At 47.4% G+C, this 218783-nt stretch overlaps 4 protein-coding genes and 1 long non-coding RNA gene across 20 annotated transcripts; 2 read left to right on the top strand and 3 right to left on the bottom strand.

Annotated features, from left to right (window-relative positions):
* Positions 1–916: 916 nt before the first annotated feature.
* Positions 917–25881, bottom strand: FOXN4 (forkhead box N4). Its single transcript, XM_055550721.1, has 9 exons — positions 24406–25881; positions 12009–12154; positions 7818–7942; positions 7611–7724; positions 7171–7298; positions 6459–6555; positions 5258–5465; positions 2251–2643; positions 917–1176 (listed from the first exon to the last, which is right to left on the bottom strand). The coding sequence occupies exons 1-9, from the start codon at positions 24528–24530 to the stop codon at positions 917–919; spliced, it is 1596 nt and encodes a 531-aa protein (XP_055406696.1). The 5' UTR covers positions 24531–25881.
* Positions 25882–26344: 463 nt separating this feature from the next.
* Positions 26345–28067, bottom strand: LOC129629938 (uncharacterized). Its single transcript, XR_008703399.1, has 2 exons — positions 27430–28067; positions 26345–27144 (listed from the first exon to the last, which is right to left on the bottom strand). It is a non-coding gene; the product is annotated as an uncharacterized LOC129629938 (long non-coding RNA).
* On the top strand, positions 27155–120572 carry MYO1H (myosin IH). Its single transcript, XM_055550170.1, has 34 exons — positions 27155–27322; positions 28085–28411; positions 38594–38717; positions 39459–39831; positions 79923–80084; positions 80859–80974; positions 83833–84031; positions 85933–86013; positions 88336–88515; positions 89555–89653; positions 90584–90697; positions 91046–91117; positions 92133–92252; positions 93264–93331; positions 93681–93786; positions 94076–94156; positions 95378–95469; positions 99738–99832; positions 103781–103827; positions 104247–104327; positions 105084–105189; positions 106567–106684; positions 108793–108906; positions 111927–112003; positions 112484–112552; positions 113781–113865; positions 114557–114716; positions 115506–115589; positions 116401–116494; positions 116706–116761; positions 117556–117691; positions 118240–118310; positions 118675–118772; positions 119962–120572. The coding sequence occupies exons 4-34, from the start codon at positions 39814–39816 to the stop codon at positions 120092–120094; spliced, it is 3132 nt and encodes a 1043-aa protein (XP_055406145.1). The 5' UTR covers positions 27155–27322; positions 28085–28411; positions 38594–38717; positions 39459–39813; the 3' UTR covers positions 120095–120572.
* Positions 120573–121982: 1410 nt separating this feature from the next.
* KCTD10 (potassium channel tetramerization domain containing 10) lies at positions 121983–164379 on the bottom strand. 6 transcript variants are annotated; one of them, XM_055550712.1, is made up of 9 exons: positions 164241–164366; positions 163248–163356; positions 156116–156329; positions 152116–152329; positions 145647–145816; positions 142519–142608; positions 142141–142193; positions 140653–140848; positions 121983–124752 (listed from the first exon to the last, which is right to left on the bottom strand). In XM_055550712.1, the coding sequence occupies exons 4-9, from the start codon at positions 152321–152323 to the stop codon at positions 124528–124530; spliced, it is 942 nt and encodes a 313-aa protein (XP_055406687.1). In that variant the 5' UTR covers positions 152324–152329; positions 156116–156329; positions 163248–163356; positions 164241–164366; the 3' UTR covers positions 121983–124527. The 6 variants fall into 6 exon arrangements, with proteins under 6 accessions (XP_055406687.1, XP_055406686.1, XP_055406684.1 ...); XM_055550711.1 differs by lacking the exon at positions 163248–163356 and having other exon boundaries at positions 164241–164379; XM_055550709.1 differs by lacking the exon at positions 156116–156329.
* UBE3B (ubiquitin protein ligase E3B) lies at positions 164254–211464 on the top strand. Of its 11 annotated transcripts, none has more exons than XM_055550702.1 (29): positions 164255–164395; positions 166242–166384; positions 168730–168827; positions 170120–170300; positions 170811–170931; positions 172701–172760; positions 173535–173639; positions 175160–175256; positions 176892–176977; positions 177845–177927; positions 179086–179191; positions 179466–179586; positions 180565–180742; positions 181178–181341; positions 182478–182645; positions 187430–187601; positions 189142–189260; positions 190044–190158; positions 190936–191035; positions 192934–193053; positions 197293–197469; positions 197578–197688; positions 199503–199640; positions 199995–200060; positions 203248–203306; positions 206124–206306; positions 206793–206904; positions 208486–208578; positions 209385–211464. In XM_055550702.1, exons 4-29 carry the CDS (start codon positions 170140–170142, stop codon positions 209574–209576), a joined length of 3207 nt encoding a protein of 1068 aa, XP_055406677.1. In that variant the 5' UTR covers positions 164255–164395; positions 166242–166384; positions 168730–168827; positions 170120–170139; the 3' UTR covers positions 209577–211464. The 11 variants fall into 11 exon arrangements, with proteins under 11 accessions (XP_055406678.1, XP_055406677.1, XP_055406673.1 ...); XM_055550698.1 differs by lacking the exon at positions 164255–164395 and adding an exon at positions 164402–164767; XM_055550700.1 differs by lacking the exon at positions 164255–164395 and adding an exon at positions 164402–164771.
* Positions 211465–218783: the final 7319 nt, after the last annotated feature.

The raw sequence follows: 218783 nt of genomic DNA, 5'->3' as shown, positions 1-218783 counted from the left end.
TTCATTTCCAGTACAAAAAACCCCTTCCCATTCCTCCCATCCCATCCTGACTTGAAAGCCCCCAAAATCCAAACTAGAAGTCTCCCTTCTTAGGTGCACATTTCAAGAGTTTTGAATCATGACTAAGCATTAGGAAAATATCCAGTCTCTAATTTTAAAAAAATAGGATGTTTCACTGTATCAAAAGTGCTTGCTTTTTCTAAAAAAAGCAGCCCAAGACTGCAGAGGGCTTAAGAGTCAGTTGGAGATGTGATATATGGATCATTTAGGGGTGCAGGGAGGGATCATGGAATCTCATTCCACGGGCCACGGGCGAGGTTTGAAGAGGTGGCGTGGATGGGCTCCAATAAATATAAATAAAGGTACATAGGATCACAGTGCCTGGTGCGGCTCAGGAATCTGCCTGTGAAACCTAACAGACTACGAGGGAAGGGGGCTGCCAGCCAGTGGGGCAGGTGCCCGGTTCTGAGTTCAGCCTTCTCTGGTCCACGAAGGCTGGACAGTCTGCCAGCCCACCCCGGCCTCGGGGCCTGTCTGCTGGAGACTGAGACAGGTGTTTCATCCCAGGAGAATAATTTAAAGGCCTTCCCACCGGGGTGTTTCCGTGGAGCACCTGTCCCAAAGTGGGCTGCAGGTCGTTCAGGAACCAGCGGGGAGGCAGACTGGAGAGACCTTGTTCTCAGCTCGGCCAGGCCTCGCATCCCGAGCCTCGGAGGAGCGTCACGGGGGCCTTGTCCACTCTTCTGTCCTGCTGACTTGAGGAGGGCCCAGAAACTTCCCCTGGAGGTCAGGCAAGGTCAGCCAGTAGCCACAGTTCAGAGGCCTGTGGGAGGGTAGGGGGCCCTTCTTCTGACAACACCCGGCTCCATGAGCATCCTTCCAGGGCCCATGTTCTGGGGCAGGCGAGGCGGTCAGGTCAAAGCAGGGCTATTGGCTTGTTCCCTGGGGCGCCCAGGTACTGAGAGGAAGAGGTGGTGGCTGACGTGGCCACACTGTCCGGGGTCGAGTAGGCAGCGTAGAGACCGGTCACCTGAAGGTCTGGGAAGGACTGGTCACTGCCACCAGAGACTGGGGTCAGGCCCGAGGCCCCCAGCTCACAGCCCAGTGGGGAGTCTCCGAAGGCCCCCAGCGTGTCCAGGCTGAAGCCTTCATCCTTGATCTCCTCCCAGAGGTTCCCTTCCAAAGACAAGAGCGTTCATGTCAAAAGGACAGGACTTTGAATCCCATCCTAGGGATGCGGCAAAGACCCACGTGGGGCTTAAACTCATGGCATCACAGGACAGTAGGGAGGAGCCAGCGTCCAGCCCCGGTCCTCCCCTCCCACCCCAGGAGTCCTCGGGAACATCACCACCGTCTCGGAGCCTTGGGCTCCTCTGGAGGAAGTGAGATGATCAGAGAACCCACCTCCTGGGACTGCAAGGCTTAGACTAGGGGGTGCGTGGGAAGCACTTGCCCTGTGTTAAGTGGCACCATCGTGGTCAAAGTCAGGGGACAAAAGCGTGATTTCCTTTTAACTGCACGGTAATCCAAGGGAGAGGTGAGGGGAGATGTGAGTTCAAACATACCCATTTCACAGCTATAACTGACCTAGTTAGTAATTTGCTAACTAACTAACCTGCTAACTTGTCCCGTTCCCTCACTAGACATGCAACTCCTTGAAGGGCAGTGGATTACTCGGCCCTTGGCGGGCTCATAGTAGGTGCAGCAGGGCATGGATGGTTTATGAGGCCTCACTGAATCTGAACTTCCCTTGTTCGTTCATTCGTGCATTCCCTGCGTACTGAGGGTGACCATGGGGGTCAGAGCATGACCTGGCATGAGGCTGGCACATGCAAGTTGACGCAGTTTCTGATCGACAATGTGGGGTCAGAGAGGGCTGGACTGAAATGCCAGTTCTGCCACATATAGCCAGGCGGCCTCAGGCCAAGTGAGGTCTGAATGAAGAAATGAGACTTCATTTCTCTTGGTCTAAGTTTTCTCAGCGGTGGAACGGGAGTGTGAAATGGCAGTGGCCTCTAGGACTGTCGCAGGCTGAGATGGGATGATGCCTCTGAAGTGCTTGGCACAAGGCCTGGTATACTAAATGCCTGCTGTGATTCACTATGATTAGGCGCTTGGGAGGTGTTTGTTGAAGGAATGAGCTGTGGGGTAAATGCTGAGGGCTCTCCTTTCCCCCAATCTTTTCTAGCTGCCCCCTCCCCAGTCCCTCCCTCCCCTTCTGTTCCCCTCGCCCCCTTCCTCCGACCTCACCCTGCAGAGCGAAGTCCATGATGCTGGGGTCCAGGGCATCCACCTCGGTGTTCATGTCGGTGCTGATGTTGATGAAGTCCACAGGCACCCTTCCCATGGCGGGGTGGGGGAGGGGGCTGGGGCTCAGATCCGGCAGGGCGTGCAGAGGTGGGGTCTGGGCCGGGGCAGGAGAGTCTGGGGCCAGATGTGCCTGGGGCTGTACCTGGTGGTGCAAGGGGACCGACTGCAGGGACAGGGTCATCAGTGGCTGGGGTGGGAGCTGGGAGACGCCCAGGCAGCTGTGGGCCATGGCCACTGTGGTGGCGTGGGTCAGCGCTGGGGCCTCAGGCTCCCCTGGCTTGCCAGGGCGTCGGCAGCTTTCCGGCCGGTCCGAGATCAGCTTGTCCAGCTCCTCTGCAGGCAGGTGGGAGAGGTCATTCATCAGAAGCCACCCTCTAGCTCCTGGACCCCCAGCCCAGGCGTGGATTCAAACCCAGTGTTATCAGCTGTGTGATCTTAGCAAGCCTTTTGGACTCTCAGAACGTCAGTCTCTTCATCTATGAGATGGCCTCACACACTCTACATGGGGGTTGTGGAAATGGAATGAAATCTCAAATGACATAGAGACTTGGAACAATGAGATGGGTCTCAGATAACACTGGCTTCCCTCATGGGGACAGTGCTTTATAGAATAATCCTGTAACTCTAGGACTTCACTAAAACCTCATAACAGGCCTACAAGAGGGAAGTAAGGCAGAGATTACAAATCCCACGAGACCGGGACAAAAGTTATTAACATACAGGGGGCCCTAGCCAGAGACATGAAGCCTTGCTGTGGACTGAAAATTGGATCCTCCTCCCTCAATGCTCTTCAACAGAAATAAGATGGAAGTTACTCAAAATTATTTTGAGTTATTGGCTTGTGTCTCATTGACTGCAGCAGTTCTGAGACTGGACCACTAGGGTTGCACACGTTTTAGAAATGAGGACACTTAGAATCCAGAAGGTGAAATGGTCCGCCCAAGATCTCACACCAAATAGGAGTCAGGACGAGCCCTGGATATCAAACCAGACCCCAGAGCTCACAGCCAAGGGTCTACTGGGTCCTGCTATGGTCCTGATCAACTTATTGAACTGTTCATCTCTGAGCTAGACTCCCATCCCCTTCACACCCAAACTTCAAGTATGATGCTATCCACAGGGCCAAGCCAAATATTCCGAAGGCTGGGTGGCATTAGCCTCCCAGGTCACACTTTCTATTCACATGTCACTCGTATATCCCCAGCTTCACATCTCTTAATTAAAAAAAAAAGCAGGTGCAATATTTTTTTAAATCTAAAGCAACATCACTCATTATCAGAGAAATGCAAATCAAAACCACTATGAGATACCATTTCACACCAGTCAGAATGGCTGCGATCCAAAAGTCTACAAGTAATAAATGCTGGAGAGGGTGTGGAGAAAAGGGAACCCTCTTACACTGTTGGTGGGAATGCAAACTAGTACAGCCACTATGGAGAACAGTGTGGAGATTCCTTAAAAAACTGGAAATAGACCTGCCTTATGATCCAGCAGTCCCACTGCTGGGCATACACACTGAGGAAACCAGAAGGGAAAGAGACACGAGTACCCCAATGTTCATCGCAGCACTGTTTATAATAGCCAGGACATGGAAGCAACCTAGATGTCCATCAGCAGATGAATGGATAAGAAAGCTGTGGTACATATACACAATGGAGTATTATTCAGCCATTAAAAAGAATACATTTGAATCAGTTCTAATGAGGTGGATGAAACTGGAGCCTATTATACAGAGTGAAGTAAGCCAGAAAGAAAAACACCAATACAGTATACTAACGCATATATATGGAATTTAGAAAGATGGTAACAATAACCCTGTGTACGAGACAGCAAAAGAGACACTGATGTATAGAACAGTCTTATGGACTCTGTGGGAGAGGGAGAGGGTGGGAAGATTTGGGAGAATGGCATTGAAACATGTAAAATATCATGTATGAAATGAGTTGCCAGTCCAGGTTCGATGCACGATACTGGATGCTTGGGGCTGGTGCACTGGGACGACCCAGAGGGATGGAATGGGAAGGGAGGAGGGAGGAGGGTTCAGGATGGGGAACACATGTATACCTGTGGCGGATTATGTAAAGTTTAAAAATAAAATAAAATTTAAAATCTTAAAAAAAAAAAAAATTAAAAAAAAAATAAATAAATAAAGTAACTCATGAACAGGGTAGACAGTTTGGAAAATAGAGAAACATGTGAAGAATATAAAAATTATCAGTGGTCTCTCCATTCACAGTAAAGATTTTGATGTATTTCTTCTAGTCTCTGTGTATACATATATATCTATAAAGATATACGTTAATTGACACAAATGGGTGTGGCTACATATGCATTTTAGAATGTGACTACACTATGTATATTGATTCATAACCTGCTTCTTCATCTATCATATTGGGAACATTTCTTTGTAGAGATAGAAATATTTTTGGAATACTAATACTTGCATGGGATAATATTATATCTATTTAATCTCCTATTGTAGGATGTCTAGATTGCTTTCAGTTTTTTACCATCAGAAATCACTTCATGATGGATAACTTTGTTCATAAACTTTCTGCTCAAATCTTTGATTTCTTCAGCATGAACTGCCAGAAGTAGAATAAATGAACCAAACTGGGAACCAAATTTGCAAAGTTTCATGATATTACTTTGCCCTGGGAAAGTTTTACACTTTACATTCCCACCAATTGTGCATGACAGTGCTGATTTCTCCACATCGTAGCCCACGCTGGGTGTTACTGTATTATTATTTTGGGGAGTCTGTTCTAGTATGGTAAGAAAGGTAGGGAAGCCTTGCTTTCCCATGCTTGTTTTGTGTGGCATGTCTGTGGGAGACACTGGGGTTGTTAGTGAGATTCTATACTCATTGCAGGATGGGCAGGGTGCAAGCTCGTGTGTGAGTGTGCGCACACGCGTGCGTGTGTGTGGTGGGGCGCCTGGGCCTCACCGGGGTTGGCCATGCTCCGGTGGATGGCAGCCAGGTCCTTCCTCTTCCACTTGTGCATCTCCTCCTCCATCTTGTCGATGCGGGCCAGGTTCAGGGCCCACAGGCATCCCTTGCGCGAGGAGCCGCTCATCTTGTTCTCCACCTTCTCAAAGCACTTGTTCAGGGACAGGTTGTGCCGCACAGAGTTCTTCCAGCCGTCAGGAGCTGTCTGGGGGGAGAAATGGACCCATGGGAGACCTCTCTGCAGGGACCCCTCTCTAATCCTGTCTCCCTAGGGGCAATCTCAGACTTGGGCCTAGAGGAGTAGGAGGGACAGTGTCCAATGCTTAACCTTGAGTTGGGAAGACGAGAGGGAGCAGTGAGAACTGTGGCAACCAGGAGGGTCCCTGCTCTGATTAGAGGGGCAGCTGTACTTCAGCTCTGGGCAATGGTTAAGACACAAGGGCAAGGCCCAAGGCTTCCAGATCTGCTCTTTTTCTCCTACTCAGGAGACAAGCAAGTGAGATGATGCTATATGTGGATAATTTGTCGAGTGTATTAAATGCCTTTCATTTTAAGTGCTCATACTTTATTGTAAGGTAACCAGACATTGCAATGCACCTCACACCCTCTTCATTTTACACACAGTTTCTCTGTGTTTGCATCATTATGTTTTACCGAGTCTGTGCTGAATAGCTAGATTGACCCTCTAGCCTTTGCCCCCTGAGATACCTGGTGAACTCCTATTCATCCGTCAAATGCCCAGCTCAAATGCCCCCTTCTCTTTCTGGATTTCTTGGCCCATGTCTGTGTGAGTGCACATTGCACATGTCTTTGGACATGACTGCTGCTGCTGCTGCTAAGTCGCTTCAGTCGTGTCTGACTCTGTGCGACTCCATAGACGGCAGCCTACCAGGCTCCCCCGTCCCTGGGATTCTCCAGGCAAGAACACTGGACTGGGTTGCCATTTCCCTCTCCAATGCATGAAAGTGAAAAGTGAAAGTGAAGTCGCTCAGTCATGTCCGACTCTTAGCGACCCCATGGACTGCAGCCTACCAGGCTCCTCCGTCCATGGGATTTTCCAGGCAAGAATACTGGAGTGGGGTGCCATTGGACATGACTAGGGGACTAAAAGGGTGGCTTAGTTTGGCCCAGGTTCTAGCAGTGCCAGGGAGAGACCAGAGCCACTCTAGCCACCCCCAACCTGGCTGAGGCCCCTCACCTTGAAGTAGGGGAAGTGTTCCTTCATGAAGCTATAGATCTCGCTCACAGGCAGGCTTCCTGTCTTGCTGTTCTTCAGGGCCATGGCGATCAGACAGCTGGAGGCAAAATGTGGGGCAGGCCAGATGTGAAGGCATCTCAAGCTGACAGCCCAAGGTCCCCTCTGCCAGGAAGTTGGCCCTGCTTAACCCCGTTGGTACCAGCCCCTAGATGCTCACAATGTTAGCTCTAAATACCTTTTCATGGCTCTATGTCTTTCCCACCCTCTGCCCTTGACCTTGAGCTCAGCTATTGGTAACGATTTGAGAAACCTTGTCTTTTCATCCTTTTACCCCTTTCTCATCATTAATGGGCCTTTAGACATTAACTGGGCTGTTTAACTGCCTTCCCCAAATCTTGTGAAGTACCCAATACTATTATTTGATGACTTTCTGCATCAGAGGGAACTCAGAGAGGCCAAGCCTCTTACCCAAGGTCACATAGCTAGCTTGTGAATGACAGAGTGGAGCACTGGGCTTAGGGTCTGGAGTGGGTTCTCAGCCCTGGGAACTGACTGACCACATGACGATCCGTCCTGAGAATGGGTCCCACTTACCAAAACCTTCCCCTGGGAAGCCTAGGCCACCACACCCATCTGTCTGAGATGCCCTCGAGACAGCCCTCACCCATCTCTTCCCTGAGTCCCCCACCGTCCCAGCCCCCCAGAACCTCACCTGTAGGAATAGATGGGCTTGGGATAGTGTTTGGGGTGCAGTTCCTGGGATGAATGCACAGCCATGCGGGGCTGGGGGTAGGGAGGCCGTGCCCCAAACGGGGAGCCATACAGGCCCACAGGAGCGCACTTCCCATCGGGGGTAGGGGGTAAAGAAGGGTGGCAGGGAGAGAGATGATGAGAGAGAGCATCAGTCACTCATGATCACCCCACAACACCCCCATCTTGAAGACGCAGGGTTTATAGCCCTGGCAGACCATCATCTTGTCTCCCCCCAGCACAGGGTTTTGGGTGGAAATCAAATGAACAACCCCATGACATGGTGAAGAATGTTCTTCCCATGTTCCGGGTGGGTAAACTGAGGCTCAGAGCAGTCCCTAGCCAGCCGAAGTCAGGACTGTCTGCTTCTGAGTTCAGGCCCCCCTCACCAGCCCCCAGTACCTGCTGGACACCTGGGGGTAGCGGGAACTGAGGTTGCGAGGCGGCAGAGTACAGCTGTGGTGGGTTCTGTAGGCTGGACGAGGGCTGGCCCCCCACAGCGCACTGGTTCATTTGCTGGGGCCGGGAGAGAAGGAGACGGAGGGTCGAGGGCGACCCCAGCCCTGTAGGACACCTCCCTCGCTCCCCGACCCGCATGGTGGCACTTACGCTGGCTCCGTGGTTGGTCAGGGGACTCAGACCCAGCACGCCTTGGGGGGCCATGCCAGGAGGGCCTTGGAGCAGGTGGCCTGGGGTGGCTGCCACATGCATGTCAGCCGCCCTGGCCAAGGCACCTGGAAAAGGGAAGCGCAGAGACGCCTGGGCTGGGGGAATGGTGGCTGTGGACAGGGACAGCCCCACCCCTGGGCACCTCCAGAGAATGAAGCTGTCCCCTACCCCTGGGGATCAGCGCATAGTAGATGCTTGGCAAACCATGTCTCTGGATGATAGTGGTGAAGAGTGGGTTCCCACCTTCTCTTCTGCCAAGGATCAGCCCAGGAATAGCAGATGTACCTACCCACTTCTCCTGTGCTGGGTCTGTGACAGGCATTGCTAATCTATCACAGAGTCTCACTGCCCCAGCCTGACTTTAGGTAGACACTGCCGATCAAGCAAAGCTGATGTTCAAAATGATCCTGCCCTGGGGCCTTCAGCTCTCCTTTGAGCTCTGGCTGCCACCTGGGCTCATCCTTTGTGCTTTGGTCTGTCTTCTTTGTCCTTCCATCTCTGACCAGACCCTTAGTTCCCCGAGAGCTGGGACCACATTTTATATAACTCAGTGCTGCAAACACCTCACATAGTGACAGGCACACAGGAGATGTGCGTGATGCAGTGAAGGAAGGGGCTTCCTTACTTCACAGTTCCCATCCACTGAATGCCTACTGTGTGCAAGGTACTTTCTGCATTGAGTCCTCCAACACCCCATGAAGGCAGTTCTATTATCTTTTCATCATAGGTGAGGAAAGAAGTTCAGAGGCAAAGCCATCTGCCCAAGGTCACATAGCTGTCCCCTCAGGGTTCTAGATCAGGGATCGAGAAACTATTGGCCACCAGACCAAATTGGCCCACAACATGTTTTTGTAAATAAAGTTTTATTGGCACATAGCTACAGCCATTCATTTACGTATTATGTATGGCTGGTCTTGAACAGCAGTGACAAAGTTGAAATGTTTCAACAGAGACCATCTGGCTCACAGGGTCTAAAATATTTACTGGCCCCTTACAGAAAAACTGTGCTGACTCCTGCTGATGTTTTGGCCAAGAACAATGTGTCCAATGAAAGAAATACTCCTAGGCGATAAGTTTTTAACTATGGGTCCTTTTAATGTACTGCAGTGACTGGTTTTGTTGATTTTTTTTCTTCTTATGACACACTTTCTGTGTCCCTAAACATTTAATCCACTTGCTATGGCTGCAAACAGGCTGCCGTTTGTTGAGTAGGTACTGTGTGCTGGGCGCTGTGCTCAGTACATTTTAAACAAATATTTATTTATTTATTTGGCTATGCTGGGTCTCAGTTGCAGCACACAGGATCTTCTTCACTGTCGCACACAAGATCTTTAGTTGCAGCTTGCATATGGGATCTAGTTCCCTGACCAGGGATCGAACCCAGGCCCTCTGCATTGGGAGCTCAGAGTCTTGTAGCCAGTGGACCACCAGGGAAGTCCCTGTGATACTTTCTTTAAAGAAGTCAAAGTATGTAAAAAAATTTTTTGTGGTAACCCTTTTAAAAAATTGAAGTATCTGCCATGGAGAAGTATGCAGCACCACCTTGAATAACATTAATATTAAATCACATTCTTCAAGGTTTTTTTCTGGCTTAAGACTGATAGTAACTTCTGGGACTTTCCTGGTAATCAGTGGTTAAGACATTGCCTTCCAATGCATGGGGTGTGAGTTTGATCCCTGGTCAGGCAGCTAAGATCCCACAATATCACTTCCATTTTATGTTTTGCTTTTTGGCTGCCAAAAACCAAAAAGTCAAAACATAAAATGGAAGCAATATTGGAACGAATTCAATAAACACTGAAAAATGATTCACATAAGAAAAAAAAAAAGTTGAACTATAGTTAATTTACAATGTTGTGTTAGTTTCAGGTATTCAGCAAAGTGATTTAGTTATATGTATGTGTGTGTGTGTGTGTGTGTATATATATATATATATATATATATATATATATATATGGACATCCCTGGTGGCTCAGACGGTTAAGCATCTGTCTACAATATGGGAGACCTGGGTTCGAACCCTGGGTCAGGAAGCTCCCCTGGAGAAGGAAATGGCAATCCACTCCAGTACTATTGCCTGGAAAATCCCATGGACAGAGGAATATATCAGATCAGATCAATCGCTCAGTTGTGTCATATATATATATATATATATATATATATATATATATATATAAACTTTTTATATATAATCTGAAAATCTTTTCCAGATTCTTTTCCCTTATAGTTGTTTAATTGCTCAGTCATGTCCAACTCTTTGCAACCCCATGGACTGCATGCAGCATGCCAGGCTTCCCTGTCCTTCACTATCTCCCAGAGATTGTTCAAGCTCATGTCCATTGAGTCCGTGATGCCATCAAACCATCTCATCTTCTGTCACCCTGTTTTCCTCCTGCCCTCAATCTTTCCCAGCATCAGGGTCTTTTCTAATGAGTCAGTTCTTCACATCAGGTGGCCAAAGTGTTGGAGCTTCAGCTTCAGCATCAGTTCTTCCAATGAATATTCAGGACTTATTTCCTTTAGGATGGACTGCTTGGATCTCCTTGCTCTCCAAGGAACTCTCAAAAGTCTTCTCCAACACCACACTTCAAAAGCATCAATTCTTTGGCAATCAGCCTTCTTTATGGTCCAACTCTCACATCTGTACATGACTACTAGAAAAACCATAGCTTTGACTATACAGACCTTTGTTGGCAAAATGATGTTTCTGCTTTTTAATACACTGTCTAGGTTAGTCATAGCTTTTCTTCCAAGGAGCAAGTGTCTTTTAATTTCATGGCTACAGTTACCATCTGCAGTGATTTTGGAGCCCAAGAAAATAAAGTCTCTCACTGTTTCCATTGTTTCTCCATCTATTTGCCATGAAGTGATGAGACCAGATGCCATGATCTCAGTTTTTTGAATATTGAGTTTTAAGTCAGCTTTTTCACCCTCCTCTTTCACCTTCATCAAGAGGCTCTTTACTTCCTCTTTGCTTTCTGCCATAAGGGTGGTGTCATCTGCACATCTGAGGTTATTGATATTTCTCATGCCAGTCTTGATTCCAGCTTGTGCTTCATCCAGCCCAGCATTTCGCATGATGTACTCTGCATGTAAGTTAAATAAGTAGGGTTACAATATACAGCCCTGATGTAGTCCTTTCCCAATTTTGAATGAGTCTGTTGTTCCATGTCCAGTTCTAATGGTTGCTTCTTGACCTGTATACAGGTTTCTCAGGAGATAGGTAAGGTGGTCTGATACTCCCAACGCTTTAAGAATTTTCCAGTTTGTTGTGATCCACACAATGAAGCAGAAACTTTTTTTCTGGAATTCCCTTGTTTTTTCTATGATCCAACAGATGCTGGTAATTTAATCTGTGGTTCCTTTGCCTTTTCTAAATCTAGCTTGTACATCTGGAAGTTCTTGGTTCATGTACTGATGAGGCCCAGCTTGAAGGATTTTGAGCATTACCTTGCTAGCATGTAAATTGAGTACAATCATGCAGTAGTTTGAACATCCTTGGGCATTGCCCTTCTTTAGGATTGAGTATAGTTTCCTGTGCTATACACTAGATCCTTGCTGTTCATCTATTTTATATATAGTAGTGTGTATATGTTAGTCCCAAACTCCAAATTTCTGTCTCCCCCACTAACCCCAACCCAAAGTACTCCTAAAGAAGTAAAGGAACTGAACTTCTGTAAAGGGTCGGACAGCAAATATTTTAGGCTTTTGCCAGCCACGTGATCTGTCTTGTCTGTGGTTTATAACCTTTGAAAAATGTAAAAGCATTCTTAATACAAAGGCCACACAAAAATGAGCCATGGGCTGCATTGGCTCCCAGAGGTGGTCACCTGCTGACTGCTCTCGGTGTTCTAGATGTCCCGGGGTGAGGGGAGGGGCTGTCTTTATTCTTTGCTGAAATCTGAGCTCACACAGGGCCTGGCACACCATGATGAGCAAAACAGCGAACCACATCCCTCTGGGGAAGGTAGAATTAGTCCCATTTTACAGAGGCAGAAACTGAGGCCTGGAGAGAGAGAGACTGACCTGGCCACGACCATCCCCTGGTTCACGGAAGCACTGGGCGTCACCTTTCCCCGTCTCCCTATCCCGCTGCACCTTCCCGCCGCCCCGCCTCACCCCTGTGCCTACCTAGGTGCGTGTGTGGCACACTGGGGCCACCCAGGTCCACACGGCCACTCGCCATCTGCTGCAGCCTCGGCACATCCACGGCTGTGAGCCACGACAGCGACTGCAGGTCCCCGGGAAGGTCATCGTCGCAGGTGGTGGCCAGGAGCCTGCAGGGAGGGGCAGGAGCTCGGGCGGGGGCGGGGAGCTCAGGCCAGCTCTTGGGGGCTCCTTCACCTCTGGAATCACCCCAGAAGCTTCTCACCTTCCCCAGGCCACCTCACTCTCCAATCTGCCCATCCCTAAGGAGCCCTCTTTAGCAGCCAGATTGCACATCCTCAAACCTTTCCTTCATTTATTCACTAGACACATCTTACTCAATCCCTACCCCCAAATGATAAAACTAGTGTTTGTTTGAGCACTTATTATGTGGCAGGCACCATATCAAGTCCTTCCCAGGTAGCAACCCAGAAGACACCCCCAGTCACCTGAAGAGGCAGGTGTTATTCTTCCCATTTCACAGATGGGCAAACTGAGGCTCATAGCCCCGAGTCACTCACCCAAGGCCAACCCAGAACAGGAAGTGGTAGGGCTGGAACCCCAGCCTGAATTCCTCACCATGACCCCAGGCAGCCCCTGGAGCTTCCAGTTAGGATACATGCCCCCCACAACTCAGCCAATACCAGAGCAAAAACATTTATTTCTATGCAAAGAAAGAGTATCCATCAAGAATACCAGGACAAGTACCCCCAATTTGGGGTAACCATGGCTCCCCAATGTCCTTCAAGTGCTCACCCCACACCTCCAGGGCCCTGGACCTCACAGCACCATCCTGTCTGTGTTATAATGTAGTGTGTTTGCAAACCGGCCAGGAGCCCACGCCAGCCCCACCATGCCTGCCACCCCACAGGCCAGGCACTTCCTGGTCTGTTGACCCGAGGCCCACCGTCCCAATTTTAAGCTCCAAGTTTCAAAAGTAGGTGTCCTGGGACCTCAGAGAGAGTTGGGGGTGGAGGAGGTGGAGCCTGGGGTTTTCTTGTGCACAGGACCGTGGACCCAGCTGGGGCATCAGCCTCCACCCCTCCTGCCATCTGCATGGCCCCCCTCAAGCGGTTCTCTCTCTCCATCTCTCTTGCTCTTGCTTCCTTGTGTTTTAGGGCCACAATTAGCGTTGCCATGGCACCGGCTGCTCGGTTGTCGCGGGGCCTGGGCCCTCAGCCCACCAAGCTAGCATCAGGTGACCGCCCGGCCGCCCTGGCGATTGGCTGCCTCATAGGAAAACAGCCTGGAAACGATTTGAAAACTCGGCCAGCCCGTGTCGGCAGCAGTTGGCCCGGCTGCTGTCCCCTGGAGGTCCATTGTGTGACAAACGACTGTTGCCCCCATGGCACGTGGCTCCCATTGTCCTGGGGTCTCCCTGCAATTGTTTTTACAGCCCCCACACCCCCCGGCTGCTGCCCATTCCATCCGCTCATAACTCATCCGGATGAGTGACAGCCACGGGCCAGGCCTGGGTGATGCCATCTGTCCCCTCGGGCCCGTGGAGACCACGGGGTGAGGCTGAAGGCTTGATGTGCCGCCCACCCAAGCCCCCTCCTCGCCCCAGGGCTGGCCGACCTCCCAGCCCCTGATGGCGGGAGCCCTAGCCCTGCTCAGTAACCTGCTATGGCTCCCCAGTGCCCTTGCGGCTCTGCCTGGCGGCGTCCTTGCCTCCTCCTGCTCCAAGGAGGATTGGAGGTGAAGCCCTGGTGCAGGTTTCTCAGGTGGGGGCCCCACCAGAGCCCCCTGAATGGCATGGGGCTTGTAAACACACCAGGGTCCTGGACATCACCATGGGGCAGGATCTCTGGAGGCAGGTGACTCTGTTAGGTGATGTGTTATTTAAGAGCCTGGACTCTGGGTTCTAATCCTGGTCTTACACACTTACCTGTGTGCCCTGGGGCCACTGACTTAACCTTTCTGAGCCCCAGTGTTTTTGATTGACAAAGTTGGGCTAAATAATAGTTCCTATCGGACTTCCCTGATGGCTCAGTGGTAAAGAATCCACCTGCCAGTAGAGGAGATGAGTGTTCGCTCCCTGGGTTGGGAAGATCCCCTGGAGAAGGAAATGGCAACCCACTCCAGTATTCTTGCCTGGAGAATCCCATGGACAGAGGAGCCTGGTGGGCTCTGGGGTCACACAGACCTGCCCCTGCTGCTGCTACCACTACCGGCTTCCGTTTACTGAGTGCCGCTCGTGTCCTCTGACAGGCCCATTTTACAGATGGAGAAGCTGAGGCCCTGAGCTCGCAGATGCTCTGAGTTTCGTCCCCCAGAGTGAGAATCACAGCTGTACAGGTGGTAGAGGCTGTTAATGGTGCTCATCTGATCAATCTTTTCTTTTTTTTCCTGCTGCTTGAGAGCCCCGTCAGGCTCCCCTGGCCCCCACAGCAACACACACATCCGCCCCGGCGCCCCCAGCCCTGCAGCAGCCTGGCATCCATCCTGCCCCCCCGGTACCGCCCTGCCCCCACACGGGAGCACAGTCCCACCTCTGGGGCAGGAAAGCCCTTTCAGCTCTCTCTCCCCAACCCAACTGTGCCCACCCCTGGAGGCTCACTTCAAATCCTATGTTCTGGCTTCTTCATGCCAAATTCCCGCCCCTCACTTTACCCACATGGAGACTGAGACCGAGAGAAAGGAGGCGGTTTGCTCCCTATGTCATTGTCCAGGAAAGGACTAGGGAAGGGACTCTGGGCTTGCTGTGTGGGCCCCTTCCAGCCCGGGAGCACCTTCTCCTCCAGGAAGTCTTTGCAACCTAGACCCCAAGCTCAGAGACCCCTTCTGCACCCTGGGTGGGTGAGTCCTGCCCTGCCATCTCTTTGCCCAGATCCTGCCTCTCGGCTCACGGAGGGCTGGCCCCCAGTCCCCATCACCCCAGGCCTCAGCACACAGTGGAGCTACTTCAATGCCTGCTTGACCAGTCAAACAGGGTGACCCCAGGCCACCGATCCAGAGAACCTGGGTGACAGGACAGTGACTGTCACATCCAGCGGTTTAGCCATCCTCTGCCTCCTTGAGCCCTTGCAACAGCCTCGGGAGAGGGACAGGGGTGAGGTAGCCCCACTTTACAGATGGGAAAACTGAGGCCAGACCGGCAAAAGCAAAATCGTGGCCAGGACTCAAACCCGGGTCTGTCTGCTGCACTGTGGGCTGTACCTGCGGCACCACAGGCAGAGAAGCCCCGTCCTCTGGGGGAGATGCCCCCACCCTGAGTCTGGGGCTCTCAGCGGGGGCCCTGTGGACCAGCGTCACCCAGGAGCTGGTTCCACTGCAGAATCTAAGGCTCAGCCCAGTCCCTGGAGTCTCATACTGAGGCTGTGGGGCCCTGGAAGCTGTGTATTAGTGGCTCCCTGAGCTCTAGGGGGCGGGGGGTGGGGGACAGCCCTGAGAGGGTGTGGCAGGGGCTTCACACAGCTCAGGCTTTGATTGGACAGATGTGGGTTCGAGTCCTTATGATCCCCTGTCTGTGTGACCTTGAACAAGTCACTTGAGGTCCCTGAGTCTCCATTTTCTCATCTGGAAAATGGGAGAGGAACAGACCGCTTCTCCCCAGGCTGCTGAGGGCATCAAGTGAGACAGCGTGTGTTCAACTTTCAGCACAGGTCTGACCCCCGCCCTCGCGCTTTGGGGGCTTACTGCTCATTCTGGGGATGGACAACCAGACCCTGCTCCCTCTGCCATCTCCGGCATCCCAGAGGTTGTCTGGTCCTCCCTCCCAGCCAGGCCAGAATGCCAGCCTCCGTGTGCCTGGCACGTAGCCCTGCCAGTCTCCTGCGATGGCTGTGGCTGCCCAGAGCTGTGCTGGAGCCTGCCGGCCCTGAAGCCTGGCTTACGTCCTGCTGCCCCTGGCTCACCTGGCTCCAGGCACCTCTTCACCGTGGGTCACAGGAACCCGGAGGTGATGCTCTGGGGCCTAAATGGGAGTGTCCCATCCCCACTGCCCGGCCTGGGGCCCTGACCATCTGTCTCCTTCACTCCCACCCTCCTTTGCCCCCAGGAGAGGCACACAGCCCTTCTCCATGGTGCCGTGTGAAGGCCCCCAAAACCTCCCCCAACCTGTGCCTTGAGTTTCCTCATTCGAGGTGTCCCCAGGGGCCTACTTTCTGCTCTGTCCTAGAGAACTTTATGTTAAATGGCCTCAACCATGGGATCCGTGGCAGTTGTGACAAGAGAAAGACTTTGTGGTTCAAGAACCACTATGGCTTCTGAGCCACAGGCCCTCGGAAAGGCACTGAATTCCCCAGCCTCTGTTTCCCCACCTGTAAAATGGGCACAAATGATAAACAGAGCTGCAGTGTCTCATACTGCGCCCAGGACTGGCATGTCAGTGTAGAGGTGAAGTGGCTTGTGAACTGTCCTGCCATCTGTGAGGGTTTGGGACTATTGCTACAAGTGAGTGTGTGTGTGAGCCTGTGCCAGTCTCTTGAATGGGTTTCTCGTCTGCTGGAAAATGATGGACGTTTGCGATGCAAAGGAAGAGGCAAACGCAGCCCCATCGCCCTGGGGTCCCTCTGTGTCTTTGGGCGAGGAGGAGAGCATTCCGCCAACCCCGGGTCACCATGTCACTGACGCCTGCCCATCTGGGCTCACCTCCAGCAAAGGCCCAAGGAGCATGAAACTGCAAAGACCCAGCTCCTTCTGTCTGCTCCCCCACTCCCCCACCCCCATCCTGCCTCACCCCTGTCCCTCTGCTCCAGCTCTCCCCCTCTCCTCGCCAGTGTCTCTGTCCTCTCGGTGTGTCTCCCTGTCCCTGGGTCTGAGGGGCCCTGTGATGAAGTCCTGGCCCCGCTGTTCCTGTCTGCTGACCTCAGACACGCTTCCGCACCTCCTGAGCCTCTGTTCCCTCCCCTGCGGAGTAGGGCGATACTGACAGAGGCCAAGAGCCCAGGAGAGGCTCTTGCTAAGCCTCTACCAGCTTCCTGCAGTCCCTTCTCTCTCTGACCCAGCATCCAGGTCACCCCCCCACCCCGCCCCATCTCCTACACTCACCCACCCATCATTCCTGTGTCCCCACCGCAGGGCTGCCATTGAGCCAGGCTTTCAGGGGATGTGTCTTCCCTGATAGCTCAGTTGGTAAAGAATCCGCCTCCAGTGTAGGAGACCCCTGGTTCAATTCCTGGGTCAGGAAGATCTGTTGGAGAAGGAACAGGCCACCCACTCCAGTATTCTTGGGCTTCCCTTGTGGCTCAACTGGTAAAGAATCTGCCTGCCATGTGGGAGACCTGGGTTCGATCGCTGGGTTGGGAAGATTCCCTCAGAGAAGGGAAAAGCCTGGAGAATTCCAGCTGGACACGACTGAGTGACTTTCACTGTTACTTTTTGGGGGATGACAGCAGTTAACCCACGCACCTGTGCTCAGGTGATTCCCACACGTCCAGTTTCCCCATCTATAAAGCATTACTGGCTATATATATATATGTGTGTGTGTGTGTGTGTGTGTGTGTGTGTGTGTGTATATATATATATATATATATATACTGCTAAGTCGCTTCAGTTGTGCCCGACTCTGTGCGACCCCAGAGACGGCAGCCCACCAGGCTCCCCTGTCCCTGGGATTCTCCACGCAAGAACACTGGAGTGGGTTGCCATTTCCTTCTCCAATGCATGAAAGTGAAAGTGAAGTCGCTCAGTCGTGTCTGACTCCTAGCGACCCCATGGACTGCAGCCTTCCAGGCTCCTCCGTCCATGGGATTTTCCAGGCAAGAGTACTGGAGTGGGGTGCCAGCTGGGGATCCTCATTAGTGAATGGAAAGCTTTGGGGTCAAAAAGAAGATGACCTAGGTAGCACTCCAGAGTCCCCTTTTGAATGAAAGGTTTCCCCCACAGCTCTCCACCCACTCAGGGGGCAATCTTCCTTCTCAAAGCTCAGCCCCACTCATCTTATTCTTATTAAAATACATACACACCCCAGGGGGCACCATCACTCCCTTTCAGAGACAGCAAAGATGAGGCCAAGCCCAGTGAGCTGGCCTCAGCCACCTCCTGGCAATGGCCCCAGGAGGGGCCCCCGCACCTCCCGCCTGTCCCTCCGGGGCCTCAGTTTCCCCATCTGGAATGTCGGAGTTGAGCCTCTCTCATCTCCGTGGGGCAGCCACTAGGACACAGCCTGCAGGGCCTGGAGGACTGTAGAGGTGGGCAGCCCAGCACTGCCGGCGAGTGGGATGCTGAAGGGTACCGACCCATTATGAGGGGGTCACGGCCTGGAGCATCTGAGAGGGGCAGACCCCGGTTAGGAGCCAGGTGGTACCCTGGGAAAATCAGCATCAGAATAACCTGTTATCGGTGCAATGGTGCGTGTGTGCATGTTCAGTGGCTCCGTTGTGTCCAACTCTTTGAGACCCCATGGACTGTGACCGCCAGGCTCCTCTGTCCATGGGGTTTTCCTGGCAAGAACACCAGAGTGGGTTGCCGTTTCCTTCTCCAGGGGATCTTCCCACCCCAGGGACTGAACCCGCGTCTCCTGTGTTGCAGGCAGATTCTTCACCGCTGAGCGGCGAGGAAGCCCTGCCAACAGCAGGGCCACCGTGTTCAGGTGCTTCCTCTGCGCCTATCACTTCGCTTGTGTTCCGTGTGGCCGTCGTGCATTTCGCTCTGAAGCCTCTGGGCTTATCAGAAGGGGTGGGCCCCCTGCAAGGCTATCTTCTGCGCTCACCGCACCTAGAAAACCTGGGCCCAGGGCTCCTGTGCTTCTCCTTTTGTAGCATTTCTGTGTAGTTGGTTGTGAGTGGAGGCCCTAGGGTCCACCAGGCTTGGTTTTGAACCCCACCCAGTCCTTAATAGCTGTGAGATTTGTCTGCAGTCATCTGCCTCTCTGAGCCTCAGTTTGCTCATCTGTAAAATGGGGGTGCTAACACCTGTACCCATCTCATAGGGGTTTGTGAGGACTAAGTGTAGTTCAGGTGGGACACCCCAGAGCACACATCAATATGCATGGCATGCTAGCAGTTCAGATTAGCGTACACGTCCTCAGCAGGGTATGGACTCAGCATGAAGCAGGCTCCATGGGGAGGGACACCGCAGAGGATCTGACTCAGGAAGCATCTGATTCATTCCACTAATACCTCCTAAACTCCTACTTGCCAGGCCCTGTTCTGGCAGGCAGACAGAATTCCCTCTGTCCAAGGAAAGAACTTTCTAACTGACCTAGGGATGCAAAGGAGGAGAGGTCTACCCCCTGGCATGCCCACCTTCCTGCCAGTCCACTCAGGTCTATAACTCCCTCGTCTCCTGCCAGCCTGTGGAATGGCTGCGTACAACACCCATTCCTCAGATGGGATGACTGAGGCCCAGAGAAAGGAGGAGATACCCCTCAGCCTCACAGCATGTCAGCAAAAGACCTGGGATTTAAACCACCCACCCTGGAGCCTCTTCACTTGGATACTCTGCCAGCATGGCTGAGCTATAGCAAGTTGTAAGCAGGAAGGGCAAACGCCATTCATGTTATTTTTAAGAGGATCAGGCTGCAAGGTACCTCCATGCTGTTGGAGCCACTGGTCAGGGGCCCCTGTGGTGGCCCTGGGCAAAGAGAGAGATCCTTGGAGTCCATGGCTACTGTTCTACACTGGCCAGGGGGCCATGCTGAAAACACTGAACAATATCCTTCATCAATTAGCTATGTTCATTGATCCTTTGGAGGGATGGAAGATGAGCCAGGAGAGCGGGGCCTGGGGTGGGTGAGCCCCAGGAGACCTGGATCGCAGTCCTGGCCCCGCTCCTAATGGAGGGGGGGTGGTCTTTGTGCAGGCGACTCACTGCCTTTGATCCTCAGTTTTCTCACACACAGAACAGAGGTGATGGAAGGGCCTAGCTTGCTTCCTGGTTCAGGGCAGGCAGATCACTGCAGGGCACAGTGCAGTGTTTGGCTCAAGTGCTAGGCGCATGTTTGCGGAAGGGGTGGATTTCATACCCAGCTTTCAGAGCAGCCTTTTACAAGGGACATCAGAACCTGTCACTGTCCTTAAAATCCATTAGCGTAGTAAGACTCAAGCTCCTTGCCATGATCTGACCCTTGACCATCTCCTCCCCTCTCCCCTTTGCTCTAGCAAACCTGCTCATCTTTCAGGTTCCCCAAACATTCCATGTTCTGTCTGCACATGCTGTTCCCTCTCCTGGGAATGCTGTTCCATGCACTTATTCACAGCTAGAGCTTTCTTGTGCTTCTGACCACAGCTTAACCGCTCCCTCCTTTGAGAGCTCCTCCCTCGTCACCCCCATCCCTGGTGGTCCTTGCAGTGTTGTGTCTGAGGAATATTTAGCATTTTGTCTTGAGTTATTCATGTATACATGTTTCCAGTCTTTCCACTCGAGGAGGGCAAGGACAGAGAGGCCCTCTTTTGTGGTCAGCACCCAGCAAAGGACCTGGCACCCTGTGGGCATTTATTCCATACCTGCTGGAGTAGCAAAAGGATGAGGGATCTCCCCCGAGTTCAACCCAGTTCAGCTCCAACACATCTAACATCCCCCAATTTCTATCCATTTCCTGCCCAGCTTAGACACCACCTCCCCCAGGAAGCCCTCCCAGACCAGCCCGGTATCTCCTAGTCCTTCCATCCCCTGGAATGACTGCTGCTGCTAGCATCTACCCTGGCATAGACTCCTGAGCTCACTGATTTATTTTAACCCTATTATCTGCCTTCTCAGTCCAGTTCAGTCGCTCAGTTGTGTACGACTCTTTGTGACCCCGTGGACTGCAGCACACCAGGCCTCCCTGTCCATCACCAGCTCCCGGAGCTTACTCAAACTCATGTCCATTGAGTCGGTGATGCCATCCAACCAGCTCTCTCTCAGTCCAGAGCCCACATTTAACCCTTTACTTCCTATCTTGGGGATTCTTAGAGTTGATACAGCAATTGTGCAGTGGAAGGAACAGATGTTTGCGGTTTGAATCGTGTCTCAGTCCCTTTGTAGCTGTGTGACCTTAGGCAAGTCACTTCAGGCCTCTGTGCCTCAGTTTTCCCACCTGTAAAATGGAATAAGAATTCCCACCACAGAGGATAACTGTGAGGATAAGATCAGATAACTTCTAAGAACGGGCACGAGGCAGCTACTCCAACCACATTTCACTGTTTTCTCCTCTGGCCTTTCGTTGTTACTAGGAGGGGTTTGCCCAGAAAATATTGTCTCTGTGGGGAGTGGGGCAGAGGCACAGAGGCACATCTGTCTGTCCATCCATCTGTACACTATGATTATAACTAGAAGGTTTTACCTGCCTTCTGGAGATGTGGTTAGTAAGAGATTGTTCCATCATTACTAACTGTTCTTGTTTCCAACCCAACCTTTACACAAAAGGGATTAGCATTTCATGGAGCTGTTTATTTAGTGAACACATCTTTTGTAAGATCTTCTGTAACCGTTTACAGGAAGAAGAAAATCAAATGCCATTGTAGCAAGCTCAGAAAGTCCCCACCGGGGATAACATGAGCATAACATGCAACGATTTGATTAGGAATTTGGAAGAGACTCTTTCCTTTCTAGAACTTGGCTTGGGACTTGGTGCGCTTGCGAGTGCCAGATGCATGTTTCTGGGGGTGGAAACACAAGACCCGGAAGGGAGACGGCACCCCAGGAAGGCTACCTCTCGTCCCTTGCCCTCAGGTAGCCTGAGTAGCCATCCTGGCCACCCCAAACACCCAGAAGGGCAGTAGGTTGTAAAGATACTTGGATGGTCACTGCCCATGCCAGATGGAGTACCCCCACCCAAGGAGGTTACAACCAATGAGTGGAGCCATTCTGGAATGAGGGTAAACCATCCCCCACACTCCATGCAGTGGGAAGCTTAAGAGGAAAGCAGGTGGTGTCTGCTTGCCCCGGTCCACAGGACAGGATTTTGTCATCACTTGGGCATGCAACTTCCCCAAGTTTCTCTGGATGTGCTATTTCTCATGTGATACTTATCCATTCATCTTTCCACCTAAGGCATATTTATAAAATATCTCCCGTGTGCCTGGCAACTGATTCGCCAATGAGAAAATCACTGTTCAGAGAGGGCAAGACTTTTGCCCAAAGTCACTCCTTTCTTAGGGGCGGGACTGAGGGTCTGGGGAGTCAATACCCTGTATAAGGCTCTGTGATGATAACTACTGAGCCTCATGGTCCTGGGAGAACCTGAAGTTCCAAGCGTCAGCACCCTGCCTCCTCTGGCTTCTCTGGGCCTGTTTTCCAATCTGTAAAAGGAAGTTGTTGGACCTGATCTCTAGAATAAGGAGTTAGCACACAGGAAGTACTTAATACCTCTCAGGGTCTCCTGCTACCCTGAAGAGAGTGGATTTCCAAGAGTGTTGAGCCAAGGGGGAGACCAGCTAACCCACGCTAAGCAGGAGCTGAGCAGGAGCTGTTAGCCGTTGCTCAGGCAATCCGGGCTGCCTGCATCCCTTGGTCCCAGGCGGGCTGGGATGCTGTTGCCAATTTGCTGTCTAGGCCCAGCCTGACTCCGGACAGCTCCCTGGGGGACAATGCAGCTGCTACGCCCCCCAGCCCCCAGCCTCCCATGCACAGCCATTGAGAGTTAACGGCCAAACTCCGCCCCTGGGGATGGAAGGGCAGGCGGCTGGGTGGAGGGCTGCAAGGGGGCTGGAACCAGGCTCACAGCCACTCCCTGGAGAGGCGGGAGGGGGAATGGGAAGCCCATAAACTTCTCCTGGGCTATTATCCCGGGAGAAAAATGGGAGTGGTCGGAAAAATGGGAGTGGGCTAGGGGGAGTCGCTGTATAATCACAAAAGCTCCCCTCCACAAGAAAGCACTCTCCCGGGGTGTGGCTGATGGATGCACAGCCTCCTCCCAAGGACCTGCGAATTGGGCTCTCAGGGCTCGTGTCACAGATGAAGACACTGAGGCACAGAGAGGGGCAGTGACTTGCCCAGGGTCACACAGCTGTGAGGTGGTGGAGCAACTTGCTCTGTTCCAACCCCCTGTGCTCTTCACCAGTGGGGCATGGGAGTGGTGGCCGTGGTACCCTCCGGGTGAGGGTTTGAGTCCCCACTGTCCCTGTAACTACCTGCATCCTCTTGTTAAATTGTTTAATCTAGCTGAGCCTTGGTTTTCTCATCTGCCAAATGGGCCCAACAGTGCTCATTTCATAGGGTGGTTGTGGCACAGGGCAGGCAGGCAGGTAAACCGTCAGCTGTTGTTATTGTTGTTGTTGGTATTTTGTTATTCTGCCTTCTATTTATGCTGTTTAACATAAAAAAAAAATCCCTGAATCCCTATGAAAAGGAAAGGCTGAACCCTCCAGGATTTCCCCAAGATCATACAGCAGGCAAGTGACAGAGATGAAATTTCTTTTAATCTAACAACTCTATGCAGTGGGTACCATTTCTGTCCCCATTTGATGGAGGGGGAAACTGAGGTTCAGTGAGGTCCACACAACCAGAGAAGCTGGGATTCTGACCCCAGAGCCAAGCTCCTGACTCTGGTGTTGCCCCCAGTCCACCTGCCAGGGTTTAAAACCTTTCAGCACAGGAAGCCCAGAGGTCTTTGGTTGTAGGATCTTGGGGAAAGCATTCCACTTTTCTGAGCCTCGGTTTCCCCACCTGTATGATGGGGGCTCATCAGAGCAGCTCCTCAAGCTGGGCATACAGTAGGTGCCCACAAACTGCTGTGTACCTGGCACGTGTCTAGGCTTCCAGCCCTACCCACGCAGCCTCTCAGCAAACCCTTGTTTGAATGCATGGCCTTGTTCAGGTCTCTGAAGGCAGTCTCCAGATCCACAGCCTTCTGGAAGCAGTCACCCTCTAATTGGGGTCTGTGGTCTTCCCCAAAGGCACCGCTGGTGAGTTGCAGCAGCCCCGGGAGGCCAGACAGCCCCTGGGTAAACAGGGCTGATCCGAGGTGACAGCCTGCTCTTCCCAGGCCAGCCCCTGTCCCGTCCCCACTCCCTCATGTGGGCCGTGCCCCCTCCACCCAGGGACACATGGTGCTTGTCTTGGGGGCAGGGCACTGGGAACCAGGGCAGGCAGGCCTTCAGTGGCTCACAGGGGAGAGAGGCTGAGGATTCATTTTTGTTCTCCTCCTCCCTCCCTTCGCTGATGACCTTGAACAAGCCCTTTCTCCTTTCTTGGGGGGCATTTCCTGGAGGCCTGTTAAGCTCACTGGAGGAGAAGCCGTAACTGCTATTGCCGTCTCAACATCCACCCAGATGCCCAGTCTCTCACCCAGGAGGGGACTAAAGACTGCAGGTTTCCATGGCCCCACTGCCCCCAGGCCACAAGTCACACACCCTCAGAGAGACACCACCTTTGAAACCGAGATCTTCTAGTTCGCCTGCAGAATCACAGAACTGAATGTAACGGTAGTTCTTGGGCAGTTTCAGAAACCATAGCCAGTGCATAAACACCTCAAACAATTAAAAAAGATGTCATTTGTTATTGTCGAAGCCCTCACCTGTATTCCTGTGGAGAGGGGTGGTGATTTTGCCCTGAGTTTCGAATAATTCCTGACATCATGGATGATATGTCACTTTCTATCATCTCCTTGGGAAAAAGACAAGCAGAAAACAAAACTGCCATCAGCAACGATGTGGACAGGATGGAAAACTCATAGTTTTCCCCCAATTCAAAAGGATAGAGCTCAACCAACAGAACACTTTGGAAAAAAAAAAAAAAAAAAAAAAAAAACTAGAGAATTCCTGGGAGTCACAAGTCACTTTTCCAGGGCAGTTCTACAGGGTTTTAGAAGCAAATGAAGAGAATGGAATGAAATTCCAGGCTCTTTCAAATTAATGGGGGAAGGGCAAAGGAAGTCTCTAGAAGCCAAATGTCAAGTCCTGGAAAACGTGGACTTGCAAAATAGGAATCAGAAAAACCTGATTCCCTTCCAAGCCTAGTATTGTCAACCACAGCTCAGTTAGGACCACTTTGGAAAAAATAAAAAAGGACAGCCTGATAAGTCTTGGATGTTTCTCTGGGGGAGCCAAATTCCCACTTGCAAAGGAAATAATCTCCGCAGGGCTCCCACCCTGGAACTGGCTTCAGAAATGTCACATGCCCTAGCTGGAAAACCAATCCAAACCCCCACCACTACCACCACCACTCCATCCTCAGCCCCCCACCCCCGCTACATACAAACAGTCTTTAAAAGAAATCTCCCTTAAGTTTCCCAAACTCTGAGCCTGAAACGAACACAGAAACCCACTAGACTCTCAGATCCGCCCCCAAAGTTATCAAGGATTCTTGGAAATGAGGAAAGGGGAGCAGAGAGAGGCAGCCCCCCGCAACCCCTGCCCCGAGTCTCCCCGCTCCCAGGAAATGCAATGCCGGGCACTGCCCGGGAAGAGGGAAGCAAAGCAGACCGTGCAAGGCGGTACCTGGAGCCGATCCTGGCTGGGCCGCCGCCGCAGGCGCTCCTGGGGCGGGCCGGGGTTTCCGAAGAGGGGGGGGCTCCCTCGCGCTCGCCCCTCGCGTTCCGCAATTTGGCCGCCGTCGCAGCTCGAACCGTTTTTAAATTTCCCTCTCTGGAGCTGTCCAGCTCAGAGCATGCGCAGTAGCTAAGTAGGGGGGCTTTTCCCCAAGGGGTCAGTTACAGGGCAGGGTCAAGGGGATTGCAGCGGACGTTTCCCAGCAGCAGCGAGCCTTGCACGCCCCGGGGGCTCCGGGTGGGGTGTGGCGCAGGGGGTAGGGACACCCCTGTTCAAACTTTGCCAGTAGTGGCCCCCCAAACTGCACTCCCGCGAGCATGCGTTGAGGAGCAGTGAGTGGGAGGGTGGTTTAGGCCCAAATAATTAAGTTGCAAAAGGATGCTGGGTGCATTAAAAACTTGCAGTCCGTCACTGCCCAGGGGGAAAGCAGATGGGTGGGTGTGGAGATCTGTTGCAGCCCCCTCTCTCTCCCGCAACGGGTGTTTGCTGGGGGCCGGGGAGGGCGGTGCTGTCCGCCGAGTCGGGGCCCCAGGTAAACACGGATTCAGGCCACCTGTCTCTTTAAGAAAGTTGCGCCCGCGCGGATTGGCGCGGCGCGCTGCCGGAGGGGCCCGCGGAGCTGGGAGCGCTCGCGCCGGGCGCCTGCACCTGCCGGGACCGCTAGGGCGGGGTACCCGGGGTCCGCCAGCCCCCGTCCCGCGTGGAAAGTGAGTCGGCCCGGAGCGAGCGCGGCGGATCCCTAGGCCCGGCCAGCGGCGGGTGCGGTGGAGGCTGCGGTGCTCGCGGTCCCGCGCGGCCGGCGGAGCCCAGCGGAGCGCAGCCGAGCCGTTGGCGGCCGCGGCCCGCCGGTGCGCCCGCGCTCCCGCCTTCCCCGCCGCCCGGCCCGCGCCGCCGGCTGCCCCGCCCCGCGCCCGCCGCGGGAAAGGTGGCGCGGGCCGCGGGCGGCGGGGTCGAACGCGGACAAAGGTCTCCCCAGTCCCCTAAGTGGAGCTTGAGTTAGTTTGATCCTCCGAGGAAGTTTGCGTTTTCGGCACCCCTCCCTTCGTCTTGGGCCTCTGTTGAAATAATTTGCAATGGGTAAGAACCCGCCTGCCAGTGCAGGAGACACGGGTTCGATCCCTGGGTCCGGAAGATCCCATGGAGGAGGGCATGGCAACCCACTCCAGTATTCTTGCCTGGAGAATCCCCATGGACAGAGGAGCCTGGAGGGCTACAGTCCAAGGGTGACCAAGGAGTCGGACAGGACTCGGCGACTTAACAATGATAATAGTCACAGTCATCCTTTATCTGCTTGTTTCTGCCGCCTGGTTTATCCTTCACACCAGCGCCTTAGGGGACAGGATGGTCCTCTTGGGGAAACTGATGCTCTGGGCGGTAATGAGTGGACGAGGGCGCACGGGCGGAGTGGGGATTGGAACCTCGGCCCCCGCGACGCCACAGCACCTGCCCCGGAGTCTGCGCCTCTGGCGGAGTCAGGCCGGGCATCCCATGCTTCTTGGGTTTCTGGAGGCTGTATTCACGTGGTTTATCCCCAAGCGGGCAGGGGAACCGCGTCTCCGCACCTGTGGCTGGGAAGTCTTTCCGACCCTCTGTTTACTTTCAAGAAGGAGCCGGAGCTCCCTAGGCTGGGTGTACCTGGGTTTCGTCTCTCACTCAGGTGGACTGTGATCTTGGCCGTGCTCCATATCCCGAATGTTTTCTTGTAGCACCTGGGCGCCCTTGCTTCATTCTTCTCTGCCCGGAGTAAATAGATCAGCTTGCATTCTCTGGGGGTGGGGAGAATGTAATTTACAGATGTTAGTTAAGGTCATGGTCATGAAACGTCTCAGTTTTCATCCCTTCGACCTGCGTGTATTGAAAATATGTATTTTGACCAGTTCTAAAGATGGTTTACATTGCTTTGAACGTCCTGGAATGACCTACAATTAGTTCAGAGGTTAAGTTGTAAGCATTCAAAGCATTTGGGTTTGTTTGTGTTAATCCTTAAGAGAGTTGTCATTAAATAGTGTGGGGAGGGGGGCGGTTTGAGGAAGGGGAGGTAACTTGACAACCTTCTTTTGAAGTAACAGTCCTTTTCATCCAGGTATAATTTTATATCTTTAGGATGGTTTGGAAAGGAAGTCTCTCTTCTGGAAACTGGCAAATTCAGTAAAGGTTTTAAAATAAAAGGCAGACAATCTTGAATTTCTGTAGACTCATGCACTATGGGAAAAAAAGAGCAAAGACTTCTCACTAAAAGAAAATAGTTGTTTAAGATAGAGATTCAGAATGTCCTGGGCGGTTCCTCGGAATCCCCTTTTCCTCAGGAACTTGACCTCTCTGCAGCGGTTTTGGTTGGCAACTACTGTTTCCCTAAAGAGTGGAGCTTTTGAGTTCTTTGCTCCAGGATTGGTTGGTGAAAACATTGCCACTCAAATGCCTACTGTTAGAGTTATTCAGAAAACCCAGGTAACTTGGCAGAAATCCTTCTTTTGTTAGGTTAATGTATCTTCTCCCTTTTATAAATGTATGGTAATTCTCAAACCTGCTGAATTAGAGGAGTCACCTGGGGGTGAAATTAGAACCATAAAAGGGAAGAACAGGGGAATCCTCATTTTGTAACAAGAGTTTCTGGTAATTCTATGATTAAGCGTGCGCACCTGTAGCAGGTGATCTCACTGAGTTACATAAAGATGGCCGATTCTACCCTTTTTTTCTTTTTGGAAGAATATGAAATTCACCTGCTTCCATGGCTATATGGCCCCTTATCATTTGCTTCTGGTTACCGAGAACCTCAGATCGACTCTGATTTTGCATGCGGACCTGCTTCCTTGCTAGCAAGATCTCCCAAAGCCTCAACAGTTCATCAGTCCTCTGATTACAAAGGGAAGGCAGAAGAGAGCGAAAACAACAGGGATGCGTGTGGCTTCTCTCTCGCTCTCTGGTTTGATGTAGCAGAGACTGTTTCAACTTGCGCCAGGGTTTCTGAAGTTGTGGTAGTTGAGCAGTATATTATTTGCCTGGTCTATTCAGAGCTTGGGTGCCCACGACTTGGTAAGAAATGTTTGTTTGTTGATTATGAGCTTAAAACCAACTCAGTCATAGCTGGGAAGACCAGTTCCTCACAGCAGTGTGTAGGAGCAGAGTTGGTATAGAAGGATTAAAAACTACTCAGCAAGCTTCCTTGGGGGCTCAGTCGGTAAAGAATCCGCCTGCAATGCAGGAGACCTGGGTTCTATCCCTGGGTCAGGAAGATCCCCTGGAGAAGGAAATGGCAACACACTCCAGTATTCTTGCCTGGAAAATCCATGGACAGAGAAGCCTGGTGGGCTACAGTCCAGGGGGTCGCAAGAGTCGGACATGGCTTAGCAACTAAAACTAAAACCACCAGCAAGTTTCAAACAGGTTTTGTTAGACCAAGTAGCAGCTCCATATTGTTACAGACTATGACTGTTTCTTTCTACTTTCTTGACTTTTGCTTTGCTTATTCTAATTTTCTGGCGGCGAAGGGGCAAAGGGAGCGTGGTCAGAGATAGATGATCTGTAGCAATAAAGAATCACTTCTCTTTTTCCCACTCTGATTCACTGATTGACATAGTGAACCACGGGGCATGCCCAGGAAGCAGAAATATCAGGGTGTTTTTTCAGGTTCAATTATAGTAGAACAACCCCTCCAGGCCACAGCACCCAGGCCTGTATGTGGCACACAGGATTCTTACAGGCTTAAAATTTGTTTTTGTTGCTTCATCTATTGCAAAAAAAAAAAAAAAAAAAAAAAACCTAATCAGATGGTATTTTCTGTTAAGAAAGTTCTCAATTGAAACAGCATACCCTGTGTTCACTACTGAAAGTGGATGCTGCCTCTAAGAGTGATTTCTGATTCTGATTTCCTAAGAAGTCAGTTCCACAGCACCGTGAAGCCCCTGTTTGACGTCTAAACACAGCTTCCTCAGATGGGGAGGACAGAATGGTTTTTTTTTTTTTTTCCTGTGGGAGACCATGAAAGTACCCTGGCTGTTGATCTCTTTTGCTCCTGTTAGCATGACTGATATGTGTATTATGGTTCTTTGGGAGCAAGTTTGTAGAGGAACTGCCGCTTATCATTGTTGGCCTACGTCTTATTTAACAAAAGGATGCTAAACCCTTGGATGTTTCCAGGAAAGGAGTACTCTAAGATTTTTGAATCTAGATGATACCCTATTGCCTCCACCCACATCCAGTTCCCATCACTGCCCTGTGCTGTTCCTCAGAAAGGTTGTTGGCAGCTAATAAATTCAGCCTTTTGTTGAATGGCACCCTTGAATGTGCTCCAAACAGGTTGCTGGAGTTTTCTCTTTCCCTTTATAATACTCTAATTTAGTTGTTGTTTGGGCGATGTCTAGGCATTCCTTTAATGAATATTTTTTTCTTTGGAGTGTGTTTTTTTGTTTGTTTGAGAATTTGTGTGTTGAAAGAATAAAACCCTGTGACTCCCCCAAAGCTAAATTGAGATCACTGGGTCATAAGGTTCCAGGGCTTATTTTAACCGGGATAAGGAAAAGCTTTCTAACGCTGGTAGCAGCCCCAGGCCAGCCTGTCACCTCTGACGGCAGAACGTGCCCGTCACCCAGCTGTTGATGCAGAGACTGAGAAGAGGGTTCACAGACCAGGGACAAGTGGGATTAAATCTCTGAGGCCCACCCAGTGCCAAAATTCTGTGGAATTCCACACCTTTTCCTTGAGTGTCAGTGCCAAGTCCATGTACACAAGTAGCTATTTTTCTATTAAACTGAAACAGGTAAGTTTCTGTTGCTTTAACAAATGTATATAGTCCATGGAATTCTCCAGGCCCGAATACTGGCCTGGGTAACATTTCCCTTCTGCAGGGGATCTTCCCAACCCTGGAATCAAACCCAGGTCTCCCACATTGCAGGTGGATTCTTTCCCAGCTGAGCCATGAGGGAAGCCCAAGACTATAGGAGGGGGTAGGCTGTCCCTTCTCCAGGGGATCTTCCTGACCCAGGAGTTGAACCAGGGTCTCCAGCATTGCAGGTGGATTCTTTACCAACTGAATTATCAGGGAAGCCCATAACAAATATAATTCAAATATAATGAAAAAATACCTAAGGTGCTTATCTTCTGCCCCAAATCATACATTTACCCACCAGGAAATCCATTCAGCGGTCGCCATGCAGGGGAAAGCTCTCACCGTGGAATTCTATCATTGATTTAATCTGGCCCCTCTGCACACTTTGTCATGCATGTGTATATATTTTCTCATTTTGTACAGAGGATATGGCTGCAGCCTCTAGAGCTGTGTTCTGGGTACAGTTAACGTGCAATCCACATCTGATCTGAGTCTACATTATAAGACATCCCTCTGGCGGTTACTCCATTCTATATTCTGATTTCTTTGTATGTCTTTTTCTATTGGCTTCTAGCAGGCGTCCTCAGCCAGGGGATGCAGGCCCCATGCAGCCGCATGCAGCCACAAGCAGGCTTTGTTTGGCTCATGGACTTTCTTTCTAAAAACGTTTGAATCAGAAGCCAGCATTGGAAAATCCTTCCAGCTGGGATTTCCAGCTTTTCCTGAAAAACCTGACGAGTTGGCTGCAGTAGGCCCATGATCCCAGGAGGGAGTCCTCCGCTGAGACGGAATGCCGCTGCCCCTTCCCCAGCCCTTAGAGGGAGGGTCACGTGCTCTCCAGGTTGCCACAGGCTCTACCACTCCTTATGCCCAACCCCAGGCCAAGGTCCTCGCCACTGGCCTCTGACCATGTGTTTATGCGTCTTTGCTGTTTTCCTTATAATAATGAGGACAAAAGTGAAATGGATTTTGTGCCTGTGATGCCGTCAGAACCTCAGAAAGATTGTCAACAGCTAATAAAAATAGTAAGTTACCCTTTGTGGAAAACTTACTCTGTTGGATGATATGCTAAGTGCTTTGAGCATCTTTCTTGGTCCTCACAGTGCTGTGAGGTGGGTGTGATTGCACCCATGTGAGAGATGAGGAAATAATTCAGACTTGGCTCATGTTGTCTGTTCTACCTGATGGTGTGAGAGGATGGAAAGAAGTGTTATGGGGGGCCCTGCCCTCCAACTCTTCTGCAGCCAATGGTTTCTGATGGGCAAGCCCTTTTAGGCATCTTTGTAAATGATGCATAGCTTGGGACAAGGCACATCCCACTGAGATGGATGACGCTCCATCCCAGGGAATTGTTGGTCCCCACATAGGTCCCATAGATGTCATGCATTTAGTTTACGGGGCGGATTATAATAAAAATTGAGCAAAATTTGTAACTTGAACTGCTTCCAACATCCCAACCATCTGATCCATAAAAGGAACATTTGAACTCACCCTAAAATGTTCCTGGGCGGAAGGGTGGGGCGGGGAGGGGAGGGAATTGTTGCATTTGTTTCAATCTAGTGGAAAGGCTTCATTCTTAGTAAAAGGCACGCAAATGTCTCAATATTTGGTATCCTGGCTGCCATTAGACTTGCTTTTGAATAATATTCTCTTCTAGATGACATAGTTTGAAATTCATAGCATTAAAACTTTTGGAGTAACATCTTCTGTGTAACAAACCAAGACATGGAAAAAAATATTCTCTGTGCATTTGGAGCCAGCTCTTTTTAGTATCAAAGACTGATTTTGGAGGCTCCTCATTTGTCTACAAAAACTTTTAACAGTTCTTTGCTCAACAGAGTTTTGTTTTGTTTTTACTGTAAACTCCTTTATTCTGCAAACACCAAACAAATCTAAGTGGTTTTAAGACTGTTCAGATAACTTGCTCCCTTTTATAACTACTACAGGTTCAGATACTGTTCCCCAGGAATAAAAAGCAGTGTGTTCCCTTCATAAAACCCCTTCTCAAGGTTCTGGACTGGGTTTTTTTCCCCATATCTCTATTTGTGTCTAAAACGAAGTGAATGTAAAACAGTAGCATGCAAACTTTTTGCTTTTCATTGCAAGGTAACAATCCGGGCTGTTTGTTTTAGAAATGGTAATGTTGTATCATTGTAACAAATTATACTTAAAAATCATTTAGTGTGAAATTGCAGATTAATCCCATAGGGACAGGGTATTAACAATCATCCAGCCCTTTGGAGCATACAGATGGTGAATCTGGGATTTACAATAGGAACAATCGCTGATTACATGCATGGATGTAACGGACAAAAAGACCTCCACAACTTCAGCCTGGAGAATGCGGTGGAGGTCCTAGTGCCTGACTTGTTTGGGATGCTCAGCCCCTAAGGATGCCTGCGTCTCAGCAGCTAGCCTGCACCAGATCCTACAGTGCCTTCTGTGTGCTCTGAAACCTACCAAGCGCATGTGAGAAGCGTCCTCTCAGTGTGCTTAGCTCTAACTCTTGTAAATTCCATTAGAATTTGCATAAAGAGCAACTTCACAGTGGGGCACGCAGTGGGAATTTGGCAGAGGTGCCCAATCCAGAGAACTCGTTGTCAAAACCCAATACTTGCTATTCACTAATTGCTGTGTGGACTAGGGGCTGGGGAGGCTTCTCTGCTTCAGAAATTAATCTGTGTGAGAAATGAAAAGCGCTCTTGATACAATGCCTCTGATTTTGAAACTGTCAGTCTGCAGAGCTCAGACTGCAAACCTCATGACATGCTTACTGTTGAGAGGGAAAACAGCACCCTCATACACACATCCTTGAATACAGACCATGTTACAGTAAGTGACCAGCCAGTGTGCTCTTGGCTGTTCACTTACTGTAACATGTCCCAGGTGGCACAGTGGTAAAGAATCCGCCTGCCAATGCAGGAGATGCAAAGACGTGGGTTCGATCCCTGGGTTGGGAAGATCCCCTGAAGGAAAAAATGACAGCCCACTCCAGTATTCTTGCCTGGGAAATCCCATGGACAGAGGAGCCTGGTGGGCTACGGTCCATAGGATTGCAGAGAGTCAGACGCAACTGAGCTATTGAGCAGAGCAGCAGAGAGAAGTGTATTCTTGGGGCTCTGATCTAAGTAAGGCTGTTTTCTTTTTATTTATATTTTTAAACAACTCTTTATAAAATTAAAAAAAAAAGATCATAGCCATTTCAGTGGTAGTTAAGATGCATATGCAACATCTACATAAAACCACGTAAATTCTCCCCCCAGATCTCTGTTTGATTTCAGATGTAAAGGTAAGGAATAATTTTCCAAGCAGGAGAAAACCCAAGAGCCTGAATGCTTTAAAGAGCTTAGCATCATTGTCTTAGCTTTTTAGAATTTGTTTTTCAAAACCAAAGGAAAACCTTTATCCAAATGAATTGTTTAAATATTCTGTTCCCAAACTCTGTATTGTTACAGAGCTCAGAACAAAAGTACAAGTGAACACTGTTACGTCTGACTCCAGAAACTGTCTTGCTTTTAAGCATATGCATCCCACACACGTTTTATTGCTTTTTCTGAACCCAGGGATTTGTGACAGCCGTGAGTCAGCTGAGTGATAATGACCGTGTCCTCTGGACCAGTTAATTACCCGCCCAGAAGGGTCTGGCAGCCCCATCTTGAGGGGACGCTTGTAAGCTTCTCTGGATTATTCTAGAGATGCTTGGAAACTGGCCCTCAGTTTAGCTCTGATTCTTAGGTGCTGGGTAGGATCGACACTTGTTCAAAATGATCAATGTGGCCTTTGTGGTCATAAATATCGGTGATATTAGTAACACTGACTGAAGCAGGACTCATTCCTTGGAAAAAGCCTGTCAAGTTTGAAACATGTTAAAGTATCAAGTTCAAAATGTATAGTTATTGATACACTGTTAAGCAAAGCAAGGGATGGCCAAAAAAATGGATTGTTAACTGATCCTTTAAATGTCCATGAGTACATACTGACATAAATGGTTGGAGAAAAATAGATCAATGGGGGAGACACGAGAAATATTCTTAATGGAAGATCTCAAATAAGTATGTATTGGGTTGGCCAAAAAGTTCATTTCGAGTTTTCTAGAACATTTTACAGAAAAACCCAAACAGACATTTTGGCCAACCCAATACATCCTCTGTCCTCCAGGAGGTGAATATTGTTAATGATTCTTTCTTCTCTCCTCCCCTTTCCCTGTGGGGCTGGTCTTAGGGATTTGCCTCCAAATACTAGTGTATAGATGGGGGGAAATATTGCTGTCACAGGAGAGCACCCTGGTACATACCACCTTAACCAAGAGATGAAGGTTAACATCAACAATGACATGCGGATCCCATGAACCCTGATGGGATGGGGTGAGGAGACACACAGGATCTTTACCTCTGTGGTATTCTTTCTAAAATCTCTAACGTCAGTCTACTGACCGTGCCCTTTAAAACTGGCAAGATCATGAAAAATAAAGAATGAGAAAGTGTTCCAGATCAGAGGGGACTGGGTGGGCATGATAACTCAAGGCAGTGTGGTGTGCTTCCGGGGTTGGATCCTGGAAGAAGAAAGGGGCTTAGTGGAAAAAACTGGTAGAATCTGAATCAAGTCTGGAGCACAGTTAATAGAAATGTCCCACCTTCAGTTTCTTAGCTGGGATAAACGCACCATGAGACTATGAAAGAGTGTGAGGAAACTGGGTGAAGGGTAGATAAGAGCGCTCTGTGTAATCTTTACAACTTTTCTGGTAACCTAAAGTCACCCCCGGTTTATTTTAAATCAAGTAAATGTCACGCGCATGTTCACAGCCTTCTTGAAAATAGCCCAAAGGTGGAAGCAACCCATGTGTCCACCGATGGATGAATGGATAAACAGAACTCAATAGGATCCAGCCTTAAAAAAGAAGAAAGTTCTTAAACAGACATTTCTCCAAAGAAGACACACAGATGGCTAACAAACACATGAAAAGATGCTCAACATCACTCATTATCAGAGAAATGCAAATCCAAACCACAATGAGGTACCATCTCATGCCGGTTAGAATGGCTGCTGTCAAAAAGTCTACAAACAATAAATGCTGGAGAGGGTGTGGAGAAAAGGGAACCCTCTTACACTGTTGGTGGGAATGCAAACTAGTACAGCCACTATGGAGAACAGTGTGGAGATGCCTTAAAAAACTGGGAATAGAACTGCCATACGACCCAGCAATCCCACTGCTGGGCATACACACCGAGGAAACCAGTATTGAAAGAGACACGTGTACCCCAATGTTCATCGCAGCACTGTTTACAATAGCTGGGACCTGGAAGCAACCTAGATGCCCATTGGCAGACGAATGGGTAAGAAAACTGTGGTACATATACACAGTGGACTATTACTCAGCTAGTAAAAAGAATGAATTTGAATCAGTTCTATTGAGGTGGATGAAACTGGAACCTATTATACAGAGTGAGGTAAGTCAGAAAGAAAAACACCAATACAGTATATTAATGCATATATATGGAATTTAGAAAGATGGTAACAATGACCCTATATGTGAGACAGAAAAAGAGACACAAATGTAAAGAACAGACTTTTGGACTCTGTGGGAGAAGGCAAGGGTGGGATGATTTGAGAGAATAGCACTGAAACATGTATATTACCATATGTGAAATAGATCGCCGGTCCAGGTTCGATGCATGAGACAGGGTGCTCAGGGCTGGTGCACTGGGATGACCCTGAGGGATGGGATGGGGAGGGAGGTGGGGGGGATTCAGGATGGGGAACTCACGTACACCATGGCTGACTCATGTCAATGTATGGCAAAAACCCAGTATAATATTGTAAAGTAATTACCCTCCAATTAAAATAAATAAATTTAAAAAAAGGTTCTGACACCTGCTGCAACATGAACCTTGAGGACTATATATTAAATGAAATAAGCCATCACAAAAAGACAATTGTATCTTTCCACTTACATGAGATACCTAGTGTAAAGTAAAATGCATGTGTACTCAGTCATGTCTGACTCTCTGAGACCCCAAGGACTGTAGCCCACCAGGCTTCTCTGTCCATGGAATTTTCCAGGCAAGAATACTGGAGTGGTGTGCCATTTCCTACTCCAGGAGATTTCCCAACCCAGGGATCAAACCCTTGTCTCTTGCATTGGCAGGCACCACAGACAGATAAAAACTAGCTGTTACAATTCAAACATGTCTTTAGCTTTCAGAATCAGAAAATGCAGACTTCCTTCTCCTTCTCTTTTCCAAGATATTCAAGTTATGGCATGGTAGTATCAGGCAGGGTCTTCTGGTGAGTGGATCACTCCCTGGGATCTGACACTGGAGAGACCCTGTGTACACGGGCAGTCCAGTTACTTGCCTGTTTTTCTCTCGAAATGTCTCTCCTGCTTGTTCAGGGTGGTATGAAGCCATTCTGTTATACTGTCTCATTTCTTTTTGGTGTTTTAAAATTCAGATGTTAAATCACCAATGCTTTGTTTATCCACCTGATCTTCTCTGGTCTGGGAAACAGCGAGAAAGAACTGGGCTCCTGGTGGGAGAGGAGCCTATAAAGATGGAGGATGGGGTAAGGTGTCTGTAGGACGTTGCTAGTAAAACCCACTGAACAACGCTGTGCTACACAGTTAAACATTTAAGAGGGTAGATCTCCCGCTAAGTGTTCTTACCTCAATCAATAAGCGAATGTTATATACCACTAAAACAATGAATCCAAGACTTGTTTGTTTTTTTTTTTTTTGAGATATAATTGACAATTGTAAGATTTAAAGTATACAATGTTGATGATTTGATAAACATATATACATTGTGACTTTCATATTGTGATTCCCCCATCAGGTTAATTTAAGATCTACTTTCAGCAATCTTTAATTCGAGACAGTGTTATCAGCCATAGTCACCATGTTTTTTACTAGCTCTTCAGACTTTATTCATAATGTAGCTGCAAATGTGTACCCTTTACCAACCTTGCCATCTTAACCCCAGTCCCCAACTCCTGCCAACCACTTTTTAGTTTCTTTGAGTTTGGCTTTCTTTTTTAATTTCTTTTTATTTTTTCACATGTAAGTGATACTGTGCAGAATTTGTCTTTGACTTGTTTCACTTTGCATAATGTCCTCTAACTTTATCCATATAGTCAAAAATGGCAGGATTTCCTCTTTCCTAAAGCTGAATACTATTCCATTGTGTATACACACCGTGCTGAGTTTATCCATTCATCTGTCAGTAGACATTTGAGTTGTCTCCATACCTTGATCTCTGTGAATAATGCTGCAATGAACAGGGAGTACAGATATCTCTACAGAAAAAGGATTTTGTTTCCTTCAGATATATAACCAGAAGTGGGATTGGCTCTATTCCTAGAACCAACCAGTTTCTATTGATTCTATTTCTGTTGGTTCATACAGTGGGTCTATTTTTAGTTTCTTGCAGAATCTCCACAGTGTTTTCCATAGCGGCTGTACAAGTTTAGATTCCTTTGTGCGTACAATCAGGGCACAAGGGTTCCATTTTCTCTTGCTAGCATTTGTTATCTCTTGTCTAGGGTGTCCCTGGTGGCTCAGTGGTACAAGAACCTATAGCGCAGAAGATGCAGGTTCAATCCCTGGGTCCGGAAGACCCCCTGGAGGAGAAAAGGGCAACCCACTCCAGCATTTTTGCCTGGGCAATCCCATGGACTGAGGAGCCTGGCAGCTACAGTCCATGGGATTGCAAAGAGTTAGACCCAATTTAGCAGCTAAACAACAATAGCAATCTTTTCATGATTGCCATTCTAACAAGTGTGAGATAATTACTCACTGCAGTTTGGATTTCCGTTTCCCTGCTGATTAATAATGCTGAGTGTCTTTTCACATGCCTTTTGACCATCTGTATATCTTCTTTGGGAAAATGCTTATTCAGGTCTTTTGCCCACTTCCTAATTGAGTTTTTCTGGTTTTGTTTTGTTTTCGCTGTGAGTTGAATGAGTTCCTGGTATATTTTGGACATGAAATGCTTATCAGATATGTTAGTTGTTAATGTTAGTCACTCAGTTGTGTCTGACTCTTTGCAACCCCGTGGACTGTAACCCACCAGGCTCCTCTGTCTCTGGGATTTCCAGGCAAGAATACTGTAGTGGGTAGCCATTCCCTTCTCCAAATGAGATTTGCGAATATTTTCTCCCATCTGTTAGTTGCCTTTGCATCTTGTTGTTAGCTTCCTTTGCTGTGCAGAAGCCTTTTCGTTTGTTGCACTCCCAGCTGAATTCGGCGTATTTCACTCAGTGTGATGTGTGTAAGGTTTGGCCATGTTGTAGCCTATGTCAGCATTGTCTTCCTTTTTAAGGCTGAATAATAATCTGTGTGTGTGTGTATAACCACATTTTTTTGTTTATCCATTCACTCATAAATGGACATTTAGATTGCTTCCACCTTTTGGCTATTTTGAATAATGCTGCTAAGAACATGAGTGTACAAATATCTGTTTGAATCCCTGCTTTGAAGCCTTTTGGACATACCCAGAAGTGGAACTGCTGGATTGCATGGTAATTCTATTTTTAACACTTTGGGGACTTCCATACTCTTTGCCATAACAGTTGTACCCCTTTACACTCCCAGCAGCAGTGCAGGGGTTCCACTTTCTCTGTGTCTTCACCAACACTTGTTATTGTTTTATATATGTGTGTGTGTGTATGCTATGCTATGCTAAGTCACTTCAGTCGTGTCCGACTCTGTGTGACCCCATAGACGGCAGCCCACCAGGCTCCCCCGTCCCTGGGATTCTCCAGGCAAGAACACTGGAGTGGATTGCCATTTCCTTCTCCAATGCATGAAAGTGAAAAGTGAAAGTGAAGTCATTCAGTCGTGTCCGACTCTTAGCGACCCCATGGACTGCAGCCTAATAGGCTCCTCCGTCCATGGGATTTTCCAAGCAAGAGTACTGGAGTGGGGTGCCATTGCCTTCTCCGGTGTGTGTGTATACACATATATAAAATTGTCATCCTACTGAATATGAATTGATATGTCATTGTAGTTTTGATTTGCATTTCCCTAGTGATTTGGATGTGATAATTTGACACTGTGAATATGTCAGTTCTCCTTAATTACACCATTTGATAAAATTCCAATCTGAATTATTAATTCACACTCTTAAGGCATAATGAAAGCACAAATGAACAGTGAAACAGAATAGATCAGAGAGCCAGAAATGCTCTCATGCATATGAAAAAAGTCTCTCTGACTAGCTAATCAACATTTCTGGTTAATCATTCTGTCTAACTTCACAGATAGTCAATAACAGAAAAGGAAACAGCAATGGAATACTACTTTATACCCACGAGACTGGCAAAGATTGTAGAACCCGAAAGTACCCAGGAATGGCAATGATATAGAGAAACAGGAGCCATCAGGCACTACTGAAGGAAGGACAAACTGACTTCTGTGATCATTCTTGAACAAGGCTTTGCAGAATGCAGTGAAATTACATACGTGTGTGTCTGACGACCCACTAGTCTCACTCCAAGGAATACACTCCTGTGAGGACTTGTGCGTATGTTCAAAAGAGAACATGTCTGGAAATGTTCATCATGCTGGTGTTTGAGGCAATTGTGAGCTGGAGTTGGAGTATCCATCACTAGGGAAATGGAAGGGTTGAACAAGGTGAGTCTATGGTTGGAACACTGTACAGCAATTAAAAGCAGAGAACCAGATATGTTTTTTTAAAGGTTTAGTGATGTATTGGAAGGCCTGTGTGTAAATTGCATCTTTCTTCTTTAGAACTATTTCCTGGAAGCCTCTCCCATGCACTCCCACTTGTAGCTCTTTGGCTCAGCATGGCCTGTGAGGCCTCCCTTAGCTGCAAGGGAGCCTGGAACACCCAGTATTTGACATTTCCATCCTTTATAGGAGGCAAGGGAGGAAGGAACTCTGATTGGTCTTTGGGCATAGCATCTGCCGTGCATTCTGCTATACTCATATTTTAACCTGAGAATCTTATCAAAAGACAGATGCTGATACAGTAAGTCTGGGATGGGGCCTAAGATGGTACAGTTCTAAGTGCTCCCAGATGGTGCTGAGGCTGCTGGTTCCTGGACCTTGGGTAGCAAGGTTCTTGAAGGTCTCCTGCTGCTTTTGAGAGTTTCGCAGGCCTGGATGTCATCACTGAGTTCAGCAGGTGATGGAATGCAGTGGCTAGTCTTGGGACTCGGTTCATGGAGGTCAATCAAGAGAGAATATGCCTCATTGTTTTGGTTACTGTTGGGCAATAAAAAGCCACCCCAAATTCAGTAGTCAAAAGCAACCCCACACTTTCCTTATGCTCACCAATTCTGTGGGTGATGACTTCCAGTAGGGAACAGTGGGGAGGGCTTGTCTCGGCTCCTTGGTGTCCACTGGAATGCTGAGATGGGAGTGATTTGATAGCTGGGCTCACACTATCCCAAGACTCGCTTACTCTCGCATCTGGCCCCTTGCTGAGGAGACTGGAGGGCTAGGGCTGCCGACCAGAGAGCCTGCGGGTGGCCTCTCCATGTAGCTGGGCTTCCACCCAGCATGGCAGCCGCTGGGCAGCAGAGCTGCTGCAATGGCAGCTGTGTCTTTGACCTAGCCCCGGAAGCCACACATTGTCCTTTCTGCCACATTCTGTCGGTTACAAGTGAATCACAAGCTCACCTAGATTCAAGGCAAGAATTAGACTCCATCTTTTGATAGGGGAATGGAGCGATCTAGAAGAGCAGGTGGAATAGGAGATACTATTGTGATCATCTTTGGAAAACCCCACCTACCAAACATTTTAAACACCCCCCTTCATGATTAAGATATGTTTGCAAAACCCAACCCCTTTTCTTTTTCAAGTGTTTATTTATTTTAAATGTATTTCTTTTTAGTTGCAGCATAATGGCTTTACAATATTGTGTTGTTCTGCCAGACAAAAATTTTATTTATTTTTGGCTGCACCGGGTTTTTGTTGCTGAGTGCGGGCTTTCTCCAATTGCAGCGAGTGGGAGCTATTCTCTAGCTGCAGTGAGTAGGCTTCTCACTGCGGTGGCCCCTCTCGTTGCAGAGGCCAGGCAGTAGGGTGTGGACTTCAGTAGTTGTGGTGCACAGGCTAAACTGTCTTTGACATGTGGAAACTTCCCAGACCACGGATCAAACCCATGGTCCGCTGCATTGACAGGCAGATTCTTAACCACGGGACCACCAAGGAAGTCCACAACCCCTTTCAACACGTTAAAGCTGTCATTTCATTAGAGTTTTAAATCTTGCTCAGGGAACCAGGGGTGAAGATGATGGATTCTCACTGAATCTTTTCAAATGTATCATCCTGAGAATGTCTTAGTTCTCCTCTTGAAGGCTTACACAAGACGTTTGTATCCTTGATGACTGTTCTTCATTACAGGGCAAGGACTCTGTCTGGAAAGCATTTCTGTGCTGAGTACCTGTCAGCTTGAGTCAGCCTTTACTGAAAGAGGGTAATCAGACACCGTGGGCACAAACAGCTTGCCTGTCTGTACCTGTCCAGGTGATCTCTTCCATCTGGTGAGCAGTTTCATCATTGCCCCGGTTCCCCGCGGGTCCAGCAGTTTGTATGCTCCTACATCACTTCCTGCTGCAGCCCTGATCCCCTCCTTCGACCCCATCACAACGTCTTAATCTCTCTTCTTCCAGTCCCAGGCTAGTAAGTCTAGTTGATGGTAAGGTTAGCTTCATTTCTTAGTTGTGATAGACGTGCCAGGTTACATAAGCTACTAACACTGAGAGAGACTTCTTGTTATTCAGTGACTAAGTTGGGTCTGACTCTTTGTGACCCATGGACTGCAGCACTCCAGGTTTCCTTGTCCTTTGCTGTCTAATGGAGTCAGCTCAAACTCACATCCACTGAGTCGGGGATGCCATCCAGCCATCTCATCCTCTGTTGGCCCCTTTTCCTCCTGCCTTCACTCTTTCCCAGGATCAGGGTCTTTTCCAGTGAGTTGGCTCTTTGCATCAGGTGGCCAAAGTATTGGAGCTTCAGCATCAGTCCTCCCAATGATAGAATGCTGGAGTGTTGATTTCAATATTCAGGGTCGATTTCCTTTAGGATTGGCTAGTTGATATCCTTGCTATCCAAGGAGCTAGAGAAGAGAGAGACTAGGTGAAGGTTATACAAGAACTCTCTGTACCATCTTTGCAACTTTTCTGCAAGTCTACAATTATTCCAAAAGTGCAAATGTGTGCACCTGTATTTGTTGTTGTTCATTCGCTTCTCTTTGCGCTCATATATACTTGTGCATAAAAATACACAGACATATGTGAAATTAAGCACATATGTTCTGTTTCATTATTTTTTTAAAGCAATCATTTAAATGATATGGTCATTATTAAAAAGGTTTTAATGTCCATAGTCACCCTGTTTGGCTAACATCGTAGATCTGAATGTGCTGGGTTGTAAGTGGCTGATGAATGAGCGATGTATGGGGTTATTCCTACTTCCTTATTTAATAACTGGATTCGTATGGGCTTCTTAAGCCTGAGTGACCCATGCTTTGTTGCCAGGACTATCCCAGTGACCCCTAGCAAGACCCCTGTCCCAATTCGTCTATCAGAGAAAAATGAATCTATTTCTGGAGCTATCACTCCTTATTATCTCTAATTGGGTCTGGCGGCTGGAGACAAGCCTCATTATTTTTAATTGGGACCCATCGTTCTAGAACAAAGCGCCACCCACTTGCATGCAGATCATGCCTGGATATTTGCTTGCCAGTTCAAAGTGAAATTGCATTGTGGGATTTCCAGGAAATCACACTATTTTTATCCCTTTGTTTCACCTAGCTTTAGAGTTGTCATCTTGGGTTGTTAAACCAAAAATAATCACTGGATTGGGACGGTCTCTGTGTATGTCAAAGTGTTGTTTGTTTGTTTGTTTAATGTAGTACAAGTTTTTCTTTCAAAATTAATGAATATTTTAAAACTGGACATAATTTGACAGACTGCTCACTTAAGTGTCATCTAAATATTGCTTTGGGCATGGTCTTAGGCCACGGATAGATTTTCCTGGTTGAAAGGGCCCCCATTTTTTGTTTATTATTCTAATTTACTATGAAATAATCCTTCACCTATCATACACTTCAGTGTTTCTTCATTATTATTCCTATATTGTTAAACCGTCCGTCAGTCGGTATCTGAGGTAGGAAATCCATTTTAGAAAATTTGCAGGAAAATCTGTCTCCTGTTGATTTTTAGAGCTTTCAGCTATCCCAGCTGTCGTATCTTAATGATTCAAGATGGCAGATAATACCTTTTATAATATTTTAACAATCCAACATGGCAAATAATTCCTTCTTGAGCTCAGTTGACTTCAGAAGGCCTTGAGGACGAGTTTCCATGGGAGGCAGAAGTTCTGAGTGGCAGCCTGGGTCATCTCTCTTGAGAGAGTGCATGCCCATGCCGGGTGGGAATCTCTGAAATCCCCAGACATCTGGCCCAACATCCAGACACAAAGTCTGGGCCCTCCTCAGAGCCAAGAGCTTCTTGGGGAAAAGGCAGACCACCCTGGAAGAAAAATTGTTAGAAGTTCTATGTGCTTCGGCTCCTCAGGAGAACGTTCTACATCTTTTAGAAAAAAGAGTCAGGATAGAATTTCACGCGATGGGAATGGATGGACATGGCAGGGGTCATTTCCTTCAGTCCCCCTGCAATGACTTCTCCCTTCTGCTCTCGAGTGTAGAGTGTAGCTTCCGTTTCAAAGCTGAAGATATGTTGCTTTTGTTCAATAGTATAGCTCTGCTGAAACTCTGTTCCTACTGAACACCAGTTCCCCATCGCCTCCCCCAGCCCCTGGACCCACCATTCTTCAGGGACAACAAGTGTATTTTATCACTTCTAGCAGTTTGGGTATCTAATTGTCAAAACACAGCTCCTAGTACATTTAAATGTGTCCATTTCATTTCATTGAATGCACATTTTAACACAAAAGAAAAGAAAGGAACTCATAACGAAGCTTGAGCTCTAAGATATGACGCACTTGCTAGAATATTCAGGGGGAAGCATACTGAAGTTTGCAATTTTTTTTAAAGGTACCACCAAACACCCCCAAGACCTGAGTTCGATTCCCGGATTGGTAAGATCCCCTGGAGAAGGGAATGGCTACCTACTCCAGTATTCTTGCCTGGAGAATTCCATGAACAGAGAAGCCTGGCAGGCTATAGTCCATGGGGTTACAAAAAGTTGGATATGACTGAGCGACTACCGAACACCCCAAATGGATTTGTGGATAGCTACATGATGAAACAGAGTGAAGTGTCAGGGGGTGAACCCGGGTAGTGTGTATGTGGGTAGTCACTGTGCCGTTCTGCCAATTGCTGTGTTTTTGAAACAAAACATTTTCATATTTGGAGGAAAAACTATTAAAAAAAAAAAAAAAAAGCTGTAGTTCTATAGCAGACACACAACTTAACCTGATAAGGATTTTCTGCCACCCTCTGGTGTTTGAAACTTCTTCTGAAATCTTTTGTCATCCAGGAGACATGTCAGAATCAGCACTATGTCCTTTGATGGCAGATTCACCATATAAAGTACAGGGATTTGTCATAGATCTTCCTGAGTTTTTGTTCTGTGGACACTCAATGAATATTTACTGATGAAGAAAATGAAGTAACTGCGGACTGGCAGTTAATGTCTATGAGTATAGGCACTGTTTGCCCTCAGCGTATGTAGAACCTGTTAGTGAAAGTCACTCAGTCATGTCTGACTCTTTGCGGCCCCATGGACTGTACAGTTCACGAATTCTCCAGGCCGGAACACTGGACTGGGTAGCCTTTCCCTTCTCCAGGGGATCTTCCCAATCCAGGGATCGAACCCAGGTCTCCCGCATTGCAGGCAGATTCTTTACCAGCTGAGCCACCAGGGAAGCCCTTAGAACATGTTGATGACTGCAAAATCAGCTCCCATGTGTCTGTTGACTGGGGAAAATTGCCCCCTTGCAAGACAGAAAAAACATAACCCACGGTCTCTAATTTATGGGAAAACACTTTGCTCAAATCATGATAAAACTATTTTTTTGGTTTTTGTTTTTTATGGAGGAAAAAGAAAAAAGTGGCTTTATTTCTTAGCCAAGTGAAGGGGAAACACGGTAGGCTGGAGCCTCAAGAACTGTGCCCCTGATAAAAATTATTCATTGAAAACATTCCCTGGACCTTAATCTGCTGGTTTTGGTCCTAGCACTTCTCAATTCCGGGAGCTGGTGATGGACAGGGAGGCCTGGTGTGCTGCAATTCATGGGGTTCCAAAGAGTCAGACACGACTGAGCGACTGAACTGACTGAACTGAACTTCTCAATTCACTTAAAAAAAAACTGGCTATTCTAGGTCTTAGTTGTGAAATGTGGGATCTAGTTTTCTGATCAGGGATCAAACCTGGGCCCCCTGCATTGGGAGCATGGTGTCGTAGACAGTAGACCAGCAGGGAAGTCCCTCAGTTCACTTTTTAGAAGATTATATATGAGGTGTTTGGCCATATTTCTCCCTGAAAAGTCCTATTCACCATTCCCCCAAAAAGCTAGATAGAAGGGATGCCAGGCTTGCTGCCCCCATACGAGAGCCCCAGGGTCTGATTCCCCAACAGAGGTCACTCCCAGGTTAGTGTGTATTTTACATCTTTTCAACTTCATTTTCATAGCATGTTTGAAAAATCAGTCATGATAATTACATGACTCTTAAAAGATCATTTCAAGCTGTTACTAACCCAAGTTGCTATGATATTTTTGCTTAATCATGCTTCATAAAGCAAACATTTTGAAGAAAATGTGGAATATAGAAGAACCAGGTGCTATAGCTGACTTTCTGGCTTTGTGACTTTGGGCAAGTTATTTATCTCCTCTGTGCCTTGTTTCAGGAACAATAACAGGATCTATCTCACAGGTTATTGTAGGGAATAAACCTACCAGACACATAACCATACTGGAATTCTCTAATGCTTTTTTTCTGTTTGCTTCTGATTTTTTTTTTTTTTAATCAATGAACTTTGAATATCAGCAGGTCTGGAACTAGGGTGAGGCAAAGGTGTAAAATTAAATGACTGCCAAAAATGTCAATAGTCAACATAAATAATATTTTTAAAAAATCAAAATTAATGCAAAAAATCCAATGATGAATAAAACAGCAAAAATGTAAATAAAGACAGGATCAGTATCTCTGACATACCGTATTTCCCACACAGTATGACTAGGTTCTTTATTGGCCATATTCTTGCTGTTGCTATTGAGTTGCTAAGTCATGTCTGACTTTTTGCAGCCCCGTGGACTGCAGCACGCCTGGCTTCCCTGTCCATAACCAACTCCCAGACTTTGCTCAAAACCATGTCCATTGAGTCGGTGATGCCATCCAACCATCTCATCCTCTGTCGTCCCCTTCTCCTCCTGCCCTCAATCTTTCCTAGCATCAGGATCGTTTCAAATGAGTCAGTTCTTCATGTCAGGTGGCCAAAGTATTGGAGTTTCAGCTTCAACATCAGTCCCTCCAATGAACACCCAGGACTGATTTCCTTTAGGTTTGACTGGTTGGATCTCCTTGCGATCCAAAGGACTCTCAAGAGTCTTCTCCAACACCACAGTTCAAAAGCATCAATTCTTCTGCACTCAGCTTGCCTTATAGTCCAACTCTCACATCCTATACATGACCACTGGAAAAACCATAGCCTTGACTAGACGGACATTTGTTGGCAAAGTAATGTCTCTGCTTTTGAATATGCTATCTAGGTTGGTCATAACTCTCCTTCCAAGGAGTAAGCGTCTTTTAATTTCATGGCTGCAGTCACCATCTGCAGTGATTTTGGAGCCCAAGAAAATAAAGTCTGTCACTGTTTGCACACAGTGTGACTAGGTTCTTTGTTGGTCATATCCTACTTCCTGATGTTACTCACACCTTAGACTTGGAGAATTTTTAGTCTATAAAGTGGTATTTTGAGGTACTTTTGTGCCTGGTACTGCACTGGATACTGTGAAGGCCAGCAGACAAGCAAGAACATTTGGATAAGAGGTAAGTTTCAGATATAATTTTGCCTGTTGGGAGTGGGTAGGAAGGAGGAGGAATTTTTTGGTTTTTTATTTTGTTTTGCCAACAAAGAAAAGTACAAGGAAAGTTAAATAGTTAAAGCAATTTGGATGTGATATTGTGATTTATAACAAATATATATATTTGTCTTCATCCACGGTTCCTGGCTCACAAATCCTTGGAATTTTCTAAGTGTTATAAGTGATAGAAAGCATATTTTTATGTTAATGAGGTACATTTGGAGATGAACCTGTGGATGGGGCTGGTTGCACCCACCTTCCCTCTCTAGGGACAGAAGAGGGGCTGGTAAGCTGAATATTAAAAAGCAGAGACATTGCTTTGCCAACAAAGTTCCGTCTAGTCAAAGCTATGGTTTTTCCATTGGTCATGTATGGATGTGAGAGACTATATGGGGGTCATGTATGGATGTGAGGACTACAAAGAAAGCTGAGTGCTGAAGAATTGATGCTTTTGTACTGTGGTGTTGGAGAAGACTCTTGAGAGTCCCTTGGATCGCAAGGAGATCCAACCAGTCAAACCTAAAGGAAATCAGTCCTGAATATTCTTTGGAAGAACTGATGCTGAAGCTGAAACTCCAATACTTCAGCCACCTGATGTGAAGAACTGACTCATTTGAAACGATCCTGATGCTGGGAAAGATTGAAGGCAGGAGGAGAAGGGGACAACAGAGGATGTGATGGTTGGATGGCATCACCGACTCAATGGACCTGAATTTAAGTAAGCTTCAGTAGGTGGTGATGGACAGGGAAGCCTGGTGTGCTGCAGTCCATGGGGTTGCAAAGAGTTGGACACAACTGAGCAACTGAACTGAACTGAAGCTGAATCAGTCTCCATTGGCCAATGATTTAATCAATTGTCAACTTAGGGAGAAAAGGTGCAACGTAAAAGCTGTGAGTGGAGTATATTCAGTGTCTTTACTGAATGAAGACTCTAGCCTGGGAGACAGCTTTTCAAAGACTCTGAGAAGCTATTCCAAAGAGGTATAAGGGGACATCAGCATATGTGTGATTTTAGCTAAGGATACTGAACTCAAGCCCATGTCTCAGTGGAAAGTTGCTGCTGGTCACAAGGAATAGATATTTTGATTAATGATTTTAGTGCTTTTCTAAGTATGAAATTCAGGAACATACGAACTTTCTCCTGAAAATATCTAACTGAAGGTGTGTTTTGCCAATTTTCCCAGAGCACAGAATGCCTCATTCCTGATCTCCACCCTGAATTCCTTTCAGGGTGTGTTGAAAGGCAATGACTACAGGGACTGGTGATTTAATTATTGTAGAACTGGGTGGTGAGATTAATTGGCACAATCATGCCTGTGTAGTGAAGCCTTGATAAAAACCCCAAAAGGATCAGGGATCAGAGAACTTCCAGATCGGCAAACACGTGGAGATTTGGAGAGGATGGACGTGGAACGTCACGCTGCCTTCCCACATGCCAGGCCCTTTTATCTGGCTGTTCCCTGAGTTACATTCTTTTATAATGAACCAGTGATCTAGTCCATAATAGGTTTCTCTGAATTCTGTGAGCCACTCTAGCAAGTTAACTGAACCTCTGGTTTATAGCTAGTTGGCTAGAAGTACAGGTAACAGCCTGGACTTGGACTGGCATCAGCACTGGGGGCTGGGGTGGGCAGTCTTATAGGACTGAACCCCTAACCTATGGGATTTGACGTTACCTGTGGGTAGATAGTGTCAGCATGGAGTCGAATCACAGGACACACAACTGGTGTCCCAAGAATTGCTCAAGGTGTATGTAGGGAACTCAATGTATGGAACTGAATTTCATTCCCCATGATGGAATTCAGTGGCCAGAACACTAAAAGGGTATTGAGGAATTTCTTTAGGAATATGACCAATATAATCAGCCTTATAATTATCAGAAACATACTAAAACCAAACCTAGAGTCAAAAGGAAGAATGGTTTTATGTCACTTTTTTCTTTTTCTTCTTAATGTTGAAACTTACAAGAATAAGAACAGTGCAAAGAAGACCCATACACCCTTCACCCAGCTTCCCTTATTGGGAGAAGTTCATACCATTTGCTTTATCCTTGGTGCTCCCTTTACCTCAAAGTCATTTTCTTTTCTTTTTAAATATTTATTTATTCTGCTATGCTGGGTCTTAATTGTAGTATGCAGGATATTCCATATTTGTTGCAGCGTGTGGGAACTCTTGGGTCTTCCCTGGTAGCTCAGCGGGTAAAAAATCTGCCTACAATGTGGGAGACCTGAGTTCGATCCCCAGCTTGGGAAGATCCCGTGGAGAAGGGATAGGCTACCCACTCCAATATTCTGGCCTGGAGAATTCCATGGACTGTATAGTCCATGGGGTCGCAAAGAGTCAGACACGACTGAGTGGTTTTCACTTTTCACTTTCACTTTCATGCAAACTCTTAGTTGCAGCATGTGGGATCTTAGTTCCCTGACCAGTGAGCGAACCTGGGCCCCCTGTGTTGGGAGCACAGAGTCTCAGCCGCTGGCCCACCAGGGAAGTCCTGAAATGACTTCTTTCTATCATCTTTTCCTCTCCAGTGCAGGATTGAATCGAGGGTCAGATTTCGTGTTTAGTTGTCAGGGCTCTTTAGCTTTCTTTAACCTGGAACTTTTTTGCAGCCTTGCCTGGGTTTGGTAACATAGACGTTTAGGAAGAATACAGTCCCTCTCACCCCATTTGATTAATAGAACCTCATTCATCTGGTGTGTTTGGCTGATGTTTCCTGGCGATTTGACTCCAGTTATATGTTCTGTCCACGTTATTGCAGAGGTGATGCTTTCTCAGGGAATCAAATCTGAAGGTTCACAATGTTTGTTTGCTCCTTGCTGATGATGCTAACTTTTGCACCCAGCAGAGGTGCTGGTCTGATTTCTCCACTGTATAATTACTGAGTTGGCCCAAAAGTTCCTTTCCATAACATCTTATGGAAAAACCTGAGTGAACGTTCGGCTTTTGCAAAACAGTTTTCCTCCTTTCTGTCAATATGCAGGCTGTTGGAAGATATTCCGTACCTCATCAAAATTTCCCCCTGGATTCAGGGCCCACCAGGGATTCTAGCTTGACTCCGTGTTTACTAAGATGGCTGTAAAATGCTGGTGCCACACCTTAAATGTAGCCCAAGGGCACCAGAATAGAAAAGAAAAAGAAACGATGAGAGGGTTTTTGCTCTGATTATGCCAGAACCTGCTAAATGAGAACTGGGTACCTTTTCCCAGCATCGGCCACAGTGGTTAAGAATACTGGCTTGCCATGTCTATCTATGTCGCCAACTGTGTGACCTTGACCTTAGCGAGTTACTTGGATTCTCAAATATATATTTTACTACTCTGCAAAATTAGGTTATTCATATTTGACTGAGAAAATTCTTATCAGGCATGATGGTTAATTTTATGTGTCAACTTGCCAGGGCTAAGGGATGCCCAGGTATGTGGTAAATGTAATTCTTGGGTCCGTCTGTTCGAGTGTTCCTAGAAGAGATTAGTATTTGAATTGATTGTTGTTGTTTAGTTGCTAGCTCATGTCTGATTCTTTGAGACCCCATGGACCACCAGGCTCCTCTGTCCATGGGATTCTCCAGGCAAGAACACCGGAGTGGGTTGCCATTTCCTCCTCCAAGGGATCTTCCTGACCCAGGGATCGAACTTGACTCTTCTACATTGGCAGACAGATTCTTTACCACTGAGCCCTCAGTAACGTGGATGGGCATCACCCAATCCTTTGAGGGCCTGGATAGAGTAAAAAAGTGAAAAGGGGACTTCCCAGGTGCTGCTAGTGATAAAGAACCCACCTACCAATGCAGGAGACACAGAGATGTGGATCCGATCCCTGGGTTGGGAAGATCCCTTGGAGGAGAGCATGGTAACCCATTCCTGTATTTTTGCCTAGGAAATCCCATGGACAGAGGAGCCTGGCAGGATACAGTCCATAGAGTCACAAAGAGTTAGACATGACTGAAGTGACTTAGCATGTGCTCATGTAGAGTAAAAAGGTGGAGAGACAGTGAAGTTGAATTTCTGCTGTTGAAGCCACCTAGCCTGTGGTATTTTGTTATGATGGCCCAAGCTGATTGAAGCAATTACTGAGTTTTTAGACACCCTCTTAAATTGTGCACCCATGAGACACTTATCACACCTTAGTCCTGACCCTGCTACACTGAAACCATATGTAACAGTTTGCATCTGCTAACCCCAAACTCTCAATCCTTCCCTCCCCCATTCCCTCCCCCTTGGCAACCAGAAGTCTGTTCTCTGTGCCCTTGAGCCTGTTTCTGTTTCATAGCTATCTGAACATTATAATTTTTTAAATGAGGCACATGTACATTCTATTTACTTCTGAAAATTAATAAAATGAAAATAGAAGAAATCTTGGGATAGCCAGAATCTCTGTATTCTGGATCTTGAAGTCACCCTGTCGCCTTGCTTCCCTGAAGTTGGAGGACGTAAAGTTTTCCAAAGGGAGTCAAGACGGGGTTCCAAGCTGCTGAGCTGGATCAAGTCGAGAGAATTTTTACTTTTTTTCTTTTTTTAAGCGGAGCTCATCTGGGACCTGACGGTGACCTGTCAGGAATGTAAGTGACTAATCAGAGATCAGCAATAGCTGTAACGTAATCTCGAAGGAGGTTCGGTTTCCAGTTCTTATCACTCCCCGGCAGCCCTGTGCGCCCGCAGGTGGGTGGCCATAGGATGCAGTGATAAATTATGAATACTGCTCCGCCCATCGAGGTAGAATCACCTCATACGTTGCTGTCCAGCATCACACGCCGAGGGAGCATACACCACGGGGAAGCAGGCTTTGAATGGCTCAAGTGGAATAATTGCTAACAATCCGGTCTCTTCCAAGCAGGATGGGATCCAAGGTAATGGGACTCGGAGGTGGCAGCCTCTACCTGGAGCCGCTGAAATGCAATAATACCTGGGCTTCTGATAGGCATGGGAAGAGGCTCATGGATAAGATTCTGAAATTGGTGAAAATTTCACCTAATGTGACCCAATTGGATGCCCCCTTTTGCTGGCTGGGGGAGACGTGACCATTGAGGACTGTAGTGGAGGGTGTTACAAATTCCTTTCAACTGGTTCAGAGCAGAACTGTCAATCTGATGTACTGTCATGATGAAATGGTCTATATTCTCAATGTCCAACGAGTTATCAGTTCAATGTTTGCGATGTGGCCAGTGTGACCGAAGAACTAAATTTTAAATTTGACTTTATCCTAAAAGCTACGTGCGGCCAGTGGCTACTGTGTTGAGCAGCCCAGGTAGAGCCTTACATAATAGATAGTGACCTAATAGTGAAGAAAATCATAGGTAATTTTGGCCCTTAGGTGTAAGACTACTTGTAAATTTTCTTTTTTATGTATTGTGTTTACTCTTAGATGTGGTAACATCAAATTATCTCAGGTAAAAATCACCTTCAGAAAACGAAAACTGAACTATTTTCATTGGCCTGTATACCATGAAAAAATTCTCTGGGGGTAGTAGAAGACAGAATTTGAGTGTCAGACCTATTGCCTTTTCCTAGGAATTAATTAAAGGTGTAAGATCTAGAAAGACAATTTTTTCCCCTGGTTCTTTTTTTTTTTTTTTGGTACAACCATCTTATGTATTATCTATTCAAAAAAAATTATTTGTCAAAAGATTATTTCTCCTTCTCTAGACAGCCACAAAGGTTACAGAAATGCTTATATATGAGTTAGAATAATTCAGTAGCTGGCCACAGAGCTCTCCTGCAGTGAAGAAACTCTAGATACAGCCTGTCATCGAGCCATTCAGGCCGTGGTCCATTTCTATAGCACCTAATACTGTCGCCTTGGCAACTGAGAACTCCAAATGGCACAGTCCTTTACCGAAAACGCATTTGAATGCCCAGAGGTCCTAGTTTCGCCTGCCATTCCTGCATTATATCTCAAAATAGGAGCTCTAGGAAGCATGATTCGCTGGGTGAAATAATTTGGTTGATTGGTGGAGAGGAATGTTCAGGGTCCTGCAGAGGAAAGGATACAGGCAGACCGTCCTCAAGCAAGGTCATGTGTGGCCCTTTCTATTGTCGTGACCATGTGAAATTTACATAGAAATTCACACAGATGTATCTACATGTATTGAGTTGGCCAAAAAGCTCATTTGAGCTTTTCCATAACATCTTATAGAGAACCCAAATGAACTTTTTAGCCAACCCATAGTTATATATATATATAAAATAATTTTATATATAAATATATATATTTTTTTTTTTATGAAGGAAGCTTTCCTTCCTTAAATGCTGAATTGATTCTCCGATTCCCTTGGTAAACCACTATTGGAATGGAATACTGCTCCATAATAAAAATTTTTTAAAAAGAGCAAACTATTGATCCATCCAAGTTGTTGGATGGATTTCAAAGGCATCATGCTGAGTGAAAAAAGACGTCAAAAGGTTATATACTGCATGTCTTCATATAATTTTTGAAATGTTATGATTACAGAGATGGAAAACAGACTCCTCATTGCCAGGAATTAGAGAGAGGATGTTTGGTATGACTGTACAGGGTAGCATATCTTTAGGGATAATGGAGCAATTCTGTGTCTAGATTGTCGTGGTTACATACATGTGATAAAATTACACAGAACACACACATGAGTGCATGTAAAAACCCCAAATAAAACCTGAAGATTGTCCCATGTCAATTTTCTAGTACTAAAGTTATTTTACTTTGGGAGGACTTGGGTAAAGGTTACATGGGATATCTCTGTATTATTGTTGTAACTTCTTATGAGTCTATAATTATTTCAAAATGAAAAGTTAAAGCCTTTTTGGAAATATTAGAGATGGAGCCATTTAGAAATGATCTCGGGGGAGCTGGGTTTGATGAGCGAAGCACAGTGAAGCATCACTTGAATAATGATGCTGATGATAACTGAGCACTCACTTCCTGCCACTTGATTGGGCATCATTCGTGTACGGCTATTTCCATATGCTGCTCACTTTATGCAAATCATCTGGTCAGTTGCCGCTTTCCTCCAAGTTAATTGAATTGTAGGGAACTTGGTCAGAAATCAGAAAGCTCTCCCGTCAGATAATAAGGAAGAGACTCATGATTTACATTCATGTTTATAGAGGATGGCTTTCACCATGTTTCAGATAAGTACCTTGCCATGAGTTCAAATATATTTTGTGACTTTATATATTTTCGTGCCTTTGTTGTTGTTGTTGTTCAGTCACTAAGTTGTGTCCAACTCTTTGTGACCCCATGGATTGCAGCATGCCCAGCTCCCCTGTCCTTCACTGTCTCCTGGAGTTTGCTCAAACTCATGTCCATTGAGTCAATGATACCATCCTACCATCTCATCCTCTGTCGTCCCCTTCTCCTCCTGCCCTGTCTTTCCCAGCATCAGGGTCTTTTCCAATGAATTGGCTCTTTGCATCTGGTGGCCAAAGTATTGGAGATTCAGCTTCAGCATCAGTCCTTTCAGTAAATATTCAGGGTTGGTTTCCTTTAGGATGGACTGGTTTGATCTCCTTGCTGTCCAAGGGACTCTCAAGAGTCTTCTCTAACACCGCAGTTCAAAGGCATTAGTTCTTGGCACTCAGCCTTCTTTATGGTCCGACTCTGACGAGGATACATGACTATTAGAAAAACCATAGCTTTGACTAGACAGACCTTTGCTGGCAAAGGGATGTCTCTACTTTTTAATAAGCTGTCTAGGTTTGTCATAGCTTTTCTTCCAAGGAGTAAGGGTCTTTATGACACATCAAAGAGTCGAAATGCAATAGGTAATTTTTAAACTTTTTAAAATATAAGCTTATAAAAAGTTGCAGAAATTGCACAGAGAGGGTCCCCTGGACCATTCATCCAGTGTTGCTCTGTGGTTACGTCTTACATAGTACAATATTTAAACCAGGACAAATGACATTGTATGATGTGCAGGGGTGGTTCTATGCTATTTTATCACATTTGTTGATCCATGGACCAACCATCACAATCAAGCGTATTTATTCTGGGGATTTCCCAGGAGGTCCAGAGGTTAAGACTCTACATTTCCTCCGCAGGGGTTCCTGCAGGTTCCCTGAACTCCACGCAGGTTCCATCCTCGATGGGGGAACATAAGCCGCCTCTTAGATCGCATTTCAAGTAATTTCATTTTGCCCACTAATTTTGGTATGACTTATTTTTTTAATTAATTTATTTTTTAATTGAAGGATAATTGCTTTACAGAATTTTGTTGTTTTCCGTCAAGCCTCAACATTAATCAGCCGTATGTGTATTGTATGACTTATTTTTAAAGCGAAGCTGCATCCAAGCCAGACTGTGTGTTTTCACATCACTACTATGAAAAACTCTTATGGATGCCTTTCCTCCAGTCAACTCCCATTATCTTACCTTTTGACTAACAAAATAAATATTTTATCCTGAAATCTTGAAGAAAAACAATATCAGAGTTTGACAGCAGAAACTTAATGACACTATTTTAAGTAACTTTCTAGTTAACCATTTTTGACTAGAATCAGAGAAAAGTCATCGGAAAGGTTAGCACTGAGTCCAGGTCTGTCGTCTTGTTCCCTGTTCCTGTAATTGTGTTTTATTTCTCTAGGGGTCGTGAGTTCCTGGGGGCCAGATACCTCTCATAGTGCTTTGCACACAGTAGATGCTCAGAAAATATTTGCCCGTCAATCAACTGCTGTGCTCTTTTGAAAAAATAAGAGACTTCTCTAGGAGTCCAGTGGTTAAGACTCTGCGCTTCTGCTGCAGGGCATACAAGTTCAATCCCTGGACAGGGAACTAAGATCCTGCATGCTGCATGGCATGGCCAAAAAAATAAACTTTTAAAAATCAAAAAAATAAGAAAACTCCATAATTACAATTATGTTGATTGTGCTCATATTCCTATTTAATAGGATCACTCAAATTGGCAATGTGATAGTTTGCTTCTTAAATTGACAATACAGATTCTAGGATCAATGTTTCCAATAGTTTCAGCAGGTTCTATAAAATTGTCTCTGCTTGAATCTAGAACACATGAGTCTATGCTGGTCAGAGAAGTTGGTTCCAATTATGCTGTTTATCCATCATGGTCATTTAGATAAAATAAAGCTGTTTCCTCTCCTGTATGGTTTTCTAGATATTCAGGATTCTGTCAGATGACACATGCTCTCTCTTTCCTTGTTTCAGAATTTAAGTTTTACTAGCAGAACAAGAAGAGGCTTTCAATACAGTTGAGAAGATGTAGGATTTTCTCTGTTTTCAGTGCTAGATTCTTTGTTATCACAGAACTCTGGCTCTGTTCAGAATTCTACTTTTAATGGAGTCTTTCAAAGATGACATGTATGATGAAAATAATTCTAGTTCTCAATACTAATACTTTCATATCAGGGGTGAAAGGAAAGTGAAGTCGCTCAGTCATGTCCGACTCTTTGCGACCCCATGGACTGTAGCCCACCAGGCTCCTCCGCCCATGGGATTCTCCAGGCAAGAGTACTGGAGTGGGTTGCCATTTCCTTCTCCAGGGGATCTTCCCGACCCAGGGATCGAACCCAGGTCTCCTGCATTGCAGGCAGACGCTTTAACCTCTGAGCCAAAGTCCTGGCTATCAGGGGTACTTGGTCATAAGGCTTAAAATAAAACACTGGAGTCCATAGAACTTACTAGGAAATGAACTGAATTGCCTGAACTTTGATTTCTAACCTTGTAATTCTGCACATTTCAATTCCAGAAGATTTTTAAAAACTTAACTGATTAATTATAGCTGCACTGGGTCTTCGTAGCTGCACTCAGGCTTTCTCTAGGTGCAGTGAGAGGGCTACTCTTGGTTGCAGTACACGGGCTTCTCATTGTGGTGACTTCTTGTGTTCCAGAGCGTGGGCTCTGGGCTCGCAGGCTTCGGTAGTTGAGGCACACGGGCTTAGTTGCCCTGCGGCATGTGGGATCTTCCCGAACCAGGGATCAAACCCATGTGCCCTGCATTGGCAGGTGGATTCTTAACCAGTGGGCCACCAGGAAAGCCCCTCAGATGATTTTACACTATGTGATATGTTATAGTGTCATTCTTAATTTATGAAGATTAATCACGTTATTTTAGAAAAATGATACCAAATCACAAATAAAACAGTGTCCCAGTATCTTTATGTACACACACACACAGGGGTGGGAAAGATTAGAAGGAATATTTCAAAAGGAAAACAGTGGTAGTTTCTGAGTGGTGGGATTTTGGATAATTTTTATTCTCCTTATCATGTTTTCCCAGAACGTCTAACATGTATGTATAATTCTTTTATAATCAGATAACAGAAAAGAGAGGATAGTATTTTAAAAGAGCTATATTTATGGGAGCTTTTAATAGTTGCCTATTTAATAAGCATACTTTTCATACTTTTTTCCCTGCTTTTTCGCATCAGAAGCCATTCCGAGTTTCTTTTTTCCCTTTTGGCTGCCCAGCACAGCTTGAGGGTCCAATACCCCAACCAGGTATTGAACCCAGGCTCCTGCAGTGGAAGTGCTGAGCCCTAACCACTGGTGTGCACACGCATGCGTGTTCAGTCACTTCAGTCGTGTCCGATTCTTCACGACTCCATGGACCGTAGCCTGCCAGGCTCCTCTGTCCGTGGGATTCTCCAGGTAACAATACTGGAGTGGGTTACCATGCCCTTCTCCAGGGGGATCTTCCTGACCCAGGGATCAAACCTGTGTCTCCTGCATTGCAGACAGATTCTTTACCCACTTAGCCACCTGGGAAGTCCCCCTAACCACTGGACTGTCAGGGAATTCCCAGAAACCATACAGTGTTAAGAGCAAAATTCAAGGATTTCCCTGGTGGTCCAGAGGCTAAGATACAGCGCTACCAATGCAGAGGGCTCAGGTTCCGTCCCTGGTCGGGGAACTCGAGCCCACGTGCCACAACCAAGAGTTCACAGGCTGCAGCTAAGACCTGACGCAGCCATTTTTTTTTAAGGTAGCAAAATCCAGAAAATTTTTTTAAAAATGGTGCATGTTGATCTTTATTTGCTGCATATTTCTTGTTTATTTGTCCCCAAGGAATCATGTGTAGCCTCCCCTTCTTCCTTTCTTGCTTCCCCCCTCAGTGAACCCTTTTCTCATCCTTAGAGTATTTAGAGTTTTCTTTCTCAATTTTCACATGCATGTTGCCTCCAGGGAATTATAGTTTCCTTTACCTTCAACCTTCCTTAACTTTGTTACTTTTTCTTAGTTTTTATTGGAGTATAGTTGCTTTGCGATGTTGTGTTAGTTTCTGCTGTACAGCAATGGGAATCAGCTCCATGTACGCATATATCCCCTCTTTGTCACTAAAGAATTGAGTCGAGTTCCCTGTGCCATACAGTAGGTTCTCATTGCTTACGTGCTCAGTTGTTCAGTCATGTCCAACTCTTTGTGACCCTTTGGACTGTAGCCCTCCAGGCTCCTCTGTCCATGGAATTGTCCAGGCAAGAATACTGGAGAGGGTTGCCATTTCCTCCTCCAGGGGATCATCCCAATTCAGGGATCGAACCTGTCTCTTGAATCTCCTGCATAGGCAGGTGGATTCTTTACCACTATGCCACCTGGGAAGCCCCAAATAGTTTAAAAAGCTGTGCTGAAAGCTGTCTATTCTGTGATGTCTATTAATTTCTTCATTGACCCCAAAGAAATGTGGACTGAGCAGGTGGGGGCACCCTGGGAAAATCCGGGGCCACACTTTATCATTTATTGTTCCATATAGGTTTTAGTATTACTCCATGGTCAATGTCTAGTTTCTGCTGAGTGTTTGCAAGGCTCCCAAACCATGAACTATATTTCTTTCCAGGGAAAGATATCTGAGAATACCAACAAGATTCTCTTCAAGGGAAGAAAATGCTTCTTTTATAAATTCATCCATAAACTCAGGGACGTGGGACTTCAAAGAACTTTCATGGACTTGAGGAAAGGCTAAAAGTTTTTATGATATATATCCTCCATTCAAAGCGCTATATATACTGCCATATTCATTGTAACATTACTTTTTTTTGGAATGTGGGTATTCCCATATTAGTTTTTAAAATTTTCAATATATTAAAAAAATTTTTTTTCAAACTTTAAGCCTCTTATTTTGTATCATGGTAGTTTCAGGTGAACAGCAAAGGGACTCAGCCATACATATACATGTGGGGTTTGGGGGAGAATGAATAAAATTTATTTTTATATATTTATTTGGCTGTGCCAGGTTTCAGCTGTGACACTCAGGATCTTTTTCATTGCAGTCTATGGGATCTAGTTCCCTGACCAGGGATCAAACCCAGGCCCCCTGCATTGGGAGAATAGAGTCTTAGCCACTGGACCACCAGGGAAGTCACCTGCAGCATTATTTGTAATGGTTAAGACATGGAAGCAACCCCAGTGTCCATCTATAGATTAGTGGGTAAAGAGAATGTGGTATAAATACACAATGGAATAGTATTCAGCCACAAAAAAGAAAGAAATCTTACCACTTGTGACAGCATAGACGGACCTTGAGGGAATTTTGCCAAGTGAAATAAGTCAGACAAAGAAAGACAGATACTGTCTGATATTACTTACATGTTGAATCTTTTTTTTCTTGAGCTATAGTTGATTTACAATATTGTGTTTGTTTCAAGTATACAGTAAAGTGATTCAGTTATATATATATATTCTTTTTTCAGATTCTTTTCATTATAGGTTATTATAAGATATTGAATATAGTTCCCTATGCTATACAGTAAAATCCTTGTTGTTTATTTATTGTGTGTATACGTATATGTGTGTGTGTATATATATATATAGTAGCATGAATCTGTTAATCCCATACTCCTCATTTATCCTCCGCTTCCATGTTGAATCTTAAAAACAAAACCAAGCAAAAACCCAAGCTCATAGATACAGAGAAGAGACTGGTGGTTGCCAGAGTTGGAGATTGGGAGAAATGGTTGAAAGTGATCAAAAGATACAAACTTTCAGTTATAAAATAAGTAAGTTATGGGGATGTCCTATATAGTATGGTAACTATAGTTAATAATATTGTAGTTATATTTGAAAGTTGCTAAAAGAGATCGTAAAAATTCTCATCAAAGAAAAAAATTTTTATAACTATGTAAGTCGATGGCTGTTAGCTAGACTTTATGGTGACCATTTCACAATGTATTAAAAAATCGTTACCTTGTACACCTGAAACTAATATAATTCTATATGTCAGTTGCACCTCAATTAAAAAAAAAAAAAAGGAATGTGTATGAAGGGGAAAAAATGCAGTAAGCATCCAAGATCTTTTTGCTGTATTTATTGGTCTAATTTATTTACTTATTGTTGGGAAGTAGTAAGAGAAATCTAGCCCTTGCAATTGATTTTTTGCTGAAAAAAATGTATGCAGTTGCATGGCCATTTCTTTCTTCACCTGGAACTCCCATGAGGCAATTAAAACTCTGTGAACTGTTCTAATTCTTACTAGGAGACCATCTAATCCCTAAGGTAATTTAGAAGCGTTATTCTGTTTACTGATATTCATAATTATACACATTCAGTAGTGATTAAGAGGCTGCAGTGGAATAACCAAAAGCTGACAGTCTTCTTGTCATTACATGAAAAGATAGTCCCGCATTTCAGCCGTTGAGCAAATCGGATGCAAAAAAACGTACAATATGATAATGCTCTTATCATTCAAGTTTGATCCTTATCCTTTCCACAGCTGAGACTCCCCCTTGAATTAAAGTATCAGACCTTGCTTTCTTTCTTAATGTATGTTTGATTCAAATTTTGGCTGCCACTGAGTACCATCCTTCAGATGGTTTTCTTGAGAGCTAGAAGCATCATTTGTTTATGGAACAAACACTCATTAAGTTCTACTGGAGATACTGCTGCCTGCTGCTTGCACAGTTAATTTGCTTGTGTGTTTGGGCAGCTAAGAAACAGCAGAGGGCCTGGAAAGGTACCATCTCACCTCGCATTCTCAACGACCCTATTTTTCAACATTTAACAATGCTGGATATAAAGATCTTAATTAAGAAGTAGCCTAGCCATAAGTTTGAGGGATTCATTATAAACCATCAAACATTTGTTTGGAAAGGGTTATACTTGAAATTCCACTTTTTTTTTTTTTTCCTCTTGGTGCCTACAATTTTTAAATATGTAAAGGATTTGGAAGCCTGGATCTTAAGGACTAGAGACATGTATGCTATACTGGATATAGAGTAGGGATCAGAGATTTTTTTTATAAAGGGCCAGATAGTAAATATTTTAGATTTTGTGGACCATTCAGCCTCCTTGGCAACTACTTAAGTCTGTCATAGCAGGAAAGTAGTCACAGACAGACATACACGATAATCATGGCTGTAGCCCAATAAATGCTAATCGACACGGACATTGGAATTTCATACAATTTTCTCACAACTTTAAAAAAAATTTATTCTTTTGTTGCGTCAAAAGCAGGCAGCTGTCTGGGTTCGATCCACGAGCCCTAGTTTGCTATACTCTGACACAGACCATCATAACTGTTTCATTTTTTTGGAATTTTATTGACCGCTGACTGAGCTGCTGTGACTGGCTTCATTGTGAATCTTGCTTTCTCTTTTAAGTACCCACTGATTTTCTCTGGCATATGCTTGCCGTTTGACTCTGCAACCAGAGGCAGTTTCCTCTAACCCATCGGGATAATGATAAAAAGCAGGTATAACATGCAAACAGCAATAAAAAGAGCCATACAGTGACATGAATCATTTTTGAGACTCTAGAAAAGCCAAGCCTATTTGTCCTCACTGGTTTCTCATCAGTATATTCTGGAAGCATCACTAGGTGATATATAGTCTTCATGCAGTTTGCAGAGTCCAAATGGAACTAGAGGTTTTTAGATTTGTACATATGCCCATACATCTTAATCTGCTTAGACTCTCAAGATAGGATCTTTCCCCACTACCTTAGGGAAGAATCCTCTGCTGTTAAACTATTTTATTCTGTCGCATATCTTTTTTAAAAAAATGGCTATAAGATAAATATTCCCCAACTTTCCCGATGACTCTAGATCCCTGGGTCTGAGTTTTCAGTTAACATTTTTTTTAACATAGGCACGAAAGGAATATACATGCAGCCCATAGGGAGTGGGCATGTGGTCTCTCGCTGATGGAGCAAATGTTTCAGACTGTTGTTATTCAAGATGGTTTTTAGTGTCTGTGCCCCGGGAGATGGCCCTCCACTACGGGAGGGTGGGAGGTGACCGGGAGCTGCCCGGCTAAACCAGCAGAAGTGCGGGCTGGATTTCTGGCCTGAACCCAGACGTTTGAGCGCCTCATAGCTCCTCGGGGACCTGACAGGCAATTGTATTATGAAAGCTGACATGCTGAATGGGCCGCTTTTACAGATATTCTTTACCTGTCTCTTTGTGTTAAAGTGGGAGAAAGCCAAGTAGCAGAGGAGAGAGTCGAGGAAGGCGGCAGGGAGCTGGCAGGTGGAATAAAATCTCGGGCGGGTTTCATGCACGGAGCCCAATGTAGACTGCGTAACAAGAAAGGTTTGCACAGAACAAATCTCTTTTGTTCCCCGTCATCTTTAAATGAGTGTCAAAGTAGGCAGGGGGGCTTTGACCGTTAACCGCACAATTTAGCCGGCCTGTTGTGTCCTGCGGGCCCCACCTCCTCGGAGTTTCTCAGATTAGAAAAGAAGACCCCAGCCCCTTATAAATGGGCCATCTCTTGTTCTTTGTGTCCAGACTGCCCGGTGTGAAATCCACAGTGACGTTAAATGTTTTCTAATGAATAATTACTGAAAGGAAATGGAGGACTATATGTGTAATGGATTGTAGCGCATTAAAATGTTTTATTATGGGCACAAAAATGTTGTCCTTCACAAGCACCACGATTGTTGCAAAAGGGCCTTTGTGCAGGACCTGTTTCAATGGATTATCTGCCAGCGTTTCCATCCCAAATGGGAATCAAAGGCCGCCTTTGGCAAACTAATGTTTTTCAAGATGGCAGCCATGAAACACATTTAGTATTTAAAGTTGTGGGGTTTAAAGGAATGTTTGAACTCCGGAGATTTTCTCACTTACTTTCCCCCCTTTTGATTTGGGAAAGGGTAGAGGCTCTCCCCACCCCCACCCCCTCGTCCTGCTCCAGCAGCAGCCGGACGGTCCGCCTTTACCAGACTCTCCGAGCGTGTTTCATACAGACAAGCAGAAGGTCCCAGGCATGGGTGGTTGCCACTTCCTCTGGACTAAATATTATTTTATTTTTTCCTGAGTGTGTGTGGGGATGATTATGAGACTGAAGAGTATCTCAGATGGTGCATTGTGGTGAACTTACTGAGAATCTCCCAGTGGGTTTTTACTGGGGAAACTGTTGGGGTCTGAGTGGCTGTTCAGTGTCGAAGCATTGAGATCCTTAGGTCTGTGTACCAGCTCTAATCGGTTTATGACAAAGCTAACAGGAGTTTCTGTGCTGCTTGAATTGGTGTGGAGATGTCAACTTCAGAGTTTCAATACTGCTTTGTTGCCACTGAGACAACCGCTGTAGCCAGGGTCTTCTCTCTCTCTCCCTGGAATTTTCCTAATATGAATGTTAGGGAGACGAAGGCAAAAATAGCTGTGAATGTCTAATGCTCATAGGTAAAATGTTCCTGGAAGGTGGAACATTCCAAAGTCTTGGGTCATCTACCTTCATGGAGTGGAGGGTGAATGTGTTTGTTCCCTGGAAAAAGTCTCTTTGGTCTTCATGGATGTAGCCAAAAACATCCACAGTCTCAACTTTTTTCCATGAGATTAATTGTATGGAAGTATTGTACTAACAACAACAAAAAGCTAAGCATTTCTCGTCTGTGAATTAAAGATGTTGGCAGAAGTGGGTCTTGCTTACAAGACTGCCTGAAATCCTCATTGGTTTTTAAGCTTTAGGCATGAGAAGCAGCCATAGGATTCTGTGTTAGAGGAGAAAAAGATGCAAGAATCAATACTTTTAAAAGCTGCGACAGAATGTTGATCTTCCTTCCGACACGTGAACATAACTTCCATCCTCCCAGTCTTTCTCTTGGCTTATCCTGTTTACCTGCTGTCTCCACAAGTCTACCTAACTTTCACTGAAGCAAGGCTTTCAGTGACTCAGCTTCCTCAGCTCTGATTTTATAGCAAATAAGTGAAAAATAAACGTGGATTTCCTCAGAGCCACTGCTGCCCTACAGTCTTTATCTTGAGAGGAAACAATTAAGATATGATGTTTTCAAAAGGTTTTTAACTGTGGGCTATAGCCCACACACTGAAAAATGTATAAATAAAAGTGTGTGCATGCATGCTCAGTCACTCAGTCATGTTGGACTCTTTGTGACCCTGTGGACTGTAGCCCACCAGGCTCTTCTGTCCATGGGATTTCTCAGGCAAGAATACTGGAGTGGGCTGCCATTTCCTTCTCCTGGGGATATTCCTGAGCCAGGGATTGAACCCACATCTCCTGCATTGGCACGTGGGTTCTTTACCACCGCACCCACAGGGAAGCCCAAATAAATGTGCGGTTTGATGAATTATCATAAAGCTCACACCCATGCAACCACCATCTTGGTTGCCTCTTTCATTCAACTCCCTTCATACTCACCAAAGTGTGAAAGTCAAAGCGTTAGTCACTCAGTCAGGTTTGACTCTTTGTGACCCCATGGACTGTAGCCGGCCAGGCTCCTCTGTCCGTGAAATTCTCCAGGCAAGAATACTGGAGTAGGTTGCCATTTTCCTTTCCAGGCGATCTTCTCGACCCAGGGATCGAACCCACCTCTCTTGCATGTCTTGCATTGGCAGATGGATTCTTTACCACTTCACCACCAGGGAGTGCACCACCCCTCCCCCAGCCCAGGATTTTAAAGACTTTAAAAAAAAAAATCATTTGCTATGCAAATAAAAATTATACTTCTCAAAAAAATCAGACTAGTTTCACAAAGCGGAAGCATCTAGATGGTGGTACAGAGATGGCATAGTTGTGTGTTCATGTAAATTGGAGAAAAGAACTAGCAAACCTGATACATCACTCTTCAGATCCTACACCTGAGAACAAGCCAAAAGGCTTTGTCGTGCATCTTGAAAAAGGCAGGACTTGGACACGGCAAAAGTCACAGCTGAAACGTGGAGTGACCAGATTCATTCATGATTGTCTTTTGCATAGAGCCGACTGCTTCCGGTTTAAGTTTGGAAAGAGAAAACAGACCCAACGGCCTTTACTCTTTGGCCACCAAAGGCGTTGTAATCCTGTCAGCAAAAAATGAGAGCTTTTACCCACGAGCTACAAGTCACCAAGCAATTGTTGGGGAACCTGCAGGTGTGGCCTTGTTATTTAGTTGATGGAGGGAAGGGACCTAGCGATCGTGAGATTTGTTGAAAGGGCCTTGTTGTTGTTCAGTCGCCCAGTCGGGTCTGACTCTCTGTGACCCGCCGGACTACAGCACAGCAGGTTTCCCTCTGCTTCACCATTTCCTGGAGCTTGCTCAAAAACCGTACGGTTTACAATTTGAGCTCCAGTTTGAGTCAAAAGATCATCTTTTTTCTTCTGGATTTATTAAAATTCTATCCATTATGTTACTGTTATCAAACCTAGGTAATGCAGAGGGAAGCCAAACAAACCAGAAACCTTGGAGTTCGGAGCAGAGAAAGGTTTATTGCAGGGGTATGCAAGAAGACAGGTGGCTCGTGCCCCCCAAAGTCCTTGAAAGGTTTCAACAAAGCAGGTATAAAGGCAAGGTAAGGGAGGGGCATGGTTAGTTGTTGCAAACTTCTCAGTGTAGAAATCCTTTGTTTTTTGCAACTGTCCACATAAGCCAGGTCTTGTCAGTTCACTTCTTTTCACCAAAACTTCCGAAACCTGTGCCCATCATCTTTAGACACAAGTGAACCCAAGGCAAAGGGATCCATAGCGAGTTTTTAGCCAAAGTATAATCTGTCCAGGATAGGGACAGGTTTGGAGAAGTTTGGGGGTCCCCTTTTGTACCTATCAAGTCTAACTGCATAGGGATCTTTGAAGCAGCCCTAGAACTGACTTTGAGACCATTGTAGCTAATGGGTTTATTTTGTGGTTGAAGTAGGATGAGCAAATCTATTCAAGGTTCCAATTTCATTGCCACAGAATCAGAAGTTCCAAATGCAGGACAAATCTGTGGTTCTCACTCAAATGCAGATAAACCTCTTCTAACCTGTTATATACAAAAGAGATGAAGCACCATAGTGGAGCATTGAAACCAACATGGAGAAGCGCTTATTTGCTCTGCAAGAGGCTAAATTGAGTAGAGAGAGAAGAGTGAATTTGGAGTGACAGGTGTGTGTTGAATCCCAGCTGGGTCCCTAACTGGCTGTAAACTTAGTTCTCACTATTATTGGGTTGGCCAAAAGATTTATTTGGGTTTTTCCATAAGATATTACAGAAAAACCCAAATGACCTTTCTGGCCAACCCAATATTACTACATTCATTGTTATTTTTATCATCTACTACTTCTGGAGGACAAACTACCATTTATTTGGTGCTACCTCATATCCTCACAAAAAATCTGTTAAAGAAATATTACGACCTCACATTATATGGCAGCGATCTATTGAGAAGAATCTGTACCTCTGTAGAGTTCCATTGTGCTGCGTTACCTGTTTCCTTATTGGTGAATATTTGAATTTTAGCTTTGTGAGATTGTATATAATAGATTAAATATCTATAAGTGAAATTATTACATAAAAGAATGTGTACTTGGTTTTTAAAATATATTATCAAATTACATTTCATAGATGTTCTACAATATACATGTTCTCTCACCTGTAATAGATGCAAGTAATCATTTGCCACACTCTCATGAGGACTGTGTTCTCAAACTACCTATCAGATTGCCAAAAATGAGAAATGGTATTTTAGTGGCATCTCAATGTATTTTACGGAGAAGGCAATGGCACCCCACTCCAGTCCTCTTGCCTGGAAAATCCCATGGATGGAGGAGCCTGGTTGGCTGCAGTCCATGGTGTCGCAAAGAGTCAGACACGACTGAACGACTTCACTTTCACATTTCACTTTCATGCATTGGAGAAGGAAATGGCAACCCACTCCAGTGTTCTTGCCTGGAGAATCCCAGGGATGGGGGAGCCTGGTGGGCTGCTTATATGGGGTCGCACAGAGTCGGACAAGACTGAAGCGACTTAGAAGCAGCAGCAGCAGCAATGTATTTTAATAGCATTTCTCTTTGGAGTGAGGTTGAGTATCTTTCTCTAATGTTTAAAAGACAAATTTTCATATTCATTTCTGTGAATTGTTGTTTATATCCCTTGTCCACTTTTGATGTGATGCATGTTGAGGGGTGTTGAACTTTTTCTTATTGATTTATGGAAGCTCTTTATATATTAAGGAAAATGAGTCATTTGTCTGATATGTGAATTGCACTTTTTTTTTTCCCCAAAATGTTTTTATCTTTTGACTCTGCTTATGATGCTCTTCCTAGCCTGACATTTTTCTTTGTAGTTGAATTGATCAGTGTTTTCTTCTCTGGCTTCTGAATTTTGTATCATACTTAAAAAGGCATTCCTCTCTTCACCTGTATTTTCTTCTAATATTTTATAATTTTCTTTTTTGATGTTTCAACCTTTGATCCTTCTGGAATTTGTTTTGGTTTCTGTTGTTTTTGATAAGTGTGATTATCAAGACAGTTGAACTTTATCAGATGCCATTTCAGAATCTATGAGATGTGTAATTTTCCACTCTTGATCAACTGATATGATAAGTCTATTATTAATAGATTTTCTAATATGCCTTCCTGGAATAAATCCCACTTGGTCACATTTTACTATCCCTTTATTGTTATATTGAATTCTGTTTACTAATCACTTATTGAGGAATTTGGTATTGCTATACCTAAGTGAGGTTGGCCCAGTTTTTTTAGTACTTTTATTGCAAAATAACATACATGAAGAAGAACATATATGTATAACCTAAAGAATAATAACTATATGTTTTTACCCAGTGTTAGATAAGTACAATCCTTTGTTTTCCTGGTAGTTGAATCACTTGGAATATATCCTCAAGCAGCATATTGCTTAATTTTGCTTGTTTGGGACCTTGGTTAAAATAGAAAGAAACTGCATACGTATGTGTATATTCTTATGTGATTTGCTTTTCTTTGAACAATGTTGTTTATTTGAAATCAAGTCATGTTGATGAGCCTAATTTTCCTTCATTCACTTTCACAACTGCGCACAACATAATAGTTAAATTAAACATCTTTGAATCTCCTTTTCCAGGATCTGAAATGTATTTCCATTTCTTGAAATCTTGTTTTGTGTCCTGGAATGTGTCAAAAAGAGCATGGATGGTTTAGATTTGAATATAAATGGTTTAGATTTGAATCTCTGTCAACTCTACTATCCTTGTGGCAAGCTATTTAACCTCTCTGAGCCTCAGTTTTCACATCTGAAAAATGGGAGTAAAATATCTATTACCTTATAGGGTTGTTGAAAGGTTTCAAATGAAGTCATATATGGAAAGTACTTAAGGCAGTGCGTGGTGCTCTGTAAAGCTCTGAATAACTGTTTGATGTGATTATAGCATTATGTGGTAGTGATAGCCATGTATTTTATTATTTTTAGAACCTAAGGTTTTTTCCTGTTTTGAGGCTTTCCCTGGTGGCTCAGATGACAAAGAATCCACCTGTAATATGAGAGACCTGGGTTCGATCCCTGGGTTGGGAAGATCCCCTAAAGAAGAAAATGGCAACCCACTCCAGTATACTTGCCTGGAGAATCCCCGTGGACAGAGGAGCTTGGTGGGCTGCAGTCAGTGGGTTCGAAAAGAGTTGGACACGACTGAGCAACTAAGCCTGTTGTAGCTGCTGCCTGCTTCTCATGTTTGTCCCTCGCTGCACATAAACAAGAAGAATGAAGATGCTTGGTTACAGGGCATGTGTCCTCAACGTTTACTAGGCTGTGCTGAATTGTTTTCCAAAGCAGCTATACCAATTTACACTCCTATCCACAGAGTTTGGGAATTTCTCTCGCTTGACATTTTTGCTGTCCTATGAGGTTTTAAAATTTTTACCAATGTGTTAAGTATGCATTTGTATTCCACTGGGGTAACAATTTGCATTTAAAACATTTTTATTGTCCATTTTATTCTTCAACAAAATGCCTGCTAGTCGTTGAGTCAGTTGGGTTTCTTTTTTACTCATCCCTAAATTCTCTTTGTGTGTGTGTGTTAGTCACTCAGTCATGTCTGACTCTTTGCAATCCCATGGACCTGTAATGCTCCTCTGTCCATGGAATTCTCCAGGCAAGAATACTGGAGTGAAAAAAAAAAAAAGAATACTGGAGTGGATTGGCATGTCCTCCTTCAGGGATCTTCCCAACCCATGTGTCAAATGCGGGTCTCCTGCATTGCAGGCAGATTCTGTACCATCTGAGCCCACTAGGGAAGCCCCAAATTCTCTTTATGCATTATTTTTTCACTCTGTACCTTTTCTTTTCACTTTCTAAATATCTTTTGATAAACAAAATCTCATTTTCATACAGTCAAGATTGCATGTTATTCCCTTTATAGTTGAGTTTCCCTGGTGGCTCAGATGGTAAAGAGTCTGCCTGAAATGCAGGAAACCAAGGTTTGATCCCTGAGTCAGGAAGATCTCCTGGAGAAAGAAATGGCAACCCACTCCAGTATGCTTGCCTGGAGAATCCCATGGACAGAAGATCTTGGTGAGCAAACATATCACTTCCCTTTATGATTGATATTCTTTTGTATAAATTATGAAGAAACTTTTCCCTACCCCATGGTCATGAAGATAACTTTTACATTTGTTTCTAAAACTTTATAGTTTTGCCCTTCACATTTAGATCTTGATTTTGTGACAGTTTTGAAATCTAATTCACATACCATTCAGGAAATTCACCCTCTGAAGTACACAACTCAAGTTTGTTAGTATATTCAGAGTTGTGCAACCATCACCAAAATCAATTTTAAAACACTGTCATCTTGTTAAAAAGAGACCTTAATGGGGCTTCCCTGGCAGTCCAGTGGTTAAGACTCCATACTTTCACTACAGAGGGCATGGGTTCGATCCTAGTCCAGGAACTAAGATCCCACATGCTGAGCAGCCAAAAATAAATAAAATACATATTTTAAAAAAAGAAACATTTTATCCTATAGCAGTTACTTCTCACTTTCTCTCAACCCCCCTGCCCTTGGTAACCACTAACTACCTTTCCATCACTATAGATTTGCCTATTCTGGGCATTTCATATAAATGGAATCATATACGTGATCTGTTGTGACTGGCTTCTTCCATTTAGCATAGTGTTTTCAAAGTTGACCCATATATGCATCAGTACTTCATTCCTTTCTTTTTTTATATATTGTTTTTAAAAATATTTATTTCTTTTTGGCTGTGTCACGTCTTAGTTGTGACACGCAGGGTCTTTCATTGAGGTGTGCGGACTTTGTAGCCCCGTGGCATGTGAGTTCTTGATTCCCCAACCAAGGATCAAGCATGCATCTCCTGCATCGGAAGGCAGATTCTCCACCACTGGACCACCAGGCAAGTCCCACTTCATTCCTTTTTATTGCCAACTAATATTCCACTGTATCAGATCAGATCAGTCGCTCAGTCGTGTCCGACTCTTTGCCACCCCATAAATCACAGCACGCCAGGCCTCCCTGTCCATCACCAACTCCCGGAGTTCACTGAGACTCATGTCCATCGAGTCAGTGATGCCATCCAGCCATCTCATTCTCTGTCGTCCCCTTCTCCTCCTGCCCCCAATCCCTCCCAGCATCAGAGTCTTTTCCAATGAGTCAACTCTTCACATGAGGTGGCCAAAGTACTGGAGTTTCAGCTTCAGCATCATTCCTTCCAAAGAAATTCCAGAGCTGATCTCCTTCAGAATGGACTGGTTGGATCTCCTTGCAGTCCAAGGGACTCTCAAGAGTCTTCTCCAACACCACAGTTCAAAAGCATCCATTCTTCGGCGGTGCTCAGCCTTCTTCACAGTCCAACTCTCACATCCATACATGACCACAGGAAAAACCATAGCCTTGACTAGACGAACCTTTGTTGGCAAAGTAATGTCTCTGCTTTTGAATATGCTATCTAGGTTGGTCATAACTTTCCTTCCAAGGAGTAAGCGTCTTTTAATTTCATGGCTGCAGTCACCATCTGTAGTGATTTTGGAGCCCAGAAAAATAAAGTCTGACACTGTTTCCACTGTTTCCCCATCTATTTCCCATGAGGTGGTGGGACCGGATGCCATGATCTTCATTTTCTGAATGTTGAGCTTTAAGCCAACTTTTTCACTCTCCACTTTCACTTTCATCAAGAGGCTTTTGAGTTCCTCTTCACTTTCTGCCATAAGGGTGGTGTCATCTGCATATCTGAGGTTATTGATATTTCTCCTGGCAATCTTGATTCCAGCTTGTGCTTCTTCCAGTCCAGCATTTCTCATGATGTACTCTGCATATAAGTTAAATAAACAGGGTGACAATATACAGCCTTGACGAACTCCTTTTCCTATTTGGAACCAGTCTGTTGTTCCATGTCCAGTTCTAACTGTTGCTTCCTGACCTGCATACAAATTTGTCAAGAGGCAGGTCAGGTGGTCTGGTATTCCCATCTCTTTCAGAATTTTCCACAGTTTATTGTGATCCACACAGTCAAATGCTTCGGCATAGTCAATAAAGCAGAAATGGATGTTTTTCTGGAACTCTCTTGTTTTTTCTATGATCCAGCAGATGTTGGCAATTTGATCTCTGGTTCCTCTGCCTTTTCTAAAACCAGCTTGAACATCAGGAAGTTCACCATTCACATACTACTGAAGCCTGGCTTGGAGAATTTTGAGCATTACTTTACTAGCGTGTGAGATGAGTGCAATTGTGCGGTAGTTTGAGCATTCTTTGGCATTGCCTTTCTTTGGGATTGGAATGAAAACTGACCTTTTCCAGTCCTGTGGCCACTGCTGAGTTTTCCAAATTTGCTGACATATTGAGTGCAGCACTTTCACAGCATCATCTTTCAGGATTTGGAATAGCTCAACTGGAATTCCATCACCTCCACTAGCTTTGTTCGTAGTGATGCTTTCTAAGGCCCACTTGACTTCACATTCCAGGATGTCTGACTCTAGGTCAGTGATCACACCATTGTGATTATCTGGGTCATGAAGATCTTTTTTGTACAGTTCTTCTGTGTATTCTTGCCATCTCTTCTTAATATCTTCTGCTTCTTGTTAGGTCCATAACATTTCTGTCCTTTATCTAGCCCATCTTTGCATAAAATGTTCCTTTGGTATCTCAGGTTTTCTTGAAGAGATCCCTAGTCTTTGCCATTCTGTTGTTTTCCTCTATTTCTTTGCATTGATTGCTGAGGAAGGCTTTCTTATCTTTTCTTGCTATTCTTTGGAACTCTGCATTCAAATGTTTATATCTTTCCTATTCTCCTTTGCTTTTTGCTTCTCTTCTTTTCACAGCTATTTGTAAGGCCTCCCCAGACAGCCATTTTGCTTTTTTGCATTTCTTTTCCATGGGGATGGTCTTGATCCCTGTCTCCTGTACAATGTCACGAACCTCATTCCATAGTTCATCAGGCACTCTATCTATCAGATCTAGGCCCTTAAATCTATTTCTCATTTCCACTGTATAATCATAAGGGATTTGATTTAGGTCATACCTGAATGGTCTAGTGGTTTTCCCTACTTTCTTCAATTTCAGTCTGAATTTGGCAATAAGGAGTTCATGGTCTGAGCCACAGTCAGCTCCTGGTCTTGTTTTTGCTGACTGTATAGAGCTTCTCCATCTTTGGCTGCAAAGAATATAATCAATCTGATTTCGGTGTTGACCATCTGGTGATGTCCATGTATAGAGTCTTCTCTTGTGTTGTTGGAAGAGGGTGTTTGTTATGACCAGTGCATTTTCTTGGCAAAACTCTATTAGTCTTTGCCCTGCTTCATTCCGTATTCCAAGGGTGCACTGCATTTTGTTTACTCATTCATCAGTTGATGGACATTTGAGTTGTTTCCACTTTGGGACCATTATGAATAACACTGCTGTGAACATGTCTGTTTGAGTTTTTGTGTGGACACATTTCCATTTCTCTTGGGTATATACCTGAGAAGAACTGCTGGGTCATATAGGAAGTCTATATTTAACCTGTTGAGGAACTGCTAGGCTGTTTTCCAAAGTGACTGCACCATTTTCTACTCTATCAACAATATCTGAAGATTCCAATTTTTCTGTTTCCTCCCCAACACTTGCTATTGCCTGACATTTTGATTGTAGCCATCCTAGTGGGTATGAAGTGACGGCTTATTGTGATTTTGATTTGCATCTTTCTGTTTCATGTCTTTTAATATGTAGATTCTCTTGCAGTGTTCTTCAATAAATAATGAAGAAACTAGATAGTCTGTCCCATAGAGTTTCCTAGTTTGAATTTAGGTGACTACTGATGGAAGTGCTGTTTTTATTGAAGTGTTTCTCATTCTTTGTTTTCCTTTGAACTGGAAATTAGATTCCAGACCTGTGCAGCCTAAACACTAGTCACTAGCCACCTGTGGCTATTTAAATCTAAGTTAATTTAAATTAAAAATTAAGTTTCTCCATGCCATCATATTTCACATGCTCAGAGGCCACATATAGCTCATAGCTGTTGTATTGAACAGGGAAGCTACAGAATATTTTCATCATCTCAGAAAGTTCTATTCTGTTGAAGTGTTGACCTGATCAGATTCAGTGAGGCTTAATCAAGATTAAGCTTTGCATGATTTGAATCCATTGAAATCTGAGATTTGCTTTATGACCTAGGTTGTGGTCAATTTTTATAAATGCTCTGTGTGCAAAGCGTATACTGTGTGATTGTTGGGTGTCATATTACACTTGTGTTAGCTAATTGTTCTACCTAGATTGTCTCTGTCCTACTGATTTTTCTGCCATGGTTTTCTGTTAATTTCTGACAGAGGTTAGTTAAGATCTTTTACTATTGGACTTCCTGAATAAACTGTCGTAGAGTTGACCTTTGAAAAGCATGGGGGGTTGGGGTACTGACCTTCTGTGTAGTCAAAAATCCATTTATAACTTAGGGTTGATCCTCTGCAGAGTCAACCAATCACAGAGTCTGTAGTCCTGCTGAAAAGCATTTACTATTTAAAAAAACTGCATATAAGTGGACCCACAAAGTTCAAACCTGTGTTGTTCAAGGGTCAACCGTATAGTGTGTACATACAATGGAGTACTTTGCAACCCTGAAAAGGAATGAGGAATGTCATTATAAACAGCTCTGAAGGGATCTCCTGGATAGGTTTCCCAGTGAAAATGCTGGTGGAAAAACAGCATTTTGAGTTTGCAAGCATATGCCTAAGAAAGGAGGAAAGCAAATCTTCATGTGTATTTGCTTCTAGTTAAGAAAAGGAACCAGTTTTAGTATTCTAGAGCTTTTGAAATGATTGTTTACAGCAGGAAGAAGGTAATAGGGTAGAAGGGACAAGTATGATAGATCTTTGAATATGCCTTATTTTGTTTTTGGCATCATTAGGTATATTTTACATAATGATAAAATAAAATTTCAAAATCGGTCTCCCCAAATAAAACAATAAAAGTGAACCAAGATAAGTATCTCATTGCTGGTATAGATAGTCACATGGAAATCAACTATTTAAAGGGAGCTTAAAGCACAGTAATGTGCCTATACAAACCCAGGGAAGTACTCTGAAGACAAATACTTTTTTAAATTATTTTATTTGTTTTCTTATTTTTGGCTGCTCTGGGTCTTTGCTGCTCTGCGCGGGTTTTCTCTGGTTGCGGCGAGTGGGAGCTACTCCTCATTGCGGTGCACAGGCTTCGTTGCAGTGGCTTCTCTTTTCACAGGGCGCAGGCTCTAGCCGCACAGGCTTCAGTAGTTGTGATGCATGGGCTTAGTTGCTCCATGGCTGTAGAATCTTCTCAGGCCAGGGATCAAATCTGTGCCCCCTGCGTTGGCAGGCAGAATCTTCTCCACTGTGCCACCCGGGGGTGTCCTGAAGACAAATAACTTTTGGACTTCCCTGGCTGTCCAAGACTCTGCACTTCCAATGCAGGAAGCAAGGGTTTGGTCCTTGATCAGGGGACTAAGATCCCACATGCCGTAGCACAACCGAATAAAACAAAACAAAAAATAGAGAAGTACCTCTTTAGAAAATATTTAAAACGCTCTTTGGTAATCATATTGATGATCGTGTTAGTATTGCTGTGTTGAGACTGTTGTGTGACTTGTGGAATAAAGCCAATGAATAATTATGTCGCTGAACTGGAATTTTACATAGGAGAAAGGGGAAGAGATACAAGTAAAGTAAGTTTAAGTACAAACCCCTTAGTTGTGTATTTAAATTGATAGAATAAACTCATGTATTTTATTTAAAAAAAAATACTTTCTTGGTGTCTCTAATGAAAAGGTTTAGAAACAGTGAGCACCCCTAGTGTCTGATTGTGGTATCTACCACCTCCCCATTGAAAGAAATCGGAGCGCCTGCGGCAGATTCAAGGTCCAGGTTGAGAACACATAAAATAAACCTAAAAGCAACTTGGCATTTTGATAAGCAAGGAAAGCTATCAAAGACTGTTAAGGTCATGTCAAAGGACTCAAGAGCCCACTTAAAAGGTTCCCCCACTGTCCAAAGGTGGGATAATTTTAGCATGTGAAGTGAAAGTTGTTCAGTCGTGTCTGACTCTTTGCGACCCCATGGACTGTACAGTCCATGGAATTCTCCAGGCCAGAATATTGGAGTGGGTAGCCTTTCCCTTCTTCAGGGGATCTTCCCAACCCAGGAATTGAACCCAGGTCTCCCACATTGCAGGTGGATTCTTTACCAACTGAACTATCAGGGAAGCCAATTTTAGCTTCAATAAGAATAAATAATTGCCATGGAATGAAATATATCAAATACAGTTAAACCTGCAACCTCATAATATTAAAAACTCATCGTCCCCTTTGAAAAATGCTATGGAACCAACTCATTCTGAAAACAGGCAAAGCAAGCATTTACCCTGCCTTTTTTCTCCCCAACTGAACCTTGGGGCAACCAAATAGTTGATAAAGTTTCTCTTTATAGAAAGATTCCAGCTAATAAATAAAGAAGTGAAAGAGTTAGAATATTACCATTCTTTGCAGTCTCTTAAGAAAATCTGGATTTAGGCATGTGTATTAGAGCACTGACATCTTAAAACATCAGCCAGACCTTATGTACTTCTGTTGGAAGTCCATTGTACTGCCTATAAAATCTTTTTGCCGGAATGACTCAGTCCTGCATCTGATAAGTCTTCTAGAGCAAACTAGCAGTTTTCAGAAAATGCATGAGAGAGAGAAACATGTTACATGACTCCGTAAGAATGCAATCCACAAAATCCAGAATGTGGGGCATTCTACAGAGCAAATTGTCCATAAAATTCTGTGTTTAAAACTTTTCTTGAAGCATTGGAGGGTTTGGCAACACAAGCTGGACATCCCTGCCTGGTGTCAACCAGCTCACTCTGAGCAGCGGCTGCACGTAGATGGCCATTCACTCACTAGTCTGAGTGAGTCCCTGCTACCTGCAGCTTGACTCAGTCCCAGTACCTTTCCTTTAGGTAGCAGAGTTTGTGATCCCTGCTCTTTGTGTTTGCATAGTAGTATCTCCTAGTTTTATCACCCCAAAGATGGAATTCTTTCTTAGGTATAGCAAAGATCTCTTACTCTTTAATTTCCCTCTTGTTGGTTGTTTATGGTATTAATGTTTTCTTAGCAATAAAGTCTCTTTGGTCAAGATGAAACCCTTCAATTTCTTCATTACCCTTTCTCCTGCTCCAGTATTCATCTCTCTGACCATTCTTGTCAATATCATTAGGACCCTCTAGCTTGTCCATGTCCTTCTAAAGATATTTCGAAATAAACTAGATAAAAGAAATCCAGATTTTAGTACTGAAATACTGCAACAAACAGAACTCCAGGCTGACATGGGAGCACTGTGCTTTGGCCATTGCAAGTTAAAATCATTGTCACATTCTTTAATCTATGAGATTTTATCAAATCTCTTTGGGTCACATAAAGCCCAGGGGCTGAGGGCTGGACTCACTCCAGTAAGCATGTTGCAACTCCCCTCTCCAGGACTGGAATAAGAAAGAAGCTTTGTTAATCTCTGCAACCCTCCACATGCAGAGATCGGACTGCTGTAATATTTGTGGGTGCAGCTCTAGAGATTACTTCAGACTCCAATGCAGAATGAAGAGTGTGCACACTCAGTCATGTCTGACTCTTTGTGACCCCATGGACTGTAGCCCCCCAGTCTCCTCTGTCCATGGGATTCTCCAGACAAGAATACTGGAGTGGGTTGCCATTTCCTCCTTCGGGGGATCTTCAGAATCCAGCCCACTCCCAGTTTCATATGGGGCTTGTTGACTACTCACCAGCAGATTTCTTTTTTGCTTTGTTATGATCCTGTTTCTAACAGTCTAATTATTAATAGTCATGGGGACGGAAGCAAGAACTCACAGAGCTGATACTGCCTCTGGCACTGTTCCAAGAGCTTTCCATGGTCCTGTTCAAACCAATAATCCTATGAAGTAGCTACACTTATGATTCCATTTTACAGACAAGAAACAGACAGGGCCTTGGAAAGCCTAAGACTTTCCCAAGATTATACTACGCGGGGGCAACAGAGATGAGATTTGAACCTGACAGACTCATGTTCCAAAGTCTTTGCATCTTTCATCACTATGCTATACTTATAAAATATAAGTCTCTTATAAGACAGAAGGGGACGACAGAGGATGAGATGGTTGGATGGCATCACCAACTCGATGGACATAAGTTTGAGCAAGCTTTGGGAGTTGGTGTGCTGGAGTCCATGGGATCACAAAGAGTTGAACACGACTGAGCGACTAACCTGAACTGATACGTCTCTTAATCTAAACTACTGAACTGAACTGATAAGTCTCTTTATCATCTTTTTTTTTGGTCAAGCTGAAACCCTTGAATTTCTTTATTACCTTTCCTCCTTCTATACTTATCACTATGCCTCTGTTATAAAAACAAATTTTTTTAATGGGAATATTTGTAATCTACTAGAATGTGTGTGTACTCAGTCTCTTAGCCATGTCTGACTCTCTGTGGCCCCATGGACTGTAACCCACCAGGCTTCTGTGTCCATGGGATTTCCCAGGCAAGAATACTGGAGCAGGTTACCATTTCCTACTCCAGGGGATCCTCCAGAAATTATTTGATCTAAATGCATCGTTTTTATCCTTTGATTACTCCTTATTATCATGATTACGCCTTCTGGCTTCATTTGGCTAGAGTAGGGAGACACCTGGTGGTAATCCAGTTTTTTAAAACTTCTCATTATGGAAAATTTCACACATACACACTGGCGTGCTGCAGGCCATGGGGTCACAGAGAGTCAGGGACACGACTGGACAACAACAACATAAACAGGAGAGAATAATAAATCCCTTCTATACCCATCACCCAGCTTCAACAATTAAGAGCATTCTGCCATTCTGTTATCATCTTCACCTCCATCCACTCTCGATCCTCCACCCCACCCCCTTTGATTATTTTTATGGTTCTTTTCAAAACAGAATTTACATGTATCAAAATGCACAACACTGTAGCCATTTATCTTGACAAATAGATACACCCGGGTAACTCCTAACTGCACCAAGTTAGAGAATGTTTCTATCACTCCGGAAATGTCCCCATCCCCCATAACCAGGCAACAGTTGTGATTTTCACTGTAGATTAGCTTTGCTTGTCCTAGAATGCCATATAAATGGAATCATGCAGCATGCAGTCTTTTGTGTGTGAGCTCTTTTGCTCGGCACAATGTCTGTGTCCTTGTGCACACCTGTCGTTTCTCTTTTGCTGCTGCACCCATTCTATTGTGTAGATGCTCCACTTCTGCGCTCTGGTTGATAGGAACTTGGATTGTTTCCAGTTTGGGGCCATCGTGAATAAACTTGATGTAAACCTTCATGTTCCAGTCTTTTTGTGGACCTATGTCTACATTCCTCTTGTGTAAATACTTCAGAATGGAACTGCTGCATCAAAGGGTAGGGGCTTGGTTAACTTCATTAGAAACTGCCAGACCTTTCCCCAGTGATTCGTCCGGTTGATCTTCCTGCCAGCAACGTGTGAAAGTTCTATCGTTTTACATCCTGGAGAATATCCGATGTTGTCTTTTTCATTTGAACTCTTCTGGTGGCACCTCATTGTGATTCTAAGGGTACATTTCTCTGATGACTAATGACGTTGAGGACTTTTCTACGTGCTTATTGACCATCTGTCCATCTTCATTTGTGAAGTCTTTTGCCCAGTTTCTGTTAGGTCTGAGTTTTTATTTTTTCTTTTAACCAAGCTGAGTATTTTATTCTAGATACAAGTTCGTTGCAGGTATATAACTCAAGAATATTTTTTTGCCAGCCTGTGGCTGGCTGATTTATTTCTTAACAGCGTCTTCTGATGAGAAGGTTTATGTTTGATGAAGTCTAATGGGCATGATAATAGCACGTCATAGGGTCGGAATGAGGATCAATAGAGATAATACTTGTCAAACGGTTAGTGTCATGCTGAAGCAGTGAACGCTGAGTCCCTGGCAGCGCTGCTGGTACTATAGTGACTGCTTTTCCTGTCATTACTTGGATCCCTAACCAGATCATAAATGCTTAATGAAGAAAGCAGAATGTAATCTCTGCTCTCAGCTATCCCCAGGGTCTGGGATCTTGCTATTTCCATACTAGACACGCGATAAACATGACACGATAAGTGAGTTGCTGAGGAAGGTTGTGTTTTCCGTAGAAAGAAGAAGTGAGTCGCAAGCACATCCGTCTGCACGTGGAAGGCGCGCTGACCGCCCGGGACAAGGTTGGGGTGCAGGATTTTGTGCTGCTGGACGCATACACCAGTGAATCTGCTTTTCTGGACAACCTCCGCAAGCGTTTCAGCGAGAACCTCATCTATGTAGCGTAACTCATTTCTCAGCTGTTTTTCCTAGAGTGGTGGTTCCCTTCTGGTCCTTGGCCTTAAAAAAAATTTTTTTTTAATTTATTTAATATGTTTAGCTGCACTGGATATTAGTTACAGCATGTAGGATCTAGTTCCCCGACCGGGGATCAAACCTGGGCCCCCTGCATGGGGAGGGTGGAGTTGTAGCCACCGGACCGCCAGGGAAGTCTCCCGGTCTCTAGTCTTGATGGCTGTGAACGGTATCACTCTAGGCTAACCATCAGAGGGGGCGTGTCCAGGAACCACCGGCGGGTGTACGGTGATCCTTTGTATTCAGACCTTTCCGGCTGCCAGTGCTGGAGACCCACCTAAAGTCAGCCTAAGCCCTGAGAGAGAATCTGTCAACCTATGTAACTTCAGGGTCCAGAAGCAGAGCTCTAGGGTCTAGGATGATGTCTTGAGGACTCTTTCCCATACCTCTGCTTTCTTTTGCCACAGTTTCCTTCTGCAGCAGCCTCTCTGCATGGTGGCAAGGCGGCTGCCAGCAGAACCAGGCCTTTCTTAACACACTAAGTGGGGCCGTCTTGATCACTCGGTTGTTTGTCTGTCCGTGCCAGCTAGGTTCCATGACAGTGGAGACATCCCCCCCCACACACACAACCTGACTTATTTATTGTGTTGTATCCCCGGTACTGAAGGGGCACATGGGGGTCATAGCACATGATGGTCTTTTGCCAGAGCCGTTTGCACCCTGGAATTCCTCACTAGTGCTTTGGTCTGTTCCTCTAGACGTATATTGGGACCCTCCTTGTGTCTGTGAACCCATACCAAGAGCTGGGAATCTATACTCTGAGCCACATGGAGCTTTATCGAGGGCTCAGCTTCTTTGAACTGCCACCGCATGTGTAAGTAGCAGCCATGGCATCAGCAATAGAAGTATTTTTCTCTTTCTGCCTCTCTTTCCTCCCCCCGCTTCACCACATATGTCCACCTATTACCCACCCACCTACCCATCCATCCACCCATCCATCATCCACCCCATCCATCCATCCATCTATCCACTTTCCATCCATCCACTATCCACCCATCCACTTGTCTACTCATCCATCTATCCACCCACACACTCACCCACATACCCACCCACCTATCCATCCACCCATCCATCATCCACCCCATTCATCCATCCATCTACCAATCCTAATCATCCACTTGTCTACTCATCCACCCATTCACCCACACACCCATCCACCCATCCGTCATCCACCCCATCCATCCATCCATCCATCTATCCACTTTCCATCCATCCACTATCCACCCATCCACTTGTCTACTCATCCATCTATCCACCCACACACTCACCCACATACCCACCCACCTATCCATCCATCCATCCACTAGTCTACGCATCCACCCATCCACCTACACATCCACCCATCTACCCATCCATCCATCCATCCATCATCCGCCCCATTCATCCATCCCTCTACCAATCCTAATCATCCACTTGTCTACTCATCCACCCATTCACCCACACACCCATCCACCCATCTGTCATCCACCCCATCCATCCATCCATCTATCCACTTTCCATCCATCCACTATCCACCCATCCACTTGTCTATTCATCCATCTATCCACCCACACACTCACCCACATACCCACCCACCTATCCATCCATCCATCCACTAGTCCACGCATCCACCCATCCACCTACACATCCACCCATCTACCCATCCATCCATCCATCCATCATCCACCCCATTCATCCATCCATCTACCAATCCTAATCATCCACTTGTCTACTCATCCACCCATTCACCCACACACCCATCCACCCATCTGTCATCCACCCCATCCATCCATCCATCTATCCACTTTCCATCCATCCACTATCCACCCATCCACTTGTCTACTCATCCATCTATCCACCCACACACTCACCCACATACCCACCCACCTATCCATCCATCCATCCACTAGTCCACGCATCCACCCATCCACCTACACATCCACCCATCTACCCATCCATCCATCCATCCATCATCCACCCCATTCATCCATCCATCTACCAATCCTAATCATCCACTTGTCTACTCATCCACCCATTCACCCACACACCCATCCACCCATCCGTCATCCACCCCATCCATCCATCCATCTATCCACTTTCCATCCATCCACTATCCACCCATCCACTTGTCTACTCATCCACCCATTCACCCACACACCCATCCACCCATCCGTCATCCACCCCATCCATCCATCCATCCACGTATCTACCCATCCATCCATCCACCCACTCATCCATCCATTCATATACCCATCCATCTACATTCTTGATGCATGCTCATTAGATTCTGTACCTCACTTAAATTACTCCCTTCTTCTGAAATAAATCTTTCAACACAATAGAAAACATCAGCAGATCATTATCAAATCTCATTTTAATTGTAATGAAAAGTAGAATCTTCGAATGACAGCTGTAGCTAGAGTTACCTTCTCTGGGAAGTGGGTTGCTATAGTGCCACCTACTGGTGCTTGAATATCCTGCAGCTGAGAAGAATGCCGGTGACTAGGAACTTACCAGGACTGGAGACCCGTTAAGAAAAGCAATATTCGGCCTGGTCTGTATGTGACTCTCGGGCTTTGCTGAATTTCCCTCTTCTCCTCCTTGGTTGACTTTTGGGCTATTATTTAGGGTCTTGCTTCCTTTTTCTTGATGATTCACCTATTCCACTCCCAAGGCATTTATAAATCTTTCTGCCTCACCACCACTAGCGATTACAGAAATACTCAGCTTTCAAACGGCCACATCCTAAGAGTATACCCCGGGAAACCTTCATGCTTCAGTTTCTGATCTTGTAAAGCCTTTATCGTAGTATCTGATCTTGTATTTAAAGCCTCTATAATAGTGCCCTAAACTTCTGTTTTTAAAACAGAAGTTTTTAATATTTTTTTGTTTCCTATCTCTATATATTTAGTATTTTAGGTTTTGAAGGAAAAAAATGAGCTCTTATATCTGTTACATTATTTCCACCTACATTTAATAGAACATCTCTTGGAGATGTAATTTAGTACGTAGATTATTCTAATAAGAAATATTGATTTTTTTAATTGGTAAATTCTGAAAAACTTTTTTATTCCTGCCCCAAGTCTTCACTTTAACTTTTCTACTATTAGAGTTTGGGGGCTTCCCTGGTGGCTCAGATGGTAAAGAATCCACCTGCAATGCACGAGACCCAGATTCCATCCCTGGGTCAGGAAGATCCCCTGGAGAAGGCAATGGCACCCCACTCCAGTGTTCTTGCCTGGAGAATCCCATGGACAGAGGAGCCTGGCGGGCTACAGTCCATGGGGTGGCAGAGAGTCGGACACAACTGAGTGACGAATACACATTAGAGGTTTGCCATCTAGTGGGTAATGGTGAAGATTTGCTAGCTCTCTGAGCTAAGTGCCTGGTGCCACAGTCTGGATGTGGCTTCTGAGAGTCCGGGTAGTTTGTCCTTCTGCTCTGATGGGCATCAGAGCCAAGGGAAGTAGTGTTATAGTCATTTCCACTCCTTCTTTTAAAAAATTGCCTGGTCTTTATTGCAGCTACGTGAGATCTTTAGTTGCAGCCTGAACCGTTAGTTGCGGCATGTGGGATCTAGTTCCCTGGCCAGGGATCCAACCCGGGCCCCCTGCATTGGGCTCTCAGAGTCTCAGCCACTGGACCGCCAGGGAAGGCCCTACTCCTTCCGTTTCTCTCTCACTCCTTCTCCAGCTATGCCATAGCTGACAACGCTTACCGCATGATGTGCTCTGAGCTAAATAACCACTTCATCCTCATTTCTGGAGAGAGCGGGGCAGGGAAAACAGAGGCCTCCAAGAAGATCCTCCAGTATTTTGCAGTGACCTGCCCGATGACCGAGTCACTGCAGATAGCCCGTGACAGACTGCTGTTCTCCAACCCCGTGCTGGAGGTAAGTGATCTTTAAGGACCTAGAAAGGGGAGTTCCAGGGAAGTCACTAAGTAAGAAGAGCCTTTGCTTGGGTGGGTCGGTCAAAATGGGCAGGTCTGGGAGTTAAGAGAACAGATTACATGGGTAGTACAATTGGTCCCTTATACATGAACAAATTGCAATCTGATAGAGTGTTCCTAAGTCCAATTTGTTTATAAGTCCAACAAAGTTTGCCTAGGTACCCAACTAACACAATCAGCTATACAGCACTGTGCTATAATAGGCTTATAATGCTTTTCACACAAATTATACATAAAAAATAAATAAACATCTCTAGGCTTATAGTACGGTACCTTGAAAAGGACAGTAGTACAGCAGCTGGCATCCGGGGGCTGGCATCGAGTGAACAGGCAGGAAGAGGTACTGACTGGTGAGGGGAGAGGAGGTGGGACATGGTAGAGCTGAAGGATCATCAGCAACAGGAGATGGAGGGCAGGCTGCAGTTGAGACGCGCACTAACTCACTCGACTGGACAGCAAACGCGTGTTTGCATCTTTGAAAGCTCACACCTCGAAGGTTCGTACATAGGGGACTTACTATACTATTAGTATACAGTTAATTGTGTTGGTTGGGTACCTAGGCTAACTTCGTTGGGCTTACAAACATGCTTTCAGAACAGAGCTTGTTTGGATGTAGGGGACTTACTGTATCATGATGAAGGGTGTGACCCTGAAGCCCAGCAGGCATGGAGACTAAGCCCAGGGTGATCACATACCAGCAAGCTTCTTCATATCATTCATATCCTGGAGCCAGTTCCCCATCTGGAAAGTGGGCCTATTCATAGTACCTGCCTCTTAGGAGGTTTTGAAGATTAAACAAGACAAATGCAAAAAAAAAAAAAAAAATGTGATTTGTAGCTCAGTGGGTAAAGAATCTGCCTGCAGTGCAGGAGACCCAGGCTCGATCCCTGGGTTGGGAAGATCCAATGGAGAAGGAAATGGCAACCACTCCAGTATTGTTGCCTGGAGAATCCCATGGACAGAGGAGCCTGGCCGGCTACAGTCCATGGGGTCGCAAGAGTCGGACACAACTTAGTAACTAAACCATCATGCATAAAAAGCACACAGCAGAATTAGTAAGTGCTAAAAATAATACTCTATTATTCATTAATATTTTTATTAATTAAAATCATCTTGATTATTATTTTTACTACTATAATTCTCTGACTTGTTGGATGATTTTGAATATGTTATTTTCTCCTGTGTTTTTGTTGCTTTTTGTGTAAAAGGCATTTATGGTTGAAGGGATTTTCCCAGTAGACCTTTGGGCTGAACAGTTTACATCTATATTTTAGGAAGATGTCTGCAGATGGGGGCCAGCAGTGATGCCTTCTAGAACAGCCAGGGCCGAGGGTCCTACCTAGCTCTCCTTGCGTGCGTGCTAAGTCAATACAGTTGCTACAGTCGTGTCCGACTCTTTGCGACCCACCAGTCTCCTCTGTCCATGGGATTCTCCAGGCAAGAATACTGGAGTGGGTTGCCATGCCCTCCTCCAAAGGATCTTCCAGACTCAGGGACCGAACGTGCATCTCCTGTGACTCCTGCATTGCAAGCAGATTCTTTACCACTGAGCCACTAGGGAAGCCCCAACTTCTCCTTAGGCCATTTCTAATCTATTCCTAGAATGGATTCTAGAGAGAAGATATTTTTCCCTTCTTTTCTCTGTGTCCAACCCCAATATTTGGCATCAAATACTCTGTAAATAGTGATTTCTTCTTAGCAGATAAAGTGGCTTCCATTCCTGGCTCCCCTTTCTCTCCTCCAATGAGCTTGTCATTCAGGGTCAGGAATTCTATGAACAGGAGAGCTTCAGTGTCAGCGAATGACAGATGGGTTCAGTGTCCCCTCCCTTTGTATTCCAAGGCTTTTGGAAATGCCAAAACACTCCGGAATGACAACTCCAGCAGATTTGGAAAATACATGGACATACAATTCGACTTTAAGGTACACTGACGTTCCTATTACCGCTTCCCGGGGACCCCTTAACTTGAGAGCAACAGAAAGTCAACTCAAGGCACCTTAAGAGAGGAAGGGTTTCTTCTTGGCTCAAATAGTTGAAAAATTTAGGGTTTGCAATAGTTTTAGGAAATGCCAATGAAGACCATGATGACAGATCATATGAGTATGTGGGCAAAAATGAAGAAGTCTGGTGAGACCAGATGTTGGCAAAGACGTGGATCATGAGTTCCAACACACAGCTGGTGGCAAGGGTGTACGTTGGTCAAACCCATTTGGAAAACAGTGTATCATGTTGGGGTGCTGAAATCACATGATCTAAGGTGGAGCCATTCCACTCCTGGAAATATTCCTGTAGATGGGTAAGCATGGCCTCAGCAGTGCTGCTCATGAAGGTAAAGGGACTGGAAAGAACCAACATATCTGGCCAGGATTGGATGCCCATCAACAGGAGAAGGGCCCAACTGTGGGGTGCTCACACGATGAGACGTTTTATGGCAGCAAGAACATGTGAATGCCAGCTGCATGCAACCTAGACAGGTCATGAGAGTGTACTACATGTCAGTGAGATGCCATTTCTTACAAAGCTTGAAAAGATTCCAGAGTAAACAATCTATTGCTTAGGCGTACATGACTTTATGCCATGAGTTGGCAGACTTACATGACAGGGTCTTGGGCTTTGTGGACCGTACAGCCTCTGTCCCAACTACTCAGCTCCACTGCTGTAGTATGAAAGGAGCCAGAGAAGATATATAACGTATTGTACACAGAGTTTAAATGGGGGCTCACGCAAGTAGGGGGGGTAGGCAGAGTTCTCAGGGACATGTAATTCCAAGTGACACCTTAGGCTAGAGAATAGTAGCTGGCTGAGCGTTTAGTATAGATAGTGATGAAGCCAGACTGACTAAGGATTTCCCAGAGGCTGGAACGTGGGTTTCTGGTCATGCATGCACAGACTTTGAAAAAATTTTAATAGCATACATATTTTTAAGGTTTTTTTTAGAATCCAACACATACTAAAAAAGGAGACTGCTCATGGCCACAGCTCAATAAATTTTTCCATTTGAATCTACTTGTGTAACCACCACTCATCTCAAGATATTAACATTTCCAACACCTTGAAATTTCTCCTACCCATCTCTGACAAATATCTGCACACCGCTTCCCAAAAGTTATCACTGTCCTGGCATCTATAATCACAGATTCATTTTGCTCGCTCTTGAGCTTCAGAAAAAATGGAATTATATAGTTGTTCTATTTCATGTTTGGCCTCTCTGAATCAGCATGTCTTGTAAGATTCGACTGTGTTGCTGCATGGAGTTGTTCATTTTTTGATTGCTCGACTTTTATCCCTGTTTAGCTGTTCTCCTGTGGTGGATGTTCGGGCTGTTTCCAGTCTGGGGCTAGCTATTGCAAGCAGTGCTCTGAACATTCTTGTACCTCTTTTAGGAGATATAAGCACTCATTTATGCCGCGTGTATACCCAGAAGTTGCACTGCTGGGTTCTTACCAGCAATGTTATAACTGAGTTCCAGTTTCTCCACGCCCTTGCCAACACTTGGTATTGTCAGTCCTTTAAATCTTAGGCATTCTGATGGCATATAGTGGTTTCTCTGGTAGGCTGCCATCTACAGGGTCGCACAGAGTCGAACACGACTGAAATGACTTAGCAGCAATTTTAATGAAGTTTTGCTCATTGGTCCCTTAAAGACCCTCTTGTATATTAAAGTCTTTTGCTCATTTTTAATTGGGTAATTTTTTCTCATTGATTGGCAAGTGTTCAATATATGTCATGGAATACAAATCCTTCATTGAATATATTATTTAAAACAATAATTAAGACAATAATAATTAATATTGACATAAGAATATATTGACATTAAGAGGCTGATGACCCAGAACAGAGGCTAGAAGCAGCCCAGCTCTCCTTACCTATATGGTCACCAGACTTATGACCAAAGCACCACTGAGATTCAATATCGATCAAATTGTCTTTCCAATTAAATGGTGGTCAACTGGAAATCCATATGGATAAAGAGAACTTTGGCCTCTGTTTCACTCCATAAACAAAAATTAAATCACGATGTATCATAGTCTTAAACATGGATGGTAAAACAATTGATTCTAAATGAAAAACAGAAAATATCTTCATCACCTTGGGGGGTTAGGAATAGAACCCAGAAAACGTGAATCTTAGAAGACAGATAGATCAGGTTGATTCAGACTCACAATTTCAGTTCATCAGGAGACACCAGTAAGAGAGTGGCCTTGATTGTTGTCTTGGCTAGATTTTTTTGTTCTCTTTTGAAGGGCATTCCCGTAGGCGGGCATATCATCAGTTACCTGATAGAAAAGTCTCGAGTTGTCTATCAGAATCAGGGTGAGCGGAATTTCCATATCTTCTACCAGCTGCTAGAGGGTGGAGAAGAGGAGCTCCTTGCTTACCTGGGACTGGAGCGAGACCCCCAGCTGTATAAATACCTCTCACAGGTTAGAAGGACCATAACCTGTCTCTGGTGCCCCTTTGGCGGTGAGGGGTGGGGTGGTGTTAGTTCTATGGGATGTTCAGTAACTTTCTCATGGCCACGTTACCGGATCCTGCTGCCACAGTGCCTTTGGAAATGGCTCAAGCATTTCACCAGTACTATTTTGATTGATTTCATGATCTTCTGTGACTTTGGCAAACTTGGTGCCTGCGTTTTGCAGTACATTCGCACTGTTTCCAAACCTCTAGGTGTTCTTTAAGGTCTGACTTAAACTAGCCCTGTCCTTGAAGGGGAGGGAGTGCATGGTGCTGGTTGTGTGGGAGGGATATTTGGGATGTTGCAGATTTAACATTCCAGTTCACTGGTGAATATTTTCATGGTATGACACCTTTGTTTTTGCCGTGCAACAAGGAACTCTTTTAAAATGATGAATCTTCAGGTAATCGGGAAAAATCTGTACTACAAAAGCAAAATAACAGTAAAAAAAAAAAAAAAACCCTCATGTAGAAGATTTTCCCTTTAAATTGTGACATTGGTAGTCTGTTACTTATTTAAAAGACAACTTCTAGACCTGGTGGGAAAAGTCTTATCACACCTCCTGTATCATCTGTATTTCTCTAGATACAAACTTTTATTTCCTTCAGGGAAGATCTCCTTCTATCTAATCCTGCCTTGCAGTTTTTGATGCTGGTTACTAAGTGTATCAAGATTATTTTCTTGAATTTAAACACTGTCATTTACTGTATATTTTGGTAGATATCTATTGAGATAAATGTCTTCAATTTATTCAGCAAAAATGGCAGGAAAGCCTACTTTAAAAAACATACACACAGAAAGATATAGCAGATTTTTGTAAACAAAATTCCAAATTTGAAAAAAGCTGCAGTTGGCAAATCATCAGGTGCTAGACAAGTAGAATAAAACCTGTTTTTTCACAGCTCAGAACATTATAGAACTAGCTTTTTAATGCTCGCAGAGAAAAATTTTGACACCTAACTGTCCTTATGAAAATGCTGTTAAGCGGCCCAATTCTGTGTCAACAGGGTCGCTGTGCCAAAGAGTCATCTGTTAACGACAAGAATGACTGGAAAACTGTTTCCAATGCCTTTTCTGTCATCGATTTTACTAAAGATGATCTTGAGGTATGAGCCCCTCGAGGGTGGAGCTCCCTGTGGTCAGGCTTGGGGTTGAGGAAACCATCCTGGTTTCTTGGTAATGACACAGAGTTGCCAGAGGGAGCAAATAAAGACACAGGATACCTAGGTACACTGAATTTCAGATAAACACTGGCTGGGTTTTTAGTAGAAGTATGTCCCAACATTGCATGGGACAAGCTTCCTGCTAAAAAAAAATTAGACATTGCTCACCAACACAACATTGTGAAGCGTCTTTACTCCAATATAATTTGTTTTAACTAAAAAGAATTAGACATTAGACATTGCTTATTTGAAATTTGAATGTTAGCTGGGCATTCTGCATTTTATCCATATTTCCCCAGTATGGGATGCCAGCAGGGAGTTGTGTTTCTTCTTCCTCTCAAACCCAGTCTCAAATATTTAATCCCCTAGAATGCTAGGAATATCATTTATTTATGCTTTTTATATTGGAACAAGTTGGACCAAATTGTAGGATTTATAAACATTTTGTTTTTACACCTTTTGTCTTATTTGGGGGGTGAGGGGGACTGTGAAACTATTGACTTTTTGAGGACCAGAATACAATTTAAGAAAAATTTACATGTGTATGTGTGTATCTGGGGCCATGGCATTTGAACACTGGATGGCTTATTGGCAGGGGACAAAGGGAGATACCAGCATAGTGGTATCCCATGCTGGACATAAGTGAGGGAGCATCCTGCCCTCCACTGAAGTTCCTTCCCTCTTCCCTTAATATCAGAAGTGGATAAGAGCCCACAGGGCCAATTTCTGGGAAAGGATCTGTGATCTCCAGTCTGGAATTAGGGGTGCGGAGTGGGGACGGGTATCCCCCGGGTACCACCTCTGATGACGTTTATCAATTAGGCAGCCGCCGTCTTCTCTCCCTGCCCTTCTCACCACTTCCCACATTCCTAGAATCTCTTTGGAATTATTGCCAGTGTCCTGCACCTGGGGAACATTTGTTTTGAAGAGAACCAGCAAGGCTGTGCCTCTGTACCAGACACTCACGAGATCAAATGGATCGCCAAGGTGATGGTCCACTTTGGGAGAGTGGGGGTGGTGGGCAGGAGAGGCCCCAGACCCTGTCAGAGATGGAGGGGTGGGGGAGGAGAGCAAGACAGCTGGGTGCCCATGTCCCAGGTGGCTACCATCTCGTTCTCCCACTTGACACTGGTTAGGAGGTGGGCAAGGGAGCGAGTAAAAGCCAGTCAGTTGAAAGACCAGATATGGGCTGTGCTTTGCACAGATATGATCTGTGTTGCACCAGAACACAATTAGCAGGTGGGAAAGGTGAACCTGAGCCTGGAGACACCACCGACTTTTTACTAGGGGGTCAAGCTGGGTTACTGAATGGCATTTTGTTTTCCATTTATTCAGCTCCTAGGGGTCGACCCATGGGTCCTTCTGGAAGCTCTCACCCATAGAAAGATTGAAGCCAAAACAGAGGAGGTAAAAATGGCTCTAGTGGGGAATGTGCCCACCCTCCCCGCTGCTGCTGCCAGTAGGATGGTGAGGGGAGGCCAGACTCCTGGATCCTGCCCACCAGGTCCTGTGTGGTCCAGCTTGTCAGCATCTCCGGCCTTAACCTCCCTCATCTCCCAACATCCCACCATCACAAGCTCTTCGTGCTTCACGCTTGCCCTGCCTTCCCTCCATGGGGTCTTTGCATAAACTGTTCCCTCTGCGGCAACACCCTTCCCTGTGCTTCACCTAGTTAAATCCTTTCCATCCTTCAGTTCCCAGGGATCACTTCCTCAAAGACCCTCCCCTGCTCATCCCATCCCTTCCCTAAAGCACCATGTGTATCTCCGTATAGCGCTTGTCACTTTCAGCTTCAGGACTGTGATGCTTCTCTGTGTGATTTGTTAAATGTTGTGCTGTGCTCAGTCACTCAGTCTTTGCGACCCCATGGCCTGTAGCCCCCGCCAGGCTCCTCTGTCCATGGGATTCTCCAGGCAAGAATACTGGAGTGGGCTGCCATGCCCTCCTCCAGGGGATCTTCCTGACCCAGGGGTCGAACCTGCGTCTCTTATGTCCACAGCATTGGCAGGCAGGTTCTTTACCCGTAGTGTCACCTGGGAAGCCCTGACTTGTTGAATGCCCTCTGCCAGATATGAGCCCACAGAGGCTGAAATTCTTTGTCTTGGTTGAGGCTGTATCTCAGCACAGTGCCTGGCACTCAAGGAACAGCACAGGCGGGAGGTTCCTCCCCCATCAAGTAGCCTTCTCTAGTCATCTTTATTTATTTATTTGGCTGTGCCAGGTCTTCATTGCAGCATGTGGGATCTAGTTCCCTGACCAGGGATCGAACCTGGGTCCCCTGCCTTGGGAGCACAGTCTTAGCCCCTGGACCATCAGGGAAGACCACCCCTCTCCCCCAGTCATCTTTAAACCTGGGTTGAAAACTCTGAGGGCTTTAAAAAAATTTTAACCTCTGTAATGATGAGCCTGTTGTTCTTCCCAGGTGATATGCCCATTGACACTAGAGCTCTCTGCCTATGCTAGAGACGCAATGGCAAAGGCAGTTTATGGGCGAACATTTACTTGGCTGGTGAACAAAATCAATTCCTCCTTAGTGAACAAGGTTGGTCCACGCATACTGTGTGCCCTGTGCTCTTTAACATGGCCGTGTTTTATAACCAACACCTTTGAAGAATTTGTGAGAATTGAACGTAAGCTCCTGGTGGGCAGAGATACTGTCTTTTCACGTCTGCATTTCCAGTCTCCAGCACACAGTAGGCTCACAAAAATGCACTGACAAATGATCTTATCCGTGTGTCCCCAAGTCTGGGATGCACAGCATTTGAAGTGCACACAGAACCTTTTCATTTTAACAGTAATATATTTTAATGTGTATAAGAAAAAAAGACAGCTCCTTTGAACTCACCCTAAAGGCATATTTCCTTTTTAAGCAGAATTATTTAAATTAAAAAGGGAGCTGATGCAAAGCTGGAAGCTGAGGCAATGATATGAGGGCAACGGGGTGCATGGATGTGGTGAGACTCATGGAGGAAATGTGCAAAGGATGGATTTGAATACATTGACTCAGCGCATCATACAGAATGCTACATTGTGTCCCTTAAGAAGAAAAGTCATATTCTCCTTCAATAGCCATCCTTGCCTGACAGCACTTGGCCCTCTGTTGAAAATGATCCAAAATATCTGCTTTCTCTCCAGGGTGAACATCTTCTTCCTGATGTCAATAGCTTCCTTCCTTCCTCCTTCCCTCCCTTCCTCTCTCCATCTCTCTTTTTCTTTCCCTTCCTCTTCTCTTCCTCTTTCTATCTTGCTCTGCTTTTTTTGGACTGAATGTGGGCTTTGGGGGCTGAGGAGGGCTGAAGCAAGGAAGTGAATCAGAAGGGGAAGGTCAGTCTCTCTACTCTGATGATGAATATGAAAGCCGGGATGGGACCTAGGGAGGCTGCAGGCAGGAGGAGGCAGGCTGGGAATATTATCTCCACCCTGTTTCTTCTGAAAGCTGTTGTTGGAGAGATGAGATTTATAGCCACATCCCAGATTCAGGGGCAGTTGCCAGATATTGAGTGTTACAAAGTAAATAACCTCAATGATTAATGGTGTGTGTTACTTTGACTAGGACTTTACTGGGAAAACTGTGATTGGATTGCTGGATATCTATGGGTTTGAAGTCTTTGACAAGAATGGGTGAGTTTGTTTGATTTCATTGTGATCCACTGGTTCTTCATTTTCCTTTAAGGTCTTAGTCTGGTTTTATGGCATTTCTGATGTTATTGAAACTCATTTTCCTGATCCTAGAAATTCTCCAGGTTTGCATAGCCCCTGCCTCATAAACTTTTCTAGAACCAGAATAGCTATTAAAAATGCAAATGTCTTTTACTTTGACTCTTCTTATCAGTTTATTAAATTATTTGTTTAATAAGGACTTCAGTTTTCTGTATGGAAAAAGCATCCTTAAAAATAAGTAAATATAATTTTTTGGAAAAACTTGGTCTACTCACGTAGCTTTAGTTACTTAAATCTTTTGCACCTCCAGTTTTGAACAGTTCTGTATAAATTACTGCAATGAGAAACTCCAGCAACTGTTAATTGAGAGAACCCTAAAAGCGGAACAGGCAGAATATGAAATGGAAGGTATAGAGGTAAATGTTTCAATGTTTTCTCCTCATTTGATTTCTTAACTAAGCAAAAGACATTTCCGTGAGAAATATCATTTCATTGGAGGTTTTTCCTGATGAGTACTAAGAATTATTTTTTCACTCCTTCTCTGCTTGTTTCCTGGGAAATTATTTTGATATTCAGTAAGTATTCTTTTTGAAATGTTAGAGATAAAAATCAGAAAAGAAAAGTTGGACAATCAATTTAAAAGAAATATATTTGATGCTCAATCTTAATCCTTCCTGGAGAATTCTTTCCTCAATGTCATTTTAGTGGGAACCAATTCAATATTTCAACAACAAGATCATCTGTGATTTGGTAGAAGAGAGACACAATGGAATCATTTCCATTCTGGTGAGAAAATTAACATTGTCTTGGGGCTCATTCCATGGTATCCTCAATACTCAGAAGATCTTTTCCCTGGGCTTACAGAGAGTTAAGAGTGAAATCCACTGTATTATTGAAGGATGCAAGTTGAACTCTTTTGCTGAATTTTCGCTCTAAGTTTTAGACTGAGCTTTCCCCTCTTATTCAAATTCATCTATGGTTTGCCATAGATGGATTCAGAGAGCATAGAAATGTTGCTTTGTAAGAATTGTCTCACCAACCTGAACCCAGTTTTCTTGTTGTTGTTTTAATAAAAGCTACAGGGTTGATTCATTAAAAAAAATATTTTATATTAGACTTCAGTGCTAGTTTCAGGTATACAGAAAGCGATTCAGTTACATAAATACATATATCTATTCTTTTTCAAATTCTTTTCCCATTTAGGTTATTATAGAATACTGAGCAGAGTTCCCTGTACTACACAGTAGGTCTTTGTTGATTATCTGTTTTAAATATCGTAACATGTATATGTCAATTTTGATTCATTATTTTTTAAGCTTTATTTCTCAGTTATGTTACATATTATGGGTCTGTAAGTGGTGGGTGTAGAAGACGTTCTCTGCTTCTGTCTTTTGGCCATACTATTTGGCATGGAGGATCTTAGTTCCCTGACCAGGGATTGAACCCATTCCCCCTGCAGTGGAAGCACAGAGTTCTAGCCGCTGGACCACCATGGAATTCTTTTGATTCATTTTTTTTTTTAAAGATGGTCATTTAAATGTTATTACTGTTGAGGACCCAAAATAGAAAGTAAAAACAGTTTGTGAACTGGGGAAGGTTAGACTTAACTAGTTTTATGACTTGCTTTTTCTGAAGGCTTTGCTCCTCATTAAAGAGGGTTTGTTGTTGGCCAGCTGGCTAAAACTGGTTAAGAGATACCGAAGTTGAGTGTCTCAGCTAGTTATGGAAGCTGCAAAGTGTCCCTGGGAAGTCTTTGGAAATAGACGTCAGATAGGTGGGAGAGCTGACTTTTCATGGAGTTTCTAGTCCCTCTGGTTCCATGGTTCCTTAATCAGATTTGATACGATGATTACCCCTTCCGCCCCCTGGAAATGTTGACCCAGACTTGTGCACAAGATGATATATTTCAATCCACTGCATTTTGCCATAGCTGCTGGGAATTCCATTTAAACTTGGAATTGATGGAGTGTGGTGCGGTGACCGGAAACTTCTGCTTCTGTTTTGAAGGATGAAGAATGTGTTCGTCCTGGTCCTGCTACAGACTTGAGTTTCCTGGAGAGGTTGGAGGAGAAAGTGGGAAAGCACGCACACTTTGAAACGTAGGTGTCTCATCTGCCAGGCTGTTGCATGGGGGAAGCTCATGTGCTGTGGAGTTGACTTCTAGTGTGTGTGTATGGCTGTGCTGGGTCTTAGTCATGGCATACAGGGTCTTTAGTTGCAGCATGCAAACTCTTTCGCTATGGCCTGTGGGATCTTGTTCCTGGACCAGGGATTGAGCCTGGATCTCCTCCATTAGAAGCATGGAGTCTGAGCCACTGGACCACCAGGGAAGTCCCCTGTAAAGCTAACCTTTGAACAATACTGGTTTGAACTGTGCAGATCCACTTATACATGGGTTTTTTGTCTCAATAGTAAATGCTATAGTACTACGTGACCCCCATCCCCTGTTGGTTGAATCCATGGATACAGAAGGCCAACTATGAGTTACACACAATTTGTTGACTGTGTGGAATCCCTAAGGCCCATGTTGTTCAAGGGTCAACTGTACATCCATTTTGTTAGGTATGTGGACAGTTCTCCCCAATAGTATGAAAGTGAAAGTGAAAGTCGCTCAGTCGTGTCTGACTCTTTGCAACCACATGGACTATACAGTCCATGGAATTCTCCAGGCCAGAATACTGGAGTGGGTATTCTTTCTTTCACTTCTCCAGGGGATCTTCCCAACCCAGGGATCAAACCCAGGTCTTCTGCATTGCAGGCAGATTCTTTACCAGCTAAGTCACAAGGGTAGCCCCCTTAGTATAGCTCGCCAATAGTATAGCTACTACAAATTCCAGTTGAGCTATTTCAAATCCTGAAACATGATGCTGTGAAAGTGCTGCACTCAATATGTCAGCAAATTTGGAAAACTCAGCAGTGGCCACAGGACTGGAAAAGGTCAGTTTTCATTCCAATCCCAAAGAAAGGCAATGCCAAAGAATGCTCAAACTACCGCACAATTGCACTCATCTCACACGCTAGTAAAGTAATGCTCAAAATTCTCCAAGCCGGGCTTCAGCAATACGTGAACTGTGAACTTCCAGATGTTCAAGCTGGTTTTAGAAAAGGCAGAGGAACCAGAGATCAAATTGCCAACATCCACTGGATCATCCAAAAGCAAGAGAGTTCCAGAAAAACATCCATTTCTGCTTTATTGACTACGCCAAAGCCTTTGACTGTGTGGATCACAATAAACTGTGGAAAATTCTGAAAGAGATGGGAATACCAGACCACCTGACCTGCCTCTTGAGAAATCTATATGCAGGTCAGGAAGCAACAGTTAGAACTGGACATGGAACAACAGACTCGTTCCAAATAGGAAAAGGAGTACTTAAAGGCTGTATATTGTCACCCTGCTTATTTAACTTATATGCAGAGTACATCATGAGAAACGCTGGGCTGGAAGAAGCACAAGCTGGAATCAATATTGCCGGGAGAAATATCAATAACCTCAGACATGCAGATGACACCACCCTTATGGCAGAAAGTGAAGAGGAACTAAAACGCCTCTTGATGAAAGTGAAAGTGGAGAGTGAAAAAGTTGGCTTAAAGCTCAACATTCAGAAAATGAAGATCATGGCATCCGGTCCCATCACTTCATGGCAAATAGATGGGGAAACAGTGGAAACAGTTGTCAGACTTTATTTTTTTGGGCTCCAAAATCACTGCAGATGGTGACTGCAGCCATGAAATTAAAAGATGCTTACACCTTGGAAGGAAAGTTATGACCAACCTAGATAGCATATTCAAAAGCAGAGACATTACTTTGCCAACAAAGGTCCATCTAGTCAAGGCTATGGTTTTTCCAGTGGTCATGTATGGATGTGAGAGTTGGACTGTGAAGAAAGCTGAGCACCGAAGAATTGATGTTTTTGAACTGTGGTGTTGGAGAAGACTCTTGAGAGTCCCTTGGACTGCAAGGAGATCCAACCGGTCCATTTTAAAGGAGATCAGTTCTGGGATTTCTTTGGAGGGAATGATGCTGAAGCTGAAACTCCAGCACTTTGGCCACCTCATGCGAAGAGTTGACTCATTGGAAAAGACTCTGATGCTGGGAGGGATTGGGGGCAAGAGAAGGGGATGACAGAGGATGAGATGGCTGGATGGCATCACTGACTCGTTGGACGTGAGTCTGAGTGAACTCCGGGAGTTGGTGATGGACAGGGAGGCCTGGCGTGCTGTGATTCATGGGGTTGCAAAGAATCAGACACGACTGAGCGACTGAACTGAACTGAACTGAATTTGGTTTTGGCTATGCTGTGCAGCATCTTAGTTCCTCAACCAGAGATCAAAGCCACATGCTCCGCATTGGGAGCTCAGAGTCTTGACCACTGGACTGCCAGGGAAGGCCCAGCTACTAATTCATACATAGAAATAGCATGATGATACACAGAAATAGCATGATGATACACCAGCTGCACAGCTTTCATTGGTAGTAGTCAGGCTCATGTGAATTCCAAGTAGAATTCTTTTTTTAAGATTTTGTATCTTTATTTATCATCATTTCATTTTGGGCATGTCCACATGCATGAAATAGTCAAAAAATTCAGGTGTAGAACACACGCAGTGATGTGTGTAGACCTGAAGTGTGCAACCTGGTGAATCATTATATGTGTGTGTACTCACATCACCTCCCCACAGATGAAGACACAGAGCATTTACAGAGTCCCAGAAAGTCAACTAGAAATGGAATGCGCTCTGAGACAAGGAGGAGAGAATGTAAGGGCATGTGCTCTGGAGTCATAGGGACCTGGTTTTGAGTCCCAGCTCAGACACTTAATAGACACGTGACTTTAGGCAAGCAGTAAGTACCCCCTGGAGGAGGAAATGGCAACCCACTCCAGTATTTTTGCCTAGAGAATCCCATGGACAGAGGAGCCTGGCGGGCTACAGTCCATGGGGTCGCAAAAAGTTGGACACGACTGAGCGACTAATACTAATACTAAGTACTCCTGAGTTTGAGTTTCCCCTTCTACTGCTGCTGCTGCTGCTGCTAAGTCACTTCAGTTGTGTCCAACTTAGTGTGACCCCATAGATGGCAGCCCACCAGGCTCCTCCATCCCTGGGGTAATTAATATGCCTACCATATAGCATTGTTAATGATCATGAAAATCACCTAGTGTAATTTCTGGTCATGGCAAAGGGGAGCCTGGTGGGCTGCCGTCTATGGGGTCACACAGAGTCGGACACGACTGAAGTGACTTAGCAGCAGCAGCAGCAGGGGCTTTATCAAACCTATAGAATATTGAAAGGATAAGTGAGTGGAATTGGATAAGTGTATGAATCAAGATTGGAAAAATAGGACTTCCCTGGTGGCTCAGTGGTAAGGAATCTGCCTCCCAATTCAGGAGACACAGGTTTGATCCCTAGTCGGGGAAGATCCCACATGCCTTGCAGCAACTAAGCTCATGCACCACAACTGTTGAGCCTGTGCTCTAGAGCCTGGGAATGGCAACTTCTGAGCCCTGGAGTCCATGCTCTGCCACAAGAGAGCAGTCCCTGTTCTCTGCAGCTAGAGAGAGGTCTGAGCAGCGACAAAGACCCAGCACAGTCAAGAATAAATAAATAAATAAATAAAGATTGGAAAAATAAATTGTGACATCTTTACAGATTGGGATAATATATGGCCAGGAGAATGAACAATCTAAATACATGCAGTGATGTAAATAAATCACAAAAACATGTAATCAAGAGAAATCAGACACACAAGAGTACACCCTATATGGTTCCATTTCCCTAGAGTACAAAACCAGGTAAAAACAACCTATTCTGTTAGATGTCAGGCTGTGCCTGGAGAAGGCTCGAGGTGGGGGGTTCCCAGGGACTAGAAATGTTCTGTCTTTTGATCTGGTATTATTTACACAGGAGAATTCGGTCTGCAAAAATTCATTGAGCTGTGCACTTCAGATATGAGTGCTATCAATACACTTGTATATGCTTTTCAAGAACAATTGTAAAAAACTGTAAATCACCCGAATCTGAAAAACAATGTTTTGTGAATATCTTAACCTCTCCATGTCATAAAAATGTAAAGTAGTAAAATCGGTTTTTAGTCATCACCAAGAAAAATGAACATTATTTCATTGTACAAATAAATGTGTTTGTGTGGCTTATGTACATTTTTCATCCCTCAGAGCTCGTGAGAAGAAAGGGTCTAATTTTAGTGAGACCTTGGTCTGTGGCTGGAAGAAATAGTTGAAATAGATTTCAGTGCTGACCTTCAGCTGATCGTCACAATCCTAAACAGCTCTTCTGCTTTATACGCTGGTGCATTTTGCTGCAGTGAGGTAGGAAGGTTCAGCTCCTGTCTATTTCTGCCCTGCTATAGCCGGAAGCTGGCGGGTCCGAGGGGCAGAAAGAAGATTGGCTGGATGGAGTTTCGGCTCTTCCACTACGCGGGAGAGGTCACGTACTGCGCCAGGGGTGAGTGTCTGTGGGGTAAAGGTCATAGGTCACGGCCACGCAGGTGCCCCCGAGTCCACTCTAAACATGCTGCATATCCATCTCAAATGTTCCCTAGCCCCACCGCAATCACGGCATTTCAGAAGTATTTTAGGGACTTCCCTGGTGATCCAGTGGTTAACCATGCCTTAAACGCAAGCGTGGTTGGGAGCTAAGACCCCTCATGAATCGCAGCCAAACAACCAAAACGTAAAACAGAAGCAATATAGGAAAAAAAAAAAAGAAGAAGCAATATTGTAACAAATTCAATAAAGACTTTTAAAATGTTCCATATTGAAAAAATATTTTAAAAAGTATTATAAAATGTAGTACTTTTGTCTATAACTACTTTTTTGAGAATTCACATGGCCTGTCTCACTCATTTGAAGCGTACAGTTGACGAGTGTTTACTGTGTTCACCGTGCACTTCTGCAACTGTCACCAGTTCTATTTCAGAAGCACCCCATCACCCCAAAAAGAACCCCTATACACGTCAGCAGGCACTCCCCGTTTTTCCCCAGCCCGTCTTCCAGAGCCCTGGGCAACAAACCAGTCAACTTTCTGTGGATATTTGCCTATTCTGGACATTTCCTAAACATGGACTTACACAGCGTGTGGGCTTTTGTGTCTGGCTTCCTTCCCTTAGAATAACGTTCCCAAGGTCCATCCGTATCCTCGTTCCTGTCTAATTGCCAAATAGCGTTCCGCTGTACGACTCTGCTGCACTTGTCAGCTCACTCATCAGCGGGTGGGCATTGGGGTCTTTGCACTTTGGGGCTGTTATGAATGATGCTGCTGTCCACACGACTGTGTTTTGTGTGGCTGTATGTTACCCTTTCTCTTGGGTAAATACCTGGGTGTGGCGTTGCTGGGTTCTGTGGTAACTCTATTCTTAATTTCTTGAGTACCTGCCATACTGGTTTTCCAAAGTGGCTACATCATCTTGCTTTCCTACCAGCAGTCTGGGGGTGGGGGGGGGGGGGGCTCTCAGTTTCCCTATTTCCTCACCAACACTTGGCATTGTCTGTCTTCTGATTCCAGCCATCCTAGCGGGTGTGAAGTGGTGGTTTGGATTTGCGTTTTCCTAATGCTTAGTGATGTGGAGCATTTTTCCTTGTGCTTATTGGCCACGAGCATGTCTTCCTTGGAGAAATGTTTGTTGAGATCCTTTACCCACTTTTTAAATTGTTTTTGTTACTAGTATTGAGTCGTATGGTTCATTATGTTCTAGCTACAAGTCCCTTATCAGATAGATGGTTTGCAAGTATTTTCTCCAATGTGTGAGTTATCTTTTTCACTGTCTTGATGGCATCCTTCAAAGCCCAGAAGTTCTCAACTTTGATAAAGGCCACTTTGTTCTCTATTACTTACCGTAATGTTTTCAAGGTTCATCCCTGCTGTTACTATTTTTAAATTGCCAAATAAGCTTCCCCTGCGCGGTTACAGAACACGTTGTTTATCCCTTCATCGGTTATGTGCATGGGGGTGGTTTCCACTATTTTGCTTTCATGAATAATGCTGCTGTGAACATTTTTGCAACACATTTTCCATACATTTTCTTTTGTCACCTCTGCTTTAGGTTCTAGATAATTTTTACTTCTACATAAATTCATTTCACTAAAAAGCTTTAAAAAATAAAATACCATGTATTAGGGGTTTTTTTTCCCTTAAATATGTAGAGGTATAAAAAATAAAAGTGAAAGTCACTCAGTTGTGTGCGACTCTTTGTGATCCCATGGATTATACAGTCCATGGAACTCTCCAGGCCAGAATACTGGAGTGGGTAGCCTTTCCCTTCTCCAGGGGATCTTCCCAACCCAGGGATTGAACCCAGGTCTCCTGCATTTCAGGCAGATTCTTTACCAGCTGAGCCACAAGGGAGCCCAAGAAGGAAAAAAAAAAAATGTTAAATAGGACAAATCTCTTTAAGTAGATAACCTACTGATTTTTGCTTAAAGAATAAAATAATTACAAAAAAGAATAAAGTAATAGACATGTAGGGTTTCCTTGGTGGCTCAGTGGTAAAAAAAAAAAAAAATCCACCTGCCAATGCAGGAGATGAGGGTTCAGTCCCTGGGACAGGAAAATCTCCTAAAGAAGGAAATGGCAACCCACTCCAGTGATTTTGCCTGGGAGATCCCATGAACAGAGCCGCCTGGTGGGTGCCAAGGGGTCAAAATGAGTTGGACATGACTTAGTGACTCAACAATACACATATAAGGCTAGAAATTGCTCACAATACAGAAAGGTACAGAAGGAAAACTAAAAACCCCTTTACCTCCTAGTCTCTCCCTGAGGTAACTACAAGAATCAACTGGAAAATAAAAATATCTTATGCATATAATTACATACACGGGGACACGTATGCCCACACATCTAAAGAACACAAATACACATCTAAACAATACGGATTGTTATTTTGTGTTATCTCCTTTGCATTTTTCATTTAATAGATATTGGCGATGATTTGGACTCCAGCTAACATCCGCTGAGCACTTTCTGTGGACCAGGTCTTGTCCCACATGCTTTACCTCTGTTGCTTGTTTAAACCTCACAGAACGCAGGGAGGTGGTTAGCATTATTGGTCCCCTTTTAATCTATGAGGCACTGAGCTCAGAGATGTTAAGTCACTTGCCCGCGGTCACTCAGCTATTAAGCGGCAGAGCTGGAGGTCAGACCCAGGCCTTTTACCTCCAGACCTGCATTCACTCTCCAAAGTGGCAGATTCCTCCACGTTTCTTCTGAAAAGCTACACGCACGCCCCATGGGGCCATGTCCCGTCACCTGTCTGAAGGCCTCTGGTTGTTTCCAGCTTTGTCTCTTGTAAACAATGCTGTGTTTGACATCTTTGTATATTTCAGTTAGCCAGTCTGTGCTCCTTATATGCCTGCTGCTGCTGCTGCTGCTAAGTCACTTTCTGACTCTGTGTGACCCCATAGACAGCAGCCCACCAGGCTCCCCTGTCCCTGGGATTCTCCAGGCAAGAACACTGGAGTGGGTTGCCATTTCCCTCTCCAATGCATGAAAGTGAAAGCGAAGTCGCTCAGTCATGTCCGACTCCTAGAGACCCCATGGACTGCAGCCTACCAGGCTCCTCCATCCATGGGATCTTCCAGGCAAGAGTACTGGAGTGGGTTGTCATTGCCTTCTCCGTCTTATACGCCTAGGATAAGTTTTTCAGAAGTGGCTTTGCTAAGGTCATCAAAAGTTTATTTTGACTACTTCTGGGTAGATATCCAAAAGAACTGAGAGCAGGAATGTGAACAGGTATCTGAACACCCGTGTACACAGGAGCTTTATTCATAGTAGCCAAAAGGTGGAAGCACCCAAGTGTCCATCAATGGATGAATGGACACACGAAATGTGCTCTGTCCTTACAATGGGACATATTTCAGGCTTAAAAAGGCAAGAAATTCTGACACCTGCTACAATGTGGATGAACCTTGGAAACATGATGCTAAGTGAAATAAGCCAGACAGAAAAAGAAATATGAAAGAATTCCACTTATGTGAGGTATGCAGTCCAATCCATAAAGACAAAAAGTAGAACAGTGGTTATCGAGGGTTTCAGGAAGCGAGGAATGGGGAATTAGTGTTTAACCCGTACAGAATTTCCACCAGGGGAAAAGGAAAGGCGTTTTAGAGATGGATGGTGGTGGTGGTTGTGCAACAATGTAAATTCACGAAATGCTCCTGAGCCGCACACTTACAAATAGTTTAAATAGTAAATTTTATATGGTGTATCTCAACAGTGCCCAGGACAGCCACCCAAGAACAAGAATGACCCAGCCCCAAACGTCAGTATTGCCCAGTCTGTGAAACTCTTAATTAAGAGATCATTTTTAGGATTTCCCTTTGCAACCAGTATGGAATTATATTTTTAATCAAAGCCATTGATTCAGGAGGTTTTTTTTTTTTCAATGTTTTACAGGATTCTTGGAAAAGAACAATGATCTTCTCTACAGACATCTGAAAGAAGTAAGTCTGAAACTTAACTCTATGTATTTTTGAAGGTTATGAGATATCACTCAGAATACTGATTTGGGAGGTTTGGCCTTCTGGATTTTTCTCTTTGATGTATTGTATTAGAATTCCAGTGTGTTATGGCCAGAACAGACAATTCAAGATCATCTCTGTTTTCATTTTTTGGCCGTACCACACACGGCATGAGGGGATCCTAGCTTCCCACCCAGGGTTCGAACCCTCGCCCTCTGCAGTGGAGGTGCTGAGTCTTAACCACTGGACCACCAGGGAAGCCCCTTTTCCGTCCTCTTTTTCAAGTGCTCCCAAGGCAAACAGCTCTGGTCCGTCATGTACACACTGATGTGAACTTTCCTGAAGAGCCCTTCGTGATTTCTGAGGCAGCAAGTGTGGTGGTCATCTCTCTCTGCCTACAGGTGCTGTGCAGGTCCAAAAACAGAATCCTGAAGGAATGCTTCCTGGTGGCCGAGCTAGAGAACCGCAGAAGGGCGCCAACGGTGAGTGTGTGTGTGGTTGGGGGGGGGGGGGGGGGTGTGCCTGTGCAAAATTGGAAAGGCAGCAGAAACCACCCGATTTGCACCAACGTGCAGTCACTTAACTGTATTCTGTAAGCTGTCCACTCCTTTTTCTGAAAGTATCCTCCTCTAACAAGTGTTACTAAATATATATTTTCCAAGGTTAGCAACCAGTGTGTTCATTGGCAGACGTTCATTGAACACCTACTGTGTGCCAGGTGCTGTGCTGGGCACAGGGGAATCCAGGAACAACCAAACAGATAGGGGTCCTCCTCTCCTTGTGGGGTTCACCGTCTATAGGAGGATATTACCCATCAACGAAAGAAACTACTATAACGAGCCTCTCATAAAGGAAGCTTGGTAACAAGGGGACTGGCTCAGCGGTAATGCTGGCTCCTGCAAGGCTCTAGCTTCATATTCACGGGGTGATAAAACCATCCTAAGACAATGCTTGCCCAGACTCTGCTGCACCAGACGGAGTTCGGGCTTCTCAGGCCAGGACATCCAAACCCTTCTCTTCATTGGCAAAAGGGCTCGTGACAGGTAGTAAGTATTGGGTTGGCCAAGAAAGTTCATTCTGGTTTGGCGGTACCATGCCTGAATGAACTTTTTGGCCAGCCCACTAGAACTGGTCTGTTAAGGGTTTGGGTCTGAAAGACCAGTCTCCACCTTGAGCCAGTCTTCTCTGTATAAATGGGGAGCAATGCTGTGTGGTCAGCTCATTCTGTCTCCCTGCAGGTGGGGACTCAGTTTAAAAACAGTCTGAGCAGCCTTCTGGAAATTCTCATCTCCAAGGAACCTTCGTACATCCGTTGCATCAAGCCCAACGAGAGCAAAGAACCCAGTGAGTTGAGAATCGTTTGGAACCCCGAGCTGAGGGAAGGGAGGCCGGGAGGAAAACCAAGATGGTAGCGGGGTAAAATGCTAAAAACCAGCACAGGCTTGCTGCTTGTCATCAGTATTTAATAACAGAAGGTAAATGGGGCTTCCCTGGTGGCTCAGTGGTAAGGAATCTGCCTGCCGATGCAGGAGACACAGTTTTGGTCCCAGATCCGGGAAGATCCCACATGCTGCAGAGCAACTAAGCCCGTGCAGCACGTCTACTGAGCCTGCGCTCTGGAGCTGGGGAGCTCTGAGCCCTGGAGCCTGTCTTCCGCAACAAGAGAGGACACTGCAGCGCGAAGCATGTGCACGGCAACTAGCTACAACTAAAGAAAAAGCCCGCACGGCAATGAAGACCTTGCACAGCCAAAAATAACACTTTTAGAAAAGAATACTTTAAAAAAACATAAAAAAATAGAAGGTAAATGAATAGGGAGGAAGGTGACTTTTGTGGGCCTGTGTGAGCATGGCTCAGAGCCTGGCTAGTTTTAGGGCCAATGCAGCTGAGCCTGGCAGACCTCAGCGGTGAGGGGAAGCCACCCTGCTTCTTTCCAGCCAGTGCACAGTTTTCCAGATGGTCTAGGCCTCGGGTATTTGCTGAACCTGCGCCATGCTCTCACAATAAGGTCATGCAGTCAAAGGCTTACAGCAGCCAGGCGGGAAGAGCAAATGAGGGAAGCAGGCTGGCTGTGAGGCAATAGGGAATGGAGGGGACTGTGGCAAATTGCAGCAGGCACACCCTGTCTACAGGGCACTTATTGCCATATGAGAGTCTAGGTCCAGAATGACCAGATCTTATGGCTTTTCTTAAGATTTTTTTTTTGGGGGCCATTTTTTTTTAAGTCTTCATTGGATTTGTTACAAAATGGTTTGTTTTCTGTATTGGTTCTTTTGGCCACAGGCATGCAGGATCTTAAGACCCTGACCAGGGATGGAATCTGCACCCTCTTCCCTGGAAGGTGACATCCTAACCCCTGGACCACCAGGGAAGTCCCATCGTGGTTTTTCAAGAGAAACCAGAAGTTCAGATTTTCCTGTTAACCCCCACCCCAACCCCCCATTAAAAGAAACACACTTAGAACCTAACAGGACATATCTGTGGCTAATGGCAACCCACTCTGGTGTTCTTGCCTGGAGAATCCCCGGGATGGAGGAGCCTGGTGGGCTGCCGTCTATGGGGTCACACACGGTCGGACACAACTGAAGTGACTTAGCAGCAACAGCAGCAGCAGCAGCAGACCTAGTCCAGAGATCGTCAGCGTGTAGCCTCTGGTCTGGTCTTAGATGAAGCACGCCCACGGGGTCCTTTACCGTCACTCTTCCTTCTGTGTTTCCAAAGGCAAGTTCGACGACTTCCATATCAGGCATCAGGTCAAGTACCTTGGGCTGATGGAGCACCTGCGGGTGAGACGGGCTGGCTTCGCCTACCGACGGAAGTACGAGCATTTCTTGCAAAGGTAAAGTTTGTTTTGTGGATCTTAAGCCGATGAAGAGAGCAGCGATGAATAAAAGGTCACCCCCCCAGCGAACTCATTTGCTTCTTCCCTGCTGAAGCTGCGACAGTGATGGCATTCCAGAGAATAGGAAGCTGACTTGGTTTACCACCTTCCCTTCATTTCGCTAAACCACTAATGTATTGGGTTGGCCAAAAAGTTCATTTGGGTTTCCCAAAACCTGAATGAGCTTTTTGGCCAACCCAGTACTTCATTGGAATCTCAAAAGTACAAGGGCCGATGCACAGACTTGCCACCAGAGGGCAGACGTGGGCCACACACCCCTGGAGTCTGAACTTGGCTGGGGACGTCTGTTCCCATGGCTGCTGGTTTATTGCGGGTCAGTCTGGGAGCAATCCCCTTGGCCTCATGGGCTGTCAAGAGATGCAAGTGTTAAAAAAAAATTAAGATGCAGGGGTAGTGGTAAGAAGGTGGGCATTGGATCCACAGATTCTTGGGTGGGAATCCCCGATCTTCCTCTTCCCCCATGACCTAATTGCTCATGTGCAACACGGGGATTAAGCTGCTCTCAAGGATTTGCTAAGGATGTAATATATCCACCACCACCACCATGGCCCACATTGCTTGTGCATCAGTTGGGCAGCCTGTTGTGTGTGCAAACAACACATTTTTATCCTTTCAAGAGAAGCATAATAAAATGGTTGTTTTTGTAGGTTAACATGGTTAAATATTGTTAATTCCATATTTTAACATTCGACTTCTTTTGAACTTTTTTTGGGGGGACCATGCCTCACAGCAGGTGGGATCTTAGTTCCCTGATCAGTAATAGAATACGTGACCCCCTGCAGAGTCTTAGCCACTGGACCGGCCAGGGAAGTCTCTGAAGTACAACTTTTTTATAATTATAAAAAGCACAGGCATAGGTTACACTTTAAATCTAATTCCTTGCATTATGCCACTTAGGTCAAGATACTGCACTCTGAAATTTCAGCACTTTTGGGTGTTTATTTTCAGTCTTCATTTACTATCAGATTTTTCTCTGCCGATGGTGGTTCTCAGTTGCTCAGTCATGTCCAGCTCTTTGTAGCCCCAGGGACTGTAGCCCATTGGGCACCTCTGTCCATAGGATTCTCCTGGCAAGAACACTGGAGTGGGTTGCCACTTCCTACTCTAGGGGATCTTCCTGAGCCAGGGATGGAAGCCATGTTTCTTGCATATCCTTCACTGGCAGGCGGATTCTTTATCACTAGTGCCCCCTGGGAAGCCCTTTCTCTACCGAGGATCTTGCTTAATTTTCTCCCAGAAGCCTTGTGTCTTGATAATATCTGTTTATATGCATTTATTAAGTAACCATCTCTTCCCCCACTGCTATTTTAATAATTTATCTACCTGCTAATATAAACCTCTGATGAGTAGTGTCCTCCTTCCCAAACTGACATCCACTTAGATCCTCAGAATGTGATTCTTATCAGAAATAGGGTCTTGGCGATGTTGTCAAGGTAAAGATTGAGATGAAATCACACTGAAGTGGGGCTTCCCTGCTGGCTCAGAGGTTAAAGCGTCTGCCTGGAATGCGGGAGACCCAGGTTCGATCCCAGGGTCGGGAAGATCCCCTGGAGAAGGAAATGGCAACCCACTCCAGTACTCTTGCCTGGAGAATCCCATGGAGGGAGGAGCCTGGTAGGCTACAGTCCATGGGGTCACAAAGAGTCGGACACGACTGAGCGACTTCACTTTCACTTTCACAGTCCAATGAGAGTGTTCTTTTAACAGAGAGAGACTCACAGAGGGACACAGGGGAGGCCATATGAGGACAGAGGCAGAGACTGGAGTGACGCTTCTAGGAGACTCCAGTGTGAAGTCTCCTCTGAGTGGTTGGCATGCCCAGAAGAGCAAAGCAGATCTCTAAGGGAGCTTGTGGAAGGTGTGTGTGTGTGCACACTCAGTTACTCAGTTGTGTCCTACTCTTTGTAGCCCCAGGGACTGTAGCCCACCAGGCTCCTCTGCCCATGGGATTTCCCAGGCAAGAAAAGTGGAGTGGGTTGCCATTTCCTCCTCCAGGGGATCTTCCTGACCTGGGAGCTTTCTGAATGTGCCTGTCCTCTCCCCAGGTATAAGTCTTTGTGCCCAGACACCTGGCCGCACTGGCACGGGCCTCCAGAAGAGGGCGTAGAACGGCTGATCAAGTACATTGGCTACAAACCTGAGGAGTACAAGTTAGGGAGGTGAGTCCCGGAAATCGCTGTCACAGTGTTTTACGCATCAGTTCGTCTCCATCTTGAGCCTGAAGGTTCATCCTTCAGGAGTTCATGTAGATTTATAAGCAGATATTTTCGTCCACTCAATTTAAATGCAGTTTTGTAAAGAAAACGCTCTCCTGTGTGTCTCCTCCACTCTCAACACTTCACTCACACTCAGAACCCTTCTAGCTGGGTGTCCTGCAATGAAACTCACGTCTGTCAGCTCCCTGGAAGGGGTGTCAGGTCCCACAGGTGGGGGGCTCAGTCTCCCAAGACTGTCCTCCCCTCAGAAGCCAGTCACAAGAGCTGTTTGTCACCTGAGTTTCTGACCAATGAGCTATACACTGGAGGTTCTCATGACCCCTGTCTTGGGTTTGATTCATTATTCTAGAGCAGTTCAAAGAATCAAGAAAAATAGAGGGTTAGTCAAAAAGTTCATTAGGATTCTTCCGTAACTTCTTATGGAAAACCCTGAATGTTTCACCAACCCAATATTTTACTCACTGGATTACCAGTTTATTAAAAATTTATATAACTCAGGAACAAGGGTAGCAGAGATGCACAGGGCAAGGTATGTGGGAGGGGGGAGGAAGCTCTTCCATGTGTCCCCAGAAGATCTCCAAATTGCATTCTTTGGGGGGTTTTATGGAGGCTTCATTACATAGACATGATTGATAAAATCATTGGCCAAGGGTCATTCATTCCACCTCCAGCCCCTCGCCCCTCCAAAGCAGTGGGGCTGTAACTTCCTACTCTCTAATTTCAAGACTGGTTTCCCTGGTGACCAGTTCCCATCCTTAGGTTACTGAGGGGCTTTCCAAATATCACTTGTTAGGTGATGGTGTGGTTGAAAGGGGTTCGTTATGAATAACAAATGATACCCAGGGAAAAGGAGGTCGGGGGATAAAATAGGAGTGTGGGATCAGCATATAAAACTATATTTAAAATCGATAAACAGCAAGGTCCTACTGTACAGCAGAGGGAACTATATTCAACATCCTGCAATAAACCATAATGGAAAGAAATTTTTAAAAAGACACCCATTTCACCTGTATCGCTTGGAAGCTATTTCAGGAGCAAAAACCAAGAGCATTAACAAAAGAGGCCCCTGTTGCTCTAATCACTTGGGAAATCACACAAGTTTGGGGAGCTGAGACACTGCAATGAGACAAAGACCAGACAGATCTCTTTTATAATAAAACTCAGTATCGCAAACTCTAAATGGCAAGAAAGAAAGGCTACATCGCTGCCTACCGGAGATTAAGTATAAAGGAGCCCTGGGTTCTTAACCTGCATCGGGAGCTGGGATGAACTTTGTGTCAACTGGAGGACGGGAGCCACGTGAGCCCCTCACCTCCATGTGCCTGGATTCCTTCCTTTCTCAACTGTGGGCCCGACTTCTCAGGGGGTAGTAGGGCCTCTGTGATGTGAAAGCCCCTCCAGCTCCCCAGAAGGTGGCGTTCTGGAATTCGGGGTATCTGTAGAGCTGGCATTGTCGGCGAGCAGAAGGACTCTCATACATGTTGAAGGCTTGAGGCAGAACTCAATGGGGCCAACCAGGATGATTTTCATCTGCTCTGTTGGTCATTCTGCTGCTGCTAAGTCGCTTCAGTCGTGTCCGACTCTGCGTGACCCCATAGACGGCAGCCCACCAGGCTCCCCCGTCCCTGGGATTCTCCAGGCAAGAACACTGGAGTGGGTTGCCGTTTCCTTCTCCAATGCATGAAAGTGAAAAGTGAAAGTGAAGTCGCTCAGTCGCGTCCGACTCTTAGCGACCCCATGGACTGCAGCCTACCAGGCTCCTCCGTCCGTGGGATTTTCCAGGCAAGAGTACTGGAGTGGGGTGCCATCGCCTTCTCCAGTTGGTCATTCTGGTCAGCATTAATTTGATTGCATAGGACAGGGCCTGGGCATGAAGAGGCTCCATTCTTAGGCCGCAGAGATTGCAGCCTTAGGGATCTCTGCCTTTGAATCTGCCAATGGGCTTTCCCTGCCAACGTGTATATCCCATCCTTTACTCTTGTGTTCTGGGCCCTGCTCCAAGAGGCAGTGGCCTTTCCAAACCGGATTTCTGAGGGGAATTGGGTGTAGCACATCCGAAGGGAGGTGGGTCGTGGGGGTCAGAGGTTGTATCTGCCCCCATCCATAACCTCTGATGAGAAAGTGGGTTCCTGTGACACCACGCGGTGCTGCCCCCCAGTGGCTGCCTTGGGAAGTTTCCCTTGAAGTGGTGGGGCTGGGGGAGGGGGTGGGCTGACAATATGAGATCAGTGAGTGGCTCACTGGTAAAGAATCCACCGCCAAGCCAGAGACGTGGGTTCGATCCCTGGGTCGGGAAGATCCCCTGGAGAAGAAAATAACAACCCACTCCAGTGTTCTTGCCTGAAGAATCCCATGGACAGAGGACCCTGGTGGGCTACAGTCCATGGGGTCGCAATAAAGAGTCGGACACAACTTGGCAACAATACACACACACATTTCTAATTTATCTTTGCCGCTTGGTGGGATCTTCTCTTAAACTTGGACCCGTATTCTGTGTCATCACCTTTTAAAGCTCAGGGAAGTCACTTGGGGTTTGGATGGTGAATTAGTTTCCTAGGGCTGCATTACAAATTAACTGTAGGCTGGCTGGCTTAAAACAAGGGAAATTTATTGTCTCACAGTTCTGGAGGATGGAAGGCCAAAACCCAGGTGTCAGCAGGGTATGTTCCCTCCGCAGTCTCGCTGGGAGGCTCCTCCCATGCCACTTTCAGCTGCCTTCTCCCTGTGTCCCTCTGTGTGTCTTTCTCTAAGAACACTCTCATTGGATTTAGGGTCCACCCTAATTCAGTGTGGTTTTTTTCCTCAATCTTTACCTTGATGACATCTCCAAAGACCCTATTTCTGATAAGAATCACATTCTGAGGATCTAAATGGATGTGAATTTAGAGGAGGGGATACTATTCAACCCACTACAGACAGTGATGACCACTGAATAATGAAATGATTTTTTTTTTCATTTCTAGAACCAAAATATTCATTCGCTTCCCCAAAACTCTGTTTGCTACTGAAGATGCCTTTGAATTTAGTAAACATCAATTAGGTATGGTTTTTTCCTCTGCCTTGATTTTTTTAAATTTATTTATAATGTTTGGCTGTGCTGGGTCTTCATTGCTGCATGTGGGCTTTCTCTAGTTGCGGCGAGTGGGGGCTCCTCCTCGTTGCGGTACTCGGACTTCTCACTGTGGTAACTTTTGTTGTGGAGGGCATGGGCTCCAGGGTGTTTGGGCTTCACTAGTTGCATAGGAGCTTAGCTGCCCCGTGGCACGTGGAATCTTCCCTGACCAGGGATTGAACCTGTGTCCCCTGCATTGGCAGGTGGATTCTTAACCACTGGACCACCAGGGAAGTCCCTGCCCTGATTTTAATAGGGTCCTTCCTGTCACATCCCAAGGCTTCTTCGGTCACCTCTACCCTGCATGCCCCCAGGCATCAGCCACTGCTGATACCTGCTTCTGAAGGTCACAACTGCTAAGATGCCCAATTGAAAGCCGCTTCACCAAAAGCTTTGTTTTCTTTTAAGCTGCGAGAATCCAAGCCACGTACAAACGCTGCCTAGAAAGGAGAGCATACATGAGAAAAAGACAAGCAGGTAAGAGCTGGACAGGACCTCTCCAGTTTCCCATGGCCCACCATGTCATCCACAATGAACACCCAGGACTGATTTCCTTTAGGACTGACTGGTTTGATCTCCTTGCAGTCCAAGGGACTCTCAAGAGTCTTCTCCAGCACCACAGTTCAAAAGCATCAATTCTTCGGTGCTCGGTCTTTTTTATGGTCTGACTCTCATATCTGTACATGACTACTAGAAAAACCGTATCTCTGACTATATGGACCTTTGTTGGCCAAGTAACGTCTCTGCTTTTTAATATGCTGTCTAGGTTGAGTAGAGATTATAACACTGCAGCCTCTACTTGTTTTGTGGACATGTTTTATTTGATCCACAACATATATGTGTGTTTAAAGAACAATTTTCTTTTAAGGTTATTAACACCATGACTGTTCTTGGAGCCCCTGTGCTCTGTCCCTCCCAAATCACTTCTCAGCATCACCCCCTCCCTCCACACACACCACTCTTCTGAACTTTGCATTATTATTTCCTTGTTTTTCTTTACAATTTTATCATCTCTGTCACTTGTGGGACTGTTTTGAACTCCATAAAATTATACCATTTCTGGTTTTTTTTGCAACATTATTGTTGCAATAAAACTTTATTTACAAATGGGGCAGTTGGTCCAGGGGGCCACAGTTTGCTGACCCCTGGTGCTCTACCAGCGTACCACAATTTAGCTGTTCTATTGATAGACATTTGGGTTGCTTCCAGTTGTTTGTTTTTGTAACAGTGTTGCCATGAGGAACACAAGCAAAGCACTTTGAGTTTCATAATTAACTGGAAAAAAATCTGAAAAGCTTTTAAAAATTGGGACGCGAGCCAGAAGTCTAATTTTTGTATGTCCCGATTTTTAACGTAGATGACTAAAATTATACATGGGCTAGAGACAGGGCAAATGCAGGGGCGAGACCAACCTGTGCCACCGAGGGCCACTCTGCTCCCTCAGAAAGGCCTGGGGAACCCGGCCCCCAGCACGATTGCAGGCCTTCCCTTTACACGCCCCAGCTCCCTCAGCTCCTCTGTCCCCCTGGTTCAGGGGTCCCTCTAGGTAGAGACTGGAGACTCTCACCCCACTTTCCATCTCGGGGGCTGGCGGAGTGCTGCAGTGGCATCCAGGTGTTTGTGGAGGGGGTGTGTCATTCTTGAAGAGGCTCTTGTATTTAAGGGATTGCGCTCACCTTCTAATGCCAGCGGTGACCTCTTTCAGCCATTACACTCGAAGCCCACTGGCGTGGAGCCCTGGCTCGGAAGGAGGCCAAGAGGAGGAAGTGGGCGGTGCAGACTGTAAGAAAGTAAGTTCTCCATCAGCTTTGGTAAGGCAGGGAGGTTTCTGAGTGCTGCCGCCCTACTGCAGAGAGTGGTCGTGGACTTGGCTGAGATTTTTGGCTTTGGGCAGAAAACCTGTCTTTCCTGCAGGATGTCAGCCCTGAGGACTTCCATTCCATCTCCTTTCTCTGAGTACCCTCACTGGACGGTGATCACAGCTCACAACGTTTGACGTTTCTCTTAGCCTAGTTCTCAAGTCACAAAGTCAAATAAATGCCTTCTGAAGCCAGGCTGGTGCAGCAGGTCTCATGAGCTGGGATGAATAAGAACGGTAGGGTGGGTACCGAGGCCAAAAGAAACCCTCGGTGCACCTCAGAGGGGCGGTCATCACCCCGCTTCAGCCCACGGCTCTCAGGCCAGTCTGGCCAGACCTTTGGCTTTCTTTCAAGGAAAGCTGGAAATCTGGCTTTCACGCAATACCTCCCACTTGTTGCTTTTGGCAACAGATTCAGGTTACTCAAAACAAAACCAAAACATGGTGTGGGTGAAATAGAACATGTCTCTGGGGGCAGGTTTGACCCCCGTGGCCCTATGTGGTGAGCAAATTTAATCTCTCATCATTTTGGCTGATGCTGAATCAAACCAGTGTGGGAGAGAACTCAGTGAAGAAACAGGAAGTGAGGAAAGAGGCAACTAACAACACTCTCTCCCGTGTAGGTTCATAAAGGGGTTCATCAATCGCAACAAGCCCCTCTGTCCTGACAACGAGGAGTTCATCGTGTTCGTGCGTAAGAATTACATCTTGAACCTTCGGCATCACATCCCGAAGAATGTCTTGGACAAGAGCTGGCTGAGGCCTCCTGGCATCTTGGAAACTGTAAGGTCCATTCCAGAACACATGTGGCAGATGGCGTGGGTGGAGCTTAGTGAAAGTTGCTCAGTCATGTCCGACTCTTTGAGACCCCATGGACTGTACAGTCCATGAAATTCTCCAGGCCAGAACACTGGAGCGGGTAGCCATGCCCTTCTCCAGGGGATCTTCCCGACTTAGGGATCGAACTCAGGTCTCCCGCATTGCATGCAGATTCTTTACCAGCTGAGCCTCTAGGGAAGACTGTTGCTTTGTGCTGCCTCACCAGATAAAGCATTTCCCCGTGAGGGCGATGCCTGAGAAACTGAACTCAGAATCTGTCATATTCTCTCTCGAAGTATGACACCAGAGGAGCTCTGTTTACACACAGCACTTCTGAATGGCTTCTGTCCTTATTGGAACCTTTCACATGGGTTCAGGGACGGTTGCCTAGAATAGTGTTTCTCAGAAGATGCTCCGGGGACCCTGTGTGTCTGGAGTGCAGAGTGGGGGCGATTGTAAGATTCCTGGGCCCCCTCCCACCGGGGCCCCTGAGTTGGCGTCTCTTGGAACATCCTAGCCAGCAATCCAGGGGACTCAAAACTCATGCAAGGTTAAAAACCACCAGTTTAGCCATAAGACAGTTTAGCGGAGACTGGAAGATGAGCAGCTCTCTTTGATCAGGAAATATTAACGCTGTGCTTCTACATCACACTGAATTCAGCCCTACTTTCAAAGCTTCTGTTTTTGTGGCTGAAGCCTAAAAGTGGGGGCAGGTGAGGGAGGCAGGTGGAAAACAGCGTGTTCCCCACACAGGCATCTGATCTTCTCAGGAAGATGTGCACCAGGAACCTGGTCCGGAAGTACTGCCGTGGGATCACTGCCGAGAGGAGAGCCCTGGTAGGCACACAGCATGCGGGCAGGTGGCAGGACCAGAGAGGGGTGGGTGGAGCCCTGCGAGGGCCATTGGTCCTCATTCATGTCTCACCTGTAAGCCGAGGGTCACATAAGGCTCATGCCTCATACATGCCTTGAGGATAAGATGCATGTGGGCCACTTAGCACAGAGCCCTCCTGAACTGGCAAGTGGCATAAGCACCACCACTCTCTTGCTAGCACTGTTACCATGGAAACACCATCACTCTCTTGCTAGCACTGTTACCATGGAAACACCATCCAGACAGCCCCCTCTCTGGAGGTGTGGTTTTATGTTCATCTGCCAGTCAGCACATTTTTTTTTTCTATAAAGAACTAGAGGGCAGTATTCTAGGCTTTGTGGGCCACACCATTTCTGTTGAAATTACTGTGCCACGGCAGCACGCAAGCTGCCAGAGACAACCTGTAAGTAAAGGGCACAGCCATGCTCCAAAATATACACCACTCACAGCACTTGACTGGATTTGGCCCGCAGGCTGTAGTGTGTCACCTCTGACTTAGAAGAAGTGCTCTCTGAAACAGTGAACATTCTACTTCCAAGAAGTCAGTGCAAGTAGAGACAAGCCCAAGCGTCAACCGCAGTCTCTAAGCAGTAGAATGTTTGGAGCTTTGGCCCAAGCCAGATGTGTTTGACTTCTGCATGCTCTGACTCCTCAGCAGAGGTGTGGCAAGGCTCACCAGGGAGCCTGACTTGTTCAGGAAAGTCAGTGCTAACATGGTCCTCTTTGGATCCCCAAAGCCTCATGGCTACCGTTCTGTACTTTTAACTCTACCAGATGCAGGAAAAGGTGGTCACGAGTGAAATATTCGAGGGAAAGAAAGAAGGCTATGCAGAAAGCCTAAATCAACCCTTTGCCAACAGCCGAATAGGTAAGTCCCTTTTTCCATCTACATGCTCATGTGCCCTATTTGAAAAAAAAAAAAAAGTCAAAGGAAGATGTTTGACACCTAGCATTTCCTGACAGCTATCTCCCAGCTTGAGGTCTAGGTCACAGGGGGACGTAAAACCAGTCGATGCCTCTGGCTTCTGCCCAGGGCTGGTACCCAGTGATGACTCTCTGTGTTCTGGTTGCCTCCTTAGATGAAGGAGACATTAATCCCAAAGTGCTTCAACTCCTCAGCAGCGAGAAAATCCAGGTAGGGAGCTGTGTGTCCTTGCCTGAGACGGGACTTCCCCACAGGGTCTGAGAATAGGGTGTCTCCTACACAAAGCGGGGCTGGAAGCAGTATCCGAAAGCAGGGGTGCATGTGTGTGGCCCCAGCTCTCAGCTGTGCTGCTCCAGATGCTGAGATGATGGGGACCCATAATCTTTGGTACCTGTTGCTGTTCTTACGGTCCTTATCTGTCACCCCACTGTGTCTGATGTCCTGTGAAGCTGACTGGAATGCGGCCATGCACGTAATCATTAAACATCCTGTTAGAAGCAGTGTGGCAGGGGTGCCCGGGAACCCATGTGGGCTTCGTAACTGAGCTGTGCGACCCCCGGGCAGGTGACTTACGGTCTCGGTGCCTTCGTGTTTCTGTGAATGGGGAGGACGGAGGGGTTGGGGGGTGTGAGGGGCACAGGCACGCAGCAGCCAGTGACCGTGGCGGCTCGGGGGCTACTGGGTCACTTGGTCTCCTGGGCACCAGAGACCTGTGACTGCGTTAGACTGCTCTCCAGCGCCCGCAGAGTGTCTTCATCTCTGCTGAGTTTTCAGAGCAGCCTGGTGAGGCCAATGCCAGGGCCTTGAATTCCTCAGGTCAGCACCATAGGCAGAGCCAGGAATCACATCTATCTCACAGAGAGCCAGGGTTCAGAGAAAACCCATCTGTGCACCATCTGAGTGCCTGAAGCCATGATGCTCGAGTCCGAGGAACAGGGAACTCGGTAGTCTGCCCCTCCCCCATGATTCGAGCATCCCTCGCAGTGACGGTCACCTCCTTGCAGTACGGCGTCCCGGTCATTAAATACGACAGGAAAGGCTTCAAGATGCGGCAGCGGCAGCTCATCCTCACTCAGAAAGCAGCCTATGTGGTGGAACTTGCCAAAATCAAGCAGAAAATAGAGTACCCCGCCCTCAAAGGTAAGAAGCAGGCGATCTTAAGCTGACTCACTGGGTGGACTCAGCTCCCAGGAGCACCAGCAAGGAAGCAGCTCCTTCATTGAAAGACCAAGTGAGGGACCTCCCTGGTGGTCCAGTGGCTAAGACTCTGCACTCCTAATGCAGAGGGCCCAGAGGGCCCAGGTTTCCTGTTCAGGAGGTCCTGGTCAGGGAACCAGATTCCCACATGTCATAACTAAGACCCAGCACTACCAAATAAGTATTTTAAAAATGACCTAAGTGAAGGGTGCCCACAAAACCTAGGGCAGCCCCAGGCCTGGCCTGTGCCTCTGATTCTGGCATAAAGGCCCATGGCATCTCACTCCAGCATCCAGGTAGGATGCCAGTCACCCGTGACAGCTTCTTATTCCAAGCACAGATGCCGACTGCTGGAGTATGTGCCTGCCACCCCATAAAGCCCAGACAGGAGGGAAAAAGCGTGGGGTTGGGAGCCCCCAAGTGGGCCTCTTTTCTTTGTATTCACATCAACTTGTCCAGTTCCTGGCCCCTGACTTTGCATCTGTCCTAAGGTGTCTCCACCAGCAGCCTCAGCGACGGGATCTTAGTCATTCATGTTTTGCAAGCAGACATCAAGCAAAAGGTAACTGCGGGCCACGGGGCTGTTAACAGGGAGAAACACTGCAGATATCTTTAGCTGCCCCCAGTGAAACCTCAGTGGTATTTTTCCTTGAAGCCACTATGGCTGAAGGGCTTCCCAGGTGGTGCTAGTGGTAAAGAACCTAACCACCAAGGCAGGAGACTTAGAGAGATGCGGGTTCGATCCCTGGGTCAGGAAGATCCTGTGGAGGAGGAAATGGCAAGCCACTCCAGGATTCTTGCCTGGTGAATCCCCATGGACAGAAGAGCCTGGCGGGCTATAGTCCATAGACTCCAAAGAGTCGGACAGGGCTGAGTGACCGAGCACGTGCCGCTGAAATGGCTGTGTCCTCTCCTCTCTGCCGCAGGGGGATGTGATCTTACAGTGCGAACACATATTTGAAGCGGTTACTAAGCTCGCCACGCTGGTTAAGAAGGAGAACCTCGTAAATGTTGTTCAGGGAAGGTAGGTGGTTGCATCTGGACTCAGTAAGTCCCTCAGTGTTAAATGTCTATTATCTCATTATTGACTGGGGGAATTTTACAGAAACTAACATCTGTGGCTAGTGATTTTTATTTTGGTCGGCCAAAAATATAATTGTTAATTCACTAACTATTGAATATAACACTATTATATTCGATAGTTACACCTGACACCTGTCAAGTCTTCCTCAGCACTGCTTCATTTTCACTTTCCAGATCAGAACCAATCACTCAGGTTTTTTGTCTTTTTGTTGGTCTAACATGAACACCATCTGAAAAGAACTATCATCTTCTAAGACACTAGTATCTATGTTGCTTGGGCAATCAGAGAAAGTATCTGCGTAAGATTCACCAAAACATCCTTCTCCATTCAGAATTTCACGATGTGTCATTTTTGAAAACTTTACAGTAATAAACTTGGCATTTGTGATACACACAAGGTTGGAACAAAAATCTGATGGGGCAAAATGTGAATGATAATGACAACCTTAAGTTGTATAATGAACCTTTGATCAATTTTAAGCCCTAACAACTAGGTACGGTGATGTTAATTGCATCACTCTCTAAAAATGTATTGATACAACTCCAGTCAATAACATTCGGGTAACAAAAGACATATTAATACGTCTCTGGTCAATAATGTATTAACAGATCAAGGAAGATGCAAATGTTAATTGATTCACCCATGCCTGCCCCTCCCTGAAAAGGAAGCACTGCCTACCTGCAACAACTTTCTTCCCTCCTCAGCTCCTAGGACAAGGGCTCCAGAGAAATAAAGTCAGTGATCACTCGTTTTCCTAAGGGAACCAACAGGGTCTTACCACCTAGTTTTCCAAAGAGGTGCTTATGGTCTTAAGGGAAGCTGTCACCAGGTGAAAGGGGTACCCCTGGGCCAGAGCAGGTGACAGCCACGCCCCTGCTGTTGATACCTGCGGAAGAGCTGTGCTAAATTGAATTGAGAGTCACTACAAGAATGCATGACCGTTTTCCTAACTGCTGAAATGGTTTTCTTCTGATCACTCAAATATACAATTAAAGTCTGTAATGAAACAGGAATTTGATCTTGAAACTAGTAAGCGTCACAAGTGAATTTCTTTTGCAGAACCAAAGGTGGGGGAGAAAAATAATGGAGCACGTTGGTAATTTTTCACTTTGTGTATTAATATTTTAAGTTTACAGTTTTGTATTAGTCCTGGAAAAGAAGGCACAATAGTTTTTGACACCGGACCAGAGGAACAAATCTATAAAGATAAAAACGGACAGTTAACAGTGGTGAGTGGCTGGGTCTGGGGGAGGGAGGCGTAAGCTGTTTTAAATGAGACTACAGGTTAAAATCCTCCTAATTTCAGTCCTCCTTGGGCTTCTTTGATGGCTCAGACAGTAAAGAATCTACTTACAATGCAGCAGACCTGGGTTCAGTCCCTGGGTTGGGAAGATCCCCTGGAGAAGGGAACAGGAACCCACTCCAGGATTCTTGCCTGGGAAATCCCATGGACAGAGGAGCTTGGTGGGCTACAGTCCATGGGGTCACAGAGAGTCAGACATGACTGAGTGACTAACACTTTCACAGACTGACCGGAATCACCATCTAGTTTGTTTCTTCCTCTGTCCGAATCCACACTGAACAAGTCAGGAATGGGTACTGGAGGGACAGATGTAAACACTGAATGAAAAAGGACACAGTTTACGCACCACATTTAGTTGTCAGTGGACCAGAAGCTGACAGTCCATTCTTCTCAGTATTAAATATCCAAGCCCCACTCTTTACTGGGTGGCGAAGGCCTGATGCCTTACCACGTGGTTCTCAAGCGAGTCTCCATGTGGGAAACTCCCGGCGAGCTTTGAAAACTACCCAGTGTTCGTGTCTCCCCCGAGACACCATGATGCTACTGGCGAGGGTGAGGCCTGGGCTCTGGAATGGGAGGAGGCTCCTGGGACCAAGGAGCAGTGGTTTGGGAAACAGGTCCATGTTAAAAAAATCAAGCCTAGTGCTCCTCCCTAGCAAGTCTGATCCAACTTGGCTGGGAAATGACAACTATTCCACCCCAAGGGGTTTGAATCTTTAAGATTATGTTGTATAATATGTACCAAGAATTCACAGTTTGCTATAACCCAATTTGAAAATGGTCTAACGATAGGGAGCATCTCATACACATTTAACGATGAAATGTATTCTGTCAACAGGGACAAAATATTTAAGCGTGATTTTTAACGTAACGGATCAGGTGACTTTTCGGTTTACATGCTGTCTTAAAGCCTTCGCCCCATATTCCTCCCTGGCTGGCTCAGGTTGAAGCTAGCAGGCTCAGGGAGCCCATTTCTAGATGTGGCTCGGCTCATGGTGGGGGTCGGGCTGTGGGGATGGTACGGGTGGCAGGGCTGGCTGCTCACAGCTTGGCCGCGTCCGCCTTGGCCACGTGGGCAGCTGGCGCGCTAACGGCATCCTTCCAGGGAGGCGAGACCTCAGCCCCGTGTGCACCCCTTGCCAGGTGTCGGTCTGCCCGAAGTCCTGATGGAAGATGGCGTTTGACCTTGCCCATCGCCATTGTTGCTGCCACTGAGGAGAATGCCCAGGAAGCTCAAATCTGGGCCTGTGAGCAACACCTTCAAGCAAAGGTTCCAGCAGTTCTGGGAAAAGGATCACCCTTGAGGGATGGGAAAGGCATCTTACGCCAACCCCTCTGTGGCACTAAAAGTGCCTTCTAGGGAGCCAACCTCAAATCGCCCAAAGGGGTGCTTTTAAACGTCCCCAGTAGGACCTGTGCTTGATGGGCACTTGAGTATGTCATTACAGGGGGGGCGACAGGGTCTGTCAGGCTGCCCCTGAGGCAGAATGAAATATGTGGTCTGAGCGCCTATGGCTGCAAAATGTGAATTCTGTTTTCAGTAAGTGGAACTCAGGAAAATCCCCAATACTTCATGGCTTTAGGCTCCGCGGGGGTGAGGTGAAGCTCTCCCCACCCCAAACCTGCGCTCAGGGCGAGAGCCGCTGACCGACCGTCCGCGTTTCCATCAGTCCTGAAGCCTCTCCACCCGAGACTTCCTGCCAGTGTTGGGAGTTCAAACACTCCAAAAAATGACTCTGCTTTTCCCACCCTGAGCAACCTGGAGGTGGGATCTCTGCTCTGAACCGCACCTCAGTGCAGTGGCCGGACTGTGCTGGGCGTTTCTGAAAAGATCCACAAAAACAAGATTTAAGTAGAAGCATTACATATAACTTTTATTTTACATACGTCCACAGAGGCTGGTACAACATACAGTGACTGCTTCTGAAGCTCATAGTGTACTTTTTCCCGTGGCACAAAGACAGAAAGGTTAGTGACACACACGTGTTACGGTGACTCTGGGTAGTAGGGAGCACACATTCCAGACGGAGGGCTGGGGTACCTGCACGGCGACCACCCCGCTAAATCACTGCAGGGGGGCGGCTGTGAGGCCTGGCCAGGAATTGTCATGGGCAGAGGCCCCCCAGTCACCGCAATCAATGACTTTTTGGAAAGAAAACCTGATTATGAGGGACCCAAAGCCATATTGGTTTTTCCCACTGTAAGTTATTACAGTGTAATAAAAACTACACTCTAACAAATCTTAGGGCCAGTGATTTGCTTGGATGGTTCTTAAATACAGGTATTGACTTTTGCTGACCCTTCGTGCTCATGTAAGAAATCAGTTCCTTGAAGAATGTGTCTGATAACAGAGCCTTGGACCAGCCAACGCTTCGTCATCATCAGCTCACGGCTATAGGCAGCTAACAGTATCACTCTCTATGGAATGCTTTCATGAACTTGTTCATATCCCAGGGAAGCAGAGAGTCCAGATTCCAAGTGCAAAGTTGGAGGAGATGTGAAAACAGAGATGGCCAGAAACATTATTAAGTCATAAGGTGTAGAAGCCCCCGACAGCTCAGACTGATCCACAAATTCACTCTTCACATAAACATTTAACAACAAAAGAGAACTTATGTGATGGCTTTTCCATTCCTACAGAAAACATCAGAACTGACATTCACTTTACCGTTCTAGAAAAGGACAACCCCAACAGCAGGGTTGGTGTTTAAAACTTCCACAGTAGAAAATATTTACAAACCATATTTAATTAAGCCCCCTCCCTCCCATCCTCAGCACTTAATAAAATCCAGGTGGCCTATATACGAAAGTTGCCCGTGCAACAGTTTAAAAAGCATCTACCCCGTATGTGATTTTTAGGTTCGATCATGATTGTTTGCAAGTTTTTCTGTAGGCTTTGCTGCTGGATACAAAATAAAGGCATACAACTGTCCCAAGTAGGGCCGGATGTACAAAGTCTAAGCAGTAAAAACCATTTCAAAATATAAACTCGTTTTTTTGGGAATACACTGTCAAAGGCTGCCCGTATTAATACCTTTGGTATAAAACAGTCACTTGAATAGCCAACAAAACCCATCCAGACCATACACACACCTTCACCTTCCTGGAACTACTCTACCAGCCTAGTCTCAGCCAGCCACATTCATCACAACTCCCTCTAGGCCGACACGGGCATGGAGAGGCGGGGAGGTAGGTCACCGAGAACGTCCGCCCCCCACGAGCGCCGTGCGGGCAGCAGGGCTCCAGCGTGGGCCCCCCGGGCCCCCCAGGCACACATCCTCATCCAGTCACACACGTCCCTTAAACAAACACGAACACGGACACCGACCGGACCCCAGAAACCTGCACAACCGCTCGGTCTGCTCACTGACAGCCCCGTCACACTGTGTAAGACTCCGAGGCGAGACCCGGAGGGCATCTCAGGTGACAGCCATCCTGAGGCCACTGTAGTCAGCACTGGTCCTGCCTGGACGCCAGGGCAGAGTCTGGGGCCAGATTTCCTTTCTTCTAAGCAAAGGGGAGGGCATCTGCTTGGGGCAGCAAGCCCCGCTTAACAGGGCAGAAGGCCGGGGAGGAAGGAATGGAGCCCACCTGGCAGTGGTCTGTATGCTGTGCCAGTGAGCAGGCCAGGTGGCCGGCCTGGAATGGAGTGGGTCCCCAAGGCGGGGGGGTTTGGGGGGGGTGGCGGGGGCATTGCCCACAGCCAGACCACAGATCGCCTGAAGGGGCAACAGGTCTACCCTTCGGCAGAGCTGGGCAGCCAGGGCCACACTGGGAACCGCAGCAGAGAGGCATGAACCTCCAGGGCACACCTCCCGCTGCCAGGAGCTGTGGGTTTCCACCCACAAGCTTGGAGCGGTGCCCATGGCCGGATGGGCAGCTCACAAAGCCCTGGAGCCTGTGCCAGGCCCCACGCACAGGAGCGGGGCCAGGGCGCTGGGCTGCAGGGTGGGGAAATGTGGGGACTCCGCTGGTGACCACCAACCACAGGGCCCCACTCCCAGCTGGCAAACTGAACCCTGGAGGGAAGGCCCCCGAGATCAGAGAGGCAGTCAACACCCACCAAAATAAATACTGCACAGGCGTTTCTCACATGCACGTCCACCCATTCACCCACCCCCTCCTCTGGAAGCAGGGAAAGCCTGGCTCCAGCGCTGCTCGGATTCTCTGGGAAACAGAGACCGTGGACCCGGCTTGTTCACCAGCTGGGGTGCATTCACCTGGGTAAAGACATCAATTCACCTTGTCGAGAAATACTAAAATCGTTTGGTTTATAGGGAAGTCTCTTCAGACTCTGGGGGAAGTGGCAGGCTGGGAGCCAGTGGGGGTGCTCGGTGCACAGCAGCGGGGGGGGCGGGTGGCAGGTGGGGGGCGGCAGGGGCCCCCACTTGCTCACTGGTGGAGGTGGGCCCGGTCGTCCGGGCGCTTGATGTGGATCCGCCGCACTCGCTCGATCCGCTCCCGTTCCCGCTCCTCGTCCTCGTCCAGGTGGTGGGAGCGCCCGGCAGCCCCGCCTGTGGCCTCCAGGAGTGCGTTGTCAGGTCCCCGGCCATCCTGGGCCTCGTACAGCAAAATGTTCAGGGTCTCCTCGTAGATCCGGGCTTCGGGGAACTCCACCTACGGCCCCCCGAAACGCAAGGCAGAAAGTTAGCATCTCACAGCTCCCCCACCGCCCACCTCTGCTGCTGCTGCTGCTGAGGACTTGAGAGCAGCACCGTCTGGCCCCAGCAGGCCCCCAACAATCTGCAAGACAGTCACGATCATGTCCCAGGTGGTGACTGTTTTCAATGGGCAACACCCACACACGGCGCTGGATTCACAGAAGACAAAGCGGATGCAGTGCAATGCGTCTCTCTGCCCCTCGTTGCCTTTCCTTGGACACTGGCATTCCTCCCAACATGGTGCTTCTAACAAACAGGGCTGCATCCTTGCACATCTGTCATTCCACACCTTAAGGCAGCATTCTGTCCAAACAGGGGCCACCAGCAGGGGGCCCTCATGAAACAGACAATTACAATCCCTCCCCGCTCAGTAAAGCACCACGTCTGTTCACCGCCCTTCGGGGTCAGGCGCCACGAATAAGAGGCAGGTCCCAGGCACCTGTCTCAGGCAATAGAATGAATCAGTGCGAGTTGGCAAAGCACTTGAGATGCTGCACCAAGGAAGATGGCAATGATGCAGAAACCCAATTGGGACATCAGTACAGTGACCTGGGGCAACAGAATCTGAGTGTTGGTGCCAAAGCTCAGCTTCTGGAGATGTGGGCTGAAAGGAGGAGGAGGAAACAGTCCCTCTGAAGGGGTGGCCATCCCAACACCACCCCCCTGGAGACAGGAGCCTGACGGGACAGGACGCAGAGTGAAGGAAGCCGGGAAGGGGGTCCTGGCCTCCATCCTGGCTCCACCACGAACCAGCTGCCCAAACAAGAGCTCAGGCTCACTCCAGAGCCCATCCAAGAATCTATACACAGTTGGGATCTGACCATGAGGTCTCTCAGGACCTCTCCTGCCCCTTAAACTCCAAAAACATAAAGTAACTATTTTAAAGTTAAATCAATATGATGACTAGACTTTGAATATTCAAGGGAAGATTCAATTCACATACAGACACACAAAAAAACAAACTAGGAGCACTTTCCCGGTATTCCAGTAGTTAAGAAAATGCAGCAGACTCAGGTTCGATCCCTGGCCTGGGAACTAAGATCGCACATGCCGCAAAGCAACTAGGCCCAAGGGCTGGCACTATGGCACCCACTCACTTCAGAGCCCACACACCACAGAGTGTCTAAGCGCCACAACAAAAGATCCCAAGAGCTACAACTAAGACCATGACACAATGGGGAGTCTAGTTACTGGAATTCACAGCCCTAAGGACAAGTTCACGGGAGAAAAGAACCACGTGACTTCCCAATGCTGGACAAACTGTTAGTCCTCAGCTGTGTCTGACTCTCTGTGACTCCATGGACTGGAGCTCCTCTGTCCACGGGATTTCCCAGGCAAGAATACTGCCCAGGCAAGAATACTGGAGTGGGCTGCCACTCCCTTCTCCAGGGGATCTTTCTGACGCAGGGATTCAACCCGGGTCTCCTGCATTGCAGGCGGATCATTTACAGTCTTAGCCACCAGAGACACCCCAAGTGAACAATTCTGGTCCCCCCCACTATCTCTGGAGAGAAAAAAAGAACCTCAGTGCTCTTCCCTTCCTGGCTACCTTAAAGCAATATGTATCTTTTAGGATATGCTATGCTATGCTAAGTCACTTCAGTCGTGTCTGACTCTGTGTGACCCCATAGACGGCAGCCCACCAGGCTCCCCCGTCCCTGAGATTCTCCAGGCAAGAACACTGGAGTGGGTTGCCATTTTCTTCTCCGATGCATGAAAGTGAAAAGTGAAAGTGAAATTGCTCAGTTGTGTCCGACTCTTAGCGACCCCATGGACTGCAGCATACCAGGCTCCTCCGTCCGTGGGATTTTCCAGGCAAGAGTACTGGAGTGGGGTGCCATTGCCTTCTCCGTTCTTTTAGGATATGTTCTACATAAATGAATAAAATCTTTTCAGAAGCGAAAAAAAAATTTTTTTTAATTTCTGGTTTTTACTTGGTGGTCTGATTTTCTCTCATTTGCGTTTTGCTTCTTGAGGCTGCTCCAGGAGCACACAGAGCTGTGGGCTTCTCGGGCTGCAGTGAGGATGACCTGAACAGGTGACCCACAGACCTGTGTGAGGGTGATAGGGAGTGACCTACTGCATGCGGCCCTGGTCATCAGACTTCCCTTAGGTTGAAAAGGAGATGACAGAGTGTATGGTATGGTTAAAAAGCAAAACGGGCAATCAAGACAGCGGAGGAGTAGGATGTGACGCTCACCTCCTCCCACAAATACATCAAAAATATCAAAAACTGATGTGCCATGATTCTCGGAGAATGTCTACTGAATGCTGGCAAAAGAGCCCAAACTGCTCAAAGGGCAAGAAAATCTCCACAGACTGGGTATGAAAAAAGAAAAAAAAAGCAAGAAACAAATCAGGATGGGACCTATGCCCCTGGGAGGGAGCTGTGAAAGAGGAAACGCTCCTGCACCCTGGGAAGCCCCCCACCCTGGGAGATCTGCCAGGACAGGCGAGCCTGGGAGGAGAACATGGCGGCCAGGGGATGGAAGGTGGCACAGACGGCCAGCGGGCTCGGGCCGGGCGCTGGAACCTGGGCTTCGGAGATCAGAACCAGAGAGAGGTTGGGGGATGGCTGTGTAGGGACAGACAGCGGAGGGTGGGGGGCTGGAATCCAGTGCAACCGTGGCTGGGAGTGTTCCCAGTGGAAATCTGGGCCACCCTAGAGACCAGTGACCTTACCAGGGTGCACGTGGGGAGGGGCGGGACCCAGACTGCAGCCTTCTTCCCTGTGTGCACACTCGCAGAGGGAGGACACTGCCTGCATGGGCTCCAGGGGCTGGTCACAGGCCACAAGCTCCCTCCCCAACCCCAGGAGTGGTCATGCGGGCCCCCTCTGCTGCCCGCCCAAACTCCAGGCCAGATGCCTCTGCCCCCATCACATGGTGCAGGGGTGCTCGAGCCGCCTGCTGCCACTGAGAACCCCAGAACAGGGCACCAGCCGCCGCATCTGCACACCACCTGTCAAGCGGCGAACCACCAGCACGTGCCAGGGAAAAGGCGACCGGCATCCATACTAAAAACAGCCCTGCACCTAATCCATCAAACCCACACAAGCTACAAAGGGACGATGCCATGTGAACAGCTCTCTAAGACCACAGAAGACAACTGCTTCTCCTAAACTCACAGAGCGGGAAAAATGTAAATAAAATGAAAGAGCGGAGGAAGCACTCCTGGTTAAAAGTGTTCCCCTGAAAGACAAACAATGAAGCAGACCCCTTCAGTCTAACAGACACCTGTTTCAAAAAGAGATTAAAAATACTGAAGGAATTAAAAAAGGTTATCGAAAAATGCCTCTTCATTGTGTTCATGGGGTTCTCAAGGCAAGCATACTGAAGTGGTTTGCCATTTCCTTCTCCAGTGGACCACATTTCTTCAGGCCCTGACTAGCAGGGACACATCTTTAAGATGCTCCATAGTCAGACAACATGCCTGGCCACCTGGCCGTCTCACTGCTGGTCTTTGTTGAGCCTGTAAACCTTCACTGGCCGCCAGGTGTCCATGAGTGTGCTGCAGTACTTGAGTGCAATCTCAAGAACAAAAGAATGATCTCTGTTCGTTTCCAAGGCAAACCATTCAACATCACCATAATCCAAGACTATGCCCCAACCGCTAATGCCAAAGAAGCTGAAATCGAGCAGTTCTATGAAGAGCTACAAGACCTTCTAGAACTAACACCAAAAAAAGATGTCCTTTTCATCATAGGGGACTAGAATGCAAAAGTAGGAAGTCAAAAGATACCTGGAGTAACAGGCAAGTTTGGCCTTGGGAGTACCAAATGAAGCAGGGCAAAGGCTAACAGAGTTTTGTCAAGAGAACACACTGGTCATAGCAAACACCCTCTTTCAACAACACAAGAGACGACTCTTACATGGACATCACCAGATGGTAAATACTGAATTTAGACTGATATAGTTTTTGCAGCCAAAGATGGAGACGCTCTATACAATCAGCAAAAACAAGACTGGGAGAAGACTGTGGCTCAGATCTTGAGCTCTTTATTGCAAAATTCAGACTTAAAATGAAGAAAGTAGGGAAAACCACTAGGCCATTCATATATGACCTAAATCAAATCCCTTATCATGATACACCAGAGGTGACAAATAGATTCAAGGGATTAGATTTGTTAGACACAGTGCCTGAAGCACTATGGATGGAGGTTCATAGCTTTGAACAGGACGTGGTGATCAAAACCATCCCCAAGAAAAACAAATGCAAGAAGGCAAAGTGGTTGTCTAAAGAGGCCTTACAAATAGCTGAGAAGAGAAGCAAAAGGCAAAGGAGAAGAGGAGAGACATACCCAACTGAAGGCAGAGTTCCAGAGAATAGCAAGGAGAGATAAGAAAGTCTTATTTAGTGAAGAATGCAAAGAAATAGAAGAAAACAATAGAATGGAAAAGACTAGAGATCTCTTCAAGAAAATTACAGATACCAAGGGAACAGTTCACGCAAAGATGGGCTTAATAAAGGACAGAAATAGTAAGGATCTAACAGAAGCAAAAGACATTAAGAAGAGGTGGCAAGAATACACAGAACAATTGCATCAAAAAAGGTCTTAATGATCCAGATAACCACGAAGGTCACTCACCCAGTCAGACATTCTGGAGTGTGATGTCAAGTGGGCCTTAGGAAGCATTACCACGAACAAAGCTAGTAGAGGTGATAGAATTCCAGCTGACCTATTTCAAATCCTAAAAGATAATGCTGTTAATGTGCTGCACTTGATAGGCCAGCAGATTTGGAAAGCTCAGCAGAGGCCAAAGGACTTGAAAAGGTCAGTTTTCATTCCAATCCCAAAGAAGGGCAATGCTAAAGAATGTTCAAACTACTGCATAATTGCACTCATCTCACATGCTAGTAGGTAATGCTCAAAACCCTTCAAGCTAGGCTTCAGTAGTACATGAACAGAGAACTTCCAAACGCACAAGCTAAATTTAGAAAAGGCAGAGGAACCAGAGATCAAATTGCCAACATCTGCTGGATCTTAGAAAAAGCAACGGAATTAGGGAAAAAAAAAATCTACTTCTTGTTCACTATGCTAAAGCCTCTGACTGTGTGGATCACAACAAACTGGAAAATTCTTAAAGAGATGGGAATACCAAAACACCTTGCCTGTCTCCTGAGAAATCTGTATGCAGGTCAAGAAACAACTGTTAGAATTGGACATGGAACAATGGACAGGTTCAAAATTGGGAAAGGAGTACGTCAAGGCTGTACACTGTCACCTTGCTTATTTAGCTTAGAGCATATATCATGTGAAATGCCAGGCTGCATGAAGCACAAGCTGGACAAGATTGCTGAGAGAAATATCACCAACCTCAGATATGCAGATGATAGCTCTTTTAGGGCAGAAAGTGAAGAGGAACTAAAGAGCTTCTCAGTGAAGGTCAAACAGGAGACTGTTCAGGCTGGCTTAAAACTCAACATTCAGGAGGGAGGAGCCAAGATGGCAGAGGAGTAGGACGGGGAGAACACTTTCTCCCCCACAAATTCATCAAAAGAACATTTAAACGCGGAGTAAATTCCACAAAACAACTTCTGAAGGCCGGCAGAGGACATCAGGCACCCAGAAAAGCAACCCAAGTCTTCGAAAGGAGATAGGAAAAAATATAAAAGACAAAAAAAGAGACAAAAGAGGGAGACAAAAGAGGACGGAGTTCCATCCCGGGAAAGGAGTCTTAAAAAGAGAGAAGTTTCCAAACACCAGGAAACCTTCTCACTGCCGAATCTGTGCCGAGCTTTGGAAGCACAGAGGGCAACATAACAGGGAGGAAAAATAAATAAAAAATTAAAACCCGCACATTGCGAGCCCTACGGTAACTCCCCACAGTGGAAAAGCAGCGCAGACGCCTGCATCCACCATTAGCAAGCGGGGGCTGGGCAGGGAGGCGCAGCGCGGGCTGCATCACTTAGGGCTGGCCTGAATACCCTGAGCGCTATCTGAGCGAAATAATTTGGGCTAGTAAACCAGACTGTGGGATATCTACCACGCGAAAAGCCAGCCCTAACCTAAGACCGCCAGGCCCATGCACGGAACAAAGGACTGAACAGAGATAGCCGGCTGCAGACCTTCCCCCTCCGGTGACAGGCAGCCAGAACCGGGAGGGGGCAATCGCAGCCCCAGAGAGACATTATCTATAAAACTGTAAGCAGGCTTCTTTGCTAACTAAAACTTCTTGGCGGTCTGGACGGTCAACATCTGCCTGAGAAGGTGCACCGGTTGTACACCTAGATAAACGAGCAGCGGGGAGGCGATTCGCAGCAATTGCGCTCGCCAAACACCTCATCACCTGAGCTGCTCGGACCTGGGAAGGGCACAAAACGCAGGCCCAACCGAGTCTGCGCCTCTGAAGACTACCCGAGTGCCTGAACCTGAGCGGCTTGGACCTGGGAGGTACAGGCAGCCCAGGGCCAGCCACGGATGGTTCCCGGCGGAGCAACCTAGAGCCTGAGAAGTGTGGGCAGGGAGGCTACACGCGCCTTGAGCGGGGGCAGACCCAGTGTGGCTGAGGCACTGCGAGCACACGCCAGTGTTATTTGCAGCATCCCTCCCTCCCTCCCAACAGCGCGACTGAACAAGTGAGCCTAAAAAAAAAAAAAAAAAAAAAGTATCCTCCACCATCCCCTTTGTGTCAGGGCAGAAACCAGACACTGAAGAGACCAGCAAACAGAAGAAGCTGTAACAGAGGGAACCACCTTGGAAGCTACAGGCAATAGATTAAAACCCTGTGGTTACTACCGACTACATAGGAAGGGGCCTATAGATCTTGAGAAATATAAGTCGGACCAAGGAACTAGCCAAAAATGGACTGAACCCACAATACTCACAACAAAACCAGAGAAAGTCCTGGATATATTTTTACGATCATTCTTTTTTTTTTAATTTTTTTAAAAAATTTTAAGTCCTCTATTATTCCTTTAATTTTCACTTTTATAACCTATTACTTTGCAAAAAAAAAAAAGAAGAAAGGCCCTTTTTTTTTTTTTACAGCAAACTTCATATATATATTTTTAATAACTTTTTGACCTTTTTTTTTTTTTTCTTCTTCCTCTCTTTAACATTGTATTTTTGAAATTCCAAACTCTACTCTGGATTTTTAATTAGCTTTTTGGTATTTGTTATCAATTTTGTACCTACAGTTTTTTTTTTTATAATTTCTGTGACTTTTTTTTTTTTTTCTGTTTCTCTTCTTCTTTTATATAACATTGTATATCTGAAATTCCAAACTCTACTCTAGATTTTTAACTTTTGCTTTTTGGTATTAGTCATCAATTTTGTACCTATATTCTCTTTATAATTTTCACGACCTTGTTTGTTTTTGTTCATTTTTTCTTTCTTTTCCTTCTTCTTTTCTTTAACATCGTATTTTTGAAATTCCAAACTCTACTCTAGATGTTTAATTTTTGCTTTTATGTATTTGTTACCAATTTTGTACCTTTAAGAACCCAATCTTCAGTACCCATTTTTCACTAGGGAGCGAGATTACTGGCTTGACTGCTCTCTCTCCCTTTGGACTCTCCTTTTTCTCCACCAGATCACCAGTGTCTCCTCCCTAACCCCTCTCTACTCTACCTAACTCTGTGAATTTCTGTGTGTTCCAGACGGGGAGAACACTTAGGGAACTGATTACTGGCTGGATCTGTCTCCCTTCTTTTCATTCCCCCCTTTTATCCTCCTGGCCACCTCTGTCTCCTTCCTCCTTCTTCTCTCCTCTGTATAACTCCGTGAACATTTCTGAGTGGTCCAGTTGTGGAGTGCACATAAGGAAGTGATTACTGGCTAGCCCACTCTCTCCTCTATTCATTCCACCTCATCTCATTCAGGTCACCTCTAAATCCCTCCTCCCTCTTCTCTTCTCCATGTAACGCTGTGAACCTCTCTGGGTGACCCTCACGGTAGAGAAACTTTTCATCTTTAACGTAGATGTTTTATCAGTGGTGCTGTATAGAAGGAGAAGTTTTGAAACTACTGTAAAAATAAGACCAATAACTGGAAGCAGGAGGCTTAAGTCCAAACCCTGACTCCAGGGAACTCCTGACTCTAAGGAACATTAATTGACAGGAGCTCATCAAACGCCTCCATACCTACACTGAAACCAAGCACCACACAAGGGCCAACAAGTTCCAGGGCAAGACATACCAAGCAAATTCTCCAGCAATGAAGGAACACAGCCCTGAGCTCCAAGACACAGGCTGTCCAAAGTCACCCCAAAGCCATAGACATCTCATAACTCATTACTGGACACTTCACTGCACTCCAGAGAGAAGAAATCCAGCTCCACCCACCAGAACACCGACACAAGCTTCCCTAACCAGGAAACCTTGACAAACCACCTGTACAAACCCACACACAGCGAGGAAACGTCACAATAAAGAGAACTCCACAAACTGCCAGAATACAGATAGGACACCCCAAAATCAGCAATTTAAACAAGATGAAGAGACAGAGGAATACCCAGCAGATAAAGGAACAGGATAAATGCCCACCAAACCAAACAAAAGAGGAAGAGATAGGGAATCTACCTGATAAAGAATTCCGAATAATGATAGTGAAATTGATCCAAAATCTTGAAATCAAAATGGAATCACAGATAAATAGCCTGGAGACAAGGATTGAGAAGATGCAAGAAAGGTTTAACAAGGACCTAGAAGAAATAAAAAAGAGTCAATACATAATGAATAATGCAATAAATGAAATTAAAAACACTCTGGAGGCAACAAATAGTAGAATAACAGAGGCAGAAGATAGGATTAGTGAATTAGAAGATAGAATGGTAGAAATAAATGAATCAGAGAGGATAAAAGAAAAACGAATTAAAAGAAATGAGGACAATCTCAGAGACCTCCAGGACAATATTAAACGCTACAATATTCGAATCATAGGGGTCCCAGAAGAAGACAAAAAGACCATGAGAAAATACTTGAGAAGATAATAGTTGAAAACTTCCCTAAAATGGGGAAGGAAATAATCACCCAAGTCCAAGAAACCCAGAGAGTCCCAAACAGGATAAACCCAAGGTGAAACACCCCAAGACACATAGTAATCAAATTAACAAAGATCAAACACAAGGAACAAATATTAAAAGCAGCAAGGGAAAAACAACAAATAACACACAAGGGAATTCCCATAAGGATAACAGCTGATCTTGCAATAGAAACTCTTGAAGCCAGGAGGGAATGGCAAGACATACTTAAAAGGATGAAAGAAAATAACCTACAGCCCAGATTATTGTACCCAGCAAGGATCTCTTTCAAATATGAAGGAGAAATCAAAACCTTTTCAGACAAGCAAAAGCTGAGAGAATTCTGCACCACCAAACCAGCTCTCCAACAAATACTAAAGGATATTCTCTGGACAGGAAACACAAAAACGGTGTATAAATTTGAACCCAAAACAATAAAGTAAATGGCAACGGGATCATACTTATCAGTAATTACCTTAAACGTAAATGGGCTGAATGCCCCAACCAAAAGACAAAGACTGGCTGAATGGATACAAAAATAAGACCCCTACATATGTTGTCTACAAGAGACCCACCTCAAAACGGGGGACACATACAGACTGAAAGTGAAGGGCTGGAAAAAGATTTTCCATGCAAATAGGGACCAAAAGAAAGCAGGAGTAGCAATACTCATTATCAGATAAAATAGACTTTAAAACAAAGGCTGTGAAAAGAGACAAAGATGGTCACTATATAATGATCAAAGGATCAATCCAAGAAGAAGATATAACAATTATAAATATATATGCACCCAACACGGGAGCACCACAATATGTAAGACGAATGCTAACAACTATGAAAGGAGAAATTAACAATAACACAATAATAGTGGGAGACTTTAATACCCCACTCACACCTATGGATAGATCAACTAAACAGAAAATTAACAAGGAAACACAAACTTTAAACGATACAATAGACCCCACTCACACCTATGGATAGATCAACTAAACAGAAAATTAACAAGGAAACACAAACTTTAAACGATACAATAGACCAGTTAGACCTAATTGATATCTATAGGACATTTCATCCCAAAACAATGAATTTCACCTTTTTCTCAAGTGCACATGGAACCTTCTCCAGGATAGATCACATCCTGGGCCATAAATCTAGCCCTGGTAAATTCAAAAACATAGAAATCATTCCAAGCATCTTTTCTGACCACAATGCAGTAATATTAGATCTCAATTACAAGAGAAAAACTATTAAAAATTCCAACATATGGAGGCTGAACAACACGCTGCTGAATAACCAACAAATCACAGAAGAAATCAAAAAAGAAACCAAAATTTGCATAGAAACAAATGAAAATGAAAACACAACAACCCAAAACCTGTGGGACACGGTAAAAGCAGTCCTAAGGGGAAAGTTCATAGCAATACAGGCATACCTCAACAAACAAGAAAAAAGTCAAATAAATAACCTAACTCTACACCTAAAGCAACTAGAAAAGGAAGAAATGAAGAACCCCAGGGTTAGTAGAAGGAAAGAAATCTTAAAAACTAGAGCAGAAATAAATGCAAAAGAAACAAAAGAGACCATAGCAAAAATCAACAAAGCCAAAAGCTGGTTCTTTGAAAGGATAAATAAAATTGACAAACCATTAGCCAGACTCATCAAGAAACAAAGGGAGAAAAATCAAATCAATAAAATTAGAAATGAAAATGGAGAGATCACAACAGACAACACAGAAATACAAAGGATCATAAAAGACTATTATCAACAATTATATGCCAATAAGATGGACAACGTGGAAGAAATGGACAAATTCTTAGAAAAGTACAACTTTCCAAAACTGGACCAGGAAAAAATAGAAAATCTTAACAGACCCATCACAAGCACGGAAATTGAAACTGTAATCAAAAATCTTCCAGCAAACAAAAGCCCAGGTCCAGACGGCTTCACAGCTGAATTCTACCAAAAATTTAGAGAGGAGCTAACACCTATCCTGCTCAAACTCTTTCAGAAAATTGCAGAGGAAGGTAAACTTCCAAACTCATTCTATGAGGCCACCATCACCCTAATACCAAAACCTGACAAAGATGCCACAAAAAAAGAAAACTACAGGCCACTATCACTGATGAACATAGATGCAAAAATCCTTAACAAAATTCTAGCAATCAGAATCCAACAACACATTAAAAAGATCATACACCATGACCAAGTGGGCTTTATCCCAGAGACGCAAGGATTCTTCAATATCCGCAAATCAATCAATGTAATACACCACATTAACAAATTGAGAAATAAAAACCATATGATTATCTCAATAGATGCAGAGAAAGCCTTTGACAAAATTCAACATCCATTTATGATAAAAACTCTCCAGAAAGCAGGAACAGAAGGAACATACCTCAACATAATAAAAGCTATATATGACAAACCCACAGCAAACATTATCCTCAATGGTGAAAAATTGAAAGCATTTCCTCTAAAGTCAGGAACAAGACAAGGGTGCCCACTTTCACCATTACTATTCAACATAGTTTTGGAAGTTTTGGCCACAGCAATCAGAGCAGAAAAAGAAATAAAAGGAATCCAAATTGGAAAAGAAGAAGTAAAGCTCTCACTATTTGCAGATGACATGATCCTCTACATAGAAAACCCTAAAGACTCCACCAGAAAATTACTAGAACTAATCAATGATTATAGTAAAGTTGCAGGATATAAAATCAACACACAGAAATCCCTTGCATTCCTATACACTAATAATGAGAAAACAGAAAGAGAAATTAAGGAAACAATTCCATTCACCATTGCAACGGAAAGAATAAAATACTTAGGAATATATCTACCTAAAGAATCTAAAGACCTATATATAGAAAACTATAAAACACTGGTGAAAGAAATCAAAGAGGACACTAATAGATGGAGAAATATACCATGTTCATGGATTGGAAGAATCAATATAGTGAAAATGAGTATACTACCCAAAGCAATTTATAGATTCAATGCAATCCCTATCAAGCTACCAACGGTATTCTTCACAGAGATAGAACAAATAATTTCACAATTTGTATGGAAATACAAAAAACCTTGAATAGCCAAAGCGATCTTGAGAAAGAAGAATGGAACTGGAGGAATCAACCTACCTGACTTCAGGCTCTACTACAAAGCCACAGTTATCAAGACAGTATGGTACTGGCACAAAGACAGAAATATAGATCAATGGAACAAAACAGAAAGCCCAGAGATAAATCCATGCACATATGGACACCTTATCTTTGACAAAGGAGGCAAGAATATACAATGGATTAAAGACAATCTCTTTAACAAGTGGTGCTGGGAAATCTGGTCAACCACTTGTAAAAGAATGAAACTAGAACACTTTCTAACACCATACACAAAAATAAACTCAAAATGGATTAAAGATCTAATGTAAGACCAGAAACTATAAAACTCCTAGAGGAGAACATAGGCAAAACACTATCCGACATACATCACAGCAGGATCCTCTATGACCCACCTCCCAGAATATTGGAAATAAAAGCAAAAATAAACAAATGGGACCTAATTAAACTTAAAAGCTTCTGCACATCAAAGGAAACTATTAGCAAGGTGAAAAGGCAGCCTTCAGAATGGGAGAAAATAATAGCAAATGAAGCAACTGACAAACAACTAATCTCAAAAATATACAAGCAACTCCTACAGCTCAATTCCAGAAAAATAAATGACCCAATCAAAAAATGGGCCAAAGAACTAAATAGACATTTCTCCAAAGAAGACATACAGATGGCTAACAAACACATGAAAAGATGCTCAACATCACTCATTATCAGAGAAATGCAAATCAAAACCACTATGAGGTACCATTTCACACCAGTCAGAATGGCTGCGATCCAAAAAGTCTACAAGCAATAAATGCTGGAGAGGGTGTGGAGAAAAAGGAACCCTCTTACACTGTTGGTGGGAATGCAAACTAGTACAGCCACTATGGAGAAGAGTGTGGAGATTCCTTAAAAAACTGAAAATAGACCTGCCTTATGATCCAGCAATCCCACTGCTGGGCATACACACTGAGCAAACCAGAAGGGAAAGAGACACGTGTACCCCAATGTTCATCGCAGCACTGTTTATAATAGCCAGGACATGGAAGCAACCTAGATGTCCATCAGCAGATGAATGGATAAGAAAGCTGTGGTACATATACACAATGGAGTATTACTCAGCCATTAAAAAGAACACATTTGAATCAGTTCTAATGAGGTGGATGAAACTGGAGCCTATTATACAGAGTGAAGTAAGCCAGAAAGAAAAACACCAATACAGTATACTAACGCATATATATGGAATTTAGAAAGATGGTAACAATAACCCTGTGTACGAGACAGCAAAAGAGACACTGATGTATAGAACAGTCTTATGGACTCTGTTGGAGAGGGAGAGGGTGGGAAGATTTGGGAGAATGGCATTGAAATATGTGTAATATCATGTATGAAACGAGTTGCCAGTCCAGGTTTGATGCACGATACTGGATGCTTGGGGCTGGTGCACTGGGACGACCCAGAGGGATGGTGTGGGGAGGGAGGAGGGAGGAGGGTTCAGGATGGGGAGTGTATGTATACCTGTGGCAGATTCGTTTTGATGTTTGGCAAAACTAATACAGTGTTTCAGGCTTAAAAATAAAATAAAATTAAAAACAACAACAACAACAAAACTCAACATTCAAAAAACAAAGATCATGACATCTGGTTCCATTACTTCATGGCAAATAGATGGAGAAAAAGTGTAAACAGTGACAGATTTTATCTTCTTGGGCTACAAAATCACTGCAGATGGTGACTGCAGCCATGAAATTAAGACACTTGCTCCTTGGAAGAAATGCTATGACAAACCAAGACAGCATATTAAAAAGCAAAGACATCACTTTGCCAACAAAGGTTCCTACAGTCAAAGCTATGGTTTTTCCAATAGTCATGTACGGATGTGAGATTGAAACCATAAAGGCGGCTGAGTGCCGAAGAATTGATGCTTTCGAACTGTGGTGCTGAGGAAGATTCTTGCGAGTCCCTTGGACAGCAAGATCAAACCAGTCAATCCTAAAGAAAATCGACCCTGAATACTCATGGGAAGGACTGATGCTCAAGCAGAAGCTCCAATACTTTGGCCCCCTGACACAAAGAACTGACTCCCTGAAGACGACCTTGATGCTGGGCAAGACTGAGTGCAGGAGGAGAAAGGGGAGACGGAGGATGACATGGCTGGATGGCATCACTGACTCAATGGACAGGAGTTTAAGCAAACTCCAGGAGACAGTGAAAGACAGGGAAGCCTGGTGTGCTGCAGTTCATGGGGTTCAAAGAGTCGGACCCAACTTAGCAACTGAACAAGAGGCAATTAGAGATTATCATATTATGCAAAGTCAGAAAGAGCAAAACAAATACAGTATGGTATCACTTATGCTGGGCTGTAATTAGTCACTCAGTCGTGTCTGACTCTTTGCGACGCCATGGACTGTAGCCCACCAGGCACCTCTGTCCACGGCAATTCTCCAGGCAAGAATATTGGATGGGTTACCGTGCTTTCCTCCCTCCCGTGGATCTTCCCAAAGCAGGGATTGAACCCAGGTCTTCCACATTGCAGGTGGATTCTTTACCGTCTGAGCTACCAGGGAAGCCCAAAAATACTGAAGTGGGGAGCCTATCCCTTCTCCAGGGAGCTTCCCAACCCAGGTATCTAACCAGGATCTCCTGCACTGTAATTCTTTACCAGTTGAGCTACCAGGGAAGCCCGATATCACTTATATGTAGAATCTAAAACATGGCAGAAGGGAACCTATCTATGAAACAGAAACACAGACTTGAAGCACCGACTGGTGGTTGCCATGTGGGAGATGGGCAGGTGGATCAGGAGTTTGGGATAAGCAGATGTAAACTATTATATACAGGACGGATAAACAACAAGATCCTACTGGAAAGCACAGGGAACTAGATTCAGTATCCTGTGATAAACTGTAATGGAAAAGAACATGAAAAAGAATATATGTATGTGTAACCGAGTCACTCTGCTACACAGGAATAATTTAATACCACAGTGTATAATCAACTATACTTCAAAAAAAAAGAAAAAAAAAAGGAAGGGGGAAGAAAAGAGAAAAGGCACATAAGGAAGGGAGGCAAGCAGAGACGTAAAGGGAGTGAATTTCAGTGAACAGGGGACCTGATCTCTAACCACACTGCAGCATGATGGAGCTCTGCAGAACAACACAGGGACAGAGGCCAACGGAAAGGTCAGGCCCGCTGGCTTGCAGAGGATGACATAAAAATGGGTCCACAGCGTCCAGATCAGTCAGGGAATCACACACTGGGAAGGAAGGCCCCGGGGTTCAGGAGGAGTGCCCAGTGAGCCCCGTGAGGGTGGAGGGCTGCCCAGGTCAGTGGGGAGGAGGACAGACGACAAGGAAGGAGTAGGTCACAGCCAGACGCCCAAGGTCAAGACCTTGGAGGGAGCACTGCTCCTGATGAGCGAGATGGATGTGGCCAGGCTGGTGGGAAACCATGTCGCGTGGAGGATGGGAAGGTGGTATCAGATCACCAACGGCAGAGGAGAAAACATGGGGTACATGTGGGGACAAGGATCCGTGTGAATCCCAGTCACAGAAAAGGAACCCAGCAGCAGTGCGACTGCCTCTCCTTGCTGGGTGTCTGAAACGAAATGCCATGCTGTTTTTCCAAGCCGACACTGGGACCTTTCCAGGGCCCCAGAGATAGTGAGTACCAGTGAGGAGTTGAGTCCAGAAAACATCTTTAGAGCCTTTGCCTCTTGCAGTGGATTTGACTCAAGGGAAAGGGAAGTTGGACGAATATGGATTTCAGCACAGCCACCTGGCACCGCCCTCTGCAGGCCCTTACCTTTGTCTGCTTCTTCTCAGTGGCGTAGACGATGGAGGTGCAGCAGACCTCGGCGATCTTGCGGCCCTGGCCGTAGAAGGACCAGCAGCAGATTTCGTCCCCAATGACGTCCTTTATGAACAGGACCCTTCCGTTAAAGCGCAGAGACAGCTTATCAAACAGTTCGATGTTTTTCAACATATTGTCGTCAGAATTGCTGCAAAAGAGCAGGTGATAAGGCAACTGATCACCAGCAGCTGTTACGGGCCACCACCGGTGGGGCGGTGTTTCCACATGCAGGCCCCTTATCGCCACCAACCCTTACCAACCTCACAAGAAGCCCAAGAAGGCGGCAGGGTAGTCCCTACCGCTCAAAGGAAAGCAAGGATCAGAGAAATCAGGGAGCTGCCCAAGGTCAAAAACTAATAAATGGCAGAGCTGAGTCTCAAAAAGACAGCTCTGGCCCCCAAGGCTGTGCTCGAGTGGCTGCCCTGCTGTGCCAAAGCCAGGGATGAAACGCTGAAAACACAGGGCCCTGCGGGCACAGGCGGCAGGTGGGGGACACAGAGGCACGCTCCATGGAGCCCCGTGAAAGGCTGAGCGACCAGCCCAAAAGAGACTGCTTATCCTGGGTCCATGTACTGGTCTTGACTGACTTCATCAACCCTACTTCCTGTAATTCTTGATTTGGAGCCACACGTTCCCAAGAGGCAAACGGCTCCCAGGAAACCCATATATATTGCTAGTGGGAACATAAAATGGTGCAGTAGTCACTGTGGAGAACAGTCCGGCAGGTCCTCAAATGATTAAACCTGGAGTTCCTGCGTGACCCAGCAATTCCACTCCTAGGTATCTACCCAGGAGAAATGGAAATGTGTGTGTGCACACACACACGTCCACAGCAGCGTTATTCCTAACAGCCAAAAGGTGGAAACAACCCTAACTGCCCAACCACAACTGGTGGATGGAGAAACAATGTGGTCTGTCTGGATGGTGGAATATTATTCAGCCATAAAGAGGAATGAAGTACTGATTCATGCTACAACATGGATGAACCTTGAAAACATTATGCTGAGCGAAAGAAGCCAGACACAAAAAACAACGTACTGCCTGATTCTATCTACATGAAGTGTCCAGTGTAGGCAGATCCACAGAAATAGAACACACAGCAGTGGCTGCCTAGGGCTGGGGGAGGTAGGAGGGAGGAGCAATACGGGGAGTGACTGATAACGGGTCCAGGTTTCCTTCTGGGATGATGATAATGGCTTAAAATGAGGTACGTGGTGATGGGTACACAACTCTGTGAACATAGTAAGAAGCACTGAGCTGTGTATTTTCAAAAGGGTGAATTTTACAGTGTGTGGGAATTAGATTTCATAACTATCTATCCAGCAGGGCACTCTAGAGGTGCAGAAAGGGAACGTGTGTTTTCAACTGAAGGGAATGTGGGGGCAGGGAGCTGGGCCTGGCAGGCATGAGTACAGAGGTCTTTTCTGGCCAACACCTTACCTAGTATACGAGTATTTGTTGTTACTTCTGTTGTAGAGCAACTTCACAGCTGGCTGTGGGTTGTTTTAGGGAAAAAAAACAGAAAGAAGAGAGTTACTTGGGAGTGCAGGTACAGAGAACCACTGGCTTCCCTTGGAGCTGGGGCCCTGCCACCAGCCTGAAGAGGCAGGTAAGCGTAGCCTGTGGGGTGGGGAGGGGCTGAGACGGAGATGGCATGACCCCAACACCAGGGGCAACACAAGGTGAGCTGCAGGCTCCCATTCTTGACCCCGTCTCAGACCTTGTGCAAGCAATTTTACACATATTTCAAAACTTATTCAGAAGAATCCCCACCATTTCAGTAGCAAAAGAAATGCCACAAGGGTGCCTCCAACATACCTTATTTGACGTCGCTATAAGTTTCTGTTCTTCCTTGGATGACGTAATGACGGGAACTTTGCAGAACGGCTCGTAAGTATCTTTGTTCTGCTGGAACAAAACATACTTTCAGCCTGGGAGGCCTGCCCAGCATTTGATTGTTTAAGCTGGCCTGCCAGGCAACGACAGGTTCTGGTGAGAGGAGATGGGGCAGCCACGGCTGCGAAGAGAGGAGGACGATCTTATAAGCTGGGCGACGATCAAGAGTGGAGTTCTCCAATGAACCTGCTCTTTGGCCAGGAGTCTTACATGCCAGAGTGTTCCGTAAATACTAACTATGATAACATTTTTTCATAGCCCAGTGAAAGTGAAAAGAAAGTGAAGCTGCTCAGTCGTGTCCAACTCTTTACGACCCCATGGACTGTAGCCTACCAGGATCCTCCATCCATGGGATTTTCCAGGCAATAGTACTGGAGTGGGTTGCCATTTCCTTCTCCAGGGGATCTTCCCGACCCAGGGATTGAACCTGGGTCTCCTGCATTGTAGGCAGACGCTTTAGCGTCTGTGCCACCAAGGAAGTCCTCTTATAGCCCAGAAGCCACTCAAAAATAAACCCTAAACAAGGCAGATGAAATGACTGCATCAAAACTCCTACAAACTCCACTGCAATGACTGTAGAGAAATGAAAATGTATAAGCCCATAAGGAGAAAAGGAATAGGAGAAGTACGGCCAGCAGGCAAGAGATGTCACGAATTCGAGGCTGGAAAGCAGGCCTCAGATGAGTGATGACCAAGCAGAAGGGGAAAGCTGAAAGCCAAGCCAGCTGAAAGAGTCTGGGAGATTTCCCAGAACAGCTCTGAAGGCTGGTGGGCTGACAGCAGGACTTGAGGACTGCCTGCTTGTTGGCAGAAGCACTGGTGAGACCCCAGATGGATGCCCTACCCCAGCCTGGCAGGAGAAAAGTCCACTTTCCTGGAGAAGTTTGTACAGGAGAGGACAAGGCTGACTTGCTATTCTGAAAAGGGGGGATTCAGTGAATGATCTATACCCTCAATGGTGATACCTACCCCTTCTGCTCAGATCCCAAAAGGCAGCCAGTCAGGCTCATACCAACCAGGCTAGAGAGGGGAGGACACTTCTACGAGAACCACCTGTCCAGAAGAAGCGTTCATAGATTCTGACGTTGAGAGTTCCCACTGAAGAAGTCAGTCTTATCATTCGCCACTGAAGCCCACGGAACAACAAAAACCAATACCTACAGTTTTTTCAGAGCTTAAATTTCAACAGACCAAGGACCATCAGATTAGATTCAGAAAGCCTCTGAAATATGAGACTGAAACCAAGACAAAGAGAACAAGTAAGAGGAGGAGCCACACGATGAAGGCAGCAGAAAGGAAACTTCCAATAGTAAGATGGGAATGACAAGAGTATCACATCCTATGAAACAAGGCTGGCGTGCCACATTAAGAGCATGCGGAGAACAAGAAAGGGCTCTTGGGAGTCAGAAATATGAGAGCAGAAACGAAAAACTCAACAGAAGCCTTGAAAAGATACAACTGTCTGAGAAAACAGAACAATAAAAGTGACAGAAACTAGGCGGCCAGGCCCCTGAGGTTTAATCTCAGACTAACAGAAACCACAAAAAGGAACCGGACGGCGAGTCTCTAAGACGAAGGCGAAACAGATTCCCTGATGCGTCTGAGCAGACCAAAAGGAGACTGTGGTTTCTGAGAACTTGGGGCTACATTCGAATTGTGTGCTTAGAAAACCAAGCCAACAAAAAACAATGAAGCAACGACTAATTCTGGCAAACTGAAAAGTTATGAGAGAAAGGAAATAATCACTGTATACTCTATGGCTCAACTGTTAACAATATTCATATGACTCGCTGTGAGCTCTGAGTACCAGTTTAATCAGAACTTTGAGAAACGATATTGAGAGAAGGAATACATGCATGCAAGTTTGGTAGTGGTTTGGGGTGGTGCATGAGCTAACTTTCCACTTTCTATAGAAATGTCAGTGGATAATGCTGAAAACGGACAATCAATAAATGTCAATGTAAGAAATATGGGAAAAAACAACTGCTGGAAGAATCAGAAGAGGCTGCTTCAGGGTGGGAGGGGGTAGAGGGCATATGGTAGTGGTTTAGACATCAACCTTGCCTACAGTCCTGACTTGCCTTTGTAAATGCTTGACCTGCATTACTTTAATAAACATAAACACGAAATTCAAAGAACAAAGTAAAGACTTCAACCTTCCATTAGACGTACAGTGAGTTCACAGACTCTCAGGGGAGGTGGTATGTGCAAGCTAACAGTTCCTCGGGCAGACAGGCGTGACGGGGCTGCCTCCACGGGGAGTCACGCGGACAGGCGGCTGGGAGAGGCGCAAACGTGAGCCTCACGAATACAGATCCGATGCCTCTGCCAACCTACAGGGACTCTTCTGATTCTCTGCCACGTGTTCACAGCTGCTGGCCCCATCAAGAGGCACTCTAGTTCTGCAGGGATTTTACTCTCCCTAGACTTGATGGCACCCCACTCCAGTACTCTTGCCTGGAAGGCTGCAGTCCATGGGGTCACTGAGGGTCAGACACGACTGAGCGACTTCACTTTCACTTTTCGCTTTCATGCATTGGAGAAGGAAATGGCAACCCACTCCAGTGTTCTTGCCTGGAGAATCCCAGGGATGGGGGAGCCTCGTGGGCTGCCGTCTACGAGGTCGCACAGAGTCGGACATGACTGAAGCGACTTAGCAGCAGACTTGATCCCAGTGGTCTTGCCCCAGGTCCAGCTGAGGAGTGAGGGGTATCTGTCTGCAGAGATTATGGTGGACTCTCAACAATGACTCATGGGTAAGTCCCCAGAAGGGACCAGAAAACAAATCAAGTTGTATACCCCATAGCTGGGTACCGAAGGGCTGCAATGTACACAGGAGAGGACCCGAAACCATGGGGGCTAAAATACGCTGGAGAGCAATCAGGTGGGCCGGGCGTCCCAGGTAAGCCTCTCAGGGGTCAAGCTGGCCAGAGGGGAGCAGCCCCAAGGTCAACTCATTAACTCGCATAGCAGCTCAGTGAGGGAGGAACTGCCCTCCTCCGCAGAGAGGGGAACCGGAGGCGGGTGGCCCCGGCCGAGGGGACACCTACTTGCAGGGCGGCCTGGCACTCTTCCACCAGGCCCTGGACCAGGTAGTACTTGGCTTCTGCCAGCAGCTCCTCGATCTCCCGACGGCTCTCGGGCAAGGGGACCGCCCCGTCGCGAAGGTAGTTGAGTATCGTACCAAAGTGCTTGCCACACCGGTCAATGAGGATCCAGCCTGCGGTGGGAGGAGGCAGGAAAGAGGGGTTCGTCACCTGGGCGTGCCTTTCCTGGAAGGTCCTGAGGGGAATGAGGTGGCTCTTGGTTCCGTCCACCTTCCAGGAGCAGCAGGACCACGGAGAAGGCAGCGGCCTCACCCGCCTGGCTCCCAGCAAAGGGCTGATGGAGGCCCTGCCTAGCAGCACCGCCACGGCCTCCCAGCCCTGCTGGCAGCAGACACCGCACCCGGACTCACTGGTCTTGGGCTCTTCCAGGTGCAGGGCCCCTGCATCCTGAAAGTGTGTTTCTAAGTTGCCTCAAAAATCCCTTTGTCAAGTGCATCCCAAGAGGGCCTAATGCCCCACATCTGGATAAAAATAGGGTCCCAACGACCACAACCCATGGATGGTGGGAAGGCTTCTGGGGTGAAAACATCCACTCCTTCTTTTTCAACAATACTTTTTTCAGACTCCCACACAGCAGAGCCATTTCTAAGGAAGCAGAAGGCTCGCTGCCCACAGGCCGTGACATCTGGCTCCCAAGGGTGCGCCCCAGGCACTCACCAGCACCACCAGAAGAAATTCCATCCGTGACCCCACACAAGGCGTTTAGGGACCTGATACACGGTGGTGACCAGACAGACCCTGCCCTCGAGTGGTTCCGCCTGACCTAGGGAGACGGCGCTGGCATTTATGAGAAATGGAAACGGCTCCCAGCTGCTGACCGGAAGCAGGCATGGTACAAAACTGTGCCTTGGGGGTAGGGGCAGGACAAGGCAAGCCCTCCCGCTTATCAACATCCTCTCCAGTCTCCAATCCCACACTGGCCTGCAGTGCCCGCTTCTCCTCCACTAGAAAGCCATGCTTCTCAGGATTCCTCGGCTGAAATGTACATGCTATTGGGAGGGGGAAAGCGGACGAGAGCCTGGGAAGAGGAGGAGGAGGTACCAGAAAGGGAAGTAAGACCAAGCACGCCTCGAGACAAAATGTGAAGCCAGACAGATGGAGGGGTCCGGGCCTTCCCAACCCGTGGCATCACCCCAGGAAGGGGGCCCCCCCGTCTCCTGCTGCATGCTGCAGGGGAAGGGCAGTTGGGAGGTTTACACAGCAATCAGTCACACTCTGCCTCTGCTTGCTCTCAGTCTGGGAAAAGCGCCAGGTTTCCACTCCTGAGACCACTATGTCCTCCCCGAGTCCTCCTCAGACCCAGGCCCTGGATCAGCAGAGGTCAACGAAGGCCAAGATCAGCCAAGGCACCTTTTCACACCCGGAGTGGCAAGTCGGCCCACCTGCCCCGAAGCCAGCACCACCAAGGGTGCGCAGGTACTCTAGCACACGAATTGGGTGGTGCCTATCACCATCACCAGGAATGCTGACAAGGCCATTTCCATGCTTCCCGAGACAACTACTCCTCAGTCCACGGCTCCCAGGCCTTTGGTTACAGGTTGGTCACAGGCTCTGGTTTCCTGAGCACAGTGAGAAGTTTATCTGCAGTCTCAGCAAATGCAAATCAAAGGTGGGGGCCTGGATCCGAGGAAGGATGAGGTCTTCGCGGGGTGGCGAGTCCTGTCATCTTGACGGTGCCCGCTGATGCTACCGCTCCTTTCTCCAGTGGAGACAACACAGTACAGGCTCAGCGTCCGTCCCGCAGCTCAGATCCTTGAGCAAACAGGACCACTGAGGGTGTATGGGCAGGGCCACTCAGAGCACAGGCCCCGCTCTCCAAAGGGAGCTCCTCCCACTCCAGCCAAAGTGTGGCAGAGAGGCCCAATACTCCAGGAGAAGCCAAAAATGCAGATTTCCCTGTGAAATCTCCTGATTTTTAGTAAACTGAAGAACTGGAAAAGATCCTGATGCTGGGAAAGACTGAGGACAAGAGCAGAAGGGGGCAGCAGAGGATGAGATGGTCAGATGACATCAGTGACTCAATGGACGTGAGTTAGAGCCAACTCTGGGAGACATTGAAGGACAAGGAACCTGGTGTGCTGCAATCCCTGGGGTCTCAAAGAGTTCGGACATGACTCAGTGACTGAACAACAAAACTAGCTGTAAACCTGCCATTAACCCACCACAGGGCAGCCAGAGCCGGGCCTGCAGGCCACTAGCTTGTGACCTCTGTTACTGTGGATCAAGTGCCCCCTTCCAATGAGCTGACATGGTACGGTAAGGCCGGATTACCTTCCCACCAGTTTTTGATGAGAGATGCTCTCTCTCCTACATTTTCTATAGATAAGAGAGAGGCTCAGAGAGGCTCAGGGACATCCCCTAGTTGGGGAGGCAGCGCTAAGCCACAGAGAACAAGCGAGAAACTCGTTGGAAGACTCCTTTCATCGTACAGAACTGAGGAGCCACGCGGAACCTCGGTTTTTGGGAGAAATGGCAACCAGTTCCACTCAGTTGCTCCGGGAAGAAAACCTCTTCCCTTGCCTTCACTGAGTGGACGACTCAGCAGCTAAGAGCAAGGGCCCCTGAAATCAATTACCCGAGTGACACTCCAGAGTCTCCATAAACCAACAGGCGGACCATGACACTGGGCTCTGGCTCAAGAATGCCGCCAGGAAATGCTTGTGGCAAAGGAATCATACTTTGGACAAATAAGGGAAAAAAAAGAGAGCCAGGCGCGCTCTCCATGAGGTTTCAATTAGCGTTTTGACTTCAAAAATATTTTTGCTGCTTTCAGAGCAGGAATCGATCCCTTTCAAACGGTCAGCTCTGGTCGCTAACGTGTAGACAAGCTATGTCAGGATGACCTGGAGTCCCCCAGCCCCTTGGGCAGGGCTGAAGGGTGAGGGGCGCTGTCCGAGACCCAGAGGCTCTCGGACGGACGGGCTGAGAGATGTACCCAGCGTGGGTCTCTGCTGGAAACCCAGCTCCACGCTTGCCTGCTGGATGACATCGGCATTTCACTGAACCTCTCGGTCCGGCAGTTTCCCGTTCTAAAATGGTGCCTCCCTGCGCTGGCATAAAGGCGAGAGAATGTACTGGAGCCACAGAGCACAATGCCGGGTCTATCGGCAGCACTCAAACCAGGTCTCTGACACTGAGCCCTGTATACAGGTCCTCGTGACTGGAGACGGCGTGTTCCAGCCCCGGGGACAGTGGTCTGCATGGCTTGCAGGGAACCTGGGAGAAGGCTCCACTTAGGGTCGGGGGCAGCAGACCACATTCTTCCTCTCTTCTTCCCTCCCCCACCTCCTCCAGGAAGCTTTCACCGACCTCTCCTTTGCCATACTAAGGGAGATCTTTATGGCCCCAAACTTGCCTAGGTACTTGAGCCCCTGTTACAAACTCAGACTCTTGGAGGCGGCCTCCTTCCTGAATCAGGATCTCCAGGGCAGGGTTTCTCTGCCTCGGCGCTCCTGACACTTTGGGGGTTTTTTGGCTGCACTGGGCCTTCATTGCAGCACACAAGCTTTCTCTCTAGATGTGGCTTGTGGGCTTCTCCTATTGCGGCGTGGTCTTAGCTGCCCTGTGGCATGTGGGATCTTAGCTCCCTGATCAGGACGTTGAACCCCTGTCCCCAGCACTGGAAGGTGGACCTTTAACAATCAGACCACCAAGGAAGTCCCTACTGACACTTTGTGCTGTGCTCAGTCACATTTGTGTCCGACTTGGTGCAACCCTATGGACCGCAGCCTTCCAGGCTCCTCTGCCCATGGGCTTCTCCAGGCAAGAAAACTAGAATGGGTTGCCATGCCCTCCTCCAGGGGATCTTCCCAACCCACGTGATATACAATTCAGACAGGCAGAAGGGCGTGGAGTGCGAGAGAGTCTGCCACCACCCAGGACCCCGGGTCCCCTCTCCAGAAGCCACCAGCTTCTCAGGCATCCTGTGGAGATTTCTACCAACACAATGCACACAGTTTGGGGCCTTCAGGGCCCTTGTTCCGTAACCAGAAAGCTGTCCTGCTGGTTTCGCCCACCTGTTTGTGGCACACTTCACTGTAGCTGACAGCCTTCCCACCTAAAGGCCAGGATGACGCTGTGAGATGCAGAAAGCCTACCCTGTTTTGCAGATTTGAGGGCGTGCTCAGGCCACAGGTGCTCAGGCCATGGGTGCAGCTGTGCAGTGTTTCCCCAGGGGCCAACAGGATTGCTCTGCCAGCACAGTGTGGCTGGAGGACCAGACACCCAGCCTGACGTCCAGGCCTGAAAGGGCTTCAGTTCTAAGCCGGTGGTGGGCCACTAGGCTGCCATACTCGGGCGCCCTGGCCTGAGGGCTGAGCCCACACCAAACCACACAAAGCAGATAGTAAGAGCTAGCCAGTTCTGCCTTCAGTAGTATCCTGGTTTCCAGCTCTATATCTTTTGAAAAAGCCTTCACCTCTCTGAGATGTGCCTGTGTGTCAGCTGCTCAGTCGTGTCTGACTCTTTGCAACCCCATGGACTGTGCCCACCAGGCTCCTCTGTCCATGAGATTCTCCAAGCAAGAACACTGGAGTGGGTTGCCATGCCTTTCTCCAGATCATCTTCCCAACCCAGGGATCAAACCCAGGTTCCCCACACTGCAGACAGATTCTTTACCATCTGAGCCATCAGGGAGTGGATTTCTCACTGATCCGTAACAGCAGCAGCCACCCCTTAAAGGGTTAGGGTGAGACTTAAATGTAACAAAGCCCCCAAAAGGCCACACTGTGAGCTTTTCCTAATGGCTCGAAGGGGGCTGGCGCTCCCCTGAAGTGAAAACAGTTGTGGTTTGGCATATCCAAAAACCATACTCCTTCCCTGGGGACGCTGGGCTTTCCAGGAAGCCCCAGGCAAGCACACAGTCCGGCAGCTGTTGAGAAGCCCACGCAGGCCTGCTGCTTCCACTCCCGGGAGTCTCCCAGCTGGGGGCGGGAAAGCCCCCGGACTGCATCTCCTTTGTGACATGACATCAGGCCACCAAAGGCGAGGGCCCTTCAGGGAAATGAGGCTCCCACTTTGCTTCTAAAGCAACTTGGGCGCTTTTCCTGAGCCCTGCCAAGGACTGGGCAGGGCGGAAGTAAAGCCACAGCGATCCTGGGCTCTCAGATAAGGTCTGTTTCCTTAGGCAGCTGGGGCGCTATTGTCTTGATTTCCACAAACACTCCCGCGATGCTGGGTGTGGCCCAGCAGAGGGGACCCTCCCACTCCTAAGAAGCTTGGCGCAGACTTCTGGGTGCGGTGCGGAGGCAGCTCTGGGGCTCTGGCCTCACTCGTCTGCTGCTGCTGGGCCAGAAACCCAAGGTCACTGGGAGCCCAGGGAAGTGGGACTTCAGGCCCCGCAGACTGGCTTCTCCAGGACACAGGGAGACGCATCCACTGGTGGACAGCCCAAGGGTGCACTCTTAGGATCTGAGAACATGATGTGCACACCGGGCCCAGGGCCCCCAATCCCACCAGGGGTCAAAACTCGCCCCTCTCCCAGGCACTACCATCCCCAGAGAGGCAGGGCGTCAGCACAGATGCCAGCCTCAGAAACAGGGAAGGTAAGGTCAAGCCAGGCTGTGGCCTGGTCTCAAGCAAGCTCAGGACAAGCAATGAAAGATGGGGCCATCTTTCAACCACATGCCACCTTGCCCCATAAACCCGGTCAGAGAAGGATGCTCTCTCTTTCAGGGTTCTGAGCGTTCCCGGTGGGTTGGAAGTAGGACCACTGGAAGCAATTCTTCATCTTGTATTAACAGGACTTTCCACGAAAACAAAAAAACCACACACTGAATGCACATATACTGAACACTTCCTATGGACCAACAGCCCCAGGGAGTAGGTGCCACCGTGCCCATTTAGCAGATGGAGAAATGAGATGTCAACAGATTAAACAACTTGATGAGGGTTACCAGACACGAGAACGGGAGCTGCAACCCCAGATCAGGTCTGTGAGTCCTCAACAGGCCCCAGCCTAGGAGGGCAAGGGTCCCGAGCAGACACTCCTGCCTCGGTCACACCTGAGTCTCACTCTGAGATCACAGGATCTTCACGGAGAGAATGAGAAGGGAGCCAACCAGGGGAGCCAGTCCAGTGTCCGCTGCACAGAGCTGAGGCCTGGGGGCGGGGAAATGACATTCTCAAAGTCACAATGCAAGCCAACAGCTAAGTGGAGACTATGACCCCACCCACTTCCCCCCGGGCCAACTCAGTCATCTTCAGGTCTCAGCTTAGGTGTCACCTCCTCAGGGAAGCCCTCCTTGACCACACCCTGAATAGATGTGGTCTCCATTACTCACACTCAAGGCTCCCTCCACGTCTGGTAACACTGAGCACAACAGGAAACCCGAGCCGGTTTTGTGTTGCTTTTCTGAACTGGAAGGAAGCCCTCGACCAGAAGCACAGCCCTAGCCCGGGACCCTGGGCTTACCTTCACTGTCCGTGAGCACCTCCATGCGCCCGCTGAACATGGCCTTCAGCATGGTGTCCTGCTTGGTCAGCGTCTGCATGGTGGTGTAGTAGAGGGCTCCACCCACGTTCAGCTTCACGTACTTGGAGCTGGGGCTCGTGCCCTTGAAGGAAGTGGTGCGGGTCGCAGCCGCTGGCACCGCTGAGCTCACCACACTTTCTCCTGACATCTCTTCCTGCCCAGGGACAAGACTCAGGGTCAGCAGGGTCAGGGCACCAGGCCTGATTTCCTTTCCTCAACCAGTGGGCTGTAGCTGGCCTCCAGATGAGTCCTACTTAGTCCTAGTGTGTCCTGCACTGAGAACAAAGTTCACTCCCGGTCTTCACAGCTCAGGAAGAGTTCAGAGGAAAACCTGGATTTCTGGCTTCAGAGGCCAGGCCTTCTCTGGTGGCTCCGGGGTAAAGAATCTGCCTGTCAACGCAAGACACGCAGGTTTGATCCCTAAGCCAGGAGGATCCCACATGCCATGGAGCAACTAAGCCTGGGAGCAGCAGTGACTGAGCCCGCAAGCCTAGAGCCTGTGCTCTGCAAAGAGAAGCCACCGCAGTGAGAAGGCTGCACACGGCAACTAGAGTAGGCCCTGCTTGCCACAACTAGAGAACAGCCCGCACAGCAACAAAGACCCAGCGTAACAACAACAACAAAAATCAGAGACCATCTAGGCCAGCAGGGGAACACATGGTGTGAGCTGGGGTGCCGGCCGCCCCGTAGGCACGCGTATGCAACCCCCAACTGGCCCCAAACTCCACACAGACAGCTGGGCTCACACACCGGCTTCACCTGTTGACCCTGCAGATTTGCATTTACCACCGAGTCCTGCATTACAAGGAGTTCCTTGGTGTCTACTGCCGATGTAACTAAAGGGACACCCTGGCTGTATCCTGAAGCGCTACCTGGGTCTCTGTCCCCTTGTTGCCACTCACCACACAACAGCTGAAAGTGACACCTTTCAGCTGAATTACCCATGAAACAAGCTTGGAAGAAACTGAGTGTGATCTAAACTACCATTCCCCTCCAAGGAAAAAGTGTTTCCCAGGACTCAATGAAAGACATAAAGATGCGGTGAACCCAGTTACTGCAAAATTAGAGGCTTCCTGCACCAGCGTCGCCCCAGACAGCAAGATGCACCGAGTCACTAAGAGCCCTGCTGGCGACCGTGTGCATCCCAAGTCGTAGAAGCGGATGCCACTTCTGATCGCAGCAGACAGATGACGGGAGACTGGAACCTGGCGCGCGTGTAACGCCAAACTGTATATAAAATTTAATTTCATTTCTATTGAACTACAGTTGATTTACAATGTTGTGCCAATCTCTGCGGCACAGCACTGACTCGGTTATACACACACACACACATTTTAATATTCTTTTCACTGCGGTTCCCTGTGCGCTACAGTAAGACCATGTTGCTTATCCAGCCTCTATGTAATAGTCAAGTGGCCTTATGAAGCATCACTACAAACAGAGCTCATGGAGGTGATGGAATTTCAGCTGAGCTATTTCAAATCCTAAAAGAAGATATTGTGAAAGAGCTGCACTCAATATGCCAGCAAATTTGGAGAAGTCACCAGGGGCCACAGGACTGGAAAAGGCCAGTTTTCGTTCCAATCCCAAAGAAAGGCAATGCCAAAGAATGCTCAAACTACTGCACAACTGCACTCATCTCACATGCTAGAAAGTAATGCTCAAAATTCTCCAAACCAGGCTTCAACAGTACATGAACTGAGAACTTCCAGATGGTCAAGCTAGATTTAGAAAAAGCAGAGGAACCAGCGATCAAATTGCCAACATCTGCTCGCAGGAGAAATTTCAGAAAAACATCTACTTCTGCTTCACTGATTACGCTAAAAACTGTGACTATGTGGATCGCAACAAACGGGAAAATTCTTGAAGAGATGGGAATACCAGAACACCTTACCTGCCTCCTGAGAAATCCGTATGCAAGTCAAGAAGCTACAAGTTAGAACCAGACATCGAACAACAGTCTGGTTCCAAATCGGGAAAGGAGTACGTCAAGGCTGTATATTGTCACCCTGCTTATTTAACTTATATGCAGAGTACATCATGCAAAATGCTGGGCTGGATGAAGCACAGGCTGGATTCAAGATTGCCAGGAGAAATATCAATAACCTCAGATATGCAGATGACACCACCCTTATGGCAGAAAACGAAGAGAACTAAACAGCCTCTTGATGAAAGTGAAAGAGAGCGAAAAAGCTGGCTTAAAACTCAACATTCAAAAAACGAAGATCGTGGCATCCAGTCCCATCAGTTCGTGGTAAACAGATGGGGAAAACAATGGAAACTGTGACAGACTTTATTTTCTTGGGCTCCAAAATCACTGCAGATGGTGACTGCAGCCATGAAATTAAGAGATGCTTGCTCCTTGGAAAGAAAAGCTATGACAAACCTGGACAGCGTATTAAAAAGCAGAGACATTACTTTGCCGACAAAGGTCTACATAGTCAAAGCCATGGTTTTTCCAGTAATCACATATGAATGTGAGAGTTGGACCATAAAGAAAGCTGAATGTCGAATTGATGCTTTTGAACTGCGGTGCTGGAGAAGACTCTTGAGAGTCCCTTGGACTGCAAGGAGATCAAAACAGTCCATCCTAAAGAAAATCAGTCCTGAACATTCATTGGAAGGACTGATGCTGAAACTCCAATACTTTGGCCACCTGATGCGAAGAGCTGACTCATTGGAAAAGACCCTGATGCTGAGAAAGACTACAGAAGGAGAAGGGGATGACAGAGGGTGAGATGGTTGGATGGCATCACTGACTCGATGGACATGAGTTTGAGCAAACTCCGGGAGTTGGTGATGGACAGGGAAGCCTGGTTTGCTGCAGTCCATGGGGTGGCAAAGAGTCGGACACAAATGAACAACTGAACTGATGTAATAGTTTACATCAGCTAATCCCAACTCCCAGTAGAAAACTTTTTTGGGTAGGTGAAATTCTACAGCTGGAGAAGTGTCCGAGAGTGGCTGAGTCTTTACTGAACCTGTGGTTCGGGGCTGAGAAGGCAGCCCCTGACGGCCAGCAGCTGCCTGGCCTGCACGCTGAGGCTCTGGGCTGCCTGCAGCCCATCACCACCAGACAAGGCCACCTGGTGGCAGATGGATCAAGATCCAAGCAAGGCCTCTCCGTGATTATGTCCGAACACGGACAAAAACACTGTCCCAAAAAATGACCAGTAGGAGCCAGGGCTGCTTCTTTCCCAATTAAGAGCCCAAGCCCCATTCCATCCTTCCCACCTTAAAGGGAGGAATTACGGAGACCCAACAACAGAATTAGCCCTATTTCCTGACAGCATTCAACACGAAGTGAAGCCCCACTTCCCTGATTTCTCCCCAAACTCACCCACCGCCAGCCAGAGTCTCCTGAGCCACCTCATACTCCTCCTTCAATGTATCAAGGAAACAAACTCAACTTTGACTGCAAACATGCTCCTGGTTTTGACTGGAGGGCGTAAAACTATACTCTGATAACTACCAAAGGATTTTTTTTAAATATTCTTTATTCCTTTGTCAGCCTTCCCACAATGAATATGTATTATGTTGATAACTGATAAAAACAAACCAAAAAAAGTGTCTTTTTTCTGCTGCAACACCTGGTATGTGGGATCTCTAACCAGGGATGAAACCCACATCCCTGCAGTGGAAATGTGGATTCTTAACCGCTGGACCACCAGGGAAGTCCCACAAATGTTAATTTTTAAATGGGCTAAGGGACTAACTGATGGCAACCTGCCATCCATCGGTGATAGTAGAGGCAATGGCAAATTTCCTCGACCTCTGTCCCCTCAGGAGTGGCCTGGGGAACTGGTGTCAGGGCCTGCAGCAGGAAAAGATGATGAATGGCCTCCTGAAGAGTGAAGTGTTTTCTCAAGAAACTGTTCCTGCTCCATCACGCAAAAACATCACAAGCGATTAAGGTTTGAAAAGTGCAAGCTGAGCTCACCTGGGGTCTCGGTGGCCTGATGCCAAACGCAAAAGACAGAGGCCAAGAGGAAGCAGGGCCCTCACCTCCCAGCTTCCTTCTGAAACCAGTCTTGGGATTTCGATTGAAATTCGATCCCTGGTTAGAGATCCCACATGCCAGGTGTTGCAGCAGAAAAAACCAACTTTTGTTTATTTATCAGTTATCAACATAATACATGTTCATTGTGGGAAGGCTGAAAAAGAAAGGAATAAAGAATATTAAAAAAAAATCTTTTGCAGTATCAGAGTCTAGTTTTATGCCCTCCAGCCAAAACCAGTTGGTGACACTAACAGTTATCAGCAACCGCTTTCCCCAGAAAGACACACTGTCCTGGGATGACAGACACAGCTCATGGGGGTAAGGAATTCTGGAAAACTCTGAAGACCTGGAGCAGGGGGTTAAAAAGCTTGTAGTTAGGGGCTTCCGGTTCAAGATGGTGGAGAAGGACTTGCGCTCATCTCCCCCTGCAAGAGCACCAAAATTGCCACTAGGTGTCGAACAACCATCAACAGGAGGAACTGGAACTCACCAAAATAAGAGAGCCGACAAAGAAGCCGCAGCAAAACGGTAGGAGGGGCGCAATCACGAAAAAAATCAAGTCCTACACCCACCGGGTGGGTGACCCACAGACTGGAGATGAGTAATACCAAAGAAGTTCTCGCACTGCTGTGAAGGTTCTGAACCCCAAGTCAGGCTTCTCAGCCTGGGGATCCGACAAAGGGACTGGGAATCCGGCCTTGAAGGCCAGCAGCATTTGATTATAGGACTCCCACAAGACTGGGGGAAACAGACTCCAGTCTCGAAGGGCACAAATGAAATCTTGCCCACACCAAGACCCAGAGGAGAGGAGCAGTGACCCCACAGGAGACTGAACCAGAACTACCTGCTAGTGCTGGAGGGCCTCCTGGAGGTGTGGGTCAGCAGGGGCTCAGCACACGGACGGGGCACCGGCAGCAGCAGTCCAGGAGTCCCCCTTGGCATGAACCCTCTCGGAGTTCACCGCTAACTTGACCACAGAGCCCAGGGCCAAACAACTAGCAGGAAGGGAGTGCAACCCCACCTATCAGCAGCTAATTGGATTAAAGCTTTACTGAGCAAGGCCCAGTCTTCCCCACCTCCAGTCTCTCCCATTAGGAAGCTTACACAAGCTGCAGCCTCCTCTGTCGGAGGGTGGACAGAAGAGACAAGAAGAACCACAGTCCCACAGCAAATAAAACAAAAACCACATTAATCAGCATGAAAAAGCAGTAAGTTATGTCCCAGATGAAGAGACAAGATAAAACCCCAGAAAAACAACTAAGTGGAAACAGGCAATTTTCCAGAAAAAGAATTCAGAATAATGATAGTGAAGATGATTCAGGATCTCAGAAAAAGAATGCAGGCAAAGATTGAGAAGATGCAAGAAATGTTTAACAAAGACCTAGAAGAACAAAAGAACAAAGATGAATACAGTAGAAGGAATCAATGGTGGGAAACTGAGGCAGAAGAACACATAAATGACCTGGAGGACAGAATGGGGGAAATCACAGCCACGGAACAGAATACAGAAAAAAGAAAAGAAATGGAGACAGCTTAAGAGACCTCTGGGACAACATTAAATGCACCAGCATTTGAATTATAGGGGTCCCAGAAGGAGAAGAGAGAGAGAAAGGACCTGAGAAAATATCTGAAGAGATAAGAGCTGAAAACTTCCCAAACATGGGAAAGGACATAGTCAACCAAGTTCAGGAACCATAGAGAATCCTAGGAAGGATAGACCCAAGGAGAAACATATTGAGACACACAGTAATCAAACTGACGAAAATTAAACACAGAGATAAAATACTAAAAGCAACAGGAGAAAAACTACAAATAACATACAAGGGAACTCCCATCAGGCTATCAGCTGATTTCTCAACAGAAACTCTACAAACCAGAAGAGAATGGCATGATGTATTTAAAGTGATGAAAAGGAAGACCCTACAACCGAGAATACTCCACCCAGCAAGACTTTCCTTCAGATTTGATGGAGAAATCAAAAGCTTTCCAGACAAGCAAAAGTTAAAGAGAATTCAGCACCACCAAACCATCTTTACAACAAATGCTAAAGGAACTTCTCTAGGCAGGAAACAAGAGAAGGAAAATACCTATCTACAGAAAATAAACTCAACAATTAAGAAAACAGTAATAGGATCACACATATTGATAATTACCTTATATGTAAATGGATTAAATACACCAACCAAAAGACAAAGACTGGCTGAGGACATGAAAATATGTGCATATGTGCACTCCCACTTACCACATCGCTCTGCTTGGTCCTTCAACTGTAATTATTTTATATTGTTAGGTTAATCACATTCCCCTGTGGCCTGCAACTGTAATGACCTTTTATTTTTTTATCTGGCTACTGATTGTGAAAACCAACAAGCATCTTTCATTATCGTGATTATGTAACTATTACTCACTTAATAGCATTGTATGATTGGTCAACAGAAAAATAATAGTGTTTTATATCACCAAAATTATCATTTAATAGAAAAACCTGTAATCACTTTTTAAAATCCAGATGCATATCAGAATTATCTTGGAATTTTTTGAAAAATACAAAAGGCCAGACATTGCTATTTTTTTTTTCTTTCTGCCAGAGCTCAATATGTTTCTAATGAGCAGCCATGTTTAAAAACTGGACTATAGAAGGATCTTTTACTTTTATCTAGTTTGTTTCACTTTTTCTATTTCATATTCAGCGCTCCCATTTAATTTAGTTTGTGTTCCAATTTCTCCATCTCTTTTTTTAATGTTCTTTCTCAAGCCTTTATCAAGTATAATAAAGCTCTTATATACATATATAAAAATATGTATAACATATATTTTAGAAAACATGAATTTTTGCCTAACTAAAAAATTTATGACATTTTGATCCCACTTGTTTGACTTAGCCTGAATAGAATGTTAAATTTCTAATTAAAAAAAAAATAGATATGCAACAAGCAACAAAGGTTTAGTGTATAGCACAGGCAACTATGGTCAATATCTTATAATAACCTATAAAGGAAAATAATTTCAAAAATAATATATGTGTATATGTATAACTCAATCACATTTCTGTGTACCTGAAACATTGTGTCAACTACACTTCCATAAAATACAAATATTAGAGGAAAAAAGCTTGTATTTATGGATTTTGGGGGGTCTTGGGTGGGATGGGAGTTCATTAAGGAAATCTGCCCCAAAATGTAAATATTTTTTTAAGCACCCTTGTCAGATCAAAATTTACACAAAAATAAATATGTTTTGGGGAAATGATGTAGCATTTTGTAAGGCAGCTAACATGAAACAGGTAAATAAAAGTCATAACGGATAATTTTGTGTACTGTACTTGCTTTGCTTTCCGATACCTTTTTAAAGATAATGTATATACAATAAATGTTTTTTATATCTATTTCGGCCGCATTGGGTCTGAGCTGCAGCATGTGGGGTCTTCGTCGAGGCGCGCAGGCTCTCGAGCCGCGGCACGAAGGCTTCAGAGCTGTAGGGTTCAGTGGCTGCGGCATGGCCTCAGTTGCCTTGAGGCATGTGGGCTCTTCCCGGACCAGGGATCGAACCTGTGTTCCCTACACTGCAAGGCAGGTTCTTAACCACTGGACCATCAGGGAAGTCCCAAAAAAGTGTATTTTAAGTGTCGAGTTGGATGAGTTTTGATCAATGAATGCATCTATGTGTATGTTAGCTGCTCAGTCAGGTCTGACTCTTCGCAACCCCAAGGACTGTAGCCCGCCAGGCTCCTCTGTTTATGTGATTTCCCAGGCAAGAGTACTGGAGTGGGTGGGCATTCCCTTCTCCAGGGGATCTTCCCGACCCAGGGATGGAAGCCTGGTCTCCCTCACTGCAGTTAGATTCTTCACTGTTTGAGCCACCAGGGAAGCCCATATATGTAGCCCCTACTCAAGATAGAGAACATTTCCATCACTCCAGAGAGCCCCTTTCCCGAAGATGCCACTGTTCTAATGTGTATCATCACAAACAACCATTTAAAATCCAAATAGGGACCTCCCTGGTGGCCCAGTGGCTGAGACTTCGTGCTCCCAATACAGGGGTCCCAGGTTCAATCCCTGGTCAGGGAACTAGATCCTGCATGCAGCAACTAAGGACTGGTGTAGCCAAATAAATAAATATTTAAATAAATAAAATCTAAACAGTGCTGGAAGACAGCTATCATTATTTCCCTTTTGTGAATTTGGATACCTTGAGCCCACATTCAGTCACTTCCTGAAGTGCATGGTGACAGAGGCGGCCTGATAACAAAGTGAGAGAAGAACGTGGGCAAGTCCTGCCTGGCCTCAAGCCCACGATTTTATCAATGGTCACACTTGGTACATACAGAGCTATGACACAGAAATTGAGAAAGGGGACCTCACCTCACTCATCTTCAGAAAAGCTCCAAAATAAAGACAGGAAGCCATGTGTGGCTGAGGGCTTGGGTTTGCAAATCAGACCTGAGTTTAAGCCTCTGGCCCTGCAACTGACCAGCTGTGGGAGCCTGAAAGAGCCATTCAAGCCTGTACTTAGCCACTCAGTCGTGTCCGATTCTTTTCCACCCTTCAGGCTGTACCCCGCCAGGCTTCTATATCCGTGGGAATTTTCAGGCAAGAATACAGGAGTGGGTTGTCATTTTCTCCTCCAGGGGATATTTCTGACCCAGGGATCGAACCTGCATCTCTTGGGTCTCCTGCATTACAGGCAGATTCTTTACCTGCTGGGCCATCAAGGAAGGCCGTCTGGAACCTAGTCTGGTCTAGCAAGCGGGACAGGAGCCACGCCTCCCTCCCAGGGCTGTGGTGACAGAAGCCCCAGAGGGTGCTGGGCCCAGCCCCTGGCTCAGAGCAACATGAAGTACCCAAAGCATGATCATCTGAGGATGCGCTCCAAGTCTCAAATTCTCTTCTCTTCGGAGACCATTTCCAGCTCTTCTGACATCTGACTGAATTACTAAGAGGACGAAGGTGGAAAATATCTTGGTCTAGCTTGAGAATTCTGAATAGACAAAGCAAGCCTTGCACCTTTTTGGAGCCCACTTCAATACTAAGAGAGGACCTTGGGAAATACGGTTCTGGCTGTTGTCCATCCCTAAGCCCGAGTCAGATGGAGTGGGGACACAAAGCAGTAGACAAGGAGGCTCTCACAGTCAAACTTCTCTTCAGAGGACTCCCCAGCCATCCCTGCTGGGGTCCTGCTTTGTTTCAAAGGCTTGAGTTCATTATCAATGAGGTTGGGGAAGTGAGGCGGGAGAGCGCAAAACTGGCTACAAGAAACACGGGTAATCAATACTTGACATACTAGTTACCAATTTTATTCAATCAAAAGTTTACTCTAATTCTATCAGTAAGTCTAGCTTTCTCTTTCCCAACTCCTCTGAGCACACTGTTGCTGATTCTCAATGGTGGCTCTCCACTTACCAAAAAAAAAAAACGAGAAAAAAATACTGATGCCTGGGCTCAACCCAGGGAAATTCTGATGTAACTGGTCTGGGGATGTGGCCGGGAAATAGAAATTTAAAATTCCAACTCCCTGGGTGATTCTAGTGTGCAGCCAAGATTGCAACCCACAGTTCTAAAAGATCTGTGTCACCCCCGGGTCAAGCAGGCTACATTTAACTTCCTGGTCTTGCAGAAGCTGCCCCTCCTCTGGCTCCATGGGCCCTATGAATTCTGGACCACACATAAAAACAAGCCAAATCAGAAACAAAAGCAGGCCTCTGCTTCACAGCTTCAGGCCACACACAGAGAGGAAATAACTGTACACTAGCTTAAAAAAAATAAAAATCAGCTGTGGGGGAAAGCCCTTGACTTGAAGAGAGATCCAGGCAAGTAAGTACAATAGGAAAAAGATACTGAATCCCTCAACCTCCAAAGTGTTCTCTACATCTCTCTGCACAACTATCTTCCTTGTTGTGTGTTGGAGGAGACGTGTATGTGGAAGGTTTGGACAAGAGTTCAGCAAACTTGGACTGCAGTTCTGTGTGACGCTTAGACACACCAAGTCTCAGTTTGCTAACTTTTTTTTTAAACTATGGGTTCTACCTGGGAGGATCTGATAAGGGCATTTATTGATTTATTCGGCTGAGCCGGGTCTTAGCTGTGATACGTAGGATCTTCGACCATTGTGGCATACAGGATCTCTAGTTGCGGCATGTGGGATCTAGTTCCCGAGACCAGGGATCAAACCCAGGCCTCATGCATTGGGAGCACGGAGTCTTAGCCAATGGATCACCAGGGAAGTCTCTCAGTTTCCTTACTCGTAACATGAAGTTAAAGTCAAAATCTTCAGAATAATCCTCAAGGAATAAATGTTTAAAAAAAAAAAAAAAGAGTGTCCTTTCCCTTCTGCTCCTCAAGCTATCCTTAAGACCAGAGGGTCCTAGCCCTGGCAGTACTGGAATCACCTGGATGCTCTTAGATGTGCTGAGAGTTGGCTTCAGCCCAAAACAATTAATCAAATTGTGGAAAGGTGTGAAAACTCAGAAACTAGTGTTTACAAAGCTCTTCAGGTGATTCTAATGTGCTGCCACAAAGCTCAGGTGTTCCTTTAACTAACTAGATCTAAGGGTTCATTGCCTTGAGGCTAATATAAAACTTCCCAACTCTAGGCACTTCTGCAATTCAAAAAAGTCTGTTCCATTTCAAATCAACTAAATCCAACCAGCCACAAAACTGTAGCATTATCAGGTATCCAAAACCTACAGGACAGCCACTGCTACTTCCAAGTGTTCTGTCAAATTACTTGCTCTTCCTGTGTTGAGCACACAGACCATTGTTCTATTTCTTTCAACAGTCTAGTGAGAAAAACGTCATCATTAATCCCATTTTCAAAGGGAAAATGAAAGTATCAGAACTATTAGGGTCCTCTGACTCCCACTCTCAGGCTCTTCTCATAACAGCCCAAATCAAGAAATCATGACTTTAATCGTTTGCAGGGCTTGCTGGGCCTTACCCCCAGATTAACTCAGTAATCTGGTAGGGTTTGAAAACTTGGCCATTTCTAACAAGTTCCCAGGTGATGCTGCGGGTCTGGGGACCACAGTTTGAGAACCACTGCTTCAATGCCGCCTTTCCCTTAGGGTGGAACTTACTTGGCACAGAAATGGAGTAGTTCAAAGTCAGATACAGGTAGAGTCATGTCTTCTTCCATATTGGCCTTGGGACTGGTGTTCCCTAAGACTGCACTTTTCAGGGAAGAGACTCCGGGCAAACAAGTAAAAAAAAAAAAGGGTTTGGGCTGAACTTTGGTCATTCCCACTCAGGGACAAAGCCAAACAGCAAAACCCTGAAGGATTCCAAGCACAGAGAAACATTCCCACAGATATGTGATAGAGGGTGAGACATCCCGAGCTCCTTAGGTGTGGCCACCCCGGTCTCGACGGAAGTTGACTAGATACGTACCCGGGCACCAGTTAAGGTGCTGAACTCCGTGGAGAAAGTACCCTGACCTCAGGCCCCTGGCATCCCTCCGCGGAGTTCCCAGCATCTAATCCACGCCCTCCCACATGCTTCTCGTTTCTTTTCTCCACGCCACTGGCCCGAATACTCAGACGCACCTTGCCCACCTCCCCGAAAGCCAGCGACTCTAGCACAACTTCCAAAAACCCCAAACGCCCCGCTCCAAGCAATCTCTCTTAGCTCTCTCGTCACCTACACATCCACCTTCACAATCCTTCCTATTTTCCACCCCAAAAGTCCATTTTCAATGACATCTCTTTGTTCTCTTTGCAATCACCAATTCTCATTTCTAACCAGCACTCAAGTCTGGTGGTCCGGCTCACCACTACCACCCACCCCCCACAACTTACTCAAGTACATATCTACTCCCCAAGCCCCAATACCCTTTCCCGCGTCCCCAAGAGCCAGGGATAAGCCCCCCACCCCACAACAGAGGCACAATTCTCCGCCCAGAGCCCTTCCCCCACCCCCAACCTCGCCCCCCATCCAACCTCCCAACCTCCTCTCCCCTATCGCGACAGTCCATCGTCGCACCCCTTCTCGGTCCCTGCCCTCTCTATTCTGCCTCTGTCCGGCTCTCTCAAGCGGCTCTGCAGCCCCTAGTCCGCGGGCAACGCCCTCCTTACCATGAAAAGCCGGAGGAAGCCGGAGTCTCCAAACCCGGACTGAAAGAGACAGGAAACACCCAGCTCGCGTGAGCCGCGGGCGGAGGCGGGGCCGGGGCGGGAACTTCCGCTGTCTGCACCTCTCTTCCGCCCCGCAGAGGACACCTTCCTAAAGGGTCCGTCGTACTACTACTAGATAGAGACCGCTTTTCTTCCAAGCTCCCTAGTTAGAATGGGTTGTGTCTCTTCTCGGCTGGGTCAGACGTTTATCCCTCTCCTGAATGCTCCGCTTTTGCAGCTCCCATAAATGACAAGATGCAGGGAGGTTTTCCCATCCGGACGAATAAGCTCTTCGGCAGTGTCGTTTCCGGAACTGGTTGTTGTTTTCCGACGGAACTCTCAGAGTGAACACCCCGGGGCAAGATGGCGGTCGGGCCTCGGCCGCTGCCCCGGGTCTGGCAGAACTCGGGGGTATTGGGCTGAAGCGGTGGTAACTGCGGCCTCGATCCCGAGCGCCGGGGCCTCGAGCGGATAAAGGTCTACGGCCTGTGGGTAGCGAGTGGGAACAGGGTTGTGGGTTCTCCGGGTGGTGGGATCGGGGTCTGGGAGGGAGTTAGCCCTAGGGCCGGGTCCCTGCTTCGCCTGGTCGGGGTTGCAGGTGCTGGGGGCTGGCTTTTGGGCTCCAGGGGACGTTTCTCCGTGGCCTTTTTATTTCCGGAGCTACTGAGATAAAAAGAGGCAATAGGCCTTTATAAACAGACTTGTGCTGGATGAAAAAAAATTGTTATTGTGGTTGTTGATGCCGAGAACAGACGCCGGGCCTCAGAAGTCATCCGTACCGGAGTTCCAACCGATTCTCGATAACCTTGAGTGAATTCCCTCCCTTCTCTGTGCCTCAGTTTCCAACTCCGTAAAATGGAGTAACTAGCTCCTGTCAAATGGAGGAGCTCGTGTGACTCAAGTTTTAGTACTATGCCTGACGGCTCTCAATAAAAACAGCTGAAGTAAATGATAACAGTAAAGAAAAAGCTGGTAGTAATCTGACTCTCTCTTGGCCCCACGGGCAGTCTAGCATTCTTGACTTTGCCTTCTGTGAATGGGGGCGTCCCTGGTTCTTCTCTGTTTCACTTGAAATAAGTAATTGTTGTGGAGTTGGAGATGAGTTCAAAATCAGGAGCCTTGTGAACTCGGACAAGTCATGTCCCTCTCTGAATATCGTTTTCTCTGTGGGAAGGTGGTAGCATGCACCTATATAGGCTGCAACCTTCAATAAATGATAGCTTTTATCATTAATAATCTAAGTCCTATTGCTTATTCTTAAGAAAATTAGGCTATTGAGACCTGACAGAGCTGTTGAAAAATCAGAGGTGATTAAATATCTGTATAGTATTTGACCCATGGTCCACGCTTAACCAATGGTGATGGTCATTCAACCTGGCTGCCCAGCTGTTCCCACCATGAGTGGAGAATTCTTTGGGGCTCAGACAGCAGTTGGTATTTATGGTGCTTCACCTTTGGATGACACTCTCTGGACTGTCAGGCTCTTTCATAGTTCTCCATGACGCTGACCTCATCCAGAAAAGACTGAATCTCTTATGGAACTGTAGAAGTAGGGTCCGAACTCTATTAAAACCTTAGCTCTGTCCCTTACTAGTGGTCTAACCTGGGCTACGTGTGTGTATGACGCTGACCTCATCCAGAAAAGACTGAATCTCTTATGGAACTGTAGAAGTAGGGTCCGAACTCTATTAAAACCTTAGCTCTGTCCCTTACTAGTGGTCTAACCTGGGCTACGTGTGTGTATGTCAGTTGCTCAGTCGTGTCCGACACTTTGTGACCCCGTGGACTGTAGCCCACCAGACTCCTCTGTCCATGGAATTCTGCAGGCAAGAATACTGGAATGGATAGCCATTTCCTTCTCAGGGGATCTTTCTGACCCAGGGATCAAACCCGGGTCTCCTGCGTTGCAGGCAGATTCTTTACCATCTGAGCTCCAGGAAAATCCCAAACTTCAATTTACAGAAAAGGAAATTGAGGCGTACAGAGGATAAGGAACTTGGCCAAATGAGAAAGAATCAGAACTGAAAAAACCAAAGGCTGCTTTGATCCAGGTCTTTCTCTGCTATACACAGCCTTTTCTTTGATCATCCAGGGCATTTAGCAGAGTAAGTACCTCACAAATACTTCTGATGTGTTTTTATTTGATTGATGAACTGTAATAGATATTATGCAGCTAGAAGAAGTGAAGAAGAAAGGATTTGAAAAACTGCAAAGTATAGACCATTAAGTGGTGTAAACAAACCAGCATACAGTGTTGCCAAGGGGTTGATGAGCTCAAGAAGGAACCCCCTGGGAGACGTGAAGTTTTGAGATAGCCTTACAGGTGCTTAGTCACAGTTTACATGCAACCTCCCGTTTTTCTGTCGGGAAAAGCTCTCTCTTCTTCTTCTCCCTCCCCATCTTTCCCCTGCCCCCTGAGAGAGGTTGTCTCCATGTTAAGGAAAGAGTATACCATTGTGCTCATGGCTTGGGCAGGTTTGTTTGCAGCTCTGAGAGGCTTGAAGCTGTCACCCAGTCTAAACAGGGCCCAAGCCCAAGGGTTCATAGCCCAGGTGACAGGACTGGTGATAGAAAAAACTCTTTTAACAGGTGACCATTCTTTCCTATCCACAGACCCAGAGTGCCTGTACAGATAAGGGCCTCTAGTAAAGAGTTTTTAAAAGGCAGATCTGTGTGTATAAAAATAATACGTCAGACTTATTGACTGTGCGCCCTGTCAGCCACTTCGACGGGTGCTTGATGTCATCATCTCAGTCCTTATGATCAGCCTCTAAGCTGATTAACAGACAAGACAGGACAGCTCAGAGCTGTATCCCCACAGTACACGGCACAGCTACGGCTCGCTCCTGCTCTGCGTGACTCCAAAACACTCATGCCTCTCACAGTGCCATGTTGCCCGACCACATGCCTTCTGTGGAGAATTCAAGAAAACAGACCAGTTAGGGAAGCAAAGTGTCGCACAGTCCCACTACCTCAAAGCAACCATTCTTCTTTAATTGAAATATAATTGATGTATAATACATGTAAGTTACAGGGGTGCAGTATATGGTGACTCAGTTTTTCAAGGTTGTCCTCCATTTGTAGTTGTAACATATTGGCTACATTCCCCCATGTTGTACAGAATATCCCTGCAGCTTGTTTTGTTTTCTGTTATTGCACTGGGTCTTTGTTGCTGCATGTGGGCTTTCTCTAGTTGGGGCGAGTGACGGCTACTCTCTAGTGGCGTGCGGGCTTCTCATTGCCGTGGGTTCTCTTGTTGCAGAGCTCAGGTTCTAGAATGCAGGCTCAGTAGTTGGGGAACACGGGCTTAGTTGTCCTTCGGCATGTGGCATCTTCCCAGACCAGGGGTTGAACCCCTGTCCCCTGCATTGCGAGGCTGATTCTTAACCACCAGACCACCAGGAAAGCTCCTGCAGCTTATTTCATACCTTCCAGTTCGTACCTCTTAGTGCCTTACCCTACAGTACCCTTTTCTCCTTCCCTGGCCCCACTGGCAACCACTTGTTTTTATAACTGTGAGCTTCTTTTTTGTTATATTCACTGGTTAAAACAAGCATTCCTGTTTTTTCCCAGTTTTGTATCTACCTGTGCACAGGACTTTTTCTTGATGTAATTGGGGTCATAGGGAAGAATCTTTTGTATTCTATTACAAGTTAATCCCTAAAGGGATGTTGCATATAAGCCTAAATTATACTCAGTGGCCCCTCTTTGGGAACTCTGCCTCCCAGCTAATGAGCCTTAAGCTAAAATACCTTTGTTTAGCTCACAGGAAATATCCTGACCAGGCCCACCCATGAATGACTTCAGGGAGGAAGACATGAACACATCCCCTCTGGAGGCTGACCGGAACCAAGAAATGTTTGACTTTATTGCCTCCCTTTTTAGTATAAAAGAAGCCTGAATTCTAACTCAGGCAAGATGGTTCTTTGGGACATGAGTCCACCATCATCTCGGTTTGCTGTCTTCTCAAATAGTCGCTGTTCCCCGCCCCAGCAGTGGTCTCTTGACTTATTGGACTGTTGTGTGACAAGCAGTGTGAGCCTGAATTCAATGAGGGTATTGGTTCACAGCCAGCCCCTTTTTAATTTCTTAAGCATAAACATTTTTCCAGTTTGCTAAAAATGCCAAACATAATTTACAATGGCTTTTAAACATTCCATTCCCTGTGTTATTCTTTCTTGGTTGCCATCATAAAGCCTACAGCTCTAATTCAGCAACTTCTTTGGGCTTATTCTCAACCTGCTTCCTTTAAACTGAGGACTGCGGAGATAACATGTGCCATTTAGATCTGATATTAATTAATTAAAGAGGACACGGGTGGGGTTTTTTTGGTTTTTTTTAAACCAGAGGCCCTGTTTTTATTTATTTTTTTTTTTCAGTGAAGAAGATAAGACGATGCCCTGCCTATAAAACTCAATCCGAAATCTGGATTTTTTTTTTCTTTTGCCAGAAAAGACAAGCTCCTCTGAGAAGCCGCCCTCAGCCGTGAGTCCTGAGTAAGATCACTAATGATTACCTGACATTTCTGCGTCACCAGCAGGTCCTCAGGTGAGAAGACTCTTTGTATTGCCTGTCTTCTCACACTCCCTCCTGGGATCAGGTGAAAGTTCAAGATTGAATTACAGGTACTTAGTCACAGTCTGCATGCAACCTCCTGTCTTAATATTGGTTAGAGGTTCCCCCTACTGCTCCCTGTGCACCCTCCACACACACACTCCAGGAGGGACTGTCTCCATGTTTGTCTTGAGAATTACTGATGAGAAACTGGCATGTTGGCAAAGCTTTGTTTACCAGCTGTGGATCAGCGTTGAACAGGGGTCACACAGGTCACTCGGGGAGGAGCCTCACGTGACCCTTTTTATCCTGAATGTTTTCACGTGGGCATGGCTTTGGGTGAGGTAACCTGGTAAAAAGATGGTTTTCTAGAAGTCTGAATTTCTGAATAATTCATTTCAGTGCCTGTGTCAGCTAGGCTGATTATTTTGCATAAAAGGACAAAGTTTTCAAGCATGTAAAGCCATTATCTCAGTGTGAGAGGCTCCATGGACCAGTACTGTGTGCTCTAGGCTGATAGCCACAACCATCCCTTTGGGAAAAGACAGTTACTGGTGATTTAGATGACACTATAATGGCTGACTGAGAGCCTCTGTCCAAGAATGCCAGTCTGTGGATGGGGGCATCTCTGCTCTAACATCTTCATCAGCCCTTGGCCAAATGGGAATAGTAAGGACAGCAGAATAAGTTGTCCTTAGAACCAAACACATTCAATTTAATGGGTTGTCTCACATTCTGGAATCATGTACCTTTGGCTTTTTTTATGTTTAATTGGCCCTTAAAAAAAATGAAAGGCTTCTTTTGTGCTGGGCACAAAGTAGGTATCAGTACATATTTGTTGAGTGAATGAATGAATAAAATGATGGTAACAGTAAATAATTATGTTTAATGTTTTGCCCTCCAGTCTTTACTCGGCAAAATAAAAGCTGACTGTTCAGTGAAATATCCAGGGACCTTTGACTTAGAGGATGCCTGGTTTGAATTAGAGCTTTATAGATGGAATCGATTCATGCTTTGTTTATTCATTAAATGATTACTGTGCCTGAACCCTATGCCAGGCGCTGTGTTCCTTCTCTTAAGAAAATGTAATTATTTAGTATAGGAGAAAGCGTCGCTGGTCTGGGGAGTTGCATGAAAGGAGCTGATAGGAAGTTGGGACTCGTGCCAGGAGAGCTATTAGCCCTTGGGGAGGGTGCCAGGGCTTTCTGCCCTTTGCTCCTAAGCCCCTTTCCGTGAGTGTTTTTCGTATTGTGACTGACATCAGCCACTGGCTGTTTTCCTTGCAGGGTTTGTGCAAGTTTGCAAAATGTTCACCGTTTCTCAGACCTCGAGAGCTTGGTTCATCGACAGAGCCCGTCAGGCTCGAGAGGAAAGGCTGGTGCAGAAGGAACGAGAACGGGCGGCTGTGGAGATTCAGGCCCACATACGGAGCTTTCTCTGTCGGCGTCGGCTGCAAAGAGAAATCAGGTGGGGGGCGGGAATCCTCAGCACGTTTTTTGTTTTTAGTGTTTTCTGCAGCTTAAAAAAGTGTATTCGTTTTGGCTGTGCCGGCCTTTGTTGCTGCGCGCCAGCTTTTCTCCCGTTGTGGCGAGTGGGAGCCGCCCTCCAGTTGTGATGAGACGGCCTCTTCTGGTGGTGGCTTCTCCTGTTGCAGAGGACGGGCTGTCGGGCACACAGGCTTCAGTGGTGCGGCTTGCAGCCTCCAGAGTGTGGGCTCAGTACTTAGGGCACAGGGGCTTAGTTGCTCTGGGGCATGTGGGGTCGTCTCACACCAGTGATTGAACCCGTGTCCCCTGTGTTGGCAGGCAGATTGCTAACCACTGGGCCACCAGGGAAGTCCCAGCACGTTCACTTTTATTCCCAATAAATGGGGGGGGGGAAAACCAGTTGGTATTTTCTTAGAGTTCTTGAACAGCCTTCTAGCTGCTGTGAGCTCCTAACTAAAAAAATCTTTGTTTTTTACCCTTCCCTCCCTAGGAGAGAGATTGATGAGTTTTTTAAAGCAGAAGACTCTGGGTCCAGTAAAAGAAGCGCACTTTGTATTTTTAAGATTGCCAGGAAACTGCTGTTCTTGTTCAGAATTAAAGAGGATAATGAGGTAAAATAATAACAGCAAGCACACGTCGTGCTTACTATGTGTCAGATCCTTTTATAAGTATTTGATAAACATTAACTCGTGTATTCCTTACAGCAGCTCTATGAGTCAGGTTGTGTTACCCCCATGTCCTGCCCCTTTTGTTTTCTTGGAAGCTGTTTTGTAGGGATTATACCCAGTGCTGAGAATCATCATCATTTTTTTTTTTCAATAAAGAAATTTGGGGGATTTTTTTTGCTTGTTTGTTTATTTTTTACCATTTATTTATTTGGCCATGTGGCGTGTGGGATCTTTCTTCCCTGACCAGGGATCAAACCTGTGCCCCCTGCAGTGAAAGCACAGAGTCGCAACCACAGGATGGCCAGGCAAGGCCCTCATCACGATTGGTTTCGTGTTAACTCCTGTAAGCAGTTGTCCTCAGATTCGTATAGAAGCCAGACAGGTCAGCAGATGAGTGAGAGAAGCTGTTCATGAGTTACAGCGCAGTACAGGTCATAATTCATGGTAACTGACAGACGGTGGTAAGGGCATCGGAGGGAGAGGAGGGCTGTGCCATGACCAACCAAAGGAGCAGCCATCCCTTGGCTCCAGCCACTGGGGGACTGATACTCTGGTATTTTTTAAAGAGGTGCTGGAGATCTTTGCTACTCAGTTTTCTAATTTGAAAAAAAGTGAAACTCACTCATGTCCAACTCTTTGCAACCCCATGGACTATAGGCCACAAAGCTCCTCTGCCCATGGGATTTCCCAGGCAAGAATACTGGAATGGGTTGCCATTCTCTTCTCCAGGGGCTTTTCCTGATCCCAGGAATCGAACCCAAGTCTCCTGCCTTGGCAGATGGATTCTTTACTGTCTGAGCCACCAGGGAAGCCTGGTTGGCAGCTAATTTGAAATTTCTTTTAAAATCCTGCACACCAAACGAACCATGCTAGTTGTACCTTTGGAGTTAGAACCATCAGCCTAGAAAGTAGGGTTCCAAGGAGGGAGCTAGTTATCTGTGACAGTTGTAAGGATACCACTGGGGAGTGCCTCTGTGTTCCCAGGGTCAGGCATCCATCGCAGCTAAGCGTCTCGTTGCACCAGACCCTCTTCTTGGTACTGGGGTTCCCGAAAGAAACAAAATGGGCGCCATAGCCCAGCAGGGGGGAGAGGAGGACGCTGGCACTGAGCCCAGTCACGCAGGTGGGGACTGTCGGCGGGGAGGGAAGGGCTTCCCAGTGAACAGAGGAGGAGTCCGCAACTTAGTGTGGCCGGGAGCCGCCGGGGCCGCACAGCTTCTAAGGATGGACCCAGGGTTGGCAGAGCCAGAGCGTGACCCAGGCTCCCGTTTCCACTTTTCTTGCTTTTGCGTTTCAAGATACAAGCGATGATTGGCCAAAAAAAAAAAAAAAACAAGATACAAGTGATGATATGACAGCTTGTGAGGCAAAAGTCCGCATACTTGGTGCTTACAAAATGGCAAATGGCTGAGCACGGTTGAGGAGAAACAGCTGCTGGTCTGCAGGACTCCAGGCCCAGTTTGCCAGGCTGATCTTGTTTTCCAAAAGGACCCCCGCTCTAGAACACACCCAGGGCTCCTCCTGCCTGCGGGCCACCCGTTGGAGATACTTTCCTCAGTCTTTCTGATATCCTCAGTCTCCACATCTGCCAGTTGGAATTAAATAGGGTCCCCACGTGAGTCATTTGGCATGCCACACCAAGGGAACATGTGAGGCTGCCTGATGTCTCTGTTCATCGTGGGAATGTATAACCCCATTATGCCTCTCTGCAGAGATTTGAGAAGTTGTGTCGCTGCATCCTGAGCAGCATGGAAGCTGAGAATGAACCCAAGGTGAGTGGGGTTGGTAGGGGGGTGCCAAAAAGTCTCCCACCACCCCACAAGCCGGCCTGCTTGGCTCTGAAAGTTCCCCTTGAATGTTCTGACTATTGTGTATGAGTCTGCTTATGTTCACGTGGGTGTGTGCATGTGCTAAGTTGCTTCGGTTGTGTTTGACTCTGCGGTCCTATGGACTGTAGCCCACCAGGCTCCTCTGTCCATGGGATTCTCCAGGCAAGAATACTGGAGTGGGTTGGCATGTGTTCATCCACACGCAAATAAGTAATGGATCAGAAATACTAACGAAGTACAGCTGATCTCCTTAGTCTCTGCGTTATCCAAGAAGCTGTGTTCAGCCCTTGCCTCTTACTCAGGATGGCAAATCCCCTTACCAGGCTGTTTACCTTTGAGTTTAGTGTTAAAATGAGTCCTGTTGTTGTTTAGTCCCTCAGTCGTGTCTGACTCTTTTGCGACCCTATGGACTATAGTCCGCCAGGCTCTTCTGTCCATGGGATTTCCCAGGCAAGAATACTGCAGTGCCATTGCCTTCTCCAGGGCATCTTCCAACCCAGCAATTGAACCAGTTTCTCCTGTATTGGCGGGTGGATTCTTTACTGTTGAGCCACCAGGGAAGCCCAAAAGAAATCCTACTTGCTGCTTATTTATCCATTCATCCCCCACCTCGTCTGACTCTAGACCTGGCTGTTTGATCCCATTCCAGTCTCTGGAATGTATGTCATTTGATCCGTGTAACTGGCCATTACATTCCTCTTCTTTTCCTGCTTGCAGGTGTGGTACGTGTCCCTGGCTCTTTCCAAGGATCTCACTCTCCTATGGATTAAACAGATCAAAGACATCCTGTGGTATTGCTGTGAGTTTCTTGAGCAGCTCAAGGTAAAAAATAAAAACAAGACAGTAAGCCTGTCCTTCGCACGTGCGGGCTGCAGGGTGTGCTTTCGGAGTCCTCGTGACTCGCTCATAGATGTTACTACATTTATGATCTCCCAGCTGGAGTCTAGTAATGAATTACTGGAGCCCTGTCCCCGGAGAGAGTGAGTGAGATGCTGTTATCAGTCTGAGCACCTTTTTCATGCACAATATTTTGAATATTGACCTGGTCTCACCACAGTCTTGATGCCAGGAATCTGTTGTTTTCCCTTCTGTCCTTTTGATGTAGTGGATACTCTAGAGTTGACATTATCATGTGAGTCAGGCCCCTGTGACAAGTGCAGACATCCGACATGAGTGCAGCTGGTAATACACACAAGCTATGGAAGGAAGAAGACATTTTGTTGTAGAGTCTTTCTGTAACAGGCAGCTGGGGATGACTGGAGCCAGGGGCTGCTGGAGTTGCCATCTCTTCACTGCTGTCCTCTGTGCTCCCTTTGGGAATCCCCTCGGCCTCTCCTGCTGTAATCACGGTGGCCAGCGGTTCTGGGCCTTACGTCCTTACTGTGTCCTGACCAAAGGGAAAAGGGAGGGCTCCCCTCCACACACCAGTTCAGAGATCTGGGAGGACTCGTAAAGGTCCAGTGGGATCCTGGCCTCAACCCTGCCCTGGGCACGGTGGCAAGACAGATGGGGTGCTGCCCTCAGCCCCACCTGGTCCAGTGCCCTCCCTTGTGTTTCAGGAAGGTGGGCAGGGTGTGTGTGTGTGCCAACAGTGGCCGTTTCCACTTTGCTCGTGTGGAGGCTAGATGTTTCAGGGGCAGAGGCTTGGCGTGGACTCTGCTGGTGACTGAGTTATGGAGCAAATGTTGCCAGAGCCCCCAGTGACCCATTCCCAGACGTCTCTCTCACAGCGCTCGCGAATGGCGCTCTCGGCCTTGACCCAGGAGAAAGCATAAATTATAGTCATCACATAGGAATAGCCAGCATTACCTAGTGTGATCTGCGTGCCAGGCACTGCTCCTAGTGCTTTATATACATTAATCCATTTATGTCTCATAACAACCCGATGGAAGAAGCAGCATTACTGTCTCCAGTCAACAGGGGAGGAAGTACAGAGAGGTTAGGAAACTTGCCCAAGATCACACAGCTAGTAAGTGGTAAAGCCAGAAGTCTGCGCTCACTGTCCTTGTTCTGTTCGATTGCATTTCTTCTCTGTGGCTGCAGTGTACATGCATACACGTGTTAAATACTAAATGCGTACATATAAGCAAGCCAGCTCTGGTCATCTTGTTTTCTAAGAATTCTCAATTCACCAGTCTCAAGAGTCTTCCAGGTTCTGTGGTCAAGCCCTCATGTGCCCAAATCCCCATCATTTAACTCCTGAAGCAGTGACTCCTCGAGAGAAAAAGAATAAAAGCTTAGAATCCCGACTCGTTTGTCTGCAGTCAGGAACGTTGTAAATGGATTGTTCTGCTGCCTTGGGCTGGAGGGCGCATGTCTCAGTCTCACTCTGTTGTTTATAGCCGGAAATTTTACAAGACTCCAAACTCATCACCCTGTACCTCACGATGCTTGTCACCTTCACAGACACTTCAACGTGGAAAATTCTCCGGGGAAAAGGTCGGTGAGACTCACTTCAAAGTCTTCCCCAAGTCGCATTTCCATAGAGAGTTTGGGGGTTTGGGGGACCTTTTCAAGAAGTGTTTTTGCCGCCATGAGCCTCAGGGAGGGGCCTGGAACCACACGCATGGAGATGCCCTTGGCATGTCCCATCCCACTGTCCCACGGTGTCTAGAACACACTCAGTATTGAGAGAAGGCACGGTCACTCTGAGCTCACTGGTTATAGCGCCCAGAGCACCGCAGCCTCCAGGCGATCATATTCACTTAAGCCTCGTCACTTTACATGGAGGATGTTCAGCAGCAAATAATTCTATTTTAGGGACTTCCCTGGTGGTCCAGTGGTTTAGACTCCATGCTTCCAATGCTGGGGTCGTGGGTTCTCGGGAGAACTAAGATCCTGCATGCTGTACAACGCAGCCTAAAAACACTAAAAGCTCATAAGATAATTCTGTTTTGCCCATAAAACTGCCTCTGTCCCTGAATCCTAAACTCAGCCTCACGTGTTTTATACATTCACGTTGTTCATCCATTTATCATAGCGTACTCTGTGCAAGGTGCTGAGCAGGCACCAGAGTTGTGGTCACTGAGGAAAGGTCACTGTCCTCCAGGGGCTTTAGGGCTGAACTCTGTGCACCCACCCCTCCTCAACACACTTGAGTCTGGGGGCCGGAGAGGAGACAGATGTTAGAGAGAGTATGGGGCTTCCCTGGTGGCTCAGTAGTAAAGAATCCACCTGCCAGTGCAGGAGATCTGAGTTTGATCCCTGGGTTGGGAAGATCTCTTGGAGAAGGGAGTGGCAGCCCACTCCAGTATTCTTGCCTGGAGAATCCCATGGACAGAGGAGCCCTGTGGACTGCAGTCCTTGAGGTTGTAAGAGTCAGACGTGACTTAGCGAGTGAACGACAACGTGTATATATATGTATATTTATATGAACACGTGTGACTGTATGAGTGATGTATGTGAGTATGTACAGGTCACGACACCAGTGTGGCAGGTGGCGCTTGGAAGGAGGAGCCCAGGAGAAGCGAGGTGCAGTGGGGTGAGAGGCCCTGCCTTGTGTGGGGCTCAGGCTTTCCTGAAGAAGCGGTGTCTGAGCTGAGAGCTGGAGGGAGAGGTAGGGTGCACAGAGGACGGACAGAACTTTGAAGCAGAGGAAACTGCGTGTGCCAAGGCTGCAGGCCAGGAAGGAGGGATTCTCTGGGGCCTGATCCTGGACTCTGGGTGGGGAGGAGTCGGGGAAGAAGCATTTAAAACTCGTTGTGGTCTGGGCCCTGCCAGGGACCTTGTGTCCCAGTGGGAAGCAGAGGTTGCCGCAGTGGGTACAAAGTGCCAGGCCCTCGGAGGAACGTAGAAAAGGTGCTGCAGGAGCTTGGAGGCTGAGGATGGTGCTTCTGGGAACGGATAGGACCCGTCTCTTAAGAGGTGACCCTTGAACCAGGCCTTGCAGGAGAGAGAATCCTGAAAATACCACATCTCTTCTGATACCAGGCCCAAGGGGAGCAGGAATGCAAGCCAGAGGAGCTCTGGTTTCCTTACGGCCCGGGGCCTGGGGACATAAACAGTTCATGTGACGGTCAGAGGTTAGTTGTTTTTTTTTTTTTTTTCTTTCTCAGACTTTTTTCCTCCGTTCAGGTGAGAGTCTTCGACCAGCCATGAACCACATCTGTGCAAACATAATGGGCCATCTCAACCAGCGTGGATTCTACCCTGTTCTGCAGGTCTGTGACTTCATTCTCTGACGTGTGGCTTCATTCTCCAATACCTCAACTTGGGTTTTACCTCTGGTTTTGGCATATCTGCCACCCTCCTCAGAGCAGCGCTTTATGCAGGAAGGGCTTACGGCCCAGCGCCCTCTCTGCCCTCCCCCACTTCAGGGTTTGTGTAAAAAGGGGACAATGGCTGGGATCCCTTCGTTGTGTTTACCTGTTAGTTATAAGGACAGTCCAGTCACTTGAAGCTTGAGCTCAGGCAGAAGGCTTCAGGACACGCCCTGTCAGGCTCCTCCTTGGTCAGCGCCTGGGACTGTCTTTCTCGTCCCACATCCTCCAGCAGCCTTTGGTCCACCCTGCGTGTTATCAGGCCAGTTCGCACATCCAGGGAATTGTCAAAAATCTGTCTCATCAGTGTTTAAAAGTACTTTGGAATTCCGGAGTTTGAGAAGTGATGTAGATTGAGTCCATCCTTCCACCTGGGGCTGCGGTGGGCTCTCATCTAGTTGGGTTTCCTTTTCTCCTCATGACAGCCCTGCGAAGCTCCATGACGGCCCAGGGTGGATTCTCCACAGCTCCTCTCAGTGGCAGCTTCTGCTTCACACCCTAACTCCGAACTGCTTCTAAAATAATTGAGATCTTAAATCTGATATTCTTTCTATCAGCTGTTAATTTTTTTTAGCTATTATTCTTAAAAACTTAGGTGTAATACTTAGAGTGGGACAACAGACCTCCATACCCATTACTCTTCTTTCATTTTTTTAGAAACATCCTAATACAGTTTTTTTTTTAATCTGAAGCTCTCGTTGTACCTTTTTTACGTACACGTGAATATAAAGTTGGCATCACCCCGACCAGTTACGATGTTCTTTTCAGATCCTGCTAACCCGTGGCCTGGCGAGACCCCGGCCTTGTCTATCCAAAGGCACTTTAACGGCCGCCTTTTCCCTAGCGATGCGGTAAGTAGGGAGCTGTAGCTGAGGGGCTGGTGTGCTTCTGAAGGCACCTTCTCTTGCAGACTCCTTCTGAAGAAGGCCAGCTAGCGAGTGTTTTCCGATCTTCTGTCACAGCTGCTCTGCCGCTGTAGCCAGGCAGCCACAGATGGGGATGGCTGTGTGTTCCCAAGAAACTCTATTTACAAAAATCAGCAGTGGGAAGATTTTGACCTGTGGGCAACAGTTTGCCAAGCTGGTCTAGAAACCATTAGCCACATGGGACTCTTTCAAATGGAAATGTATTAAAATTAAATACAATTAAAAATTCAGTTCCTTGATTTCATTAGCCACATTTCAGGTGGCTCAGAGACCACAGGTGACTAGTGAAAACCATATTGACAGCACAACTTAAGGAATATTTCCATCATCACAGGAGGTTCGGTTGGACAAGGCTGCTCTATCTGACGAGGACTTTATGTAAAAAGTCAAAAGAAAGGGGAGATTAATGATATATTTTATTTAAACCACTGTATCTAAAATTGCCATCTTTGCATGGAATCAATACTTTTATTTATTCTCATTAAAATTGTGTGCATGCTCCATCACGTAAGTCGTATCCAACTCTTTGTGACCCCACAGATAGTAACCTGCCAGGCTCCTCTGTCCGTGGGATTTCCCAAGCAGGAATAACTGGAGTAGGTTGCTATTTCCTTCTCCAGGGAATCTTCCCGACCCAGGGATTGACCCTACCTCTCCTGCGATGGCAGACGAGTTCTTTACCCCTGAGCCACGGGAAGCCCTGTTGGTGACTTAGCAGCAAACACACCCGTGTCAGCATCACAGCGCTGGCAGCCCAGGAGCCCCTCTCTGTTTCCTTTCCTGTCATTACTCCCTCCTCCTCTCCCATGTATATAGTTTCTTATCCTGCTTTTTTTAAGTCAATTAAAGCATGAGGATTCTCTGATGTCAGTAAAACTTCAGTGAATTGATTTTTTCATAGCTTCATCATAAGCCATCACTGATTTAGCCCTTCCCCCAGGGGATGGGCCCATTTCACATCCAGTCTTCCTTGAAGACTTGTGAAGCATACCTTCAGGGGATTTGGGGGTGTTGGTGGGATTGTTCTTTTGTTCCAGGTTTGCAGTACAGTCCTCCTGAGTGAGGTGATCTTTCTGTGTCTAGCCCCGTGCTTGCTGCACAATTTTCAGACAATCTAATCCGGCCGTTCCTCATCCACATCGTGTCCGTGCCCGCCCTCGTGACTCATCTCAGCATCGTGACCCCCGAGGTCAGTGGGCTCTGCACTCCCCCAATCCCATTTTTGCCTTTGTCCTTAGAATAGAAATTTTAGCCTCTTCTCCTGACGTTTCTCCAAAATCAGTAGCCACCATAGACATACTCAGGCTGGAAGCCCAAAGAAAAGGGGTCTCATCTTTGTTTTCTCCCTGGTGATGGAGAACATGTTTGGCAGCCAGGGGGTGGTCTGCAGGTGATGGGGTTCACGCTCTGGTGGGAAATTCCTCCTGTCAGCCTCCACTTTAACAGTCTGTGATTGTTCACAGCGCCTCACTGTTTTAGAATCTCATGACATGCTTCGTAAATTCATCGCATTTTTAAGAGATGAAGATCGATGCTGTGATGTGTGTGAAAGCTTGGAAGGATGCCATACGCTTTGTCTCATGGGTGAGTACCCATGGTCGGAATTTGATGGTGTCCTGGGCATGGGCAAAAGCCCAGGGGTTTTGCTTTCCACCATTCTGGAGGCCACAAGCTGTTTTTAGTACAAGCTGGAAGTGCTTACAGTAAAAGGTAAATAGTTAAACTAGACACACAAAATTGAAAGTCACATGGAAAATGTATCAGCATGGCAGACCAGGTGAGTGACTGTAAGTGAATGTTACATTTCAGCCCTTTTGCTTCCTGGCAGCCAGGGAAAATGGAAACGTGTGAGTTCCTGGAGAATTCTCAGCTCAGGAGAGCAGAGAGCACAATGGGTGGGGCTTAGACCAGGATGGAGTCTGTAGCATTTATTTTACATTTTCATTTAGATGAGGAAAGGGTTTGTGGATAGGAGAGTTTAAAACAGAAGAATTCTGTTTGCCTCATTAGAGGAAATAGAGGAATTAGAAATTAGAGAGGGAAAAAAAGGTTAGAGGAAATATAAAAAGGTTCTTGGGGCTACATTTTAAAGGAGTCGATGGTAAGAGTAAGACATTAAGTAACTTCAATGAACACTGAATAACAGTGACTTTCCAGGACTTTCAGATCTTCAGAAGATCATTCCTTGTATTGACCCTTGATTTTAGAATACTAGTATAATGAAGTGTTATACTCACTTAAAAATCTGGCCTTTTGCCTGTTACTTCAAATAATCCTCACATCAAGATACGGGATCCTTGTTCCAATGTTGCAGAGGAGGAAGCAGACTCGAGGTGGGTTGAGGGTCGACCAGCTCTCCTGCAGCAGAGCCTGGACTGGAGGCCGGATCGGCCTGTTTCTGAGCCCTGACCTGTGCTGCAGCCCCAGCACCACAGGTCCCTCTCCGGGGACTTTATTCCTGCCCATGGACATGGGTGCCTGGACCCGGGGCAGGGAGCAGGGCTGGGAGGCGAGGAAGCATGTTGGCCCTGGCCCATTGCACTCCACCTTCTCTCTTTGCAGGCAACCTCCTGCAGTTGGGCTCCCTCAGCCCCAGGGTGTTAGAGGAGGAGACAGACGGCTTCGTGAGTCTGCTCACCCAGATGCTGTGCTACTGTCAGAAGTACGTGTCCCAGAAGAAGTCCAACCTGACCCACTGGCACCCCGTCCTCGGCTGGTTCTCCCAGTCCGTGGACTACGGGTGAGTCCTGGAGGCAGAGCCCTGCCTGTCTCATCTCCTTCTCCTGCCTCCTTCCCACCACTGCTCCCGCCTCTCGTCGAGACTGGTGGGCCAGCTATGAAGACGATGGCGCACTAGGCATCAGGCAGCTTTCGTCGACGGGGTGGTGAACAGGATGGAATCAGGATGAAGAGCAAACAGGTCGAGGGTGGCTGGGAGGCGACTGGGACCCGTGGGGCCTGGGGAGAGCCGCGGGACTGCCCCAGCAAAGGAAGCCTGGGTGAAGCACAAGCTGAGGAGATCGGTGCCTCTGCACCCGGGCCTCGGCGGCAGTTTGGGGACCCCACACCTCTCTCAGGGTCCTATTTGCCGTGCCGAGGGGCAGTCCCCAGCCACCCCTCCAGATGGCCTTCCGTCAGGTGGGGTTGACACGCCCCCTCTCTTGCTCTCGCCCAGCCTCAATGAGTCCATGCCCTTGATCACCAAGCAGCTGCAGTTCCTGTGGGGGGTGCCTCTCATCCGGGTCTTCTTCAGCGACATCCTGAGCAAGAAGCTGCTGGAGACCCAGGAGCCGGCCCACGCGCCGCCGGCCTCCCCGCAGAACGTGCTGCCCGTGAAGAGTGAGTGGCTCCGCCTGCCCCAAGTCCAGCTCCTCAATGGCCCTGGGTGCCTGGGAGTCCCCTCTGTCACATGACCTCTGTCTTCTCTCTTGAAGATTTGAGATGGCTTAAGTCTAGCAGAACAGTGCAGAAAATCCTTAGGGAGAGAAAACAAGGGCTAGGGAATAACTGTGAACAAAATCAAGGTCGAGTGTCCTGAACATCCGTAGACGGTCCATGAGGGCAGCTGCACTCATCCTGAGCTTCCATTCGGCTGGAAGTTTATTTTTTTGGCTTTGAATTTCTAATAGCCAGAAATGAGAAGGAATTTATGGACCTTTTCTTACTTCTCATTAGTAGAAAGAAGGCGGAGGACTGATTTCTTAAGGGAGGTAGAGCTTTTCTGAGTTTCTAGTCATAAAAGATAACCTCCCCTGTGGAATTCCTAATATAGGGGCAGTGGTCACGGGGCAGGCTGCCACCTCAGTGTCCCCCTTGCAGGATCCATGGACGCGGGTCCCATGGAAAGGTTTCTCAGAGCCCATGCCGGTAAAACGAAGGCAGTGCTTCTGGCACATAATTTGGAGGGCTTACCTGCCTGTGGCAGATTGTGGGGTTCAGTGTGGCTTTTCTCCTGCCGCCCAGTGTATTGCAGAGCTCCATGTTGTAGCCATCAGTGAGCACGGGCTTGTACCTTCAGCAGGATATAAATGGGAAGGTGTAAATGAGTGCAACCCCAAACCGAATATGTGTACTTGAAGTTGATGCTGCTACTTGCCTCTGAAAGCACAGCACGTTGGGAATCAGCCAGGCCCCACACTTCTCCCCGCTTCCCCTAGTAGAGTCATCAGATTTTACCTTTGTGGGTTCTAAAGTTAAGTGGTTACAGTAAAGGAATCCACAAACTGAATCGATATGTTCTGCTTGTTCTGAAGAGTCTCCTCCTATTCTGAAGAGGTCTTTGTGTTCTCCCAAAAACCTGTTGTCACTGCTTTTCTGATTTACCCCAAAGAGAGGATTCGAATCACAGGAGAGCCTCCCTGTCTGGCTCCGGCTGGAAGTTTGGAGCTCTATTGAAATGCCCTTCCCTTTTCTGGGGAGGCCTTGGGCAGATGGCTGAGCTCCTACTCACATGCTCCCCCTCCTCTCGCCGGCAGCTCTCCTAAAGCGAGCGTTTCAGAAGTCAGCGTCAGTCCGCAACATCCTGAGGCCCGTCGGGGGCAAGCGTGTGGACTCCGCGGAGGCGCAGAAGGTCTGCAGGGTCTGCGTCCTGTACCAGACTTCGCTGGCGACTCTCACCCAGATCCGGCTGCAGGTCCTCACAGGTCCGGGGTCCCAGGGCGGCCTTTGCCCTCGCTCACATCTGCCAGACCAGTTCTCTGAGATGTTGATTCTCTCCTGGCTTCCTTGACTCAGAAATCATGTTGAAGAAGGGTGTCTTTGCTGTTCTTCTTAGAGATTGGCCCACCTCAGCTATAGCTCGAGTTCATCTCAGGCCTAACACTTCTAGTTTGTTCCTGAGGCCTGGCTTTTATTTCCATTATGAAGTACAACTGGTTTTCTAAAAAAGTTAATTTTTTTTTAATGAATAGAAAACTAGAAAAGACAAGAAACAGAGAAAAGAAAATTTAAACCACTCTTAATCCCACAGTCTATAGGTAACCATTTGATCCTGAGTGTGTTACATATATATGTATTTAGATTGAAATGTATAGTTTTTTCCCCTTTCTGTTAATCACATTATAAGCATTTTGTCTCAGAATTCTTTAAAACCTCACTTTTTTTAAACTTTTAATTTTGTATTGGAGTATAGCCAATTAGCAATGTTGTGTTAGCTTCAGGTGGACAACAAAAGGGACTCAGCCATACATGTACATGTATCCATTCTCCCCAGACTCCCCTCCCATCCAGGCTGCCACTTAACATTGAGCAGAGTTCCCTGTGCTCTACCGTAGGTCCTTGTTGTTAAACTCTCATTTTTATTGGCTGCAGGAGACCTCATTTCATGGATATGCCTGACATTTTCCTTTTTAGCTGAGCAGGGAAGAAAGTCCCCACTGTGAGCAGAGAATTGGGCATCAGGGCTTGGAAGTTGCAGCGCAAGAATTGTTAGTATGGTTGGTATTGTGAGGACAAAATGTAAGCCTTGAAGCTGCTGACTGCATAGAGGGTCAAGAACTTCTCTGTTGCTTTTTACATTTTTTTGAATCAAATTGCTGCTGGTTCTGTCTTTCACTCTTAACTTGTGTTGTTGTTCAGTCGCTCAGTCGTGTCTGACTCTTTGTGACCTCATGGACAGGCTTCCCTGTCCTTCACTATTTCCCCGAGTTTGCTCAGACTCGTGTCCATTGAGTGGGTGATGCCATCCAACCATCTCATCTTCTGTCATCACTTACTTACTCATCTTCAAATATTTATAGAGCCTGTGAGTGTCGGGCATTGAAGACACAAGAGGGAATAAGACAGCCAAGATCTGTGTTCCCAAGAGTGTTGCATTCTAGTAGTGTGAAGACAATAATAAGCAAGAAGTAAATACATTTGCTGTAATGCAGGGCGCTGTGACAGTCAGAGTGATGAGAGACGTTGACTTGGACCAGAGCACATTTGGGGCCAGACAGTTCTGTGTTGCGGAGGTGGTCCTGTCCATTGTAGGATGTTCAGCTGCCCCTGGCTACTTACCTACAGGTTCCAGTAGCCCCTCTCCCCCACTCGTGACAACCATACGTGTCTCCCAACATTGTCCAGTGCCCCTTCTGGGGCAAAATCATTCCCGGTTGAGAATCACTGGGCCAATGGAGATGAAAGTGGGAGGATTATGATGTGTTTTAGAGGTGGAATCAACAGGTCTCACGGGTAGATTGGATCTGAGGAAGTGAGGTGAGATCAAGGGGCATCTAGAGTTCTGTTGGGCTGTGATGAGTATAGGGTGCCTGCTGGACCCACAGTGGAGATGCCAAGCCAGCATGCAAATGTGCTGTTCGGGGGTTGAGCAGAGGGGCAGGCTGAGGGCCGCTTCCCTGAGTGCAAAGGAGGGAGGCACAGATGAACTGGCATCCCAGCACCCAGTGGGAGAGTCTGGGAAGCATACTGAGTCAGATTTTGAGGTTGTAGCCTGTGTCCAATTTTTTATGATAACCAGAGTAAACAGCCCCCATTGTCCCAGTGAGAGCATCCAAAAGAAGTTTCCTGGGCAAGCAGAAAATACATGATTTTAGGGAATTCCCTGGCAGTCCAGTGGTTAGAACTCAGCGCTTTCATTGCCGGGAACCGGGTCCAGACCCTGGATGAGGAACTACGAATCCCACAAGTTGTGCCACATAGCTAATTTAAAAAAAAAAGAAGATAAACTAAACTATGTGTAGTATTCATTCTGTCAGTTTGGCTGTACACAACACTATACATGAATGATAGAAAATAACATAGTGGTTTTAAAAATACTGCAGTTTTCCTGCTCTCACAGTCTACAGAAGGTCTCCGTTTGTGCCCCTCGCGTTCGTGTATTGATCCTGGAGCCACGTGCTGCCCCTCTGACACGGCTTCCAGACCACGGCGTCCCTGTTTCTGTCCAAGCTGCTCAGGAGGCAGCCCCACTGAACTGGTACATCATGCTGTAAATGAGTATGTTTGCCCTGTAGAAGTACACCTGTCATCTCCGCAGTGTTAACTACTTATCCCGTTTCTTTTTTTTAAGCTGAGTTTTAATAGTTGATATGCAGCATTATCTTTGTTTCAAGTGCACAGCATAATGGTTTGGTATTTGTACACATTGCGAAATGATCCACACAGCAAGGCTAGTTAACATTTGTCACCATACATTGTTAAAAAATTTTTTTTCTTTTTTTTTTTTTCCTGTGATAAGGACTTTTAAGATCCACCCTCTTGGCAGCTTTCAAAAATGCAGTATATATGTTGTTAACTGTGGTCCCCATGCTGTACTTTACATTCCCATGGTTTATTTATTTTATAACTTGGAGTATGTCCTTCTTTAAAAATATGTTTTATTTACTGATTTGGCTGTGCCAGGCCTTAGTTGTGACATGTGGGATCTAGTTCCCTGACGAGGGATCGAACCCAGGGCCCCTGCACTGGCAGCATGGAGTCCTGGCCATGGACCCCCAGGGAAGTTTGTCGTTTTTGATCCTCTTCCCCATTTTGCTTACCTTCACCCCCACCGCCTGCCCCCTTCCCCAGCAACCACTCATCTGTTCTCTGTGTCTGTGAGCTTGGGTTTGTTTCTTTGTTTTTTAGTTTTCACACATAAATGAGATCATATGGTATAATTGTTCTCAGGGTCCATCCTTGTTGTTAAAGGTGGCAAGATAACCGTTCTTTTTTTATGACTGAATAGTATTCCTGTGTGTGTGTGTGTACACACTGATGGATACTTAGGTTGTGTCCTTATCTTGGCTATCGTAAACAATGCTCCTGTGAACATGGGGATGCATGTATCTTTCCAAATCAGTGTTTTTGTTTTCTTCCAATGAATGAATATGCAGAAGTAGAATTGTTGGAATCATATGGTAATTGTATTTTCTTTTTTTTTTCCTTTGAGGAATCTCCATACTGATTTCCACGATAACTGCACCAATTTACACTCCCACCAACGGTGTACAAGGGTTCTCTTTTCTCCACATCCTCACCAGCACTAGTTATTTCTTGTCTTTTTGATGCTAGCCATGCTGACAGGTGTGAGGTGATATCTTACCGTGGTTTTGGTTTGCATTTCCCTGACGACGAGTAATGTTGAGCACCTTTACGTGTGCCTGTTTGTATGTCTTTTCCGGAAAAATGTGCTCAGATCCTCTGACCGCTTTTTAAGCAGATGGCTTGAGGGTTTTTTTTGGTGCGTTTCATGAGTTCTTCATATAATTTGGATATTAACCCCAGATCAGGTATATGATTACAGGTATTTTCTTCCATCCCGTAGATTGCCTTTTCATTTTGTAGACGATTCTTTTGCTGTGCAGAAGCTTTTTAGTTTGCTCTAGTCCCACCTGCTGATTTTTATTTTCATTGGCTTTGTTTTTTCCGAGACCCTTGTCAAGCAACTTATATGATTTCTTCTAGAAGTTTCATGGTTTCAGATCTTATATTCAATTCTTTAATCCATTTTGAGTTTATTTTTGTGTACGGTATAAGATAGTAGTCTAGTTTCATTCCTTCACCCACGGTGAATTTTTGTATAATGCTTCAGAGTATCTCTGCAGTGGTCGTTCACTGCTTTCCCATTTCTAAGAGATAGAATAATAGAAGTGGATGAGAGAAAGCGCTGCTCAATGTGAATAAGCCTACAAGATATTTTAAAACAGGGATCAGCAAACTATGGCCCATGGGCCAAATCAGCTCACGCTTGTGTAAGTAAAGTTTTGTTGGAACACAGCTACATCCGTTTATTTACCCATTGTCTGTGGCTGCTTCTGTTCTGCGATAGTAGCATTGAGTAGTTTTGACGGAGACTGGTCCAGACTAAAAATCTAAAACTGCTCTCTGGCCTTTTCCACAAAAAAAATTGCTAATCCCTGAAATAAAACATAAACACTGAGGGGACATCCCTAGTGGTCCAGTGGCTAAGACTTCACGTTCCAGTGCAGGGGGTGTGGGCTCAGTCCTGGTTGGGCAGCTAAGATCCCAAGTGCCTCATGGCCAAAAAACCGAAACATACAATGGAAGCAGTGTTATAATAAATTCATTACTTTTCAAATGGTCCACATCAAAAAAATAGAAAAACATAAACTTTGAGTCAGGTAGATCTGGGTTCTGCTCTTGGGTCTGACACTTACTGGCTGTGTGATTTGGGGCCAATTACTCAATCTCTGGGCTTCAGTTTCCTGCCTTATAAAATGGTAATATCATGGGTTTCACAAGGTAAAAGGAAGTAGTATTCAGAATGGTATCTGATACATAGTAACTAAGCACCCATTGACTCTTAGCTGCTCTTATCATTGTTCTCATGGGCAACATTGTTCTCATGATGCTTTTCTTTGTAATGGCATTTTCTTTCTGTCACACGCATTGATAAGTTTAAGCGTTTTGCTTTCCTGGAGTGGAAGAGAAATAAGGGACCTGGTGGAGCCCCACCTGACGCTTCGGTTTCTGTCTCCTTTTTCAGGTCTCACTTACCTCGATGACCTGCTGCCCAAACTGTGGGCATTTATCTGTGAGCTGGGGCCCCACGGAGGGCTGAAGCTCTTCTTGGAGTGCCTCAACAATGACACGGAGGAGTCTAAGCAGCTTCTGGCCATGCTGATGCTGTTCTGTGACTGTTCCCGGCACCTCATCACGTAGGTTGACCAGTGTGGGGCTGAGTTCCTTTCCCCGAACGTGGAGTGGAGAGACCCAACTACAGTGTCAGCAAGGAAGCCATTGCTGATGGGATTACCTCGAGTATTTGGACCCATCGTTAGAAGGGGCAGACAAGATGTTTAACAAAGTGGGGGGCTTGTAGACAGCATTTGTTAGCTCCCATCCTCTCAGGAGAGCCGGGCCACTACAGCTCGATGTGGGCTTTGGGGGCCCCTGGAGCTGGGTTCAGGCCACACCTTGGCTATTTACTCACTGGGCTAAGTAGTTACCTGGAAAAATTCCAGAGCCAGGGTGCAGAAGGTGGCCCAGCCACTGGCTGAGACACCCTGGGCCAGGGAGGAAGGGCCTCCGCCTCTCTGGGCCTCAGTTTCCTGAGCTCTAGTTGGGAATTCGTAGCACCTCTTGGCCGTGTGGCAAGGCAAGGGAGATCAGTGTTCAGCATGGTCTCAGCACAGGAAGAGGTCAGGATGTGCTGGCGGTTCTTGTCAAACCGAGCCTGGGCAAGTTGCTCAACCCCTCTGAGCCTCAGGTTCCTCAACAGTAGAATGGAAAACAGTATTACCAATCTGATAGGGAGTGAATGAGACAAGGAACGTCAAGGAGTTAGTATGGTGCCTGGCACGGCAGGAAATTAACAAATGTGAGCCCCCTGCCCTTCCTTTTTATTTAAGCGTATGTGTCTACTTGAGTATTTGGTATTTTTTTTTATTTCACTTTTTCCACAAAAGATTAGTAAAGAATTGTAAGATGGAACGGACCTCAGGCAATTGCACACAGGTCTAGGAGGCGTTGGCAGATGGGTATTAGGGACACGTAGGTGGCGGGTTGGGTAAGAGTCATGTAGGGAGGGCTCAGAGAGCAGTTAGAGGCGAGAGCAGGGGTCTGCGGCTGCCGGTGAGAGACCCTTAATTGCCGGGCCAAGGGAGTGAGCCAAACCGTCAAGTGAGAAGAGAGCAACTCACAAGACATTTTTGTCTAGAACTGCAACATATGGCTCATTTATTCATATGGTTTTTCAAACATTTATTCGTTCACCTTCAGATACCTGCCAGGTACCTACTAAGCGCCCCTCGTGTCTGCCACAGACGCAGAGTGAGAGCCTACTACTTCCGTCCGTAGACTCGTAGTCAGGATTCCTTGGTAATTCAAACATGAGTCGTGATCAGGTGTCACAGTCAGGTCCTTAGGAACACGGAAAGTATGGAGTAGAGCGTGTTGTATCTTTCCTTTCTCAGTTGGATCTTTTCAACTTTCTACTACAGACAATTTCAAATCAATCGAAAGTGGAAAGAATAGTATGAACCTTCATGTACCATATCGGTCACCAGCTTCAACAGTTACCAACTCATGGCCACTCTTGCTTCGTCTCTACCCCCAAGCCACTCTCCCACAGATCATCTTATCTGTAAAGTTTATCGACAAGTTAGAGCCTATTTCTTAACATTGTTTTGTCCAATGTAAGGTATAGATCTCTCCTTTTTCAGTGGGGAACTGTGAGTAACTTTCCGTCTGATTTAGGATCCTCGATGACATTGAAGTTTATGAAGAACAGATTTCATTCAAACTGGAAGAGCTGGTCACCATCTCTTCTTTTCTGAACTCCTTTGTGTTTAAGATGATCTGGGATGGAATCGTAGGTAAAGTAAAGATGTCAGCCCTCTTTCACTTGACGCTACACCCGGGGAGTCCGGAGTCTAGAACAACAGTTGATTCCTAGCCTTGTCCATCAGAAGTAATTTAAAAAATGCACCTCCATTCATGTAATTAGAAGCTTTATTTCTCCAGTCTCTGTGATCCCTTAACATAGTAGTGTGGTTGTGGAAGTCTTAGCCTACCAGGAAGCCTTCAGGATTTACGTGTGTATGTAGGATCATTGTTTAGTCACCAAGTTGTGTCCAGCTCTTTGTGACCCCCATAGACTAGCCTGCCAGGCTCCTCCGTCCCAGACAAGGATACTGGAGTGGGTAGCCAGTCTCTTCTCCAGAGGATCTTCGCAAGCGAGGGATTGAACCCATGTCTGCTGCATTGCAGGCCGATTCTTTACCACTGTGCCACCATTATTCATGATTAATTTTGCCCTCAATCTCCTTTTGATTCTTTGAGTTGATCTCCATGAAGATAAAACATGCGCCTGCTCAGACTTAAGTTAGAGTGTACTTTGATTAAAAGGTCCTTTAGATGACATCCAAGTGGGAAACAGCACGCGTGATTGTGTCTGAGCAATTCCTGGATCCCCACAGTTCCCTAGAGTGTACGCATGGAGCCTCTTAATCCTCTTGGTTCCATGTCACATTCAGCTTGAGGGAGATGACGTCCTTGCTGGGACTCAAGGATGACGGAAGGAGACAGGGCTGTCCTCCCACCCACTCCAGTCCTGAGCAGCTCCCAGACCGTGGCTCTCCACATTGTTCACCCCACAGAGAACGCCAAGGGCGAGACCCTGGAGTTGTTCCAGTCCGTCCACGGGTGGCTGATGGTGCTGTACGAGCGGGACTGCCGGCGGCGCTTCGCGCCTGAGGACCACTGGCTGCGAAAGTGAGCGCCGGGTTTGTGGTGGGGGCAGGTTACAGAGGCCGGGATCCCTCCATTACACTGGTCGCCTGAGTGCTCAGCACACCATGTTTCAGGGCCAAGAGAACTTGGTCCTTCATCTTTATCCCGTCCTTTCATCTGCATATGTCCCTGCAAAGCACCTGTCAGGACAGGCCACTGCCCAGTTGCTTCTGTTTGGGCCCGTTACACTCAGCGTGATGAGAGCTCATTCATGGCTGCAGAGCCAGATCACGTTTAGCAGATACTTCATATGCAACCTGGAAAGAAATGGGTTCTTTTCAGCCAGACTAAGCAACAGGTTATGATCATTAAAGGGCGATTTTTTTCTGGCAGGATTAGTGGGATAAAAAAACCCATAGCTGGGTTTGTTAGGGGGTGGGGTGGAGGAAATCCTCTTGCAACAACTAAAAGTAAGATCATGTCTGCCTTTTTTTTTTAAATCAAGCAGATCAGCTCTCACATGATTCTACAAGTTGTGCCACTAGAGTAGAGACTGGCAGACTTTTCTGTAAAGGGCCACACAGTAGGTAATTTAGGCTTTGCACGCCAGTGTCTCTTGCCCCTACTGAACGCTGCCATCGTAGTTCAGAAGCAGCTGGAGAGAGTACATGAAGCCTGGGCATGACCATGTTCCGTGAAAGCTTGATTTATAAAAAGTGGGCAACAGGCTGGATTTGGCCCACTGGCTGTAGCTGGCCAACCCTGTCTGGAGGATGCTATTCATGCTCTTTATCCCAATCCCGTGTCTTTGCTCTGCAGGGATCTCAAGCCCAGCGTGCTCTTCCAGGAACTTGACAAGGACAGAAAGCGGGCCCAGCTGATCCTGCAGTACATCCCACACGTCATTCCTCACAAAAACGTAAGTTGCCCTCAAAGCTGGGCTCCTCCCACCACCGTAGGTCCTGACTGTTCATTTTCATCCCAGCAATGATCAGACATGAATAAAAGCAATCGTTCCGTCAACGCAGGTGCCAGTGGGTATTCACTGTGTGCCAGGCACCAAGCCAAGTGCTGGGGGATACAGTGTGAACTGGCCGTTCAGGTCTTGTGGTGTGGATGCTGCAGGAGCCCAGGGCACGGGCTCAGGAGGCGGCTCCGCGGGCAGAAGTGGACAGTGCTCACAGGCCCAGGGCAAGGGAGACTTCGGTGCCAGTCAAGGGCCAGGTGGAATCCAGAGCTAGAGCCAAGGAGGTCTGGAGGAGCTGGAGCAGGAAAAGCCTGGGGAACCAAGAGCAGCAGCTTGGATTTTGTCAACAGCCATTGGAGAGTTTTTAGCTCTGGAGGCACCTGGTCAAAGTTCTTAGGAAGCTTCCTTCTGCCCGTAGCGTGGAGGACTGGCGAGAGGCAGATGTCATGGTAGCCTGGCCTGGACTCAGGCTGGAGCCCTGGGAATAGAAAGACAAGGATGTCAAGAGATTTTGAAGGAGGCCCTGGAGAATGATGACATTCGGGGGGAAGGAGTGAAGGAATTCAGAGGATGCTCAGGCTTCTGGCTTGGGTGAGAGGGAGCTGTTCTCGGAGGTAGGGTACAGACAAGGGCGGGGCTGGGGGATTGGGGAGCAGGGGACGGGTCTTCGACTCCTCAGTGCCAGCGGACATGGGGGTCTGGAGCTAGAAGAGGACTGGGCTGGAGGTGGGCTCAACACACAGATGACATGCACAGCTCCTCACTGCATTCATGGACAAGGATGAGGTGGTCAGGGAGCCAGAGGGCCCTGAAGCCCGGGGGTGGAGAGCAGCTCCCCCTTCCCAGGAGGTGGTTTTGGCCGCTCCTTTTTCTGTCACAACCGTACTTATTTACTTCCGAGAGCTCACAGAATGATCAAGTGAAGTGTGTTAGCCTCCCCTCATGTCTAGTTCTCCATTACTACCACTAATGTTGTTGTTCTTACAGTGTTTGTATTTAACAATGCTCTTGACTTTGGGGAGATTTCCATTTTTCAAAAAAACAGCTATGGTTGGAGCTGTTATTTATACATTCTGCTGACATGATTTGAGTGTGCTCTTACAGGGTGGGGTCAAAGGTTATGTGCTCCTAAGGGAGCCTGTCAGAATCTTGAGAATGCAAGAGGCTTCTTTTTATTTATTTTTATTTTTTTTAACTTTTTATTTTCTGTTGGAATATAGCTGACTAACCATGTTGTGAGAGTTTCAGGTGGACAGCAAAGGGACTTAGCCATACCTGTCCACGTATACGTTGTCCCCAGAGGGTTCTTTTTTAAATGATGCTTGAGAAATATTACTCTGGGACTGCAGTGTGCTTGAGGACACAGAGAAGGCAGATAGAAAGGTCAGGAGCTTTTATACAGTAGGATCATTGAAAATTTTTTCTGCCGGTGAAAAAAATTCCATGAAATGTGTTTTTAAATTCACGCTATTGATTTCCTCTAGCACAGGCACGGTTATATAAAGCAGCGTCTGTAACTCGTGCTGCCATTGGGTTTTTACGGTGAATTATTGGCTGAACATGGAGAATGATTTTTGCCCAGACTATTCTTAGCCAGGCGCTGGCTGCAGCCAGACCACTCCTTTGGGACCCTTTCTCCCTTGGCATGGATTCAGCTATCTCTATAATCCCCAGGAGCGAGCAGAGGACTGTTGACTCTTCTCAAAAGACACTTCCCTCCCTCAGTGCACATCAGAGCGTCCCGTTCTGGGGGCCTCTCCCACGCTTAACTTTCGTTCATTTTGCACAGTGCATTTTCTGGGATCCTCTACTGTTGACCCCATTTCCGGTCTCACCTTTGCTCATTTCAGAGAGTTCTCCTGTTCCGAAACATGGTAACCAAGGAGAAGGAGAAACTGGGGCTTGTGGAAACCAGCTCGGCCTCCCCTCACGTCACCCACATCACCATCCGCCGGTCCCGGATGCTGGAGGTGAGGAGCTTGTCGCTGAGCGTGCTCAGCCGCAGGGTTTCTATTTCCAGTGGATGACCCCTGAACGGCTCTGACCACTGCTTGACCTGATGACTCTGAAGCCAGAGCTCTGGGAGCAGGAGACGCCCATTCGTCCTGCCAGATAGCCTGAGGACTGCTTAATTAGACATGCCCTCAGTGCTGGAGACCCCCGCACAGCGATTCCCTCCCTTTTCCCCAGGAAGTGAGAACAGCCTCACCTCTACAGCGAGGACAGACAGGCTCAGGTCTGTGCTGACTCCATTGTCCCAACAGGCACTCTGTCCCAACACCCAGCCATGAGTGTGGAAGCTGGAGTGCTGGGCGTTAAGTTACTGAGCTGTCCTGGGAAACCCGTCCATCACAGAACCGCAAGTTCTTTGTGGACATAAACTTAGGAAGTGCGCGTGAAGTGGGCCACCTTCGCCAGACCTAGCGTCCAGGGTTCCCACCACACAGCAACTTGATGTGACTTAAAAATAGGTGCCTGTCCTCGGAAGACTTGCCTCCCTATGTCAGGAAGTTGTCCTTGTATGTTTTGTTGGAACAAGACCCTGGAACGTGATCATCATGAGTGCAGGCACCTGCAGTGTCTGCGTCGCGCCTGCCGGCCGCTCCCCGGGTCGCCCATCTGTGCTGCTGCGCGTGTGGTGACTGAGCCCCGTGTGCCCGCTCCCAGGAGCGGCTCGGCCTGTTGACTTGCCCACGCTTGCCCTTTGGACTTCCACCCACTGCGCTCCGCCCACAGTTCCCCGTCAGCACGTTCTGCAGGACAGTAGTACAGTCATGGGACCCAGGTCAGCACAGGGCCACGTTGCCAGCCGCCAGCGCCCGGCATCCGCGGCCACCCTCCTCCCCACGTGTTTGCACTCCTGCCTCAGGCCTTTGCACCTTGTTTGTCCCTCCTAGAGAACTTGTTTGAGTTTTCTTACCGCTGGCAATGGACACTGACGTCTGATGGGGAGAGACAGCATGTGGTAAACAGACGATTTTGACAGTCTCAAAAGCAGGGATAAGAAATATAAGTCCCCTCAGGGGCCCTGCCAGTCACAGGGACGAGTCACGCTGGCTGACGGTGTCTCGGTGCAGGGACATTTTGTTTGCTTGCTAAACAGATAGAAATATTATCCCCTTCCCCTGCTCTTTCTTGGACCGACCCCACGAGTGCCTGGATGAGTGACAGCTGACAACCAGTCTCAGCGCTGGGGCACAGGAAAGGGTTGGCAGGTAGAGAACACGCACCCCTGAAAGAGGCCGCCTGCATGTTGCCTTGTGGAGGTTCGGGCTCCATAATGCTCTGACTTTTTAAGAGAAGACTCAAAATTTAGGGTTTTGAAGCCCACAGATCCTTGTGTTGTGAACTAGTCGGTTTTTGTAAACCATCTGGAAGGTTGGCAGTCTTCCGGGGACCTTTCTGCCCACTAAACTCAATCTGTGGGCCACCAAAGTGTTCAGCTTCTGCTTCAACTCAGGGGAGAAAAAGCCCAATAGTGTTGTAGGAACTCGATTCTCCAGGGACCTTTCTGCCCACTAAACTCAACCTGTGGGCCACCAGAGTGTTCAGCCTCTGCTTCAACTCAAGGGAGAGAAAGCCCGATCGTGTTGTGAGCACTTTCTTCTTTGGGCCTGGATGCACCTCTCCTGTCAGACTCCTCCATCCCGCCACCTGTCATGCCCACTTTGACGTGGCCAGCACGACGGGGCGTCTGGGTGGTGGAAGCTGGTGTCTCCTGAGGGTGACAGACTCCCTGCCACCCGCCTCAGATGTCCTGGGAGAGTTGCCCGCTTACCCCAGGCCTGCTCTTCTCAGCACATTCCCCAGGGGCATCAAAGAAGGGAGGTCCGTCAGGATTTTAGGCAAAGTCCATTTTCCTCTTTTAAGCTCCTTTGGGATAGATCATGTCATTAAGTTGAACCCTGGTGCTCGTATTGAACTAGGAAGGGGAAAGGGTCATTGACTCCGTTATCTCAGTTCTCAAGACTCAGTGGTTTGGGTCATTAGAACTCGGGAGCCCAGTGACCTTTGCTTGGTTTGGACACAAGAGGGCATCAGCAAGCTGATACTCAACCGCTGATCTCCTGGGCTTTTATTCTGTCCCCTTTTTTACAGTTTGTACTGAAGGTGGGGCTTGTGTAGGAGGTTTCCAGTTAATGGTCTGAAGTCCTGCAGGAAGGCCTCCCCTCACAGGGGTGAACAGGGGCCAGGGGCCAGCGTTTCAGAACTAGAAGGAGCCTCAGACACACCCTCGTCCACCTCACCCCCTCAGAGGCCAGACTGAGGCTGGAGGAGCTCAGGGACAGCGCTGGGCGTGGAAGCCGCGCTCCTGGCCCCCGCCTCACTTCCCCTCCCGCCTCACCTCCCCGCCCTTCTCACCTCCCCGCTTGCCTCACGTCCCCACCCGCCTCACCTCCCCGCTCAAGGCACAGATGGACTCTTGAGAGAGGGCAGTGGGGTGCAATAGGAGGTATGGCAGAGGAGGCAGTGAATTTCTCTCTGCAGTATTTCAGAAGGAGGCTAATGTGGGGCTGGTCCATCAAAATTGAGATTTGAGTCCAGCAAACATTCCTGGCATGCCGGCCGTGAGCTTGACCGCGTGCTAAGGGCTTTCCCGTGGACCATCTCGTCCGTCTGTGTGACACTAACACAGCTCCTCCCTCGCTCTGAGTTAGGCAGGCCTTGTTTAGTGCAGGGTGGAGAACCTGCATTTCCTGCAGGGCCTGTTAGGATTCTCTCCCCATCCCCTACTCAGCGCCAAGATCATTATCTTGCATGTAGGCAGAGTGACTTAAAAGCCCTGGCAGCTGCATGGTGACTTCCTGTTTTTCTGTTCTTTTCATCCAACTTAATGGTTTTCACATTTCACAGGCATAAAAAGTCCTTTTCAGGACCGTGCACTCAAAATTGAGTTCTTGTTCCTTCAGGGGACTTCAGAGGTAATTTTTCTTCCTTGCTCGCTCACTTTGGAGCCTACCTCCTGAGTAAGATGGGGGGCCCTCGTGACCCTGTCCTTTGGGTCAGTAGGTGAGCACAAGGGAGATGTAGTCGGCAGGAAGGGCTCCTCAGAGCAGGTCCGGCCGTACCAGCCTGTGTGCTGGGTGACAGGGAAGCAGGTGGGCCGGCGAGTGGGCAAGCAGGCGCCGTGGAGAGGCCTGTCTGGCCTCAGCAGGGCATCTGAGAGCACAGCGCTGGTGACTGAGGGCGAGGGATGTGTTGGGGGCGCCATGCATAAGAGGACAGACGTGGCAACTGATTTGTAACCTGTTCTGGGACAGTATCTGAAGACACAGGTTTGTCCCTGGTTAAGCTGTGGGGCTTCTCACGCCAGGCCAAAGGACTACCCGTGGGCCCTGTCCTGTCCCAAGCGCTGTTTTTTTATAGTCACCGCTCTGAAGTGAAAGCCTAAGCAGCTTGCCCGTCAGTGCCCACATGCCAGGAATCCATTCAATGACAGGCTCAGGCACCAGGAAGACCTCAGCAGATCAGAACCAAGAGAGAAACTGAGCGTGGTGATTAGCAGGAGAACACTGACGTCACATCCTGGGTTCTGAACAGGGATACGTGCCCGATGGCTCCGTCTCGGGTGTGGACTGCAAGCCAGAGGTGCTGAGGCCTCTCCTCCCACTGCCCCTGCCCTCCCCCAGGCCCAGGATCACCCCTGCACCCATCTCCCCACTTCCCACCAGCCCTCGGCTTTGCTTCCAAAAGAAAATCTTCCTAAGACAGAAAGCCAGCCATGTCACTCTCTGCCTAAACCCTTCTGTGGCTCCGCAGCACCCTCGGGTTCTAACCTAAACTTCTCAGCAGGACTCACAGCCTCTCCTGATCTGGGCAGAGATACCAGGAGTTGAGCGGTGAGGGACTTCTCTTATTCACCTCCCAGAATTCATCTTGTCTTTGTCTCTCCCGTCCTGATGACCGAGAGCTTGTCGTCAAGCATCTGGTCCAATTTGTCCATCTCACTCTAGGCACCCTCCCAAGGGCAGTCTCCCCTTGCCCAAGAGTGGTAAAGCCACATCCCCCAAAGTGAATTCCTCTTCTACCAGGCTCTCATCTAGAAGCAGGTGAAAACCGCTGGCTCTCCTCATGCCCCTGTGCGTCTTGACACATTTAGTAATGACGCCTGGAGGGCTGCACTCGGGGGAGACGGAGCTTTGAGGAGTGAGCCCTGAATTATGCAGGAGGCCTTGGGTTCCTAATGGACTATAATTCTACCCTCGCAGGACGGCTACGAGCAGCTCCGGCAGCTCTCACAGCACGCCATGAAGGGCGTCATCCGCGTCAAGTTTGTCAACGACCTCGGGGTGGACGAGGCCGGGATTGATCAAGACGGTGTTTTCAAGGAGTTCTTGGAAGAGATCATCAAGAGAGTGTTCGACCCAGCACTCAATCTGTTCAAGGTATTTAAAAGGCGCGAGCATGCAGCGGACGGCAGCCAGATTCAAGGTGACAGATGAAAAGTGGAGGCATTTCACCTCCCTGCCCCTCCCTGTCCTTCTGCCTTGCAGACGACCAGTGGAGACGAGAGACTCTACCCTTCGCCCACGTCCTACATCCATGAGAATTACCTACAGCTCTTTGAGTTTGTGGGCAAGATGCTGGGGAAGGCGGTGTACGAGGTAAACATCTTAAGGTCCATTGAGCTGAAATGGAAAATAAAATGTTGTAAGTACAGAGAGCTTCGTATATATGTAGAGGTGACCAGACTCACATAATGGCGATTACCTGTCAGGAAGATCAAGTCAAGGACAGGGACAGGGACCAGCACCAACCGTGTTCTTAGCCGTGAGGTGGTAGATAAGAGAGCTGGCTATCGGGTCGCTGTAGGTAGTAAATGAGCTGATATGGGTGAACACCTCCTCTGGCAGGTCAGGGCTGCCAGCGTCACTGTTACTAGGAGGGAGGGTGTCTGAGCTTTGGCTCCTCGATGTCATGGATGTGGGGTGGTGTGGACTTCCCAGCCACCCTGGGAGCCCACCTGGCTCCTGGTCCCCCTCTCCTGAGACCCCCCTCCCCCAGCCATCGGAACTGCCTCCAGGTGGTCCTGCTCCCCAGGAAGGGAGTGAAGCCACCGCTCCAGCCCATCACCGCCTGTCCTCGTGGCCTTGTCAGTGGACTCCAGCGGGGCAGGGGACCATTCCCTTCTCACCCCAGGGGCCGACCCCTGAGCCACACTCACATCCCACCCCTCACAGAGGCCAGGGAGGCCAGGACACCCTCCAGAGGCATAGCCCGCTGCAGGCCCGGCTGAGAAAGGAGGCCATGTGGGCCAAAAATGCTTTGAGTCTCGAATAATACATCATTCCCCCCTATGTAAACAGCCCCATCCATGGCCTCAGTCCCTGCTATGATGATGTCAGGGGCCCCGTCTGAGTCCAAGTCCCCTCCAGTCCTCCTCCTGCCTGAACTGGTTAGGCGGCCTTCTCTGTGCTTCCGTTTCCACGTCTGCAAAATGGTAACACATCTCAGTTGATCCCCCCCCCCCCCCTTTATTTTTTTTTTACAAAACAAGCAAGCAAAATCCCGAGGTCCCTCCTGGTCGTTTGCCGTGTTTTTTTCCTTCGAACGTGTAGCTGTGACGAGACCCAGAAGCATCTGGGCCAGCTGAAGGCACGACTTCCTGGCTTTGTAAACGTCCTCCCCCACTTCCCGGGCCGAGTCTCTGCCTCTTCCCTCTCCAGCAGCAAGGACACCCCGGGCCCAGTGAGGAGCGGCCTGCGTTCACTCACTTGCCCCTCGTGATCCTCAGGACAGGGTGTCGCGGAGTCAGCCTGCCTCTCCCCTCTCCGTCTCCCTGGTCCGCACACTCCCAGTGTCTGCAAGGGCCTCCCAACCATTCCCCACAGGAAATACAGATCCACACGTCCCTGCCGGGAGCCCTCCCAGGGCTCGGGAGAGAATCCAGGCTCCGGGAGGCTCGTGAGCACTTCCCAGTCGGGCCCTGCTGCCTCCCTGGCCTCCCCGCTCACCCCCTCCCTCACACACCCTCCTGTGGCCAGACCTGCATCCCAGCCCTGGAGCACACCTGCGGGCCTTGTACTCAGGGCCTCACGCTCAGCTACCCTTCCTCCTGGAAGCGTTCCCCCACCCTGCTTGGTTAACCCTTGAAGCTGAGGCTCTGCTGGCACGCATTTACAGATGAGCAAGCTGGTGCCCCGTGACCTGGCAGCTGGGGTTTGATGCCTGAGCTGCAGATGTGCTGATGTGCGGCTGCAGAGCCGAGGCCCTCAACCACTGTGCCATGAGGTCCCCAGGAGGCACTCGGCAGTGTTGTAAGTGCTAGGGGGCATGGTTGTCCAGAGCGAACATCTCGGCAGTGTTTAGAGGTGTCACTGGGGCCCTCAGAGCCCCCTCTGCAGCCTGAGCTGCCCCGATGAGGTCATAAGATGGGATCCCGGGCAGCAGGTGGCAGCTCCCACCTCCTTTCTGGCAGGGAATCGTGGTCGACGTGCCCTTCGCGTCCTTCTTCCTGAGCCAGCTGCTCGGGCACCACCACAGCGTCTTCTACAGCTCTGTGGATGAGCTGCCTTCTCTGGACTCGGAGTTCTACAAAAACCTCACATCCATCAAGGTCAGTGTGGAAGGCAGAATGGCCTGGCTGAGTGCCCGTAGGGACTCAGGGAAGGGACGCCCACAGGCAGGCTCCAGCTCTGCCCGGCTGTCATGGGAAGGGCGGGATCGCCTGCCATGGGGAAGTGGCCCACTCCCTAGTCGCCGCAGGCCCCTGTGTCCTGAGCACTTTCTCCCCAGACTGATGCTCACAGACTCCTTTCTCCAGGGCATGAGGGGCCCCTTCCTCTGCTTCAAGTCTCATGGCAGCCATAGTGGTAGCCGTCCAAGCAGACATCATCAGAGGAGAGTGTTAAAGCCATCAGGGATGTAGGACTCACCAGCCCCTACGTTGTCCCTTTCTCTGTTGCTTTAGCGGTACGATGGGGACATCGCTGACTTGGGCCTGACGCTTTCATATGATGAGGATGTCATGGGTCAGGTACGTGGGCTTCTCTGGCTGGGCTTTCTGCTCCCTTCCTCCTTTGGCTCCCTGAGACCTGCCCTCAGTTCAGTTCAGTCACTCAGTCGTGTCTGACTCTTTGCGACCCCACGGACTGCAGCACACCAGGCTTCCCTGATATCACCAACTCCCGGAGTTTACTCAAACTCATGTCTGTTGAGTCGGTGATGCCATCCAACCATCTCATCCTCTTGTCATCCCCTTCTCCTCCTTCCTTCAATCTTTCCCAGCATCATTCGTAACAGGTAGCCAAAGTATTGGAGTTTCAGTTTCAGCATCAGTCCTTCCAATGAATATTCAGGACTAATTTCCTTTAGTTTTGACTGTTTGGATTTCCTTTCTGTCCAAGGGACTCTCAAGAGTCTTCTTCAGCAGTACAGTTCAAAAGCATCAACTCTTCAGTGTTCAGCTTTCTTTATAGTCCAACTGTCACTTCCATACATGACTACTGGGAAAACCATCGCTTTGACTAGACGGACCTTTGTTGGCCAAGTAATGTCTCTGCTTTTTAATATGCTGTCTAGGTTGGTCATAGCTTTTCTTCTAAGGAGCAAGTGTCTTTTATTTTCATGGCTGCAGTCATTATCTGCAGTGATTTTGGAGCCCAAGAAAATAAAGTTTCTCACTGTTTCCATTGTTTCCCCCATCTATTTGCCATGAAGTGATGGGACTGGATGCCATGATCTTAGTTTTCTGAATGTTGAGTTTTAAGCCAGCTTTTTCGCTTTCCTCTTTCACTTTCATCAAGAGGCTCTTTAGTTCCTCTTCACTTTCTGCCATAAGGGTAGTTGGTGTCATCTGCATTATCTGAGGTTATTGGTATTTCTCCCGGCAATCTTGATTCCAGCTTGTGCTTCATCCAGCCTGGCATTTTGCATGATATACTCTGCAAAGAAGTTAAATAAGCATGGTGACAATATACAGCCTTTACATACTCCTTTCCCTATTTGGAACCAGTCTGTTGTTCCATGTCTGGTTCTAACTGTTGCTTCTTGACCTGCATACAGATTTTTCAGGAGGCAGGTCAGGTGGTCTGGTATTCTCATCTCTTGAAGAATTTTCCACAGTTTGTTGTGATCTGCATAGTCAGAGGCTTTTGTGTAGTCAGTAAAGCAGAAGTACATGTTTTTCTGGAACTCTCTTGCTTTTTCGATGATCCAAGGGATGTTGGCAATTTAATCTCTGGTTCCTCTGCCTTTTCTAAATCCACCTTGAACATTTGGAAGTTCTTGGTTCACATACTATTGAAGCCTGGCTTGGAGAATTTTGAGCATTACTTTGCTAGTGTGTGAGATAAGTACAATTGTGCAGTAGTTTGAGCATTCTTTGGCATTGCCTTTCTTTGGGATTGGAATGACAACTAACCTTTTCCAGTCCTGTGGCCACTGCTGAGTTTTCCAAATTTGCTGGCATATTGAGTACAGCACTTTCACAGGATCATCTTTCAGGATTTGAAACAGCTCAACTGGAATTCCATCACCTCCACTAGCTCTGTTCGTAGTGATGCTTTCTAAGGCCCACTTGACTTCGCATTCCAGGATGTCTGGCTCTAGGTGAGTGATCACACCATCATGATTATCTGGGTTGTGAAGACTTTTTTTGTATAGTTCTTCTGTGTGTTCTTGTCACCTCTTCTTAATATCTTCTACTTTTGTTAGGTCCATACCATTTCTGTCTTTATTGTGCCCATCTTTGCATGAAATGTTCCTTGGTATCTCTAATTTTCTTGAAGAGATCTCTATAGTTTTTCCCATTCTATTATTTTCCTCTATTTCTTTGCATTGATCCCTGAGGAAGGCCTTATCTCTGCTTGCTATTCTTTGGAACTCTGCATTCAAATGGGTATATCTTTTTCTCCTTTGCCTTTAGCTTTTCTTTTCTCAGCTATTTATAAGGCCTCCTCAGACAGCCATTTTGCTTTTTTGCATTTCTTTTTCTTGGGGATGGTCTTAATCCATGTCTCCTGTACAGTGTCATGAACCTCTGTCTATAGTTCATCAGGCACTCTGTCTATCAGATCTAGTCCCTTAAATCTATTTCTCACTTCTACTGTATAATCGAAAGGAATTTAATTTAGGTCATACCTGAGTAGTCTAGTGGTTTTCCCTAGTTTGTTCAATTTAAGTCTGAATTTGGCAATAAGAAGTTCATGATCTGAGCCACAGTCAGCTCTCAGTCTTGAGACCTGCCCTACTCTGGTGTTTTCCCCAGGAGACCCACAGACTGGGGCTCTGTCTGCGCGTCCTTCTCCTCTGCCTGCCCAGCCCCTCTCCCGCACTGCCAGGCAGGAGGGCACTCGCTTCCCCTTGCCATGACCCAGCCTGGACCTGCTGGTCCCCCACAGAGACCCTGCTCTACTTCCAGTGCATTTTGGGGTTATTCTCGAGGGAACAGTGACTCCCGCTTTTTGTTACCATGGTGAGGATTAGCTGTTCCAAATGAAGGATCTGGCCTGGGACGGGGCCGAAGCCACCCAACAGGAGGGACCTCTAACAGAATCCTGGCCTTGTTCCTTCTCGGCACGGAGAGCAGAGCAGGGAAAAAAAGACCCTTGAAGTTATGGTGGCAGAGGGGCTCCCCCTAGACTCGCTCTGTCTTGCTTTCCCCCACAGGGCTCCCGGCCCCTCCAGTTGGATCCCTGGACCCCTGCACGAGCCCCAGTGTGCATATGGTGCGAGGGCTGCCCTGGAGCTCGTAGTACGAGGCCAGCTTCCCAGGGCCTTAGCAGGGTCACTGCGTCTCCCTGGGCACACTTTCCTTAGCTCACAAGTGCCACTTGTCAAATGAGTCCTTGCTGGAACCAGCATCATGTCTTCATCATATTTTCTAATAGCGTCGCTGTATTCCAGGGCATGGTCAGCATGCCACCGTTTATTTACCCATCTTCTTGTGCTCTTCACTAACACGTTCCCCTCCACGACACCCCGGAGCCTTAATCCACACGGGTGAACGAGGATGAGATGAGAAGGAACCTGCCCTATTGATCAGGCAGGGCCTGCTTGTTGACATTTGAGCCCTGGCTTTCTGTGGAAATGATTGTTCCCACACATGACTCATCTTCCTCCTGTGATTATTATGGATGTCAGCGTCGCGCCTTTCGTCTTCGGGAAGTTGTATTTCCTCATTAGAAATCTCTTGAGTAATTGCTCCCCTTCCTCTCCTCCAGCTTGTTTGCCATGAACTGGTTCCTGGAGGGAAGACCATTCCTGTTACAAATGAAAATAAGTGAGTATGGCAATTAAGTTTTTAAGGTCACCACTTGAAAGGACTTCATTCTGGCTCTCCAGGCTTACTTTGATAATTTATTAAGATAGATTGAAGTAGAAAGAGGCCATAAATATCATAATGGAATTTACTGGTTACAGTTCATAGGCCGAAGTCGTATTAAATTCGATTTGCAGAATAAGAATTGACAATTTATTTTTTTGCAGTAGCATTTCTAAGGTCAGAGGCACCCAGGCAGCGGTGTTGCTAGGAATTTAATGACGGCTGTAGGTGCAGACAGATGGGTTCTGAGCCGTTTGGGTGTGCAGTCCTGAACCCAGAGGGCGCAGAGGTGGAAAGACTCCTCGAAGGAGCAGATCATTTTGGATCAAGGGTGTGTGGCCATGGTATAAAACGCTGTTCTTGAAAAGACAACAGTGATGAACTCAGATGCAGCAGACAGGTCCTCAGTCATGGGGAGACCCCAAGGCAAGGCAGCCTTGTCCCAGAAAGCAGCCTTTTATGAGTCTGTCAGCAGTGGTCCCTCAGAGCAAAGCCCCTCCAGGCATGTGTACACCCAGCCCCGTTCTCGCCTAATTGATCGCAGGGCCCGGCACAGGGAGTCGCCATTGGCCCTTCTATCAGTCTGTTACTCTCCTCCTGTCAGCAGGCTCAGCTGAGTGTCTGAACTGCTCATCTGAGCTTCGCTGTCTTCAGTGACGGGTGAGAGCTTAGCCCTGCCCGGTGAGTCACGGGGATCAGATGCGCGTCACAGCCGCTGTCCCGAGCATCACGTCCCTGTCGGGTCGGGTCGGTTAGTCCCCGCGCTCGGGTAGCTTTTATTTATTTAGACTGTCAGTACAGCGGACTGAATTATCATCACGATTGATTGATTCTCATCATGCAGTTTTGGCTCTTGGCCTCAGGGCCTTTGTGTGACGACAGCTGAGAAAGATCAGGGACCACAGGGTGGGAGGAAGATACCTGGGGGTGTCAGAGAGCAGGGTGGGTCCCGAGCCTGCCTACCATGTGCCTGCAACCATCCCTCCAGAGGGCTTCACGCAAGAGCACACGCAGAGTATCTTCTGGGATGTCTGGTGCCACAGAGGGCCCTAATAAATGAGAGCAGTGACCCCACCATCGTCACGTGTATCCCCCTCAGGAGGGCCCTGTTTTGCCAGGTGTGGCATGGGGGTGATGGTCAGAGCTGTATGTCCAGCCAGCGGAGGTGGGTTGATGCAGTCAGAGTGACGTTCCTGTCCTGCCTAGAAACCTACATGGAAGGTCATTTCACAAACTCTTCCCTGTTCTTAGCATAAAACCTCAGTAGGTTTTATGAGGACCAAGGGCATTCCGTTTTGCAGGCTTTTTAAAAGGCCTGGCATCACCAGGACCCACTTCTGCGGGGTGAGGCCTGATCTTGCACTTCCTGGGTGTTTGCCAGGAAAGTCTCGCAGGCTCCCTGCCTCTTTTTTGGTAAAAGAAAACTGTCAATCACCAGCTTCAACGAGCCCATGAAAGGAGTAGCAGTGATAGAAAAGTCATATTTAAGTGTATCACGTGCAGGCTTGCCAATGGAAGCTTTTTTTCTTAATGTTTGTTTATTTGGGTTGCTGCGTAGGCTTTTCTCTAGTTGTGGCGCCTGGGAACTACTCTGTGGTTGCAGTATGTGGACTTCTCATTGCGGCGGCTTCTCCTGTTACAGAGCGCAGGCTTCAGGCGCGCGCTGGCTTAGGAGTGGCGGCACATGGCTCAGCAGTTGTGGCGCAGCAGGGGCTTAGTTGCCCCAAGGCATGTGGGGTCCTCCCCGATCAGGGATCAAACCCACGTCTCCTGCCTTGGCCGGTGTATTCTTTACCACTGAGCCACCAGGGAAGCCCCTGGAAGCTTCTTTAAAACAGGAACATTTCCAAGGTCAGTAACTCAGATCTGTGCATCATGGGGTAAACAGATTTATCTGGACTGTACAGATTTGGAATGTTGAGAGTTGCACCTGGGCTGGGCTCACAGTCTTCCGTCTCTGAGTATATGGTTTGCTAAGAAATTGGCCGTGCTGGCAAACCTGTAGGAGCGGCTCTCCCCTGGCCTGAGGCGTTGCGTTGTGTCGTGAGCTACACCTGCCGCTAGGAACCCTTGTTGGTGCTCTGACTTCTCCCTGAGCCTAATCGTCAGCCAGCCGCATGTGTTTAAAACTTTCCGCAGCCCTGCCTTCTCATGGCCTGATCTCTCTCCAGTCTAGGAAGATTTTGACCGAAGTTTCTTTTCTTTTCTTATTTTATTTATTTGGCTCCACCAGGTCTTAGTTGTGGCACGCGGGATCTTCTGTTGCAGATATGGTATCTAGTTCCCTGACCAGGGATTGAATCCTGGCCCCTGCACTGGGAGCTTGGAGTCTTAGCCACTGGACCACCGGGGACATCCCCTAAAGTTTCAGCATGAAACAGTTTTTCTCTGGAGAACTGAATAGTATCTTAAATGGTTTATGTCCAAAAGGATGAAATGAAATAAAAGTCCCTTTGTACTGAGAAAGGCCCTCTCCTTAGCTGGAGCACGTCTCACTGTGATTCTTGACGGTGGAGTGGTACCCCCTTGTCTGACCCGCTGGCTTGGGGAGGCGCGCGGGAGGTGATGCCCTTGACACCGAGGCTGTCCCAGTGGCCGGCCGTGGGCCGTCCAGGAGAGCTGTCGTCCTCGTCGCTGTTGTCCTGGTGAAATGCCCTGGCACTCCTTGTGTTTGTGTAAGAGACGCTTCAGAGCTGACCGGACTCATCTTCCAGCCCGTCGTCAGCCTCCCGCCCTGCCCCGTTAATTTCTGTTGTTTTCCCCTGTTGGTGACAGAATTAGCTACATCCATCTGATGGCCCACTTTCGAATGCACACGCAAATCAAGAACCAGACAGCTGCCCTCATTAGCGGCTTCCGTTCCATCATCAAGCCTGAGTGGATCCGGATGTTCTCGACCCCTGAGCTACAGCGACTCATCTCTGGGGACAACGCCGAGATCGATCTGGAAGATCTGAAGTAAGGAGTGAGTGTAGGGGGCAAGAGTGAGATTCTTAGGCCTCCCAGAAAGCACGCTGCTCCTTCACCGGGCTCCTTTTGGAGGGTTCTCAGGGTCCTGCTTCCAGAGAGACTCCGCCTCCCTGATCTTGCCTTCCCTGTGAACTGCTTTGGAAGAAAAGCTCAAAACCCTTGTCTCCTTGGAGACTAAGAAGGGGAAGCAGAGTCTGAGGCTGCGGTGGGGGGGCTCTCCGAAGTCCTGGGAGACAGATTCAGGGTCTCCTGTCCGCTTCTGCTGGGGAGCACCAGGGCCTGCCACGCAACACTCTGCCCATTGGGCTTTCGGGACCAGGGGTTATGAAGGCATGAACTTCTGACATAAGAGCAGCTGGTCGTCATCCAGGCCAGGCAGAGTTCATTGTGCTGCTTGTCTGAATTCCATGCCTGCCTGTGTCTGCACGCGCCCGGCAGCGTGTGTGGCTGAGCCCTTGTCTGTGTTGTTTTCAGGAAGCACACGGTGTACTACGGAGGTTTCCATGGGAGCCACAGGGTCATCATCTGGCTCTGGGATATCCTTGCCTCTGACTTCACGCCCGATGAGAGAGCCATGTTTCTGAAGGTAGTTTATATGTTACCTCTGCGTTCATGGGGCCATCATCCCAGAAGCTAATTTTCAGGAGAATCCGTTTTTCCAGGGACTTCCCTCATGACCCAGTGGCTAAGACCCTGTCCTCCCAATGCAGGGGGCCTGGGTTCAATCCCTGGTCAGGGAACTAGATCCCACATGCCACAACTAAGATCTGCTGCAGCCAAGTAAATAAAAATTTTTAAAAATCACACCTATTGGAAAAAAAGAGAGAATCAGTTTTTCTAACAGGGCCTCTTGTAAGCATCAAACAGTCTCTGCCAACCTATAGCACGGCTCCCCCGCCTCCTAGGAAGAGGAAAGCAGGTCTCTACTAAGCACGCGCTCACGCCCCTCACTGCGGGCGAGTGTGTGTCTCTCGGTGGCCTGTCCCCATGCCTGCAGTCCCTCGTCCTGGGCTTGCACTTTTCTGTGGCTGCAGACACTGAGGAGGGGTTGGGGGCGGCCCCAGAACCTTCCTACAGGAGGGGATGTGCCTTCTTGAGACGTAACGATGGCAGAGCCCCACAGCTGCCCCTGCCCTCCGATCCTCCTCCCATCCCAGGAGGCTGACCGCAGCCTCCCTCCCTGGACCAGCCCTGGCTGGCCGCAGGCAGCGGGCCCCAGCAGCCCGAACTGGGAGGGGCACAGACTCTTCCCCTGTCTCCACATCCTTCAGATGGGTGGAGTCACGCAGTACCCGAGGCCTGGTTAGAGGGGGTCAGGTTCACAGTGGACTCAGCTTAGGGTGGAAATGCTTCTAAACCAGGTCTGTTGCTTACAGTCTTTCTGGTGGAAAACACAGGATATTAGGCTAGTAATATACCTTGTCAATAGTTTTTGTAAAAACGGTTTTTGAAGCACGACACACAAACTTTTTGGATGGTCTCAGGAATCTCACTACCATTTATAACATGGTTTAAATGGGAATCTTTGTTTTTAAGACCCAAGCACTCATCTTGCCGGGAAATCTTGACGCCAGCTCAGTGCTGTCAGTAGCAGGCCCCTGATCCCCTCGAGAAGGGAAAGTGTTGCGCTGATGTTGAACTGAAGAAAGCGAAGGGATTCTTAGGACTTCCCTGGGCAGGGTAGCACTTGGATTTCCGGGCAGGTCGATGCCTCTGTCCAGGTAGGGCTAGTCCTTCATGAAAATGACTTGGGAACTGCTGTTTGAAAGATGCCAGGAACTCCAGGGCGGAAGCAGGGACACGAGGCTGGCCCCACAGCCCCCACTGGGGGCATCCAGTACCTTGGTCCACCCTCAGCCTCGCTGGCTCCCAAGGCCAGGTATTGGTCAGCCTGTTGAGAGCTGGTCAGGGGCCAAGCTCACAGGGACAGCCCTGCCACCTGCAGGCATCATGCCAGTGTGCCTGAGCTGCCAAGCGGGCAGGCAGGTGCCGAGCGAGCGAGCTGTTGGTGGCGTGTTGCGCGTTCTGGAGCCTCAGCCCTCAGCTCAGGCCTCGCCCTGCCACGCTTAGCAGGCCCCCTGCCTCCTCCCTCTCCGGTGCTGTCCTTTGGTCGCCCCCAACGGACGGCGTCTCCCCACTCTGACCCCGGCCCTGCCTTGGGTTGCAGTTTGTGACGAGCTGTTCCCGGCCCCCACTCCTGGGATTCGCCTACCTCAAGCCTCCTTTCTCCATCCGCTGTGTCGAAGTGTCGGATGATCAGGTATACCATTGCTGGGGTAGGGCTGGGCCCACCGACCAGGCAGGGTGCTCACCGGTCGTGTCTACAGGGTGGGTCCCTTTCTCATGACTCCCTTGGGAAAGAATACCTGTGGGGTATTTCTCGTAGCTGCTTGTGCCGCCCTGGTTCCAGGTCTGAACTGCAGCGTGGGAGAGGGGTTGGGATGTGGGCTCAGGAATGGGACAAGCTCAGGCCTCAAGTCCAGCTTCTCCACCTTCCAGCTCTGCATGCCTGGGCCAGCGGCCACCTTCCTCCTCTGCAGAGGGAGAGTGGACGCCCTCGGGGTGACCGCGTTCCATGTGCCGCTGCCTGACCCACAGTGGGTGCTTGGGTGGTGGCCGTCGTTAGACGTTTCTCACCCCCATGAAAACCCAGGGGTCTCTGAGCGGTCGCTGCTCTCCAAGGTGCCCTGTCTGCACGCTGCACCCTCCTCTTAGGTGACACCAGATGACTCTCACACCCTTACTGAAGGAAGGCCACCCCGAGTTACAGTCTGTGCTGCCAAGATCAGGGAGGAAATGCTAGGCTGTTTCAGAAATGTTACCAAAACATGTGGACAGTGAGTGCTCCGGCTCTTTGAGAATTGGTTGACTGATAGTTAGCAGTTGACCAGAAGGCCCTGTTTCTCAGAGCTGCTTCATGCAGGCCCCTCTGCAGGGCACCTGAGGAGTCAGGCTCACTTCCCGGGCACCCATCTCTCCAGTTATCCTCCTCGGGGGGACCAGCCCGACCCTCTCCCAGGGCGCCCCCCGCCCCAACCCGAGGCTGTGGGCTGTGCTTGCTTGCAGGACACAGGGGACACCCTGGGCAGCGTCCTCCGGGGCTTCTTCACCATCCGCAAGCGGGAGCCGGGCGGCCGCCTGCCCACCTCCTCCACTTGCTTCAACCTGCTCAAGCTGCCCAACTACAGCAAGAAGAGCGTCCTGCGGGAGAAGCTACGCTACGCCATCAGCATGAACACGGGCTTTGAGCTCTCCTAGCCCCCACCCTGCCGACTCGAGGCTCCCAGGCAGCCTCGGCCCTTCTCTATAGCTATGAGACGCCCCTGTGGCCTCAAGAACTTGGATGCACATGAGGACACGACCCAGCGCTCTCCAGGTGACACTAACGGGAAGCAGGTGTTGGAAATAAACCTCCAGACTCGGCCATCATCAGTCCCTCTTTCCTGCTTTCCAAGGGCCTCATGCCTGGGCCTATGACGGCAGCCGGGCTTCTCTTTTTGATAGTCTGGTCTTTTTGTGAGTCTTTCTGGTCCTTAACTTCCTGAGCAAGCCGTGCATGAACAAGTCCCAGGAACCCCCAGGCTCCAGAGTGGTTTTCAGGGTGTGGGCCTGAACCCACCAAGCCAACCAGGCGGGAGATGCTTCCCTTCTGTTTCTGAAAACTCTCAGGTAAGGCCTCACCACGCCTCTATGCACCCGACAGTCTCGACCTCCAGCCCTTCCGCGGCGGGCTCTCTGCAGCCAGCCAGGCCCACCGGCTCCCAGGGCAGCAGAGGCACCTGCCAGGGAGACCATGGGGCCACCGGGGGCTGGGGGTGCTGTTCCCACCTGGGAGCCCCGTGTTCCCACAGCGGCGGCCCCCTGCCCGCTCTCCCCTCAGGGGCTCCCGAGTCCTCGGCAGCCCGCTTCCATCTTGGGCACTCACGTCGGCATCCTGAGCTTGGGAGAGAGAATCCATCAGTCCTTAAGAGCAGCTGTTTCCAGCAGGCGCTGGTTGCTTGTTGGCCACCCTTATAGTCCAGTGAGGGACACAAACCAGCTGAAGGTCCCTGTCCTGTCTGGCAGTGGCTTCACTCCATAGATGGTAGAAGTCCTCAGAAATGTGGGTCTTGCTCCCCGTCCTTCCTCAGCACCGGGAGCCCTTGACGCTGATGGGGGCTCACGAGGCCGAGGAATCGTGAGGGCACTCCAGGCTGGTGTTTGGTGTTGCGCTTCGTTTTCTTGTCCAACCCGTTGAACTCATCTGCCGTCACCTTCACCTTTGTCATGAGAACTGTGTTCCAGATCCAGGGAATCGAGGCAGAAGCCTTGTTAGTGTCTATGTAGACAGCCATGCTCCCTCACCCGCCTCACCACACTCCCTGTGTGTCCCTGCCACCCAGACTGAAGCCAGACGAGAGGTCAGGAGTGCCCGGTCCCTCAGCCCTGCGGAGCCAGTGGAGGGCACGCCATATAACTCTCCTCCAAGCAGAGAGAAAAAAAAAAAAAAAACCCTTCCAGAAAGAACCTTCGTGTTGGCGGCAAAGCAGGCAGGACCTATCTCTGTGGCCCCTGGCAGGGGGTCTCAGCCAGGTAGTGGCGTCCTGCCCAGGCCCAGGCTGGCCCTGTTAGAGCCCCAGGCTTCTAAAAACCAGAGCGCGTGTTTTCCCTGATGGGAAGACGGCAAGAAATCTAAGGACAGGCAGGAATTTGTTATTATTATTTAAGATATGTTAGTAACCTCAGATTCTGTGGACTTGCCACTGTCTAAACACTCAGTTGCTTTGAAACTCTCTTCTACACGTGTGTGTTGTGCTCTGGGCAGGTGGGTACGTTTGTGCCGGGGCCTGAAGGGCCGTCAGCTACATGAAGAGGTGTGCTGTGCGTTCCCTAGGAGTCCGCCAGGCGGGATCGCAGAGTGGTTTCTGTGCGCCAACGTCAGCACCGCCCTTTTGATGAAGAGGGGTAGTTTGTAATTCGTTTAACTTCCTGCTGGCAGAATTGCTCTAATGAAGCCCCGAATCTGTCCTTCTGTAGCTGGTGTTCACAGACATCATGATGGCTCTTAATGGCTCTAAAAAGTTGTGGGGGATGGGGTTGTTTTCATAGATAACTTATGGATTAAAACATGATCAAAGACTTTATTAAATTTGTATTTCAGCACACAGCGGCAGCTTTTTTTTTTTCCTTGGTCCATGCCTGGTGGCATGTGGGATCTTAGTTCCCCGACCAGGGATTGAACCTGCACCCCCTGCAATGGAAGCTCGAGAGTCTGAAACCACTGGACCACCAGGGAAGTCCCTCTGTTCTGTTTCTCATGTCAGGAAGGAGCGCTTTCGACCAAGCTCCCAGAGAGCTGACGATGGGGCATCTGGGGCTTAAAGAGCTCCGAGGCTCCCGTGGTGGGAAGAGGACTCAGGACAAGACGGCAGACAGCCGAGGCCACTGCCTCCCCAGGGTCAGCGCTAGTGGAAGGTTTGCCCTACAAAGCGAGTCACTTTTCAGATAAAGTTCAAGTCCCTTAGGCACACTCCATGTCCCCCATCCCGACCCATCCTTCTCACGCACTCTCCAGAGGCAGCCCCTGCCTGGATCACACGTCTTACCTGGTAACATAATACAGTGACAGGTGTCTGTTGAATCCAGATAATTCGAAAATGCTCAAACTGAGATTTTCCAGCTCCTCTGGGTGTGTTCAGCTTTCCTCCCTTACCGAAGGTTGCAGTTGCAGGCCACACCAGTCCTGTCTCATCCTGTCGCACAAGCCCAGGTTTACACTTGGCAGAAAACCCATCTAACCCTGCCCATCTTTCCAGCTCCTCCTGGGAATTCTCGCTGACTCCTCTGGCCTGGGAGCATCTGAGCATCAGGAGAGGTCTTAAAAGCCTGACAGCTGGGGCACCGCCTCCCGAGAGGAATCGAGAGTAACTCTGAGAAGGGGCTGCTCTCAGGCCCAGACGGGAACCGTGGTTCTCTCCAGCCTTCGGAGCGTGGAGTCAGAATGAAGCAGCCTCCTCATTATAACCCTCATGATGGTTGACATTTGTTGCAAGCACGCTCTTAACAGGTCACAGCTGACTCCTTGAGTCCGGCTGAGTGCAGCTCTGAGGGTGCTGGAGAGACCTTGGGCTTCAGAGGTCCAGGTGGACCTGGGTTCGTGTCCAGCTCTGCCTCCCACTAGGTGGGATGCCAGGGGGCAAGGCCCCTTGCTTCTCTGGGCTTCCATTGAATAAGGAGCAAGGCACCCTCCACTGAGAAAGGGAATGAGAAGGGCTTCCTCTCCAGAGCTGTTTTCTGCTGACTGACGTCAGCAGGACCCCCAAGGATCTCCTGCTGGGCTCCAGGCCTGGCCCCAGGGGCATGGCTCCTTCTCTGCCCAAGCCCCGACCGAGCTTCGCGCTTCCATGTGCACTCAGGCCAGGCGTCTCCCCAACCCAGGACTCACGGCCACATTCCCTTTGCACTTATCTCAGCCCTTGGGAATTTGGGGGTACTGGGGTGAGTCTGTGGGATTACAGACTTTCCACCAAGAAGCCAAATGGCTGGCATCCACTCAGGGACAGCAGAAGCAGTCCTGCTGAAGACGGGCCCAGAGGACCCCGCAGAGGAGCCGAATCAGAGTGTCATGGACGCTCACCTGCACACTGAGTCCCCAGGGAGGTCCTACTTCCGCATGTCTGGCTGGGGCACCACACCACAGACCACATTGAGGAGCAAGGGTCAGGCTGCCGTCTTCCACGGCCCAGCCATCAGGCGAAGACCCTGACCTTGGCATCAAAAACGAGCACAGATCAGCTGAGTGACCCCGGGTAAGTTTCTAACTCCCTGAACCTTCTTGCCTCAGCAGTAAAATCGCCTCAGTAATAGTTGTCTCTGTCCCGAGAACCTCACAGTCAGGAAACAGGCTGTGGGCTCACAGGACGGGTGCTGGGCCCAGTCCGGCCGCCCACTGGCTGTGACCGATTTGACCACCTCTACGAACCTCTGGTTCCTTCTCTGAGAACTGGGTAGAGTGAGGCACGTCTTGAAGAGCATCTTCCTGGTAGCAAATAGTGCACGGGTCAAAAAGAGGGGTTTAAGTAGGAAAGGGCCAATAAAAGAGGTGTTTTTTCATTTTCACTTGGAAAGAGGGTTTCCCCTTTTTTTTTGGAGATGGGAAGGGAGGCATCTGGGGCAGAGGAAGCAGCCAGACCAGAGGGGTGGAGGTGGGGGGGGGGGTGGTTAGAACACATCTGTCAGCAAGGACAGGAGTGGGGGCGTCGTGCCATGAATGGTGATGATGGTAGCTGCCCCCCCCCGGCCTTCGCCCAGGCCCAGCTCTGTGCTCAGCCCTCTGCACGAGCAGTCATGTTGCATCCACCTGAGGACCCTGGGCCCCGAGGATCACTGCTCGGTTCTGCAGATGAGGACACAGCTTCAGAGAGGTGGATTCACTTGCCTGAGGCCACGCAGCTCAAAAGCACGGGAAGTGGGATTCAGCCCTGCGTCAGCGTGGCCAGGGAGGTCACCCTTCCACCTCCACGGGCCCTGCGGCCACAGGGAAGTGTCCATGACGGACACCCCGTGCGGTGGGGGCTTCCAGGGGTGGGAAAGCCAAGGGGGCTAGAAATTGTGGGGTGCAAACAGACCCGGGGGAGCTTTAGGAGAGGGACCCTCCAGCGGCAGGTAGGGGAGCCTGAAGGAGGCAGAAAGAGACAAGTCAGGAGGCAGAGGGACGCTTTGTCCTCCATGGTCCTTCCCCCTCCCCCTGGCCCTGGCCCCACTGACATCCTGCCCTGCCCGTGGCCCCCCCAGAGTCCAGGGAAAGGGGGCGCCACCCACGTGGAGCAGTACAGGGCCACGTGAAGTTGGCCCTGCAGCCTGGCTGGTGTGGTCCCCATTACAGAGGGTGCCAGATGGGCCTGGCAAGCTGGCAGGTGTCCAGCCCAGGAGCTGGCCCGGGAAACCAGACTGCCAGGGAGTTCAGGCCAAGTCCATTCATCCAGCAAATATTAATAGATACCCAGGACCTACTAGGCTCCAGGCTGGGCTAGGCGCTGGCGGTTCAGGTGGAAGAATGTGGATCCCACCCTGCCCTGCAGCGCTTGCGGTGGGGTCGTGAAAGAAGCTTATCTGAGGAGACCTCACATAGGTTGGTGGCTGTGCCTGCCTGACCCTCCTGCCTCTCGGTTACAGCTTTAGGCTCATTGCTCCTCCCTCCCTAAAGGGGTTTAGTGAGACATCCAATCCTACCTCTGCTTCCTGAACCCTCCCCAAAGCACCCAACAGGAGCCCAAGTCCTCTTGAGTTCTTTCTGACACCCACTTCCTGCATCATGTGCTAACTTGCTGCAACAAGACAATTTGCCCAACGGTGGGTGCAATCTTGGCAGTCTTTGGCAGGAGGGCACTGTAAATCAAAAACCCAAAAGTGCCCCCCGAACAAAGCTTTTGTCTCAACTAAATGCAGCCCGGCAGGGAGGGGAGCAGGACCTGCTCCTAAAACAGCGGTAAACAGCCCTCAAGGGAAGTGAGACAAGCCAGCCCAAGGAAGTGGCTTCTAGAACCATGGCTTCTGGAACCACATCCTCTGCCCCCAGGAGACCTGCCTGCTACGTGATGGAGGCAGGAGGTTGGAAGTGGGCTGGGGCGGGAGGCGTCAAGCCATGTCTCACCAGCTTTAATCTTAACTTTGCATGTTTTAATGTGAAATGTAATTACATATTCTAAATTATGGTGGCGCACCCGTCAGGGCTGACTAATCAATTAGTCAGATAGATTTATAAGGATTTCGTTCTCAGAGATTCTATGACCCTTGATGTGTTGTCTCAAAGCCCTGAGAAATCCCTTTCCTCCCGTTTGCTTTTGTGGGGGGGCCGTAGGGTTGCGAAAACCCTAAAAGGCAACCTGAAGATCCATACCCACCTCTGAAGTTCCCACCCTTTGGAAATCTGTGAGGGCTTTGGCCCAAGATTCAGAAATGTCAAACACACACGATTTATTCCATTACCTCCATAGCACGTCATGGCAGACATTACTAATGGATTACCAAACTCGTTCCTGCGGAATCTGGATCCAGCTTCAAGTTCCTTCTTCCCGCAGCCCCTCAGGCAGCCACTGCCGATCAGTTGGACTTGGCGTTGTTTCTTGCCGTCTCTGAGATAAGCCCTGTCTCAGCAGAACAAAGTTGAAAAAAGGAAGCTGGATTCCGCCCTGGAAGGCCCGAAGTCAAGCGCTGGTTTTTCCACTTGCCGACTGCAGCAGCTAGGAGTCATTCCTCTACGGGTCAGGGTGCTAGCTTGTCCAGGTGAACGCAGGGTGATAATGCAGGATGAAAACCCACACGAGACGATTAAATGTGGAAGTCTGCTGTCTCCTCTCAAATTCTGTACAAGTCAAAGATGCAGCAAGCAACAGAGGAGAAAGAAGGATGCCAGCGTCCTGTGAAAAGCTGGCGTGATGCCCTGCCGGGGGCCCTTCAGTTGGGCTGTGATCATTTCTCTTCCCTCTGCTGTCCTCCTAGAATGGAAGCCAAGCGTCCACACGCAGGCTGCCTGGGGGGCTGCTCTCCAGACAGACGGCTGTCTCCAACAGAACAAACTCAGGGCACAGTCCCTGGGCTTCTAGTCTTTGGAGAGGCCCTGCGGCTTTGGCTACTGGTGGCCACCCTCTCCGGGGGCTGTGCTCTTGCAGGGAAAGCAGTTGTCAGTTTCCTTATGCTTTTAAAATTATGTTTATCACACAAGTAAGCCTCTGTCATATTATGTTTATCACACAAGTAACCCAAATTCATCATAAAAAAAAAACTAGAAAATTAAAACAAAAATGAAAGTTTAAACCACCCAGTAATCCTGTGATTTAGAGGTAAGTATTGTTAACGCAGGGCTTCCCTGGTGGCTCAGACCGTAAAGAATCGGCCTTCAGTGCAGGAGACCTGGGTTGCATTCCTGTTCGGGAAGATCCCCTGGAGAAGGGAATGGCAACCCACTCGAGTATTCTTGCGTGAAGAATTTCAAGGACAGAGGAGCCTGGTGAGCTACAGTCCATGGGGTCACAAAGAGTCAGACACAACTGAGTGACTCACACACAGATACACACACATGTTATTAACATATGGAACAGATCCTTGCATTTTTTTTACACTCCAGTATATTTACACTTGTTTATCTAACAGGATTTCTATCATTCTATACCTCTCATTTTATAACTTGGGTTTTTTTTTTTTCACTTTATAGATTATCAACACTTTTCCATAGTAATAAAAGTAAAGATACCATCCTTTTCAGTAGCTTTATGATATTTCTTACAGTCCTTTATTGTTAAATATCCATTCTTGAACAATGAGCTCCCTATTGTTGGACATTTGTTTCCAATTTTTCTCTTTAATGAGCAGCAGGCACTGAAAACCAAGAACAACAACCCTATGATTTCACGGATGAATCTCTTTCCTTCGGTGAAATTCTCAGACTTGGAGTTATGGGGCCAGAAGGATGCACATTTCCATGACTCGGATAGGCGTTGCCAGAGCGCCCTTCTGAGAGGTCGAACCTGACGCCACCCCCCAACAGCGCGGAGTCAGCGTTTCTCTCTCCCTGCTGATGTCTGCAGGTGGAGATCCACAGGCTCGGAACTCTCTCCAGCTGCTGGCCCTGCAACCATATTCCCGAAGGCCCCAGGACTCCAGTTCCTCTTCTCCCCATCCCCACCCCAAAGTACCCGAGAGAACCAGTCACCAGGCAGGGCCAGGGTCCCGATGCCACCTGGTGTGGCCACCAGCAGACCCCAACCCCGGTCCCCTTCCACGTGGGCACCTGAATACCTCTTCTCGAGGCCCGCAGCCCCCACCTCTTGATGGGACAGCGAGCTTCTGAGTTATCGGCAGCCTTATTTCCCTCTACAGCTCCTACAGAGTTAACAGATGTACGCACGTCTGAGGCAGTCATGCGGTAAGAGACTTTGGGGCCAATCCTTCCCGTTTTGACAGTGTGTAATCGAGGTAAAGCCATAAATTTTATAAACAAGAATAAACGACCCTCAGCAACATATGTCTGCTCGACCCTTCCAAGGTGATCGTAAATAAAGGCACCTGCTTGCCGGGGAGGGGCGTGGGCACCGCAGATGGCCAGAGTCAAGGGCCAGAGGGTCTCTGCCTTGGGAGCATCTGGTGGGGGAGGACCACCCACACCCTGGTCCTGGGTGGACTGAACACCTTTCTGCCATTTATTCAATCTCTTCCGCAGGCTGCCTTTGCCCCGGTGTACCGGGAGCTGGCCTGCGTCTCACCTTTCCTCAGAGAGGCCGCTTGAAGCGGGGTCCTCCTGGGTTTATGGTCCCCTCTTCTCCTCAGGGCTTCCCTGGTGGCTCAGTGGTAAAGAAGCTGCCTGTCAAGGCAGGAGACACAGATTCGATCCCTGGATCGGGAAGATCCCCTGGAGGAGGAAATGGCAACCCACTCCAGTATTCTCACCTGGGAAATCCCTTGAACAGAAGAGCCTGGCAGGCTACAGTCCATGGGGTCCTAAGAGTCAGACATGACTTAGCGGCTCAACAACTTCTCCTTCTCCTCTGCCCAAGTTGTCACACTCTCTGTCCCAAGAGGAAACTCTCTCGGGAATCTGAAGACCAGTCTTCTTGTCCAGCTCTGCTACTGCCCACAGGGAGTTCACGGGCGGCGACCCCTTAAAGCTCTCGCTGGCCTGTGACCAGGTCACCTTCCCTTTAACTTTGGCCCTGGTGCTCCTGGAGCCACATCCCCCTGGCTGACCCGGCCCCGCCAGGGGGGACCCTGTCTCCCGCAGCCTCAGGACATCTAAGCAAACCAGACATGCTGCTCAGTTGGTCCTCTGTGCATCACCTGGGCCTGAGCTATTGAAAGTGCTTTGAAAAAGGATAAACACTTGATTCGACAATAGCTACATTTTTTTTTTTTTGAGCTGCAGCCATGTGCCACGCCCATGTACGCCCATGGGCATATTTCCTGAACCCTTGGAAGCTGGTATCATTATTCCCAAAGATTAAAGTAGGCAATGGAGGCTCAGAGTGGTTGCAGGATTTTCTCAAAGTGCCTCAGCTAGGAAGTGGCAGAGCTGGAACTTGAATTCAAATAGTAACAATCAACTATAATAATAGCAGCTAACATGTGACAGGGGCACCCTGAGCCTTTTAAACATTGCCTCATTAATCTCTCCCAGCAGCCCTGTGGGGTAGATATGCTTCACATTCCCATTTTACAGACAAAGAAGTAAGTCTCAGGAAGATGGAACGACTGGCCTGAAGTCGTGACGCTAGGAAGTGACAGAGCTGGTCTTGAACCCAGGTCTGCCTGAAGCCAATGCCTGCGCTGAGCATTTGACTATTGCTCTCAACCCCGTGCTCCTTGTCACACCTCTGTGGCTCCACATGGCTGGCAGCGAGGCCGATGAAGCAGGCAGCCCCATGCATGGATTCGCTCCTGCAGCGGGTGCTATACTGGAGAGCTAAGAGCAAGGGTTCTTCCCTGGGGCTTCCA

This window comes from Bubalus kerabau, chromosome 16 (assembly GCF_029407905.1).
Source record: "Bubalus kerabau isolate K-KA32 ecotype Philippines breed swamp buffalo chromosome 16, PCC_UOA_SB_1v2, whole genome shotgun sequence".
In the NCBI taxonomy this organism is placed as follows: Eukaryota; Metazoa; Chordata; class Mammalia; order Artiodactyla; family Bovidae; genus Bubalus; species Bubalus kerabau.
Note: the sequence above shows the minus strand (reverse complement) of the source record. Positions and strands in the feature narration are given on the sequence as shown.

What these genes read in the sequence shown, in the direction of transcription:
- UBE3B (XM_055550703.1), top strand. Translation starts at nt 170,140, where the DNA reads ATGTTCACCGTTTCTCAGACCTCGAGAGCTTGGTTCATCGACAGAGCC. An exon ending in AAGCTGAGAATGAACCCAAG is followed by an intron (nt 172,761 to 173,534) that starts GTGAGTGGGGTT and finishes TCCTGCTTGCAG; the next exon opens with GTGTGGTACGTGTCCCTGGC. An exon ending in GATTCTACCCTGTTCTGCAG is followed by an intron (nt 176,978 to 177,844) that starts GTCTGTGACTTC and finishes TGTTCTTTTCAG; the next exon opens with ATCCTGCTAACCCGTGGCCT.
- FOXN4 (XM_055550721.1), bottom strand. Translation starts at nt 24,530, where the DNA reads ATGGCAGTTTTGTTTTCTGCTTGTCTTTTTCCCAAGGAGATGATAGAA. An exon ending in CCCTCTCCACAGGAATACAG is followed by an intron (nt 12,155 to 24,405) that starts GTGAGGGCTTCG and finishes CCCTCCCTGCAG; the next exon opens with GCTCCTGGCCACCACCTGCG. An exon ending in TGACCAACCACGGAGCCAGC is followed by an intron (nt 7,725 to 7,817) that starts GTAAGTGCCACC and finishes TCCCGGCCCCAG; the next exon opens with CAAATGAACCAGTGCGCTGT.
- KCTD10 (XM_055550707.1), bottom strand. An exon ending in GGTGCTCACGGACAGTGAAG is followed by an intron (nt 145,817 to 152,115) that starts GTAAGCCCAGGG and finishes CTCCCACCGCAG; the next exon opens with GCTGGATCCTCATTGACCGG. An exon ending in CTGAGAAGAAGCAGACAAAG is followed by an intron (nt 124,753 to 140,652) that starts GTAAGGGCCTGC and finishes GGGGGGCCGTAG; the next exon opens with GTGGAGTTCCCCGAAGCCCG.
- MYO1H (XM_055550170.1), top strand. An exon ending in TTGAAGCCAAAACAGAGGAG is followed by an intron (nt 91,118 to 92,132) that starts GTAAAAATGGCT and finishes TGTTCTTCCCAG; the next exon opens with GTGATATGCCCATTGACACT. An exon ending in ATGAAATGGAAGGTATAGAG is followed by an intron (nt 93,787 to 94,075) that starts GTAAATGTTTCA and finishes ATGTCATTTTAG; the next exon opens with TGGGAACCAATTCAATATTT.